Here is a 288,358-nt window from a genome sequence, read left to right as displayed (position 1 = left end):
AAAAAGAAATCTTGGCAAAACGTTCATCTTAACTGCTGCTATTCTTCCAAGTAAAGACAGCTGCAGTTTTTTCCAAGTCTCCATATCTTTTTGTACCTCTCGCCACAACACCTCATAATTATTTTGAAACAATTTTATATTTGAATCTGCAACCTGAACTCCTAGATATTTAACCTTTGGTACTATTTCAAAATCTGCCTTACTTTCCAGTTCCTGTTTTCGATCTTGTGTCATATTTTTGACTATCATCTTAGTTTTTTTCTGGTTCAATCTAAATCCTGATACCATACCATATTGTTCTATAATGTCTTTCATCTGGATTATTTTTTTTTTATTGAAAAAGTTTTCAAATACAAATTTTTCCCCCATTTTTCTCCCCCCCTCCTCCCTAACCCCCCCTCACCACCCATCCCCCCTGAGACTTCTTCACAACAAAAACCTAATTCATAACAGATTATATAATATTTTACCATCCCCTTACTCCCTCCTCTAAATACTGACCCTTACTTACTAGTAATATTATTAATATTATTACTTCCCCCTTTTACCATACATTTCAAAAAAACATTCAACTATAACATTGTATGAAAACTTCTAATTTAACATAATATTATTATAACTCCCAATTTAGCAATAATCTGCCCTTTTTCTCCTCCCCCATACTTTTATCTGTATATTATTACAACATTTCAAAACAACCTTCCACTTTAAAACTATATAATAAATCCTACTTTAACATTTAATCTTTTGTGTATATTAATATAACATTTCAAAGCAGCCTTCCCCATAAATCCTAATTTAACATTTATTCAACTCTATCCATTTTCTCCACTCCCCTAAATATATCACTTAAACATCCCTTTTCTTAAACTAAACAATCAGTAAACTAACCTATTTCCACCCACTTTCCTACAAAATTGCCATGCACAACAATTCTTAATATCTTTAAGCCACTGCCCGCCCTGCTAAAAAAAATATATTCCGTTATATAGAAAAAATCAATGACTTTAAATTTATAATCCATATAATATCTTCTTTAATATCTTTCCACTGGATTGTTGAGTCCATCATCCATATTAGGGTAACATAGCATCCTGGTGCAACAGTTTGTTCAAAATCCTCCGTCATCATCTGCCCCCATCAGTAATGAATATCCTTATATGTATATAAAAGAAAAAAAACAACCAGCCGAGTGACATTATAATTATATTCCATATAGTTGTAATTGTGGCTTTCATCAGGATTATTAATTCCCATCATCATATTGGGTAACAACCAGATCTTCTGCATGCCCCAGCATAGCTCTCTTGCCTTATAACTCAAGATGAATATAATATATTTATCAATAAAAAAAAAGAAATCCAAAATAGATAATTCCAATTCAACAATTTAAGGCTCTTTTCACATCCTAAAATTACGGCATTGCAGAGGTCTGTCACTCTCCTCAGGATAATATTAACCAATACTTCGCCTCAACTATCTTTTCATATATTCATTCATTTTTTTAAAAAAAATAACTGGCTTCACTGTTGCTTAATTTAGAAGTTTTTATTTTTGTGAGACCTATTTCTTTTTTTCTTTTCTTTTTGTGGGTTTGATCTCCATCCTAGTTTCCTTTCTACAAGTTGTATATCAACTGATCGGTTTTCATTCTGCTTTATAACTTGATCTTGTTGGTTTTGTTTTTGTGTCTCATATTTCTTTTTTGCTCCATACTTGTCTGTGACTTGATGAATCATCACGTTAGAGTCCGATGCCACTTCTCTCTTATTTGTAGATAATCCAGCTGAGGTGTCTAAAGAATCCAAAGGCAATTTGTCCACCACAGCCTCTGTAATTCGATGTTTTCCCTTTATTTCCAACTCCTTCTGCTTATCCTGTATTGTGCCTAAAGATGTTAAGTTCATTTTCAAAATTTTTTGATAAAATTCTTCCGCTTTTTCAACAGTATTTAGTTGGTATCTTTCTCCTTGATATCTCAATATTATACCAACTGGGGCATCCCACCTGAATAGAATATTTCTTTTTTTTAGCTCAGTCACCAGAAAACCAAATTTCTTCCTTTCCAATAACATCTTGGGCGGGAGCTCTTTGTAAATCCAAATCTTTCTTCCAAACAATTGCAAAGTAGAGTTGAAGGAATTTTGCACAATATTATTTCTAATTTCTTTATCCGTAAAATAAATCACCACATCTCTAGGCAATTGCCTTTGCTTTGCAATCCAGGAGTTTATTCTATAAACTCTATCGATCCTACAAAATACTTCCTCAGGTTGGACCTTTAAGATCCCAGCCAGAATTTCCGAAGATATTTTCCTTAAATCAACTCTGTTATTTTCCTGCAATCCTCTCAGTCTAATCGCATATTCAGTAAAATTATATTGCATCATTAAAATTTCTCTTTCAATCTGTTGTTGCATGTTTTCTGCATTACAAGTCTTTTGATCAGCCTCCATTTTAGGTTTTTCTTCTGAGCTATTGTCTTGAGTGTTTATCAAATCATTTTCAATTTTTTGTATTCTATTGTCCAAATTGTCCTCAATTTCTTCCACTTTAGACTCTAATAAGTTAGTATTTGCATCCAACTTGATCATAAATTCTGAAAAGCCATTAGCCATTTTTATAATCTTTCGGTCCAGAGTATCAAACTTTAATTGCACTAATTCTTTAATTTCCTGCTTAAATTTTTCAAAGTTCTGATTCACAATCTCATCCCTTCTTACAATCTCCTCCAAAAGAAATTCAATTATATTAAAATCAGTTTTCTGAGACTGGAGCTTTAAAACTTGTTCACGTAATTTATTAATGGGGGAATCCCCCCCACAGCTTGTTTGTCCAGCTTTGCAAGCTTTAATGCCACATTTCCACACAGACAAACTATTTAAAAAAAAAAAAAGAGGCAAAGAAGAAAAAAAGGACTTCTTTCCAACCAAGATCAATATCAGATCTCCAGGAAGAGAAAAACACAAAAATAGAGCTTTATCTTAAGTGTAGCCAGAAGTATTTATTCCGCTACTTTGTATCTTAATGGGAAACGGAAGGACTCTCCCTTTCAGCCCCTTCTCAAGCCTCGGCAGTCGCCATTTTTAAAAATTCTTTTTTTCCTTTTCCCTTTCCTTCTTCAATAACTGTTGTAAAATGAATAAAATACTTGCGATTCAGGGTCACAGGTCCAGCTCATATCCTTTTTAATTATTCTGTTAATTTTTGTAGGCTTGTTCTTGTCGCCTAGCTCTGCATGGGCAGAGGTCTCCCAAAGCCCGGAGCGGCGGCGGGGGAAATAGGGAGCTTCGTCTGCTTCGTCCCCAAAAGTAAAAAAAAAAAACTTTTGGGGCTATGCAGAGAGCTCTACCTGCCCCCGCCGGCTCTATCTCCATTTCCACATGGAAATGGAGTTTTTTCGAGCTGCCTTTCAGTTGTAAAGGCGGCTCTTTACAGGCAATGGCGCGGCGATCCGAAGGGATCGTCTGGCGGCGGCAAGAGGCAAACCGGAAGTCCTTTCATCTGGATTATTGATTCCATCGGCTGTGTTAGGGTAACAACCAGATCATCTGCAAATGCCCTTATTCTGTAATCCTCTTGCCTTATCACTATTCCCTTCAAGGTACTCGAGTCCCGTATTGTGTTCAACAAGACTTCTAATGTTAAAATAAATAACAATGGGGATAACGGACAACCTTGTCTTGTTCCTTTTTCAATACTAAAATTTGTTGTCAAACTTCCATTAATAATAATTTGTGCCATTTGTTCTTGATAAATTGCTGAAACCGCCTGTATGAATTGATCCCCAAAGTCCATCTTTCTTAAAGTCTTTAATAGAAAGTTCCAATCCACTCTATCAAAGGCCTTCTCCGCATCCAAGAAAACCAGCACTGCAGGGATCTGTTTATTCTTCTCAAGATATTCCAATAAATCTATAATTTGCCTTACATTATCCTTCATATATCTGCCTTCTATAAATCCCGCTTGATCATAATGAATCACCTCTTGAATAACTGGCATCAACCTGTTGGCTAATACTTTTGCAAATATTTTATAATCATTATTCAGAAGAGATATTGGTCTAAAATTCTCAGGTTTTTTAGGACCTACTTGCTCTTTCGGTATCAATGAAATATAAGCTGTTTTCCATGATGGGGGAATTTTACCCCCTTGTTGTATACTACAAAATAGATCTTTAAGATGTTCAATCATTTCTGCTTGTAAAGTTTTATAATACACCGCAGTTAAACCATCCGTCCCTGGTGCTTTAGCTGTTTTCAATTGTTTAATTGTGGCAATAATCTCCTCAGCTGTTATAGGATAGTTCATTCTCTCCTTTTGTTGACTAGAAATTTTTGTAACTCTTCTTTTTTCTAAATATTTCTCTATAAGTCCATTCTGTATATCATCTTTGGCATATAGTTTAGTATAATAATCTAAAAAAACTTATTTGATTAATTTTTGTTGAGAAATTTCCTTCCCTCCACTATCAATACTATCAATGACCCGTATGCTCTGCCTCTTCCTTAATGTATAAGCCAACCATCTGCCCGGTTTGTTAGCGTTGCAAAATGTATTGTGTTTCGCAAATTGTAAATTTGTTGCTGTTTGTTCCGCCATAAGCATTTGAAATTGATCTTTCAGAAGTTTTATAGCTCCTCGTACTCTTTCATTTGTTGGGTTTTTTATAAGTAACTGTTCTTTGTTCTTTATTTCTGCTTCCATTTCAGATCTTTTCTTTTGTTGATTTAATTTATGTTTAGAGTTCATATGAATGAGTACCCCCCTCATATATGCTTTACTCGCATCCCACACAATTTCAATAGGGGTACCCTTGTTCAAGTTCATCTCAAAAAATTCTTTCATCTGCTTTTTAAGTTCTATTATGTTCTTTTCATATCTAAACAAATTTTCATTTACTCTCCATGATCTTCTCTCTCTCTTTCCCATCTCAATTTCTATCCATACCGGGCTATGGTCAGTTAAAGTCCTTGGAAAAATCTTTGTTCTTTTCATTTTTACAAGTAAATCAGATGATAATAAAATAAAGTCAATCCTAGAGAAGGATCTGTGTCTATCTGAAAAGAAAGTAAAGTCCAATTCTTTTGGGTTATGTATTCTCCAAATATCTTTTAATTCCAAATCTTCTTTCATATCAAAAAAAGTCTGTGGTAATCTAATCCTTGACTTTGCCAAACTCTTTTTGTCTATTTTAGAATCAATTACTCCATTCCAGTCTCCCATGATTAAAATAGATCTATAATCCCATTGCAATATTTTAGAATGCAAAGTTTTGTAAAAATTTTCTTGCTGTTGATTAGGAGCATAAATTCCAATCACCAGAATTGGGCCATTTGCTGTGTAGAGTTCAATTGCTATAAACCTACCACAGTCATCTGCTTCTATAATTTTAGCTGACAGTCTTTTATTTATATAAATCACTACGCCATTCTTTTTTTCCAAATTCGAGGCTATAAATTGTGTTCCTAATCTTGAATTTATCAAGTATTTTTGATCTTGTATTCGGATATGAGTTTCTTGTAGACAAATAATATCGTTGTTAAATTGTCTCAAATAATTAAATAATTTCTTCCTTTTCTGTGGTGAGTTTAATCCATTCACATTCCAAGATAAAAATTTAGTTGTCATTTGAATCTTCTTGAAGCGATAAGAACATATGCTGAAGGCTCTCCAAGTTGGTAGTCTTCGGCTTTGCTCCTCCCATGGCTTCACAGTCTTGTATATTGCCCTTGGCTCCTTTCTTGCATTGCTGTGGCTTGGCCCTTTCCTGTTGTTGCTTTTCTTTAATTTGCTTAGCAACTGCTCGAGTTATACGCTGATCTTTAGCTTCACACATCCGGGCTAGGTCCAAAGCCACTTCTCTTGTAGTCTTAGGTGGTTCAATAATTTCTGAGGGAAGATCTATCAAGGGCGCATCCAGAAATCCTCCTGTAGCTCCCTGCATTTCCATTGCCTCCAATTCCAACTGCTTAGACTGCTCATCAATCTCTTGCTGAAATTGCTTCTCCTTATCACTCTCCTTTGTCTCCAGCACAGAAGATGTACGTGGGGATGGTGAACTCACTTTAAAAAAGTTAGAATAAAATTCTTCCGCCTTCTCAACAGTATTTAATCGATATCTTTCTCCTTTAAACCTCAAAATTATGCCAGTTGGAGCATCCCACCTAAATGGGATTTGTTGTTTTTTTAATTCATTCACTAGAAATCCAAAATCCTTCCTGTCTTTTAACATCTTAGGTGGCAATTCTTTATAAACTCCAATTTCCTTTCCATCCACTTGCACAGCAGAGACAAAGGACTTTTGCAGAATATCATTTCTTATTTTTCTATCTGTAAAATATATCACCACATCTCTAGGCAGTTGTCTTTGTCTGGCCACCCAGGAATTCACTCTGTACACTTTGTCCATTTTACAAAAAATCTCTTCAGGACTAATCTTTAACATCACAGCTAATGCATCAGCACAGATCTTTCTCAGATCTTCCCTATCATTCTCTTTTAAGCCTCTCAGCCTTATAGCAAATTCCATAGACCTGAATTGCATCATTGTTATCTCATTTTCCAGTCTTTGCATTTTATTGTCTGTCACTGCGTTATTTTATTTACCAGCTGAGCTCATTATTTCTGGACTGTCAGACTCTCCGTAGCTTTGCCAACTTCTTATCAGTAAGCTACGTGTTTCCGCATCCACCCACATTCCTTCACTTGCTTCACACTCTCTTTCCTTTGTTCTCTTTCCAGCAAGGTCCGGCTGATATAGCCGGCCCGAATTACTTTCAAAAATGTAACAATTAACTTTTCTTAGTTAGTGAGGTGTTTTATTTTCTTTATAACAAATAAATGAGTTTTATTAGAAACCTTCCTCGCGTTTCTTTTCAGATTATTGCAACAAGGAATAAGCCTCGATTCATCTCCTCCTCTAAACCAGGGTAATTAGTCCCAGAGCCAAACATGGGATTAATAAATGCCCTGACATTCTGGTAGCACGAGGATGGTTTGATTTATGGCTTTTTTCCTTGTTTTGTTATTTCTGATAAGAGCGCATAGGCAATTAGTTTTTAGCTACTGAGGTACGCTAATTATATTGCTGAGATGCCGAAACAGAAGTAAAACAAATACAAAATGTATTTTGCTGAGAAGCTGGCAGAAAGGAGGTTTCCAGATTTCCAGCCCCTTACTACAGCCACACGCCTGGAACAAGAAAAAGCCGTGGGAACAGAAATGGAGACAGATAAGACAGAAGCTGTTTTTGAAGATGATGATTTACGACTGAGGTCAGTAACATTTTCTTCTGGTCTTCCAAGCTCTGAAAAAGTCTTCCCAGAACCTTCTGAATTTGTAACGCTCGATGCAAGGCCAAAGCACACTGCTGAGCAAAATTCCTCCCACGCAGAGAGAGAAACAATTCATTATTCTCCTCGAAGCTCTAAGCTCACCCGGCTGGCTATGAAAGCCTATCGTGACCGTATAAAACTCTATGAACAGCAGCTATCCCAGGCAAAAATGGCTATATCTATGCTTGAGCAAGATAAGGGAGATAACTTAAATTTTTCAAAAAGCGCCATATTGTCTTCTTGCTCAGAGCCAAAGACACTCCCCCTGGTGGATCCTGTGTCAGGCCAATTAAGACAGAGGGCACTGCATACGTCACATAAAAGTCTCCCTGATCAAGTTACACATGTCTTACATAACCACTCCTACTCTAAAGCATACAATGCCCCGTATGCAAAGCTGCCCGAAGCTAAAGGTGCAGCGCCATCTGCTGGCAAAAGTAATTTACTACAGGAAGCTGAAATGCCACAAGTGTTTCCACAGGCCCAAACTCAAACACCCCCTGGTGGTGTTGGTGTCCTTTTAGATGGAACACAATTAAACTTAATGAAGCAAAGGCAAATGACTGCATCTCCAGCAGGTCATGCCAATATTGCAGCTCAAGCACAAATGGCAACTGGAATACAGCAGATTCCAGTGCATCAGCCACATCAGCTACAAATACCTGCATATGTGCCACAGCCACAAGTGCAAATGGGGCCACCTCCTGGCCCACCTCCAATGGCACAACCAAGACCATTTTTAGGTCCACAACAGGCACAGCAAATACCACAGGCATTCCTGCCAGCACAGCCAGCATACCAAGTGCAGGCTCCTCACCAGGCATTTTCTGTCTCTCCACTAACTGGTGAGTCAAAACTAAAAATGTCAGGACACAATTACAAAGCCTGGGTCAGTGAGATTACACTATTGCTTCTTAGAGAAGGCAGTCACTGTATGGTATTTAACCCACCTGCTCAACCATGGGACTTTGCAATAAGAGATTTAGAGATAAGGGCTCGTACAACATTATTGATGTCCATGGATACTGAACTGCAGGTCACTTTTCCACCAAATACAACGGCCCGACAAATTTGGGCTGAATTGGAAAATTGCTACAGGCCTATCTCAATTGAATCTTCATGTTTACTCATGTCTGAACTCCACGGTTCGAGATTGAAACCTGGTGAACAAATTGGAGGACATTTGACCAAACTGAAAGGACTGAGAACAGAATTGAGAGAAAGAGGCCATAACATTGAAGATATTCAAATGATCAGCATCATTATTAACTCTTTGAATTATGAATGGAAAGATGCTGTTACAAAAATTAACCAAGTCCCAATTGCTCAACGCACAGTGGACAATGTCTGTAGACTTTTAATTGAAGAAGAGGCATTCATGCTAGCTACTCCACACCTGAGAGGACCACCCGCATCAAGAGCTCCAGCTAGACGCCCCTTCCGAGGAAGGACCTACGCTCCAAGGATGCCAAGATGCTACACCTGCAATCGTGTGGGACATGCCACCCGGGATTGTCCCCAACGAGTTCCAGCTCCCGTCACGTACCAGCCCAGAGGAACAGATTCCAGAGGCAGAGGCAGAGGCGGAAGACAAGGTCGTCGTGGTCCCCGGCGTGATCCACAAACTCCACTCGCCACATTGGCTTTAACCAATGATCCACAACCTCAACCAGAGTACGACAGACGACTCCTGTGGACTTTGGACAGTGGTGCAGCATTGCATGTTACCTACAGAAAGGAACTCTTCACAGAAATGCACGAGCCTGAACCTGAACTACGTGAACTTTATTCTTTCTCCAATCATCCTTGTCAGGTCAAAGGAAAAGGAACTGTTTATGTTGAAGAGCTCGATGCATTCGTTCCTGATGTTTATTACATACCAACAGCAACCAGTAATTTGCTTAGTCAGTATCACTTGTCTAGAATGTTAAAGTTCCAAGTTCACCACCTTGAAAAAGCAAGTTACATAGTTAAAGATGGAGATATTGTTGCTGAAACCGTATTAATTGGTGGTGTTTATTACTTAAAGCCAAAGCCTAAAAAACAAACACAGGCAAGTATGCAAACTCCAAAAAGGGAGAGCACAGGCCCAGATAGAGATGCTCCAGTGAGAGATCCTGTCGCTATTCCTAAGGCTCCTAAAGCCAACAAAAATAGAATTGGTAAACAGGTTGCTCAGAACAAGCCTGAGGTTCCGCATAAAAATGTTAATGTTGAGAATTCACTAACAGGTAAACCTTTGCATTCCAGGTGTATCCATAAATGGCATAGAAGATTGGGGCATGCCAGTTTCCGTGTTCTTAGGAAGATGCCGGAGTTCGCAAAAGGTTTGGATCTAAAGGGGTGTAAGGTGTTTTGGGATTGTGCTGTCTGCAAAAAGGCCAAATCCAAAGCAGCAGCCATTCCCAAACGCGCTACACGCCTGTCAACACGCATTTTTGATTTGGTTCACACTGACATAGTTGGTCCATTCCCGCCATCATTTGGTGGGAGAAAATATTTTCTAACAATTGTTGATAATTACTCTAGATATGGATATGTATATCCTATGAAAGAAAAATCAGAGACCTTTCAGATCTTTAAAGACTTTGCAACCCTTGTTTCTACCCAACACCAAGTTCGCATCGCCAGAATCCAGAGTGATCGTGGTGCCGAGTTCATGTCTCAGCGTTTCCAGGACTGGATGCGTAAGAATGGAATTATTCATCAGACGTCGGCTCCTTACACACCGGCTCATAATGGAGTCGTAGAACGAAGACAAGGGGTACTGCAAACCATGATGTATTGTCTCCTAGAAGACGCCAACCTTGATAAGATATACTGGGGTGAAGCTATCAAGTATGCAAATTACATTGTCAACCGTACTTGGAGCAGTGTAACAAATCAGACTCCTTTCTTCATGTTGTATGGCTACAAGCCTGATCTTAAAAACATCCATATTTTTGGTTCATATGCTATGGTGAACATTCCCTTAGCTCAAAGAAGAAAAGGAAGTCCAACAGCAAAGAGACTGAGATTTATGGGTATTGATGATAATTCAAAGTGGAGCAAATTTATTGACTCTAAACATGTAATTGTGATTTCCCAATCTGCTAATTTTGAAGACGATATTGACTGGTCCAGGATTCATTCCAATGATCCTGGAGTTTATTTTCCTAGAGATGATACTGCTGATGCCACGCAGATTGATGATCAAGATTCCACTGATTCTTCTCAACCCGATGTTCCGTCTTCGCAAGCCGCGGATGCTGATGCTAGCGATGAAAGTGAGGACGAGGATGAAGAAGAAGAAGACGGGACAGTTGTCCCGAGACGTTCCAAGAGGGTCACAAAAGGGATCCCTCCACAACGATATTCTTGGCAACTGACAAAAGCACCCTTGCCTTTGATTTGCAATGTTACACTTCCACCTGATAATTTCACACAAATCAAGCAGCTCCCTGATTCAGAGCAAGACAAATGGTATGAGGCAATGCAGGCTGAAATGGACAGTCTAAAGAAACTTAAAGTATTTACACCTGCAAAACCTCCAGCAAACAAAAAGATCATTGGCACTCGATGGGTCTACAGAATCAAAAAGAAACCAAATGGTGAGTCATTGTACAAGGCCAGACTTGTAGCTCAGGGTTTCGCTCAACGTTATCCTGAGGACTACACAAATACCTACTCACCGACAGTCAGAACTGAGAGTGTAAAAATTGCTTTAGCAACTGCAACTATCCTTGGTTTAGAAGTTTTCCAGTTTGATGTTGACACGGCTTATCTACATGCAGACCTAGACGAAGAGATCTATGTGAGAAGTCCTCCAGGGTTCCGACAGCAAGAAGGGGATACCTGGTCCCTAAAAAAAAGTCTTTATGGTCTGAAACAATCTGGTTTAATGTGGTACTTATGTCTTACTGACAAACTAAATTCAATGGGCTTTATTAAGTCCGAAACTGATGAGTGCGTGTTCACAAAAAGATCTAACAATGCATATGAGATAGTTCTTGTTTATGTTGATGATATTGTTTATATTGGTCCAAATAAGCAAATGAGTGAAATTTTTGCCAAAGCTTTGCAGAGATACTTCACATTGAAATCATTAGGTCACATTAGCACTTATTTAGGTGTTCAGATTGAAAAAACACAGAAGGGGTTTAGTCTTTCACAAGAAGATAAAATTGAACAAGTTTTGCATCATTGCAACATGAAGGATGCTAACACAACAAAGACACCCATGCAAACAGATTTTCACAACTTGACACAAGAAGAAAGTCCTGAGTTTGAGGATCAAACACTTTATCGTTCAGTCATTGGGTCACTATTATACATTAGTAGTTGGACCAGACCCGACATTGCACTTAGTGTTAACCTCTTATCACGACACGTAGGTAAAGCAAAACAGTTTCATTGGACATGCATTAAGAAATTATTGAGATACCTAAAATACACTAAACACATGAAATTATTGTTAGAACCAACACATACTGATTATGCAGAATTATGTTGTTATGCAGATTCTGATTGGGCAAGTGATAAGAAATCACGTAAAAGTACTTCAGGTTATATGATGTTCTTAAATGGATGTCCTGTTTATTGGCAAGTACGTAAACAGAATTTTGTTTCTTGTTCATCTACTGAAGCTGAATATGCTTGTGTTTCAGATGCATGTAATTCTCTAACTTGGTTTGATGCTTTAGTCACAGATATCTGGACACACCCGATCCGACCGATCACCGTGATGGAAGACAATGAATCGGTGGTTTATATTTCTGAATCTCATTTCACAGGTTCTAGGTCCAGACACATTGACATTCGTTATCAAAACATAAAACATTTAGTGAAAAAAGGTTTTGTCAAAATGCAATATGTATCTACACATGATCAAATTGCTGATATGCTCAACAAACCACTTCCAGCAGCTCAACATGAGTATCTGCGCAAGAAGATGTGCCTTATTTGATGATGTACTGATATTCGCTCAACTGGCAAAAGAAGGGGAATGTCACTGCGTTATTTTATTTACCAGCTGAGCTCATTATATCTGGACTGTCAGACTCTCCGTAGCTTTGCCAACTTCTTATCAGTAAGCTACGTGTTTCCGCATCCACCCACATTCCTTCACTTGCTTCACACTCTCTTTCCTTTGTTCTCTTTCCAGCAAGGTCCGGCTGATATAGCCGGCCCGAATTACTTTCAAAAATGTAACAATTAACTTTTCTTAGTTAGTGAGGTGTTTTATTTTCTTTATAACAAATAAATGAGTTTTATTAGAAACCTTCCTCGCGTTTCTTTTCAGATTATTGCAACAAGGAATAAGCCTCGATTCATCTCCTCCTCTAAACCAGGGTAATTAGTCCCAGAGCCAAACATGGGATTAATAAATGCCCTGACATTGTCAACATTAAAAATTTTATGGTCAGCCTCCTTCATTTTGACATCCACTTCTAATCTAAGTTCCTCCACTTTTTCATCAGTTTTAATAACTGCTTCTGAAAGTCCAGTCACCACTGTCATTAATTTTTTGGTCACCTTGTCATATTTTTCTTGTACCACCTCTTTAATTTCTTTCATCTCCTGCTTAATTTCCTGTTGTGACTTTTTAAACTTCTCATCCAAACATTCATCTTGCCTCATCAAAGCCTGAGCAATAAAATTCTTTAAGCTTTCAAAATCAATCTCTTTTTTCTGGCTCTGCTGGCTGGGAGGCTGTTATTGAGGCTTGTGGGGGGGGGATCCCCCCCCGCCACCTTCACATCCTGTTTAGTCTGCTTAGAAGCCATACTGCCACGTAGTCTAACTTTTTCAAAAAAGGAAGTCTTTTTTCCCTTTCCTCCTCCACAAAGTCCTCTGAAAAATTCCCTCAGGTTTAGTCAAATTAAAGATGAAATTGAATCAGAATCAGGCTTGTCTTAAAAGAAATTCCCTTTTCTTTCACTTGTTACAGGCAATGCTACTTTGTAACTTGTTGAAATAGCTATGCAAATCCACTCTCGCTTTCAGCTCTCGTTAAGGCTGAAGCCGGGCGCCATTTTCAGGAGACTTTCAATTTTAAAGTTAGTCACAGGGCTAGTATAAATACTTGCAGTTTCGTGGTTCAAGTTCCTATTCCACCCTGTTTGTTTGGAGAATTCACTTTGTTCTCGATAGAAAGGTTGGTCCCGCCGCCTTGTTCTACGATGTGTAGAATTGTCCTCGCTGTCCGGAGCCTCAGCGAGCTGGATAGGGAGCCGCGCCTGTTTCCTCCCCAGAAGAAAAGGGGTGCTATCTGGGGGCTTCACAGGGGCTCTACCTGATTCTCGCCAGCTCTATTTGCGATTCCTGAAGGATTCAGAATTTTCCGAGCCGCTTCTCCTTGTTCGAAGCGGCTCTAACAGGCAACGGGGCTGGCGACGGGAACCAAACCGGAAGTCGATTCTCTTGCTGGTTTCAATAAGCTACTGTGGAAAACGGGGTGTATTTTCCCTAATATGCGAGGGAGGCTGTTAAGGATATTGTTGTGTTACCAACCAGCAGAGTAAGTGCACAGAGAAACGGTACTGAGAGCAATGAATACAATACATACAAACTGGTTTAACAAAGCTTTTACTTTGTAGTGAAAAACAATTGCATAGTCTTTTAATCAATCCAAGTCTTTAGCCATTCAAATCAATCCGAAGTTACAGATATCTTCTTACCAGACAAACAGCAGTAATTCACGCTGGTAACAAATCATGATGGTAGCACATCCATCCACGTCTTCACACACGACAGTAACAGTTCCAACCAACAAGTCAAGCAGCAAGTCAAGCAACAAGTCAAGCAATGATGAGAGCAGATCCAACAATGACTATAGCTCGGCTTCCTTCTTATATACAGTTTACACTAGTACTTATCCACTTAAGATAAGTGAAGTCAGCAGTGCAATGACTCAACAGCACAATTATAATTGCAGTCAGCATTCAGTCAGCAGTCATTAGTCATTACAATGACTCAGCAGTACAATTACTCAGCATTACATTTAAAGTTATAGAACACATATATTGCCGGCCGAGGGAGAGGAAATTAGCAGGGAGACAGGTGGCTCGGATCAGAGTGATGGAGAAACATCATTCCTGGACGCACGCCTCCGAAGGTGTGATAAACGATTGCAGCAGCTTAGGAGGTGTGCTAGGGATTAGAACTGAGTCACTGGACCACACCCCAGAGACTATATAATAGAGGGTGGTGGTCAGTGATCCTTGTGATGAACAAAACTAACCTTGGATAGTCACTAAAGCCTTGTTCGGAACTCCTGAGAGAAATATTTATTGTTGTCGGACATTTGGAAGCTGAGTATTTATCTTTCTGTTTTTCTGTGAAAATAAAGGCACTTGGCAGACGGTGTGTCTATCGCTGCCAAGTTGGAGATAAAGAAACTGGGTGTGTTCCAAAGTGTTTCCTTAACCCTCGGCTGGCTGTGTTTGTGTGTGTGTGTGGACGGGGACAGATCAAAGTTCATGATGTCTCCCGATATCTAATTTAACAAGTTCTGTAATATGGGTGACGGGGACTCCCCCAATTAACGTTCCATCCAACTGGTGAAATTTAATCGGGCGCTTTAAGGTTGCTGTTCTGCTCCCCAATTGTTCAACAACTGGAAGCCCAATTAGACATCTGGTGCAGCCGGTATCTATTATTGCTGGCAGTTCTGCTTTGTTTCCCTGTCTCTGGCACCACCAGTTTCACTTTAATTGAAAAGGGGGGGATGGGTGCACTCACCATCGGGTCTTCATCTTCACTAGCCTCGCCGGGAGGGGCTTCTTTAGCTGGAGGATCCTCGCTGCCTTCGGTGGGGAGGGGAACCTCTATGGCTTGTCTGGAGAATCGGCTGCTGTCTGGGGCTATTCTTGGAGTCCTCCTGCCTCGTGCAGCTGTGGCAGGACGTTGTTGTGGAACTGGGGCAGGGGCCAAGCACCCAGAAGCTCGATGTCCCAGTTGCCCACACCAATAGCATTTAATCACCCCTGTCGGCTGAGGGGGGGTGATTTCAGTAGCCTTTGAAATGGGCCATCTAGATAACACACTTTGAGGCGGCTTCTCTGCTGGGGTTTTGCTGTGGGGGTGGATTTCTCTGTCTAGAGCTATGGACATGGTATACCAGTCGTGCAGATGCTCAGGCACTCCCCCCCCCCCGGGATCTCACAGGCTTTTCTGACTTCTTGGTCAATAGCTTCTTTAAAATAGTGTAGGAGTATGCGGTCTGGCCAGTGCCCCATGTTCCCTGCGGCTCGTCTAAAGTCCCATACACAATGCAAAGGGGTCAGGAAACTGGAAATTGGATAGAAGAGAGGAATTTTTGGCAACATCAAATTAGGCTGTTGGATCAGGAAGAGCTAGCCAATAAAATAAAATGGGCAAAGCAAAATCATTTTGAGAACGCCAACAAGCCAGGGAGGTGGTTAGCCTACCGTCTAAGAAAGGAGAGAGAAAATCGAAGAATAGAGGGGCTAAAAGATCAGGCTGGAAGGTTGCATGTTAACATGGAAGGTAAGAGAAGGGTGGTGCAAGAATTTTTTACTCAGCTGTATAAAAGGGGTGAAGAAAGGGAGCAAGATTTTTGGACATATTTAGAGAGCACAGATTTGCCAAAAATCACTGGGACAATGAAACAATTGTTCAACGCAGAAATTACCGAGGGTGAGGTAGAATTGATTATGGGAAAACAAGCGAATGGGAAGACACCAGGGATGGATGGACTACCTATAGAATTGTACAAGATGGGTTTTTTTTTTAATTGAAAAGTTTTAAAATATTTTTACAAACAAATTCCCCCCCTTCCTCCCCCCACCCATTCCCTTCTCCCTCCCCCCCCCCCCGACTTCCCAGAGCAAAATACAGGGTATAGCATTTAGCAAACATAAACAAACATAAACAAACTAACTATAAGCTCTTCACTCCCCCTTACACTTTAACTCCCCCATACATACCAAAATATAAGAATATAAGAATTCACCTAAATATTTCATTCATAAGCTATTTGCAACTTTTTAGTCCCATATTTGTTTTGAATATAATCAATCCATCTTCTCCATTCCAATATGTATCTTTCATTCGAACAATCCTTCAAATATGCAGAGATTTTAGCCATCTCCGCCAAATTAGCTACTTTTAACATCCATTCTTCAATAGTAGGTAAGTCTTCCTTCTTCCAATACTGCGCCACCAAAAGTCTGGCTGCAGTTATTAAGTTCAGAATCAAATTAGTCTCTATAACCGTACAGTCTGTAATTATACCCAATAAAAACAACTGTGGAGTAAATTTTATCTTCTTTTTAAGAATATTTTGTATAATCCACCATATCTTAATCCAAAATGCCTTAATTTTTTTACATGTCCACCATATATGATAATACGTTGCATCATCACATTTACATCTCCAACACGTAGGTTGTAAACTTGGATACATACAAGTTAACTTTTTGGGATCTAAATGCCAGCTATAAAACATTTTGTAAAAATTTTCTCTCAAGTTTTGGGCTTGGGTAAATTTTACATTTCTGACCCATATTTTTTCCCAAGTTTCCATCATTATTGGTTCCTCAATATTTTGTGCCCATTTTATCATACAGTCCTTCACTAACTCAGTTTCTGAATCTATTTCTATCAATGCATTATACAACCTTTTGATATGCATTGAACTTTGATCCCTAATTTGTTTTATCAAATTTTCCTCATTTTGCAAGATACCAATTTTCTGATCCTCTTTCCATCTAATGTACAACTGTCCATACTGAAACCAAGTTTGAATTATCCTTTCTTCCCTTAATACCTCTAAAGACTTTAACTGCAATGTACCTCTTTCCATAATAAGAAGCTCTTTGTAAGTAATCACATCTTGTTTCTGTTCTACACTTATATTCTCTATCGTATGTCTAGGTATTGCCCATATAGGTAATTTATTATTTAATTTATATTGATACTTTTTCCATACACGTAGTAATGCATTCCTTAATATATGACTTTTAAAATTCTTGTCCACCTTTTTATCGTATAGTAAATATGCATGCCACCCATATAACAAATCATATCCCTCAATATTCAATATTCTCTCTTCTGTTGAGTTAATCCAATCACTAATTGCTGAGAGGGTAGCTGCCTCATAATACAATCTTAAATTAGGCATTTTGAGACCTCCTCTTTCACGTATATCTTGCATTATTTTTTGTTTTATTCTCCGTCTCTTTCCTGCCTACACAAAATTAGTAATGCCCTTCTGCCATTCATTCAAACTTCCATCTTTTTGCAATATTGGTATCATTTGAAAAAGGAATAAGAACTTTGGCAAAATATTCATTTTCACTGCAGCTATCCTTCCCAGCAATGATAGTTGCAATTTTTTTCCAGTTTTCCATCTCTTTCTGTATTTTTTGCCACAACAATTCATAATTATACTTATATAATCTCGCATTTGATGTCATAATATAAACCCCTAAATATTTAACCTTCTTTACTGTTTCAAATCCCGTTATTCTTTCTATTTCTTCTTTTTGACTTGTAACCATATTTTTAGTTATTATCTTTGTTTTCCCTGCATTTATTTTAAATCCAGATACTTGTCCATATTGATTAATTATATCCATTAGACCTATAACCAATTGTACTGGTTGGGTCAAAGTCACAACCAGGTCATCTGCGAATGCTCGTAATCTGTAATCATCATGCCTAATTTTAATTCCCCTTATTTTATCTGAGCCATGTATTTTATTCAACAAAAGTTCCAAAGTCAAAATAAACAGTAATGGAGATAAGGGACATCCTTGTCTTGTTCCTTTTTCTATGTTAAAAGTTTCCGTTAAACTACCATTGATTATTACTTGTGCTGTTTGTTGCTGATATATTGCCTTAATAGATTGTATAAAGTACTCTCCAAACTGCATCTGTTCAATTATTTTCAGTAAAAAATTCCAGTTCAATCGGTCAAACGCCTTCTCCGCATCTAAGAATATAAGCACCGCAGGGACCTGGTTGTTCTTTCCCAAATACTCCAAAATATTAACTATTTGCCTTACATTACTTTTCATATATCGCCTATTAATAAAACCAGTTTGATCATTACGAATCATTTGTTGCATAAGTGGCATCAGCCTATTTGCTAATATTTTAGCAAAAATCTTATAATCTGTATTTAAAAGTGATATGGGTCTATAGTTTTTTGGGTGAGTATGATCTTGATCCTCCTTTGGGATCAAGGAAATAAATGCTGTTCTCCAGGAAGGAGGTACTTCTCCTCCAGTTTGTATTTTGTTAAATAATTCTTTAAGTGGTTCCACCATTTCTGTCTGCAGACTTTTATAGTAAACAGCTGTCAATCCATCTGTCCCAGGGGCTTTTCCCACTTTCAATTGTTTAATTGCTAAAACAATTTCTTCAGAAGTTATCAATTGATTCAAACCTTCCCTTTGCTCTTCTGAAACTATAGAAATATTCTCCTTCTGTAGATATTTATCTATATCTGTACCTTGGATTTTATCACTAGTATACAACTTCGTATAAAATTCTAACAATGCTTTTTTTTTTTTTATTGAAAAAGTTTTTCAAATACAAATTTTTCCCCCTTCCCCCCCTCCTCCCTAACCCCCCTCCCCCTCCCCTCCCCCCGTGGCTTCTCCAAAATAAAACCCAAATTAATAACAGATTATATAATACTTTACCATCCTTTTTACTCCACCCCCATATGCTGACCCTTTCTTTCTAACAATATTATTATGTCCCCCTTATATTATACATTTCAAAGCAAGATTCAGCTGTAAAATTATATAATAAATCCTAATTTGGCAATTTCAACACCCAAATTAATAACAAATTATATAATACTTTACCATCCTTTTTACTCCACCCCCCATATGCTGACCCTTTCTTTCTAACAATATTATTATATCCCCCTTATACTATACATTTCAAAACAACATTCAGCTGTAAAATTATATAATAAATCCTAATTTAGCAATTTCAACTCATAATCTATCCATTTCCTCCTCCCCCATGCATATATCTCTTAATTCAAATCTTTTACGTATATTAATATAACATCCCTTTTCCTAAACTAAACAATCAGTAAGCTAACCTATCTCCACCCACTTTCCTACAGGTCTACCATACATAATATTTTCGATATTTTTGTTCTTCTGCCCATACCACTAAAAAATATTTCCATATATAAATAAAATTCTCAAATGACTTTAAGCTTGTAATCCATATGATATCTTCTGTGATGTCTTTCAACTGGATTGTTAATTCCATCACCCATGTTAGGGTAACATCAAGTTCTAATTCCAACAGTATGTTCAGTATCTTCGATTACCATCTGCCCCCATCAATAGTAAGTATTTTTGTATAGCAAAAAAACCACCCGAGTGACTTTATATTTATATTCCATATAGTGTCTTTTGTAATGTCTTTCATCTAGATTATTCATTCCAACCACCGTGTTAGGGTAACCACCAGATCTTCTGCATGCCCCAATCCCATAATTCTCTTGCCTTGTAGCTCAGCATAAACGTAATCCATTTGTCAAAGAGTCCAAAATAGAAAGTTCCAATCCATTCAATTTAAGGCCATCTTCCACATCCCAAAAGTACAGCACTGCAGAGATCTGTCACTCTCCTCAAGATAATATAAACCAATACTTTGCCTCAACTATATTTTCGTGTATTCAATCGTCTCTTAAGTAACTGGCATTACACTGTTGTTTAGTCTAAAAATTTTTTATTTTTGTAGGACCTGCTTCTTCTTTTCTTGACTTTTTGTGGCTTAAATCTCCATCCTGGTTTCCTTTCTATGAGTTGTATATCAACTGTTTGATTTCCATGCTGGTCTGTAGCTTGATAAGTCATCACATTAGAATCCAAAGCCGCCTCTCTTGTATTTATAGGTAATCCAACTATAACCTCTGAAGGAGAATCCAGAAGCGGCTCGTCCACAAAGGCCTCTATAACTTGTTGTTTTTCCGTTACCTCCACCACCATCTGCTTAGCCTGAATTTCAATCTCTTGTTGATTTTGCTTTTCTTTATTCCCCTCGTGTGTTATACATGGAGATGTTGAACCCATTTTAAGAACCTTATAGTAAAATTCTTCCGCTTTTTCAACTGTATTTAGTTGATATCTTTCTCCTTGATATCTCAATATTATACCAACTGGAACATCCCACCTAAATGGGATGTTTTGTTTCTTTAGCTCAGTCACCAAAAATCCAAAATCCTTTCTATCTTTTAGCATCTTGGGCGGCAGCTCTTTAAATATCCAAATCTTCCTTCCATGCATTTCAAGAGTGGAGTTAAAAGACTTTTGCACAATATCATTTCTTATTTCTTTATCAGTAAAGTAGATCACCACATCTCTAGGCAGCTGCCTTTGCTTTGCCACCCAAGAATTAACTCTGTAGGCCTTATCAATCTTGCAGGATACCTCTTCAGAACTAACCTTTAAAATCCCAGCCAGAACTTCAGCAGACACCTTTCTCAAATCTTCTCTTTTATTGTCCTGTATTCCCCTAATTCTGACCGCAAATTCCATGAATCTGAATTGCATTATTGTAGCTTCATTTTCAATTCTTTGTTTTATATTATCTACATTGTGAGTCTTATAGTCAGCTTCCTTTATTTTTTTAAACTCTACTTTTGAGCTTTTTTCTTGAGTCATTATTAAATCATTTTCAATTCTTTGTATTTTATTGTCCAAGTTATAAATCTTATGATCAACTTCCTTCATTTTAGACTCTATTTCTGAATTAATCTCTTTATCCATCCTCATAATTACATCTAAGAAACTTTTCATACGTTGCTTCAGGATATCATACTTTTGTTGAACCAACTCTTTAATTTCCTGTCTAAAATTTTCAAGGTTCTGATTCACAGTCTTATCATGTCTTGCCATCTCCTCCAGTACAAATTCTTTTAGGTCTGTAAAGCCATTCTTCTGCCTCTGCAAGCTCACAACTTGTTCATGTGGTTTACAAATGGGGGAAACCCCCCCCCCCACACACAGCTTGGTTATCTGGCTTTGTCAGTTTTAGCGCCATCCTGCCACACAAACAGATTTTTCCCCCCTTTTAAAGAAAAAGACTTCTCTCCAAACAATATCAATATCAAGTCTCTAAGAAGGAAGAAGCATGAAATAAAAATTTTTCTCTTCGCTTCTAACCAGCGCTTTTGTTTTAGATACTTTGTAACGTAGTAAACTATTCAAACAGAAGGACTTTCGCTTTCAGCTTTTCTCAAGCCTCGGCCAGTCGCCATTTTAAACTCTCTTTTTTCCTCCTTTCACTCTTCTTTACTTTTAAAAATCAGTCTTAGGGTTAGAAATACTTGCAGTTTAGGATCCCAGATCCGGATTTCATTCTGCTTGTTCAAATGATCTGTTAATTTCGTTAATTGGTCCGGTCCCATCACCTGGCTCTGCAAAGCGCAGAGTTCTCCCGAAGCCCGGAGCAGCGGCGAGCGGAAATAGGGAGCCACAACCTGCTTTGTCCCCAAGAGTAAAAAAGAACTCTGGGGACTTCGCAGAGGGCTCTACCTGCCCTCGCCGGCTCTGTCTCACATTTCCTTAAGGAAATGGAGTTTTTCGAGCCGCCTTTCAGCTGTAAAGGCGGCTGGTTATGGGCGACGGGGCTGGCGGTCTCAAAGGACCGTCTGGTGGCAACGGAAGCCAAACCGGAAGCCTCCTAACAATGCTTTTTTTAATCATATTTTGCTGATACAGGTCTTTACCCTTATATTCTATTTTCTCTATGGTGCGTGACTTTTGTTTTTTTCTAAGCAAATATGCCAACCATCTACTTGGTTTGTTAGCATTACAAAAAGTATTATGTTTGGCATATTGCAAATTAGTTGCTGCCTGGTCTACCATCAACATGTTAAATTGCCCTCGCAATAAATTAATTGCTTCTTTTATTTTCTTATCTGTTGGATTTAATATTAATACTTGCTCTTTATTTTTTATTTCCTCTTCTAGTTCCTTCCGTTTTCTTTCCTGTCTACGTCTATATTTATTGTTCAAATATATTAAAATACCTCTCATATATGCTTTACTTGCATCCCAAACCATTTCCATAGATGTACCTTTATGCATATTCATAACAAAAAATTATTTCATAAATTTTTTACATTCTTTCACATTTTCCTCATATCTAAACAAATTTTCATTCAATCTCCAGGACTTCCTGGGCCCCTTTTCATGCTCTAATTCCATCCAAACCGGGCTGTGATCTGTTAATGTTCTTGGACATATCTTCGTTTTCTTCACCCTGGAAAGGAAGTCATTAGTAATTAGTATAAAGTCAATCCTAGAAAATGACTGGTGTCTATCGGAAAAAAAAGTAAAATCTTTTTCTTCTACATTCCGCTCTCACCAAATATCTCTCAACTCCATGTCTTCCATCATATCAAAAAAGGATTTAGGCAGTCTAGCACGCGTTTGAATATTTTGCAAAGATCCTTTTTTGTCCTTTTTAGTATCCAAAACTCCATTCCAATCTCCCATCAATATGTACGATTTGTAGTCCCATTGTGTTAGTTTAGCATGTAAAATCTTGTAGAATTTTTCTTGTTGTTGATTTGGTGCATATATTCCAATCAAGAGTGTTTTTTTCCCTTCTATTAAGATTTCAATTGCAATATATCTTCCTTGCACATCTGCTTCAATTAATTTAGCTATTAAGCCTTTTTTTAGGTATATAACTATACCGTTTTTCTTTTCTGGTGCAGATGCTACAAAATGTGTCCCCAACCTTGCATTTATTAAATATTTTTGATCTTTCATTCTAATATGTGTCTCTTGTAAGCAAATAATGTCATTTTTATACTGTTTCAGGTAATGAAGTATTTTCCTCCTCTTTTGCGGTGAGTTTAAACCATTGACATTCCAGGTTAGGAATTTATTTGCCATCTTTGGCAATTTGAAGCTTTTGAAGCATTAGCTGAAGGTTATCTTTCACTTTGATCTTTGGCCTTGCCCCCCCCCCCCACTGCTTCTGTTTTTGTAATTTCTTGTATTTTTGTCTGAGCCTGCTGCACCTTTCATTCCTTTTTGCGTTTAGTTGCTGCTCGAGTCTGTCTTTGGTCCTTTGGTTCCTCTGTTTTGCCAAATAGCTCCAGGTCTTGGGCGGAGCTCGTAAATTGTATTAAATCTTCTTCAGCAATCAAGGCCCCTCCTTGAGCCTGGGCCTGGGCCTGCATAAATTCTTTCTCTCCCTTTCTTGCTCCCTCTGCTTCCTTTCTTCTTCTAGTTTCTGGGGAAAATGAACCTCCAGCCTTTAATACATTGGAGTAAAAATCTCTTGCCTTCCATACTGTATTAAGACGATATCTCTGTCCTGAGTAATTCACCACCAATCCGGTTGGAACCTCCCATCTATACTGTATCTGACGCTTTCTGAGTTCTTCCACCAAAAAGGCATAGTCCTTCCTTGTTCTCAACATTTTGGGGGGGATTTCTTTCAATGTTAAAACCTCCTGCCCTGCCACTTGGAGTTTGTTTTTATAAGAAGCCTGTAAAATTTCATTTCTTATCCTCCTTGTTGTGAAGTAGATTACAATGTCTCTTGGTAAATTTCTCTGTCTGGCCACCCATGAATTTACACAATAAATTTTGTCAATTTGCCATTCCAGATCTTCCTTTCTTTCTCCAGTTATCTGTACAAAGGCTTCTGCAAAAATCTCTCTCAGATTCTCTTGGTTATTTTTTTTCAAACCTCTTACTCTTATGGCAAATTCCATCGACCTGTATTGTATCATCATCACCTCTAAGTCTGCCCTCTCCATCTGTGTCTGAACCTCCCCCATTTTATTCTCCAGGTTCACGTTGGATTGATTAATTTCCTCTAATCTTTCACACCCTTCAATATGGCTTGCCAAACCCTGAAATGCAAAGATAATGTCTTCTCTAATTTCCTTATTTCGAACTTGGATTACATCTTTAATTTCTGCCATCTCTTCAGTCACCTCGTTCATTTTTTCAGTCACCTCCTTCATTTTTTCCTCAAAGGCAGAGGTAATTTTCCCCTCTAAAGTAAAGGCTTGTAGCTTTAAAGCTTGCTGCAAGGCTTCCAGTGTTAAAACTTGTGGTTCTACTGGGGCTGACAAAGATTGTGGTTTAGATGGTGGGGCAGGAGAGCTCCCGGTACTTTTGGGCACAGCAGTTTTTATTTGCCTGGAAGCCATTTTCCAATTTTCAGTTTCAATTTAAAACTTTTACAACAGCCAGCACAATAAGTCCAATAAATTGGCTTAATTTCCAGTTAGTTTCCAGTCCTCAATAAGTTTTAAATTTATCTGCAGTCCAATTTAATTCTTCTTTCTTTTAAAACAAATTTCAGTTATTATCAGCAAGGGCTGTCAGCACTGAAGAGTACTTTACAGTTAACTTTCATTACCACGCCCAATTAAGACTCGGCGCCATTTCCTTTCACTTTCTTCCCTTGGCAATCAAGAAGGAAGTATTCAATACACAGGAGTTAAAGTTTAATACTTGCAATTAGAGTCCCTCCTGACTTCGCTCTGCCTGCTTTTGTATCCAGTATGTTGTAAAATTGTTGCAGGAGTGGTTGCGGCGTCTTGTTCTGCTTAAAGCAGAAGCGTCCCGGGTCCGGAGCTTATGTCAGGCTTCCAGGGAGCTCTCACCCTTCAAGCCCCCAGAATTATTCCTGGGGCTGTTGGGAAGCTCTACTCAAGCCTGGCTGCTCTCTTTCCCCCCTTTTCCCGAGGGGAAAGTTTCCAAGCTGCTAGACAGCTGATTTTCGCTGTTCTAGCGGCTTTAACGAGATCACGGGTCTAGCGCTCCGAAAGGAGCAGCCATCGACGCCTGCGGTGCCACCGGAAGTGTACAAGATGGGTTTTGAGGTGCTGGGTAAGCACATGGTGGAATTATTTAACGGGGTGATGAAAGATTCCCAAATACCAGCATCTTGGTCAGAGGCCTATATATCTATTCTACCGAAAGAAGGCACTGATTTGACACTTATTAAAAATTACAGACCAATTTCATTGCTTAATTTGGACTATAAAATATTTACAGCACTTCTGGCCACGAGACTTTTTTTTTTTTTTTTTTTTAATTTGATTTATATGCCGCCCTTCTCCGGAGACTCGGGGCGGCTTACAATGCGTTAAGCAATAGCCTTCATTCTTTTTTATATTTTATACAAAGTCAGCTTATTGCCCCCACAAACTGGGTCCTCATTTCACCTACCTTAGAAAGGATGGAAGGCTGAGTCAACCTTGAGCCTTGGAGAGATTCGAACCAGCAGAAATTGCAGGCAGCTGTGTTAATAACAGGGTGCACTAAACCCCTGTACTATCAAGGCTCTTGGATGTTTCCTTAACCAATTTATACACTCAGATCAGAATGGGTACATGATAATATGAGAATGGTGATGAATATTTTAGAGTATTAAGAAAATTGTCTGGACAAACAGTTATCCATGATTTTTGTCGATGCCCAAAAGGCGTTTGACAGAGTGAGCTGGGACTTCATTATTTCTCAGATGAAATATATGGATTTCGGGGAGAGGTTCATGGGAGCAGTGCATGCAATCTACCGTGAACAGACAGCAAAAGTATTAATCAATGGAGAGGAAACAGAGAAGATTTGGATTGGTAGGGGTACACGGCAGGGATGTCCACTCTCCCCGCTATTATTTGTGCTAACACTAGAACCATTGCTTAGGGAGGTTAGGAGGAACACGGAAATAAGAGGAATGAGGGTTAGGCACGAGGAGGTGAAAGTTCAGGCATACGTGGACGATCTAGTCTTCATACTGGAGGACCCATCAGAATTAGGACCGAAGCTATTACAGGTACTGAGGGATTTCGGGAGAGTAGCAGGATTATTAATTAACGAGGAAAAAATGAAAATATTAGTTAAAAACATGACACAGAGGCAGAGATGTCAGTTGGAGGGACTCCTGGGGATGCAGATAACTAATAAAATAAAATATTTGGGAATTTGGTTGACAGCAAGGTGTTCTTCAGTAAAGGAGGATAATTATGTTCCCCTTTATAATCAGACAGTTAGAGATCTGGAGAGGTGGAAAAATTTAAAGCTATCACTTATGGGAAGGATAGCTGCCGTCAAAATGTACATTCTCCCCAAATGGCTGTTTTTGTTCCAAACTGCCCCGGTAAGTCTGGATAGGGAATTCTTTAACACCTTGAACAGAGTTATTTCTAAATTTATTTGGCAAAATAAAAAATCAAGGATTAAGCTCAGGATGATGCAGGAACCTAGACTTAGAGGGGGATTTGGACTCCCAAATTGGGAGCTTTACCATCAGGCAGCCATTCTGATATGGGTAAAGGATTGGATCGCCCTGAAAAGGAGGCGGCTATTGGCGGTAGAAGGCCACGGCCTTCAACACGGTTGGCACCACTTTTTATGGCCAGGACAGTCAGCCCGACCAAGGTATTTTCGGAATCATTATTTACGTAAGATCCTAGGGGATACCTGGGAAAGACTTAGGAGAAAGTTGTATCTGAAGATACCATGTTGGATCTCGACTCATGAGGCCCTGGTATACCCGACGTTATATAAAGGAGAGAAGGTCTTGACCTATGAAGATATTTTGGATACTCAGAACAGATTGAAGACATGGGAACAACTGAGATTGGAGGGGTGTAACACAGACTGGTGGGCCTACACCCAAATACACTCAAGGTGGAAGAAAGATAAGGAGAGTGAAAGGATATATTATGGAAAACAAGAATTGGATAAAATCTTATCAGGTAATGACAGGAAAGTTTTATCGAAATGCTATTCTTATCTATTATCATTGAAAGTGGGGGAGGATGTCGTTAAAGACTCCATGATTGCCTGGGGGCGAAATATGGGTTACTCATTGGATTTTCAAAAATGGGAGGAGATTTGGTTTAAAAACTTAAAATTAACTATGGCATCCTCTTATAAAGAGAATATTTACAAGATGGTTTATCGATGGCACCTACCTCCAGCAAGATTAGCTAAAATGTTCCCCGGGACATCTTCACAGTGCTGGAAATGTGGGCATAGCAATGGAACTTACTTCCACCAATGGTGGACATGCCCGCTGGCAGCTAAATATTGGATGAAAATACGACAATGGTTGCTTGAAATTACACACTGTAGAGTGGAACTGAAACCGGAAACCTTCTTATTGGGGGTTAGACCCGTAAATATTGGAATGACTAAATGGTATTTGATGCTGCACATAATCACTGCAGGGAGACTGGCATTCGCACAAGAATGGAAGAATGAGGACTTACCGACGGACTCAAAACTAATATATAAAATCATGGAATGTGCGGAGTCCGATAGACTTACAAAACTGATCAAGGGTAAAAGAGACTCAGACTTTTATGGTAGTTGGAATATGTGGTATGATTGGATCCAGAAACGATGGGAGAGAGACAAAGGATAATGTTGGATTATAATTATAGACGATGGTATACTTATGGTAATTTATAAGTATGGGAAATGTAAATTTGTATATAAGAATTTGCAAATATTTTCTAATTTTACTCTCTGATTATTGGTGCATATATATATATATATATATGGATATTTTGGTGATGTTACACCGTGATAGAAAAATTATTGTATATTAATTTTTGCTTTTGGAATTACAACAAAATGCCTTAATAAAATTTTATATAAAGTCCCAAACACAGTCTTTTATAGGTCGATTACCTTGCTTCATCACCTTTAGCGTGGCTTCACTTTCATTTATTCGGTCTGGGTCTTCAAATCAGGCACGGAGCAGCACAATAAACCCGTCGGCATCATTCAGTTCCACAGCGCCCTCATTGTGCAGCTGGGTTATCCATTCAGAAGCCTCCCCCTCATTCATCCCATCAGAAATCGCCGATACCAAGTCCTGGTCTGACTCGTATTGGTCCCCATACTGATCTACGTGAGCCCAGACCCTGCTGAGGAAATAAGCTAGTTTGGCCGGTGTCCCATTAAAGGTTGCTCTGAAGCAGGGTGGTGTTGGCCTCGCGGGTGGAGGGGCTGCGGCCACGGCTGGCTGGGATAGAACTTGCTGCAGGGCTGCTCCTGGTCGCTGCATTCCAGCTGGCTGCTGTGGGACTTTCTGGGCTGGAGAGCGGGGGGGGGGGGGCAACGTCGTCGGCTGCTGTGGGAGGGGACCCGGCTGTTGAGCTGCTTGCTGTGCTGGAGGGAGGGGGGGCATTCCAGCCAGCTGCTGGATTAGTCCCCCCTGTGGTGCCAGGATCGTTGGGCCATAGGAGGGGGGCCATGGGGATCCCTGGAAGCTTGGAACAGACAGTGCGGAATACCACTGGCACTGGACCCATCCCTGGCCGGGATAAAAACCCCATCCGGACGGTATATTCTCAGCAGGAGGTAGCCCGAAGGCAGGCTGGCGTGGGGCCCCGACCGGGGTGTGTGTGTGTTGCATTCCGTATGCCGGCTGCGCCTGGTGCCCCACTGCTGCAGGATGGCCATGCTGCACTAATCCTCTCGTTTTGCCCCTGGCCGGGTAAGGGGGGGTCTGCACCCTACTAACCCCCCCTCCATGTCCCAGATCAGGGAAGGTGAATGTAGGTTGCACTAATCTCCATCTCACCTCAAGAGGTTGGGAGATGGGTGCGTAACTTCCCACTTCCATCCATTCAAAACGCTCTGGGAGCCCAGTTAAGGATTGGCTTTGCATAAGGGTGATTCAGGTTACTGTCAGCATTCCAGAAAACCCCAAGTCTGAGTAAAGACATGGAAGCAAGCATTTTCCAAAGTTCTCTTTACTAGAATAGGTAAACTGGCACATCTGGGAAATCCCGAATCTGAAAGGTCCGGGTTTTCCCTCAGTAAATCAAAACCCCCAAAACCATCCCCTCACTCCCCAGTCGATCACATGCTCCAATCAACGTCCATCCCATCTCGACTCAGCCCCCTGACCACTCCTTCTCCAGATGCTGGATCGCCCTGACCTTGACCGACAGGAAGAATGCTATTATGTCTACCAACAACCCCTCTACTAAATCCCCCCTCCTACTTCCCCACACATGAGAAGGTGGCAGCATTGAAGCTTCCGGCCTAATATGGCTTCCAAAGCTGACACAAGTTTTGTGAAAATACGGCCTGTTGCCAAAGTAGCGAGCAGGTCCTTCATTAATGGCAGTGGGTACAGATGCTCCACGCATACTACGTTGATATCACAGAAGTCAACACTCAAGCGTAACCCCCCATCTTTCTTCTCTCTCAACAGAACAGGTGCTGCCAGCCTGGACCTGCTGGCTTTAATGAAACCCCTTACTAGGTTTTTATCAATGTATCGTCTCAATTCCTCCAGTTCTTTCGGTGTCATTGAGTACATACGGGGTTTTGGCAGCTTGGCCCCCGGGATCAATTCGATGGCACAGTCAGTCGACCTGTGAGGGGGGAGCATCTCACACTCCTCTTCACTGAACACAGCAGCCAAATCCCCGTATATACTAGGGAATCCCTGATCTGGCGGAGCTATCACTGGCTTTCCCCTCACCCCTGTTCCCTCTTTTATCTGGTTGTTCGCAGGCGGCTCTGGACCAAGTGTCAAATGTAGTTTCCAGAAACCCCCTTCCCACCATATCATGGGCTCCCATTTGTCGAGCCACGCTAACCCCAATATAATTGGTTCAATCATCCTTTTCACTATAATGAATCGGATGCTTTCCCAATGGTTCCCTATCTCTAACTGGACTTGTTCGGTTACATGGGTGGCCTGCGCCCCCCCCCCCCCCCCCCCAAGTAATGAGCCATCCATCTGTTCAAACTTGATAGGGGTTTTCATCCTGACGGTTCTGACCCCCAGTTCGGTTACCACAACACGATGGATCAGGCAACGCGTGCACCCTGAATCTACCAGGGCCCCGTATTCGATGACAACAGGAATTACAAAGGGCCGAATGGGGTCGCTCACCTTCGGATCTTCTGGGTCCTCATCGTCACTATCCCCAGATACCACCGGGAACTGCCCTGGGCTTGGTGTAACCACAACCTCCCTGGTTATTGTCTCAGCATCTGCCGGCAGGGTCTGCGTCACTTGGGACTGCTCTGGTGTCGCTCGAGGTTGTCCTCTCACCCTGTCCCCACCGGAAGATGGTTTTGGAGCTGCCGTTCATGGCACTGGCATGGGACACTCTGCCACCCGATGTCCCATCTGGTTGCACCTAAAACAATGGAATGATGGCCTCCGGGCCCTGTCAGTAGAATCGGGAACAATGCCTACAGTCTTTATCTCCCTTGGGGGCAGAGGACGTTCTAGCTGCCTTTTTTGTTGTCCCGTGCTCCCTTCTTCCCGTACTCTAAACTCTCGTAGCCCCATATCTAGATCTATCGCCGCTCGAAACCAGTCGATCAGTCGAGGAGGCAAGCCTCGATATACACAGGCTTGCTGGAGGTCCCGGTCCAAGCCCATGCGAAAGTGGTGAACCAGAAGTCGCTCCGGCCATGCCCGCAACCGGCCAGCAGTCTTCCTGAATTCTCGGACATACTCTTTTGCATGTCGGCCTTTCTGTCTGAGTGCTATGAGCTCCCCCTCCGCTACCTGTGTACATGTCTCATCCTCAAACCTGGACAGGCCCATGTCCACTAGTTCTCGTGCATGGTCGCTGTGTAGGCCAGCCACCCAATCCACTGCCTTCCCCATCAGTACTGCTGTAATAGCCAGCACCATTGCCCACTGGGATGGGTAATACTGTCCGTATAAGTCCATGTGGCTTATGACTTGACTGAGGAAGAGAGCCACCCAGTCAGAGCTACCATCGAATGTGGCCTGGATTGCCGGCGGACCCCAGAAACCCTGCTGAGGCCACATCACCGAGCCCCACAACGGGGCTTGGTCTGGTGTTCTATCCACACCAGCAGCCCTCCTATTCCCCCTTGTTGTGACTCTGACCCCCGAGCCCGTTTTATCGGAGGGAGAAGACTCCGAAAGTGAAGGAGAGGAGTTGGCAAGGCCTCCCTCTCCAGGACCCTCCTCTCTGGCAATGCCTCAGTTGTCTTCTGAAGGAGAAGAGAAAGGCCAGGAGCCAGGCACTTCCGAGCAGCCGCAGTTAGACAGCGACGGAGATAAGTCTTGGCTGGATCCCCGACAGCGTCGGAAAGACAAGCGCGCGCAGCAGAGAAGGAGGCGTGCCAGAGATTAAGCTGAGTCACTGGACCACACCCCACAGGGGATAAAAGGGGGTGTGGTGGCCATTCAGGTTTTGTGACGGACAAAACTGAAAGCTAGCAAGTCATTCTGCATTTCTGGAACTTTGTTATATGCTCTGCTTGGATTGATTTTTGGACTGGACTTGACTATTCTTTGGCTTTTGTGGACTTACTTTGATGTTTTCGGTTGGGGGAGATAAACCTCCCTTTGTAAGTAAACACTTTTGGCAAGCAGCCACTGGGTTGCTGCCAATTCTGTTATCAAAGGAAATTCTTGTCTGCTGGTTTATTTTAACTCTTGGTCGACTGCTGGTGTGCGTGTGTGAGATGGGGACAGAACACCCCTCACCCGGCCCGAGTGGCCACCCTGAGGCCCCCGGTTGGGCCCCTGCTCCACCATCGTCTTCTTTAGGGCTTGCTCAGTACTCCTAACAACCTCTCCCATAGATGACCCCTGATCCCAGGCCACTGGGTGTTCAGGAGGCTGACTAGGTGTGTGGTCCATTCGGAACTTTGGACTAGCAAGATGGAATCGAGTTGCTGAGCTGGGTCCTAATGCTCCTTGCCATGACGCTGGAGGATCCAACCCTGTGGCACAAGATTGCCAAGATGGAGCATCATGGAAACTGGCTTCCCCAAACTGTTCCCGCAGAATGTCCATGGTGTTGGGGCCAGGGCTGGTGGAATAGCTCCACTCCCCCTCCTCGTCTTCCGTCCAACGTCTCTCCCGGAAGCTGGGGACCTCTCTGCAGTCATTGGTGGCCTCCTGCTGCTTTGCTGATAGCCTCTCGATGCTGGCTATCCTCTCGCCTCCCGGATTGGCCTCCCACCCCCGTCCCAGCCTCTTTACAGGTAGCTGTAGCAGTGTCTCCCACTCTCCTCCCCCCAAGTGTGTCGAGTCCTGGCCACGGCTCGACACATAGATTGGATACATAAAATAGATACAAATAGAGGAAACATTAGGACAGGGACGGAAGGCACGCTGGTGCTATTATGCACGCCCCTTACAGACCTCTTAGTCTTAGTCTTAGACTCTTAGGGTGAGGTCAACAGGTTAAAATTTTGGGGGTTTTGGGATGAAACCACAGAATCAGGTAGTGCATTCCAGGCATTGACCACTCTGTTGCTGAAGTCATATTTTCTGCAATCGAGTTTGGAGTGGTTCACTTTAAGTTTGTATCTATTGTGTGCTCGTGTATTGTTGTGGTTGAAGCTGAAGTAGTCATTGACAGGTAGGACATTGTAGCAGATAATTTTATGAGCTACGCTTAGGTCATACCGAAGGCGGGGTAGTTCTAAGTTTTCTAAGCCCAGAATTTCAAGTCTGGTGGCATAAGGTATTTTGTTGTGAGCAGAGGAGTGGAGGACTCTTCTCGTGAAATATCTCTGGACACGTTCAATTGTATTAATATCCGATATGTAGTGCAGGTTCCAGACAGATTAGCTGTATTTGAGAATTGGTCTAGCAAATGTTTTGTATGCTCTTGTTAGTAGTGTGATGTTACCAGAGAAGAAGCTACGCAAGATTAGGTTTACAACTTTTAAGGCCTTTTGGCAATGTTGTTACAGTGGGCTTTGGCACTTAGATCAGGGGTCTGCAACCTTAAACACTCAAAGAGCCACTTGGGCCCATTTCCCACAAAAAACAAAACACCGGGAGCCAAAAAACCTGGGTGGGTGTTTTGTTTTTTGTGGGAAACCTGGCTGACGAGAAGAGATAGTTCATGCCATGATCTCTGAAACTCAGCCAGCAGCCCAAGCCCGCACTAGAGCGCAAACGCGCCATGGTTCCAACCTCCCTGAAGACAAGTTGACAGCAGAGCTAAAAGCAGCACTCTCGACCGATTCCTGGTTCAAGGAAAACCAGACGGACCTAACCCTAAGAGAGGGATTGGCTTGGAAGGGGAGTAAGATTTATGCGCCCAGCAGCATGTGACTTCTGGTGCTAAGGGGGGGTCATGATTCTCGACTAGGGGGCCACTTTGGATTTTTAAAAACCCTCCATTTGACTAGGAGACAATTCTGGTGGCCAAAGATGAAAGCTGATGTAGAAGACTGTGTGAAAAGCTGCGCCACCTGCGCCACCATGAAGTCCAGACCAGGGAAGCCCCCTGGGCTTCTCCAGGCCGTGGCCGAACCCACCAAACCCTGGGAGGAGATTGCAATGGACTTCATAGTCAAACTCCCTGACAGTGGAGGGAACAAGGTGATTTGGACTGTCATTGATTTATTCTCCAAACAAGCACACTTCACTGCCTGCAACAGACTACTCTCGGCCAAGAAGCTGGCAAAGCTTTTCGTAAAGCATATCTACAGACTACATGGAGTTCCAAGGAGAATAATATCAGATCGCGGGGTCCAGTTTACTGCTAAGTTCTGGAAGGAGTTCCTGCAGTCCATTGGGTCGTCCCAGGGGCTTAGCTCAGCTTTCCACCCATCGACTAACGGATCGGCTGAAAAATTGAACTCAATGGTGGAACAATACATTAGATCAGGGGTCTGCAACCTTAAACACTCAAAGAGCCACTTGGGCCCATTTCTCACAAAAAACAAAACACCGGGAGCCAAAAAACCTGGGTGGGTGTGGCCAACTCGACATCGCTCACTCCCACCCAGTCACATGTCACCCCCCAGCCACGCCTACCCAGGTTTTGTGGCTCCAGGTTTTTTCTTTTAAACAGGTCTCTCTCTCTCTCTCTCCCCATCTCTCTCTCATCTTTCTCCCTTTCTCCCTGTCCCTTTCTCATCTCTTTCTCCCATTCTTTCTCCCTCCCTCTCTCTCTCTCTTTCTCCCTCTCTCACCTTTCTAATCTTTCTCCCACATCTCTCTTTCTCCCTCTCTCTTTCTCATCTTTCTCCCTTTCCCTCTTTCTCATCTTTCTCCCTCTCCCTCTCTTTCTCATCTCTTTCTTTCTCATCTCTTTCTTCACCTCGAGACACCAACTGGGCCACCCCAGCCGATGCTCCATGTCGTAATGGGCTCCAGGAGGAGGAGGAGGGGACTCCGTCTCCCCCATTGTGCAGCACGCTAAGTTTAAATGCAAGAGCAGCAAGCAGCCATGGAGGCGGCGAGAGGAATATGGGGAGACGTGTAACTTTCTCTACCCCGAGACACCGGCTGGGGCACGTCTCCCCATATTCCTCTCGTCGCCTCCATGGCTGCTTGCTGCTCTTGCATTTAAACTTAGCGCACTGCACAATGGGGGAGACGGCATCCCTTCCTCCTCCTCCTGGAGCCCATTATGACGTGGAGCATTGGCTGCAGCCGGGTAGCCCAGCCAGTGTCTCAGCACAGAGCAAAGTCACGCGTCTCCCCCAGCGGCTGAGGTGTGCACAGCACCAACAAGGGACAGAAAAAGAGGCAAGTAGAGGGGTGCTTCGCTCCCACTCTGGAATACGGAGCCAGTCTCCATCTGCTGCTGTCACCCTTATCTTCTCAGGGCAGGCAAGGAGAGAGGGGGAGGGGTGGGGCCACCCAGTGGTGGGATCATCTGACAGGGAGCCGCAGGAGAGGGCCCAAAGAGCCGCATGCGGCTCTAGAGCCGCACGTTGCCGACCCCCGCATTAGATGTTATGTAAATTATCAACAAGAAAACTGGGCGGACTTATTACCATTCGCGGAAGTGGCTTATAATAATGCAGTACACAGCAGTACTGGGTTGACTCCTTTTCAGATAACTACGGGCATGGATTTTGTGCCGATGCCTGAGTTGCCTAGAGAGCCGCCCACTTCCATGTCCCTAACAGAATGGATGACCTCATTAAAAAAGGGTTGGGAGAATACTAAGAAAGCTTTAGCTGAATCAGCAGAAAAATACAAGGCCCAGGCCGACAAACGCCAGTCTCTCCAACCACCTCTCCGAATAGGAGATAAGGTGTATTTGTCAACCATGTACCTAAGATTGAGGTTACCTAGCAAGAAGTTTGGATCCAAATTCATAGGTCCCTTCCCTATAGTGAAAGTGATTAACCCAGTGACTGTCCAACTTAGCCTCCCTTGCATATTAGGGAAAATACACCCCGTTTTCCACAGTAGCTTATTGAAACCAGCAAGAGAATCTAACTTAAGGCCCTTACCAGCTGCTCCCCCCCTCCTTTGGTAGTACAAGGGAAGACTCATTATGAAGTGAAGAAGATCCTTGACTCTAGACTATACAGGGGTCGGTTACAGTATTTGGTATACTGGTACAAGTTTATTTCCTTCTCGCGTTGTGATGTAGACCACTATAGATTTAATGTTTGTTGGATGTATAAGATAAAATAAAAAAAAATTAAAAAAATATTTGGTACACTGGAAAGGGTACCCGTTGTCTGAAGCTACTTGGGTGAAAAGTTGGGATGTGAATGCTGATATTCTAGTAAAGCAATTTCATGATAAATTCCCTGAGAAACCAAAATGTCTGCCTGGAGGGGGGAGAGGGGGTTAGGGGGTCCTGTACAAGGTGTTAACCCCTTCTTTGTGTTTTGTCTGTTTTATTTTTCAGGGTGTGTTTTTTTCTGTGGGGGGGGGGACGCCTGTCAGCTTTGGAAGCCATATTAGGCCGGAAGCTTTAATGCTGCCACCTTCTCATGTGTGGGAAAGTAGGAGGGGGGATTTAGTAGAGGGGTGTCTGTAGACATAATAGCATTCTTCCTGTCGGTCAAGGTCAGGGTGATCCTGCATCTGGAGAAGGAGTGGTCGGAGTGATGTCTCGATATGGGACGTTGATTGGAGCATGTGATCGACTGAGGACTGAGGGGATGGTTTTGGAGGTTTTGATTTACTGAGAGAAAACCCGGACCTCTCAGATTCGGGTTTTCCCAGATGTGCCAGTTTACCTATTCTAGTAAATGGAACTTTGAAAAGGCTTGCTTCAGAGTCTTTACTTGCAGCTGGGGATTTTTCTAGAATGCTGACATTCAGATATTTTTCTCTTTTGCGACAGAAAGGCATTCCTGCGCAAACACCACCCTTGGACTTTGCTGTACACCAATATAAAGCAAGACAGTGGGTACTGATAAAGGCCTGGAAGGACGAGAAACTGACTCCAATTTGGGAAGGACCTTTCATCATCTTGTTGACCACTGAGACTGCAATTTGGACCACCGAAAAAGGTTGGACTCATTACTCCCGAGTGAAAGGGCCTGTGCCAGCCCCAAAGGAGTGGAAGGTGGAATCTCACCAAGGAGATCCACTGAAGTGGACGATCCGAAGAACCCAATGGACTGGTGGGCAGTAACATTACCAGTGGGAATAGCTTTTTTCATTATCTGGGCTATTTTTGTAATTTAAGACTATAACTGAGCAGTTTGAAAAATTAGAATTGCCTGAATTCCCTAAGAATGCAGTACACATGTTTGTACAAATAGCTGAAGAAATAGCCAAATAGCCTTACGGTAAAGAACTGTTTTGTGTGTAGGGGAACAAATATAGGGAACAGTGGCCATGGGAAGCTCAAGAATTGAGACATGAAATTGTGGTGAATATGTAGAAAAATAAAACTCTCAAGTTCACAAAGGGAAAGGAAGGAACTTGGGCATTAACCACAAATTTATTAGGGAAAGTATGTTAGGAAAGAAAGAGGAAGAATAGAAGAGTAGCAGTAGGAGACATGATTTGCTTGACTGTATGGAACAACGGCAGTTGGTGGGGAGGAAGTGGAACCTCAAAGGAGGAGGCATTAAGCGAAATAACTGACATGGCTTATTTGAAGGATCCTGAAAGCGACACCCTGGACTGGATAGCCCCGGAGGGTATGTATTGGATATATGTGGAAAATATGCCTATGGGTATCTACCCAAGGGGTGGTATGGAACTTGCATATTAGGAATAATAAAGCCAAGCTTTTTCCTCCTCCCCATCAAACAGAAACAACTGCTGGAACTAACTGTATACTTCCACAAGAACCTAGAGCGAAAGTAGGAAATTATGAATTGTTGCAAGTATAAAAGAGTAAATCAGGTAGAAAAGAAAAAGGGTGGATTTGAAGGAAATGAATAATAAGTTACTCTTTTATAAAAGTGTTAAATGTATTAAAAAGCTATGATGTTCTTACTGTTGCAAACTGACCACAAATTGTAATCAGTAGAGACAATGTGGTATGACTTGCTAAAAGCTCCCTTGGAGACAGGAACCTACGCCTTGGGCAAAACCCTTATCAGTAAAAAAAGGAACATCCGCCCAAGGTGAAGTTAAAAGTAAACATGATAGCATTGTCAAGATGACCCTTTTAAAGTGTAAAATAACTTGGAGAATGACATAGGAGAATAAAGGGGAGTTGGGAGGGCTTCTTAGGCGTGGTGTGCATTGTGTAGGAGTATAAAATGTGCAGCTTGAAAACTGATTTTTGCACTCTTTGAACTCAATCCATTTGGGAAGGGTCTAAGAGGCCGTGCTTGCAACCGCTTTTTATTTTTCTTCATTTTATCTCCAATAAACCTTTGCTTTTGTGAACCAGATTTGTTTATGAATTGTGAGGATTCAAATATTTGGGTCTTATATCTCACACAACTATGGGTGTTACAGTCGGAGGTAGCTATTCCCTTGCTGAGCTTTAGCAAGTTTTGAGTTACCCTGTGTTATTTGTTCCCAAAATAGCCCGATGTCATCCAGGTCACACAATCCCATCCAGAACATGTCCAGCTATTGCAGGGGTTGAAACCAAAATAATTACCTTGTTTCTGATTTTGGTTTTCCACACACATGTACAGTATTTATGACTATAAGCATAGGCTTGTCTTCACCCTAGCTATCCGCACCCTGTTCATACTGAGGACTGATCTATTGCTTTACAGGCATCAAACCCCAACGAGACAGTATTGACTTTACTGTTTACTTTAGTCTGGTTCAGGGTTCCCCTTTTGATGTCTACTATCCTTATTGTTCTTGTGTCTTCCAGTGTTTTTGTTGGGTTTGTGTAGATCCATAATCCCAAGGGACACCCTTGAGCTTCAGTGTTTTTCACTTGAGTATATTCTTGGTTGTCCTCTTTACATTTTATCTGCTCTTTCCCTATGCACGCTGGATCGAGATTGTTATGATAGACCAGCATTGGTTTGGGTCTTTCCTACTAATACTGTATTCTTATAGCATTTAGTACAACTAGTCACCTTAGTTACTGACTTGACCCCTAGGCTGAGGAAAACCATTCCCACATATCCATAAAAGTCATAAGAGCTATCCATTCTATTCCTGGTGGGATAGTTATATCACTATCTCCTAAGACTACTGTGTTTAAATCTGGCTGGTCTATTTCCCCTCCTACTTCTACATCTTCCAGGGAATACCTGGAGAACCGGTAGCAAAAATCCCTGCACGCGTCCCCCCCCTCCATGCCTAGCTGAGCCGCATGATCATCAGAGACTTTTTTTTTTACTTTTAAAGCATTTTTTCTACAACCTCTTCCGATGAAAAAATGCTTTTAAAAGAAAAAAAAAAGCCTCTAATGATCATGCGGCTCAGCTGGGATCATCAGAGGCTTTTCAAATCATTTTTTTCTGCAATCTCTGGGTGGAAGAGGTGGTAAAAAAAATGCTTTGAAAAGTCTCTGACGATCCCAGCTGAGTTCCCTGATCGGCAGAGAGGCATTTTTTAAAGAGCCTCTCTGACGATCCCTGCTGAGTTCCTGATAGTCAGAGAGGCTTTTCAAAGCATTAGAAAAAATGCTTTGAAAAGTTTTTTTTAAAAAAAGTTGGCCACGCCCACCCAGTCACATTACCCCCCAAGCCACGCCCACAGAACCGGTAGTAACAAATTTTACATTTCACCCCTGGTTTCTATGGGGAGTAGTCCTTTACACATTCACTCTTCTATAATTATAATATCACAAGGAATCATACTTCCACACACTGGTCTACAATCACAACAATGATAGCAGCAACAACATTCAGTAATACAATTACAATTACAAAACCAACACATCAGGGAGTTGCTGGAATTCAATATTTATTGTGGAGTCCTTAGGATGAAACAGCATAGGTGTCAACGTCTGAGACAGCGCGCCATTCAAAGTTGCTACAACACACCATTTCGAAGTTGCCACACACACGCAGGGGAAGGGGATGCATGGGGTGCACAGGTGATGGGACTCACTCTGGGAGAAGAGCCAGGAAGGCAAGCCAGCTGCGGTCAGTTCAGAAGCCATCCAGGCCTGAACAGTACTTGCTGCAGCCGGCCAGGGAGCAACTGGGCTCGAAGAGTACTTGCTGGAGCTGAGCCCAAAGAGTACTTGCTGGAGCCAGCCAGGAGCAACCAGGAACAACCAGGAACAGGAGGGCGGGGTATGCTGAGTCCATATAGCCATCTGGCTAGCAGAAGCCAGTATTGCTGGCTAGAAACCCTTTTACTTGTATTGTTCACCACGTGCTAAGCTGAGACTCCAATAAAGAGACCCATTTTGCTCACAGTGTGGCCTCTTCTTTTGCTGGCTTGGCTTGGCACTGTGACAATAGGTAGCCAACTCCGTCTGAAACAATATAAAGCTATGATTCCTGCAATGAGAAAAATAGACAACAACAGCCAGGCTAACCATTCACCATTCCATAAAATCCACATTAAGTTCTGGTAATTTTTAATTTCAGAGATCCTTTCCCTGGTTCTGCCCTCTACTCCTTAGGTTCTTCCACAGGTCCTTTCACTCTGATGCAATGTGTCCACCCTTTTTCTTTTGTCCAAACTGCCGTTTCAGTTGTCAGGAGGACTTGATAGGGCCCGTCCCAGTCTGGAGTAAGCTTCTCTTCACACCAGCTCTTTATCAGGCCCCAATCACCAGTCTGGAACTTGTGAACCACAAATTCGAGTGGAGGTGTTTGCGCCAGGAGACCTTTATTCCTGATGGAAGACATAGCAGAAGACAGCCCCAGTATATAATTCCTTAGCAATTTATCCTTTGTTTCTATCATTGGGTATCCAGTCTCCCTTCCCAAATATAGTAAGTCAAACATCATTTCATAAGGTGAAATACCAGTATCCCTTTTGGGCAGGTTCGAATTCTGAGCAAGGCCAAGGGTAAACATTTGGTCCATGGCATAGACTGTGGGTGTCAATCTCGCCACGTCACGTCATCATATGACTATCGTGACTTTTTTGCATTTGTGGAGCTGGGATGGGTGTGGCCTACGCGTGACGCATCTGGCTTGTGGGCCACCAGTTTGACACCCCTGGCATAGACGAATTTGCATTCCATGGAACGTGATATTCCCACTTAATTCCCACTGCCTCCATGATTGATTGAAACACTTTTGCAGTAAAATGAGTCCCTTGGTCACTGTCTATAACTTATACTATTCCATATCTAGGTATTATCTGTTCCAATATAATTTTGGTGACTACTGCTGCGGTGGCCCTCATGGCTGGATAAGCTTCAACCCATCCAGTCAAGTGATCCACCATCACCAATAAATATTTAAGTCTCCCCACTTGAGGTAATTCAGTAAAATCAACTTGAATTCATCGAAATGATCTCACGCTAAATGTCGCCCTCCCCCTTTCTTTATGTTGTAGAACTTGTTTATTAACTCTTTTACATACCATACATTTGTCACATATTTGTTTAGCTACTGTATACAATCCACAGCATCCATAAGCTTCCAAAAACAAATCACATAATGCCTTAGTCCCTCAATGACTACCCTGATGTAGTACTCCCCAAATCAGCATTTGCCTTCCATCAGGTAATACCCATTTACCTCCTCCACTTTCTATGGCTCTCACTTTCTCTAACTCCCTTTTCTCACTTTCTCTAACTCCCTTTTCTCATAACATTAAACATTCAGTTCCTTCTGCTGCTGCCATCTTGGCTTCCAAGTCAGCTAAATTATTGCCTCGAGCTTCAAAGGAATTTAACAATCTCTTCAGGCAACATTAAATTGGCCAATACTTGTGTAGTCAGTTCCCCATGAACTAAATCCTTCCCTTTGCTATTAATCAACCCCCGTTCTTCCCAGATTTTTCCAAAAGTGTGCACTACTCCAAAAGCATACTTTGAATTAGTGTATATAGTCCCTCTTTGTTCCTTCAACAATTTCAAAGCTTGATTTAATGCATACAATTCACAAGTTTGTGCAGACCAATTTAAAGGTAACTTTCCAGCTTCTACCAAAACTCCTTCTCTTCCTTCTACTATTGCATATCCATTCCTTTGCTTCCCTTCTACCACTCGGGAGGACCCATCTATAAACAAATTAACTCCTTCTCCCGAGGGAATATCTGTTAAATCAGGTCTAACTCTAGTCTGTAATTCAATTACTTCAACACAATAATGTTCAATACCCGATCCTCCTTCTAAATCTCCTCTTAAAAACTGAGCTGGATTTAAGCTAACATCAGTGGTTAATACTAAATCATTGTGTTCCATAAATATACTTTCATATTTCAAAATCCTTGAATCTGTCAGCCATCGACTGGCTTTTTGGTTCAAGATCGCCCTCACTTGATGAGGGGTGTTAACCACCAAGGCTCCTCCAAAAGTCAATTTTCTGCTTTCCTTCACGAACACTGCCGTAGCCACCATCCTTGACAGACAGGGTCTAATATTTTAGACAAAAATACCACTGGCTCTCTCTTTCCTCCCCACTTCTGGATTAAAACTCCCAAAGCCATTCCCTTATCCATGTTTACAAACAAATGGAATGGTTTACTTAGTGAAGGAAGAGCCAACACAGGCACACTTACCAAACTGTTTGAGTTTGTTCAGTAATTCTTTTTCCTCCTCAGTCCATTGTATAACACTAGGCTGTTCTAATAGTTTTGCATCCAAGTATTTAGTCAAAATAGCACAATTATCTATCCACAGCCCACAATATCCAGTCAATCCTAGAAATTTCCTCAACTCCTTCTTCATTTTAGGAAAGGGTTGAGTTATTATTCCCTCAATTCTTTCAGGTGTTATTTTTCTACTTCTTTCACTAATCAAAAGTCCTAAGTATTTTAATTCTCTTTCTACATATTGTAATTTCTTTTTAGATACTCGGAGTCCTAGAAAATTTAGTAACTCATCTCTGTAACAATTCTTGAAAGGGCAGCAACTTGTGCTACTAATAAAAAAAAGTACTGTGGGAAGCCCCCCCCCCCCCCAAAGAATGAAATATTTTTGGGAATATTAAAAGAAGCAGAATATTATATTTCTCCAAAGGGAGAAATAGAGAAACATGTTCTTAAAGACAGAAAGCAGACTATTTTGTGCCCATTAAGAAAGATTGGGCCAGCCTATCTACAAAACAAAAGACCTTTAGCTCCAGGGTGATGGGATTAAGAAGAACAGGACATGACCCTTCAGGACATTATTATTATTATTATTATTATTATTATTTATTAAATTTTTATACCGCCCCCTCTCCCGAAGGACTCGGGGCGGTGAACAGCCAGAATTAAAAAAACACAATACGAATATTAAAATACATTAAAACAAAATTAAATTATCTTAGGCTTCTCCAATTTAAAACCCCGTTACCCATAAAATTCACCCAATTAAAATTTTTTAACCCAGCCCGGCTTGCTGAAATAAAAAAGTCTTCAGGGCCCAGCGGAAGGTCTGGAGGTCCGGGATTAGTCGTATCCCTGGGGGTAGCTCATTCCAGAGGGCGGGTGCCCCCACAGAGAAGGCTCTTCCCCGGGGGGTCGCCAGCCGACATTGCCTGACAGACGGCACCCTGAGGAGACCCTCTCTGTGGGAGCGTGTTGGCCGGTGGGAGGTTATCGGAGGCAGAAGGTGGTCTCGTAAATAACTGGGTCCTAAGCCATGGAGCGCTTTGAAGATGAGAACCAACACCTTGAAGCGCACTCGGAAGACCACTGGAAGCCAATGCAGCTCGCGCAGGAGAGGTGTCACGTGGGAGTGCCATGTCGCCCCCATAAGTACCCCGCGCGGCCCGCATTCTGCACCAGTTGGAGCCTCCGAGTGCTCCTCAAGGGGAGCCCCATGTAGAGAGCGTTGCAGTAGTCGAGGCGGGAAGTAACGAGGGCATGAGTGACCGTGCATAGGGAGTCCCGATCCAGAAAGGGGCGCAACTGGCGTATCAGGCGAACCTGATAGAAAGCCCCCCTGGCCACGGCCGTCAAATGCTCTTCTAAAGACAGCCGTGCGTCCAGGAGGACACCCAAGTTACGCGCCCTCTCCGTGGGGGCCAATGTCTCGCCCCCAATAGTCAGTGATGGCACCAGCTGACTATATCGGGACGCCGGCAGCCACAGCCACTTAGTCTTGGAGGGATTGAGTCGGAGCCTGTTCCTCCCCATCCAGACCCGCACCGCCTCCAGGCACCGGGACATCACTTCAAGGGCATCGTTGGGGTGGTCTGGGGTGGAGATGTACAGCTGGGTGTCATCAGCGTACAGATGGCACTGCACCCCAAAACCACGGATGATCTCGCCCAGCGGCTTCACATAAATGTTGAACAGGAGAGGCGAGAGGACCGACCCTTGTGGCACCCCACAAACCAAGTGCCTTGAGGTCGACCTCTGCCCTCCAGCCAACACAGACTGCGACCGGTCGGAGAGATAGGAGGAGAACCACCGTAAAACAGTGCCTCCCACTCCCAACCCCCTCCAACCGGCGCAGCATGATACCATGGTCGATGGTATCAAAAGCCGCTGAGAGGTCTAATAGGACCAGAACAGAGGAACAACCTCTGTCCCGAGCCCTCCAGAGATCATCAACCAACGCGACCAATGCTGTTTCCGTGCTGTACCCGGGCCTGAAGCCGGACTGGAACGGATCTAGATAGACGGTTTCATCCAGGTACTGCGGGAGCTGTCGCGCAACCACACTCTCAACAACCTTCGCCAAGAAGCGAAGGTTGGAAACTGGACGATAGTTTGCTAAAACAGCTGGGTCCAGAGAGGGCATAATAGGATTAAACCACTATCATTTGTCAGAAGACACAGAGCTCACTACATTGCACAATTTCCTAAGGGCATTTCAGACATTGCACAACCCCCCTAGCAGCATCTCTGAAACTTATAAAAATCCATGTACTCATCAAACCAATTGGTCAGCTGTCCCAGAACCGCACGCTGCTGGTGGTTCTGCTTCATCAATAAACCAACTTTCTTTCCAACCAGCCTCCATGTTATTTCCAGCAACTTTCTCCCAGCTTGGAACTGAACCAGATGGATTTTCCTTCCAACAGTACCATAGGTTGGAGCACCTTGACTCCTAAATATTCAAAATCAGTGTCCCACACACAGACATAAAGACATAAAGGAAGAAGTAAGAAGAGCAACTTCAAAAAGAAACAAACAATCTTAATGAGGTATTCTGAGCCAATGCACTGAAATATAACCTGTTTTCCCCAAAATAAGATATCCCCTAATAATAAGCCCAATTGGGCTTTTGAGCGCATGGCAATAAGGCCAAGCGCTTATTTCAGGGTTCAAAAAATATAAGACAGTGTCTTATTTTTGGAGAAACACGGTATGTGGGTCAAACTTTAGTATCAATTTTCTGCTTTTAATAAAAATTGAGTCAGATTCAGATTCCATTCGGATGGAAGCAAATTCTCATTAAGCAGGTTAAAAACATTTACAAATCTAAGCAAAAGATTTCAGAGTCATTTCTTTTGGTTGATAGATATATAGGTTTAACGAAGCATTTTCAACCTCAAAGATTTCCAGAAAAAAACCAAAACTGTAACAGAAAAGAAAAATATATCTGCATAGCTTTCTATATGCAGACCAAAAACAGTGCAAACCAAAACTGCAAAAGCAGGTATCAGATGTCACATTTACACTGCTTTTCTCAGGCAAGAGCTCAATGTTTCAACTAAGCAGAGAAAAAAAATGGTTAAAAGGAACAGTAAAATCGGATACACACCTTTTCTGCTTCTCTTGCTCTTCCAAGGCAAAAAGTCCTTGAGTAAATGAATGAAAAGTAACAACCAGCGAAAGATACAGGGGAAAATGTTTAAAAGACTATACAGATCTCTCACCCCCTTTCTCCATTCAGCATCCTTTCAACAAAATAATTTTCTCTGTTTCTCTCTCTCTCTTTTCAGTAAATCATTGCATTTTGCCTTTCCACTTACTTCAGAACAAGAAAAAAAATCTACGTCTTACTGTTTCTTTGTAAGAAAGGGAATCAAAGTACTAGCCCCTTTCAGTCTGGGGTGGGGTCAACACACAGGGATTCATACCAACTTTTTACCATCAACATACTCACACATTTGTACTGCAATCAGACTGCTTGTGTAAACAATTTCACATACAAAAATGTCATTTCATGCTTTCTCCAGGCAAACCAATCATTATAATTATTTCAGGGAGTTTTTCACAAGCCAATGAGTTCCATTTTTGAAATCTTTTTTTAAAAGAACTTTTTGTGTACTGTGAGGTTCTCATCCTCCCTCCAGGTGTTGGAAATGGCTGCATACAAACACATATACATACATACCAATACCATTAAACAATATTTCCAGACCTGTGGAGGTTTTGTCCCTTTAAATTTCTGTCACATATAAATACCTGACCTCATGCCCATGCCAGGGGGCAGGGAGCTGATGAGATTAACTCCCAGGGTCCACCCTTACCCATTGACCCCTCCTTACCTTAGCTCTGCCCCACAGGTACTTAAGGTCCAGCCATGCGGTCCAGAGCCAGTTCCAGTCCAACACCTGTAAGGAAGAGACATGTTATGAATAAAGACCTTTAATTAAATGAATGCTTGTGTGATGGAGTTATTGGGCTTGATCCTTGAACACCTTTAACAAAATGGTAGCAGAGGATGGTTAATTAGCCCAAACCACTCCAGGATATGCCAAGGAACTCAAAGCCGACAGGAGCAACGAGCAGAGTGAATACCAGGGCATTCACGAAGAAGATGGCAGAGCAACTACTGTCGGCGGGAACCATGCAAGAAGAGATGCCAGAGGTGAGTGACCAGCCTTCCAACCCAGGCACCCCAACCAGATCTAACGAGGAAGAAAACAAATCCGAAAACGCAGCATGCGAGGAGAGTGACCTCAAAAGGAAACTCCTCAAGATAATAAACTGAGCCCCGACCAACATGGACCTCATCGCGGAACTCCGGAGCCTAGTTGAGGACTGCGGAGCAGCGACTGAGGAAGATGAGGCCGAGCCAGACTACACAACCAAAGACGCGGTAAGAGACAATTGCCCCTGCCAGAGACCCACTGAAAAGGCCGAAAAAGAATTTGTGCCCTTTTCGTGGTGGCCATCTTGGACGGTGACGTCACCAAAGATGGCTAACCAACCACCAATAGATTCCCGAGATTCAAATCTCATGGCGGGAATCGGGGCCTACACCGAAGTGACCACCCAGAACTATGGCGGCAACTGGGATGACCCAAAACCAAAGCCCACGAGCTCGCCTACCGAGCTCGAGATCGATGAAGCCATAAGGTTACTAACCGTGGCCTTCGGGGACAAGATAAGACTACCGGACGCATACTCTGGCACCCCAGAGAGGCCCAGAGGGACCACCGACCCAAAAGAAATTGGCATCGACGCCCACCCAGGGAGAGCGACCACCGCGACGTGGGCACAGCACCAGCCGCGACCCACAGAGGACCCCTCCATGCCCGCACCGAGACCAGCGATGGAATACCGAGGGCGATGGGACTACTCACCGGACCGACGACCAGGACCGAGGCTCACGGAACCATCGGCGGGCATGGGAGTCGGCCCGATCCCAGGACACAGCCTCCGTGCCAGGCCGAGCCATCCGCACCAGCACGCGGCATCCGCAGGACCTCCGGGCTTTGCAGCCGACCCGCACAGCTTTCCGGCGATCCAGACGACGATCCAAGGACCCTTCGACCACGCGAGGCCACCCAAGGACGAGCCGAAGGCCCATCCGGACGAATGGGGCCTCCACCCGGGAGCTGCAGGAACAAGCTTCTTCCTCCATGGCTGCTGGACAAGAATGGAAGCCGAGCATGCGCAAAATCCATCTGTAAAAAAAAAGAGAAAGGAACATAGAAGCAAGTCAGTACAAGAACATAGAAGCAAGTCAGTACAGACTCACAACAATCATCCCCCTGCCTTATTGCGAGTTCCCTTATGCGCAAAACCATGGACAGCGACATCCTGTAAGTAATTTAACTTACAGTTCAGGGACACTGCCAAATGACTTTCCAAAGCTGAGATTAGATGGGAATAATTTCTTGGAGTGGAACCAGCAACTCCAAGTCATCCTCCTAAAGGAAAATCTGTTGTTTCTGATTACTGATCCCCCTGAAAAACCATGGACTTTTGATTTAGATTGTATGCACCACAAGGCGTATTACATACTAATTGCCAGTATTTCCCCCAGTATTTCCCCCAGCATTAGCCACCATCTAACAGTTTCAGAGGTGATACACAAAATGCACAGCTTATTCTACAGCAAGAGTGTAGCAACTACCACTAGAATCTCTAGGGAGTTCCACTCAGCCAGGCTCAAGGCAGGGGCCTCCATGAGTGAACACCTATTAACGCTAAATGCCACTAGAGCTGAACTAACACAGAGGGGGAAAATCATAAGTGAGGGAAGCATGATCAGTATCATTATCAATTCACTGGACTCCAGCTGGGACAGTTTCATTACGCAATTAGATAGTCTCAGCCTAGAAAGACTTACATTAGCGACACTAACCAACAAACTCATTGCTGAGGATAACCTAAGGAGGGACCGTTCACTAAGCCGCAGGGAACAGAGACCAGCAAAAAGAGTGGAATTCCAGAGTAGGGGCCACAATATGACCGAGTGTTTCCTGTGCGGTTCTAGGAATCACTATAAGAGGGATTGCCCTAGAAATATGAGGGACAGGGATCAAACACATCGTAGGGATAGGCCAGAACATAAGGCAAGGTTTCCTGACAGACATTCACCCGACAACAGACACAGACGTAGAGATTCTCCCAATCCCAGAGATAGAAGAGGACACTGGGATAGTTCCAGAGAGAGCCAAACCAGGTCACTGTATGGACTGGGGGACCAGGAACACCTCACTGACCAGGGCAAGAAAGAGGGCACATGGCTGTTAGATTCAGGGGCCACCAATCATACCACCTACGATCAAAAATCACTCACCTCATTCACCAAGGAGAGCTTCATAATAAAAGTGGCGAACCAAAATAATGTTCAGGTAACAGGAAAGGGGAACACGTACGTGCCAGGGATAGGAGTAATAGAGGGGGTACTACTCGTACCAAATATACCATATAACATACTCGCCACTTTGAAGCTAAGCAGGGACAACAACGTTGAGGTTACATTCAAGAAAGGAGAAGTACACATAACCAGGGGAGGCAAAAGTGTAGGAAGGACCGTAGTTAGGGGAGGCCTACCATATTTCCATCCAGACAGCGACATCCACCCAAGGGTGAACGCCAATCTCAAGGCCAAGCCAGACACTACAGTCAGCGGAGACAAAGGGGGCAACAGTAAGGAAATAGAGGGGGTTAGCCACGAACACACACCCAATGACCCAAGTGGTCATGAGTCATCTGATAGGAGGAAACCATCAATAGGGAAGCCAGTACATGACAATTGTGCACACTTATTGCATAGGAAGTTGGGGCATATTAGCTTTCCAGTTATACAGAAAATGATTAACTGTTCCGAAGGCATAAAATTAAAAAACTGTGAGAACTATCTCGAGTGTTCTGTATGCAAATGTTCAAAACTCAAGACAAAACCCAGGCCAAAAAAATCGGTACGCACCACCGATTCCATTTTTCAACTCGTACATATGGACCTAGTGGGACCACTAAAGACATCCATTAAATACAAGAAGAGATTTTTCCTGACCATAGTTGACGACTTCAGTCGTTATGGGTTTGTGTACACTCTAAAACATAAAAATGAAGCATTCCAAAAATTCAAGGAATTTTATGCAAGGGTAGAGATGCAACACAACACTAGGATCAAACAGATAATGACAGACCGTGGGTCTGAATTTCTATCAAGCGATTTCTCACACTGGTTAAAAACACGCGGGGTATTACATTACACATCTTTGCCGTTCTCCGCCTTTCAGAATGGCGTCGTAGAACGAAAAAACGGAACACTGCAGACCATGATGAGGTGCGCCCTAGAGGATGCGGGGCTAGGGCAACACTTTTGGTCAGAAGCACTCATATACTCAAATTACATCTTAAACAGGCTATGGTCCAGCGTATTAGACAAAACTCCATACGAGTTAATGTACAAGAGAAAGCCACAGGTAGCACACCTACACGTATTCAGGGTTACAGCTGATGTACACATTCCCAGACAACTATGATACAAGGGAGACAAAGTATCTAGGAGATTAAGGTTCATGGGGTATGAACCGGGAACCAAGGGATTCAGATTTATAGATAGTAACAACAAATTCGTAATATCCCGAACAGCTATTTTCCATGAAAACGCCAATTGGTCTAAAATACATCTCAATGAGGTATTTCCCAGTAGGGAGCGACCTAACAACAGCCTAGAGGGGGCAGAACACACTACAGAAGGGGACATAGGACAGGAAAAGGCCAAACCAAAGAGTCAGGGGATACAAATCAGAGAGTGGAAAGAGAACCACCCAAACATAAAGCTGGACTCACTCACAGAGAAGGAGGCCAGATACTTACATGATACAGAGACACCGCCAGCCAGGCCAATTAGGGCAAACAGGGGTAAGGCACCAAAGAAACTAGAGGACTATGTCCTATCTATGCACACTAATCAACTAAACCCCAACACCTACGAGGACGTGTTAAGGCTACCAGAGGAGGAAAGATCTAAATGGGAACAGGCCATGGAGCGGGAGATGAATAGTCTCAGGGAGCTAAATGTATACACCCCGTCCGAAGTCCCAAGGGATAAGACCCCCATAGGCACCAGGTGGGTTTACAAGATTAAGGAATTGGAGGATAACAAAGTCTTATACAAAGCCAGGCTAGTAGCGCAGGGGTTCGCACAAAAATACCCAGAAGACTACACAGAGACATACTCCCCCACAGTCAGGGCTGAGAGTGTCAAGTGCGCCCTAGTGATAGCGTCCATCCTAGGCCTAGAAGTTCACCAATTCGATGTACAAACCGCTTACCTACACGCTGAGCTCGATAAGGAAATTTATGTCAGAGCTCCCCCCAGCAGAAACACAACAAAGGGAGAAACCTGGATCCTAAACAGAAGCTTGTACGGACTGAAACAAACAGGGAAACAGTGGTACGAGTGTTTATCCAAAATCTTGAGGTCTATGGGGTTCTCAGCTACATCAGCGGACAACTGCTTCTTCATTAAGAAAGTAGATGATTCCATTGAATACGTTCTAGTATACATGGACGATATATTGTACATTAGTGATCAGGCCAGCAAATGCAATAGTTCTGCTGAGGAGTTAGGAAAACACTATTAGGTAAAGTCGACAAATACTTAGGGGTACAGATCACAAAAACCAACAAGGGCTTCCGGCTATCACAAAGGGACAAAATACTAGAACTCTTACAGAAATGCAACATGATTAATGCCAAACCTTGTGAGACCCCAATGCAACCAGACTTTTTAAAAGATATGTATAATGAAGCGGAAGTGTTCAAGGACAATACACTTTACAGATCCACCATAGGCTCACTACTGTACATTGCGAACTGGACAAGGCCCGACATCGCCTTGCCAGTCAACTTGCTATCCCGACATGTAGGTAACCCCACCATGTACCATTGGGAGGCTATCAAAAAAGTACTGAGGTATCTGAAGCACAGCGTTGATGCTTACCTATCTTTGGAACCAGAAGCATCCACAAAACCCACACTAACTTGCTACGCTGACGCTGATTGGGCTGGAGATGTGAAAAGTAGAAAGAGCACATCAGGATACGTGTTCTTTCTCAACAACAGCCCAGTACATTGGTACACGGGTAAGCAGAACTTGGTAGCCACCTCTACAACAGAAGCTGAGTACATATGCCTATCTAAAGCCGCCAACAACCTGGTCTGGTTTGACGATCTACTCACCAACGTTTGGGCCGAACCTACCTACCCAATCACTATCCATGAGGACAATAAAGCTGCCATTGAGATATCGAGAGCTGATGCAGTGGGTCAGAGGTCGAGACACATCGACATTAAACATAAGCATGTCAGGCAGTTTTCTAACATTGGGTTCATAGAAGTCATACACTGTGATACTGAAGAACAGACAGCGGACATACTAACAAAACCTTTACAAAACAAACAACATGCATACCTAACATCCAAACTGGGCATTCTTTCATAGGTGACCCCATGTGCCAACATCACCTATTGTCACCCAGGTCAGGCATTTAGAGGGGGTTTTGTCACATATAAATACCTGACCTCATGCCCATGCCAGGGGGCAGGGAGCTGATGAGATTAACTCCCAGGGTCCACCCTTACCCATTGACCCCTCCTTACCTTAGCTCCGCCCCACAGGTACTTAAGGTCCAGCCATGCGGTCCAGAGCCAGTTCCAGTCCAACACCTGTAAGGAAGAGACATGTTATGAATAAAGACCTTTAATTAAATGAATGCTTGTGTGATGGAGTTATTGGGCTTGATCCTTTAACACCTTTAACAATTTCAACCTTTTTCTTTCCTTGGGCAACCTGTGGCTTATTCTCCAAGCAGTGGGAAAACTCAAGGAGTGATTCCAATCAAAAATGTGATTGGGGGCCCTAACCACTCCCTATCTGTTTCCCACAGCTTTAAGTCCAAGCTGAGAAGCCTACTTAATTTGCCAGCTGGCCAAACATGTCACAAGTTTTTTTTTTTAAATTTTGTTTTGTTTTTTGTTTTGTGCTGCAGCTGCCCAATTGGGGCTATACACAGGTAAAGGATTTTTTCACCAATTCAATCCCATTCTATTCTGCATGCAATTATTATGGAGGCACATCAAAGAATTTTGAACAGAAATCACATCAAATTGGTCAAGTCAAATTATCTGAGTCTTCCCATTTAGACAGGCTTTACTTTTTTTAATTACCTGCTAAACCGGGGTGTCAAACTCTTGTCTCCACGGCATCGTCATGTGATGTATTAGGACTTTTTTCCCTTTTGCTAAACCGGGTGTGGGCGTGGACAGCGTGTGACACATCCAGCCCGGGGGCTACGAGTTTGACATACCTGTGCTAAACCCTGGGTAGGAAGAACAATAAACCTTTCCTTCTTTACTCTTAGTCCTGGTTTTCCTGGTATACTCCCAGTACTTCAACATTGTGCCCCATGGACTATCTGGTGAATGTTCAGAGAGGATTCCATCTTCCCTTTTTGTCTCTTCTACTTCACATTTTTTTGACATGCAATATATTCCAACATCAGGTATCCAAATTTTTGCATAACTTATTTCTTCCTAACTTCTCTTTTCTATCACTAGATACTCCACCAAATTTTGACAGGTATAGTAGTCTGTACTACCAAATTTAGGCCAGTACACTATATACATCCAAATGGGGTGTTTCAGCCAAGTGAAACAACAATATTTAATCATGGTACCTTTACTCTTATCCCAGGTGTATTTTCCCCAGATGGGTCCATCCCATCCTGCTAGCATTTGTCCCAACGGGCTTTCCGGGGGAATCCAAATATTCACCTCATCAGTCCCCTCACTCACAGGTTTACTTTTCCTGTTTCCTATAACTGGTCTTTCCCTGTATGCAAGACCTCTGTTCACATGTTAACCAAACTGTTCCACTTTGTCCGTCTCTGACTGATCTCCTTGCAGAGGTACAGAACTGCAGATCGGAGTCTGCACTTGCTTATTTACGGGGTCTTAATGACTCCTAATACGTCTCACACATCCTGTCAACCAGGTCTCACAGACATACCAGTCCTACCTGACCACCCAAGCAGTACTTCCCCAAATTCCACTTTTTGGGTTTTCTTACCTAGGTTCGTGCATGGAGTTTCCCGATTGCGGCCAATCTCAGCCCGTTTTCCTATTCCTTTTCCCCTGACTTTGTTATCTTTCCAACATGTTTCGTTTGAGTAGACCTCAGGCCCCCAGGTGGCTCACATCTCCAGGCTGCTGACCCTGAATTCCACTGGAGCCAGCTAGGGGATTCCCAAGAGTTACTCGAGCCCCACATTGGGCACCAATTGTGAGAAACAAGGCTCACACTCAAATTGTTGGAAATAACAGAGTGTTTATTAAGAAAGCATTTGCAAAGGCTGGTGGATCTCTAAACTGCAAGCAAGAGACCACACTGGTTACAGATTTCAGTATATTTTATACATTTCTATTATCGGCCACTTGTTCCTCCTTCCCAGGTCCAGTTGATAGGCCCAGGTCAGTCACATGCTAACAGTCCGCCTATAATCTGCTATTCCACCTAAAAGTTTTAAAATTAGTTAAGCCCTTGTTGCTAAGCACTCAGCCCCTTCATTTCTCACCTCTTTGGTATTCCCTTATCAGCTCTCTTGTTTTTCTGTACAATGCAGTGCCTGGTACATATCTCAAGCCAGAAGCTGTGTATGTCATTGCCCAGCAAAGTTCATGCATCGGGCAAACATGGCTGTGCCTTGGCTATGTAGCAGTGTGGCTATACTTTAAAATACTAACTTTAGTTAGTTTGAACAAAGAATAAATCTTATATAAATTGTATAATATGTCTTTCATAAGCTATATGCTAGTCTACATTATGGAAAATTACAACCTATTATATTGTATCTCACAGGTTGAGGTGGGGAATGCTGTTTCTACAGGGGAAGCTACAGAAAAGGCACATTGCAACATCCCATAAAATGACAAAGCATCACAACTGGGACCTGGAATTGGCCATTCTTTCCAGAACTTCATGGTTAGGTAGAAATGACCGGTTATTATCTGCAGTGATCATTGACCAAATGTCCCCTACAACCTCTGTACATCCCACTTTCCAGTTCATCCCATTTCTTCCTACACCCCCCCCCCCCCGGTTAGGAAATTTAAACCTTCCTTTTCTTTCCTATTTAGTTAATGTCCTTGTCTACATTTTCTCATCTTGGTTTCTTGCTAGAGAGAGAGGAAAAAAATACTATATATGGCAGGCCTGTTTTCTGGTATTGTTTACATTTCAGCACAACTTCTTCTTCCTCCCCACCCATTTTAAAACTTTTCTTTCCACTTCTTCCCCTAATGCAGAATCTTAGGTTTGATTTTACACAACTCCATCCCCCCACTTTCTAAAAAAAATCTCCCAATTGCACTTTCCCATAATCCCTGTTTTCTGCTTTTTTTCTACCCCCCCCCCCCCCCGGCTTCTCTTTGTTTGCTACAACTGTTGTTCCCAAACTTTACATAGCCCATTATTTTTTTCTCTGGAAATCTGTCTTTCTTTTTCCAGCCCAAATCTCACATTTGCTGCATTCAATTCCAGGCATCATCTCCTATTGTAGTCTTTCTGGCTTAGTTTCCTCTGACCTCTCCCCTCGGCTTCAGTCTCCTCACTCCCCAAAAAAACGTTCCCTGTTCTATGTGCCACATTAATTGCACCCTTCCTGATTCCAGTCCCTCTCGATCCCCACCCAGTTCTTCTAAGCAGCAGTTTCTGCCAGTTCCTCTGTTGCCACGTGTGCATCCAAGGTACCTCATTCCCAGCTCATTGCCATGGTGACCATTAACCCCTTCTATGTTTGCCAGGAGGCTGAGTGGCTCTTGATGCTTCCTTATGTTGAATGAGAAAGTTGACAGACCTCCAGCCTCTCTGGATTTCTGCTCCCCTGAGCTCTGTGGAGAAAGGGTCCCCTGGACAACAGCCCAAAAGTCCATCCCCCAACCCGCAAAACTGACCCTACCAGATCCCACTTTCCCTTTTCTGATAACAGTAACCTTTTCTCATTCCAATTTTGGGAACAAATTTCCTTCCTTTTCCTGCGTTCTGTAAATTTTCTCCCCGTGGAGAATCAAAATTCTGCTGGTTCTGCCCTGGAATAAGTGAACCAATGAAAGAAGGTACCTCTTATTTTTTATTATTTATAGCCCATCTTTCTTTACTTTTTCTTTTTTCTTTTTTTTCTTTTTCTCTCTTTCTTTTTCTTCCCTCCTTCATTTATATAAATAACTTAAAGCAGTGAACATAACTTCTTCCTCCTATCCCTGTGGGTTGGGCTGTGAGTGACTGGCCCAAAGGCACCCAGCTGGCTTTCATGCCTGAGGTGGGACTAGAACTCCAGTTTCCTGGTTTCTAGACCTGTACCTTAATCACTGTATCAAACTGACTCTCTATGACCCATTCTTTTAACCCCCTGGGGCTAAAAGAAAAAAAATCCTAATGATTGGGTAGATTTCCATAGCCTCATGCACTCTGGAAGTTGTTAGGATCCCACCAGGTAGGGAATTCCATAGCCATGACGAGGTCAACTTTTGTTTGAAATAAAGTTTATTGAAGTTGTATTTACAGTATAATACAGAGTAAATATTTTGTTGTCCCAATCCCTCCTCATTGTAAGGAGGGAGATGGGGTTGGGACACTGTATTAATAATCATAGTAATTAATAACTATTTCCTTGTAATTATTTTTTTAAAAAAACAGGTTCTTTTGTTCATTAAATCCCTCCCCTTAGAATCCCCTTGCACCTACTCCATTCCATCCAAAAATCTAGGATGCAGACTAAGAAAATAACATTAGAGTCTCTCGTAACCAGCACTGTGGCTCTGCCTCATTTGTTGCAGATCCCATTTTTCTCACAATAGCAGCTTCCTACTTGCTTTATATTTGAAGTTTCATTCTGTTTAGTTTTACTATTAATAGAGAATAAAATGCTGGGCTGGTACCAATGTGTGTGTGTGTGTGTGTGTGTGTGTGTTGCACAAAGCAGAACATTTCTGTTTCTTCCAAAAGGTGATCAAATAGCAATATTTTACTTTAGGGAAGTATATGGCTTGATCATATACATTTTTCTCAAGCCATCCTTCTAACCTCAGTGCTGACAACACCCTCAATTCCTCCTCTCTTTCATTGGTGTAAATGTACAAGATGGCTTTTAGCCCTTGAAAGTCTTATGTAAAATGTTTAGCTCTGTGCATGTGGAACCCAAGTCTTGACAAATATGTTATTTCTCAGTGTTATGTCCTTATAAGGACATCCGCCCGGATTGGCCGCCAGCCACCGGGCGGGAAAGTTTGAATCCCTGTCAGGGGCGGTGCGACTGCCGGAGCGAATATAAGGAGAGCTCCGGCAGCGCGGTTCCAGTCTTGTCTTGTCTGTTACTTGTAACTAATAAAGTTACTTAATGTATCGAGCTGGTCACGTCTTCATTTCCTGCGCCTGATCTAACACTGGCGACGAAGGACTAGAGAAGAGAACCTGAGCAAGACTCGTGGCATGATCGCCAACCGAGCTGAAGTCACTAAACCACAGCGACCTTCAGAATGGCAACCCCGCAAGCTCCGATTGCCGCGCTGAACCCATTCGACCCGGCACGAGAGAAATGGAGGTCGTACATGGTCCGATTCCGGCAATTCCTGCGAGGGAACGGCTACCAGAACCTCGACGACGAGCGGAAAAGAGCCCTCTTCCTGGCTCACTGCGGATCTGATGTCCTGGAGATGGCAATTGACCTCGTGGCGCCCAGGGACATTGAGGAGATGTCCTGGAATGACCTGCAGGAAGTCCTACAGGAGCACTACGCACCCACAGGCACCCCGATCGCCAACAGGTTCACCTTCCAACAGAGAAACCAGCGGGAAGGTGAATCCATCAAAGAATTCGTGGCAGCGCTCCGCCAAATCGCTGCCAACTGCGAATTCGACAACGTGGATAATGCCATCCGAGACCGCGTTGTTTTCGGAATGAGGGATGTGGGCCTGCAGAAGAAATTCCTGAGCCGAAAGAGGATCCCGCTCAAGGAAGTTCTCGACGAAGCCACAGCGGCCGAAACGTCCGAGAAAGCAGCAGCCGCGATGGTAAAGGCAAGAGGGATCCACAAGATCCACAAGTCCGGCCTGAACTCATCAGATGACTCGACCACACCATCAGAGTCTGATGAGGAAATGGCCGTCCACAAGGTTTCCCGCCCCCCCCCCAGGCGGGAAAACCCTCAACATGGCGACCGGGGAGAACGTTGCGGCAGTTGCAAAGGCGACCACCCCGGGGCAACCTGCAGATGGAGAGACGCAACCTGCCACCGATGCCTGAAGAGGGGACACATCGCCGAGGCCTGCAGAGCAACAGATCCAGCCCCGGAACCGCCCAGGCCAAGATTCCGCGAGAACCGCAGAGAAACCCAGAGGACATCCAAACGGTCCTCGAACCAGTCCCGGCGCGGAGAAGAAGAATATCCCCACAACAGAGCAGTGCACCAGACCACCATCGCCCACACGAGCGACGAAGGAACCACCAAGTTCCACGTGACACTGTTGGCAGAGGGGTCACCGTGCAAGATGGAAGTAGACTCCGGGTCCGCCTACTCCATCATGGACTGGCAGCATCTGCAGCAGCTGAAGCCATCCTGCAAGAAGACCCAGCTGAAACCCCCGAAGTCGAGGCTTGTGGACTTCAGCGGAAATCCCATTGGAGTCCTGGGCAGAACCACCATCCACATCCAATACAAGGACTTCCAAGGAGAGCTGCCCATCACAATCGTGGAGAACAGCCGACCGAACCTGTTAGGAGTGGAGTGGTTTAAGCCGCTGGGGCTTTCCATTGAAGGCATCCACCAAATTCAAAGGGATGAACTCGACAACCTCATCGAAGAGTTCAAAGAAGTCTTCGATGGTAAGCTGGGGAAATTTGTGGGAAGGCCAATCTCCTTTAATTTGGACAAGGGAATCACCCCAATTATGATCTGTCCCCGTCCCCACACACACACACACAGCCAGTCGAGGGTTAAGGAAACACTTTGGAATGCACCCAGTTCTTATCTCCAACTTGGCAGCGATAGACACACCGTCTGCCAAGTTACTTTATTTTCACAAATAGACAGATAAGATACGAACGTTCAAGAAAGTCCAAACAGAAATAATATTCCTCCCAGCAGTTCCGGACAAGGCTTTAGTGACTCCAAGGTTTTGCTTTGTTCGTCACAAAAGATCCTTGACCACCACTCTCTATTATATAGTCTCTGGGGTGTGGTCTCTGGGGTGTGGTCCAGTGACTCAGTTCTAATCCCTAGCACGCCTCCCAAGCTGCTGCAAACGTTTATCACGCCTTCGGAGGCGTGCGTCCAGGAATGATGTGTCATTATCACTTTGACTCGAATCAGCTGTCTCCTCTCCCTCGGCCGGCACTTGAGACAATGCCAGAGGGGAGGGGCCTGGAGAGGGAGGCCTGGCTGACTCCTCTTCCTCATGCTCGGAGCTTTCTTCCTCCGATGGGACAGGCTCAGAGGGCGGGGCCACAACACTATCCCCCACCGCAGGGCCCTTCCCCCGGGTCTGACGGTCGGGATGGGGTCGGGATGGGAACTGTTCGTGGAAAGCCCGCACCAGGTCAGGGGCCTGAACGGCAGACGCGTCCACCCAGGTGAAATCCTCGGGCCCGTACCCCTTCCAGGCGATGAGGTATTGGAAGCGCCCCTTCAGCCAACGGGAGTCCCGGATACTGTCCACCTCATACGTAGAGGCGTCGTCCTCGTCGGCTGCGGCTGGGGGGGCAGGCGTCGGCGGGCGGCGGAGATGGCTCGCGGGGGCCTCAGGGACCAGGAGGGACTGATGAAAAACAGGGTGGAGCCGCATGGAGCGGGGTAGAGTCAACCGGTAGGCCACCGGATTGATGACCGCCTCGATAGGGAAGGGACCGATAAAGCGTTGGGCCAGTTTCCGTACCGGCCGGTCCGTGGGGAGGTGTTTCGTGGACAACCACACCCGATCTCCTACTTCCAGCGGTGGCGTCGCCCGGCGGGCGCGATCGGCGAACCGTTTATAATCCTCTTTCGCCCGGATCAGCTGCCGCCGCACCAGTTGCTGCACCGCCTGCAGCTCTGAGAGGAAGTCCCGGGTCTCGGGAACAGGGGAGTCCATGATGGTCAACGGGAAAAGCCGTGGATGGTATCCGACGTTGGCATGGAACGGGGTCATCTGGGTGGAGGTGTGTTGGGAGTTATTAAAGGCGAACTCCGCCAGGGGAAGGTACTCGGCCCAGTTGTCCTGCTGCTGGTTGACAAAACAGCGGAGGTACTGCTCCAGTATGCCGATGACCTTCTCCGTGCCCCCGTCAGTCTCCGGATGGTGCGACGACGACAGGCACACCTGCACCTCCAGCGCGGCCATCAGGCTTTTCCAGAAGCGGGCCGTGAACTGGGCCCCGCGGTCCGAAACCACCCGGTCCGGCAGGCCGTGGAGGCGGAAGATATGTTGCAGGAACAGGCGAGCCGTGGTGCGGGCCGAGGGCAGGCCGCGGCACGGGATGAAATGTGCCATCTTCGTGAGCGCATCCACCACCACGAGGACGGTCGTGTACGTAGCGGACAGGGGCAGGTCTGTCAGGAAGTCCATGGAGATGGCTCCCCACGGTCTCTCCGGTGTCGGCAGTGGCTGGAGGAGTCCAGGAGGGGGGCCGGACGCGGCTTTGGCCTGTCGGCACGTCACACAGGACGTCACGTAGGCGTGCACGTCGTGCCGTACCCGAGGCCACCAAAAAGTCCGTGTCACCAGGTTCAAAGTCTTAAAGAAGCCGAAGTGCCCCGCCGCGGGGTTGTCATGACACTGGTTCATGACGAGGGCTCGGAGCGGACTCGTGGGCACGTACAGCCGACCCCGATGTCTGAGCAAGCCCTCCTCCACAGTCCATGGGGACGCGGGGCCGACGTCCGCTCTCCGCTGCTGCGACCAGTCGTCCCGTCGCTGCGCTTCCAGCACCTGAGCCCGCAGGTCCACCGGTTCCTGGACCGCGGCCAAGGAGTCCGCTGGCAGCACCGTCCGGGGGGGAAGGGAGTCCTTGGGGCAAAAGTATTCTGGCTTACGGGATAGCGCGTCCGCCCTCTGGTTGAGGTTGCTTGGAATGTAGGTGACGTGGAAGTTGAACCGGGCGAAAAACAACGACCACCGGATCTGCCGCTGGTTCAACTTCCGTGCCGTGGTGAGGTGCTCCAGGTTCCGATGGTCCGTCCGCACCTCCACCTGGTGTCGGGCCCCCTCGAGGTGATGTCGCCAAGCCTCGAACGCGGCCTTGATGGCCAGCAACTCCTTTTCCCAGATGGTGTAGTTGCGCTCGGAAGGGTTGAGTTTCCGGGAGTAGTATGCGCAGGGAAAAAGAGTGCCGCCATCCACCGGAGCCTGTAGCAGCACCGCCCCAATCGCCACGTTGGACGCGTCTGTCTCCACCACGAACGGACGGTGTGGATTGGGGTGCCTCAGGACTGGCTCCGTGAGGAAGGCCTGCTTGAGGACCTCGAAGGCCTGCTGCTGCGGGGGCCCCCACTGGAACGGGACCTTCTTCCGAAGGAGCTGGGTCAATGGCAAGGTCAGGGTGGCGAAGCCCGGGATGAAGGTCCGATAGTAGTTGGCGAATCCCAACAGACGCTGGACATCCTTCACCCGACGCGGGGGTTCCCAACTGCGCAAGGCCTCCACCTTGTGCGGGTCCATCGCGATGCCCTCGGGGGTGATGATGTGCCCAAGGAACTCTATGGAAGTCTGGAAGAAGTAGCATTTCTCCAACTTCGCATAGAGCTGGTGCTCCCGCAGGCGCTGCAGGACCTGGCGGACATGCTGGAGGTGACTTTCCGGGGTCCGGGAATAGATCAAAATGTCATCCAAGTAGATCACCACGAACCGATCCAGCATGTCCCGGAACACATCGTTCATCAAGTGCTGGAAGACCGCGGGGGCGTTGGTCAACCCGAACGGCATGACGGTATACTCGAAGTGTCCGTACCGCGTGCCGAACGCCGTCTTCCACTCGTCCCCCTCTCTCACGCGCACCAGGTTGTAAGCCCCTCGGAGATCGAGCTTAGTGAAGATCGAGGCCTCCCGCAACCTCTCCATCAGCTCCGGGATCAGCGGCAGGGGGTAGCGATTTCGCACTGTGATGGCATTCAAGCGCCGGTAGTCGCAACACAGGCGCAAGTCCCCCGTCTTCTTTTTAACGAAGAGGACCGGGGCCGAGAGCGGGGAGGTCGAAGGCCGGATGAACCCACGGGCCAGGTTCTTTTCCAGGAAGTCCCGCAAGGCGGCCAGCTCGGGCTCCGACATGGAGTACAGGCGTCCCGAAGGCAGGGGCGCGTTGGGCATTAGGTCCACCGCACAGTCGTAGGGTCGGTGCGGGGGCAAGCGGTCCGCCTCCTTCTCGCTGAACACGTCGGCGAAGGGCGTCAGCTCCGGAGGCAAGGAGACGTTTGGGGCAGAGACGTCCTGGCCGGCGCAGGTGTGGCGAAGGTGGTCGACACACTGCAGGCTCGGGAACGAGATGGCATTTCTCGACCACGCCACCTGAGGGTCGTGCGCCCGAAGCCAGGCCATCCCCAGGACCAAGGGAAAGTGCAGATCCGCCGTTACGTAAAACTGGATCGCCTCCTCGTGGTTTCCAATGGCGAGGCGCAAGGGCTGGGTAGCGGTTTTGATGGGCCCCGCCACGAGTTCCCGCCCATCTATAGTTTCAACCCTCAACGGAGGGTCCACTGGAACCAAGGGGACTTTGTAATGGGCCACAAAGGCCTGGTCCATAAAGTTCGTGGTGGCCCCCGAGTCCACCAGCGCGTGCGCTTGGAGCCCCTCCGACCGGTTAGCCAACAACACCCGGGTGTTCAAAATCAGGTGCCGAGGGGGCTCACAGTCCACAGCCGCCGACTCCGGCGGGGCATGGTCACGTGCCTGACCCAGAGTTTCCCCTAGGCCAGGCCTGGCCCGTTTCCCGGCAGGTCACGCCGAGACTCCGGAACAGGCCTGAGCGGTCCACTCCGCTTCCGGGGACACGAGGCGGCAAAATGTCCCGCCTCGCCGCAATAGAGGCACAACCCCCCTTGACGTCTCCGCATCCGCTCCTGGGCCGTCAGTTGAGGTCTGGCTGCTCCGAGCTCCATAGGCTCCTCAGCCGTCGCCACAAAACGCTGTGCGGTTCGGAGCGCTGTCGGTGCGAAACGCGGGGGTGCCGACGCTGTCAATGGTTCCGGAAGAGCCCGACGGGGCCGTCGCCGTTGCAAGCGGGCGTCGATACGCAGGCATTGGGTCACCAGCGCGTCGAGGGTCGGTGGCGCCTCCACACGAACCAGCTCGTCCTGCATCTCGTCGGAAAGGCCGTCCTGGAAGGCGTCCATCAGCGCCACCTCATTCCAAGCCGAATCCTGGCCTAGCAGTCGGAACTCTGCAATATAGTCCTGCAGGGGGCGCTTGCCTTGGCGGAGGTCCTTGATGCGCCTCGCTGCCGTCTGCACCCGGAGGGGGTCCTCAAACATGGTGCGCAGGTGTTGTAAAAAGCCCTGAAAGTCCAGGAGCAAGGGGCTATCTTGCAACAACAGGGGCGTGGCCCATCGGGCGGCAGTGCCCGAGAGGGAGCTGATAACAAATGCCACCCGAGCCCGGTCATCCGGAAAATCCTCCGGCCTCATTGCCATAAACAGTTGGCATTGTCCCAAGAAGGCCGGAAACATCTCCTGCTGCCCAGAAAACCTATCTGGCACGTTCACTGGGCATCTCAGGCGGGGAGGGGGAGGAGGTGGAGCTGCAGGAGCATTTCCCAAAGCAAGTTGGGCAGTTAGCTGTGCTACTTGCTGTTGCAGAAGCTGATTGGCCTGCAGTATCTGCTGTAACTGCTGCTGCAGCTGTTGGTCCATCGTGGGTTAACGATGGAGTATGGGGTGACGAACAAGATGATCTGTCCCCGTCCCCACACACACACACACAGCCAGTCGAGGGTTAAGGAAACACTTTGGAATGCACCCAGTTCTTATCTCCAACTTGGCAGCGATAGACACACCGTCTGCCAAGTTACTTTATTTTCACAAATAGACAGATAAGATACGAACGTTCAAGAAAGTCCAAACAGAAATAATATTCCTCCCAGCAGTTCCGGACAAGGCTTTAGTGACTCCAAGGTTTTGCTTTGTTCGTCACAAAAGATCCTTGACCACCACTCTCTATTATATAGTCTCTGGGGTGTGGTCTCTGGGGTGTGGTCCAGTGACTCAGTTCTAATCCCTAGCACGCCTCCCAAGCTGCTGCAAACGTTTATCACGCCTTCGGAGGCGTGCGTCCAGGAATGATGTGTCATTATCACTTTGACTCGAATCAGCTGTCTCCTCTCCCTCGGCCGGCACTTGAGACAATGCCAGAGGGGAGGGGCCTGGAGAGGGAGGCCTGGCTGACTCCTCTTCCTCATGCTCGGAGCTTTCTTCCTCCGATGGGACAGGCTCAGAGGGCGGGGCCACAACAAATTAGACTTAAGCCCCGCCGGGTTCCGTTTGCCCTGCGGCCGAAAGTAGACGAACAGCTAGATAAGCTGATCGCCCAGGGCGTCCTGGAACCGATCGATCATGCCTCATGGGAGACCCCCATTGTGACCCCACTGAAGCATGATGGGTCTGTGCGCATCTGCGCCGACTACCGTTGTACCATCAACAAGGCGTTGGCACAGAGCGCATACCCAGTCCCAGTAGTGCAACATCTGCTGCATTCCCTGGGATCTGGCTCAATTTTTGCGAAACTGGACCTGGCCCAGGCTTACCAGCAACTGCCAGTGGACGAAAAAACGGCGGAGGCACAAACAATTGTCACGCACAGGGGGGCATTCAAATGCAACCACCTCCAATTTGGAGTCAGCGCTGCCCCCGGCATTTTCCAATCTATGATGGAACGCCTTCTCCAAGGCGTTCCAGGGGTGGTGCCTTACTTTGACGATGTGCTTATCTCCGGAGACTCACGAGCACAACTCCTTGAAAGGCTCAGGCTTGTCCTGCAGCGATTCAAGGCTAAGGGCTTGAGGGTCAGGCGTGATAAGTGCATCCTAGGAGTACAGGAAGTCGAGTTCCTGGGCTATCTCATAGATAGTACTGGCATCCACCCCACCAAATCAAAAGTGAAAGCAATCCATGAAGCTCCAAGCCCAAAAAACAAAACGGAACTTCAGGCATTCCTTGGGTTGCTTAACTTCTATGCCATCTTTCTTAAACAGAAAGCCACAGTTGCTGAGCCACTCCACCGCCTGCTGGGGAAAGCGGCTTCCTGGAAGTGGGGCCCAGAAGAGGAAGCGGCATTCCGAGCCATAAAAGGACTATTAACTTCCAAAAGCGTCCTCATCCAGTACAATGAGACGCTACCCATCAAGCTAACCTGCGACGCGTCGCCCTACGGGGTGGGGGCAGTCCTCAGCCACGAACTACCCAATGGCTCAGAAGCCCCCATAGCATACTTCTCGAAGACCATGTCCGGCGCAGAACGTAACTACAGACAGCTGGACAAAGAAGCCCTGGCCATCGTAGCAGGAGTGAAACGCTTCCATGAATACCTCTATGGGAGACGCTTCACCATAGTCACCGATCATAAGCCACTCCTGGGGCTCCTCGCAGGCGACCAACCCACCCCAACCTTCATGTCCCCGCGGATGACGAGATGGGCCATCTTCCTAGCCGGCTACTCCTATAGGCTCGTGCACCAGCCAGGCACAGCCATAGGAAACGCCGACGCGCTGAGCAGATGCCCATTGAAGGATCCAGTAGAAGACCCAGCCCCCACGCTCCACCTATTCCACATAGATGACGACGCCAGCTGTCCAGTCTCATCCGCAGATGTGGCCGTCCACACCCAAAAGGACTCCACACTCCGCCAAGTGAAGTCCTGGCCATCGGAGAAGACGGAGGAGAGGTTCAGCCCGTTCGCCAGGAAGCAGAAGGAGCTGTCCACCATGAAGGGCTGTTTGCTATGGGGAGACAGGGTGCTGATCCCAAGCACTCTGCAACGGCGGACGCTAGAGACTTTACATAAAGGGCATCCGGGCATCGTCCGCATGAAGGCCCTGGCACGGAGTTACGTCTGGTGGCCCTCACTGGACAGAGACATTGAGGATTGGGTCTCCAGATGTGACCCGTGCCAAGAAGTACGCCCAGCGCCGCCACAAACCGAGACAGCGAAGTGGGAGACCCCCAGCAACCCCTGGTCGCGGATCCACATCGACTTCGCGGGTCCGATGCAAGGGCGACACCTCCTCATCGTGGTAGATGCCTTCTCTAAGTGGCTCGAGGTGGTACCCATGGCATCTACCACAACAGAAGCAACGATCCGAGCCCTGCGCCGCCTTTTCGCCACACATGGACTACCGGATGTGCTGGTCTCCGACAACGGGCCCCAACTCACATCCCTGGCCATGGAATCATTCCTGGCAGGACTGGGCATCCGCCATGCCCTGTCTGCCCCATACAGGCCGGCTGGGAACGGACAAGCGGAACGGATGGTGAGACTCACCAAGGAGGCACTCACCAAGATGGGCACGGGAGACTGGCAGGAACGGATAGACAACTTCCTCCTCACCCAGCACATCACGCCGCATGCCACCACCCACCAGAGCCCGGCCGAACTGCTGATGGGCAGAAGGTTGAGGTCACCCTTGGACCGGCTGCACCCCCAATACAGCCCAGAAGTGACCGCAACCGCCAGCCACCCGCTTCACGCCTTCAGCAAGGGAGATTCAGTTTTCGCGCTGAATTTCAACGGCTCTCCTAAGTGGCTGAAGGGGAAGATAGACAGCACAACCGGCCCGAAGTCCTACACCGTGGAGCTGGAAGATGGACAGGTCTGTAGACGTCACATCGACCAGCTCCGGAAAAGGTGGGGGGGAGCGCACGAAAACCAGCCTGACGAGGGAGGCCGACAACACCCAGACGAGGTAGGCCTACAACACCCCGACGAGGTAGGCCTACAACACCCCGACGAGGTAGGCTTACCACACCCCGGCGAGGCAGACCACCGCCATACCAGCAAGGCCGGCCAAGCACACTACCAGGCACTGTCACGTCGACAGTCCAGCGAGGTAGACCGGGGCCAGCCGCATGGGGGATGGCAACACCAACCCAGCGAGGTGGGCACCCGGCACGACAGGGCAAGGGACTACCAACCCAGCCCCCGAGTAGACCGGGACCTGCCCAGAGGGGAAGCATCGCACCCCGCCAGTGAAGGCAGCCAACGCCAGCCCGGCCAGGGAGACCTCCGTTCCAGGAGAGTAGACCGGGACCTAGCCAAGGCGGGCACCCCACTACCCATGGGTGAGGGTGGCATACGACTCCCCGGCGAGGGGGACCCCCGCCCAACACAGAAGACAGCCCGGCAACAACAACCCGACCCAGACGCCCCCAGTTACCAACCGGCGGTAGACCAGGGACTAGGGCGAAGGGAAAGCCAACAACAACCCGGCCAGGGAGACCTGCACCACCCCGGCAGGGGAGACCTCCGCCGACCCGCAGAGGTAGCCTCTCAACAACAGCCCGGCCAGGTCGACCGCCGCTGACCCGACGGGGTAGGCCAACGCCAGCCCAACCAAGGGGACCTGCGCCACCCCTGCAAGGTCGGACAACACGACACGAGACAACACCACCCACAGCTGGCAGACCAGACCCGAGGGCACCGATCCGGACCACCCACCAGACAACAACCAGCCGAACCGCAGCCGAACCACGGTACCCGGGAGACCGGGGAGGAGCAAGTGACAGCCTGGGACTTACCGAGACTCAGACGCTCTTCCCGGGTCGGAACCGAGCAGCCGCGACGAGACGACAGATCCACAGGCCAGGAGGAAGACCATCAGAACCAGCCATCAAAGGTGTGCGGTCCAGCCGGAGGCGCTGAGGGTGACCCCACACACTCGCCAGCCGAACCGAACCCGGTTCTGGGGAGGGAACCAGGAGGCACAGAAGCCCCGTCCGTCCAGGTCGGGGACGAGGAAGAAGTGAGACTGCGCAGGTCAACTAGGGTGCCGAGGCGTCCTACGTACCTGCATGATTACGTGACGTTTATTGATGAAGAGTGACAGTTCCCGGACTAAGGGGGGAGGAGTGTTATGTCCTTATAAGGACATCCGCCCGGATTGGCCGCCAGCCACCGGGTGGGAAAGTTTGAATCCCTGTCAGGGGCGGTGCGACTGCCGGAGCGAATATAAGGAGAGCTCCGGCAGCGCGGTTCCAGTCTTGTCTTGTCTTGTTACTTGTAACTAATAAAGTTACTTAATGTATCGAGCTGGTCACGTCTTCATTTCCTACGCCTGATCTAACACTCTGTGTCAAAATCCATGAGCCAGAGGCACCATCTTTATTTCTTTGCAAAATTTGTGTGTCTTAGCAGTAGAATTGGTAAAGACTCAATTATTTGATTTTCATTCATCTGTAAAGGCACATGAGCCCTGCTCTTTCCCAGCACAATAAAAATAAAAGCTTTCATCTTGCTGCTTTCAGCCCTTTTCTGAAAGTAACCATGAATGCAGTTAGCAAATTGAGGTTCTGAAAAGACACTTGCACCTTTAGGAGTTACATTCAGGAGAAATTCTCACCAGATGTTTTCACCACATGCTTTACCATTCTTAAAGTTACGGGAAGCATCTCAGAAATCAGGCTGCCATATTTATTTGAAGTTTTCCCTTTCCTCTGTATGCTCTATGTCTCCTTCCTCATGGATAGGAACATGGATAGATGAAGAGGAGTAGTTGTCCTTTCTTGATTCATATATACTCGGACTGTGCTGCCATGGTACATAGAAATGTTCTAATTTCTGGATTCATATAACAGGCTGAAACTTAAACTAGCCACAAAAATGGGATCACACAGTCATACATTGCCTTATCTAGATTGCAAAACCCTAGATGACTTCTAGATGCAGCAGCAGAGATATAAACCAGTGGTCACCAACTGGTGGTCCGTGAACCACTGGTGGTCCATGAGAACATTTTGGTGGTCCGCAGAGAAATCTTTGCATTTCTCTCGAGGTGCCTGGCTGAAGTTCCTGTGCCGCTCGTGCTTCAGTGCTTTGACTCCCAGGGACAGGATGGGGTCCTTAAGGCAGTTAGCTTGGCCGCCTGTTAGCGGAGAGAAGTGCCCAGAGTCAACCCTAGCTTTGCTGTCCATTGCAGCTAGAAATCTCAAATGTGGCCGAGAATGAACATTTCTCTTGTAGCCAGTCCGGATGCTAGATCGGCCCCCTGCAAACTCTCATCTCTCGAGGAGCGCTCACTGAAGCGGCGTGGGAAACTTCTTCCGGGCTCCTTGAGAGACGAGAGTTTGCAGGGGGTCGATCTAGTGTCTGAAAAGGACAGGAAAGCTAAGGTTGACTCTGGCTGCTTCTCTCTGCTGTAGTGCTTCCCAGATGCGGTTTACCGCTCCAAGCGGCAGGTGACGAGAGCTGCCTTGACGCCACCAGCTGGCGCAAATATTCCATAGCGAAGGCAGAATGCTAATGCCGTGCAAATGCAAGTAGTGCTTCGCTCCCACACCTTCCAGCCATTGCCACCGCCGCTTCAACCTACTTGCGCCTCACCCCCACAACAGCACCATTACCTCATTTCAGCCAGCGAGGGCTGCGCTTTTTGCATGTTGCACCACCTGCAAAGTTGCACATTGCACATGCCACCCCCTATGGTGAAAATTTCCAGCCCCACCACGAGCCGGTCCCATATTCCAGAGCTGTAGTAGTCACAGGACTGGCCCTTTGGTCATCCTGGAGCAGCTCCTCCACTCAGGTGCACTGGCCTGACCAAAGGGCCAGTCCTGTGACTACTACAGCTCTGGAATATGGGACTGACGTTCCCACCAATGTCAGCAAGCCACCGTCAGTCTGCCCGTCTTTGTTTTCCTTCACTCAGATTGACCAAGCTTCTTGACAGAAGGAACACAAAAGAGGTTTCCAGGCTGTGTGCCTGAATCAGGCACTTTCTCTCGGGCCTCCCATCTGGAGGCCTCGCAGAAGCAGAGAGGTAGGCCCGAAAGGCGGCTGAGCCCCCCCCCAAAGTGGTCCACGGAATTTAAAATTATGAATTTGGTGGTCCCTGAGGTCCAAAAGGTTGGAGACCCCTAATATAAACTACTTCTTGGATGCCATCTAGTGTTCAGCTCGGGTACAGTAGCTTAACAATACACTCAGCTGAAATCTGGATGGCTAGTTTGTACCGTCTCCTGTAAACCCAGCCTTAAGCACCCTTTGGTGGCTGCTAGGGCACCGAGCCCATGTGAAGCAATGATCCAAGGCCACATATCACTAATAGACATCTCTCCACCCCTCATTCAGAGGTGAATCAGCAAACTATCCAAACACAACAGATGCAGGTATCCAGTCATACCAAAGGTTTATTCCTGAGTCAGAATGCACAATACAAAGGACTTGCAGATAAGACTTTCATTGCACAGTCACTTTGCTTAATGACCCCAGTCTCCTTCCTACTGTTTGTGATTTCCCACCTTCCTTATTCTTCCAGGCTTTATATCCAGAACTGCAAAAAGCTTTCTCTTCCGAAGCATCCCTCTTTTAAGCTGTTTCAGCAATCCCTAAATTTTGTGCAGACCCTGTAGTAGGAGAACCATGCTTAGTCAATAGTAGCAAAATGATCAGCAGCTCATGAAAACTTATGCTTTTTAATGCAACACATTAATTGGAAATGGTGCTATGGAGGGCTCCTGGTTTTGGGGTGGTTTAGGGGTTGGAATGTGACAAAAGCCTGAGAAAATAAACACTGCCCTAATTGAATGTGCTTGGATCCATCTCTTGAAGAGATTCATGGCAGCCAAGATTGCAATGTTGATTTTTTTGATTTTGTTGCTGTATCTCAGAGCTAGAAATCAGCTGGAAGCTTGCCTCTTACACATCAGCCACAGGATACAAAAGGATGACATTCCCACAAACTACCAGTTAGAAAAAGGCGGGAAGAAAGCAGTGGGCACTCTTATTTTTGTCAGAATATTCATGACTGGGAAGACATGGTAACAAGGTCAACCAATGAATAGGCATAGCAACTGGGTCAGCCAATGAGAGCTGTTTAGAAACAGAAACTTAAGCAAGGAGTCTGGGCGTGGCTTAGTTATTAAGCTCTGAGCTCTGAAGCTGCAAACTTGTCTGTCTGCTGTACTCTACTTGTGTTTTGCTTGTAACTGCTATGTTGTATATAAAGAAGTTAATGAATTGTAGGAAGTTAGCACCCACCCCTTTCCTGGAAGAGTGAAACATTTTAGGAAATATGAAAAAGGCAGAATATTATATTTCCCTGGATGAGAAATATGAGAAGCATATTTTACAGACAAAGCAGCTCCCACCTTCCTGCCCCCCACCCTTTGTCAATGGGCCATTAAGGCCTGGGCCAGTCTATTCTACATAACAAAGATCTGCCTCCTTCAGGCAGAGCCATAGTAGGAATTGCCAAAGATAGGATTAGCCCTCTACACAATAGCAGCAGAAACTCACCACATGTGACCTGGGAAGCACATGTGACCATCAGCCAGCAAGGCCCCCACCCCCTGGGAGTCTGACAACCAATCAGGATACTCTTTTGGGGCCCCAAGAAATGCAGAGCCAGAGAGAGCATAAAAACCCGAGGATTTACTGTATCTGCCCTTTTCTGTTCAGGAACTCAAGCCATGTGATCCTGTCCACCATTAAACCATCTTTCCAAGCAGTCTCCATGTTTCCAGTGTCTTTTTCCCCACTTGGAGCAGAACCTAGAAGGATGTTTCTTCCAACAGAATCCTGCTGCATCAGTCTGCCTGTGTGTGCTTCCTGGATTTGATTTTTGCAACAAACTGACAGGTTATGGGCCCAGAGCACACAGAAAGACTGAATTGTAATGTAGGAAGTTAGCACCCACCCCTTTCCTGGAAGAGTGAAATATTTTAGGAAATATGAAAAAGGCAGAATATTATATTTCCCTGGATGAGAAATATGAGAAGCATATTTTACAGACAAAGCAGCTCCCACCTTCCTGCCCCCCACTCTTTGTCAATGGGCCATTAAGGCTTGGGCCAGTCTATTCTACATAACAAAGATCTACCTCCTTCAGGCAGAGCCATAGTAGGAATTGCCAAAGATGGGATTAGCCCTCTACACAATAGCAGCAGAAACTCACCACATGTGACCTGGGAAGCACATGTGACCATCAGCCAGCAAGGCCCCCACCCCCTGGGAGTCTGACAACCAATCAGGATACTCTTTTGGGGCCCCAAGAAATGCAGAGCCAGAGAGAGCATAAAAACCTGAGGATTTACTGTATCTGCCCCTTTTCTGTTCAGGAACTCAAGCCATGTGATCCTGTCCACCATTAAACCATCTTTCCAAGCAGTCTCCATGTTTCCAGTGTCTGTTTCCCCACTTGGAGCAGAACCTAGAAGGATGTTTCTTCCAACAATTGGCGACCACGAAGGGACACCAAGCTAACCTAACCAATGGACCAGGCCCAGGTAAGCCTCCCTTGCTAGCAGCAGACCCATTGAGTCTGTGGGTATGTTTTCCTGGACCTTGGCCATTTGGAACTAGGTTTTAAAGGGGTTTTGAGTTTGAGCTCAAAGGCTGCTTGGAAAGAAGGTGAGTACCTCTAAATTTTGATCTTAAAAGTATGGAAAAGCATGGGAAATTTGTGTATGCCTGCATGTGTGTGAGTGAAGGCCCTTCTCCCAAGTACAGCTGGATCTTGCTTCCTCTGTGCATTTCCTAGCCGCAGAAAGACTAACAGTCTGGAGAGCATGGGGGTTTTGCCAGAGCACAGGACCTTCTGTAAGGGAAGGAGGAAGTGTGTGTGTGGGATTCCACCTGGAAAACAGTCTGATTTCACCTCTTTGAGCGACCTCTAGCCGCACCTCTGCCTACTGCTAGCTCCACTGAGCCATGACCGGTAGGATAGAGAAAGCAAGGGGGGTTGCCAAATGTGGAACTTTGTGTTTAAAAGGAATGGAAGCCGAGCGAAAGCCAAGCGTGTGAAGGGGGGAAATAAATTGTGAAAGGGAAACCCGGTTTTGTCCAGCCCAGACACGAGGCGAGCGTGTGTGTGTGAGAGGAGGTGCCAGTACCACCTGCTGGGGTCAGCAGGTCCTCCCGGATCCCCTTTTTGGATCCGAAAAACTACGGCGATTCCCTAAGAGGAAGGGGCCCATACTTCGTAAGGGAATCGAAGTCCTTCCCAGAGCTTTTTCTCTGAAAACTGACGGCGTGCCACCCGGCTAAGTCGAAGTGATCCTTCTGGAGAAAAGGAAAGGGTCATGGGTAGCGATAGTTCGCGGGTGGCGGGGACCCCTGTGGAAGAAGTGCTCGCGGCCTGGGACGCCAGGCGGGTGCCCATATTGAGGGGCATGGATAAAAGGAAATTAGGAAAATTGTGTCAAAAATGGGCTTTGCTAAGAGATAACACCGGGAAGACAAATTTGGCTAAATAAAGGTACTTAAAAGAAAAGGGAAATATATAAATAGGAATGTTGGGTTTTTGTTTGTTTGTTTTGTTTGTTTTGTTTGTTTGTTTGTCTCTCTGTCTTCTATGCAACCACGTGGTATGTTTAAGATTTGTGCCTTCCCTAATTTAACTGAGATTTATGTGGGAATGATCAGTGTGTGTGAAATCTCAGAGTTCTGTTTTCTTCTCTTCATCTTCTTTGTTTTATGTGTGTGTGTCTTTGGGCGCCCTCGAGGTAATTGTAACTGTAAAATGTATCTGATCTCTAGAGACAAGAATTTTAAATTGTTAGAAAAGAAAAAAAAAAGGTTGAAGCAATGAAAATGGGGGAGAGAGAGAAAAAAGAAAGAAAGAGCCTTTGCCCTGTGTTTGTCTGGCCAACAAACACAGATTAAAGAGAGCATTTCATTTCATTTCTGTTTTTTTTCTCCTCCTCTCTCTGTATCTTAAAGTAACAACTCAAGCTTATGAGGAAACGTTTTAAGTTTGTTTACAAGTAAAAAAATCAGTCTTGCATTTACTGTATGTGTTTAAATGGGTTTACCTGTTCATCTCTTTCCTGAAGCATGTGAATCCAGTTTTTTCTTATCTGTTGTGTCTCCATTTTGTTGAAACTGCATTATCTGTTTAGTAACTGCAATACTGTTGTGTTGTTTCTTTTCAAACTCTGCAAGCTATCTACCCCCCCATCTGTAATCCTGTTACAATGCCTTTCCTGAGAAGATTACCCACAAAGGGGGGAGGGGACCCTGTTCTCATGTCTTTCAGCCCTGCACAAAGGACTCTGCAAACTGTGGAAGCAGAGCACATGGATCCAGATGCTGCCTCCAAAGGAGACTTTCCATCTGTTTGAACCAGGAATTGGGTTTGAATCCAGTCTCCACTGAAAGTCAGAACAGCAACCAGAGTGGAGCAGACCTTCCCAAGCCTGACTGACCAGCCTTACCACCAAGCATGCTACCCAGCAGACATGAAAGAAAGACCCTGAGATGTACAAGTAAAGACCAAAAGACTCAATCCTCAGAAGACAGCTGGAAAGATTATGGGGGGAGGGTGGAAATTCATTGTAAGGTTTTCTTTCTTGTCTCATTTATATTGTTATCAGTTTATTTTAAGAATTGTATTTGAGAGTGATTGCCACAGCAAGTTATGTACACTCTAGATTTCTGTCTAGTGGGGGAGGAGAAATGTGTCCAAAATGTTTGTATTGCCTGTATTGTAAAAGTAGCTGCATACACATGCACACACAGAGAGACACATTATTCAGAATTAGATTGAAACTATTCCCTTCCCTTACCTCCACACAAAGCTTCTCCTAGGTTGATTTTTGCTCTGTAGCACTAAAAGCCCAAGAAGTCATATCTCCCTGCTAATTCCATGGGGAAGGAAGCAATACCCCTCAGGCAATTCCCTCACTTGAAGAGATAGCAGAAAAGTGATCTCCAAAACCCAAGCCCTGACTGTGACTCACAAATGATGCTGCCCAGTTGCCCAGTAAAGGAAGATATATTGCACTGGTGGTCTCATGAGTAGAAATCCCAGGGCTCATTATGTGTAACACCAAAAAAAAAAAAAGAAAAGAAAAGAAAAAGAATGGATATTGTACACTGGCTAACCTCAATTTGGACTTACAAATCCTGGATGCGCTAAACTAAGAGCTAGGACAGGTTCAGTAACCAACCCTTGGAAATGGGCAGCCTGCAATTTAAAGGAAAATTATGGCTGTGAAAAATTTTGGGACATGCGCTTGCTTGATACCTGACTGGAAGCTCACAGAAAGTAATATCTGAAGTCTGAAATTAATTGGCATGGAAAATTGGATACTGTAAAATTCTTACCAGAACTTTTTTCCTGGCTGCTAGACCTTCATGGTTGAAAGCTTTTGGAAGCCACTGAAGGAATCCTTTTCTGTTGCCTCTATCAATGCCTCCCCTTTGCATTAGAAAATTAAAAGCACCCATTAAGCCTCCCTGATGTGATCAATTTTAATCTTTTGCCAAGAACTTGTTTCAAAACTCACGTTTTGAAAAAAAAAAGAGTAGGGATTGTAGGAAGTTAGCACCCACCCCTTTCCTGGAAGAGTGAAATATTTTAGGAAATATGAAAAAGGCAGAATATTATATTTCCCTGGATGAGAAATATGAGAAGCATATTTTACAGACAAAGCAGCTCCCACCTTCCTGCCCCCCACTCTTTGTCAATGGGCCATTAAGGCTTGGGCCAGTCTATTCTACATAACAAAGATCTACCTCCTTCAGGCAGAGCCATAGTAGGAATTGCCAAAGATGGGATTAGCCCTCTACACAATAGCAGCAGAAACTCACCACATGTGACCTGGGAAGCACATGTGACCATCAGCCAGCAAGGCCCCCACCCCCTGGGAGTCTGACAACCAATCAGGATACTCTTTTGGGGCCCCAAGAAATGCAGAGCCAGAGAGAGCATAAAAACCTGAGGATTTACTGTATCTGCCCCTTTTCTGTTCAGGAACTCAAGCCATGTGATCCTGTCCACCATTAAACCATCTTTCCAAGCAGTCTCCATGTTTCCAGTGTCTGTTTCCCCACTTGGAGCAGAACCTAGAAGGATGTTTCTTCCAACAGTAATTAGGCTGAGAGACTGCCTGTGTTAACAAGGAGAAACAAGGCAGAGAAAGCTTGCAGGATGGCTGCTGTTGACTTTAAAGGAGAGCTCTCTGCCTCGTTTGGGACAGAAGAACTATATTATTTGGGCTGCAAAGATGGAATGTTTCCTGAAGGCTAAGGAGCTCTGGGATATTGTTGTTAATCCACAGCAGGCACCTTTAGCAGCTGCAGACCAGAGGCAGCATGATAAAGCAATGGCATATATCATCTTAAGTTTAGAAGATGAACAATTTCTCAATGTAGCTGATTTAAAGACTGCAAAGGAGGTCTGTCTGAAGTTGAGAAGTGTGCATGTGAGTGTGTCAGCATGCAATATTGTACAATTATCAAGAAAATTATACAGAGCCCATTTGCAACCAGGAGAATCTGTGGAACAGCATTTTTTTACAAATGCAAACTTTATTTGTTGAGTTAGAACAGCGTGGCATGAAGTCTCCTGAATCTCAGAGAGTGCTGCTGGTGTTAAACAGTCTTGATGAAACTTGGGACATTGTTTCTGCAGTATTTGAGTGCAAACCAGAGCAGGAGTTGCATTTGGAGGCATTAAAGGCTTGTTTGATTGCTGAGGAGAACAAGCGCCATTTTAGAAAGAGCCATGAGGAAGAATTCCTGAGGTGGGGGCCCAAGGAGCAGAGAGAGAAGAGCGGAAAATTCCATAGACTGGCTAGCTGCAGAGAAGAGAAAAGCAACAGAAGATATCAGATTACAGCCCAGCAAAGACTTTCTAAGCAGAAAGAACAGCAACAATGGAGGTGCTTCATTTGTGGTGAAAAAGCACATTTAAAGAAAGACTGTTTGCAAAGGAAATTATATGCAAGACAGGAACTGTTTGCAAGAAAAATTGCAAGATGGACAGGTTGCTGTTCCAAAAGTTAGCTATTGCAATAGCAGAGACAAATGGTTGATAGACAGTGGGGCAAGTCAAACAATTGTTAATAATTCTAAATTGTTTTACAGAATAAATTCAGCTGCTGGAGATGCAGTAGCCTTGGCAAATGGCCAGAAGGCTAAAGTCATTGGAAGAGGCAGTGTGCAAATACCGTATCTGGAATAGAGGTTTAATGATGTATTATGTGTGCCTGAAATGGAGCATAATTTATTGAGTGTCTCTAGTTTAGACAAGCAAGGATTTGAGACCACATTTGCAAATGGGAGGTGTCTCATAAAGAGAAATGGGAATGTATGTGCACAGGGCACAAAAGAGGATAATCTTTATGTGTTGCAGGGACAAAAGGTTCAATGTGCACAAACATTTGGAAATGAGGCACCACATGATTCATGTGTTCATCTCTTGCACAGAAAGCTTGGCCATGCCAGCTTCAGAGTTTTGCAAAAGATGGACCAGTTTGTAGAAGGATTAAACTTAAAGGGATGTAAGGCATACTTGGACTGTGCAGGTCATCAAAGTCCAAGGCATTCCCAGTAAGCAAGAGTAGCACAAGGCAGACAACAAGAGCTCTAGAGCTGGTACATGCAGATTTGGTTGGGCCAATGCAAGCCAGTTTGGGAGGAGCAAAATATGTGCTGGTCATTGTTGATGACTACAGCAGGTTTGGGTTCTGCTATTTACTAAAGAGTAAAATAGAGGTGCTACAGAAATTTAAGCAATGGGTAAGCTTTGTAGAAAGGAGATATAAACAACAGGTATATCAGTTGCAAACTGACATAGGTTCAGAATTCATGCCAGCAAGTTTTCAACAGTGGTTGGGACAGTTAGGAATAAAACACAGACGCACAAATCCGTACACAGCAGATGAGAATGGTGTTGCTAACTTTGGTTATACGATAGAATTGGATAAATGGCAGAAATTGTGGGATAGGAACTACAAATTAACGATATCAAACGCATATAAAGAGAATTTGTATAAGATGTTTTACAGATGGCACTTACCACCGGCGAGGTTGGCAAAGATGTTTAAAAATAAATCAGCTAAATGTTGGATTACCTACCTGGATCTTACTATCATATGTAGTGGACACGTGAAGAAGGAAAGAAGTACTGGAAAAAAATTAAGACATGGTTGGAAGAGATGATACAACAATGTATTGAATTGAAACTAGAAATATTTCTGTTAGGACTTTTACCGGAAACCTATAATAAAGAGAATGTATATTTAATTATGTATGTATTAACTGCAACTAGAATTGTATATGCACAACATTGGAAAAGTGGAGAGATTCCTATTGAAGAGAAGGTGATAAGGAAAATATTAGGATGTGCAGAAATGAATAGATTAATGTTAGCAATTAAAGAGAAAGAGCAAACAGAATATTATGAGATATGGGAAGTATCTTATCAATGGTTGGAGAATAAAAATGGAGTTTGGAAATGAAGGAGACCAAAAATAAGTAGAATTTTTTTTTAAAAAAAATTTGATTTATATGCCGCCCTTCTCCAGAGACTCAGGGCGGCTTACAATGTGCTCAGCAATAGCCTTCATCCTTTTGTATATTTATACAAAGTCAGCTTATTGCCCCCACAACTGGGTCCTCAATTTACCTACCTTAGAAAGGATGGAAGGCTGAGTCAACCTTGAGCCTTGGCGAGATTCAAACCTGCAGTAATTGCAGGCAGCTGGTCTTAATAACCAGCTTAATAACAGGGTGCCTTAGACCACTGTACTACCAAGGCTCTATATTAAGAAAGAGTTATAAATAAGATGAAAATTGTTAGTATATGTATGAAGAGAATAATGATATTTGATGTTAACGGTATTATTGAAAGATGCTAAGAAGAAAATGGGGAATTTTACAATATTTAAATGTGTAATGTACTTAACATATTATAAAATTAATGTTAATGTGAACATGAAAGATGTGATAAATGATGAATGATGTAGCACAGAGATGTATGTACCCAGACAACACACTGCATAAGGAAGGATGGAATGTTTTATATTTGTTTTGTTAAAAATATATATATATAAAAAAAGTGTTGCTGAGAGACGGAATGGAGTCTTTCAAACCATGAAGGACTCAGTGCTGGAGGATTCTGGTCTGAGCAGATCATATTGGGGTGAAGCCATGTTGATTGCTAATTATTTAATTAATAGGCTGTGGAGTTCCTCTATTAATGATACTCCATATGCAGTGCTATATGGGAGAAAACCATCTCTGGCACATTTAAGGGTTTTTGGAAGTAATGCATAGGTGCATATTCCAAAAGCAATTAGAAGAAAAGGACAACCAAAGGCTAAAAAGCTCAGGTTTATGGGCTATGAATCGCTTTACTGCTGCACCAACGCAATTGCATTGGATGGGTGCAAAAAGGGTTCTCAGGTATTTGAAGGGAACTGTGAATTTGGGTCTTCAAATACAAGTCTCTGAAAAATTAAAATTGAAATGCTATGTTGATAGTGATTATGCAAAATGATGTAAAAACCAGAAAGTCCAATTCTGGGATTGTGGTATTGTTTGGAGGGGCTTTAATTGGTTGGAAGTCCAGGAAGCAAACAACTGTAGCCATTTCAACTGCGGAGGCAGAATTTATTGCTGTGTCTGAACTCTGTTCTGAGGTAACCTGGTATGTACAGCTGTTACAGGATTTAAATGTAAAGGTAAATGAAGCTGTAACGTGTATGAGGATAATGCTGTCTGCATTAAAATGGCCACAGGTGACAGAGTAAAGAGTAGAAGCAAGCATGTGGACATTAAATTTATTTTATTTATTTATTTTATTTTAATGGGACTTGTATGCCGCCCTATCTCCACAGGACTCAGGGCGGCTCACAACAATTAAAACAGAACAAACAAACCATTAAAACAGAAGTCCAAGTTAAAATTAAGAAATTCAATAAAACCCAGATTAAAACCCCCATCAGTCCAAGGTGGCCAGGTGAAATAGCCAAGTTTTCAGCCCACGGTGGAAAGAGCGAAGGTCGGGGGCCACCCGGAGCTCCAGAGGGAGTTGATTCTAAAGGGCGGGTGCGCCCACAGAGAAAGCTCTCTCCCTGGGGGTCGCCAGCCGACACTGTCTGGCCGACGGCACCCTGAGTAGGCCCTCCCTGTGGGAACGCACCGGGCGATGGGAAGCTGTTGCTGGCTGCAGATGGTCCGCCAAATATCCCGGGCCTAGGCCATGTAGGGCTTTATAGGTTTACAGCACCTTGAATCTCACCCAGAGGGCAACCGGCAGCCAATGCAAGTCACGCAGGAGAGGTGTAACATGGGAGTGTCAGGACACTCCCATCACTACCCGCGCGGCTGCATTCTGCACTAGCTGAAGCCTCCGAGTGGTCTTCAGGGGCAGCCCCATGTAGAGAGCATTGCAGTAGTCAATATGAGAGGTGACAAGCGCATGAGTGACTGTGCGTAGGGCATCTCAGTCCAAGTAGGGGCGCAACTGGCGCACCAGACGAACCTGGGCAAATGCCCCCCTGGTCACGGTCATTACATGATCTTCCAAATTTAACCGTAAATCCAGGAGGACGCCCAGGTTGCGTGCCCTATCTACAGGGGGCAACACCTCACACCCATAACCAAAGATGGAATATCTTGTTCGAGCCGAGATGCCGGTACCCACAGCCACTTGGTCTTGGCAGGGTTGAGCCGAAGCCTGTTTCTCCCCATCCAGGTCCGCACCGCTTCCAGGCACCGGGACATCACGTCAAGGGCATCACTGGGCTGGTTCGGGGTGGATATAAAAAGCTGGGTATCATCAGCATACTGATGATACCTCACCCCAAAACCACGGATGATCTCCCTCAGCGACCTCATATAGATGTTGAACAGAAGGGGAGAGAGGACCGACCCCTGGGGCACCCCACAAGTGAGGGGCCTCGGGGCCGACCTCTGCCCCCCCACCAACACCACCTGCGAACGCCCCGAGAGGTAGTAGGAGAACCACTGTAAAACAGTGCCTCCCACTCCTAACCCCTCGAGGCGCCGCAACAAGATACCATGGTCGATGGTATCGAAGGCTGCCGAGAGATCCAATAGGACCAAGACAGAGGAAAATCCTTTGTCCCAGGCCCTCCAGAGATCATCCACCAGCGCGACCAATGCCGTCTCTGTGCTGTACCCGGGCCTGAAACCCGATTGGTACAGATCTAGGTAATCTGCTTCCTCCAGGGCCAACGGGAGCTGCCGTGCCACCAAATAAATATTCTAATGTCAGGGAAGCCATCAAATGTAAATTGATTAACTTGCTTCACTGTTCTTCAGAGGACAATTTAGCAGACATAATGACCAAGCCATTGGGTGGAGTGCACCATGGGAAGAATATTAAGTTAATTGGATTTATGTCTATTCCAGTCATGAAGGGAGAAGTGTCAGAATATTCATGACTGGGAAGACATGGTAACAAGGTCAGCCAATATTCATTGGCATAGCAACTGGGTCAGCCAATGAGAGCTGTTTAGAAACAGAAACTTAAGCAAGGAGTCTGGGCGTGGCTTAGTTATTAAGCTCTGAGCTCCGAAGCTGCAAACTTGTCTGTCTGCTGTACTCTACTTGTGTTTTGCTTGTAACTGCTACGTTGAAAGAATCTGCTGATTAACTTCAAATAATTTGTCTAATCGGTTGGGGTTTAATTCAATTCCTCCTTCCTCTTGATCTTTTTTATATCTTTTTTTCTTTTCTTTTTTCTCTTTTTTCTTTTTTCTTTCTCTTTTTTACTGTTCTTTTACTTTTCTTTATTTCATATTTTATAATGTATGTAGTTAATGTGATATTTTATCTTTTTATATTTAATAAAGTTTGTTTAAAAAAAAGAAAGAATCTGCTATTGGTATTGTACATTTATCTTCATATGTTATTATGTATATAAAGAAGTTAATGAATCTTGCTGCATCAGTCTGCCTGTGTGTGCTTTCTGGATTTGATTTTTGCAACAAACTCTGACAATTTTTCACACCATCTTTGCATTTGCTTGCGGGTGTGAATTTTCATTCACAGCCTGTATACCTTAATCTTCCATGTGTCAGCAAGCATATACAAAGCTGCAAGATTTTACACACCTGATTACTACAGCAAACAGCCACCCACTTTAGTGGGATTTATTTCTGTGTAAACAATCAGAATATGATACATTTTTTTTCCTTATAAAAACATAATCCTGCATTCACTGCTCTCTTCTGTCATTCAGCCATTTATGACTGTTATAAATATATTGGAATTGGTCTGACAGTATAAACATTGCTTTTTTTAAAGCTGAATATTCTGAGTCTTTAATCATTTTTAAGGAGATACAAGGAATAAGCTTTTTTCCCCTAAAGAATTCCTTATCATAAATGAGGCTGCAATCCTGAATAAATATGATGACATCAATGAATCTTTTCATGGACATCTGTTAAAAACATATAAAATAAAGAATATATGCTTATTTATTTAGAAGAGTTTGTTTTCTGAAAATGCATGATTGAATATGCTGTCATAGGATCTCACCAAGCTCACTGGTTGGGGGCTTACATATCTGTGACTAAATTCACTTAAGTCCTACTTAAGAACAAGAAATTCTTTTCAGCTTTCTGTAACTGAGTAACGTCTGAGTAAATATGCATAGAACTGACTGGTAAAACCACTTTAATCCCACAGCAATGTTACTCGGTATTTGATTACTTGCTAACATTTCCACTGAAAAGGTTGTAGGAAGTTAGCACCCACCCCTCTCCTAGAAGAATGAAATTTTCTAGGAAATATTAAAAAGACAGAATATTATATTTCCCTGGATGAGAAATGGAGAAACATGTTTTTAGGCAGGAAGCAGATTCACTCTTAATAGCCCCCACCCTCCTCACTACCCCACAGCAGATGTCAGCACTTAAGAGATAAAGAGATAGCTAGGTCTATTCATAAACAAATGCCCTCACCCAAGATCCAACAAAGACAGGATTAGCCCTCTACCCATCTAGCAACAGAACTCACCACATGGCACCTGGGGAGATTGCATCACCCAGCAAGGCTCAACCAAGCCTGGGACTCAAAAGACAACCTACAAAGTTACCCCTGCATGGCCTCATGGGAGTCTGACAACCAATCAGAATACAAGCTCAAATTCAAAGCCTAACAGGTATAAATCTCTCTCTCACCCATGTGCTTTTTTGCCCAGGACCTCAAAACCATGTGGGCCTGTCCACCATTAAACCATCTTATCAAGCAGTCTCCATGTTTCCAGTGTCTTTCTCCCCACTTGGAACTGAATCCAGATGGACATTTCTTCCAACAAGTTCTTACATCTACAGATTCCCTATGACAAGTGGTCCCCACCCTTCCGGGCTTGGCAGACCGGGGGGGGGGGAGGGGATTGTTCTGTGCAAGCAACAGGCATCCACAAGTGCACGCAACTCCATTTGTGTGGGCGGCAGGTGCACATGTGCCACTCATGCAAATGGAGCTTTGCGCGCAAGCGGCCACCTCTCGTGCAAATAGAGCTGCGTGCACGCTCACCCACTACTTGCGTGACCCAGTTCCAAATGTTGGCTACAGCCCGGGGGGTGGGGACCCCTGCCCTACAGTTTCTATTAATTTTTGCCCATCATCAGAATTTTCCTAGTTGTCAAATCAGAGCTTCACTGAGGCCAGATGTTGTGTTCCAAAAGGAAAACCACTGGCCCCAGATAAAGAGTTTTCCAGGAGATGGAAAACTATTTGGAAAATCTGAGCTCTTGTCTTCTCTCTCATTATTCCTGCTTACCAATCAAGAGAAGACCTTTCCTTTGGATTTGTCCTGGTTAGGCTTAGATCCCACCTGAATGCCTCTTGTGGACCTATAGAACATTATAGATTATTCTTAGTTGTAAAAGAACATTTTACCTTCATGGGGGTTGTATGGACTGGCTTACAGAGAATGTTCAAGATATATAGGAACAGGCTTCCGGTTTGCTTCTCGTCGCCACCAGACGGTCCCTCGGGACCGCCAGCCCCATTGCCTGTAAAGAGCCACCTTTACATCAGAAAGGCGGCTCGAAAAACTCCATTTCCATTAGGAAATGTGAGACAGAGCCGGCGGGGGCAGGTAGAGCTCTCTGCAAAGCCCCAAGGTTTTTTTTTTTACTTTTGGGGACGAAGCAGATGAGGCTCCCTATTTCCCCTGCCGCCACTCCGGGCTTTGGGAGACCTCTGCCTTTTTGCAGAGCTAGGCGACAAGAACAAGCCTATTAAAGAAAACTAACAGATCAATTAAAGAGGATGAGAGTTGGACCTGTGACCCTGAATCGCAAGTATTTTCATTTATTTTATAAAAGTTACTGAAGAAAGGAAAAAAAGAGTTTTTAAAATGGCGACTGCCGAGGCTTGAGAAAGGGCTGAAAGGAGTCCTTCCGTCTCCTATTAAGATACAAAGTAGCGGAATAAATACTTCTGGCTACAATTGAAGATAAAGCTCCACTTTTGTGTTTTCTCTTTCCTGGAGATTTAATATTGATCTTGATTGGAAAGAAGCTTTTTTCTCTTTACTTTGCTTTTCTTTTCTTTTCTAAAAAAGTTTGCCTGTGTGGAAATATGGCGTTTAGGCTTACAAAGCCGGACAAACAAGCAGTGGGGGGGGATTCCCCCATCCACAAATTATATGAACAAGTTTTTAACTTACAGTCTCAGAAAACTGATTTTAATATAATTGAATTTCTCCTGGAGGAGATTGTAAGAAGGGATGAGATTATGAATCAGAACTTTGAGAAATTTAAGCAGGAAATTAAAGAATTGGTGCAATTAAAGTTTGATATTTTGCAACGAAAGATTACAAAAATGGCTAATGGCTTCACAGAATTTATGATCCAGTTGGATACAAATATTAATTTATTAGAGTCTAAAATGGAGGAAATTGAGGATAACTTGGACAATAAAATACAAAAAATTGAAAATGATTTGATAAACACTCAAGACAACAGCTTAGAAGAAAAACCTAAAATGGAAGCTGATTCAAAGATTTGTGATGCAGAAAACATACAACAACGGATTGAAAAGGAAGTTTTAATGATGCAATATAATTTTACTGAATATGCGATTAGACTGAGAGGATTACAGGAAAATAACAGAGATGACTTAAGGAAAATATCTTCTGAAGTTCTGGCTGGGATCTTAAAGGTTCAACCTGAGGAGGTATTTTGTAGGATCGACAGAGTTTATAGAATAAACTCCTGGATTGCAAAGCAAAGGAAATTGCCTAGAGATGTGGTGATTTATTTTACAGATAAAGAAATAAGAAATAATATTGTGCAAAAATCCTTCAATTCTACTTTGCAATTGTTTGGAAGAAAGATTTGGATATACAAAGAACTACCGCCTAAGATGTTATTGGAAAGAAAGAAATTTGGTTTTCTGTTGACTGAGCTTAAAAAACGAAATATCTTATTCAGATGGAATGCTCCAATTGGTATAATATTGAGATATCAAGGAGAAAGATACCAATTAAATACTGTTGAAAAAGCAGAAGAATTTTACCAAAAAATTTTAAAAATGAACTCAACATCTTTATGCACAACACAAGATAAGCAGAAGGAGTTGGAAATAAAGGAAAAACATCGAGCTACAGAGCTTTTTGTAGATGAATTGCCTTTGGATTCTTTAGACACCTCAGCTGGATTATCTATAAATAAGAGAGAAGAGGCACCGGATTCTAATGTGATGATTCATCAAGTCACAGAAAAGCATGAAAATCAATTAATTGATACACAATTTATAGAAAAGAAATATGAGTCACAAAAGCAAAACCAACAAGATCAAGTCCTAAATCAGAATGAAAACCGATCAGTTGATATACAACTTGCAGAAAGGAAATTAGGATGGAGATCAAACCCACAAAAAGAAAGGAAAAAAAGAAACAGGTCTCACAAAAAAAACTTCTAAATTAAGCAACAGTAAAGCCAGTCACTTTTAAAAATACATGAAAAGATAGTTGAGGCGAAGTAGTGGTTAATATTATCCTGAGGAGAGTGACAGACCTCTGCAATGCCGTAATTTTGGGATGTGAAAAGGGCCTCAAACGGTTGGATTGGAATTATCTATTTTGGTTTTCTTTTCTTTTCATTGATAAATGTATTATATTTATGCTGAGCTATAAGGCAAGAGAGCTACGCTGGGGCATGCAGAAGATCTGGTTGTTACCCCATTATGACGGTGGGAATTAATAATCCTGAAGAAAGCCACTACTACAGATATTATATGGAATATAATTATAATGTCACTCGGGTGGTTGTTTTCTTTTTTTATATATATGAAGATATTCATTATTGATGGGGGTAGATGATAACTGAGGATTTTGAACATTCTGTTGCAACCGGGATGTTACGTTACCCTAATATGGGCGATGGAGTCAGCAATCCAGTGGAAAGACATCAAAGAAGACATTATATGGATTATAAGTTTAAAGTTATTGATTTTATCTATATAAGGGAATATTTTTTTAGTAGGGTGGGCAGAAGAATAAAGATATTAAGAATTGTTGTGTACGGTAATTTTGTAGGGAAGTGGGTGGAGACAGGCTAGTTTATTGATTGTATAGCTTAAGAAAAGGGATGCTTAAGAGATATTTCTATGGGAGTGGAGGAAATGGATAGAGTTGAACAAATGTAAAATTAGAATTTATGGGGAAGGCTGCTTTGAAATGTTATATTAATATACACAAAAGATTAAATGTTAAAGTAGGATTTATTATATAGTCTTAAAGTGGAAGGTTGTTTTGAAATGTTATATTAATATACAGACATAAGTATGGGGGAGGAGAAAAAGGGCAGATTATTGTTAAATTGGGAGTTATAATAATATTTCTATGCTAAACCAGAAGTTACTATATAATGTTATAGTAGAATGTTTTTTTGAAATGTATAGTAAAAGGGGGATATAATAATATTATTAGAAAGAAAGGGTCAGTATTTGGGGGATGGAGTAAGGGGATGGTAAAGTATTATATAATCTGTTATGAATTTGGATTTTACTTTGAAGAAGTCACAAGGGGAGGGGTGGAGAGGGGGGGTTAGGGAGGAGGGGGGGAGAAAAAAGGGGGAAAAATCTGTATTTGAAAAACTTTTTCAATAAAAAAAAAAGATATATAGGAACAGAATGGGTCTACCTAGGACCGTGATGGCGAACCTATGGCACGTGTGCCACAGGTGGCACGCGGAGCCATATTAGTGGGCACGCCAGCTCAGCTCTGGGGCGCATGCGCGCGCCAGCCAGCTAATTTTCGGGTCTTCTGGGCCCACCAGAAGTAGGGAAACAGGCTGTTTCCTGCCTCCGGAGGGCCTGGGGGGGGGAAGGCCCGTTTTTTTTCTTACCTGGCTCCAGATCCTCTCTATGCATCTGGGAAGGGCGAAAACAGCCTTTCCCACTCCCTTGGAGGCCCTACGGAGGCTGAAAGGGCCCATTTCCCGACTCCCGGTGGGACAGGAAGTGATGTTTTTTCCTGTCCCCAGCCTCCAGAGACTCCTAGAGAGGCTCCTACAGACTCCTAGAGAGGCTCCTAGAGAGGCTCTGGAGGCTGGGAACAGCAAAAAATGTCACTTCCTGTCCCACCGGGAGTTGGGAAATGGGCCCTTTCAGTCTCCGTATGGCCTCCAAGTGAGTGGGAAAGGCTGTTTTCGCCCTTCCCAGATGCATAGAGAGGATCTGGAAACAGGTAAGAAAGAAAAACGGGCCTACCAGGCCATCATGTGCCAGGAGCGGGGGTGGGTGGGGTTGTGTGCACATGCGCGTGGGCACGTGCGTGCACGACCCTCCCCGCCCCCCCTCTCCTGGCATGCGATGGCAAAAAGGTTAGCCATCACTGACCTAGAAGTGATCCTGACCAAAGCCACACAAAATCTGGAGAACACACAAAAGAATAAAGCTAGGCCTTCAGACTTTGCCATGCAGAGTTTACAGTGGCTCGTTCCTCTTATCTATGCCATGGTCCTTCTTCTGAAAAAAACAGCATTTACATAGGAAGCAGAAGTCAATATTACTATGTATGAGGACCCAGACTGTTGGGGGCAATATGCTGACTCTGTAAACCGCTTAGAGAGGGCTGTACAGCACTGTGAAGCGGTATATAAGTCTTAAGTACTACTATCTGTCACAGTAATGTTTTCTTAGAGCTATGAGATCAAAAGGACTAGAAACTTAATTCAGGGCAAAGAGTAATTCGTACGATCCCGTTCATTCACAGCGCCTCCTAGAGGGCAGATGTTTCCATAATTCATTCCACAGTCCCATTCCCCCACCCAACCCCACCCCAAGATTAAAATGTCTTATAGTGTCACTATATACAGCCATGAAAATTCAATGGTTGACTTTGGGTCGATCGCTGTCTCTCTGCCCAGCCTACTTCACAGGATTGTTGTGGGAAGCATGAAAGGAGAAGAGGAAGACTTATTTGAACCAGGTACACCCTCTTGCAACAGAACAAGTTTAGCAACTCCTTTACTTTGAATAAGCTACCGAGGCTGGGATGAAGAAGAAAATGGCAAATAAAACACCTGCAGAGATGCCCTTGAGCGAGGACAAGGAAAAAGCACGTGCACAAAATAGACCTTGTACTGGATTGTGATCTCCAACGCAGTATCTGAAGGTGAACTGAGCTGCAGTTGATGCTGACACAGCAGCAGGAGGAGACATGCGGGGGAGGGGGGGGAGATTCAGAAGGCTCTTTGTGTGCCAAATCTGAGTCAGCAGCATTTTTTCTTTCTCTCCTTTTCAAAGCCATTCAGAGGGATCTGATGTTCTTAAAGTTGCGAAACATTGATCTACCTCTTGCAAAATAGGTATGGATAGGTATCAAACCAATATGGTATTCCCTATATATATTACCTGTCATTTCTTACTTACACATGGAAAGATTACTGTTTGCAGATGGATAAAGCTGGAGAAATGGGGCTTTTGGGCATGGAGGAAAATAATGCCATTTGCTGTCAGAAAACTAAATACAGCGCCAATAAGAGTAAAGCAATTATGTGCTGTTTGATAAGATGGGGACACTGAACCTCTCCAATCAGGAATTGATTTTAAAAAACAGCAGTTGGTAATTCTTCCTCTCGAGATCTGAAAAGCAGAGATGGTTTCGCAACCCCATTTTTGTCAAATCTTTGGGGAGAAGGTTGAGGGAAGCATGCTTGGTGAGCTGTTTCTTGGTAGCTATTTCAACTCTCTGAGTGAAAGGAAAAAACATTTGAGGCAGCATCACAGAAGTAGAAAACATGTTCCTTTGTGTTGCTTCTTACACTGGTCTGTGGAGGATCAGGAAGGTAGGAAAGGGTGAGGAAGAATTTTCAGTTGGGTGGTGGAGCTTCCTGAAAGAGGCCAAAAATGAGAACAGTTTTCAACATGAGCATCAGCAATTCCATAGGTGGCTTGGAAGACTCCCACTAGCTTGAGATGGAGAAAGTGGGAGAAAGGGGAAAAGAGAGAGAGAGAGATGGCATTTATAGCAAAGCAGGTGGTAGAAGGTCTTCAAAGATGGAAAGAGGTCCCCATTAGTAGGGCAGCCTCACAGGGAGCTGGGGGGATTGGACAATGTAGTCTACAAGCAAAGGCCAGGCTCCTTGTCCACCATGTTCTATGGCAGGTCTAGCAAGGTGATGTTGATATGTGCATATGTTCAGGATACTTGATGGCTGGTGGGTAGTTCTGAGTCATCTGGATGGAAACATCGCTGGAGATTTCAGAGGGGCTGCGTCCATGGTGCCACACTTCAGGGTGCAAGAACTGGCCTGAGTAGTCAGAACAGTTGCTCAGGCGCGGATGGTAGAAGGCTGGGTGCGGGCGATACATTTCCTCTTCGGCATAACGTTTGGTGAAGAGGTAGACGGACATCACACCTGCACCCTGCAGAGCAGTGACAGAAGGAAGGGTCAAGATTAGGACAGAGATTGATGATCATCATCCAAATCACATTACCAGATAGGTGCCACCAATATTAGGAACTCTGAGTTGGACACCTTCCGGATGGGACAGATATTATCTGGAATAAAATACAGTGACAAATCACTGTACCGGTAGTCCTCAATTTATGACAATTGAGCCCAAAATTTCTGTTGCTAAGTGAGACAGTTGTTAAGTGAATTTTGCCCCATTTTACGACCTTTCATGCCATAGTTGTTAAGTGAATCACTGCAGTAGTTACCGTATTTTTCGGAGTATAAGATGTACCTTTTTCCCCCAGAAAAGAGGGTGAAAATCTGGGTGCATCTTATACACCAAATGTAGCCCCACCCACCCGCTGGCCCCCACCCTTTGGAGCAGGGGTGGGTTCTACTTACCTTTACTACCGGTTTGCAACGGGGCTGCGCACGCATGCTCGCTTCGCTCGCTCGTGTGCGTCCTCTTCTGCACAAGCACAGAAGCTTCTGCGCATGCGCAGAAGCATTTTGATGACGTCAGGGTCAGTGGGCGGAGCCTCCCGCCGGTTTTACTACCGGTTCTATAAAACCGGTGCGAACCGGGGGCAACCCACCACTACTTTGGAGGTTGTTGGCCTCCATGCGTCACATTTTCCGGCGGTTCCAGACAGCGGGGACCCTCACTTCCACTCAGATTTTGATAATGAGCAGCACAGATCTTTTTATCCATTTAAAACAAATCGTATCACTCTATGTGCATTTAACTGGAGTGGGTGGAGTGGGGGATGATTTTCATGGGGGCAGAAGAAGGACTTGGCACCGAAGGCTCCACTCTCGAGATGCCCCTACCTATAGCCGTAGGCATTGAAACCCTGGCTTTCTCGCAGCAAGGCCTGATAGAGATGCAGCACTTCAGTCCTCCTGGACGCTGCCATCTCATAAACACGGTGCTGGGCTTCCTGGCAAGCCCCCTGCGCCTTTGCTGCCTTGGTCAGAGCCTGATTCCGAAAGCGGCCCAGGGAAGCGCAGAGGTTGGGACTCAGTTGGTGAAGCGGGCGCTGCACAGGAGGTGTAAGGCAAGGCGCTGCCACCCGAAAACACTGTTGCCGCGATCTCCGCCACCTGGAACCACCTGAAAATGCAATGCTCTTTTTTTGCCTCCGCACAACCCCGTTTTTGAAATCGGAGAGGAAAGTGTTTTCAGGTGGCAGCGCCTGCCATGTTTCACCATGTGATTTTGTTTCACCAAATCACCATGCAATGCAGTTGGTGGCATGACTAAACATTTGGCTGCTCAAGCCAGCTTCCAGCGACCATCAACCGACCAAATACTGACGCCGACAGATCTGTTCAACTTTTGCGACAGAAACATTCATGGACTTAAATATATATATACGTTCCAAAGGAAGTAATCGAAGACAGCAGGATGCTGTAAGAAGAAAGATGGAAAGTTAGCAGCACAATAGCTGGCACAAGAGATCATCACCAGTTTGTGCCAGTTGATTCAAATTCGATTTCTGTCAGCAAAGTTTCAAATGACACGATTAACTTTGTGGCCAAAATGTCCAATACCGTCGATCCGAATTTAAAATTGGCCAACATATTTCCCGGTTGTTATGTTGCCTGCATTTGTAACAAAAAATGGTGGATAGGCAACGTCATGGAAATTTCTATCGAACAAAATGATGCGTTGGTAACATTTATGCATCCATGAGGCCCTGCTCATTCATTTTATTGGCCTGAAAGACAAGATGTTTGTTGGGTTCCAGAACCACATCTTATTTGCGATGCTTCCAGCGCCTTCAGTTACATCGTCAGGTCAACAGTATCAATTCCCAGATGTGACGCTAAAGAATGTGGCACGTAAATTCAATAATAAATAAGCGATTATTGGAATTTGGCAGTTCATACGAACATTACGGACTTCGGCTTGGGAACCATGTAAGATACCTACTTTAGGCTTGGGAACCTAGAATAAGCTGCCCAAATGCTGGCTTGGAAACTGGGCAGATACCCACACAAGGTTTTGGAACCGCAAGGAAGAAAGCAAACTACAGGCTTGGGATCCTGAACCAAGAAACCCACCTGTGGCTGGTATTGCATGGCTATCAGGCATGCCCCCTATGGCGATGGAGTTGCTGGGTCAAGTGCCTGAACTGGTAGTGACAATGTCACCATGGACCAATGCAATATAATATTAGTAATGATGTCTATATAAAACAAACAAGACAAAACAATAATAGAATGCATGTGACGCTGCCATAGCAACGTCCTCAACTTTGTCCCTATTTTTAGGGCTTTATACGTCAGCAATGAAACACCAACCCTACTTTTTTAGAGGGTTTGAAACATACTCTTTCTAATGAGAATGATTTAACAGTTTCCAGAAGGTCATTTTTTGTAAAAGTGGGCTGAAAATACCCTATTTTTGGCGTTTTTACAAAAACTGTCACCTTTACACTCAATTTGTGAACTATTGGAAAGCAGTAGGAGAATGAAATTTTATATTCGAAAACCTTCTGTTGCTAAGTTATTACGCACAAAGTTTCACGTTTCTCATACCTTTCCTTCCAGAGATATAAAAAGCCAAACTTTACCCTTTTTCGAGCTGCAGTAATTTTGGGCCAACTTTGCTCCAAATTATTTAGATGGAGATCACTCATGAGAATGTTTTTATTATTTTGTTTAATACAGCACAAAAAGTTGTACAAGATGGCCAAGTTTTGTTTCTCTCAACAAAGTATTACCAGAGATATTATGTCTCAAAGTTGCTGAAACCTCAGAGTCATACTGTAGAAGGCTGTGGTATGGGGTCACACAAATGACTATATCTCCACAAGTATTGCATCGGCACACGTAACACTTTACCAATGTTCATTGGGGACGTGTGTGCATGTTCACACCACATTTCATCAAAATCCGTGATGGTTGAGCAGGGCACTTTTCTGAAATCAGACCACTTGACATGGAATGACCCTTAAGCAAACCAATGGTTCCCTATGGGCTAGTTTTACTGAAAACCAGAAGCAAATGCCAGGTTTTTGGCAAAAACATCATAACATGTGGTCATATGAGCATGGGACGCTGCAAATGGCTGTAATTGCAGTCTGGTTGCTGAGTGCCCAAAATGTGGTTATATGACTGCAGGGGAAGTGGCTGTGGGAACTTCTGAACCAGGGGTGGTACATTGTAACTTCAAATGGTCACTAAGCAACTAGTTGTAAGTTAGGACTACGTGTATCTCCATAGCTACCACTTCTCTTGGAAGGAATGGCCAGAACAACAACAACAAAAAGCTGAGGATGACAGGCCCAGTAGACAGGAACTCATTTCATCTCATCACAAGATACCCACTGTGGTGTCCATGATGCTACAAATTTGCCTGAAATGAATCAGAATGGCAACATAGTCTGTATGTTGTGCTCTACAAGCCAGAAGAGGAACAAGAATACAGTGGCATGATACAAACAAAGACTTGCTTGTGAACCTATCATTAGCCTAAAAGTGACTGTGGCAGGAGAGAGTGACTTAAGACACTGGTTCATCTTAAAGTCCATAGGTCAGATTCTAAAATGCTGTACCACACTGTTCAGAAATCCTTCTTGTTGCAATTCTAATGTGGATATTGCTGGCAGCTACATTACACATGGGGCATTTCCAGCCATCTGGTAGGTAGAGGAGGCAAGCAATTATCAATAGCAATAGCAATAGCACTTAGACTTATGTACCGCTTCATAGTGCTTTACAGCCCTCTCTAAGCAGTTTACAGAGTCAGCATATTGCCCCCAACAGTCTGGGTCCTCATTTTACCGACCTCGGAAGGATGGAAGGCTGAGTCAACCTTGAGCCTGGTGAGATTCGATCTCCCAAACTGCTGGCAGCCAGTGATCAGCAGAAGTAGCCTGCAATACTGCGCTCTAACCACTGCGCCACCGACCTGAAAGCCTGTAAAATGCTATTTGAGGCACACTGGATTCACACATTGCAGTGAGCCATGATTTTTTAAAATCACACTTTGACAGCTGAAACCTTTTCCTCTCTTGTAACTCATAGAATCATCCAAGTAGTGTGCTGATATAACAACAATGTGGACAAGCTAAAGTGGGGGACTTTAGAAAATAGTCACAACGGCAAATGGCCTGACACATCGTTTATTGTGTTCACACAACCCATGAAGCCCAAACCAAACTAATTGCATTTTGTACGATATGAATGGAACCTAACAATGAGTGGTGCCTGCTGGAATTGAAAAGTTTTGTATTCTCTTCTGTACCTCTTTGAGCAAGAAAGAAGAGGCAGCAAATGCGAAGGACCATCCATAGCGATACTGAAAATACTGCTCCGAGCCACTGGGACGGTTCATCACTTCGTCATTGATGCTGGAGATGTACAGAACCAAGCCCACCACCAGGGATAGCCCTGAAGAAGAGCAGAGAAGACAAAGGTTGGGATTGGGAGAAGAAACACGAGGTAAAAGGGGTGTTATCTTACTTCTACCAACTTCCAGGTAAGTCTAAAGGTAGTGGTTTGTAGAAGCTTCATTTGGGGTTGAATTGTGGTCCAATCTCTGCAACTGTTCCTTAGCCAACCAAAGATCTTTCATGTTTAGCTTTGTGGGTAGATTGCTCCTTGGCAGATAATGCTTCCCCCTCCCATCCCCACTGTTATATTCCTCTCAATGAGACATCTAGAGGCAATACTGCTTATTCTGCTTGCCCTTTCCTCTTGCTTCAGGCATAGATGTTACCTAGACTTATGAAAAGAATAGAATACTTTATTTGGCCAAGTGTAATTAGACATACAAGGAATTTGCCTCTGATACAGAAGCTTTCAATGTACATGCAAAGCAACAAAATAATAATCATAATATGATACCAATAAGAGGGGATAGTAGAGAAGATGAGAATAATAATAATAATGCTATAGCCATACAACATGGGTAAATATACTTAGACATAAAACAATACTGTGAGGATTAGGTGTTCAGTGGAGTGATGGCACGAGGGAAAAATTGTCCCTGTCTCTAGTTGTTTTGGCATGCAATGTCCTATAGCACTGTGCTGAAGAGAGGAGTTGAAACAGTTTATGTCCAGGATGTGAGGGGTCTGTAGCAGAGGTGGGTTTCAGCAGGTTCTAACCAGAACCGGTAGTGGAAGTTTTGAGTAGTTCGGAGAACCGGTAGTAAAAATTCTGACTGGCCCCGCCCCCATCTATTCTCTGCCTCCCAAGTCCCAGCTGAGGAAATGGGGATTTTGCAGTAACCTCCCCCTGGAGTGGGGTGGGAATGGAGATTTTACAGTATCCTTCCCCTGCCACGCCCACCAAGCCACGCCCACCAAGCCACGCCCACCAAGCCATGCCACGCCCACCAAGCCACGCCCACAGAACCGGTAGTAAAAAATTTTGAAACCCACCACTGGTCTGTAGATATCTCCTCAGCCCTCCTTCTGACCTGCACAACATACAGGTCTTCTATAGAAGGCAGGCTGATTGCAGTTCTTTTTTTCTGCAGTTCTATCTATCCTAAAAGAACTAACCAACTAATCTAAAAAAACAGTTCTAACTATCCTAAAACAAAATGACAGCCATTTTCTTTTCTCTCTCCCTTTCTTCCTCCTGATGATTGCAATTCCTGCAAAATAGTTTGTGTCAGGAATCAATATTCCTGACTTGGAGCCTTGGTGGCGCAGCAGACTAAAATGCTGTTAAGTAGCACTTAGCTGCCAGCTGCCTGCAATTACTGCAAGTTCAAATCTCACCAGGCTCAAGGTTGACTCAGCCTTCCATCCTTCCGAGGTAGGTAAAATGAGGACCCGGATTGTGGGGGCAATAAGCTGACTTTGTATAAAAAGAACACCGCTTAGGGGGCCCCGAAAGCCCTACTAAGCAGGTATATACAAAAAGTATGAAGGCTATTGCTTAACGCATTGTAAGCCGCCCTGAGTCTCCGGAGAAGGGTGGCATATAAATCGAACCAATAAATAAATAAATAAATAAATAAATATGACCAGGGACTGGAGGAAATGAGAAGGGCTGAACTGGTGCCCACCTGAATTGGCCAATTGGTGCTGGGCTAATTCCAACATTTTGGGCTCTAGGCACTGTCATCTAGGAAATTCTGCTTGGAGTGGTGGGGAAGTCCTGTTCTCTCCCCTCTGTAGGGTGCCCTCCAGAGACTTAGTTCAACTTGAACAACAATTGGTCTCTAGGTGGCAGAGAGGAGTTGAACATCCCCACCCCACAACTGTGCCTGTCAATTGTTTAGGATGCTTCTGAATACAGGTTTAGTGCTCTTTAGACAAGCACTAAACTCATATTCAACATCAGCCTGAACCAAGAGCTGACAGCTGGGAGGGGTTGGCTGGGCTGTGAAGCAGCAGAGAGTAAGCAAGCAAGAGATGGCTTGGGCACTCTTCCCTGCACTGATTAACTGTCAGCAGTGCAAGCTTATCCATGTCTTCAAGACAGGATTCTTGGTGAGTAAACAACCTCTTCATCTACCATCTCCACCAGCCCAGTGAGGTAAGTTCTGACAAGATGTCTAAGCCCATGAACCAACATCTTCTCCACCCACAGCAGTGCCGCAACTGACATTTATATTGACAAAAGCAGCAGAGTTTGAAATAGGATGAACAATGAACTGTTGTGTGATAACAGTGAAAAAATGGCAAATGTCCTCCTATCAAACATCCAACATGCACCAGAGGTTAAGAGATTAGTCCTAAAAACTTGCATTTCCACAAATACTGGTAGTTCTCGCTGAATGATCACCAGTGGCAGCTGCAATTCCATTGCTAAACCACATGAATGTTCAGCAAGACATCTTGTGACCACAATGAGCTTACAATGTCACTTCCACCAGGGTTGTTAAGTGAGGCATCACATGACCACAACTTGTTCTTTTACTGCTGGGTTCGCCATTGATCTTGCCTATCGGAAACCAGCTGTGAACTGCACAAGTGACGATCATGTGACTGCAGGACACTGCGATGGTGGTAAACACCCATTGGTTGCTAAGCACCCAAATCTTGATCATGTGATCACAAGGAGGCTGTGACCATCACAAACATGAAGTTACTTTTCCAGCACTGTCATAACCTTGAACAGTCACTAAACAGGGCAGTTGTTAAATGAGCTCTACCTGCAGTTTTGAACTCCTAGAATCCTCAGTTAAAATAATAATAATAATAATAATAATAAAATAATAATAATAATAATAATAATAATAATAATAATAATAATAATAATAATAATAATAATAATAATTTTATTTATATACCGCCCTTCTCCCGAAGGACTCGGGGCGGTGTACAGCCAAGATTAAAAACATAAATATACAATATCATAGTTAAAATTAATTAAAATCATTAAATAGTTTTGGCCAAATTTTAAAAACCCAATATTAAAACCCAATTTAAAATCATTCAGTTAGACAGCCCCGCCTGTTGGAACAGTAGAGTCTTGAGGGCACAGCGAAAGACCCAGAGGTCAGAGATGTTACGAATATCCAGGGGCAATTCATTCCAAAGGGCAGGAGCTTGGACAGAGAAGGCTCTCCTCCTGGGTATCGCCAGCCGACATAACTTGGCCAACGGTACCCTGAGGAGTCCCTCTCTGTGGGAGCGGACTGGTCGGTGGGAGGCTATTGGTGGCAGAATGCGGTCCCGTAAATATCCTGGTCCTATGCCATGGAGCGCTTTAAAGGTGATGACCAACACCTTGAATTGCACCCGGAAGACCACTGGGAGCCAGTGCAGCTCGCGCAGGAGAGGTGTTACATGGGCGTAACGAGGTGCGCCCATAACCACCTGCGTGGCCGCATTCTGGACCAGTTGGAGCCTCCAAGTGCTCTTCAAGGGGAGCCCCATGTAGAGAGCATTACAATAGTCCAGACAGGAGGTGACGAGGGTGTGAGTGACCGTGCACAAGGCTTCCCGGTCCAGAAAGGGACGCAACTGGCGGATCAGGCGAACCTGATAAAAAGCCCCCCTGGCTACGGCCGTCATATGCTCTTCTAAAGACAGCCGTGAGTCCAGGAGGACACCCAGATTGCGAGCCCTCTCTGTGGGGGGCAAAGATTCACCCCCAATAGTCAGCGATGGCACCAGCTGACTATACCGGGACGCCGGAAGCCACAGCCACTCAGTCTTGGAAGGGTTGAGCTTGAGCCTATTTCTCCCCATCCAGACCCGCACGGCCTCCAGGCAGCGGGACATCACATCAAGGGCATCATTGGGGTGGTTTGGGGTGGAGATGTACAGCTGGGTGTCATCAGCGTACTGATGGACTCTCACCCCAAAACCATGGATGATCTCACCCAGCGGCTTCACATAAATGTTGAACAGAAGGGGTGAGAGGACCGACCCTTGCGGCACCCCCCAAGCAAGGCGCCTCGAGGTCGACATCTGCCCCCCTGCCAACACAAACTGTGAGCGGTCGGAGAGGTAGGAGGAGAACCACCGTAACATGGTGCCTCCAATTCCTAACCCCCTCAACCGCTGCAGCATGATACCATGGTCGATGGTATCAAAAGCCGCTGAGAGATCTAATAGGACCAGGACAGAGGAGCAACCCCTGTCCCGAGCCCTCCAGAGATCATCAACCAACGCGACCAATGCCGTTTCTGTACTGTACCCCCGCCTGAAGCCCGACTGGTACGGGTCCAGATAGACAGCTTCCTCCAGGTACCGGGGTAGCTGTCGTGCCACCACACTCTCGACAACCTTCGCCAGAAAACGAAGGTTGGAGACCGGACGGTAATTTGCTAATACAGCCGGGTCCAGGGATGGCTTTGTTAGGGTGTGTGTAAAAAGTATTTGTTGCTTGTGCAACGAGCAGAGCAGAAACACACAGGGAAGGAGATAAACGTCCAGCTCGTGTGAGAAAAATACTTTATAGATAACAAGCAGTCTCGATGTAAATAAAACAGTCCAAGGTCATAAACAGTAATATCAGTCCAGTAAGTATCTTCCCTTACCAAAGCAAACAGACTTTAGTAACTCTTGGTATTCAGTACCATATAACAGACGTAGTAAGCAACAGGATACAATCAGGTATCAATCTGGAAGAAGCAGGAAGAAGCAGGAAGAAGGAACGCTTCTCTGTGCTGCTTATTTATGCACTGTAGCCTAATTACAGGGTTCAGCAAACCCTGATTACATGGCTCAGTTGTTTCTTAAAGAAACAGATATTGCCTGACCAACAAGTTAGGAGTAAGCTGCAAGCTAAACCTAACATTCTCCCCATTGGGCAGGACAATATACACAATAGATACAGAAACAAAAATACACATCCAAATCATACATTGTACAGTGGTATCAGTTACATTTCAGATTCTTAATCCAAATCTTTCACAACAATTGGTGTGTTTAATGGCACCTTGCGCTTTGGTAAAGTTGTCGGCAATATTGTCCTCTGATGCGCAATATTCCAATGTAATCATGTTATCCTTAACACATTGCCGAACATTCAGATAACGTATATCAGTGTATTTAGTCCTTGTCTTTACAGCAAGATTCGTTGCCATTTTAATGGCTGCCTGGTTATCCTCATAAACCGTAATAGGATAATCTATTTTGAATCCAATATCTTCCATCAACTGTTTATAATAAATCAGTTCAGTACATGTAAGTGATAGACAAGAAAACTCCGCTTCCATGGTAGACAAACTTATGTGTTTCTGGCTAATTGATTTCCATCCAATCAGGCAGTTATCCAACATGATTGCTATTCCAGACGTAGATTTTCTGGCAAAACTGGCATCAGCATATGCCTTTAATACCATATTGGCATTTGGTTCTAAATACATAGCAAAATGTAACGTTCTTTTAAGATACCTAAGAACACGTTTAGCAGCCTGCCAATGCCTATCAGTAGGCTCTGAACTATATTGTGCTAGTTGATTAACACTAAAAGCTATATCAGGCCGTGTCCAGTTGCTCAAATATGACAAACTGCCTATTAATGATTGATACAGTTCTTTACTGAACTGTGGACTCTGCAAACTATCCTGCTGGAATTCCTGTGCCATAGGAGTCTTGGCAGGTTTACATAATTCCATCCCATATTTTGTCAACAATTTGCAGATCTTATTAGATTGTGATATTTTAAATCCTCTAGATGTTTTTAGGATATCCAGCCCTAGATAATGCCGTATATGTCCTAGATTTCTAAGTTTAAATTTTGTTTGCAACTGACCGATAATCTCTCTGGCCTCAGCGTCAGTTCTGGTAATTATGGCAATGTCGTCTGTAAAGAGTAACAAGAATGAAACACATCCATCCTGTTCTTTTTTAAACAGACATTTATCTGCTACGCCCTCATAGAACCCAATGTTATGTAATTCTTGCACTATACATTGGTTCCACTCGTAACCTGATTGTCTTAAACCATATAGGCTTTTTTGTAGCCTCCAACACTCAGTTCTATCCTGTGTATCATAACCAGGAGGTTTCTTCATATATATTGTATGCCTCAACAGAGCGTTCAAGTAAGCTGTTTCGACATCTAAATGAGTAATTGAGCATTTATTTCTAGCTGCCCAAACAAGCATCGTTCTCAAAGTGCTCGCTCGTAAACTTGGAGCAAAAACCTCATCATAGTCTCTATCTGTCTGTGAGAACCCTTGTGCAACAAGCCGAGCTTTATGGGTTACTACCCCATCTACACTTTTCTTTACCTTATAGACCCACCTACAGCCTATAAGTTTCTCATTTGGTGGTATTCTTACAACTTCATAGACACCAAGCCTCTTCAAAGAATCAATTTCTCTATCCATTGCCTCTTGCCAGGCTTTTTGCTCCTTTTCTGGATATAATTTTATATCATGATAACTGGATGGTTCGATATCTACTTGGCAAACCACTGTGGCTTTATAGCGATCTGGTGGATGCCGGTCCCTGGAAGATCGTCTAGGCATAACAGGACTAACATCAGGTATATTGGGTTCATCCTCCCCTAACCCTGATTCCTGTTCCTGTTCTTCCACCTTAATAGATGGTTTATCATCCATCTCAGATGAACTATCATCAGGAATATGGTCTATCTTAACATCAACATCTGTAAAACCATAGTCTGCTTTTTCTAACCTGTCCCAGCCTTCATGTTCTAGGAATTTAGCATTAGTGCTACACAAAACTTTTGTTGTTCCTTTTTCCCAGAACCTATAGGACCTATGGTTAGCCTCATAGCCAACAAAAATCATTTTCTTTGCTCTCTGTTGGTCCTTCCTTCTCTGACTAACTGGTATATGCACCCAGGCTGGTGCACCAAAAGTATGTATATAACTTAAATCAGGCTTCCTCCCGTGCCATAAAGTAAAAGGTATTTTTCCTGTAGAGGAGTGCACCACATTATTTAAAATATGATTGGCACATAGTATTGCTTCTCCCCACAATTTATCAGGTAAACAAGCATCAGCCAGCATAGTCCTAGTCATAGCTTGTAGGGTCTGGCCTCTTCGTTCAATATATGCATTATGTTCTGGCCGAAAAGGAGCAGAACGTTTATGCTGTATCCCAGCATCCTTCAAAAACTTAGCCAACTGATGGTTAGTAAACTCAGTTCCATTGTCAGTAACAATGCATTTCACCTTAAACCTCTGCTTCCTTTCAACAAAATGAAGCCAATTTGTGATACATTGGAACGTATCACTTTTGGACTTCATAAGGTAGCAAAAACCATATCTGGTAAAGTGATCAACTATACTCAAAATATAGCATGCTCCCCCTAAACTGGGTTTCTTTGGCCCTATTAAGTCTAAAAAGACTACCTCCAAAGGTTTAGTTGTTTTAAACCCATTGCAGCGGTTTGCAGGTGTAACTTTGCTTTTATGCTGGTTACAAGTATTACAATTTAGGTATTTGCTGCAAGCCCTTAACTTTATACCTTTAGATTGCTTAACAGTTGAATGCAACATCCTGAAATTCAGATGACCAAGCCTTCTATGTAATAAATGTACGCATTCATCATGAGGCTTTACATTTCCAAATTTAGCTTTTGACTGAACTAACAGTAATGACTTATCCCTAATGACAAATAAGTCGTTTTCTAATTCTGCAGTAACTACAGTGCCTTCACATTCCAGGAAACATTTGTTGTTTTTAAAAGTTACTGTAAACCCAGAATGTAGTAATGACTTTACAGATAAAAGGTTATATTTCAAACTAGGGATATAAAGCATGGGTAAAGGGTGCTTACTAATAGAACATTGAACAAGTCCCTCCCCAGCTACAGTCACATTCCAGCCATTAGCTAATTTGACCTTTTTAGTACTTTTCTTCATATTTAGAAACAGTTTTCTGTTTTTTGTTATGGATTGAGAGGCACCACTATCAATCACCCACCAATCATCTTTTATATTATTAGATGAACTGGTTGCTAAATTACACCCTTTCCTGGGTTTAGCAGAGTTTCTAGCAGACTCTTTCTTATTATTACAATATTTTGCAATGTGCCCCTTAGCCCCACATGCATAACAGCGTTTAACAATATTGACATTCTCATATACAGCTTCCACTTTTGGTTGCTGTTGCATCTTTAACTGGTCTCGTTCTTGCCTACGTTTGGCCTCATCCAGTAACCTACCAGTTATACTGGCCAATGTTAGTTCATCTCTAGACAATACTTCTAATGATGAAACAAAAGAGTCATAACTGTCATCCAACGATGAAAGAATAATATAAACTTGCTGCAGTTCAGTAAACACAAGGTCTTTCTCATGTAGCTCCTGGAAAAGCCCTGTCATAGAGTCCAGGTGAGCCATCATGTCTCCTCCTTTCTGAAGATGTAAGCGAAATAATTTCCGTGTCAGGTAGATATGGACGCCCACAGAGTCACGAACGTAGAGCTTCTTTAGCTTTGACCAACACCTCGCAGCAGACTCTTCGCCCCGGAAATGGACAAGTTGCTGGTCTCCCAGTGTTAGGCCAATGATGCATAAAGCACGCTCGTTGTCCCTGTGAAACTTTGCTATCTTTTCAGCATCTTCTTCGTCAGCAGCATTCAATGCAGTTATGTCCGGTGGATTATTAACCATGTCCCACAGTCCTTCTTTTCGCAAAAGTAGACAGCATTTTGTGGACCAGGTAACATAGTTTGTTCCATCCAACCGGGTTATGGTAGAATAACTTGTACCTTGCTCAAAAGCCATCATCTTGACTACTACACCCACTGCCTGCACTTCTCACTTCCACAAAAACAAATTAAAGAGCCCTGGAACGTTCTGGGCCCATAACCAATGTTAGGGTGTGTGTAAAAAGTATTTGTTGCTTGTGCAACGAGCAGAGCAGAAACACACAGGGAAGGAGATAAACGTCCAGCTCGTGTGAGAAAAATACTTTATAGATAACAAGCAGTCTCGATGTAAATAAAACAGTCCAAGGTCATAAACAGTAATATCAGTCCAGTAAGTATCTTCCCTTACCAAAGCAAACAGACTTTAGTAACTCTTGGTATTCAGTACCATATAACAGACGTAGTAAGCAACAGGATACAATCAGGTATCAATCTGGAAGAAGCAGGAAGAAGCAGGAAGAAGGAACGCTTCTCTGTGCTGCTTATTTATGCACTGTAGCCTAATTACAGGGTTCAGCAAACCCTGATTACATGGCTCAGTTGTTTCTTAAAGAAACAGATATTGCCTGACCAACAAGTTAGGAGTAAGCTGCAAGCTAAACCTAACAGGCTTCTTCCGGAGGGGCCTCACCACCGCCTCTTTCAAGGCGGCGGGAAAGGCACCCTCACTCAAAGAAGCATTTATAATCCCCTGGAGCCAGCCTCGTGTAACCTCCCGGGAGGCCAGTACCAACCAGGAGGGACACGGGTCCAATAAACATGTGGCAGCACTAAGCCCACCCAGAATCCTGTCCATGTCCTCGGGAGCCACAGGGTCAAACTCTTCCCAGATAATATTCTCAAGACTCACCCCCATCTCCCTCCCCGGACTCACCCAGTCGGAGTCCAAGCCTTCCCGAATCTGAGTGACTTTATCATGCAGGAATTGCACAAAATCCTCAGCTCGACCTTGCTTGACCCTGCAAGGACATTGCAGGACATGATTTTCACAGATTTTATACCCTGACTTGCAGACTCCCCACTCCTATGGGACCTTGGAGCTGATTTTAAAGGAACATGGGAAGGGTACAGAGAAGTGAAAGAAGTGGAAAGCATTTCCTAATCCTCTTCCATTAATAAGTTAAGATAGCCTTAAGATAGCCTTTATTCCGTGTTTCCTCGAAAATAAGACCTACCTCGAAAATAAGCCCTAGCCTGATTTTTTGGGGTGGCCTAATATAAGACCTACCACAAAAATAAGCCCGGGAGGATGGGTGTGGTCAGTACAAGAGGTGGTGAGCGCGTGGGGAATGACAGTATCTGGCAGCAGCCACAGCCCACCAGCCCCTTGGCGCAGCGCAAATAAGCGCAGAGGCAGAGGAGGGGGGAGACAAGTGATCTGGAGGTGCTGCGCGGCTGCCTGGCTCACAGGAGGCTCACAGGAGGCTTGTGCGGCAGCATTGGCAGCAGGCAGAGGCAGAGGTACAGGGGAGGGGGGAGACAGGAGATCCTAATGCCCCTGCAGGTGCTTGCCCAGCACAACCGTGAGCAAGCCAAGAGATGGTGGGACGGAGTGGGCGACACATTGGGATCGCCTGCCCACCCCCACTCCGTGCCTCTGGCTCCGCCTGCTGCCGGTGCCTTTGTCTCCCTCTGGGCGAAAAGTGTGCGGCGGAACTAGGCAGAGCCACAGGCACCAGGTTGGGGGGGGAGGCAGGCAATCCCAACACACTTAGCTCCATTTCAAAGCATCCCATTTGCAAGCAGACAAAGCTTCGAGTTTCTGTCATTTCCCCATCTGGGCGAAAAGTGCATCTGCCCTGGGAAGCCCTGTAAGCCATTGCGGCCGCGGGCAAGCAGATGGTGGGAGTGGGTGGGCAGGCAGCCATAAAATAAGACACCCGCCCCCCAAAATAAGACCTAATGGGTCTTTTGGTCAAAAAAATATATAAGACCCAGTCTTATTTTCAGGTAAACACGGTTGTCACTTTTTTCTGTAAACACACTTGCACACATTAAAAATGAAATTCTTATGCCTGCTCTCAGAATATATACAATATATACCCATACATATACATGCACACACATATACATATGCTATAAATACACACACACATATTAATATATATTAATCATTTTCCATTTTATTAATGGAAAGGCAAATTTGGATGCTACCCATAGATATTTATTCATTCATTTACCAAACTAGCGTGCTAGCTTTTTGTTCAAAACCAAACATTTAGGGTAGCTTATGTGACCCCAGGGCAGAATTTAAAGTCTCTGTCCTTTCTTTTATCTCATTTTTTATTTAAAATGTAATTCCTATTTATATCTGTCTTGGATCTGACAGCACTTATTGATCACAATATGTTTGTTTTGCTTTGTGGTGTTGAAACCTCCTTGATGTCACTCATTCTAAACCAAAGGCACAGTCCCACTAGATCAGGGGTCTCCAAACTTGGCAACTTTAAAACTTGTGACATGCTAGCTGAGGAATTCTGGGATTTGAAGTCTACATGTCTTAAAGTTGCCAAGTTTGGAGACCCCTGTAATAGATCAGTGTTTCCCAACTTTGGAAACTTTTAAGATGGGTAAAAACTCATCACAGGGAGATGTAATCTGGAACTAAGGAGAAGTCTCCTGACAGTGACAACAATTGGTCAATAGAACAGCTTGGCTCTGGAAATTGTGGGTGCTCCATCACTGGAGGTTTTTAAGAAAAGATTAGACAATACTTTGTCCAGGATGGTATAAGGTCTCCTACCTTGAGCAGGGACTTGGACTAAAAGACCTCTAAGTTCCTTTCTAGTCCTATGATTCTATAAGATGTGTGGACTTCAATTTCCAGAATTCTCCAGCCAGCTTGCTGGCTGAAGAATTCTGGGAGTTCAAGTCCATACTTCTTAAAGTCCACAAGGCTGGGAAACATTGTGCTAGATCTTCCCCTCTTCACATTGTAAACTCCCACCCTCAGTCTTCAACCCAGAACTGTCCCCGCTATTACAATCAGCCCAGAGCTTGCAGATCAAACTCCCTTAGTAGAAGAGCCCCAGCTTCTGAATCCTTACCAGAAAGGATGAAGAAGATGCCTGAAACGAAAGCCAGAATGGTTCTCTGTGGGCAGATATGTCCAATATTGCTAATGACAAAGGCTGTGAAGACCAGGAAGAGGCTGACCATGGGAAAGGGGGTGGCTGTGCGAATGGTCTCTGCCAGGAGAAAGGGAGTAAGAGAAAAAAGAAAGGGGGTGGAGTTAAATTTGAGTCCATCACCAGACTTGTGCTCAGGGTTATTTCACATTAAGGCTTAGACCAGAGGGATCCCACAAATGAGAGAGTTTACGAGCATATACAGCAATCTTTTTCTTCATTGGTAAATAACTAGCAGCAATGGATGGAAACTAATCAAGGAGAGAAGCAACCTAGAACTAAGGAGAAATTTCCTAACAGTGAGGACGATTAACCAATGGAACAGCTTGCCTTCAGAAGTTGTGGGTGCTTCATCACTGGAGGCTTTTAAGAAGAGACTAGATAGCCACTTGTCTGAAATGGTATAGGGCAGCGATAGCTAACCTTTTTCTCTTCATGTGCTGGCACCCATAATGCAATGTGCGCCCCCCGCGCATGCGCGCATGCCCCCCACACCCCCTGCCCCCCGTGCATGCACATGCGACCCCCCCATGCTCCCCGACCCCCCGCGCATGCGCGCATGACCCCCCCACCCCGTTTTGGGCCTAGTAGGCCTCCTGCAGCCTCCTGGGCCCAAAAATGGGCTGTGGGGAGGCACGCCGCATCCCCCCACACACTCCCCCCTCATGCGTGTGCTCCCCCCACACATGCGCAAGCATCTCCCGCATGCACCCTGCCCCCCACACATCCCGAAAATCAGCTGGCCAGCAGGAGGCACACGCACGCATGCGCGGTGGATCTGAGCTGGGTGACAGCTCACGTGCCCGCAGAGGGCTGTGCGTGCCAGCTGTGGCACACGAGCCATAGGTTCACCATCACGGGTATAGGGTCTCCTCCTTGAGCAGGGGGTTGGACTAGAAAACCTCCAAGGTCCGTTCCAACTCTATTATTCTATATTCTATATTCTGATTCAATCTGGACTTTTTTGACCCATCCCTGTGAATAAGTTTAGCAGCCTCCTTATTTAAATCAGACACTTCTTTCTGAAATCAACCCACCCACATGTAAAAGGTGGGGTGCAGAATTTTGTCAGGGTCAACCAGAATGCTTTTTATTCCCTTGCAATTTGAATCTGTTCTCTCTGTAAGGAAAGGAAAACCTCAAATGAATCATAAGAACTCCCTGTCAGGTTCTGTCACAGTGAAGCAACTGAGCCAAAATGTTTTTAAACCCAAATCAAATTGTCTGGAACTCGCACTGCATATCGGACATTAATACAATTGAATGTGTCCAGAAATATTTCACAAGAAGAGTCCTCCACTCCTCCGCTCGCAAAAAATACCTTATGCCACCAGACTTGAAATTTTGGGCTTAGAAAATTTAGAACTACGCCGCCTTCGGTATGACCTAAGCATAGCTCATAAAATCATCTGCTACTTCAGCTTCAACCACAACAATACACAAGCACACAATAGATACAAACTTAAAGTGAACTGCTCCAAACTCGATTGCAGAAAATATGACTACAGCAACTGAGTGGTCAATGCCTGGAATGCACTACCTGACTCTGATTTCATTCCAAAACCCCCAAAATTTTAACCTAAGACTGTCTACTGTTGACCTCACCCCATTCCTAAGAGGTCTGTAAGGGGCGTGCATAAGAGCACCAGCGTGCCTACCGTCCCTGTCCTAATGTTCCCTTTAATTGTATTCATTTTATGTATTCAATTCATGCTTATACTTATGTCCACCATAAATGATAGAAAGTCAAAAAAAAAAAAAAATCAACTCGCTCTCACCTCAGGGTTAGTAAAATGCTTATTCTGAAAAAACTGTGCAACATATCTCAGCTGTTTCAGAAGTGACACTGATGACTACAAAAAGAAGGGTGCGATGATGAAAAATGCTAGAAAACGTGATAGCAGAACTCAGAAGGATATTATAAAAGATTTGAAGTCCAATCCTAGAGCTTAAATAATAAATTAAGGTGTATGTAACATCTTATGGAACAAGGTTATAGTATTAAATATATCTCATCACAGTCAAGTGAGGCAAAGTCTATTGTAACTTGAAGCACTGTCCTTACTGCAATTTTGAGCACAATTTTGAGAGAGACACACACACACAAAGTGAAAGCCAATGTGGTCCTAATGTAAATGAAGCGGGAGTGTAAAATATTTATTAGTCATAGTGAACCACCTCACAGGGTGGGTTGCAGCTTTTCTCTGCAGTAATGCTACAGCAACAGTGGTGTCAAGAGTTTTACCCAACCTAGACAGATTATCATCATATGAACTGTTGTTTGGAGTAGTTTTCACTACAGGAAGCATATGCATTAATTCCCTGGAAACCAGAGACAAAGTATTGAAACAATATGTGTATAACCTGTCCAGATATTTTGAAGTTTTTAGGAAACAAGGACTATTAGCCCAAACACCACCTTTGAAGTTTCCAGTCCACAAATTCCACCACGATGATTGGATGTTAATCCAAACTGGACGGAAGTTAGACCCCAAGTGAACGGGCCCAATCTCATCAAGAAGGTCCAGTGAAGTTGAGATCCAAGGGACTGGTAGGCAGCCACCAGTGGGAATAGCGTTCTTCATCATCTGGACTATTTTTGTATTTTTTCTTTCTTAGGATTCAGTGGTTGCCTATGCTGTTTCCCAACTGAAAAGGACTACAACTGCTCAGATTCCTTTGCGTACTCGCCCAGATGTATTGGTTTTGTAATTGTGCTTTTAAGATCTTAGGAGGACGATCCTGGATCCACTGGATGAGACTGATACCAGGTAACAAAAAACTGACAGGCCATTGGCGCAGAAGTTTAAGAAGAATACACCCTGCTGAGTCCTACCGGCAACGGGCTCTCTACGCACGGTGGTGATCATCAGCCCTGCCGAATCACTCCGGAAGCTGATTCCCAGCGCACAGCGGAAGATTCATCAGGAGGAAACTACCTTCACATTGCACATATACATTTTCTTAGCTTTAATATAACACTCTTACACATGCTAATGTTATTAGAAGTTTGGGAGTGCGTTTTGTGGGTACTTGTTTTTCTAATCTTGCTAGTAATTTTGTTTTACATATATAAGGAACGTTTTTGTGGTAGACCTAGGATTTTTCTTGCTACTGCTATATCCCAAACCACACGCACCACTAACCCTCTCCCTGCAGTTGTGAGCTTCACACCATAGTTGATTATGATTTGTTTATGGCTTTGGACATTATTCGCACTAGGACTCTCAAGTGAACATAAGATGAACATTGATTCCCCAAGTAGAGACACTTTAGGTCAAGTTCGCTCCCGCCAAAAACGCATTGTCTATGCACGGGGTTCTTACTTTAGACCTAAGTCAACTCCACCACCTAAGGTTGCACTATTGACATTCCCAGCTGAGGGGGGAATAGATAAGGAAAATGGGCCTCTACAACAATTGCATAGAGGAGACTATATATCACGGATTTTGGAATAAAGTCAAGATCTTGTTAAACAGTATGACCCTATCCTAGGTCAGAAATGCTGTTTATGTTTATCTGCTAGCCCTGCATCTTATCATGCTGTTCCTGTCAAACCACAACTCTGGGTTAGAACAAAGGCTACCAGAAATAAACTTTAAGAAGGGAAAGTGGGGTGGATGGAATCTGTCCAAGACCATTTCAACCTCCAGAATTTCCGCTCTGGTTCAACTTAAAGTCCAAATCAGGTTTGTGTATCCTTTTTCCACCTGGAAATACTACCTCTCGATATGTTTTTGAAGGACCAATTCTCAGAGATAAACAGAAGGACCCCTCACTGGAAGTCCCATTGCAACCACTGGCAGGAATGTTTGTGGCAGGGACTTAGGGGTCTGGACTAATGCAAGGAACTACTGAGTGCATGCCTTTTCCATAAATCTTCTTATGTGGAAAGGATGCATATTTGTGTTTACCAACAAACTGGACAGGAACATGTAACAAATCAGGTGTGGTCAGAGAAATTGCCAAGGAATTGCAGGATAGGGCTTCCAAGATAGGTCAGAGGTTATAAACAACTGACATGTGGTTTTCTTGGTTGCCTGGATCCGGGTGGATTAATATGGCTGTGGCAGGCCTAGCTTTTATTCCTTGTGCAATCCCTATGCTGAAACAGCTATCAATAAGAGCAGTAAAGGAGATTCAAGTTGAAAAGGAACTAGCTTTGACAGAACATTTTCTTAATCAACTTGGTCCCTATCCTGTGGGAGAACATAAAGATTCTGAGGAAGACCCATATGAGGAAATGGAACCTGTAGAAAGAGGTAGAGAATCTCCCCAAGAATCAAGAGAGTAAAAAAACAATCAAGAACTACCTATCCTTTACTTTTATTAATTATATTTTGTTAGACCCTATATATGGTAGATTTGTTTATTGGAACCTTGTATACTCAGAAGTTAAACTTATATGAGAATAGTAAAAGTTTCTGCATTGAAAAACTTTCAGAGGGGGGAATAATGTAAATGAAGCGGGCTCTGATAGATGACCACTGGATAACTTTCTATTCACTCTATTCTAAAAAGCAATGCATCCAGTTGGAAAAAGTACAAACTCAGCCAAAATCCTTTTGGTTCCTCTAGGAGGCCTCTAAGTTGTCAGAAGAAAGGAACATTCTAATGACATACAGCTTAAAGGTTGGTTAGGTCAAGGGGATCCACATGAGTTAAAAGTTGTCTATCGTCAGAAGATGATTTGAGTCTATGCTTCAGTAATCTACAAAAAGAATTATAACTGTTTTGCAAAGAAACTCAGTAATTAGGAAATGTCAATTAAAAATGACAAATGTATATGACCATATGAATTGCTGAGTTAACAGAATCCTTTGTCTAGAAGGGTATAAAACCATTGTACCTAATTTCTGTCTTTGTTCAACGCTTCATGTACAGAGCCTTGAACCTATTGCGCAATATACAAATTGTCTCTGATTAATCCAAAAGTTGTGTTTGTCTTATTAAATCCACAACAGTCCAGTGGTTAAGACACCAGACTAGAAAGGGGGAGATAGTGAGTTCAAGTTCTGCCGTAGTCATGAAAGGTAGCTGGGTGACTTTAGGCCAGTCAGTCTCAACACAACCCATCTCATAGGATTGTTGTTGGAAAAATAGGAGGAAGGTGTGTTGGATATGTTTGCTGCCTTGGATCATTGGAAAACTAATAAAGGTGGGGCAGAAAAAAACAAACTATCTAACTGTCAACTCGCAAAAGCATTTCTAGTCTGCTCTCAAGTTCCCATTAGAAGCAAGGGGGGGAGCACATTCCACACATACCTTCTTCCAACGGTGAATCTCAGATTACCAAAGCTGGGGTGATGGTGGTGGTGAGGCGTGTTATGTGATTTATGACACAGACTGAAAGGAGGGGGGGAACAGGGTCAAAGGTGGGCCGTAACTTACATGAGGCAGAGGAAACCTCACTAGAGTAGATGCCGGCATGCTGCTCCTAATAAATCATTGGATCCCTTTTGAAACTTGGCTCAAGACTCATGATTTAGTTAGGGCATCTGTCAGAACCTTCACACAAATACATACATACCCGTGTTTCCCCAAAAATTAGACTGGGTCTTACTTTCTTTTGGGCCCCAAAATTAGCACTAGGGCTTATTTTTGGGGGGTGTCTTATTTTTTTCCCCATCTATGGGAGGCCCACTTCTTCTGCTTGCTTGTGGCAGGGCAGAAGGCTGCGCGGCGCGCCAGTGCCGCTGCCACAAGGCAGGGGGTGGTGGAGCTGCCCCATGCACCCCGCACCGGCTTACCTCAGGGCCCCTGCAGCCAGGTCATCCACACTCTGACACTGCTCAGCCTCCTGCTCTGTTGCAGCTGCAAGCAGAAGAAGTGGGCTGGTGGCCACGTGGGCTCCATGGCTGCTGGTGCTACTGCCACGGGGCAGGTGTTGGGGCATGGATGGCCTGGCTGCGGGGGCTCTGAGGTAAGCCGCTGTGGGGTGTGTGGGGCAGCTCCACCACATCCTGCCTCACGGCGGCACCATGAGCACCCAGACAGAATGGGCAGGCGGCCAGCTGCGCAGGTGTTTAAGTAGGGCTTATTTTTTTGGGGGTAGGGCTTATATTAGGTGCACATGTAAAAACCATGCTAGGGCAGACATGTCAAACACAAGGCCCATGGGCCAGATCCAGCCCATGATATGGTTAGATCTGGTCCACGGGGCCGCCCTGGAAAGGACCAGCCCACGGTGCCTCGGCCTGGCCCAGGACGACTGGGCACTGGTCTACAACCTGGTGGCAACCATCTGGGCCAGTACACGGTCAGCCTTAGATCTGTGGGGCCGCCCATGCCCCGCCCCGTGTGCACGCACAGGTGGTGAGCATGCAGGGCCTGCTGTCTGAGGGGACTGTCTGACCCCGCAGGCTGACTGCATTCTGAGTGCTTCCCTTTCACTCAGGATGCCAGCGCTCACTGCCTCCTGTGCACATGCCCAGGGGGCAGGGGCAAGGTGGCAGGGGCATCCCCTTGCTGGTTCCAGGGCGGCCCCACAAGTCAGATCTAAGGCTGACTGCGTTCCAGCCCAGATGACCGCCACAAGTTGTAGATCAGCGCCACGCCTGCACCAGCTCCTCCATGCCCTGCTCGTCAGCCTGGCCTCGCAGACCTCGAGGCTTCCCTTTCGCCGAGGCAGCAGGGTGGCCCCTCGCTGGCTCCAGGTTGGCCGCGTGGGTCAGATCTAAGGCTGACCATGTTCTGGCCCAGATGGCTGTTACAATCTTCCATGCCACATTTGCCAGCCTGGCCTCGCAGCCCGCGAGGCTTCCCTTTCACTGGGACTGCTCCCACCTGTGTGTGGGAAAGCCACAGCCGGTGACCATGCTGCCAATCTCTCCCCCTCCCATCGTCCCTTCCTGAGCATGGAAGAAGGAAGGAGATGGGAATGAGAAGCAGAGAAGGAAGGAGGGGAGGGAGGAAGGAAGGAAGGAGATTATGAGAGGGAGGGAGGGTCTGAGGGAAGTCCTGCCTTAGCACTTGGCCACCGGCAGCCCTGCTGCCCTTTTGCCATCCCCTTGTCCCCGCCTCTCCTGGTGGTCTCCCATCCTATCACTGAGGATGCTTTGGTTGCAAAGCCGGGTCTCCTTGCAAGGAGAGGGACTGGGCCAGGGGTGAAATCCAGCAGGTTCTGACAGGTTTTGGAGAACCGGTAGCAGAACTTTTGAGCAGTTCGGAGAACTGGCAAATACCACCTCTGGCTGGCCCCAGAGTGGGGTGGGAATGGAGATTTTGCAATATCCTTCTCCCAGGAGTGAGGAGGGAATGGGGATTTTGCAGTAACCTTCCCCTGGAGTGAGGTGGGAATGGAGATTTTGCAGTATCCTTCCCCTGCCATGCCCACCAAGCCACACCACGCCCACCAAGCCACGGCCACAGAACCAGTAGTAAAAAAAATTGGATTTCACCACTAGAGTGGGCCTCCCTCTGACCCACACACTTTGCCTTCCCACACACACCATGAGCAACCTGGCCAAAGAGAGCGAGCACAGCAGCAGCAGCCTTGAGGAGGTAAGTGCAGCCGGGCGACCCTTGGGGAAGCGGGGCTGGGCCGTGGGGTCCCAGTGCCCTGGGAACTCGGGGGCTAGGCTGGCTGCTTGCTCTCCACTGCCCAGGGCTCTGGCAGCCTGCGCCCCCATCCAGGAGTCCTCTGCATGGCCTGAGAGGGACGGTGAGACTCCTCTGGTGGACAAGAGTTTGGTGCTTGCCCTGGTCTTGCCTTCCTCTGCTGGAGACAATGGATCCTCCCAGCCCCACTCGGGCCACCACAGGTGCCCCGATACAAGCAACATCAAGCTTGCCATGTCCACCCTGGCCATGCCCACCCAGCCCCAGAGGTCAACCACAACCCTGATGCGGCCCTCAATGAAATCGAGTTTGACACCCCTGTGCTAGGGCTTATTTTCAGGATAGGTCTTATTTTCGTGGAAACAGAGTACATACAAGAGTGTGTGTATGTGTGTGTACATGTGTCTTAAGCCTTATTAAGGTTTTGGTTACTTTCATTAGCAAAGCATAAGCCAGGGGAAGCCAGGACTAATATAACTTTGCAGTGACACAGAAGAAAGCCAGTTTGGTGTTGTTGTTAAGGCACCAGGCAAACAACCAAGAGGCCATGAGTTCTAGTCCTGTTTTAGGCCTGAAGCCACCTGGGTAACCTTGGACCAGTCACTCTCACTCAGCCCTAAGTAGAAGGCAATAACAAACCACTTCTGAAATAACTTGGCAAGAAAACTGCAGAAACTAGTTCAGGCAGTTGCCAGGAATCAACACTCACTCAAAGGCACCCCTCCCCCTCAAAAGGGACATATAAATATGTCATATTGTAAAACAGCATAAACATCTGATTATCTGCCTTTCTACTAATTCTGGAACTATTTTTATATACACTCTCTTGTTTAAATATAACCATAAGTGGATCCCACTCCATTCAGTCTAACAATTCACTGCCATATTAAATTTGACTTCATTACCCTGCCTGAAACATGTTTTTTTTCAAAACACAGTTTCCTAGGACAGGAAATTGGGATAAATACTGTATTTCTATTATTCCCTTCAAGCTACGTATTTGTGAATTACCATTTTCAGTAAGGTGACATTATTCACAATTTCCAGTTGTTGCTCAATGTTCCCCGCTGATGGCTGGACGTTCCATTAGTTCCTTTATAATCAAATAGGGTGACTTGGATCCTGCACCTCTGAGCAGTTGCATACAAGACATTTCAGAAAGTGCAGCTTTTCTGACCTCTGCAGGGCAAATTCTATCTACCAATGTTCATGCTTGAATTAATAATGCAAGAGCTCCCTCAAGCTTTGTATTCAACGACTTTCCACATCAACATACCTGGACTGTCTGTTTGAAGAAGCTTTGAGGTAAGGCTGAGTGAATCAAGGAAGATGAGAGAGTACCTCAAATTCCCAAGGCTTCCAAGTAGTCTGAGAAGCCAGAGGAACACGATGAATCACTAACTTCTATATGATTGCCAAAAGAATGACATGGATGTGTTCTGCTGTGTAGTCAGCAAGAGCTGAATGTCACTTTGCTACTAATTTTAGGGAAATTGTTATAGCAACTTTCTCAATCTATGTCCTGATCAAAACATTGGACAACTTCTTTGGAGATTCTCAGTCATCTAGGTCATGGTTGTTCCAAAGGTGCTTTTTCAAGAGGCAACTGGACTTTCTGGGTTTTTTCGGAAGACATTTTGCTTCTCATCCAAGAAGCTTCTTCAGCTCTGACTGGATGGTGGGGAATGGAAGGATTTATACTCTTTGCAGACAGCTGGTCATTTGCATACTTTTTAGAGAGTCTTTTTTGAGCCTCCTGGAGGTTTATCTGGGTCATCAGGGTCATCAGAGTGGTGGAAATGGGTGTGGAGCCTTCTTGGAACTGTTGAAAGGACTGTGTTGTAGACTAGAGATATATGATGTTGTATCCCTCCCCCTCTGTTGAGAGAGGGGACAGTAACAGTGGTGGGATTCAGATTTTTCTACTACCGGTTCTGTGGGCGTGGCTTGGTGGGCATGGCTTGGCTTGGCGGCACCTTGCTGTGACATCGAGTTGGCCATGCCCACTCAGTCACATGACCCCCCCACCAAGCCACGCCCACAGAACCGGCAGAAAAGGCAGCTCCTGCGGCCTGTCCCTTTATGGTCCCCCCTTCCCCCCTCCCCACATTGAAGTACCTTAAAGGGACACCGCAGTCCAGCTGCCTTCCGAGCAGATCCACTGTGACACCGTCCCTCCGGCACAGCAGGCCGTTCTCCTCTCCGGGTCTGGCAATAGGGTGCGGCTGCACACACGCTCCAGCAGGCAATGGCGTGCGCATGCGCAGCCAGCGAGAAGAACAGGGCAGCGACAGCAGTGACGGGCAGCGGGGAGGGGCCAGCCAGAGGTGCTATTTGCCAGTTCAGCGAACCAGTTAAAATTTCCGCTACCGGTTCTCCCAAACCGGTCCGAACCGGCTGAATACCACCTCTGGATGGTAACATCTCCTTTTCAATAAAGTCCGCTCACTCCTTTTCACCTGTTTTAAGATTTTTTCTCTCTCATCCTGATACAAACATCAGGCGTGCCTTCATTTCTTGCTTAAAATCCATCCTCAATGTGCTTTTTCCCTCCACATTGTCATAGCTGGGTTTTTCCCCTTTAGTGTGGAACTGAACAAGAATTTGCTGCTGATAAAATGGGATGGGCATGGCAGAGAGAAAGAAAACCCATTTTCTCCACAAAAATAATTGCCAACTTGTTAACTCTTCTGGAATTCTTGGATAAGAATTCATAATGGAGCCTTCTGCAAGGCTCCATTAATCATCTCCTTTTTGCCAAGAAAATGGCCCATATTAAGAATACTTTATTTTGAATTAGCAATCTGGGTTAGAGCAAAGAGCATTTTACCAATCCCTTAATAAGAAAATAGAGGACTAAAAACAAATAAACTTTGAGGCACCAATGAAACCCATCTCTTTGATTAGGATCCCTGATTCCTGGGTTGGTGGGAGAATACTGTTTTAGTTTATAAATCAGAATCAGAAACTTTTCAACGGAGGTGTCCTGGGAGGAGGGATAATGTTGAATCAAGCATCATGCATCATAACACACACTGTCTGTTTGTATGTGAGAGGGGTGGAGATTGTGTGGCTCTATTGCTTCTTGCGTGGCATCATTCTGACACACTCTGTAAATGTTTCTGCTCTTTGGGCAGAATGGGGAATAAACTGCATGCCTGTGAAATCAACAGATGTTGAAACCCTGCTCCAGTCTGGAAAAGTTTATGCCTGATTAGTTGATCCTCTGTACAGGGATGTGAAAAAATACACCTCAAGCCAATTCCTGTAATTTGAATGTAGTAATTTAGCAAAATGTAGAAAACAGGGTTGATATAACTATTTGAAATTACTGGTTGTTGGACTTTACCTGAAGAAAATATAGGGGCATTTGGGAAGGAGACAGAGCGAAGCCACCAAAGTAGAGAAGACCTTAATTCTGTTCACTAAGAACAAATTAACCATTAATGCATTGGGCGCCATTTTGGTCTGCCATGACTTCATGACACTGTCTACATCTCAATCCCAACCAATATCTTAGACAGTTTCAAGCCATCCTTAGATGTTCCATTTGGTGTTTTCTCTTTTCTTCCAACATAATGTTTGCCATGGGGACAATCTGGAATGCATCATTGAGAAGATGGTTGCTAATTCGGTCAGGGAATGAGACCCGGTCAGGTCCTATTGGCCATTTTAGGCTAATGAGGGTTTTGTTGGTTGTGGTAACCTGCCCTTCATAGCCAATGCTTGAGCTGCCAGAGAACCTAGAAACCTGGCTTCCGCAAAAACACTTTTCCAAAACATTGCTAGCTTCTTATAAACACAGATTTAGTGCTCTTTTGAAAGAGCACTAGATCTTTGTTTGAAAACAGGTTTAGCGCCTTCTTACGAGAGAGATCATTCTGTAATGCATAAAAGGTTGATTTAAACCAGGAAATAAAACTGGCTCCTCCCAGTCGTGTTTTTGTGATTCTATCCTCGTTAGTTACATTACAGATTTTGCACAACTTTGGCTTGGTTTTGCATGGTTATACCTTTTATTTTATTTTACTTTCTTTTTTGCTTTGGTTGATTGGAGAGGGTGGCTCCATTTTGATGTATTCTGACCAGTGGCAGTGACTGTTGTTATTATGCACAGGGCAATCATAACTGCATGTTCTCCATCATCATCCACTAGCCCAGGGTTGGACAACCATGGCCTCTTTATGCCCTGTGGATTTCAACTCCCAGAATTCCTGAGCCAGCCATGCTGGAAACTTTGTGCTCGAAAACTTGGCCATCTTGTACAACTTTTTGTGCTGTATTAAACAAAATAATAAAAACATTCTCATGAGCGATCTCCATCTAAATAATTTGGAGCAAAGTTGGCCAAAAATTACTACGGCTCAAAAAAGGGTAAAGTTTGGCTTTTTATATCTCTGGAAGGAAAGGTATGAGAAACGTGAAACTTTGTGTGTAATAACTTAGCAACAGAAGGTTTTCGAATATAAAATTTCATTCTCCTACTGCTTTCCAATAGTTCACAAATTGGGTGTAAAGTTGATGGTTTTTGTAAAAACACCAAAAATAGGGTATTTTCAGCCCACTTTTACAAAAAAAAGACCTTCTGGAAACTCTGTTAAATCATTCTCATTAGAAAGAGCATGTTTCAAACCCCCTAAAAAAGTAGGGTTGGTGTTTCATCGCTGACGTATAAAGTCCTAAAAATAGGGACAAAGTTGAGGACGTTGCTATGGCAATGTCATATGCATTCTATTATTGTTTTGTCTTGTTTGTTTTATATAGACATCATTACTACTATTATATTGCATTGGTCCATGGTGACATTGTCACTACCAGTTCAGGCACTTGACCCAGCAACTCCATCGCCATAGGGGGCATGCCTGATAGCCATGCAATACCAGCCATGGGTGGGTTTCTTGGTTCAGGATCCCAAGCCTGTAGTTTGCTTTCTTCCCCAAGGTTCCAAAGCCTTGTGTGGGTATCTGTCCAGTTCCCAAGCCGACAATTGGGCAGCTTATCCTAGGTTCCCAAGCCTAAAGTGGGTAATTTATATGGTTCCCAAGCCAAAGTCCGTACTGTTCGTATGAACTGCCAAATTCCAACGATCGCTTATTTATTATTGAATTTACACACCACATTCTTTAGTGTCGCTTCTGGGAATTGATACTGTTGACCTGACGATGTAACTGAAGGTGCTGGAAGCACACAAATAAGATGTGGTTATTTGCAGTAGGCAATTCTGCGGACTGATAGCAATACCATTTGGCCTTCAATACCATTCTGCTGAGCATCCTTATCGAAAAGCTGACTGACTCGGATTTTCCATCTTCCATCTGCGACTGGATCAAAGACTTTCTGAGGGACCGGACACAAACAGTGAGGGTTGGGTCTGTTGTATCCACCTCCCTGAAGTTTAGCACTGGTTCACCACAGGGCTGTGTGCTCAGTCCCTACCTGTATTCACTGTACACACGATTGTGTATCGTCTGACCCATCCACTGTGATCATTAAGTTCGCAGATGACACCACCGTACTGGGTCTTATTACAGGTGGAGACGAAACAGCGTACAGGGGGGAGGTTCAAGAACTATCCACATGGTGCTTAAAAAACAACCTGCACTGGAGAGGGCGGAGCTGACGTTGTGACGGTACGACGGGTGATCTTGAAGCTCCAAGATCGCCGTCTATATCGTCGCTGGACGGTCCGTTTTGGACCTCACCATCCTGTAGAGACGGTGATAGTGGAGGGCACATCCTGCTGATCCCAGGGACACAGCAAAGTCCCTGGTTGATCCAGGAGAAGCCCTTTTTTCCGGCGACGAAGAGGCAGCCATTGAAGCTGCTGAATTTGGGACAGCTCCGAAACGGAAGAAGCTGGGAAGAAAGTGTGTCAGCTTGGTGAGATAATTTTTAAATAGATTATTTGAGAGAACACTCTGAGGTTAAAAGAAAATTAAAATCGAGGAAAGAAGAGGTTAAGCGGCGGAATTAAGCCTGAGTCTAATGTAGTTTTTCCTATTTTTTAACATAATTTTAATTGTGGATGTTTATGGACGTTTTTATTTTTTAATTTGGACTGGACTGGACTGGATTGGAATGGATATTTCCATTTTATCTACTTAACTAATAAATTCTTAGTGCTTTTTTGGTACAAATTTTCTCTTTGGTCTATTTTTCATTTACTTTTTTCTTTTTTTGTTTTATTGTGTATTGAATATAAGAAGGGAAGGGAAAGTGGAGATAATAAGTAACACTGCCATCTAGTGAATTGGAAATATTGTTTCCTTTTTTTCTCTGGTTTAAGAAGTAACAACTGTGTTACATTTCAAGGACTCGGAGCCTATTTATAGATAAGATAGTGGGAAGAGCATCAAAGACTGTTTATTCAGGTGTTCTTCTGGGAAACTATCAGTGGCAGGAGTCTGGTACTGAAAAGAAGAAGATTGCAGTGACTCTGGAAAGAGAGCTGTGAATAATTGTTTGAAATTTAACAAAAGAGTTTTGGTTATTATACAGTGGTGGATCTACCTTACAGACAGAAAGCTTTTTTCTCTCTCTCTCTTTTCTTTTTCTTTTTTGGTGTTACTTCTCCACTTCCCATTTATTCAATTATTTTTAGCCGGACTGTGGCCTATTGGAGGATTTTTAACTTTTTATACACACATAGATCTTTTCCTATTGTCTTTTTCCCCTTTTCTTTTTTGGCTTTTTCCTTTTCCTTTTTTATTTCTTTGATTGGAGATTGTTAATTTGGTCAATATCTTTCTATTTAATTGGATTAAGGCATACAAGAGCCTGAAGATTTTTTCCCCCTCTTTTCTTTCCTTTTTTTTCTTTTCCTTTTTTTGGGACAATATCTGCCCTCCATATAAGTGAATTAAGGTATAGAAGAACCTGAAGATTTTCTATTTGTTTGAATTTTTTTTTTAAATCACTACACAGAAATGAGTAGAAAGGCAACAGTTATTGGTTCTTCTACATCAACTCCTTCCTCTTCACCATCTGGAGGACAACGATCAATATAGACAATGTTGCAACAAGAAAAGGAGAAGGAACGAGAGAAGGAAAAGGAAAAGGAAGTGACATTGCAGATGATTTGGCAAGGAATTCAAAAAATACATCAAGAGTAGAGAATATTGAACAGAGAACAGAAAAAATTGAACAAAGAACAGAAAAAACAGATGAAAAAGTTGAAAACATACACCAAATGATGAAGAAATATGAGGATAGACTCCAAAAAATTGAAGAAAAGGAGGAACAAAGGGTCAAAAAATCAGAGATATTGACAGTTGATTGGATGAGGTTGAACGAGACAAGAGTGGAATAGGATGGGAGATGGATAGATCAGAATTTTACCTCAGATTTCAAAATATAGAAGAGGGAAAGGGAGAAAATTTGGCAGAAAAAATGATAGAAATTTTAGCAGAAGCACTAGAAATCACTAAAGAGAAGATGATGGATGGCATAGACGACGTATTTCGAGTCTTCACAAGATATGCAATGAGAAATAAGCTACCAAGAGAAGTCCACATAAGATTTACTTAGAAGTCAATTAAAACGCAAATACTGCAGATTACAAGAGAGAAAACATTGAAATATAAAGATAAGGAAATTGCAGTTCTGAAACAAATACCGAGAAGAGTGAGGGAGATGAGAAGAAAATATCACTCTTTGACCAAAATATTACTTAAGAAAGGTGTGAATTACTGATGGCTGATACCAGAAGGCCTGGTGTTTACATGGCAACAACAAAAATATAGAATAGATTCAACTGAGAAAGCAGAATTATTCTGTGCAGAATACCTTAGAGAGAAAGAAGAGGAGACAAGAAGAGAAGATACATTGATTGAATTACATGAGGAATGCCTTGAAACGACTGAAAAAGAAGAAGGTGCAGTGGGTGGCAACGTGGAATATAGAGAATAACGTGAACCGAGATCCACTAGAGCAATAAACCCTTCTTATAAAATACAAATATGGAAGAGAAAAAATTGATAACAATAAACATAAATGGACTTAATTTAGCTATTAAAAGAAGAAAGATATTTCATAAATTAGAGAAATTAAAGTTTGATATAATTTGTTTACAAGAAGTACACATTAAAAAGCAGCATGAACAAATATTGATACAGCCAAAATTAGGGAAAATATTTACTTCATTGCCACAATGTAAGAAAAGTGGAGTCGTTTTATATATTAGAGACACAACTCAAGCGGAGCAAATTTATTCAGATGACGATGGAAGAATTTTGATGGTGGAAATAACAGATAATAATATGAAAATACTTTTAATAGCAATATATGCTCCAAATGATAATCAAGAAAAATTTTATAGAAAATTACATATGAAAATAATTGAATTGGACTATGATAATATTTGCATGATGGGAGACTTCAATGGTATAGTAGATGAGAAATTAGATTACAATACAAAGAAAATAACAAAGCAAAGTAGAAAGATTCTTCCGAAATCCTTCTTTAAAATGATAGAGGAAATAAACTTAAAAGATGCATGGAGAGAAAGAAATGCAAAAAATAGACAATATACTTTTTATTCTAACAGACATTTATCATGGTCTAGAATAGACATGATATGGATGACAACGGATTTGACTTCTAACATAGAAGAAATTGACATAGAAGCAAACACCTGGGCAGATCATAATCCAATGACAATGAAATGGAAAGGACAAAGGAGAAGATCTAGGTGGATCTTAAATAATACAGTACTAAAAGAAAAGGAATTTGTACAGAAAATGGAAAAAGGATTGGCTTTTTTCTTTAAAGAAAATAGAAAAGAGGATACATCAATGCAAAATCTTTGGGATACAATGAAGGCTTATGCTAGAGGTTTGATAATAGACTATACAAAGAAAAGAAACACTAAGAAAAGACAAGCTTATAAAACATTAGAGGATGATTACAAGAAACTTGAAAAAGAATTACAGAAATTTCCACAAAAAAAGGACATTAAAATAAAAATGGACACAACTAAACATAAAATGGGATTAATAGAAAAAGAGGATTTAGCACAAAAAATTAGAAGTGCTAAACAGAACTATTTTGAAGATGCAAATAAACCAGGTAGATGGTTAGCATACAAACTGAAAAAAGAGAGAGAATCAAGAAAAATAACACAATTAGTAGATGATCAAGGGCAAATTAGATATGGGAATAAAGAGAAGAAAAAAAATATACAAGATTATTATAGAAAACTCTACAAGCAAGAGAACATTGAGGAGGAAAGTGTTAAACAGTACCTGCAGAAAGCGAATCTACCCCAGATTTCTAAAGACACTGAAATGATGTTAGAAGGAAATATAACGATGATGGAATTAAGTGAAGCACTCAAAAAACAAAAGAATGGGAAGGCACCAGGCCCGGATGGACTGCCAGCGGAATATTATAAAACACTACAGGAATCGTTGAGTCTCCCACTGTTAGATGTCATGAATGAAGTCATGTCAAAGATGAAATTACCCAAGTCATGGTCAGAAGCATACATTACACTTGTTCCAAAAAAGGATACCGACCCACAACAAATCAAGAATTATAGGCCTATATCCCTGCTAAATTCAGACTATAAAATCTTCGCTTCAATACTGGCAGAAAGACTTAAAAGATATTTAAATAATTTCATACATTCTGATCAAAATGGGTTTCTGCCAAAAAGACAGATTAAAGATAATATGAGGATAATTCTGGACACTTTGGAATACTATGAGGCACACCCTGGAAAACAAATGGCTTTGATATTTCTAGATGCACAGAAAGCCTTCAATAATGTGAATTGGCAATTTATGTTATTACAGCTGGAGCAGATGGGCTTTGGTAGAAAATTTATTCAAGCCATAGAAGCCATATATTGCAAACAGCAAAAGTAATGATAAATGGAGAATTGACAGTCTATTGAAATAAAAAAAGGAACAAGACAAGGTTGTCCACTGTCACCTCTGTTGTTTGTGTTAACATTAGAAGTGCTAAACAGAAATATCAGAGAAGATAAAGATATAAAAGGAATGAAAATTCAAAAGGAAGAATACAAATTGCAAGCATTTGCAGACGACCTGGTTTTTATTCTTGAAGATCCATTAGAAACAGCAATTAAACTGTTAGACAAGATAGGAGAATATGGAAAAGTAGCAGGTTTGAAAATAAATAAAGACAAAACAAAGATTTTGGCAAAAAATATGTTAACAAAACAAAAAGAAGAGCTGGCGGAAGTATTGAAGATACAGGTCACAAACAAGGTTAAGTACTTGGGGATATACTTGACAGCAAGATGCAGTACACTCAAAGAGAACAATTATAATAAACTCAAACTGCAGATAGTGACAGATTTGACAAAGTGGGAAAATTTACAACTATCATTAATAGGGAGAATATCAACGATTAAGATGAATATACTACCTAGAATTCTATACTTGTTCCAGACAATTCCAATTAGGTTGGGGAAAGATTTTTTTGAAGATTTAAATAAAATAGTGTTGAAATATATTTGGCAGAAAAAAAAAGCGAGGATAAAACTTAAATTGCTGGAAGATGCTAGAATAAGAGGAGGATTTGGCTTGCCTAATTGGGAATTATACTATCAAGTGACAAATTTGATGCGGATCAAGGAATGGATAACATTAAGAAGTACTAGATTATTGACTTTAGAAGGACATGATTTGTTGTTGGGGTGGCATGCTTTTTTATGGTACAAGGGAACAAAAACACAGGGGTATTTTAGAAGACACTTTATATGAGAGGCTTTGCTATTAAATTGGGAGACGATTAAAAGACAACATTATTTAAAAATACCAGTCTGGTTATCAACTATTGAAGCATTCTCATATTCAATAACATTTAGAAAGGAACAAATTGTTAGATATAGTGAATTACTGAATGGAAAAGGTGAACTTAAATCTATGCAAGAATTAGAAGAACAAGGTATATGAATTGGTTTTCTTATTTGCAAATACAGTCTAGATACGATAAAGATTTTAAGACAGAAGGTTTTTATGATAATTTGACTAATTTAGATAAAATTTTAACAGGTACTGATGAAAATGTAATTAAAAAACTATATGGATATTTATTAGAGGTTAAATTGGAACAAGTTAAAGAAACAATGATTGCTTGGGGGAAAAATTTTGGACATGGGATAGATTTAGAGAATGAACATTGGACTTACCTGAAGGTTCTTTCTCCTTGCGCTGCATGAGAATCCATTGAGTGGGAGGTTCCTCATCCGATTACCCTCTGACTGAGTAAGAAATTAGACTAAACACACCTCCTCTTCCGGTTTAGCCCAGTTCCGCACGAAGTCCGAATCCGAAGAAACTGACATCCTGAGCGAAACAGAAACAGAATGAAAAAAACCAAACTAGAAAAACACAGCAAGGGCGGGTATGGACTCTCACGCAGCGCAAGGAGAAAGAACCTTCAGGTAAGTCCAATGTTCATTCTCCCTTGCGCTGCTTAGAGAGTCCATTGAGTGGGATATACACAAGCTAAATATCCCCAGGGTGGGAAGAAACAGAGGAGGTGGAATTGCCCTCCACAGGGAGGACGTGCTGAAGAACTCTATGACCAAAGGCCGCCTCGGCTGATGCAAATCTGTCCAACTTGTAGTGGTGGATGAACGAATTCGGTGATACCCAGGTAGCTGCCCGGCATATCTCAAGGAGAGGGGCCTGAGTCGCCCAGGCCGCGGTGGTGGCAGCACTACGAGTCGAGTGGGCTGTAATAGGACCAGGAAGTTGTCTGTTCCTATGCTCGTAGGCCAGGGTGATGCATGCCTTGAGCCACCTGGTGATGGTGGATGAAGAAACCTTGGAGCCGAGTGAGGTAGGTTGGAACGAAACAAACAAGGATTCCGACTTGCGGAGGGAAGCTGTCCGGGAGATATATGTACAGAGCGCTCAACGAACATCCAACTTATGCCAGCGGCATTCGGAGTGATGAACGGGATGGGGACAGAAGTCCGGAAGAATAACTTCCTCTGATCTGTGGAAGTAGGAATTGACCTTTGGGAGAAAGGTGGGATCCAAGCGTAGGATGACTTGATCAGAGTGAAAAGTACACAGATCCCTGTGTACGGAAAGAGCGGCTAGTTCAGAAACTCGGCGAGCAGAAGTGATGGCCACTAGGAAGGCGACCTTGAAGGACAGAAACTTTAGACTGACCATGGACAAAGGCTCAAAGGGGGGTTCCATAAGGGCTTGCAGAACCAGACCCAGGTCCCAGGAAGGATATCTGTGAACGACGGGAGGGTGTAAATTGGCTACTCCCCATAGAAAACACCTGACGTGGGGATGAAGGGACAGGGATCTGTGACCTTTGCAGGAAAGAACAGTAGACAAGGCTGCCACTTGTTGCCTAAGGGTATTGACCACCAGACCCGCCTTGAAACCCACCTGGAGAAATTGCAAGACCTGCAGGATGGAGGCCCGTGTAGGATCAATGTGTGACGAGGCACACCAGCGACGGAATGCGGACCAGGTGGCTTCGTAAATGCGAGTGGTGGAACCTCTACGAGATGCAAGGAGAATGTCTATCACTTCCTCGGAATAAAGCTCTCACTTCAGTAGGTCCCTTTCAATAGCCAGACGGCTAGCTGAAACCACTGGGGGTCTGGATGAGTCACAGCCCCTTGAAGCAAAGAAACTTGGTCCGGTGGAATCCTCCAGGGAGGAGCAATGGAGAGATCTTTGAGATCCGCGAACCAGGCTCTCCGGGGCCAGAAGGGAGCAATTAGGATGACCTCCGCTCTTTCTTCCAAGTTCTTCCGTACGACCCTCAGAATCAGGGGAATGGGAGGAAAGGCGTAGAGTCGACCCGGAGGCCACTGGCAGCATAGAGCGTTGGTGCCTTCCGCTCCTGGTGTCCAGTACCTGGAGAAGAACCGGGGCACCTGTGCATTGGCTGGGGTGGTGAAGAGATCCACTGCTGGTGGGCCGAAGAGCTGAACAATCTGATGAAATAGGGAGGGATGCAGCTGCCATTCCGCCGGATCAATGTCGGTGCGGCTCAGCCAGTCCGCGCGAACATTGTGGATTCCTGCTATATGCTCTGCTTGTAAGGAGAGCAGGTGCCTCTCTGCCCAAAGACCCAACTGAGCGGCTTCGTCCATGAGGATTCTGGAACGAATGCCGCCCTGGCGATTCATGTGGGCTTTTGCCGTGACATTGTCTGTCCGTAGAAGAACATGATGCCCCGACTGGTGACTCTGGCAGTAACAGAGAGCCAGATGGGCAGCCCGCAACTCCAGCCAGTTGATGTCGTTGCGGAGATCCCTGGCCGTCCAACGCCCTTGAGTGAACTGGGAGTTGAAGTGAGCCCCCCAACCGACCAGACTGGCGTCCGTGGTAACCACCAGGCAGTGTGGTTCGAGAAAGGGGGGCCCTTTCCTCAAGGCGGGGGAAATCCACCAGAGCAACGACTTGAGGACCTTGGGAAGAACCTTGACCCGAAGGGACAAGTTGCTATTGCCTTCCTTCTGGTGTGGAAGAAGGAGCCATTGAAGGGGTCTCAAGTGCAGCCGTGCCCAGGTAACGATTGACAGGCACAAAATCATCTGCCCTAGCAACTGGGAGAGCAGGAGAAGCAGAACCCTGCGAAGAGCCCTGACCTGTCGGACCGTGGCCCTGATGTTGTGACGTCTTTCCTGTGACAAGAAGACATGACTGAAGGGGCGTCTGCCCTGGGATTGACGGCTGCGATCTCTGAAGGCTTGACACTCTTGAGGTCTGTCGGAGGTATGACCAAATTGTCGTGCAGGCTGTGGGTTCTGAAACCCCTGTTCAGTGGGAGGAAAGGACTGCCTGCGATAAGGAAAGGTAGACCATCTGTTGTAGTGTCTGGACGAAGAGGGAAGGACTTTCTTCTTGTCCCTACCTTCCACTAACACAGGACCCAATGCCTCTCCAAAGAGAGACCCCCCCCCTTTGAACGGGGCTGCTGCCAAACGCCATTTGGTCTTCATGTCCGCTTGCCAGCGACGGAGCCAGAGAAGGCGACGTGAAGCAATGTTGGAAGCCATGGCGCGGGAGGCAAACTTGGCAGAGTTGAATGTCGCGTCTGCCATGTATTCGGTGGCAGCAATTATCTTGTTAATATCTTGGTGTAGACGGGCATCCTCTGGAGATGCTCTAGCCTGCATTTGCTTCAGCCAGATGAGGGATGTCCTGGCAAAAAAGGAAGCTGCCGTAGCCGACTTGATGGCCCATGCAGAGGCCAAATGAGTCTTACGTGTAGAAATTTCATTTCATTTCATTTTCATTTATTGGATTTGTATACCGCCCTACTCCCGAAGGACTCAAGGCGGTGAACAGCCACAGAATAAAACACATAAATACAAAATTTAAAAACAGAATAAAACCGAATTAAACAATTTGGCCGAGACAAATTTAAAACACCCAATAATTTTAAAAACAAATTAAAATTTACATTTTAAAGGGGAAAGATTTAGGCCAGGCCAGCTTGATGAAATAAAAAAGTCTTGAGAGCGCGACGGAAGGTGCACAGATCTGGGATCCTCCGTATCTCTGGGGGGAGCTCATTCCAGATAGTAGGTGCCCCCACAGAGAAGGCTCTCCCCCTGGGGGCTGCCAGTCGACATTGTTTGGCCGACAGCACCCGGAGGAGGCCCTCTCTATGGGAGCGTACCGGCTGGTGGGAGGCTATTGGTGGTAGCAGGCGGTCCCGTAAATAACCAGGTCCTAAGCCATGGAGCGCTCTAAAGGTGATAACCAAAACCTTGAAGCGCACCCGGAAGACCACCGGGAGCCAGTGCAGCTCGCGCAGGAGAGGTGTTACATGGGAATGCCACGTCGCTCCCATAACCACCCACGCGGCCGCACTCTGCGCCAGTTGGAGCCTCCGAGTGCTCCTCAAGGGGAGCCCCATGTAGAGAGTGTTGCAATAGTCCAGGCGGGAGGTGACGAGGGCATGAGTAACTGTGCGTAAGGAGTCCCGATCTAGAAAGGGACGCAACTGGCGAATCAGGCAGACCTGATGAAAAATGAAATTTCAGCCCGCTTGTCCTCTGTGCGAAGGCCTTCAGCCGCATCAGATGGAAGGATGTTGGGAGAGGTCAGACTGGCCATTGGAGGATCAATGACAGGAAGTTTCAAAAGATCCTCAAATTCTTGTTCAACAGAGTACAACTTCTTGTCCAGACCACTAGAATTGGAGATAGAGCCGGGCTGTGACCATTGACGCTGAACAGTGTCCACAAAGAGTTTTGGAGAGGGAACGGTATCTTGTTGAGTGACCCGTTCAGTGAAAAGGCAGGTGTTGGAATCCGAAGAATCCGGAGCAGGTAATGGAGGAGGCTGAACTAGACCCATGTTGGCGGTGACCTTGGCCTTATGCAGCAAAGTCTTGAACATCTCATGACGGAAAAGGCCTGTGGAAGGAGAACTGCTGGAAGAGGGATCCTCCTCATCACCAGAAAGACAGTAGTCGAAGGTCTCTTCATCATCAATAAAGGATTGGTCACTGTGATGAGAATGTGAAGGAGAGCGAGGAGCTGCAGTGGCCTCCTGGGCCAATTGCAAAGAAGATCTGAAAGAATGAATCACTGGAGCTGGAACAGAAGGAGGAGCCAAAATACCCCTTTGCGAAAGGGCGGAGTTAATGCCTCTGGCCACAGACTGAGCAATTAGATCACACATCTCTTGAGGAAATAGAGAAGATTGACCCTCCAACGGGTGGAGCCCCGCCGCTGTAGGAGTGAACGTGGCCGAAGGTTGATTGACAGCGGGTGGGGACATCTCGGTTTCCTGCGCAAAAACCTCTCCCACCATGGACTGATCTCCTTGATCCGTAGAGACAATGTTTGGAGACCAAGAGGAGGAGTTTTGGATGGGAGGAGGCTCTGAAGTTTGTTCTGGAATGAGATCAAGAGGAACTGGCATGACAGAGGGAGGAGAATGCACAATGGCTTCCGCTTGCTTCTTTGCTTTATCAAACTGCTTAGTTAGAGCCATGTGCCTTCTCTGGGCATCCTTCTCTGCAGCAGCAGAAAGTGAGGCAGAGGTGGTAGAGTGAGGGTTGGATCTGGACCCTCCTTTTTGCTGAGAGGGTGGTTTAGTGCTTCTGGTGGAGTGGGTACGATCTGCCATTGTGAGGAGAAGCAGGTAGAATAAACAGATCAAACAGCAGAAAAAAGAGAGGCTCTGTATTGCTGCTCAATATGAATCTGAAATAAACAGGGAAGAGCAGATAAATTAATAAACCCAGAGAGAAATAATGCAGAAAGACAGTAATGATAACTGGGCAGGCAATCTAGTACTGCTGATTATAAAGGCCCCAATGTAAACAAAATGGCGCTCACTGACTCAGCAGCTCTGAGGGGGCGAGAAAACATAGCGGCCATAGTGAGGGAACCGGCAACACAGTTCCGCTCTTAATTTGGCTCCAAATTCTAGGTGGGAGAAAACCCCAACGTAGACCCAAACACACAATAGGCAGTCTAATTTAATGCTTAATGGCTCAGGACCGACGAAACAGTCCCGCACACGCCAAAGAAACAAGTCAGTGGAGTCAATGTGAGGCAATCTAGGGAAGAGCTGAGCCACGGCACCACGAGGCTTCTCTCCATTCCCACAGCGTGAGGCTGAGCAACACAGCCTCCCACGCGCTCTGCTTTGCGGTTAAATTGCCAATTAAGACTAAAGATAACAACACCAGCCTCTGACTCCCTCGCCGCAATAAATAGTAATAATCTGAAAAACAGCGCGAGGCCAGCAACACAGCCTCCCACGCACCCTCCAGTAACTCACGATTAAACCGCTGAGACGTTAGCAGTGATGCGAGCCGCTGCCGAGGCAAGTGCTCTACAGCTGATCAGCGTTTCGGCGAAAATCCACCTTTCAGCTAAAAAGCCTCTTGAGAGAAGAAATCCCAGCGCTGAAAACACTTTTATTTTAATTTTAGAGAGTCCAATGAGTGGAGCTCCAGGGAAACAAGTATCGAAGGCTCGGACTGAGTAAGGAACTGGGCTAAACCGGAAGAGGAGGTGTGTTTAGTCTAATTTCTTACTCAGTCAGAGGGCAATCGGATGAGGAACCTCCCACTCAATGGACTCTCTAAGCAGCGCAAGGGAGAAATGGCAAGAATTGTGGTTGCAAAATTATAAAATTGTTGTGGCTTCATTACCTGAGCCTTTGTCATCGGCAGGAGAGGACTCCGAGAGTGGAGAGGAGTTGGCAAGGCCTCCCTCTCCAGGACCCTCCTCTCTGGCAATGCCTTCGGTGTCTGCCGAAATGCAAGAGATAGGGCTGGGGCCAAGCACGTCCACGCAGCCACAGATGGACAGTGATGAGGGTAATGAGTCTTGGCTGGATCCACGCCAGCGTTGCAGAGATAAGCGCGTGCAACAGAAGAAAAGGCATGCCCGGGATTAGGCTGAGTCACTGGACCACACCCCACAGGATATAAAAGGGAGCGTGGTGGCCAGTCAAACCTTGTGACGAACAAAGCTAAAAGCTTCCACGCCATTCTGCATTGCCGGACTTTTTGCTATAGACTTTGCTGGATTATCTCTGGACTTGATTGACTCCGTAATTATTGAGCTGTTTCTTTTGATGTACCAGGAGTGGGGAGAAGTTATCTCTCCTCTTCGTAAATAATAAACTCTTGGCAGGCAGCCTCTAGGTTGTTGCCAAGTTCCGTTATCATAAGGAAAAGGATTTTGCCGGCTGGTTTGGTCTTTAACTCTTGAACGTCTGTTGGTGTGTGTGCGTGTGGTTGGGGACAGAACAAAAATGACAATGTCAACTGCATATAAAGAAAATTTGTATAAGATGTTTTACAGGTGGCATCTACCCCCAACGAGAATAGCCAGAATGTTCAAGAATAAATCTGAAAAATGTTGGAAATGTCATCAGATACCGGGTTCATATTACCATATGTGGTGGACGTGTGCAGAAGCCAAAAGATATTGGACTAAAATCCACACATGGTTGGAAAAAATGACAAAAAAACACATAGATTTTAAACCAGAGTTTTTTTTTTATTGGGAATTGTACCTGGAATATATAATAGAGAATTGAGATATTTGATTGTGAATGTATTAACAGCGGCTAGAATTGTATTTGCTAAAAATTGGAAAAATGAGAAAACACCAGCGCAAGATGAAGTTATTAAGAAAATAATGGAATGTGATGAAATGAGCAAATTGACATTTAAAATTAGATACCAAGAAGATAAACAATATTATAAGATATGGGACTTATTTTATCAATGGTTAGATAAAAAAATATGGAAATGAAATATGATAGAGATTTTTATAATATAAGAATTGTAGAAGTATATAAAATATAGCACAAAGATGTATTATTATTGGATTGATTTAGGATGATGAAATGAATGTTATAATACAAATTAACTTAAATCTTAGAATATTTTGTATAAAATGAGAAGAATAGCTATAGTCAAATAAATGATTAATGAGAACAATAATACACAGATATATATTAGATCGATAATATAAGAATTTAGGTAAACTGTGAGTTATGAATATGGTGAAGACGCACAAAAGACTTGTAACCAACTGACACACTGAGTGTAATTGAAGATGGATTTATGTTTTTAATGTATGTTTGTTTAAAAATAAAAAAATTCAAAAAAACCAACAACAACCTGCACCTGAACATCAGCAAGACCAAGGAGATGGTGTTGGACTTCTGGAGGAAGAGAGAGGAACCTGCCCCACTTTACATCGAGGGGGGCTGTGTAGAGAGAGTTTCCTCCTTTAAATTCCTGGGAGTCCATCTCAGTGAAGACCTCACCTGGAAAAACAACACAATCCAGGTGGCCAGGAAGGCCCAACAGAGACTCCATTTCCTTAGGGTCTTGCCTAAAAACAGGGTGGAACAACAACTGATTACCTCCTTTTACTGGTCCACAAGAGAAAGCGTCCTCACTTATTGCATCACGGTATGGCATGCCAGTTTGACAGCCGCGGATAGAAAAATATTACAGAGGGTGGTGAGCACAGCACAAAACATCGTGGGCTGTCCCCTGATACCACTAGATGAGATCGCTAGGGCTCGCTGCCTTAGAAGAGTGAGGAAAATTCTCAGGGACAACTCTCACCCTGATCACCACTTCTTTACCCTCCTACCATTGGGAAGAAGATATAGAAGTATAGCCAGCCGCACAAACAGGCTGAAGAACAGTTTTTATCTGTGGGCTGTCAGACTCCTGAATGCAAAATAACATCATAACTATGTAGCATGATGGACTTGCAGGGCCGGCGCAATGTATAACATGTTCACACTGGTGCAATAGGACTGGGTGTTTTGTTAATATGATTTATTGGGTTAGGGATTTTCTGTCTTCACTGTGAGTTGCATTGTGTTGGGGGGGGGGTGCACTGAGGGAGCTCAACCAATCTCATTGTACATAAGTTATGCACTGACAATAAAGATTTGAAATTAGTTCGATTCTCACCGGCTCGAAGTTGATTCAGCCTTCTATCCTTCTGAGGTCAGTAAAATGAGGACCTGGGTTGTTGGGGGCAATATGCTGACTATGTAAACCACTTAGAGAAGGCTGTAAAGCACTATGAAGCAGTATATAAGTCTAAGTGCTATTGCTAAACACTCCAGACAGGTGACTGATGAGTGGAGAATCTGCAGGGTAAAATTTGTAGTTCCAGCCTTTGGAGGGTTGTCAGCCATGGTGCCCAGCAGCTCTTTTTACCCCAAGGAGAAAAGGAAGAATACCTGAGAATACATGTGGATAACTTAGTGGGTCATCTGATTGTGCCAAAGAAATGCACAATGAGATTTTAAAGGTGCCATGGATTGCAACTGGCATAATAGTGAAAAATCACACTCCTTCAGAGCAGCAAAAATCACTGAGATTGAGATTAAGGTAATTTTGTGGGAATTTGGCAGCAAGAAAAGATCTCCATCGCAGCAGTTAGGAGCAAGTGGGGCTACCATATCTGTTGTGCACAAATCCAGATAGCCACTAGATGGCAGTAATGAGTTCAGAGTTCGCTTTGTCTTGCTGATTCCATCTAATAATTTTTTCACTTTTTGCTACAGATGCTGTAGTCCTAAATTCTAAGAGAGTATGTTTTGTGTGTATGTGTGTGTGAGAGAAAGATAAATATATATTCCTGCCCCCTCTGCTGGATAAAATAAGGAACTACTTCACTCTTATACTTTAACCTGGAAAAAAACCCTGTATTTTGTGCTCCCAGAAATCAGCGCTGGTCAGAAAATGGTGCAATCCTGGCATGCAGAGAGTAGAAAGAATTATGCAGCTCATTATTAGTGCTGTCCCAAGCAGAACTTCCAGCAAGGACAAATGGGATAGTCAACGGAAATGTCATTTTATCAGCAGCAAACTCTTGTTCAGTTCCACACTAAAGGGGAAAAACCCAGCTATGACAATGTGGAGGAAAAAAGCACATTGAGGATGGATTTTAAGCAAGAAATGAAGGCACACCTGATGTTTGTATCAGGATGAGAGAGAAGAAATGTTAAAACAGGTGAAAAGGAGTGAGCAGACTTTATTGTTCTAAAGCACATGCTCAAGATGGTGGTTTCTACCTGAGTCACTGTTGCTGTAGGGATGATTTTTCGGCTGGTTTTGGAGTCTTCGGGGGCCAACTGGTCATTTCTGGCCCCTGCCCGGCTAATTGAGCGCTTCGCTGGCCAGTAGAGCGCCTTTCCGCGCTCCGGAACATCCTGGCCATGGAAGGAGCCAAGGTCTCTACGGGTGCTGTTGGGAGGACGGCGGTAGTGGCCTGGCCTGCGGCGGCCTGATTCCGCTTGCGTTGTTGGCGGTGGCCGAGGCGGCGGCGGCGGTGCGGTGGTGACCACGATGCTATAGTCTTTGTCGGCTCCCTGGTTGCCTCCGGGAGTTCCTGAAGGACCTGGGGAGCGATGTGGGCATTGGCGGCGATGGTGGTGGTGGAGGTTGCGGCGGTGACCATGACGATGACGGCAGCAATGGCGGTGGCGGCCTGGCGACCATCAGCTGACGGTGATGCGGGGTATTCTGGCGGTGGCCTACACTTCTTACCACCCTGGAATTACCTAGGACGGAGGGTGTCTGGCCCAATTTTGGTGAGCCAGCCCCTACAGCGATCTGGAGGCCTCCATGAGGCTCTGGTGGAGGCTAGGGGCATGAGTTTTTGACCACAGGAATGATCTGAGGGGGTCTGGAGAGGCTGGAAGACGACTACGGAGGGGCTATTTCAGTCGCCCCCATGCAGTTCTCCTCCCCCTTGTGGCCTGGTGCTGGGCCTATTATGGTCATTGACTACCCTGACTGATTCCTGCCTGTTGCAAATCATCTCCCTTTATTTGTCATCTTTATCCTCCCCTTGGTGTCACCACTAGCTTGATCCCACGGACCGGCTCTATATTTTTCATCTGAACCTCTTAGCCGTAAGGAGAGATGGTAGCTTCTGATGCAGGTACTGAAGGAGCCGGTCCTTTGCTGCTGTCTCGCCACCGGAGGTGATGGTCCATCAATTTCCACTGCCATTTTTTCATTCTTGGCCAACTGTCATGAGAGGGCGGCTTTTGGATATTTTATTCCCCGGTGTTTCGAAACAGCATGAGACTCCTCCCACTGTCGTGAGAGGACAGTGGAGCCCAGTCAATCTGCGTTTAAGTCCTGCATTTGTCTTCTCCGGGTCTTTTGGAATATCGTTTGACTCCCTGGCTGAATATCTTCATCATCCCTGGCTCCCGGATGTACTCAGCGGTCGAGCTTCTTGCGCTGCGAGATTCCCCCCTCTCGCAGACCTGGCCCTCCATATTATCGAGGGCCTACCTTTTTTTATTTAAAAAGTTTTACAAATACATTTTCTCCCCAATTTCCCCCCCCAACCCCCCCATACCCTCCCCTTTTCCTCCCCTTGACTTCCACAATATAAAATCCTAATCGAAAAATATTTATAAAACTTAAACCCCTCCACCCCCTATATACTATTTATACCTTCATAAAACTCTATTAATTTGTCCCTACATAATACATTCATTCAACTAAAAGCTATCTGATATTTCTTGGTTTGATATTTATTCTGCACATAATCTATCCACTTTTTCCACTCCCATACATAAGTCTCTTGAGTTCGGTCTTTTAAATATGCTGAAATCTTCGCCATCTCCGCAAAACTAGCCATCTTCAAAGTCCATTCTTCAATAGTGGGCATAGCTTCATTTTTCCAATATTGACCTATCAGTAATCTCGCTGCTGTCACCATATACAATATCAACTTTGTTTCGCCCAATGTAAAACACTTAACTATACCCAATAAAAACAATTGTGGAGAAAACTGAAGTTTTTTCTTCAAAACATTTTGCATAACCCACCAAATTTTTATCCAAAAAGCCTTCACTTTCTTACAGGTGAAACTCGAAAAATTAGAATATCGTGCAAAAGTTCATTTATTTCAGTAATGCAAGTTAAAAGGTGAAACAAATATATGAGATAGACTCACTACATGCAAAGCGAGATAGTTCAAGCCTTGATTTGTCATAATTTTGATGATTATGGCTTACAACTCATGAAAACCCCAAATTCACAATCTCAGAAAATTAGAATATTACATGAAATCAATAAAACAAGGATTGTACATAGAACAATATCGGACCTCTGAAAAGTATAAGAATGCATATGTACTCAGTACTTGGTTTGGGCCCCTTTTGCATCAATTACTGCCTCAATGCGGCGTGGCATGGATGCTATCAGCCTGTGGCACTGCTGAGGTGTTATGGAAGACCAGGATGCTTCAATAGCAGCCTTCAGCTCTTCTGCATTGTTCGGTCTCATGTCTCTCATCTTTCTCTTGGCAATGCCCCATAGATTCTCTATGGGGTTCAGGTCAGGCGAGTTTACTGGCCAATCAAGTACAGTAATCCCATGGTCATTGAACCAGGTTTTGGTACTTTTGGCAGTGTGGGCAGGTGCCAAGTCCTGCTGGAAAATGAAGTCAGCATCCCCATAAAGCTTGTCTGCGGAAGGAAGCATGAAGTGCTCCAAAATCTCCTGGTAGATGGCTGCGTTGACCCTGGACTTAATGAAGCACAGTGGACCAACACCAGCAGATGACATGGCTCCCCAAATCGACACAGACTGTGGAAACTTCACACTGGACTTCAAGCATCTTGCAGTGTGTGCCTCTCCATTCTTCCTCCAGACTCTGGGTCCTTGGTTTCCAAATGAGATGCAAAAGTTGCTCTCCTCAGAAAAGAGAACTTTGGACCACTGAGCAACAGACCAGTTCTTTTTTTCTTTAGCCCAGGTAAAACGCTTCTGATGTTGTTTGTTGTTCAGGAGCAGCTTGACAAGAGGAATATGACATTTGAAGCCCATGTCCAGGATCCGTCTGTGTGTGGTGGCTCTTGATGCACTGACTCCAGCCTCAGTCCACTCCTTGTGAAAGTCCCCAACACTTTTGAATGGCCTTTTCCTGACAATCCTCTCCAGGCTGCGGTCATCCCTGCTGCTTGTGCACCTTTTTCTTCCACACTTTTCCCTTCCACATAACTTTCTATTAATGTGCTTTGATACAGCACTTTGGGAATATCCAACTTCTTTTGCAATTACCTTTTGAGGCTTTCCCTCCTTATGGAGGGTGTCACTGATGGTTTTTCTGCACAACTGTCAGGTCAGCAGTCTTTCCCATGATTGTGATTCCTACTGAACCAGACTGAGAGACCATTTGAAGGCTCAGGAACCCTTTGCAGGTGTTATGGCTTAATTAGCTGATTAGAGTGGGACACTTTGCGCCTAGAATACTGAACCTTTTCACAATATTCTAATTTTCTGAGATTGTGAATTTGGGGTTTTCATGAGCTGTAAGCCATAATCATCAAAATTATGACAAATCAAGGCTTGAACTATTTGGCTTTGCATGTAGTGAGTCTATCTCATATATTTGTTTCACCTTTTAACTTGCATTACTGAAATAAATGAACTTTTGCACGATATTCTAATTTTTCGAGTTTCACCTGTACAAGTCCACCACATATGGTAATATGTGGCATCTAAGCAATCACATCTCCAGCATTTTGGTTGAACATTAGGATACATACACGATAACTTCTTAGGATCTAAGTGCCACCTATAAAACATTTTATAAAAATTTTCCCTCAAATTCTGCGACTGTGTGAATTTAACATTCTGGACCCATATTTTTTCCCATGTTTCCAACATCACTGGTTCTGCAAAATTTTGTGCCCACTTTATCATACAATCTTTAACCAATTCATTTTCCGAGTCCCTTTCTAGCAAAACATTATAAACCCTCTTAATATGCATTGGACCTTTCTCTTTTATATGTCTAACCAATTCTTCTTCATGCATCATTATACCAGTTTTTTGATCTTCTTTCCATCTCAGTTGAAGTTGATTATACTATAACCAAGTTAAGTTAATCCCTTCTTCCAACAGCATTTCTAATGTCTTTAATTGCAATCTGCCCTCATCCATAAAAAGAACTTCTTTGTATAAAACCCCCCCGAGTGACATTATATTTGTATTCCACATGATATGACCAAGATCCAGCCATAACGGTATTTTGTAATCCCATTTAAATCAGTGCTTCTTCCAAACTCTCATCAAAGAATTCCTAAGTATGTGGCTTTTGAATACTTTATCCACTTTGTTCTCATAAAATAAATATGCATGCCAACCAAATTCAAGATCATGACTTTCTATATTCAATATTCCAGTCTTTATCCTTCCAAACCAGTCACTTGCTTGCGTCAAAGCTGCTGCTTCATAATACAATTGTAGATTTGGAAGTTTAAGGCCTCCCCTTTCTGGAGCATCTTGCATTATTTTCAGTTTGACTCTCGGCTTTTTCTCATTCCAAACAAACTTATTCAATCCATTTTGCCATTCTCTCAATTGCTTATCATTTTTAAGCACCGGAATCATTTGAAACAAAAAAAAAGAAATCTAGGCAAAACGTTCATCTTAACTGCTGCTATTCTTCCAAGCAACGACAGCTGCAGTTTTTTCCAGATCTCCATATCCTTTTGTACCTCTCGCCACAACACTTCATAATTATTTTGAAGTAATTTTATATTTAAATCTGCAACTTGAACTCCTAAATATTTAACTTTTGATACTATTTCAAAGCCTGCCTTGCTTTCAAGTTCCTGCTTCCGATCTTGTGTCATATTTTTAACAATCATCTTAGTCTTTTTCTGGTTCAACCTAAATCCTGATATCATACCATATTCGTTTATAATGTCTTTCATCTGGATTATTGTTTCCATCGGCTGTGTTAGGGTAACAACCAGATCATCTGCAAATGCCCTGGTCCTGTAGTCCTCATGCCTGATAGCTATGCCATGTAATAAGTTTGAGTCCCGTATTGTATTCAACAAGACTTCTAATGTTAAAATAAATAACAATGGGGATAGCGGACAGCCTTGTCTTGTTCCTTTTTCAATACTAAAATTTGTAGTCAAACTTCCATTAATAATAATTTGTGCCATTTGCTGTTGATAGATTGCTGAAACCGCCTGTATAAACTGATCCCCAAAGTCCATTTTTCTCAAAGTCTTTAATAGAAAGTTCCAATCCACTCTATCAAAGGCCTTCTCCGCATCCAAAAACACCAGCACTGCAGATATCTGTTTATTCTTCTCAAGATAGTCCAATAAATTTATTATTTGCCTTACATTATCTTTCATGTATCTGCCTTCTATAAATCCTGCTTGGTCATGATGAATCACCTCCTGAATAACTGGCATTAATCTGTTGGCTAATACTTTTGCAAAAATTTTATAATCATTGTTCAGAAGAGATATTGGTCTATAATTCTCAGGTTTTTTAAGACCTACTTGCTCTTTCGGTATCAATGAGATATAGGCTGATTTCCATGAAGGAGGTATTTTACCCCCTTGTTGTATACTACAAAATAAGTCTTTAAGATGTTCAATCATTTCTGCTTGTAAAGTTTTATAGTACACCGCAGTTAAGCCATCTGTCCCTGGCGCTTTGGCTGTTTTCAATTGTTTAGTTGCGACAATAATCTCCTCAGCTGTAATTAATTGACTCATTCTTTCCTTTTGATCACTAGAAATTTTTGTAACTCTTTTTTCTTCTAAATATTTATCTATAAGTCCAGTCTTTATTTCATCTTTAGCATATAGTTTAGTATAATAATCTAAAAAAGCTTCTTTAATCAGTTTTTGTTGAAAAATTTCCTTTCCTCCAATGTCAATACTGCCAATAACCCGTGTACTCTGATGCTTCCTCAATGTGTAGGCCAGCCATCTGCCCGGTTTATTAGCGTTACAAAATGTATTATGTTTCACAAATTGTAAATTAGTTGCTGTTTGCTCCGCCATAAGCATATGAAATTGATCTTTCAAAAGTTTGATAGCTCCTCGTGTTCTTTCATCTGTTGGGTTCTTTATAAGTAGCTGCTCTTTCTTCTTTATCTCTGCTTCCATTTCCAATCTTCTCTTTTGTCGGTTTAATCTATGTTTAGAATTCATATGAATAAGTACCCCCCTCATATATGCCTTACTCGCATCCCACACGATTTCGATAGGGGTACCCTTATTCAAATTCATTTCAAAAAATTCTTTCATTTGCTTTTTGAATTCATTTACATTTTTTTCGTATCTAAACAAATTTTCATTTACTCTCCATGATCTTCTCTCAGTCTTTCCCATTTCAATTTCTATCCATACCGGGCTATGGTCAGTTAGAGTCCTTGGAAAAATGTTTGTTTTTTTTTTTTTTTGTTTTTGCAAGTAAGTCAGATGATAATAAAATAAAATCAATCCTAGAGAAGGATCTGTGTCTGTCTGAAAAAAAGGTAAAGTCCAAGTCTTTTGGGTTATGTATTCTCCAAATATCTTTTAATTCCAAATCTTCTTTCATATCAAAAAAAATCTGTGGCAGTCTATTCCTTGACTTTGCCAAACTCTGTTTATCTATTTTGGGATCAATTACTCCATTCCAATCTCCCATAATTAAGATAGATCTATAGTCCCATTGCAATATTTTAGAATACAATGTTTTATAAAAATCTTCTTGTTTTTGATTAGGAGCATAGATTCCAATCACCAAAATTGGACCATTTTCTGTATAAAGTTCAATTGCTATAAACCTCCCAGAATCATCTGCTTCTATAATTTTAGATGATAGTCTTTTATTTACATAAATCACTACTCCATTCTTTTTTTCCGAACTAGAAGCTATAAATTGTGTTCCTAATCTGGAATTTATTAAGTATTTTTGATCTTGTATTTGAATATGAGTTTCTTGTAGACAAATAATATCATTGTTAAACTGTTTCAGATAATTAAATAATTTTCTCCTCTTCTGTGGTGAGTTTAATCCATTCACATTCCAAGATAACAACTTAATTGTCATCTGAAACCTCTTGAAGCGATAGGAGCAATTGCTGAAGATTTTCATCCAAATTGATAGTCTTCGGCTCAGCTCCCCCCATGGCTTCACGTGCTTGTGTACCCTTAGCTTCCTTCTTTTCTTGTTGTGGCTTGGACCTCTCCTGTTGTTGTTTTTCTTTAAATTGCTTATAAACTGCTCGAGTTATACGCTGCTCTTTAGCTTCAGCCATCCGGGCCAGGTCCAAAGCCACTTCTCTTGTGTTAGTGGGTACTCCAAATGCAGGTTCCAGAGGGAGATCTAACAAAGGCTCATCTAGAAATCCACCTGTAGCTCCCTGCGTTTCCATTGCCTCCCGCTCCAACTGTTTGCACTGCTCCTCAGTCTCTTGTTCAAACTGCTTCTCCTTATCGCTCTCCTTTATCTCCAACACTGAAGATGTGCGTGGGGATGTTGTACCTGTTTTTTTAAAAACTGCAGAGTAAAATTCTTCCGCTTTCTCAACTGTATTCAATCTATACCTTTCTCCTTCATACTTGAATATTATACCAGTTGGGGCATCCCATCTAAATGGGATTTGCTGTTTCTTTAGTTCGGACACTAAAAATCCAAAGTCCTTTCTATCTTTTAACATCTTGGGTGGCAGCTCTTTGTAAACTCCAATTTCTCTTCCATCCACTTGCACAGTAGAGACAAAGGACCTTTGCAGAATATCATTTCTTATTCTTCTATCTAAGAAATATATTACCACATCTCTAGGCAATTGTCTTTGTCTAGCCACCCAGGAATTCACTCTATAAGCTTTATCCATCTTACAAAAAATCTCTTCAGGACTGGTCTTTAACAACACAGCTAAGGCATCAGCACAGATCCTTCTCAAATCTTCTCTAATATCCTCTTTTATTCCTCTAAGTCTTATAGCAAATTCCATAGCCCTGAATTGCATCATTGTCAGCTCATTTTCCATCCTCTGCATTTTATTATCAACATTGAAAATTTTATGATCTGTCTGCTTCATTTTAACATCCATCTCAGATTTATATTCCTCTACTTTCTTATCAGTTTGCAGAACTGCAGCTGAGAGGCCAGTCACCACTGTCACTAACTTTTTAGTCACCTTGTCATATTTTTCTTGAACCACCACTTTAAATTTCTTTAATCTCCTGCTTAATTTCCTGTTGAGATTTTTTAAACTTCACATCCATATTTTCATCTTGTCTCATCAAAGCCTGGGCAATAAACTCTTTCAAACTTTCAAGATCAATCTCCTTTCTCTGACTCTGCTGGCTAGAAGGCTGTTGTTGAGGCTTGTGCGTGGGGGATCCCCCCCCCCTGCCGCCTTCATATCTTCCTTTGGCTGTTTGGAAGCCATTCTGCCACGTAGCCTAACTTTTTCAAAAAGGGAGGTTCTTTTTTCCCTTCTTCCTCCACAAAGTCCTCTAAGAAATTCCCCCAGGTTTGATCAAATTAGAAATAGTTAAGTCAAAGTCAAGCTTGCTTATTTTTAGGAAGAAATTTTTTTTTTTAGTCTTTTCTCTTCAGTTGTTACAGACAGTGAGACTTTGTAGCGTGTTAAAATAACTAGGCAAATCCACTTTCACTTTCAGCATTCCTCTGCGCTGAAGCTGGGCGCCATTTTCAGGAAACTTTCAATCTCTCACTTAAATTTAATCACAGGGCTAGCACAGCACAGCACAAATACTTGCGGTTTTGAGGTTCAAGTCCCGATTTCACCCTGTTCAATTAGGAAGTTTTCTTTGTTTTTACTTGTTAGGATGGTCACGCCGTCTTGTTCTACAAAGTAGAAGCGTCCCCAAGGTCTGGAGCTTCGGCGGGCTGGAGAGGGAGCCTCGCCTGTTTCCTCCCCCAGAAGCGAAAAAAAAAGCAGTCTGGGGGCTTCACAGGGGCTCAACCAAATCTCGCCGGCTCTGCTCGCAATTCCTTATGGATTTGGAGTTTTTCAAGCCGCTTCTCTTTTCGCGAAGCGGCTCTTTACAGACAGCGGGGCTGGCGGTCTAAAAAAAGACCGTCTAGCGATGACGAAGACCAAACCGGAAGTCCTAGGGCCTACCTTGATGACGGGTTTTGGAATCCCGAGAGGTGGCATGCTGCGAAGAGGCGGGTGAGGTTTTTTTTTAAAAAAAAATGTAGCTAAAATTTTTAGGGGTTCCAGGAGTAGGGTGGGTTATCTTGTGAAGAATGGACCTGGGGGGGTCCTTACAGATCAGCAACTTAGCCTGTTGGATGGTTATGGTGGGGGGGACGGGGAGCGGGGGCTGGACGAGGTATGGTGGGGTGGGGGTCACTCTATTACTGTGGTGGTTGGTAGGGACAGAGGTAGTGGCAGCGGAGGGCATTATGGCATCAGTGGAGTGTGGCCCCGCTGCTTGCAGGTGGTGGCACGCTCTGGTTCCCTTCGCTCTTCCTGTTTACCTGGGGGGATGGGAGTGCAGAACCCCGGACTCCGACTGGTGTATGTAAATGCCAGGTCTGTTGTGAACAAGGCCCCCCTCATGCGTGAGCTTATTGACAAGGGGCGCGCGGACCTGGCTTGCATCACTGAGACCTGGTTGGGCCCGGAGGGAGGGGTTCCTCTCTCCGATCTATGCCTGCCGGGTTTCCGTGCACTGCACCAGCCGCAACTCTGGGGAAGGGGTGGGGGGGGTGGCAGTTATTATTATAGAAAGTCTTAGTCCTAGGGAGGTCACTGTCCCTCAGATAGGCGGGTGTGAATCTCTATTGTTGAAATGGAGCCCTGGAAGACAGTCGGGTTTGTTGATTACGTACCTGTCTCCCAGCTGCGTGTCTTCAGCCCTGCCTGCACTGCTCGAAGTCTTAGCCGAACTGACGGTTGAGCTCCCCAACCTGATGGTAGTGGGAGACTTTAATCTCCTGTCAGCCGGCGAGACATCTGAGCTGGTTCGGGAGTTCATGGCCTCCATGATGGCCATGGACCTGACTCAGGTTGTACAGGGTCCAACTCACAGTGGTGGACACACACTTGACCTGATTTTTGTCTCTGGGCAGTGGATAAATGTTCAGGGGAGGGGGGAATTATCTATTCAACCCCTGTCATGGACTGACCATTACCTCCTTAGGCTGGACTTTCTATCCACTAACCCCCACCACTGGGAGGCGGGACCAATACGTTGGTTCCGCCCCAGGCGCCTGATGGATCCTGAAAGATTCCTGATGGAGCTTGGGACATTTCCCACATCCCTAGCCCGCGATTCGCCCGAGGCCCTGGTGGACGCCTGGGAACGGGCCGCCGCCGGGGCATTGGATCGAATCGCCCCTTTGTGGCCTCTCCTTCAACAGGGATCCCAGGCAGCTCCATGGTTTACCGTGGAGCTCAGGGAGATGAAGCGTCAGAAGAGACGCCTAGAGGGCTGTTGGAGGTCTTCCCACTCTGAGTCTGATCGAACACAGTTGAGAACCTATATCAGGTCCTATCTTGTGGCGATGGAAGCAGCGAAGCGTGATTACTTTGCTGCTCTCATTGCGTCTGTAGAGAATCGACCAGCAGCCAGCGAGGGAGGACCCCTTACAGGGCAGTGCTGAGGATTTTGCTCAATTCCTGCAAGACAAAATCGCTCAGATCCGGACGGGTTTAGACTCTGACTGGACGTGGTCTGACGAGGAGACGGGAGCAAGTCTTGAAGGTGACATCTGGGTTGACCTTGACCCTGTATCTGTAGAGGAAGTGGACAGGATTGGGGGTAGATTGGGGGCCTCCACATGTTTGTTGGACCCATGTCCCTCCTGGCTTGTTGCGGCAACCAGGGAGGTGACTAGAGACTGGATCCAGGCTATTTTCAATGCTTTGTTGAGGGATGGGGTCTTCCCCGCCACCCTTAAGGAGGCGGTGGTTTGACCCCTTCTCAAGAAGCCTGCCCTCGATCCGGCCTCCTTGAACAACTTTCGTCCTGTCTCCAACCTTCGCTTCATAGCGAAGGTTGTTGAGTCTGTGGTGGCATACCAACTTCCACAATTCCTGGAGGAAACGGATTACCTAGACCCATACCAATCGGGTTTCAGGTGCGGACACAGCACGGAAACGGCATTGGTCGCTCTGGTGAATGATCTCTGGCGGGCCCGCGATGGGGGTTATTCCTCCATCCTGGTCCTACTTGACCTCTCAGCGGCTTTTGATACCATCGACCATGGTATCCTACTGCGACGACTCGGGGGGTTAGGGGTGGGGGGCACTGTTTTGCAGTGGTTCTCCTCCTACCTCTCGGGTCGTATGCAGTTTGTCTGGGCGGGGGGTCAGAGATCCTCCCCGAAACCCCTCACGTGTGGGGTGCCTCAGGGATCGGTTCTCTCCCCCTTGCTCTTTAACATCTATATGAAGCCGCTGGGTGAGATCATTCGTTTTGGGGTGAGGTATCATCAATATGCTGATGATACCCAGCTTTACATCTCCACCCCGAACCAACCCGGAGATGCCCTTTCCGTGATGTCTAAGTGCCTGGAGGCGGTGCGGGTCTGGATGGATAGGAACAGGCTCAGACTCAATCCTTCCAAGACGGAGTGGCTGTGGTTGCCGGCATCCCATGATCTAGTGACCCCATCACTTCAGATGGGAGGGGAGTTGCTTACTCCCTCTGAAAGGGCGCGTAATCTAGGCAGCCTCCTGGATTCGTGGCTGTCTTTAGTGGACCATCTGACGGCCGTGACCAGGGGGGCTTTTGCACAGGTTTGCCTGGTGCGCCAGTTACGTCCTTTCGTAGACAGGGATTGTCACTGCGTTATTTTATTTACCAGCTGAGCTAATCATTTCTGGACTGTCTGACTTTCCGTAGCTTGCCAACTTCTTATCAGTAAGCTATGTGCTTCCGCATTCCTTCACTTCCTTCACACTCTTTCCTTTGTTCTCTTGCCACGGGGGTGTCGACTGCTGGAAAGCAGCCGGCCCGAATTACTTTCAAAATGTAGCAATTAACTTTCTTAGTTAGTGAGGTGTTTTATTTTCTTTATAACAAATAAATGAGTTTTATTAGAGAACTTTTCTTCGCGTTTCTTTTCAGAATATTGCAACTTGGAGGAAGCCTCGATCCATACTCTAATTAAATCAGGGTGATTTGTTCCAGAGCCAATTATGGGATTAATCAATGCCCTGACAGGGATGCCCTCCGCACAGTCACCCAAGCTCTCGTCATTTCTCGTTTGGACTACTGTAATGCCCTCTACATGGGGCTGCCCTTGGGGTGTACCCAAAGGCTCCAGCTGGTCCAGAATGTGGCCGCATGGGTTGTTACGGGAGCTTCCCGTTACTCCCGTGCAACACCTCTCCTGTGCGAGCTGCACTGGTTACCGGTGGTCCTTCGAATTTGCTTCAAGGTGCTGGTACTTACCTATAAAGCCCTACATGGCATGGGCCTGGGGTATCTACAGGACCACCTTCTGCCTGCCTCCCACCGCCCTGTACGCTCACACAGGGCTGCCCTCCTCTGGGTGCCATCGACCAGGCAATGTCGGCTGGCGGCACCCAGGATGAGGGCGTTCTCTGTGGGCGCACCGACCCTCTGGAATGGGTTACCCACGGAGCTCCGGACGGCCCCCGACCTCCGCTCTTTCAGCCGAGTAGTTATTTTTATTGCTTTCATTGTCTCAACTTCTGTAAGCCGCCCTGAGTCCCTCGGGAAAAGGGCGGCATATAAGTACAATAAAAATAAATAAATAAATAAATAAATAAATAAATAAATAAATAAATAAATAAATAAATATTGAAAAGGAGATGTTACCAACCAGAGGTGGTATTCAGCTGGTTCAGACTGGTTTGGGTGAACCGGTAAACAGCACCTCTGGCTGGCCCCTGCACCCCCGCCCACTTGCCGCTCACCCCCGCCTGCCCGCTGGCCCCGCCTGCCCGCTGGCCCCACCCACCCCCGCCCCACCCCACCCTATATATGTTGCCTTTGCCATGCGGCCCAGCTAATCGCCTCGCCTTGCCTCCACGCCTCGCCCACTCTGCTCACCAAAGGTAAGCATGCCGCCCGCTCACCATTCGCCTTCACCGGGTCAGGGCCCAGGAACGCGACCATTCGTAGCCTCCACCCACTCGGCATTCGCCTTGACCAGGTTGGAGAACGCACCATTCCCCGGCTCCAGCCTTGCCCCGGAGCCTCCACCCGCTTGCTGCTCACCTTGGCTGGGTCGGGGAATGCACCATTCCCTGGCTCTGGCCTTCCCCGGGGCCGCCGCCCACATGCCGCCCACTCGCCGGTGAGCCTCCAGCCACCGGTAGTTTTCAGCTGCCATCCGAGCAGCTTCGCTGCAACGCCATCCCTCCGGGGCAGTGGCCAGCACGAAGAACAGGGCAGTGACAGGACTTCTTCAGGCCTCTTTTTTGGCCTGTAGTTTTTGGTAGTTTTCGGCACAAGAAGCTTGCAGCCGCCGCCTCTTTTTGGCACAAGAAGGTTCCAACTGGCAAAGAGGCTTCTTGCGCCGAAAAAGAGGCAGCGGCTCCAGGGTTCTTGTGTTGAAAACTACAGGCCAAAAAGGAGGCCTGAAGTCCCATCACCTCCGTCACTGCCCTGTTCTTCTCGCTGGCCGCACACAAGCACACCATTGGCTGCTGGTGCATGTGCACGGCTGCACCCCATTGCCAGACCTGGCCAGGAGAACAGCCTGCTGCGCTGGAGGGACGGTACTTTTCTGAAATCAGACCACTTGACATAGAATGACCCGAATGCAGATTTTGTTCCGTTCAGAAAAACTGGGCCAATCTATTCATAAACAAAATACTTTCAGCCACAGCTCCCATTAAGAATTTACATTCTCCCACCCAAATTCTAAGAACAGGACATGACCTTTAGGACGTTAATAGGATTAACCCACCATCATTGAAATAGTAAAAGACACAAGGCTAACTACATTGCAAAACTCCCTGGAGCATCTCAATCACAAAACCCCAGAACCAGGGGTGGGCTGCTGGGGGTTCGCAGGGGTTCGGGAGAACCTCTAACTAAGATCCTGTGCAGTTTGGAGAATCTCCAAATCCCACTCTTGGCTGGCCCCGCCCACCCCTCCCCACCCCTTCCAGGAGTCCCCACGCAGCCCGTTTTGGATGCAGGTAAGTGAAGGGCGCGCGCGGAGGCTCGGGGAGGGCGAAAAACAGGCCTACCGGAAGTTCGGGAAGGCCAGAGGGCCTCCAGAGCCTGGGGAGGCAGTTTTCGCCCTCCCGGAGGCTCAAAAAAAGCCTCCGGAGTCCGGGGAGGGCAAAAACACCTGCTCCCCCGCCATGGTGCAGGAATAGAACAGAACAGAACAGAACAGAACAGAACAGAACAGAACAGAACAACAGAGTTGGAAGGGACCTTGAAGGTCATCTAGTCCAACCACCTACTTAGGCAGGAAACCCTATACCACTTCAGACAAATGATTATCCAACATCTTCTTAAAAACTTCCAGTGTTGGAGCATTCACAACTTCTGGAGGCAAGTTGTTCCACAGATTAATTGTTCTGTCAGGAAATTTCTCCTTAGTTCTAAGTTGGTTCTCTCCTTAATTAGTTTCCATCCATTGCTTCTTGTCCTGCCCTCAGGTGCTTTGGAGAATAGTTTGACTCCCTCTTCTTTGTGGCAGTCCCTCAAGTATTGGAACACTGCTATCATGTCTCCCCTAGTCCTTCTTTTCATTAAACTAGACATACCCAGTTCCTGCAACCGTTCTTCATATGTTTTATCCTCGAGTCCCCTAATCATCTTTGTTGCTCTTCTCTGCACTCTTTCTAGAGTCTCAACCTCTTTTTTACACCGTGGCGACCAAAACTGAATGCAGTATTCCAAGTGTGGCCTTACCAAGGCATTATAAAGTGGTATTAACACTTCACGTGATCTTCCTGAAATAAGATCTTCCTGAACTAACCTCCTTGTGGTGTCAACCCCTGTGAGGGATCTCACGAAGAATGATGGTTCGTTGAGGGCGCTTCCAAGAAAAGGTCAGCACGCAAGGATGCAATCAAATTAAGTCTTTATTTAGAAGTAAAAGTGGAGTAAAATAAGGTCCCAGGCATGGAGGCATCCATGCCTGGATTGAGCCCATGGGTCAGTCCCATAGGAGACTAGAACAGGAGCAGGGAAAAAAAGGCAAAAGGATAAAAGCAAAAGGGCAAAAAAAGGGGGGGGAGCAGCCCCTGTGCAGGGGTTCTTATAGGGGCTCCTGGCCCCTCCCTTACAAGGTGTGTGAGGGGGCCGGAGGGCCATTAACTTTCCCCAATGGGGCTGCAGGGGCCGGAGCCCCTTGACCCACCAGTGGGATCAAAGGTGTCTCTTTGCCCCCATCTGGTGGCCTTTGAAGAGACTGCCATGGCTGGCACAAAACACCTAACAACCCCAGACCTGATCAAGTCCATCTTCATCTGTAGAATTCACTGATTATTTTACTTTGCAGGGTTGTTATGGAGGAAAACGAGAGGAGGAAGTGATATTTACACTGGTTTGAGCTTAGAAGATAGAAGGTGTAATGACAAATGTATTTCTCCTAAGATCTGAAAGACCAGGTTAGGGACAGATTGTCCTGGAGAAAGTGTATGTGGCTGTTAAAAGTTCACAATGCCTCAACAAACATGTAATCAATCAAATAAGTCAGTTTTAAGCTTGGTTATCTGCTTCTTTAATTGCAAAGAGGGCTACAGTTGGCAACCTTGGATGCACTACTCCAACTTGTATTATATCTTCATGGTAGAGTTGATTGGCCCTAGCAGTAATTTAATTCTGCATTAGAGGTTCCCATGTCCATATTTTTAGTCAAAGAATGGATGGAGGCCATTTTTCAGCAGCCCCTCTGATTAATTGTCAAAGAGCTATTCATAATTTGCCACTGAGGGGGAATAACAACCATGGCCCTTTGGTTCTTTTCAAACTGTGAGAATTGGAGCAGCTTGAATTGGAGGTCAACTAGGCCACGCCCACCCAGGAACCAGGTAGAGAACCCCTTGCTAAAATTTTTGAAGCCCACCCCTGCCCAGAACCCTATAAAGATCCATCCACTCACTCAGCCATTTTGTCAGCCATCCCAGAAACATGCTGCTGTCACTGAAGTTTCTGGAAACCAAATAAACAGAGACCTTCTTTCCTTGTAGCAAGCCTCCATTGATTTTTTTTTATTTCTCCCGGCTTGGAACCAGACAGGATTTTTCTTCCAACAGGAGAATAAAGTTTATAAATCACTTCCTTCCATTTCACCACCACCCCTCCCCCATCTCATAACCAGGCCTTTTCTCTTTCATTCAGACTATTTTCAGACAGGGGTTTAGCACCCTTTCAGAAACGTGGTAGACCCATGTTCAGAAATAGGCTGAGGGACACGTCATATGCCTGGGCACCTCTGCCACTGTGCCAAATATGTCATTTCAAGAACATTCTTGTGTGCTCAAGCCTGGCCCTTGTCAAGGAGAGTGATTATTGTTTTCCTGCCAGCAGTTTACTTTCGTTGGGAGGAGGAATGAACTTTATTTTTATTTACTTTACAAGATTCTCTTCTTGAAGCACCTCTGAGTGGCTTACAAGTTGGGGGCACCAACCAATTGTTTTCTTTAACTTGCCCCCTAAATCCCTATGGTTAGCAACCATTGATGGTTTTGTTCCTAGGACTAAGCAGGGGTCAGCAATGAGGGGAGGCACAATTTTTAGACCTTTTCCATCTCCTTATGACTACCAAAATCAGTGGATGTCTTCCTGCCAGCTGGTAATGTTAGGGGTAAAAAACAAACCCAATCACTTCTCTTACACATATGTAAAAGGGGTGGTGCTTTGATGACATGATTATGACCACCATCTTGACTTTTCTGATTGCCTTCATGCAGACCCCAGTCTCTGCATTGGAGAACTGGTGGCTTGACCTAGAGCATTGATAGCTGAGATTTAAAGATGCCAGACCTCAAGCCCTTTGGCTGAAATGCGCTGCGCATTTATACATGGCTGCGACTTCAAGCAAATGTCTTAGGTTTGTGGCCTGTGGACTCCTTCCAGTCAACCTAACCAGGTCATTTTTGATGGTCCATACAAGTAGTCCTTGATTTATGACAATTGAGACCAGAATTTTTGTTGTTAAGCTAGGCCAGGGGTCAGCAACCCGTGGCTCCGGAGCTGTGTGCGGCTCTTTGGGACCTCTGCTGTGGCTCCCTGTCCCATCACTGGATGGCCCCGCCCCTCGCCCCTCGCCCCTCACCCCTCTTATTTATTTTTTGGACTCCAGCCCGAAGCGGCAGGAAGCAAAGGCTGCCTTACGCATAAATGTGGCGTGAAGGAAGGTACAGGGCAGCTTCGCTCCTGCACTCTCCTCCCACCTAAGCCGGGAGCGTGCGCACGTGCGGAGAGACTGTCCTCAAGCGAGCACCAAAGCGCAGAAAAGGCGTGCATGGGGTGGGCGGCCGCTCGCTTAGGAGGGTCTTAGCAGGACATGACTTCTCTCCTGCACTAATGATCCACCCTGTCACTGCATTAAGTGTTTGCCAGCTGAGCTCCCATTCTAAGACTTACGGTAGCCTGGCCAGGGAACTTATCTGTAGCTGAGATAAGGCTGGTCTTGTGAGACATTGGACTACTGTGCATGTCTACATTCTTTCTTTTCTAACTTCCTGATTTATTTCTTCCTTTGTCCGTCTGTGTGATAAGACTGCCGGTAACGATGTAGTTAGCTAGTTTTATACTTTTATAATAAAATGTTTCTTAGAATATATACTTCGGGTTTTCTTTCTTTGGGAGTATACTCCATGGAAAACAAGATTCATCCACCTCTAATTAATTAGTTTTCCCCAGGGGGGAACAAGGCTGATTCACGCTTCGACACGCCCATCGCCAGATCTCCTCCTCCCACTCTCATGACGCCCTGGCTGTGGCTGAGCCAGGAGCATGCGCACGCACGGGGAAACCCTCCTCAAGCAAGCCCCGAAGCTCAGGAAAGGTCCGTGTGGGGCGGGGTAGCGGCTCGCTTAAGAAGTGTCTCAGGTGCGCATGCTCCCGGCTCAGCCACAGCCGGCCAGGGCGTCATGAGAATGGGAGGAGGAGGAGAGTGCAGGAGCGAAGCTTCCCTGTACCTGCCTTCATGCCACATTTGCACGTAAGGCAACCTTTGCTTCCTGCCGCTTCAGGCTGGAGTTCGCACCCTCCGCACTCAGCTGAAGAGCTGCCAGGGGTGAGGGATGAAATGGCAAGGCGATGGCCAGAGCATTAGTGCAGGAGAGAAGCCGCGTCCTGTTAAGACCCTCCTAAGCGAGCGGCCGCTTTGGCGCTCACTTGGGGAGGGTCTCCCAGTGCATGCACACACTCCCAGCTCAGCCATGGCCGGCCAGGGCATCACGAGAGGAGGGGGGAGGAGCAGGATGGTCGCCCGAAGGGAGGGTGGAAAGAGACACACACACACATATATACAGAGAGAGGGGGGGAGAGAGAGAGAGAGAGACATAGAGACACATAGAGTGATACATAGAGAGGGGTGAGACGGGAAGAGAGGGAGAGGGAGAGAGAGAGAGTGAGATACAGAGGGAGAGAGAGGTTGGAGAGGGGGAGATAGGGAGACAATGGTTTTGTGGCTGGGTAGGCATGGCTAGGGGGTCATGTGACTGGGTGGGAGTGAGTGACATCGAGTTGGCCAGCCCCCCCCAGGTTTTGTGGCTCCGGTGTGTTTTTTTTCTGTGGGAAACGAGTCCAAGTGGCTCTTTGAGTGTTTAAGGTTGCCGACCCCTGAGCTAGGTGGTTAGTAAGTTGCACCCAATTTTACGATATTTTTTGCCACAGTTTTTAAGTGAATCATGTGACCATGAAACCAATCCGGCTTCCCTCGTTGATTTTGCTTGTCAGAAGCCGGCTGGGAAGGCTGCAAATGGCAGTCACATGACCCCAGGATGCTACAACCATGGTAGATACATTGGTGGTTGCTAAACACCTGTATTTTGATCATATGACCATGGGGATGCTGTTAGATCGGCGCAGGAATGGAAGACGTGACCAGCTCGTTACATTAATAACTTTATTTAGAAACAGTAGCAAGACTGGCTGCGCGCTGCCGGAGCTCTCCTTATATTCGCTCCGGCAGTCGCACCGCCCCTGACAGTGATTCAAACTTTCCCGCCTGATGGCTGGCAGCCAATCCGGGCGGATGTCCTTATAAGGACATAACACTCCTCCCCTCTTAGTCCGGAAACAGTCAATGTTCATCAATAAAAGTCACGTAATCACACAGGTACGTAGGACGCCTCGGCACCCTAGTTGACCTGCGCAGTCTCACTTCTTCCTCGTCCCCGACTCGGACGGACAGGGCTCCTGTGTCTCCTGGTTCCCTCCCTGGAACCGGGCTCGGTTCGGCTGGCGAGTGTGCGGGGTCACCCTCAGCACCTCCGGCCGGACCGCAGACCTTGGATGGCTGGTTCTGGTGGTCTTCCTCCTGGCCTGTGGATCTATCGTCTCGTCGAGGCTGCTCGGTTCCGACCCGGGAAGAGCGTCTGAGTCTCGGTAAGTCCCAGGCTGTCACTTGCTCCTCCCCGGTCTCCCGGGCGCTGCGGTTCGGCTCGTTGTCGTCTAGGGGGTGGTTTGGATCGGTGCCCTCGGGTCCGGTCTGCCAGCGGTGGGTGGTGTTGGCTCGTGTCATGCTGTCCGACCTCGCAGGGGTGGCGCAGGTCCCCTTGGTCGGGGTGGCGTTGGCCTACCCCGTCGGGTCGGCGGTGGTCGACCTGGTCGGGATGTCGTTGTGGGGCTACCTCCGCGGGTCGGCGGAGGTCTCCCCTGCCGGGGTGGCGCAGGCCACCCTGGCCGGGTTGTTGTCGGCTTTCCCTTCGCCCTAGTCCCTGGTCTACTGCAGGTTGGTGGCTGGGGTCATCTGGGCTGGGTTGTTGTTGCCGGGTTGTCTTCTGTGCTGGGCGGGGGTGCCTCTCGCCGGGGAGTCGTGTGCCACCCTCACCCATGGGCTGTGGTGTGCCCATCTTGGATGGTCCCCGGTCTACTTGTCTGGAGTGGAGGTCTCCCTGGCAGGGCTGACGTGGGTTGCCTTCGCTGGCGGGGTGCGATGCTTCCACTCTGGGCAAGTCCCGGTCTATTCGTGGGCTGGTTTGGTAGTCCCTCGCCCTGTCGTGCCGGGTGCCCACCTCGCTGGGTTGGTGTTGCCATCCCCCATGCGGCTGGCCCCGGTCTACCGCTCTGGACTGTCGGTGTGTTAGCGCCTGGTAGTGTGCTTGGCCGGCCTCGTCGGGGCGGCAGTGGTCTGCCTCGCCGTGGTGTGGTAGGCCTACCTCATCGGGGTGTGGTAGGCCTACCTCGCAGGGGTGTTGTAGGCCTACCTCGTCGGGGTGTTGCAGGCCTACCTCGCCGGGGCATTGCAGGCCTACCTCTTCGGGGTGTTGTAGGCCTCCCTCGTCAGGCTGGTTTTCTTGCGCTCCCCCCCCACCTTTTCCGGAGCTGGTCGATGTGACGTCTACAGACCTGTCCATCTTCCAGCTCCACGGTGTAGGACTTTGGGCCGGTTGTGTTGTCTATCTTCCCCTTCAGCCACTTAGGAGAGCCGTTGAAGTTTAGCGCGAAAACTGAATCTCCCTTGCTGAAGGCGCGAAGCGGGCGGCTGGCCATTGCGGTCACTTCTGGGCTGTATTGGGGATGCAGCCGGTCCAATGGTGACCTCAACCTTCTACCCATCAACAGCTCGGCCGGGCTCTTGTGGGTGGTGGCATGCGGCGTGATGTGCTAGGTGAGGAGGAAGTTGTCTATTCTTTCCTGCCAGTCGCCCGTGCCCATCTTGGTGAGTGCCTCCTTGGTGAGTCTCACCATTCGTTCCGCTTGTCCGTTCCCAGCCGGCCTGTACGGGGCGGACAGGGCATGGCGGATGCCCAGTCCTGCCAGGAATGCCTCCATGGCCAGGGATGTGAGTTGGGGGCCGTTGTCGGAGACCAGCACATCCGGTAGTTCATGGGTGGCGAAAAGGCGGCGCAGGGCCTGGATCGTCGCTTCCATTGTGGTAGATGCCATGGGTACCACCTCGAGCCACTTGGAGAAGGCATCTACGACGATGAGGAGGTGGCGCCCTCGCATCGGACCCGCGAAGTCGATATGGATCCTCGACCAGGGGTTGCTGGGGGTCTCCCACTTCGCTGTTTCGGCTTGTGGCGGCGCTGGGCGTACTTCTTGGCACGGGTCACATCTGGAGACCCATTCTTCGATGTCTCTGTCCAGTGAGGGCCACCAGACGTAACTCCGTGCCAGGGCCTTCATGCGGACGATGCCTGGGTGCCCTTTATGTAAAGTCTCTAGCGTCCGCCGTTGCAGAGTGCTTGGAATCAGCACCCTGTCTCCCCATAGCACACAGCCCTTCATGGTGGACAGCTCCTTCTGCTTCCTGGCGAATGGGCTGAACTTCTCCTCCGTCTTCTCAGATGGCCACCCCCTGAGGATCCAGGACTTCACTTGGCGGAGTGTGGAGTCCTTTTGGGTGTGGACGGCCACATCTGCGGATGAGACTGGACAGCTGGCGTCGTCATCTATATGGAAAAGGTGGAGCGTGGGGGCTGGGTCTTCTACAGGATCCTTCAATGGACATCTGCTCAGCGCGTCGGCGTTTCCTATGGCTGTGCCTGGCTGGTGCACGAGCCTGTAGGAGTAGCCGGCTAGGAAGATGGCCCATCTCGTCATCCGTGGGGACATGAAGGGGTGGGTTGGTCGCCTGCGAGGAGCCCCAGGAGTGGCTTGTGATCGGTGACTATGGTGAAACTCCTCCCGTAGAGATACTTGTGGAATCATTTCACTCCTGCAACGATGGCCAGGGCTTCTTTGTCCAGCTGACTGTAGTTGCGTTCCGCGCCGGACATGGTTTTAGAGAAGTATGCTATTGGGGCTTCGGAGCCATTGGGCAGTTCGTGGCTGAGGACTGCCCCCACCCCGTATGGCGACGCATCGCAGGTCAGCTTGATGGGGAGCGTCTCATTGTACTGGATGAGGACGCTTTTGGAAGTTAAGAGTCCTTTTATGGCTCGGAATGCTGCTTCCTCTTCTTGGCCCCACTTCCAGGAAGCCGCTTTCCCCAGCAGGCGGTGGAGTGGCTCAGCAACTGTGGCTTTCTGTTTGAGAAACATGGCATAGAAGTTAAGCAACCCAAGGAATGCCTGAAGTTCCGTTTTGTTTTTTGGGCTCGGAGCTTCATGGATTGCTTTCACTTTTGATTTGGTGGGGTGGATGCCAGTGCTATCTATGAGATAGCCCAGGAACTCGACTTCCTGTACTCCTAGGATGCATTTATCTCTCCTGACTCTCAAGCCCTTGGCCTTGAAGCGCTGCAGGACAAGCCTGAGCCTTTCAAGGAGTTGTGCCTGTGACTCTCCGGAGATTAGTACATCGTCAAAGTAAGGCACCACCCCTGGAACGCCTTGGAGGAGGCGTTCCATCATAGATTGGAAAATGCCGGGGGCAGCGCTGACTCCAAATTGGAGGCGGTTGCATTTGAATGCCCCCCTGTGCGTGACAATTGTTTGTGCCTCCGCCGTTTTTTCGTCCACTGGCAGTTGCTGGTAAGCCTGGGCCAGGTCCAGTTTTGCAAAAATTGAGCCAGTTCCCAGGGAATGCAGCAGATGTTGCACCACTGGGACTGGGTATGCGCTCTGTGCCAACGCCTTGTTGATGGTACAACGATAGTCAGCGCAGATGCGCACAGACCCATCATGCTTCAGTGGGGTCACAATGGGGGTCTCCCATGAGGCATGATCGATCGGTTCCAGGACGCCCTGCGCGATCAGCTTATCCAGCTGCTTGTCTACTTTAGGCCGCAGAGCAAATGGAACCCGGCGGGGCTTCAGCCTAATTGGGGTGATTCCCTTGTCCAGATTAAATGAGATTGGCCTTCCCACAAATTTTCCCAGCTTACCATCAAAGACTTCTTTGAACTCTTCGATGAGGTTGTCGAGTTCATCCCTGTGAATTTGGTGGATGCCTCCGATGGATAGCCCCAGCGGCTTAAACCACTCCACTCCTAGCAGGTTCAGTCGGCTGTTCTCCACGACTGTGATGGGAAGCTTGCCTTGGAACTCGTTGTAGGAGACTCAGATGTTGGCTCTTCCTAAGACTCCGATGGGGTTTCCCCCAAAGTCGACGAGCATGGAGTGTAGTGGCTTCAGGTCTCGCTTGCTGATGCTGGGTTGCAGGCGCTTCAGCTGGTGCCAATCCATAATGGAGTAGACTGAGCCCGAGTCTACCTCCATTGAGCAGGGTGAACCTTCCACGTGGATGGTCACGTGGAACTTGGTGGCATTGTCCGAGTTTGTGTGGGCGATGGTCGTCTGGTGGACCGCTCCGCTCCGGGGAAATTTGTCGTCCCTGCGTCTAAATTGGCCAGAGGACCGTTTGGATGATCTCTGGTAATCTTTTCGGTTTTCGCGGGGATGGTGGCTGGAGGGCTCTGGGGCTGGTTCCTCGGCTCTGCAAGCTTCAGCGATGTGACCCCTTCTGTTGCAGCGTCTGCAGGTCGCATCTCTCCACTTGCAGGTTGCCCTGACATGGTCCCCTCTGCAGCTGGCGCAGCGCTCCCCCTTGTAGCTTCTTTGGGCGGTTTCCCGCCTTGGGGGTCTGGATACCTTGTGGACGGTGGACTCCTCCTCCGACTCTGATCCAGCTGTGGAATCCTCGGTTGATGATTGCGCTGTTGAGCGAATCTTGTGGATTCCCTTCGCTCTGCTTACTGCGGCAGCCGCTTTCTCCGAGATTTCGGATGCGGTGGCTTCCTCCACCACATCCTTGAGCACGAGTTTCTTCCTGCTCAGGAATTTCTTTTGCAGGCCTCTGTCCCTCATGCCAAAAACCACGCGGTCAGCGATGGCGTTGTCCACGTGGTCAAACTCACAGCTGGCAGAAGTGGAAGTGTCAAGGAAGAATGCTGCCCTCCCCTGCAGAAATCCAAATTTGATAGTGACTTCATGGGTTTGTTTGGCTCACTGCTTCAGTTCTGCTCAGCTAGCCTTGTCCTGATGCTGCAACGCTTGCTGTGCTCACACCATCACTCATGCGATCTCTGATTTACACCACGCCCCCTTTGCACTGCCCCACAGCTCTCAAGCCATCCCAGAGGGTTGAGACAGCCGCAGTATGGAGTGGGGGGAACCAGTGGTGGGATTCAATTTTTTTTACTACCGGTTCTGTGGGTGTGGCTTGGTGGGCGTGGCTAGGTGGTCATGTGACTGGGTGGGTGTGGTCAACTCGACATCACTCACATCAAGGGGCGCCTCACCCGGCCCCTCCCCTCCCAGCCACTCCTTGTCACACCTGGCCTCAACGTATCTATAGTTCTGTATAAACGTTCACCTTTTTTCAACTTTATTATCTGCATCTACATACTATAGATGTACTTTCATGGACCACTGAAAGGAGAAAATGGCTCACATGCTTTGCCCAAGAGTGTGATAGGCAGGTCACAAAACAGGCTTTTGAGGGGCTGCCACAAAGAAGGAGGGCAATATATTTTCCAAAGAAGCAGAAGGCAAAACAAAAAGCAATAGATGGAAACTGAACAAAGAGAGAAGCAACCTAAAACTAAGGAGAAACTTCCTGACAGTGAGAACAATTAACCAGTGGAACTGCTTGTCTCCAGACGTTCTGGGTGCTCGATCACTGGAAGTTTTTAAGAAAAGACTGGACAGCCATTTCTCTGAAATGGTATAGGGTCCCCCCCCAAAAGTCCCTTCTAAGTGTTATTCTGTTATTCTGACACCTTTCCCAGGCCCTCCATTCAGATTTTGGCATCCTCAGTTTTCCTGCCTGAGCAGGGGGTTGTACTAGAAGACCTCAGAAGTCCCTTTCAACTCTGTTATTCCATTATTATTGAGAAACACACACACACACTCAATTTAAGCATATTCCCTTGTTTTGGAGACTTTAGAATCAGAAGGTACGTTGGTGCACTGGTGGGCTGCAAATTTTTTAACAACCAGTTCTGTGCCCTAATGACTGGCTGGGTGGGTGTGGGCAGGGGGCGTGACAGCACTCAGCCTCCTGCAGCACTCTACCAGTCAAAACGGGGTGCAGGGGTTAATTACAAAATGTGGGCTTTGCTTTGTGACATCCAGATCCAGTAAGCAAGGGGTGTGAACTGCACAGAAAATACCCTTTTGTTTGGTTATGAAGAAATATCCCCAAAGTCAGATGTACACTAAATGTAAACTGACTTTTAGCTACACATCTTCCTAGCAAACAGCAAATTTTGAAGCTCCAGATAAAGAGGATTCATTTTAGGATGAGTAACCACAGTTTGCATGTTGGAGGTTTCTAAAGGAATGCTGGGAACTCTGTATTTAAAGAACATTTGAGGGAGGGGTGCATGTTGCAATATTTTCAGGATCAGACTCAATAAGATTAGTGAGAGTTAGAGGTTTGAATATATTTTCTTTTATTTACAGCAGGCATTCTATATTCACTGAATATTCACAGATAGAAGCAAGGAAAAAGATGCAGACAGCTCCTTATATATACAATGGGAGGAGCTAGATGTGGGAGTGGTGAATTATGAATACATTAAGGAGTGAAGAATAAATTAACCCCTGATACCCCATTCATATACTATTTACACATTGGAGAATAAGGCATTTACATCTGACAAATCCCCCTCTAAATGCCGATTCGTTATGCAACACCAATTACATTCAGATTCAGGACAATACAAAACATACAATTTAGAAGTTAAATATTTGTGCTGCTTAGAAGGTAAAGGCTTTGTCAATATGTCAGCTAATTGTTCTGAAGTATCACAATGCACTGCTTTAATAAATCCATCCTGAGATAATTGTCTCACATGTTTAAATTTTATATCTATGTGTCTGGACCTTTGTCCAATGGCGTCAGATCTAGATATTTCAATGGCTGCTTTGTTGTCTTCATGCATAACAAAAGGCAAAGCAGGTTTTTTCCAAACATCTGAAATTAAATCATTAAACCATACAAGGTTATTTGCAGCTTTGGATAAACAAACATATTCTGCTTCTGTCGTTGAAGTGGCCACTAGTTCTTGTTTACCAGTGTACCAGTAAACTGGACAGTCATTTAAGAGGAATATATAGCCAGATGTGCTTTTTCTACATGAGGTGTCTCCAGCCCAGTCCGCATCTGCGTAACATGTAAGCTTTGGTTCTTTATTATCGTTAGGTTCTAACATTAAACAAAAGTCTAGTGTACTTTTCAGATATCTTAAAATTCTTTTAACAGCTTCCCAGTGATACATTGTTGGCTTGCTGACATGTCTGGATAATAAATTGAGTGGTAAAGCGATATCTGGTCTTGTCCAATTAGATATATAAAGAAGTGAACCTATGATTGATCTATAAAATGTGTTATCTTTGAATTCGGGAGAAGATTCATCAGTATTTCTTAGAAAGTCAGTTTGCATAGGAGTATCACAAGGTTTGGCATTATTTAGATTGCATTTATTTAAAAGTTCTATGATCTTATCTCTCTGAGTAAGTTTGAATCCTCTTTTAGTCTTATTAATTTGAACACCAAGATATTTGTTTACTTTGCCTAGAGATTTTAACGAGAAATGTTCATTTAGCTTAGTTACAAAAGTTTCTCTTCTCTCTTTATGTTTTCCTATGTATAAAATGTCATCCACATAAATCAATACAAATTCTATGTAATCATCACCCTTTTTGACAAAGAAACAGTTATCAGCAGTGGTAGCATTGAAGTCCATGGTTTTAAGTACTTTTACTAAACAATCATACCATTGTTTACCAGATTGTTTTAACCCGTATAAACTCTTGTTTAACAACCAAATCTCATTTTTGTTTGTGTATTGACTGTGAGGTGCTCTTACATATATTTCCTTATCTAGTTTTGCGTGTAGATACGCAGTCTGTATGTCATATTGGAATACATCAAGATTGAGTGCTGATGCTACCACTAGAGCTGTTTTGACACTCTCTGTTCTTACTGTGGGGGAATACGTGTCAGTATAGTCCTCCGGATATTTCTGTGCATAACCTTGTGCAACTAGTCTAGCTTTGTATAGGGTATTGCCTCCCTCTAAGTTCTTAATTTTATATATCCACCTGGTACCAATAATTGTTTTATCTTTAGGTGCAATTGCAGGTGTAAATACATTTAGTCCTTGTAAACTTTCCATCTCTTTTTTCATCGCTAATTCCCATTTTTCTTTTTCTTTACTAGGGAGTTTTAACACTTCCTCATATGTATTAGGTGTTGTTGGCTCACCATCCATATGCATTATATAATCCTTGTATTTATTTGGTATTTGATTTCTGGTGTTTCTAATAGTTTTTTTAGGTTTACTATCGTTATCATGCAAATATCTTGCTTCCTTTTTTGTTAGTGTATCTGTTTTTATTTTGTGTTGGCTATTTGTCCATGTTTTGGTTTTGTTTTTATATTTGTTGATATCTTGCTTTTCTATAGTCTCTTCCTCATGAGATTTTGTATCTTTGTTGTTATTTGGAAATATTTCATTAAGATGTATTTTAGACCAGTTGGCCTGTTCATGGAACACAGCTGTTCTGGAGACTATAAATTTGTTATTATTATCAATGAATCTGTATCCTTTAGTGCCTGTCTCGTAACCCATAAATCTGAGTCTTCTGGATACGTTTTCTCCCTTTCTTCTTAATTGCTTAGGTATGTGTACGTCTGCAGTGACTCCAAATATGTGCATGTGTGCTAATTTTGGTTTCCTATTATACATCACTTCATATGGTGTCTTATTTACAATGCTGGACCAGGTTCTATTCTGTGTGTAATTTGAATAATGTAAGGCTTCTGACCAGAATTGTTTGCTTAAGCCAGCATCTTCCAATGTGCATCTAATCATGGTTTGTAATGTTGAGTTCTTCCTCTCCGCAATCCCGTTCTGGAACGCAGAAAATGGGCTAGATGTGTAATGTAACATTCCTTTGTCTTTTAACCATTGGGAGAATTCTTTAGACATGAATTCACATCCCCTATCTGTCATGATTTGTTTTATTTTGATATTGTGTTGTGTTTCTATGCGTTTGTAAAATTCTTTAAATTTTTGAAAGGTTTCATCTTTGTGTTTTAATGTATAAACAAATCCATAGTGGCTATAATCGTCTACTATTGTCAAGAAGTAACGTTTTCTATAAGTGATTGATGGAGTTAATGGACCAACTAAGTCCATGTGTACTAAATCAAAAATTTTGTTGGTTGATCTAGTAGATTTTCTTGGTCTGGGACTAGTTTTTAGTTTTGTAGATTTACATACTGAGCATTCCAAATAGTTTTCACAATTTTTTATTTTAACACCTTCTGCGTGTTCAGTCATTTTTTGTACTACAGGAAAACTGGCATGTCCTAACTTCCTATGTAAGATGTGAGCACACTCATCATGAATTGGCTTACCTATTTTTGGTTTTTTTTCATTGTGTGTATCTATGTGATCATGAGATATTTTACATTCATCATTGTCACTGTTGCTAATATTTTCATTATCTACTTCAATACAATCTTCCATATTTGAATCAATGTTATGCAACCATTTTTCCTTTGTTATCAGATAAGGTAGGCCTCCTTTAATCATCACAGTGCCTATATTTATTTTATTCTTCTCCAAAGTCGCTTTTCCTTTAGAAAAAACAATGTTAATGTCAGAATCTCTACTTAGTTTTATGGCACTTAGTATGTTATGAGGTATTTCAGGTATTAACAATACCCCCTCTATTTTTCCTAGACCAGGCAGGGTTACATTCCCTCTACCTAATACTTGAACCTTTTCTTGGTTAGCTACCTTTATTACAAATTTATCTTCTATAAATGAAGACAATATATTTTTGTTATTAGTGGTGTGATTAGTTGCTCCAGAATCAATAAGCCAATTATTGTTCCCATTTTGCTGTATGTTAGTGTTGTCTTGTTTATTTAATCCATTTAGTGAACCAGATTTTCTATCCTTTGAATTATCTCTGCCCCCTCTATTCTCTTTGTAATTTGGTGGGCTTCTATATCTATGTCTATCTATGGAAGACTGTCTATAATTGTATTTGTTTCTATATTCTGACCTATGTCTTTCTTTTGAAATCTTGGGGCAATCTCTCCTATTGTGTTCCCTGGATCCACAGTTATGACATTTAAATGTTTCATTATATTTTTCTTGGAAAGCTACTTTCCTATATGGTTTGTGTTCTATGTGATTGTTAGAACGATTCCTTCTTGAATTGTCTTCTGCTATTAATTTATTGGATAGACTTTCTATGGATAAGTATCCTAGATTGATTGTGTCTAAATGTGTTATATAATTGTCCCATGATGGATCAAGTGAGTTGATAATAACACTTTTCATTGTTTGGTCTGAAATCACCTCCCCCCTCAAATGCAGCTCAGCTCTTATTTTGTTTAAAGATATTAAGTGCTCACTTATGGAAACCCCTGGTTTTATCCTAGATGAAAAGAAATCTTTAGACATCCTTGTGGTGGTAGCTACACTGTCACTGTGAAACAAATTAAACATGCATTGAATAATTTCTGAAACAGTCAGATTTGGCTTAATGCTGTGATACATTGCAGGAGACACACTAGATATTAATAAGAAAAATGCTCTATGGTGTAAACAATCTATTTTTAGAGTCCAAGGTCTTTTTGGGGGACTAGTGATAAAAAACAGTAAGTTTTCCTTCATAAAGACAACCTGGAGCTGTTGATACCATTCTTGCAAATTAATGCCATCTACCCTTAGCTTTGGGAAGTCACTGGGTAAATTTCCGACATTATTAGGTCCATTACTTACAACCTGAGGTAGTCCGTGGTCTCGTAAATGCAGAAAGTTACAAAACGGCATGGGGATGCTCGCAACGAGCCTGCACGGTCTCCTCGCCAGTTCATGTCTTCCCGGGCCGTCTGCGTAGTCTTGCGCATGCGCGTTGTCCATTTCTTCCTTGGAGTCGTCGTGAAAGGTTCTCCTCACCGCGGCTCGCTCGTTCCGCTCCTCCTCAGATGAATCGGTCTCTGGTTCGATTTTGGGAGTCCTGACGACGGCGGCTGTTCTTCCTTTTCTTCTGAGGGCGTTGGTGCTTGCTTCGGTCTGTGGCGTGGGGCGGTATCGGCAGGGCTCTCTGGGTTCGGGCGTCGGCGCTCTCGTAGTCAGGATGGGAGCGGGCAGGTCTTGAGGCATTGGTTTGCTCGCTCGCTTCTTCGTTAGCTTTTTAGTAATTTTTAGTTTTGGCCCAAATGCAGCAAAAAGCGTTTTCATTGCTGATTTTATTTGGTAGTTTGTTGAATCACCTTCACTTTCTGATTCTGATTCTTCTGAGGAGTTTGAATCTTCTTTTTCATTTTCGTTGTCTGATAACGTTTTTCGCGCCAGAAATTTTGAATTGAGCTTTTTGATTGGCTCTGCTTCGCTCACCTTGGAGGCCTGTTGAAACCAAGATGGCTGCCATTCAAAATTTCGCGCTGGATCACCGTTTTTCTTCTTCACAATATTTTTTTCTGCAGTCATATCACTCACTGTTTTTGGGTCTTTAGACTTTTCATTAGTGATGTTTTTCTCTCTCGCTGCTCCACTGTTCTTCAGCATATCTTGGAGGTTCGCGATGAGGCTTTCATTGTTCTTCTGGCTCTTTAATAGTTTTAATATTTCTGACCTGAGTTCGTTATTCTCTATTTCGATTTCCTCCTGGTCATCATTTTCATCTATAATTTCTTCGTCTTCAGTGGTGTATTCTTCGGATTCTCTCGAAATTGCGTTTGTGGATTCGTTGATTATTTCTTGTTCTGTTTCCATTTCTTTGCTGTATGCCCTGGTGTTGGGCCTATCTTTCTTAGACATTTTTAAGTTTTTATTGAGTCAATTAACCATCCTCTGCTACCAGCTTGTTGCAATATTTTCAGGATCAGACTCAATAAGATTAGTGAGAGTTAGAGGTTTGAATATATTTTCTTTTATTTACAGCAGGCATTCTATATTCACTGAATATTCACAGATAGAAGCAAGGAAAAAGATGCAGACAGCTCCTTATATATACAATGGGAGGAGCTAGATGTGGGAGTGGTGAATTATGAATACATTAAGGAGTGAAGAATAAATTAACCCCTGATACCCCGTTCATATACTATTTACACATTGGAGAATAAGGCATTTACATCTGACAGTGCAGAATAGCCCTTCTCTGCCTGAGGCTGTTAGAGACCTGGCACCAATCAAAGCAGTGTTTGTGAAGCAACTGATCAACACTGACAGGTGGAAGCCACTAGTATATGAAAATAAGAGCAAACTCCACTCCCTTCTAGTACTGATGACGTTACCTAGTTTGGTAATGAAACATCTACAAGAAAACCATCAACCTCAGAGAGCACCAAGGACCCCACAGTTCAGCCCTGAGCTACAAATATTCTCTTCTATCGAAAAACATTTTTTGGTTAGAGTGACTCAGAGCCTGCCTTATATGTGATGGCTCCCAGTGGATTTCATTCTAAATTTTGATACAATTTCTGTAAACAAGGAATGTAGAATTATAATGGCTGAGTATTTGATCCTTCAAACATCAAAAAAATACAAAGCTAAGGGATAAACAAATAAAAAACAAATTTGAAAAAAGAAAAGGCTCAGGAAAGAAAAAGAGTGAAAGTGTAAGAAAGAAAGAGGAAAAGAAGGAAAACCAAAAAAGAATGACTTCCAACTTTCTTTGGTACAGATATAAGTAAAAAATATATCAAACTCTTACTCTAAGATTAACATTTGTCTACATTATTTCCATAATCTCATATCTAATCATCAAAGCACAGATTAATTTTTGGACTTCCGGTCGGCACCGCAGGCTCCGTGGATGGTCTTTTAAGACCGCCTGCCCTGTGTCTTCGTAAAAGCCTCTTTGACAGCGCAAACCGGCTGTCTGGCAGCTGAAAAACCTCCCCTTCAGGAAAAGAAGGAGAGGAGAGCCGGTGGGCGAGAGTAGAGCTCCCCGAAAGCCCTCTGGAATATTTCCAGAGGCTTGGAGGGTGAGAGCTCCCCAACCAGCCCGCCAAGAAGCTCCGAAGCCAGGACGACTCTGCGAAAGCAGAGCGAGAAGCCGCGAACTGATCCTGCTTTTAAAAGTGAGTTTGACTGATTACAAGCGCAGGCAGAGCGGAAAACAGGAAAACAAGCCTTAAAAGTACAGAGCTTAACTCCTAAATTACTTTGTTTCAATCTGAATCTCATTGAGCTGGAGGCTGAAGATGGCGTCTTTGTTATGGTTTTGAAAGTGAAAGCCAGAAACGAAAGTGCTTGACAACTTTGCGCTGGGAGAGTGGATTAGCTGCTTATTAACTGCTGGGAAGTGAGAGCTTGTGGAAAAAAAATTATCTTGCCTGATAAATTAGAGACTATAAATTACAAACATTTTAAAGTTGTTTAAAGACTTTGTGGCTTTGGGAAAAAAAAAAGATCTCTTTAAAAGAGGGGAAAAAATGGCTTCTAGACAAGTGAAACCAGGAGTTGTTAAAGGAGGGAGAGGTTCTCCAGTTGTGTCAGTGGTGACACAGAAAGCACAACTTCCGGCTGATTCACAGAGCCAGAGTCAGAGTCAAGATGCAGCACTTAATGATTTTAAAGAATTTATGAAAGAAGCCATGAATAATCAAGCAACATCAATGAGAGAAGCTATGAACAATCAAGCAACAGCAATGAAAGAAGCTATGAATAATCAAGCCACAGCAATGAATAATTTAACACTACTTGTGGAAGGGAAATTAAAGAAAGTTGAGGAGGATATAAGTTCAATTAAGGAAGTGGTTGCAGAGAAACACGATGAGATAAGAGAGGATATTGTTTATGCTGTATCAGGATTGTCAAACCTTGTTATTCATCTTGATGGGAAAGTTGAAGAAATTAATCAAGCCAATTTAAATTTGGAAAGCAAAATGGGAGATGTTATGACCAGAACAGAGAAAGTGGATGATGAATTGGTAATGTTACAATACAGGTCCATGGAGTTTGCTCTGAGATTGAGAGGCCTGAAAGAAAATAGTAAAGAAAACCTAAAAGATATTTGTGCTGATGCTATTGCAGAGATAATTAAAGAAAGACCGGAAGATGTGGCAAGCCAAATTGACAAAATTTACAGGGTTAATTCCTGGCTGGCAAAACAAAGGCAGCTGCCAAGAGATGTGGTGATCTATTTTACAACTAGGAGGATCAGAAACGATATCTTACAAGCTTCCTACAAGAATAAAGTTCAGGTGGCTGGGCAAGAGGTGGTGGTTTTGAAAGAGATTCCTCCAAAGATGCTGAGAAGTAGAAAAGACTTTGGCTTTTTGGTAAATGAGCTGAGAAATCAACAAGTGGCATACAGATGGGACGTTCCAATTGGCCTAATAGTGACTTATAATGGAGAAAGATACCGGTTAAACACAGTCTGGAAGGCAAAAGACTTCTATGTAAATGTTTTAAAGGCTGGATACCCACCCTCACCGGGGGGGGGGAGGAAGAAAATGGAGATGTTACAACAAGAAAAAGATGGAAAACAGATACAAACCTATGCTGAAGTTGCAGCTGGAGGAATTATCATGGAAGAAGATTTGGTTGGGGGCTTACCTCCAACTTTGGAACCACCTAAGAAGGGAGAGCCGAAAGTACAACGACTGACCCGATCAACTTATAAACTTCAAGAACAACAATCAAAAAGGCAACAATCTCAAGATTTATCTCAAGACGTTCAAAAAACAGAAGTAGTGGGGGGGGGGGCTAGGCCGAAGAGTAAGGTGGAGGAGGAGCTTCAGTTGATGCTCATACGGCTTCGAAAGGCTAAAGATGGCAACTAAATTCCTATCTTGGAATGTCAATGGCCTAAATTCACCACAAAAAAGAAAGAAAGTATTTCACTACTTGAAACAATTTAACAATGACGTTATTTGCTTGCAAGAAACACATATTAGATTACCAAATCAAAAATATTTGATAAATTCAAGATTTGGTACACATTTTGTGGCATCAGCGCCAGAGAAGAAAAATGGGCTAGTCATATATGTAAGGAAAGGACTATCAGCTTAACTTAAAGAGGCAGATGATCAAGGAAGATATATTGCAATTGAACTATCAACTCAGACTGGAAAAATGCTTTTTATTGGAATATATGCCCCTAATCAGCAACAGGACAAGTTTTATAAATTTTTACATACTAAAATAATACAATGGGATTATAAATCTTTTATATTAATGGGTGACTGGAATGGAGTAATAGACACACAGAAAGATAAAAAAAGTTTATCAAAGATATCAATACGTGCAAAATTACCTAAATCTTTTTGGTTTTGATGGAAGATATAGAACTGAGAGGTTCTTCCGGTTGGTGACTCGAGGTGTCATGGCGTGGTGAGAGTGATCGCTCTCTCCCACTGCCACTTAACGCAACGTTTTGGGGACCGTTCGAGGCGTGGAAGCCTGGAGGGCTTCGCGGACATTAGTGGGGCTTCGGTGAGCTGAGTGGTGGAGTGCAAACCCACCCGGCGCGACCGATTCCCACTGTCAAGCTAACGGGGCGCGTCTGCCTCTTAATGGCAGACCTGAAGCCACGATAACCAACAAGAGTGGAAGCAAAAATTCCGGGAAAGAGAGGCGAGTGCACCAGTGACCACTTTCTTCAGAGCGCGCTTGAGATCGGAAGATAAAGCCTCGCCAGCCGGGTCTGAGTGGAAGGGCTCAAAAGAGGAAAAAAGCGGCGATTGAAAGAAGGAGGAGGATTGACAGCTAAAAAGATCGCAGACAGGCTGGCAAGAAGGAGGAGGAAAGATCGGCAAGCGGACCAGCAGCACTACCTTTTTGGATTTAATTTGCTGCATAGATCGAGCGCTGAGGACGTGGGGAAGAGATTCTGCTGACTGGAGAGGAGAACGACCGGAAACTTAGGACCGGAAGTGCAACCATACTTGATACCAACGAGAAGAACAACGAAGAGCTAGATAGGAAAGAAGGAACACCAGGAAGAGAACAACGGAATAACTAAACTTATTTTTACAAGGAGACTTTGAAGAAGCGAGAAGCAGAAGGGTGATATTAAATTAATGTACTTTCCTGCATAGACTCTAATAAGTGTGGTACTCGAAAGGACTAAGAAGACCTGAATTTAAATCTATATTAATATATATTGTCATTACTTCAAAAATAGTTTAAAACTATAATATATACATATTTATTCTTCTTTTTTTTTTTCTCTTCACATTTAAAGTACTTGAAATATTTATATAAGTATTTAAATCTATTTAAAGCACCTATATATTTAAAGTATTAAAAGTAGTAATATAATATAGCTAATTAATTTATTTAAATACCTGTATAGACATATTAGAACCTACTATTTTCTATTTACTTACTTATCTATATTCCCATTTATATATATATCTATTTAATTATCTACTTATTTATATATCTATTACTTACTTACTTATTTATTGTTGTGCGTATAGAGTGATTATTGATTGATTATTGTGTTTAATACTATTAAGAATTAATTTTATAAAATAGTGATTTAATTTATAACATCAATCAATTAAGTGCTTATTGATCGGGATTAGTCAACAAAGTTAAGTAGTGGGCAGCATAGTGGAAAAAAGGTCGATTATACCATTTCTACTTGTCTTGTAAATTCCTTTAGAACTGTTAAACTAAGCAAGGGAAGTTAATTAGTGGATGATGGTTTGGAGGAATATAGAAAGGATAGTCAAAGAACAGGCGAAAGTGCTCAGGGAGATGACAAGTTTTGCATCCACTGTGGCAAAAACAGGAAAGAAAGTAACCTCCAGCGTTTCAAGTCCCACAATTATAATGTCGTCCCCTGCAACCCCAAAATCGATGGAAGGGCTACCAAAAATTGAGAAAGCATCAGTGATTCCAACAATGCAAGCGATGCAGGCATCACTAGCAATGATTCAAGAGACAATGCTCTTAATGCAAGAGAAAATGTCTAATAATCACCAGGAAATGAAAATAGACATACAAGGCATTGATCAGAAAATGGGCGACATACAACAAGCCATTTTAAAGAACGAACAGAGAATACAAAAAATAGAATCTAAGGTGGAACAACAAGAGAAAGATTTAGAGACAGTAGATCAAAAATTAATGGCCCAGAATAGGGATCTGGAGGAATCTATTATGCAGTTGGAAATGGACAAGGCCTCTTTCTATCTGCGTTTTCAAAACGTTACAGAAGACAAGGACGAAAACTTAGGCCAAGTAATGGTTGAATTAATAGCGGAGGTGCTCCAACAGGATCCAAACGATATAATAAAAGAGTTGGATGAGGTGTATAGAATACAGACGAACTACGCCCGACGGAACAAACTACCCAGAGAGGTACATATAAGGTTCGCACGAAAGAAAGTTAAGGATCTCTTTTATAAAATGGTAAAAGAAGAACCGATTAATTATAAGGAAAAGGAGGTGATTGTCCTGAAGCAAGTGCCGAGGAGGGTAAGAGAACAACGAAGAGACTACAGATTCCTAGCCACACAGTTGAACAAAAGGAATATACTTTTTAGATGGACCTTGCCGGAGGGCATGCTGATTACTTGGCAAGGGAGAAGAATTAAAATTAATAGTCTGGTGGAGGCCCAAGAATTCCTGGACCAACTGAGAGGGTCAGAAGACGAACAAAGTAGCAAAGAGGAGCTGGAAGCTGTTATCACAGAAGAAGAACTCACCCAAAGAAGATCCCAAGAAGAGGTCCCGACGGGGAAAGAGAGCCTAGAGGAGAAAGAAAAGGAAGAGAAAGAAAGTAGAGAAGCAGGGAAAAAACAAAGACCTCAAAGAGCAGTTCGAGCCAATACTAACCTCAAATTCAAGTAAATCAACACAAGGCAAAAAGGATGGACGATTGGAAAATCCTATCGATCAATGTAAATGGACTTAACGATCATAAAAAAAGAAAAACCTTCTTTAACAAATTAGTCATACAAAATGCGGACATAGTCTGTCTTCAGGAGGTACACATTAAACAAGAACATATAAAATATTTGGAACATAAAAAATTGGGGAATCTTTACACCTCTTTAGCCATGAAGAAAAAGAGAGGGGTGGCACTATATATCAGAAAAGAGATGAAGACAGAACTGAAATACGCAGACCCCAAAGGTAGATTACTAATTGTTGAAATTGAGAGGGGCAATTCGGCAATATTAATAGCAGCGATCTATGCCCCAAACAAAAATTTGAAAGAGTTTTATAACAAAACAAGAGAAATAATAAGAGGATTGGATAACAACAATATTTGCATTATCGGGGATTTCAACGGAGTGGCTGATGCGCACAAAGATCACAAAAGACCCAGAGGTCAAAAGAAAATAAGGAAAAATTTACCAAAAACCTTCTTTGACTTAGTGGATGAACTAAACCTTGTAGATATCTGGCGAACACTACATCCCAATAAGAGACAATATACTTTTTATTCTAACCCCAACAAATCATGGTCTAGAATAGACATGATGTGGGTAAGCAGGAACTTGGGTATGGACATTGTGTCAGCGGAAATCTTACCCAATACCTGGGCTGACCATAATCCACTAGAAATCAGATGGAAAAGTAGATATAAGAGAAAAAACACAAGATGGAGAATGAATACACAATTTTTGCGAGACAAAAAAAACATTGATAAAGTCAAGAGGGAGTTAGAAAGCTTTTTTGAAGAAAATGAAAAAGAACCAATGGACCGGGGGATAATCTGGGATACGATGAAGGCCTATTTAAGAGGCCTAATGATATCATATGGAGCATACAGAAATAAAGAGAGGAGAGAAACTCAAAGAATACTGCTAGAAGAACTGGCAAAGGCAGAGAAAGAGGCGCAACAAAACCCTGATAATGAAATAACAAAAGAAAACTGGATGAACATTCGTCATAAACTAAATATAATAGATCAAGAAAAATTAGCATATAACATCAAGAGAACAAAACAATATTATTTCGAGAATGCCAATAAGCCAGGAAGGTGGTTATCCTACAGAATTAAAAAAGAGAGAGAGAAAGGAATTATTCTCCAACTAGAAGACACCGAAGGCCATATCACAACTAAGGAAGAAGAAAAATTGGAAATAGCACGCGAATTCTATGCGTCTTTATATAAAGAAGAAGATATACCCAAAGAGAAAGTAAAACAATATTTATTGGAGGAGGGAATGCCACAGATCGGAGAGGAGGAAAAAGAGATGTTGAACAAAGAGATCACATTAACAGAGTTAAAGACTGCAATTGCCAAATTGAAGAAGAACAAATCTCCGGGCCCGGATGGATTCCCAGGGGAATTATACAAAAATTTAGAATTAGAGGACATTTTACTCCCAAGAATGCTCCAAATTTTTAATGAGGCCTTAACGAAAAATAAAATACCAGAATCTTGGAGAGAGGCCTATATTACACTCTTACCAAAAGAAGGATCGGATACCAAATTGATACAGAATTATAGGCCAATTTCACTTCTCAATATTGACTATAAAATATATATGAACATATTAGCGGAAAGACTAAAAAGAATTCTTAATAAAATAATACATAGCGATCAGAATGGATTCCTCCCAGGGAGGCAAATTAGGAATAACACAAGGACGATTCTGGATGTGATAGAATATTACGAGGAACACCCGGATAAAGAGGTGGCATTAGTTTTTCTAGACGCACAGAAGGCCTTCGACAATTTGAATTGGGAGTTTATAAAGCAACAACTGAACATAATGGGATTTGGACAAAATTTTACAAATACAATAAACACAATTTATGAGAAGCAAAGGGCCAATATTTTAGTAAACGGTGAACTCACTAAAACATTTCAGATCAGTAAAGGAGTAAGACAGGGATGCCCAATGTCACCACTCCTGTATATATTGGCACTAGAAGTGCTATTGAAGAAGATTAGAGAGAGTGAACAAATCAAAGGGCTTAAAATCAGGAAGGAAACATATAAAGTTCAAGCGTTTGCGGACGATGTTGTTCTAATTATGGAAGAACCGGTGGAAACAGGTATACAAGTATTGGAAATACTCGATAAATATGGAGAAGTAGCAGGACTCAAATTAAATAAATCTAAAACTAAAATGCTCACCAAAAACATGACGAAAAACCAGAAAGAAGCCCTGGAGGAATCTATGGGAATCCAAATTGTGAAAAAAGTTAAATATTTAGGAGTATGGATCTCAACAAAATACCTGGCCCTCAAAGAGGACAATTATGTCCCCTTGGTAAAAAGCATAAAACAAGATTTAGAGAAGTGGGGGAAGTTGCAAATTTCCTTCCTTGGGAGGATAGCGACAATTAAAATGAGCATTCTACCCAAATTGTTGTACCTGTTCCAAACAGCGCCAATTAAATTAGATAAAAAAATTTTCAGTGAACTTAATGTTACTATTAGGAAGTTTATTTGGGGAGGAAAAAAACCAAGAATAGCAATTAGGAGCTTACAAGATAAAAAAAATAGAGGAGGGCTCGGATTACCAATATGGGAAACATATCACAAAGCAGCAATTCTTGTTTGGTTAAAAGAATGGGTGACATTAGCAAACAAAAGAATCCTAACACTAGAAGGGCACGATCTCCAGATGGGCTGGCATGCTTATTTATGGGAAACGGGGAAAAAAACCAAAACATATTTCAACAAACATAAATTGAGGGACATATTGAAGTCAACGTGGGAAGAAATAAGACGAAAACATTACACCAAAATTCCCAGCTGGCTCTCAACCATGGAGGCGATAATTTACCCGAATGTCCTGGACCATGGTAAAACTGTAAAATATAAAGAAATCCTAGATGAGGCAGGGAACCTCAAAACATTAGAACAATTAAAAGAACAAGGCACTTTTGTTGAATGGTGGACATACGCACAGATAAAATCAAGATACAAAAAAGATAAAGAACAATACGGCATAGAAATGGGAAGTAAAGATTTTGATAAAATTTGGATGGGTACAGATAATAAATTATTAGCTAAAATGTACAATTACTTAGTGGAATATGACCTGATGGAAGAAGTGGTTAAAGGCCCAATGCTAGCATGGGCCAAAAATATTGGGAAAAATATAAATCTGGAAGAATGGATTAAATATGGAACAACAATATAAAACTCACCAAGGCAACTACTTACAAGGAGAACCAGTATAAGATGATTTATAGGTGGCACCTAGCACCAGCTAGGATTGCCAAGATTTACCCTAACTCAAATCCAAAATGTTGGAAGTGTGGACACCAGCAAGGTACTTTTTACCACTGCTGGTGGACCTGCTCTCAAGCAAAAAAGTATTGGAAGATGATTTGCAATTGGCTTTCAGAAATAATAGGTGAAACCTTTGAATTAGACCCTAAAATACTTCTCCTGGGAATTCTTAAGACGGAAATGGCAAAAAAGAAGAAATACTTGGCAGTGCATATAATAACAGCAGCAAGAATCGCTTTCGCTCAACAATGGAAAGAGAAAAAAATACCAACTAAGGAACAAGTAATCGGCAAAATAATGGATTGTGCCGAGATGAATAAACTAACATTAGAAATCAATGACAGAGAAGATTCAGATTATTACAGCGTATGGGATAAGTGGTACGGGTGGTTAGAGAAGAGGAAATTGAAATAAAAAGGAAAGAGACCAGAGCAAGTACAAGAAATAGTAAAATGAAATAGTAAGAGAAGATGTACTGTGGATGGTAGGAAATACAATAAGGCAAGGAAAGGTTACATGGGTAAGCAAAAGATATAATTTATGTATTTACTAATTCATTGTTAAAGATTATTATAAATATATATACTAAAAATGATATGAGACCACAATTTTTTTTTAATTTATTTATTTTTTTTATTATTACCATGTAACTGGTTTGCAAAGATTATCTATTTATGCATAATATGTAATCTGTATTTATTTCTTTTTCCATACTATGTAACCGGATGGCTAAAAAATTGTACTATTATAATTTCTTACAATAAAATATTAAAAAAAAAAAAAAAGAACTGAGAGATATTTGGAGAGAACGTAATGTGGAGGAAAGAGACTTTACTTTTTTTTCTGATAGACATCAATTCTTCTCCAGGATTGATTTTATACTAACCACAAATGATTTTATTTCTAGGGTGAAGAAGACGAAGATATGTCCAAGAACTTTAACTGATCACAGTCCGGTTTGGGTGGAATTTGAACAGGAGAGGGGAGAAAGGAGGTCTTGGAGGTTAAATGAAAATTTATTTAGATATGAAGAAAATGTGAAAGAGCTTAAAAAACAAATGAAAGAATTTTTTGTAATCAATATGAATAAGGGTACTTCCATGGAAATGGTCTGGGATGCTAGTAAGGCTTATATGAGGGGTATGTTAATACACATGAATAATAAACATAGTGTCAGGTTTCGGTTCTGTCTTAAATGAGTTCCATTATCAAGCGCAAAGTCTCTAATAAATCACTTTTTATTAAGAACAGAAATAGCCGACATTCCTAACTCTAATTGCTGCCAAACTGGCTACTCCTCCCAACCCCCTCCTCTTCCGCTCTCCAGCCCAAATCCCATTGGCCATCATGCAGATCCATCTCTACGTCCCGGCACGTACTTCTCACAGGAATGTGGCCCCCACCCTCGTTCCCCAGGAAACCCTATCTGTTGCATGCAGAAAACTAGGTAAAAGTTCATCTCAGCAATAAATCAGCGCTTCTGGTCTTTGCTTCATGTCTTCATGTCAGAACTGGAAGAGAGCCTAATTTGGAACGCTGACACATAGACTAAAACAACAAAAGAAGCGGAAAGAGATAGAGGAAGAAATAAAAAAGAAAGAACAATCACTCATACTTAATCCAGGAGACAAGAAAGTAAAAGAAACAATAAATATACTACGAGGGCAATTTAGTATGTTAATGGCTGATCAGGTGGCAACTAGCTTACAATATGCTAAACATAATACATTTTGTAATGCCAATAAACCAGGTAGGTGGTTAGCCTACATGTTGAGGAAAAAACAGAACTCACGAGTCATTGGTAAGATAGAATTTAGAGGTAAGCAAGTTTACCAACAGAATATGATCAAAAAGGCTTTTTTAGAATTTTATACAAAGTTATATGCTAGTGACTCAATACAAGGTATAGATATAGATAGATACTTAAAGGAAGGGAATATTCCTGAATTAACGTTGGAACAGAGGGAAGGATTGAATCAACCAATAACTTCTGATGAGAATACTGATGCAATTAAGCAATTAAAAGTAGGGAAAGCTCTGGGAACAGATGGATTAACAGCTGTTTATTATAAGAATTTACAGCTTGAAATAGTAGAACCGCTTAGAGTTCTATTTTGTAAAATTCAATTAGGGGGAGGAGTCCCACCCTCTTGGCGAACAGCTTTTGTTTCACTGATCCCGAAGGAAGATCAAAATTGTACTAAACCTGAAAATTTTAGGCCAATTTCACTTTTGAAAACGAATTATAAAATTTTTGCTAAGATATTAGCGAATAGATTAATGCCAGTTATGCAACAAAAAATTCATAATGATCAATCAGGTTTTATAAAAGGGAGGCAAATGAAATATAATGTTAGACAAATTATAAACCTATTGGAATATTTGGAAAAAAATAACCAGGTCCCTGCAGCGTTCATATTTCTGGATGCAGAGAAAGCATTTGATCGATTGAATTGGCAATTTCTGTTTAAGATAATAGAAAAAATGCATTTTGGGGAGTATTTTATACAATCAATTAGAGCAATATATCAGGAACAAACAGCACAAATAATAGTTAATGGAGGTTTAACAGATGCATTTAAAATTGAGAAAGGTACTAGGCAGGGTTGTCCCTTGTCGCCATTGTTGTTTATTTTAACTTTAGAAGTTTTGTTGAATAAGTTACGTGACTCTGATAAAATAAAAGGAATTGTAATTAGACAGCAAGATTACAGATTAAGAGCGTTTGCAGATGACCTGGTTCTTACTTTATCTCAACCTATAGAAGCGGCTCCCTATATGTTGGACATAGTAGCTCAATATGGCAAAGTATCTGGATTTAAAGTAAATTTTCATAAGACAAAGATGATAACTAAAAATATGTCCATAACTCAAAGAGAAGACTAAGGGAGAATAACGGGATTTGAAGTAGTTAAAAAGGTTAAGTATCTAGGAGTTTATATTGCAGCCTCAAACACGAAATTGTTTAAAAATAATTATGAAATTCTTTGGCAAAAAGTACAGAAAGAAATGGAAAATTGGAAAAAGTTACAACTATCATTACTGGGAAGGATAGCAGCAATAAAAATGAATGTATTACCTAGGTTTTTATTTTTGTTTCAAATGATACCAGTGCTTAAGAAAGATGGAAATTTGATGGAATGGCAGAAAGGGGTTAATACTTTCATCTGGGCTGGGAAGAAACCAAGAGTGAAACTGAAAATTATACAGGATATACATGAGAGAGGAGGTCTTAAAATGCCTAATTTAAGATTGTATTATGAAGCAGCTGCTTTATCACAAATTAGTGATTGGTTTAACTTAACTGAAGAGAGAATGTTAAATATAGAAGGTTATGATTTGTTATATGGATGGCATGCTTATTTGTTATATGAAAAAAAGTGGATAAAGTGTTTAAGGGTCATATACTTAGAAATGCGTTGCTGAGGGTTTGTAAAAAGTATCAATATAAGTTAAACTACAAGATACCTATATGGGCAAATCCTAGACACGCAATAGAAAATATAAGTACAGAACAAAAAATGGAGGTGATTACTTATAAAGAACTTCTTTTTATGGAAAGGGGTAAACTGCAATTGAAATCTTTAAATGTATTGAAAGAACAAGGGATAATTTATACTTGGTTTCAGTATGGTCAGCTTCAAGCTAGATGGAGGGAAGATCAAAAAATTGGTGTCATGCAAAATGAGGAAAACCTGGTAAAACAGATTAGAGATCAAAGTCAGATGTATATTAAAAGATTGTATAATGCTTTATTGGAAATAGATTCAGAAACGGAATTGGTTAAAGACTGTATGATAAAATGGGCACAAAACTTTCAAGAACCTGTGATGATGGAAACATGGGAAAAGATTTGGGTTAGAAATGTTAAATTTACGCAAGCACAAAATTTGAGAGAGAATTTTTATAAAATGTTTTACAGATGGCACTTAGATCCTAAAAAATTATCATGTATGTACCCGAATTTGCAAGCTAAATGTTGGAGATGTGAATGTGATGATGCAACTTATTATCATATATGGTGGACTTGTAAGAAAATTAAGGCATTTTGGATAAAAAATTGGTTGGTGATGCAGAACATTTTGAAAAAAAGGTTGAAATTTACTCCTCAATTGTTTTTATTGGGTATAATGACGGATTGTACAGTATTAGAGACTAAATTAATATTGAACTTAATATCAGCAGCTAGGCTGTTGGTAGCGCAATATTGGAAGAAGGACTCTTTGCCTACTATTGAAGAGTGGATATTGAAAGTAACAAACCTAGCAGAAATGGCGAAAATCTCAGCGTATTTGAAGGACCATACACAAGAAAGATACGTATCGGAATGGAGAAGATGGATTGACTATATTCAAAATAAGTATCAGACAAGAAAATATCAAATAGCTTATGAATGAACGTTAAGTATTATGTTATCGACTTCCGGTTTCCTTGTCTTCGGCGACGGCGGCGCTCTTTGAAGCTCCGCCAGCCCCGCCGCCTGTAGAGCCGCTTCGAGACGAAGAAGCGGCTCGAAAACTTCTAAATCCACAGGATTGAAGAAGGAGAGATCGCAGGGCACAGGTTGAGCCCCTGTAACCCCCCAGGGAAGTTTCTGGGGAGAGAACAGGCGTGGCTCCCTCCCAACCTGCTGAAACTCCGGGCGACGTGGGACGATTCTGCTTTTGCAGAACAAGCCGGCTGCAGGAAACTTAAAGCGAAAGAACCAGCTTTAATAAACAGCGAAACTATTGAATCCCGAAATTTGGAAACGCAAGTATTAGCACTTTGTTGACTTTTTAATCTGAGAAAATGCGAGTGAGTGAAAGTGCTTTGAAAAAACATGGCGCCTAGCTTCAGAGTTAACGAGCCAGCGAGTGTGGATTGGTGAAGTTACTTTGCTTTGTTACAAAGTTTCCAAGTTGCTACAAAGTTGCCTTGCTTGTTATAAGAGAAACAACTGGGAAATTTTTCCCTTTTCAATATTGGACTTTGCTTTATTTTAACCCTTATTTGATCAAATCTGGGGGACTTTTTTAGAAGTCTTTGTGCAGGAGGGAAAGGAAAAGGAACTTCCCTCTTTAGAAAAACTAGATCACGAGCCAGGATGGCTTCAAAGAAGCAGGAAGGGAAGGCATTAGGGGGGGGATCCCCCACACACAAACATGAAACGCAACTTCCCCCTGCTCAACAGCTACAAACTCAGAAAAAAGAATTTGATGTGGGAGATTTAAAAGAATTTATTTCTAAAACTTTGGATGATAAATTTCAAAAATCTCAACAGGAGATAGATGATAAACTTCAAAAATCACATCAGGAATTTATGCAGGAAATTAATGAAGTTAAAGACATGGTGAAACAGAATCAAAATAAGGTGACCAAAAAAATTTCAGAAGTGGCGTCTGGCCTGGCAGAATTTATTGGGACAGTTGATTTTAAAGTTGAAGAATTTAAATCAGAAGTTAATGTTAAGATGAAAGACAATGATTATAAAATTGATGAAGTTGACAATAAAATGCAGAGAATCGAAGATGAGATTGTTATGATACAATTCCGGGCGATGGAATTCGCCATACGGCTTCGGGGAATTCGAGAGGAGGAGAGACAGGATTTGAGACAAGTTTGCTCTGAAGCCTTGGCTAAGATTTTACAAGCTAATCCTGATTTGGTATTTCATAAAATAGATAAAATTTACAGAGTGAACTCTTGGGTGGCCAGACAAAGACAACTGCCCAGAGATGTGGTCATATACTTTACTGATAGAGAAATTAGAAATGATATCCTGCAAAAATCTTTTCACACTTCTGTACAAGTGGGGGGTTCACGACTTGAAATTTTTAAAGAATTACCTCCTAAAATGCTGAAAGCTAGAAAAGAATTTGGTTTTCTTGTTAAGGAATTGAAAAATTTACAGATACCCTTCCGGTGGGACGCACCAGCTGGGATAATTTTTAGATATAAGGGAGAAGGATATCGGTTGAATACCGTGGAGAAGGCACAACACTTTTACAGTACTATTCTTAAGGAAAGAACACCATCTCCACGTACATCTACAGTTTTGGAGATTAAGGAGAGTGAAGAGAGGCAATTGAAAGAACAGTCTAAGCAGGAATTAGAAATAGTGCAAGGTGCAGAAGGAGGTTTTCTGAGTGAGCCCTTGTTGGATTCTTCTCCAATTCTGGATTTGATTCAGTTGACTGAAGTTAAAGATCAACGTATAACTAGAGCTCAATCCAAGCTACTTAAACAAAAGCAACAACAACAACAGGAAAGACAAGACAAGAAGGCAGTTAAGAGTACCATACAAGAGAGTGGCGCTATGGGAGGAGCGAGATCGAAGCTTTCGGATGAACTTCAAATATTTTGCTCTGCGCTCCAGAAAGAGGCTGATGACCTTTAAGTGTCTATCTTGGAATGTCAATGGGTTGAATTCAGCACAGAAAAGGAAGAAATTATTTACATATTTGAAACAATTTAATAATGATATAATATGTTTACAAGAAACGCATATTACAACTCAAGATCAAAAATATTTGATAAACTCAAAACTAGGAGCACATTATATATCTTCAACTTCGCAGAAAAAGAATGGTGTGGTTATTTATGTAAATAAAAAATTAACAGCGAAAGTTATAGAAGCAGATCAAGATGGTAGGTTTGTAGCAATTGAATTGCTCACAGCAAATGGTCAAATTCTTTTGATTGGAATTTATGCTCCCAACCAACAACAGGACTATTTTTATAAGATGTTACATACTAAAATATTGCAATGGGACTATAGATCTATTTTAATTATGGGAGACTGGAATGGAGTAATTGATTCTAAACTAGATAAAAAGAGCTTGGCAAAGTCTAGAATTAGACTACCACAGACTTTTTTTGATATGAAAGAAGATATGGAACTAAAAGATGTTTGGAGAATACATAATCCAAATGAATTGGATTACACTTTCTTTTCTGATAGACACAGATCTTTTTCTAGGATTGATTTTATCCTGTTGTCAAATGATCTACTTGTTAAAACAAAAAGAACAAAGATTTTTCCAAGAACTTTGACTGACCATAGCCCTGTATGGATAGAAATTGAGATGGATAAGGTTGAGAGACGTTCTTGGAGATTAAATGAGAACTTGTTTAGATATGAAAAAAATACAATAGAACTTAAAAAGCATTTGAAAGAATTTTTTGAAATAAATTTGAATAAAGGTACCCCAATTGAAATTGTTTGGGATGCAAGTAAAGCTTATATGAGAGGGGTACTTATCTACATGAATTCTAAACATAGACTGTTCCGACAAAAGAAAAGATCTGAGTTGGAAATGGAAATAAAGAATAAAGAACAGTTACTTATTAAAAACCCAACAGATGAAAGAATACGAAGTGCTATAAAACTTTTGAAAGACCAATTTCAAATGCTTATGGCGGAACAAGTTGCAACAAGCCTACAATACGCGAAGCATAATACATTTTGCAACGCTAACAAACCGGGCAGATGGTTGGCTTATACATTGAGGAAAAAACAAAGTACACGGACTATTGATAGTATTGATATTGGAGGGAAAGAAATTTTTCAACAAAAATTAATTAAAGAAGCTTTTGTGGACTATTATACTAAACTATATGCCAAAGAAGAGGTGCAGAATGGACTTATAGAAAAATATTTAAATGATAAGAGAGTTACAAAAATTACTGATCAACAAAAGGAAAGAATGAATTATCCTATAACAGAGGAGGAGATAACAGCAGCAATTAAACAGTTAAAAACAGCCAAAGCTCCTGGCACGGATGGTTTGACTGCAGTGTATTACAAAATTTTACAAGCTGAAATGGTGGGACAACTTAGAGATTTATTTTGCAATATTCAACAAGGGGGTAAAATACCCCCATCTTGGACAACTGCTTATATATCTTTGATACCAAAAGAACAAGTTGGTCCTAAAAAACCAGAGAATTACAGACCAATATCTCTTTTGAACATAGACTATAAAATTTATGCGAAGGTATTAGCCAACAGGTTGATGCCAGTAATTCAAAAGGTGATTCATGAGGACCAAGCGGGATTTATTGAGGGCAGATATATGAAGGACAATGTAAGGCAAGTAATAGACTTATTGGAATATCTTGATAAGAATAAACAGATCCCTGCAGTGCTGGTTTTTCTGGATGCAGAGAAGGCCTTTGATAGAGTGGATTGGAATTTTCTACTAAAGACTTTAAAAAAGATGGGCTTTGGGGACCAATTTATACAGGCGATCTCAGCAATTTATCAAGAGCAAAAAGCACAGATTATTATTAATGGAAGTCTGACGACAGAGTTTAAAATTGAAAAAGGAACAAGACAGGGATGTCCGTTGTCCCCACTTTTATTTATTTTAACATTGGAAGTCTTGCTAAATACAATACGGGACTCTAAAATTTTGAAAGGTATAATGATAAGGCAAGAGGATTATAGAATAAAGGCATTTGCAGATGATCTGGTTGTTACCCTATCACAACCAATGGAATCAATAATTTTGATGAACGACATTATACAAGACTATGGTAGAGTTTCAGGTTTTAGACTGAATTCAAAAAAGACTAAAATGATAGTTAAAAATATGACACAAGATCGTAAACATGAGCTTGAAAGGAGGGCAGGTTTTGAAATTGTACCTAAGGTAAAATATCTTGGAGTTCAGGTTGCAGAATCAAACATGAAATTGTTCCAAAATAATTATGAGGTGTTGTGGCGAGAGGTCCAGAAAGACATGGAGACTTGGAAAAAGCTGCAACTGTCTTTACTTGGAAGAATAGCAGCAGTTAAGATGAACATTTTGCCAAGATTTCTGTTTTTGTTTCAAATGATTCCGGTGCTTAAAAGTGATAAACAACTGAAAGTTTGGCAGTCTGGTGTGAATAAGTTTGTCTGGAACGAGAAGAAGCCGAGAGTGAAATTGAAAATTATGCAAGATGTTCCAGAAAGAGGAGGTCTTAAACTCCCAAACCTACAGTTATATTATGATGCAGCAGCTTTAACTTTAACAAGTGATTGGTTTGGAAGTAAAAAGACTGGAATACTGAATGCAGAAAGTTTTGATCTTGAATTTGGATGGCATGCTTATTTATTTTATGACGACAAAGTAGATAAAGTATTTAAAAGTCATATACTTAGAGAATCTTTGATGAGAGTTTGGAAGAAGCACCGACTCAAATGGGATTACAAAATACCGTTATGGCTGGATCTTGGTCATACTATGTGGAATACAAATATAATGTCACTCGGGGGGTTTTTATATAAAGAGGTTCTTTTCACAGATGCGGGCAGATGGCAGTTGAAGACATTACAGACACTGTTGGATGAAGGAATTAATTTAACTTGGTTACAATATAATCAACTACAATTGAGATGGAAAGAGGACCAAAAAACTGGTATTATGTTGCATGAGGAAGAATTGGTTAGACATATAAGAGAGAAAGGTCCAATGCATATTAAAAGGCTTTATAATGTTTTGCTAGAAAGGGATTCAGAAACTGAATTAGTTAAAGATTGTATGATTAAGTGGGCACAAAATTTCGAAGAACCAGTGATGTTGGAAACATGGGAAAAAATTTGGGTTCAGAATGTTAAATTTACACAGTCGCAGAACCTGAGGGAAAATTTTTATAAAATGTTTTATAGATGGCATTTAGATCCTAAAAAGTTGTCATGTATGTACCCTAATGTTCAGCCAAAATGTTGGAGATGCGAATGTTTGGATGCTACGTATTATCATGTTTGGTGGACCTGTAGGAAAGTTAAGGCTTTTTGGATAAAAATATGGTGGGTTATGCAGAATGTTTTGAAGAAAAAAATTCAATTCTCTCCACAATTGTTTTTATTGGGTATAGTTAAGGGTTTTACACGGGGTGAAATAAAACTAATATTGTATATGATAACAGCAGCAAGATTGTTGATAGGTAAATATTGGAAGAATGAAGCTTTGCCTACTATCGAGGAATGGACTTTGAAGATGGCTAGTTTTGCAGAGATGGCGAAGATTTCAGCATATTTAAAGGATTGTTCACAAGAGACTTATGAATGGGAATGGAAAAGGTGGATAGAATATGTTCAGAACAAATACCAAACTAGAAAGTATCAAATAGCTTTTATTTGAAAATAATGTATTAGAAATATCTTAATGTAAAGAGAAAAAGAGGAAAAATTATATAGGGGGAGGGATGGGTTCAGGTTTATATATCAGTGTTATTAGTTATGAGTACATAATAGGGAAGTCTGGGGGGGGGAGGATTAGGGAGGGTTAGGGAGGACGGGAAGTTTGGGGAGGGAGGTGGGGGGGTGAAAAAAAAAGGGGTGAAAATGTAATTGTAAAACTTTTGCAATAAAAAAAAAAAAGTATTATGTTATCTATAGTGGAGTTACTGTAAGGTTTCAGGGGGGGGTTAGTAGTCTGAGGATAAGTAGGTTAATCTAGTTTATGATTGTTAAATGAAACACCTTGTATTTTGCTCTGGGAAGTCTGGGGGGGAGGGTGGGATGAGGGGAGGGAAAGGGTGGGGGGAATATGGGGGGGGGAAGAAATTTTTTGCTTTTTGTAAAACTTTTCAATAAAAAAAAAAGCACAGATTAACTTTTAATCTGTTTCTCACAAAAAGTCCAGCAATGGTTCATATCACTTTAATTACTATTTGTTAAGGAAACCATAACTGATACACTTGAAGCATTGTGCAATACAATCTGACCAGAAACAAGAAATTTGACAAGCCTAATGTACAATGCTTGATAGTAGCATTATAAAAAGACTTCCATGAAATGTTTAAACACTCAGAATTTTTAAATCTGGCAATCTTATGTCAAAAATGGCTAAAGTTGCAAATCAGGGACATTTTTAACATATAGTTCTTTTATATTTTTAAACATAATCTTAATAGATTGCATTCATGCTAACTTAATTACCTTTACTTCCCACTGAAAATAATAGAAATATTAATCATGCCAATTATTTTATTACTTACTTTTTAAAGATCTTACTTTTTTGAAGATCTCCAGAGGTCCAGAAGAGGCCAACCCACTGGCAGAGAAGCCAAAGTGTTTTATTCAGATGATGGTGAAGCTGTAAGAACTTGAAATCTAAGGAAAACGTTTTCACCATTGAGTAAAACATTTCGGCTGGGGCCATGTGACCAGCAGGCCTAGGCCTGGAAGCACAGCTTCCTGCTTCAGGGATTGAGGCAGCAACAGCAGCAGCCAATGAAAGGAGAGGTAGCTTCCTTTGTCTCATAGGGCTGATGCAAGGCCCTTGTTGATTGGCTGCCATGCCCCAATCCCTGAAGCTGCTCATTTGAACTAGCCAGTCAGCAGCAAGCAGACTGGGCCTAAACTAAGCCAGACCAGACTGAGCAAAAACTAGGCCTGCAGGGCCTCATGGCAGAGAAGCCGAAGTCTTTTATTCAGATGGTGTTGTGACCCAGGCCCAAGTAAGTAGTAGGAAAATCAGTCAGTGAAAAAAACAAACAAACTTTATTTGAACAGCTGAGAATTACTTCATTCCCAGCGTCGTTCAACTAAATTAAAGCAAATTCCTCCCATCACAAATTCCTCAGTCCTATTGCAAACCTTAGTCCAATTAGGCAAACTGCCAAAGGCCTTTCTTGGCAAACGTTCAGAAGTCACAGATACAAAAATAAATACAAGACGTAGACGAAGAAGAAGACGAAGCTACCAACATTGTTTTCCAGCAAAGAGGCCAAGAGCCGTTGCTGGTCTTTTAAGCCTTATGGGAGGGGCCAATCATCTCTTGGCCCTACTCCCGAGTTGTCCTCTTTGCTTGAGCTGCTCTTGCCTTCTGGCAGCTCTTCTCATGCGTGCATTAGGAACAGGCTACTCCTGTTACTCTGCCTCACTCCTATCAGTCTCTGGAGGCTCTGGAGTCGGCACCTCACTCCCCGATGGCCTTGGCCCCATCTCTGCCTCAGACACAGAGCCCTCATCCGGGCCTTCCCCAGCCTCCAGGACTGGCCCATGTTCTTCGTCAGCCTCATCGCTGTCTGACTCCGCTGCCAGCTCCGCAGGCTGCTGGCAGACCACAACAGATGGGGAAAGCTGTTTTCCTTACATCTCATGTTCTTACAGCTTCACCATCTTCGGAATAAAACACTTTGGCTTCTCTGCCATGTGACTCAGCCTCTTCTGCAGCTCTTCGAAAAGTAAGTATAGTAAAACCATGGGAAATGGGGTGGGGGGGCGGATCGGGCCCAGGAACTCTCCATTTCGGTCTGTAACAGGCTGGGGGATCCCTAGGAAGGCCCGGACAGGGCCCGAATGGGTGGATTGGGGTCAGGAACACTCCATTTTGGCCTGTAACAGGCCGTTCACACCAACAAAGAGGTGAAGGAAGGCTCACCAGACAGGCAGGTAGCTGGGCCGCGTTGGAGGCAGCGGAGAATGGCGAAGGAAGGCTCGGCAGGGATCTGGGCCGCATCAGAGGCCGGGGCAAAGGCAGGCAAGCTGGTTGGCCTGCAGAGACCGTGTGGTCAAGACAAGCAGCCAGACAGAGCAGCAGCAGCAGCTATGCCAGGCAAGCGGACAAGATGAGGAGTGACTGAGCGGGGCAGGGAGAGCGGGGAGAGCCAGAATTGTTACTACCGGTTCGCCCAAACTGCCCAGAACCAGCTGAATCCCACCACTGGGGGGATGACCCACAAGAGAACAGAGGGACTAGATCCATTAGGACAGATGGATGGGGCACACTTGGTCACAGTCAAGTGGAGGCCTGCACTGCTCAGATCAAGAGATCAACTGAATCTGGGTTGGGTAGATGTCCCAGCCCAACAGCTGAGAGGTGGCCAGAGACAGTGTTTGACTTATTTACCAATATGGTGCTCAGCACAGAAACCTGGCTCCATTTTTATGGATTGATTGATTTGATTTCTATCCTGCCTTTATTCTTATCCAACTCACAGTGGCATACATACTCCTGTGAGGTGGGTTGGGCTGAGAGAGGGGGACTGGTCCAAAGTCACTCAACTGACTTTCATGCCTAAGGTGGGACTAGAACTCATAGGTTGCTGGTGATTGGCCCAAAGTCACCTAGCTGGCTTTGATTCCTAAGGGGGGACTAGAACTAGGTAAGTCCTGTAGTTTCTGACATGCACCCCAGCCATAGGGGGCTTAGTGCCCAGGTCCTCGGTCATTGCCCCTTCTGTACATGGCAGGTTTCTCTTAAATGCTATGGACAAACCATTGGCAAACCAGGATTCAACCCCGAAGCTGTGTCTTGAAATCCAGCTGTTTTTGGGGGTGGGGATGCCCCTCCCGCCACTCTGTCAGTTGCCCGACTTGCCAGTTGCCCTGAACTGTTTCTGCTGCTGTTGGACAGACAGGGAAGGGCCAGGCAGGGCAAGAAAGTTGGTGGTCTCTCTCTCTCCCCTCCAAGTGTGTCTCTTTTAGTACATTTAGTGCCCTTTTCCTCAACTGCAAAGTGTGCAAATACTTTTTCTCATCTGTGAAAATTAACAACTCTGTATTGAGGCTGACTCATAAACATTTCTGACTTATAAGAACTCAAAATACATGTCATCACCGTAATGCTGGAAGAGGCAGGCTTGCAACCTTAACTTTTGTGAGCAGGTGGCAGCCAAGGGTTAACGTAATACTGTTTGTGGTTGTCGTTGCTAAAATCTTGGAAATGATGGAGATGTGCATCTGATGTGGATAAAATAAATAATGGCAAGGAATGCATTGAGGGCTGAGATTTCTGTCCTTTAAATGGAAGAAATCTGTATTTTATGTGCAAGACCTTTCAGGTAATGAACTTGCAATTGTGTGAATAGCTTTAAAAATTAAAGGTGGGCTGACATATAAATTAGGAACCAGGGGGTATATATGGGTGCACAGGGTCATACTGTATGTAGAGCTTTTCCTTCGGCTGCTGTGCTGATTTGGCTCACCTCTCCAATATGCACCTAATATTAATTTATCCATTGTTAATGCTGGGAATCACATCATGTCTTAGATGTCTTATCTACTTACTGAGGATATTTTCTGTGTTCTCCGTAACAAGGGGCCCTTCAGGATCAGGGTCAGGCCTCGGCTCGAGGAAGTATTCAGAAGCCACACAGCTGCCTTTTTTCTGACCTAGAAAGAGAGACAATGCATAAAAATTCACATAGCAAAAGTGGCCCATATTGGACAGAGTTTCTGAACCTCAGCAAGTTTAAGAAGTGTGGACTTCAACTCCCAGAATTCTCTATCCAGCACAGCTGGGGATTCCCAGGAGAATTCTGGGAATTGAAGTCAATACGTCTTACAGTTGCTGAGGTTCAGAAACATTGGCATGGGACCTTCAGGGAAAAAATTTGTGGAAGGAAGTCCCAAATCAGCAAGGTCAAATTACTTTTGTTGTTGTTAGTTGTGAAGTCGTGTCCAACCCATTGCTACCCCATGGACAACGTTCCTCCAGGCCTTCCTGTCCTCTACCATCCTCTGGAGTCCATTTAAGCTCACGCCTACTGCTTCAGTGACTCCATCCAGCCACCTCAATCTCTGTCGTCCCCTTCTTCTTTTGCCCTCAATCTTTCCCAGCATTAGGCTCTTCTCCAGTGAGTCCTTCCTTCTCATTAGGTGGCCAAAGTATTTGAGTTTCATCTTCAGGATCTGGCCTTCTAAAGAGCAGTCAGGGTTGATCTCCTCTAGGACTGACCGGTTTGATCGCCTTGCAGTCCAAGGGACTCGCAGGAGTCTTCTCCAGCATCATGGTTCAAAGGCCTCAATTCTTTGGCACTCAGCCTTTCTTATGGTCCAACTTTCACAGCCATACATTGCAACTGGGAAAACCATAGCCTTGACTATACACACTTTTGTTGGCAGGGTGATGTCTCTGCTTTTTAGTATGCTGTCTAGATTTGCCATAGTTTTCCTCCCCAGGAGCAAGCGTCTTTTAATTTCTTGGCTGCAGTCTCCATCTGCGGTGATTTTGGAGCCCAGGAAAATAAAATCTGTCATTACCTCCATTTCTTCCCCATCTATTTGCCAGGAATTGAGAGGGCTGGATGCCATGATCTTAGTTTTCGTAATGTTGAGTTTCAAGCCAACTTTTGCATTATCCTTCTTCACTCACATCAAGAGGCTCTTTAGTTCCTCTTCACTTTCTGCCATTAGAGTGGTATCATCTGCATATCTGAGGTTGTTGATATTTCTCCCGGCAATCTTAATTCCAACTTTTTATTCATCTAGCCCCGCCTTTCTCATGATGTGCTCTGCATATAAGTTAAATAGGCAGGGCGACAGTATACAGCCTTGCCGGACTCCTTTCCCAATTTCGAACCAATCAGTGGTTCCATGTCCAGTTCTCACTGTTGCTTCTTGACCCGCATATAGGTTTCTCAAGAGACAAATAAGATGGTCTGGTACTCCCATCACTTTAAGAACTTGCCACAATTTGTTGTGATCCACACAATCAAAGGCTTTAGCATAGTAAATGAAGCAGAAGTAGATGTTTTTCTGGAACTCCCTAGCTTTCTCCGTGATCCAGTGTATGTTGGCAATTTGAACTCTGGTTCCTCTGCCTCTTCGAAATCCTGCCTGTACTTCTGGTAGTTCTCGATCCACATACTGCTAGAGCCTAGCTTGTAGGATTTTAAGCATAACCTTACTAGCATGTGAAATGAGTGCAATGGTGCGATAGTTTAAACATTCTTTGGCATTGCCTTTCTTTGGAATTGGAATGTAAACTGACTTTTTCCAATCCTGTAGCCACTGTTGAGTTTTCCTAATTTGCTGGTAAATTTAGTGTAGCACTTTTACTGCATCGTCTTTTAAGATTTTGAATAGCTCAGCTGGAATACTGTCCCCTCCACTACCTTTGTTGTTCAGATTTCCTAAGGCTCATTTGACTTCACATTCTAGGATGTCTGGCTCGAGGTCAGTGACCACCCCATCGTGGTTATCAGGGACGTAGCTCGTTCTTGTATAGTTCTGTGTAATTTTGCCACCTCTTCTTAATCTCTTCTGCCTCTGTTAGGTCCCTGCCATTTTGGTCCTTTACCATACCCATCTTTGCATGAAACATTCCCTTCATATCTCCAATTTTCTTGAAGAGATCTCTGGTCCTCCCTATTCTATTGTTTTCTTCTATTTCTTTGCACTGTTCATTTAAGAAGGCATTCTTATCTCTTCTAGCTATTCTCTGGAATTCTGCATTCAATTGTGTGTGTCTTTCTCTTTCTCCCTTGCCTTTCACTTCCCTTCTTTCCTCAGCTATTTGCAAAGCTTCCTCAGACAGCCATTTTGCTTTCTTGCCTTTCTTTTTCTTTGGGATGGTTTTAGTTGCTACCTCTTGTACAATGTTGCGAACCTCCATCCATAGTTCTTCAGGCACTCTGTCTATCAGATCTAATTCCTTAAATCTATTTGTCACCTCTACTGTATATTCATCAGGGATATGATTTAGTTCATACCTGAGTGGCCTAGCGCTTTCCCCTACTTTCTTCAATTTAAGCCTACATTTTGCAACGAGAAGCTCATGATCTGAGCCACAGTCAGCTCCTGGTCTTGTTTTTACTGACTGTAAAGAGCTTTTCCATCTTTGCCTGCAGAGCACATAGTCCATCTGATTTCTGTGTTGACCGTCTGGTGATGTCCATGTGTAAAGTTGTCTCTTGGGTTGTTGGAAAAGAGTGTTTGCTATGACCATCGTATTCTCTTGACAAAATTCTATCAGCCCAGAGGAGACAACCGGGGCCTCACCGGGCCGATAGTTGAGCTATAGGCATGGTTCAAGCACCTGACCAAGCTACACTGTGGACCCCAGGGATGTGGCCTCAACAGGAGATCTGGGGTCCCCCACCAATACAGGCCACCTTTGATGGCAGCTCTGACCGGGTGGCCCTCTTCCTCAGGCAGATCATCAACCATATGGATCTTTACAGACGCTTTTACTCATCCCAGTGGGTGAGGGTAGTGGCGGTCATGGCAGTGTTGACAGGGGAGGCTACGGATTGGGTGGCTGATCTCCATAGTGACCACGCCAGAGAACTGGTGAATATGGGACTTTTCCTAGAAGCGCTGAGAGCAAGGTTCGAAGATGAGTCCTGGGCACAGATGGCAGAGGGGGAGCTCATGGTGCTGAAGCAGAGGGGTCAGTCGGCAAAGGAGTACGTGTGTGACTTCTGTAAGATCACCAGGAGGCTGAGAGCATGGCCAGAGCATTTATTGGTCCATCAATTTCATATGGGCCTGGACCGAGACCTCCGGCAAGCATGTGTGTTGTGACCCAGGCCCAAGTAGTTAGTATTAAATACAAACAGTTCAAAAACAAACAGACTTTATTAGAACATCTGAGAATTAACTCATTCTCACCGTAGTTCAAACTAAATTAAAGCAAATTCTTCAAAACATCATTCCTCAGTTTATCACCGACCTTGGGATAATTAGGCAAACTGCCAAAGGCTTTTCTTGGCGAAAGTTCAGAAGCAGAAGACGCTGACAAGAAATGAATACAGTGAAACAAAAAGCAATTCTCTCAACGTTGTTTTCTGGCAAAGAGGCCAAGAGCCGTTGCTGGTCTTTTAAGCCTTATGGGAGGGGCCAATCATCTCTTGGCCCTACTCTTGAGTTGTCCTGTCTGCTTTATCTGCTCCTGCCTTCTGGCAGCTCTTCTCATACGTGCACTAGGAACAGGCTCCTCCTGTTCCTCTGCCTCTCTACTGTCAGCCTCTGGAGGCTCTGATGTCCGCACATCACTCCCCGATGGCCCTGGCCCCATCTCTGCCTCCGACGCAGAGCCCTCATCCGGGCCTTCCCCAACCTCCAGGACTGGCCCATGTTCTTCCTCAGCCTCATCGCTGTCCGACTCCGCTGCCAGCTCCACAGGCTGCTGGTGGACCACAACACTCCCTTACCGCAGGGCCCTTCCCCCAGGTCTGACGATCTGGATGCGGCCGTGATGGGAATTGGTCATGGAAGGCTTTCACCAAGAGAGGTGCATGTACGGAGGTCGCATCCTCCCAGGTGAAGTCCTCCGGCCCATATCCTTTCCACTCAATGAGATACTGGAACCGTCCTTTTAGCCACCGGGCATCCCGAATGATGGTGACCTCGTACTCAGGTGGTTCATCTCCATCTCGTGGCACTGGTTGGGGACTGTCAGGTTGGCGGAGCGGACAGGCTGGTTGTTCTGGGATGAGGGATCTATGAAAGACTGGGTGGACACGGATCGAGCATGGCAAGGTCAGGTGGTAGGCGGCTGGGTTAATAACCGTCTCCACAGGGAACGGACCAAGGTACCGGTGGTCTAGCTTCTTGACCGGCCAGTCTGACAGAAGGTGCCTAGTGGACAACCAAACCCGATCCCCAACAGCCAATGGCGACATCTCCCACCGAGATCGGTCCGTGACACTCTTATAGTCCTCTTTGGCTTTCTCTAGATACCATCGCACCAACTGATGGACGGTCTGCAACTCGGACAGGTAGTCATTAGCTGCCGGTACCGGGGAGTTGAGTTGCATGAGGGGAAAGAACCGAGGATGGTATGCCATATTAGTCAGGAAAGGGGTTGTTTGCGTGGAGGTGTGCTGCGAGTTTTTGAACGCGAACTCTGCTACTGCCAAATAGTCACGAAGCAGTGCAGGTATTGCTCCAGAATGCCGATAACATTTTCAGTCCCACCGTCGGTTTCCGGATGATGTGCTGATGACAGGCAGATTTTCACATCCAAGGCCGTCATCAGCCCTTTCCAAAACTGGGCTATAAATTGAAGCCCTCTGTCCAAAACGACCCTATCAGGTAGGCCATGCAGCCGGAAGATGTGTTGGATAAACATGTGGTCGGTGTCGAGCCTGATCTCCTGCTCAACAACACATGGGAGGAGGAGGAGAGGAAGCCATGGGAATGCGACCCAAAGATACCTGAAAGCATGGGGGTACTCTTCATAGGGGCTGGTGATGGTGGCACAGGGTGTTTAGGTGACCGGACGCATCGGGAGAGAGGATCGGCAGTGAATGGAAGGATCACGGACAAGCAGAGGAGTCAGCAGCATTTGATGACATCACGGACCGGCACATGGATGACTAATGGCCCGTTTGAATGCCTCACTCAGCTGGATATAGCTCAGCTGTTCCTTATGTGTGTGGGATGGGTGGAGCCTGCGTGGACAGATAAAAAACGCTGAGAGGCAGTTGCTCTCAGTGCCAACTTTAAACTAATGTAACTTAGCGTTGCCATGGAGCTGCCTTGCAGCTGCAATAAACCATTTGCCAACTCCAGTTTCACAGTGGATTGTTTGGGGCTGTCAAGCTTTGTTTAGGAACGCTGAGAGGCGGTGGCACGAGCCATTGGTAACCCCCGACATGGGATGAAATGTGCCATCTTCATCAGTATTTCCACCACCACGAACACAGTTGTGAATCCAGAAGACGGAGGCAAATCTGTGAAGAAGTCCATGGAAATGGCACCCCAGGGTCTTTCTGGTGTCGGCAATGGCTGAAGCAGTGAATCCCATTGCCGACTTGGCCTGACGGCAGCGAACACAGAACGTGACATAAGCCTGGACATCGTGTCACAATCGGGGCCACCAAAAAGTGCGGGAAACTAGATGTAATGTCTTAAAGAGGCCGAAGTGCCCCACCGCAGGATTATCATGGCACTGCGACAAGATAAGTCCCTGGAGCAGCCCCACCGGCATGTAGAGCCTGTCTTGGTACCGCAGGAGTTCCTCGTGAAACATCCATGGAGAGGTGAGCCCCATCCCTTCCTTCCGTTGCTCCACGTAAGCATCGTGCCACTGCGCTTTCCGTAACTGAGCCCGTAAATCCACTGGTTCCTGAACCGCAGAGAAAGACTCTACAGGCAACACCGTCCGGAGCGGAAGCGGGTCTTCGATGTTGGAATACTCCGGTTTCCGCGAGAGCACATCCGGCCTTTGGTTGCAACCACTGGGGATGTATGTCACACGGAAATTGAACCGGGCAAAGAAGAGGGACCACCGAATCTGCCGTTGGTTCAGTTTCCGGGCGGTCTGTAGGAACTCCAAGTTTTTATGGTCCGTCCGGACTTCAATTTGATGCCGGGCCCCCTCCAGAAGATGTCTCCAGGCCTCAAACGCCGTCTTAATGGCCAGTAACTCCTTCTCCCAGATGGTGTAATTGTGCTTGGAAGGGTTAAGCTTCTGCAAATAATAGGCGCAAGGGAAGAGGGTACCGCCAGATGCGCGAGCCTGGAGCAACACCGCACCAACAGCAACATCCAATGCATCTGCTTCCACCACAAACAGATGGTGGAGGTCAGGATGCTTCAAGATAGGCTCCTTCACGAAGGCCTGTTTCAAGGCCTGGAATGCCTGCTGCTCGGGGGTACCCCACCGGAACAGAACTTTTTTCTGCAGAAGCTGAGTGAGTGGCACGGTCAAGGCAGCAAAGCCGGGGATAAAAGTCCAATAGTAGTCGGCGAACCCGAGGAGGCGCTGGACATCCTTCACTCGTCGAGGTTGCCAACTACACAAAGAGTCCACCTTGTTCGGCTCCATGGCAATGCCCTTGGGAGAGATGCGATGTCCCAGGAACTCGGTGGACTGGAAAAATTGGCATTTCTCCAGTTTAGCATACAGATGATGCTCCCGAAGACGTTGCAGGACCAGGTGGAGGTGCTGTTGGTGGCTCTCCCGGGAAGGAGAGTAAATCAGAATGTTGTCCAAGTAAATGATGACAAACTTGTCCAAGAGGTCCCTAAAAATGTCATTCATGAAATGTTGGAAGATGGCAGGAGCATTGGTCAGCCCAAATGGCATGACTGTATACTCAAAATGTCTGTAATGGGTGCTGAACGCCGTCTTCCATTCATCCCCGGGACGGATCCGAACAAGATTATAAGTCCCTCACAAGTCCAATTTAGTGAACACGGTAGAAGCCATTCCAAAAGTTCGGGAATAAGGGGCAGAGGATACCGGTTGCGCACTGTGATGGCATTTAACTTGCGGTAGTCACAACAAAGCCCCAAGTCTCCGGTCTTCTTTTTCACGAACAGGACCGGGGTGGACAATGGCGATGACAAGAGCCGGATAAAACCCCGAGCCAGGTTTTTGTCCACAAAGTCCCATAACGCGGCCAACTTCAGGTCCAGCATCGAATACAAACGCCCCACTGGGAGTGGCGTATTCGGAATCAAATCAATGGGGCAGTCATATGGCCAGTGCAGGGGCAATTGGTCTGCCTCCTGCTCACTGAAAACATCCGCAAAATCCTTGAGGTCGGAAGGCAAGGACAGCCTGGTTGGACCCAGCAGCTGGCCTGCGCAGACTTGGTGGGTGTGGTCCACACATTGCAGGCTTGGAAAAGAGATGAAGTTCTGGGACCAATAGATCTGCGGGTCGTGTGTCCGGAGCCAAGCCAAGCCCAAAACCACGGGAAAATGCAGGCCAGAGGTAATATAAAACTGAATGGCCTCCTCATGAGACCCGATGGTCAGGCGCAAGGGTTGCGTGATGGCCGTAATAGGCCAAGACAGAAGCACCCGGCCATCAATGGTCTCCATGAGCATGGGAGGATCCAATGGACACTGAGGGACTGCATATTTGGCTACAAACGCCGTGTCCATAAAATTAGTTGTAGCTCCAGAGTCCACCAAGGCGTGAGCTGGAATCCCCTGCAGACTATTGGACAGGAAGACTTTTGCCACCAAAATCAAATACCGGGGGGGTCCGGGCTCCACATCTGCTGGGCATGCCTTGGTATTAGTGCACGCCCGACCGAGTGTCTCCCCTAGATCGGGCTTAGGGGATTTTCCGACAGGGTTTTCTGTGGGTTTGGGGCAGGCCCAGGAGCCGACTCCCCTCGTTGTTTCTTTGGGCAAGAGGCGGCCATGTACCCGGGTTCCCCGCAATACAAACACAACCCCCCTGATCGTTGTCTATTTTTCTCGGCCGACAGACGAGGTCTGGCTGCACCTGTTTCCATGGGCTCCTCCCATGGAGCCAGGGTCTCACGCCGGACCGGAACCACACGGGTCTCCTGGCAGGCATGGCAACTGGTATCTGCAACCGGGTGTCGATCCCAAGTCACAGATGTACCAGCGCATTGAGGGTCAGAGGGATATCAACCCGGACCAGCTCATCCTGCAACTCCTCCAATAAGCCATCCTGGAACGTGTCCATGAGGGCTGCCTCATCCCAGGCCGAATCCTGGCTAAGCAGCCGAAACTCACTGATATATTCCTGCAGTGGTTTCCGGCCCTACTTCAGAGTCTTCAGTCGTCTGGTGGCAGTCTGCATTGTGATGGGGTCCTCGTACATAAGTCTGAGATGCTCACAAAACCCCATGAAATGGTCCAACAGAGGACTAGCCTGGACCAGCAGGGGCATGGCCCAGTGAGCTGCAGAGCCGGAGAGCAGGCTGAGTACAAACCCCACTTTATCCCGGTCAGTGAGGAAGTCCTCCATTCTCAGGCTGATAAAAAGCTGGCATTGTCCCATAAAAGCAGGAAACATGGCTTGAGTGCCGTCAAACTTGTCTGGCACAGCAACATGACATCTTCTACGGGGAGGGGGAGAAGCTGGAGCTTGGAGCTAAGCCATCTGTGCAGCTAACAAAGCTACTTGCTGCTGAAGCTGCGCGTTCTCAGCACGGAGCTGCTCCATTATGATAGAGGTTTGTTAATAATTATCCTTGTTGGGCCGGAAAACAAAATGTTGTGACCCAGGGCCAAGTAGTTAGCATTAAATACAAACAGTTCAAAAACAAACAGACTTTATTAAAACAGCTGAGAATTAATTCATTCTCAGTGTATTCTAAATGAAATGAAAGCAAAATCTTTAAAACACCAGTCTTTGGTTTATCACTGACCTTGGGATAATTAGGCAAACTGCCAAAGGCTTTTCTTGGCAAAAGTTCAGAAGCAGAAGACGCTGACAAGAAATGAATACAGTGAAACAAGAAGCAATTCTCTCAACGTTGTTTTCTGGCAAAGAGGCCAAGAGCCGTTGCTGGTCTTTTAAGCCTTATGGGAGGGGCCAATCATCTCTTGGCCCTACTCTTGAGTTGTCCTGTCTGCTTTATCTGCTCCTGCCTTCTGGCAGCTCTTCTCATACGTGCACTAGGAACAGGCTCCTCCTGTTCCTCTGCCTCTCTACTGTCAGCCTCTGGAGGCTCTGATGTCCGCACATCACTCCCCGATGGCCCTGGCCCCATCTCTGCCTCCGACGCAGAGCCCTCATCCGGGCCTTCCCCAGCCTCCAGGACTGGCCCATGTTCTTCCTCAGCCTCATCGCTGTCCGATTCCGCTGCCAGCTCCGCAGGCTGCTGGCGGACCACAACAATGTGTATACCAGGGATTACCACCCCGTCTAGCCGACTGGTTCCGGGCAGCTTTAGACTTGGACGTTGGACTGAGGGAATTCTGGCCACGGGGAGATTGAGGACCAAGTCAGCAGAGAAGGCCTGGGGACAGGGCAACACCTCCCAGGGACGCAAGGCCCACTGTAGTGGCCCCAGAGGCTATCGACCAGGCCCAGAGGCCGCTATTCCGCTGTTTCAGGTGTAACCAGGTAGGGCACCTTTCAGCGGAGTATCCAACTCCACCACCACGGATGCCGGCTCCAAAACCATCACCATCCGGGGGGAAGGCCAGGGAACGACACCGCTCGACTCCTGAACGATCCCAGGTCACAACGCAGACACTTCCAGCAAACGCCCAGACACCAACCCGGGAGGTCAGAGTCTCGCCAGGAACTGGATGATTCCTGTTTGTGTCCGGTGACAGTGATGACGAGGACCTTCAGGATCCGATGGGGAGCGATCCAGTTCATCCCTTTGTGATCCTGGTGATAATCCGGAACATTCACACCTCCCAAGGTGTTAGGCATGGTGCTTTGGTTGATTCAGGGTGCACTCGGTGCCTAATACGCCGTGCCATGGTCGGCGAGTTGGGGGTGCGCATGATGAGGATGCGTCAGCCCATTAAGTTTGAACAGATGGAAGGATCCATGCTGGGGGGGGGCAGCTACCCATTTCACAGAACCGGTTTGATTAGAAATAGGAGATCACTGGGAGAACATCAGGTTTATTATAGTGGAAAAAATGATTGAGCCTATCATTTTAGGGTTAACCTGGCTGGACAAGTGGGAACCTACCATCTGGTGGGAAGGAGGGTTCCGGAAGTTAAGGATGGCGATCGGTCCTGAGCTGCCAGCTATGGGGCAGGCGAAAGGGGGGATAGGAGTGGATGGAGATATACAAGACAGGGCACCCACAGACGGGGGGTTTCTGAGTATGTACAGGGATTTGGCAGATGTCTTCAGTGAGGAAGAATGTGAGGTCCTACCACCTCACCGCTCAACCGATTGCACCATTGAGTTGATACCAGGAGCTAAACTGCCAAAGCCCCGTATGTACTCGACGCCAAAGGAGCTCAAGGAATTAAGATGCTACATAGATAGGAACTTAGCCAGGGGATTCATCTGGCACAGCAGGTCACGCATGGCTGTACCTGTTCTGTTCCGGGAGAAAAAGGACAGTGGTCTATGTTTGTGTGTAGACTTTCATGGGTTAAACAGGGTGTGTGTGGAGCATCTATACCCGCTACCACTAATGAAAGATCTACTCACCACCTTAGTGACAGGCTGCGTTTTCACTAAATTCGACCTGCGAGAAGCCTATTACCAGTTGCGTATCCGACCAGGGGACAAATGAAAGACAACATTCAATTGTCCCCTGTGGAGCTATCAGTTTCAGGTGATGCCATTCAGGTTGGAGGGAGCCCCAGCTGTGTTCATGCAGTTGATCAACGAGGTCCTGCATGAGCATTTGTACCGGGGGGGGGGGTACTTGTATACCTGGATGACATCTTAATTTATACCAAGACAATGGAGGAACACACACGTTTGGTACGGCAGGTATTACAAAAGTTGCTGGCCGCCAAACTGTTCGTGAAACTCTCCAAGTGTGAGTTCCACCGAACAAGGTTGGATTATTTGGGCTATCGAATATCTATAGTGAGGGGGTGGAGATGGATCGCCGTAAAGTCCAGGAAGTGTTGGAATGGCAAGCACCGAGGACAAGAAAACAGTTGCAAAGTTTCCTCGTTTTTGCCAACTTCTATCGGCAGTTTGTTCCATCATTTACTTGGGTGGCATTGCCCCTTATGGACTTACTGCATACCAAACCCACCATAACGAAACCACGACCAGGGCAGGCGTTGAGGTGGACGACTGAAACACCCCAATCCGACACAATCCTTTGTAGTACAGGCGGACGTCAGTGATGTGGCTGTGGGAGCCATCCTGTTACAAAAGAACAGCCAGGGTAGGCTGCAGCCCTGTGCCTCCACATCCTGAAAGCTCACACTGACGGAACGAGGCTGGGCAATTTGGGAGAAGGAGGCCTTCGCGATGAGGTGGGGCACTCCTAACATGGCGACATCTTCTTGAGGGTGCAAGGCAACCATTTGAGGTGTGGACAGACCACAAAAACCTGGAAGCCCTCCAAACACCAAGGAAGTTGTTCCCGAAAAAGGTGCGGTGGGCGCAGTACTTCCAACGATTTACCTTCAAATTGAAGTACGTTCCGGCTGGGAAAAACTTTTTAGCCGATGCCCTGTCCTGTATGCCCCAGTATCACAGCAGACGGGAAGAGATAGTACAGGCCATTATACCTCCTAGTCAGCCAGTGAGACGGATTACGGATGAGGCTTCAGTTAACCCATGGCATGATGAACTGCACAGTGCCTTGTTAACTGACCCTTGGTTAGCAGAAAATAAAGCATTGTTGACCCACAGGGAGGGCCTCGCCTGGAAGGGAGACAGGTTGTATATTCCCACAGATCTTCAGCCTCCAGTGCTGAAGCGGTGCCATGACATCAAGCCGGCCGGTCACTTTGGCTTTCTTAGGACGTTGCATCTCGCGAGGCAACAGTTTTGGTGGCCACAGATGTGGGCGGAGATCGAGGCCTATGTAAAGAGTTGTCCAGTTTGCACATTTACCAAACCACGGCTGGGCAAACCACTCAGCTTATTACAACCAGTTGCCATGGATTTCATCGTCAACCTCCCGGACAGCAGCGGTCATACAGTAATATGGACAGTGATGGATTTGTTTTCAAAACAAGCCCACTTCGTGTCTTGCAGTGGGATACTGTCAGCATGACGGTTGGCAAAAATGTTTATCCAACACATCTACCGCCTGCACGGGGTACCACGCCGGATCGTGTCAGATAGGGGGGTGCAGTTTACTGCCAGGTTCTGGCAAGGCTTCATACAGCTAATAGGGTTGTCACAGGGGTTAAGCTCAGCGTTCCACCCTAGCACCAATGGAGCAGCTGAAAGGACCAATGCTATGGTGGAACGCTACCTGAGATGTTATGTCTCATACCAGCAATCGGACTGGTCAGGCCTTCTACCCTTTGCAGAGGTAGCCTACAATAACACGGTACACCGCAGTACTGGCCTCACCCCCTTCCAGGTGGTGTATGGGATGGAGTTCCCTGCCATTCTGGAACTAGAGCTTAACCACCAAACCCCAGAGGCCCCGAAAGAGTGGGCAGTTAAGATATGAGAAGTCTGGCCCCGGGTAAAACTAGCATTACAGAAGGCTGCAGAGGAGTATAAAAAACAGGCCAATAAGAGACGGGCGGATCACAAACCGTTCCAGGTGGGGGACTGGGTATACTTATCCACTAAGTATCTAAAACTACGGACACCCAGTAGAAAACTGGGTCCTAAGTATCTCAGCCCGTTTACTGTGACTCGAGTAATTAACCCTGTAACAGTGGCATTAAAGCTACCACCATTACTAGGCAAGATCCATCCTGTCTTCCACAGTAGCTTGCTAAAACCTGTGGAGGCCACCAGGCCCCTCCCCAACCCTCCCGGGCCCATGACCAAGGACCACTATGAAATAGATGAGATACTAGACTCCAGACTTTATAGAGGGAAAGTACAATACCTAATGCGATGGAAGAGGTACCCTGCCATGGAGGCTTCCTGGGTGGCGGAGCATAATATCAATGCCGTACGGCTATTACGGTGGTTCCATTGCAAGTACCCATTTGCTCTGATGAAACTAACCCTTCTGCTTTATCTCTTATAGGTGGAACCCTGGTAGAGGGGAGCTGCCTGTCGAACCCCAGTCCAGGGCTCGACACACACCTGGGGGGAGAGTGGGCAGAGCAGCGGCCGAAGCCGATGGTGGTGTGTTAGGAAATGATTATTACTCTAACTTGTTGGGTTGGCAATATATAAACCATCAATATAGCTTTAAGACTGCTGTATTGCATCATACTGTGTCCTGATTGGTTAGCTCTGTAGCCAATGTCCTTAAGAAGGAGCTAGAAACATGGTATGTTTCTCTTTGCTAATATCTTTGCTGTGTTTGCTACTGTTTGCAAATATAGAAGAACTGTTACTGTTTATGACTACAACGACTGGTAAGAAGACTTTGTTATTGGATTATCCCTGGACTATTGTTTTACTATCTACTGCTTTATCTGTGTATGACCTGGACTGTTTATTGGACTGTGCCTTATTACTATTTCCTAATAGTAAACACAACTCAGTGTATCTCTGTTGGCTGTTTTATTTTGTAACTACTCTCAATCGCTTTCATGTGCGCACCCTTGCTACTCAAGGGTTGCTCTGCGAATTCCTTAACATTGGTTATGGGCCCAGGATATTGAGAGTTAGTGTGAATACACAGTACCATATTCAGACAGCTGTTTTTGTGGTTTAATGTCCAAGTGAAGATGGCACAAGAACAGTCAGCCACTATGTCTGATAACCCAGTTGGATGGAACAAACTACGTTTCCTGGTCTATGAAGTGCAGTCTACTTCTGCATAAAGAAGGACTATGGGCTGTAGTTCATGATCCACCGGATGTAACTGCTTGGGATCCAGCAGATGATGAAGATGCAAAGAAAATAGCCAAATTTAACCAGGATAATGAAAGGGCTCTTTGTATAATCGGACTGACACTAAGTGACCAGCAGCTAGTCCATATTTGTGGTGAGTCTGCTGCCAAGTGTTGGGACACTCTGAAGAGGATTTATGTTCGTGATAGTGTGGGTGCACACATACATCTTACACGTAAACTGTTTAGAGCTCATCTTCTGAAAGGTGCAGATATGTTAGCTCATTTGGAGTTTATGAAAGGAACTTTACAAGTTTACACTTGCAAATTCTGCAAAGATTGTAGTTCTTTAGTCATTGCACCTCTCCACACTTTCTGGTCTTCAGGTGGAAATGTGGTCAACTCATTAAATGTAGTAGGGACTTTATTTACTTGATAGACTGTAGTTGCCTGATACCTATCAGGTGGTCTTGTTACTCTACTCCACCTTCTTGGGAGTTCAGGACTTACAGATTGCCTCTCCACCTTAACCTCTTCCTGTATTACGTCTTTCTCTACCTCTTCGCTCTGGATATCTGGCATTTCATTGGTAGCTTCAGTCTGAGTTTCAATGATAACCTCATTTTCAGTACCTAATTTATTCCACCCTACATGCTCCATAAACCTGGCATTTGCACTGTTAACTACCGTTGCTGTTCCTTTTACCCAAAATCTGTAGGACCTGTGGATTGAATTATAACCAACAAATATTAATTGTTGTGCCCTACTCTGGCCCTTACGCCTTAACTGCGCTGGAGTATGTACCCATGCAGGTGATCCAAATGTGTGTATGTAGCTCAAATCTGGCTTCCTTCCATGCCATACGGTATATGGAATTTTGTTAGTGGTTGTATTTATGGTGTTGTTTAAGAGTGTATTTGTACACATAATGGCTTCTCCCCATAAATTAGCCAGTAAACCTGCATCAGCTAACATTGATCTCATCATTGCTTGTAGAGTTTGTCCGCTCCTTTCAACATATGAGTTATGCTGTGGCCGATATGGAGCTGAACATTTGTGTTTTATACCAGCATTAGCTAACATTGATTTAAACCTTGTGTTGACAAACTCAGTACCATTGTCAGTTACAATGGTAACTATTTTTTGATTTGTTTTTCTCTCCACAAACTTAATCCATTGAACAAAATACCGAAAAGTATCTACCTTAGACTTCAATTGGTAGCAAAAAACCATACCTGGAATAATGGTCAACTATACTGAGAACATAGCAAGCACCCCCTAAACTAGCCTTCATTGGCCCTATTAAATCAGCAAATACCACTTCCAGTGGTCTCTTTGTTTTAAACCCGTCAAACCTATTAGCAGGGATTGTTCTACTTTTCTGCTGATTACAAATATTGCAATTTAAATACTGGTTACATGGTTTCAGCTTCAACCCATCAACTAATTTTACAGTTTTCTGTAACATCTTAAAACTGATATGCCCCATACGCCTGTGAAGCAAGTGAACACATTCATCATGTGGTTTGACATTTGAGTATACAGTATTTGTAACATGGTTACTAGATAATACATATAAACCATCTTTCAGTTTTCCAATAATCTTGGTTTCACCTTTTTCAATTAAACAATCATTGGTTCTAAACGTTACTGTATATCCTAGCTTAACCAATACTCTAACCGAAATCAAATTAAAGTTTAGGTTTGGAACATATAACATATGCATTTTTTCTTTTACATATGGACATATTGCCATTCCCTCACCACATGCCTTTAGCTTCCACCCATTTGCTAAAGAAACCTTATTATTACTAGGCAACATTTTCACAAAATAGTTTTGTGTTCTGACAATGCATAGCGACGCCCCGCTATCAATAACCCACGAATTGTGATTAACCGATTTCTTATCAGACATAGCTACATTACATTGTTTTTTATCATTAACCATAATTTTTGGTTTCAGCCTTCTGCAAAACTTGGCTATATGACCCTTCTTGCCACAATTAAAACAATGTTTTACAGCATATACATGGTTATTTGCCTTTACATTTACATTAATCAACTCAGGTTCTTCCGTTAGTTGTTTTCTTTCTTCTCTCCTTCTGGCCTCTTCTAGTAGTCGTGAGGTTACATTGGCCAAAGTTAGTTCCTGCTGTGTGAGAACTTCAAATGATGTTACTACGTCGTCGTAGCTTTCATCTAGCGATGATAACAGTATATAAGCCTGTTGTTGCTCCGAAAAAAACACCTCCTTCTTATGCAGCTCTTGAAAAATACTTTTTATGCAATTCAGGTGTGTTAACATGTCACCACCCTTAAGGAGTCGTGTGCGAAACAACTTTCGTGTAATGTTAATTTGTGCCCCTACAGTGTCACAAACATAAAGACGTTTCAAATTTCCCCAGCATTTTGCAGCAGACTGTTCACCCTCGATATGAACAAGCTGGGTATCGTCTAGAGACAAACCAATAATACACAATGCACTTTCATTCCTCCTCTGGAACTCGGCTATCTTCCTGGCATCCTCAGCATCGTCAGCATTCCAGGAGGTCACATCTGGTGGATTCTGCACTACATCCCATAGCCCTTCTTTGCGCAACAGGAGACTGCACTTGGTGGACCAGGATTTGTAGTTGGTGCCATCCAGCCGGGTAACCAGCGATAAGTTGGGAGCTTGACCTTGTGCCATCCTCACCAGGATATTTAAATACGTATCAGAACGTCTGGAGCAATAATGTGTGTCGCAACTCTCTTATTGCTGTAACTGGTACACACACTCTGGCACTGGGCCCATAACCAGTGTTGAGGGTAAAACTGCCCTCTGCAAAGTAGTGCAACGGACCAGACAGCGAATAGATACGATGCTTAGCAAAACACACAGATAGTCACAGACTCTGAACGTTTAAAGAAAAATAAACAGTCTTTACTTGTAGTATAAAAACAAACTTGGCTTCTCAAAACAACTTCTTCAAACAATCACGGTTTAACACAAAACATAGTTTGCTTACAATTCCAGTTCTCTTCAAACACAGACACAGTTCCTTCAAGCAGTTCAACCTTCTAATAGCAGGAGCAGGAGAGGAAGTGAACGAACTTCCTGCCTTCCTTTTATGTCTGCTTAGCACAGCCAATTAGTCATCTTTGTAGCAGTTAAAGTTACAGAACATAGTTTTCTATATATTATCTACCCAACCGTAGGATAAGCATCCAACAACAATAAATATATCGTTAATCATTTAGATGTAGAGACTGCATATCTGCATGCACCATTACAGCATGAAATTTATTTAAAGAAACCCTCAGGAATTGAGGAAAATGGGAAGGCTGACTGTTGGTTATTAAAGAAAAGTCTGTATGGGTTAAAACAGTCAGGTTATGAATGGAACCAGTGCATTGTAAAAACACTGAAGAATATTGGATTTAAGGCAGGATTAGCAGATCCATGTTTATTTAAAATGGAAAGAGATGGTATAGTATCATTATTACTTCTTTTTACGGACGATATAGCTCTGATTACAAAGAATGAGCAAGAGGCCAACAGGATTGTTGATGAATTAAAAGCTCATGTCAGGATTAAAAATCTAGGGGAGATACAACAATACCTAGGTGTAAGGATCGAAAAAACTAGGGGAGGATTTAAATTATCCCAAACTGATAAAATTAATAATCTATTAAAACAGTTCAGAATGGAATTGTGTAAACCATCAAAGACACCTATGGTTCAGGATTATTGCAACACTGATGTGCAAAGTCCATTGTTTGATAAAGGGATATACCAGTCGTTGATTGGCAGTTTATCATACATTAGCAATTGGTCTAGACCCGATATTTCTTATAGTGTGAACCAATTAGCTAGATTCAACACGGAACCTACAGAAAGACACTGGCAAGGAGCAAAACGTATTCTTAGATATCTGAAATATACCATGCATCATGCATTGTATCTACAACCATCAGAAGAATTGCATGTAACCGCTTATGCAGATGCTAGTTTCGCAACAGATGTGAATACAAGAAAATCAACCTCAGGAATCGCTGTATTTCTGGGGAAATCTTTGATATGGTGGCATTCAATAAGACAGAAGCATTTAAGTATGTCTACAATGGAAGCAGAGTTTTCTTGTTTATCTTTGTTATGTACGGATTTGATCAGTATTAAGCAGCTGATGCTAGATTTAGGAATAGATATACAAGATCCTATAATAGTATACGAAGATAATGAGCCAGCGATAAAAATGGCGACAAATATAGCTGTAAAGACTAGAACAAAACATACAGATCTTCGGTATCTCAATGTAAGAGAATGTATAATGAACAAGATGATAGAACTTGTATATAGTGCATCAGAGGACAATGTGGCTGATCATTTCACAAAAGCACAGGGAAGTAAGAAACATATAGATACATGTGAACAGTATGGTTTAAGATTGTAAATATATTAGTCTACCCAAAGGGGAGAATGTTGGATGCTTATCCTACGGTTGGGTATATAATATATAGAAAACTATGTTCTGTAACTTTAACTGCTACAAAGATGACTAATTGGCTGTGCTAAGCAGACATATCAAGGAAGGCAGGAAGTTCATTCACTTCCTCTCCTGCTCCTGCTCCTGCTCCTGCTATTAGAAGGTTGAACTGCTTGAAGGAACTGTGTCTGTGTTTGAAGAGAACTGGAATTGTAAGCAAACTATGTTTTGTGTTAAACCGTGATTGTTTGAAGAAGTTGTTTTGAGAAGCCAAGTTTGTTTTTATACTACAAGTAAAGACTGTTTATTTTTCTTTAAACGTTCAGAGTCTGTGACTATCTGTGTGTTTTGCTAAGCATCGTATCTATTCGCTGTCTGGTCCGTTGCACTACTTTGCAGAGGGCAGTTTTACCCTCAACAAGCTACATGAAAAGGAGCTGATTTTCTCAGAGCTTCATCAGGTTTATATCATTCTTTCCTCTTTGGATGAAAGTTATGATGATTATGTGTCTTCACTGGATGTCCTGACCAGAGATGAACTGACATTGACTGGCATAACCGGGAGATTGTTAGAAGAGTCCAGAAGAAGGCAAGATAAAGACCAACTGAGAAAGAGACAACCACAGGAAGAAAACCTGTCTTCAACTGCCTATACTGTTAGAAAATGTTTATCTTGTGGGGCTAAGGGTCATATACAGTAGCAAGATTCTGTAAAAAGGGCAAGAAACTGAATACTGGTAGTCAACAGAGAACTAAAAAGGATGTTAGTTTAGCTATATCCAGCTCAACTACAACTGTAAACCATGATTTGTGGGTAGTTGACAGTGGAGCATCGCAGTCTATAACTAATAGTAGAGAGAGGTTTGTTAACATGACTAAGAGTAAACAACATGTATCATTAGCAAATGGATGGAAAATGAAAGTATCTGGAGAAGGTACTGCATATTGTTCATGTATAAATGAGCATTTACCTATGTTGTATGTACCTAAACTAAAATTTAACTTGCTATCTGTGAAAGCATTGTTAAAAGCTGGGTTTGTCGTAACATTTAGGGGAGATAAATGTTTGATAGAAAAAGATGGTACAAGTGTTACTGCAAAGTTAGAGAATGATTTGCTTGTTCTGAATGATGATCCATTAATCATGGCTAATGCTAACTCAGTTTACGATAATACGAAGCCACATGATGAATGCATTCACTTGCTTCATAGGCGTTTGGGACATGTAAACTTTAAAATGTTAAAGAAAACTGTGGAATTATCTGATGGGATAAAATTAAAACCTTGTAAAAAATATTTAAACTGCAATGCTTGCAGTCAAGAAAAGAGTAAGGTAACTCCTGCAGAGTTAATGGGTTTACAACCAATGAACCTTTAGAGGTAGTGTTTGCAGATATCATTGGTCCTAAAAAATCTAGTTTAGGAGGAGCCTGTTATATATTGAGCATAATAGACCATTTTTCCCGTTATGGTTTCTGTTACCTTATGAAAACCAAAGCAGAAACATTCCAGCATTTTTCAAACTGGCTGAGGTTTTCTGAGAGGAAAAAGAAACACAAGGTTCTTTGCCTGGCAACTGACAATGGTACTGAGTTTACCAATAACAGGTTTCAAACTATGTTACAGAAAGCTGGCATTGAACACAAGCGTTCTGCCCCTTATAGACCGCAACGTAATGCGTATATTGAACGCAGAGGGCAAATATTGCAGGCTATGGCTCAAACCATGTTATCTGATTCTGGTTTGCCTGAGACACTTTGGGGTGAGGCAATATTGTGTGCTAACCATGTCTTGAACAACGTAGCTAATTCAACAACTGGTGAATTACCATTCACACGTTGGCATGGAAGAAGACCAGAATTAAGCTATTTGCATACATTTGGAGCCCCAGCATGGGTTCATATTCCTTCGCAATTGAGGCAAAAGGGGCAACATAGAGCAAAGAAGCTGTTTTTTGTTGGTTATGAATCCAACCACAGGTCATATAGATTTTGGGTGCCAGGTACCACTAGTGTGTACTGCAGTGCTAGTGCTAAATTCCTGGAGCATGTTGGTTGGAGTAAGCTTGAGCAGGAATCCGACAAGGGGAATGATAGTGTTATTGTGGATACTCAAGTATTTGCTGATAACCCTGATAATGAGATAGTTGAGAAACCTTCAATTACTGTAAAGGAGGAGGAGGTTATAGGGGAGGTAGAAGAGGAAATACCTACACTGAGTTAACTAGACGTTCAACTCGAGAGACACGTCCACCTGATAGATATCAAGCAAGTGTTATATGTCAGGTGAACATAGAGCCATCTAACTTTAATGAAATTAAACTGTATCCTGAAAAGGATCAGATAGTTTGGAAGAAAGCAATGGACAAAGAGCTGACATCATTGAAGGAATTAGATGTTTATGAGAATGTTAGGTTACCACCAGGTGAGCATGCAATTGGTTGCAAGTGGGTTTATAAATTAAAAACTGGTGTAGATGGGACTGTTACCCATAAGGCAAGATTAGTTGCTCAAGGATTTGCTCAGTCAGATAAGGACTATGACTAGGTGTTTGCACCTAGTCTGAGGGCGACTACTTTGAGAGCAGCATTAGTATGGGCAGCTAAGAATAGTTATAGGATAAATCATATGGATGTTGAAACTGCATATCTGCATGCGCCATTCCAACATACGATCTATATGAAGAAGCCACTAGGTTTGAATACTGATGGGAAGACTGATTGTTGGAGACTGAAGAAAAGTCTTTATGGCTTAAAGCAATCAGGTTATAAGTGGAACAAATGTATTGTTAATGAGTTGGTTGATATGGGTTTTGTAGCTAGTATAGCTGATCCATGTTTATTCAAGAAAGAGAAAGATGGTTTAATTTCTTTATTGTTGCTATTTACTGATGACATAGCACTTATAACAAAATCTGAACATGAAGCAACCGAAATTGTTTCTATGTTACAAAATAAGTTCAGAATTAGGAATTTGGGAGAAATTAAGCATTATCTTGGTCTTGATATAGTTAAAACTAGTAAAGGTTACAAAATTTCGCAAGCCAAGAAAATTAACCAATTGCTTAAACATTATAATATGGAACTCTGTAAGTCTGCAAAAACACCAATGAGTCAGGATTTTAAACAAAGTAATATACAAAGTACTGTATTCAATAAGGAAATATATCAATCCTTAATAGGCAGTCTATCATATTTAAGTAATTGGTCTAGGCCAGATATATCTTATAGTGTGAACCAACTGGCTAGATATAATGCTGAACCTACTGAACAGCACTGGCAAGCTGCTAAGCGAATACTTAGATATCTGAAGCAAACGATTTATTATTCGTTATATTTGGAGCCTAGTAGTGACCTAGTTTTAACGGCATATTTTGATGCAAGTTTTGCAACTGATTTACCTATTTGTAAATCAACATCAGGTATAGTGATAATGTTGGGTAATGTTTTGATAGGATGGAAATCAATTAGGCAAAAGCATATTAGTTTATCAACTATGGAAGCTGAATTTTCATGTTTATCCTTGATGTGTACGGAATTAGTATATTATAAACAATTGTTAATTGATATAGGATTAAATGTGAATGATCCGTTTATAGTTTACGAAGATAATCAATCTGCAATCAATATGGCTACTAATTTAGCTGTAAGAACACGGTCTAAGCATACTGATTTGCGATATTTAAACGTTAGACAGGGTGTAAAAAGTAAATTGATTCAGTTGGAGTACTGCATGACTGAACATGAGTGGCGCAGCAGACTAATGCTACTGTTAAAGGTAGTATTTAGCTTCCAGCTGCCTGCAATTACTGCGAGTTCAATTCTCACCAGGCTCAAGGTTGACTCAGCCTTCCATCCTTTCTAAGGTAGGTAAAACGAGGAGCCAGTTTGTGGGGGCAATAAGCTGACTTTGTATAAAAATATACAAAAGTATGAAGGCTATTGCTTAACGCCTTGTAAGCTGCCCTGAGTCTCCGGAGAAGGACAGCATATAAATCAAAATTTAAAAAAAACAAAAAAAAAACCCATAATATTGCAGATCATTTCACAAAGGCTCAGGGTGCAGTTAAGCACAAAGCATGTTGTGAAAACTATGGTTTAAGAATGTAAGGTATTATATATCGTCCTACCCAAAGGGGAGAATATTAGGAAATGATTATTACTCTAATTTGTTGGGTTGGCAATATTTAAGCCATCAATATAGCTTTAAGACTGTTGTATTGCATCATACTGTGTCCTGATTGGTTAGCTCTGTAGCCAATGTCCTTAAGAAGGAGCTAGAAACATGGTTTGTTTCTCTTTGCTGATATCTTTGCTGTGTTTGCTACTGTTTGCAAATATAGAAGAACTGTTATTATTTATGACTACAACGACTGGTAAGAAGACTTTATTATTGGATTATCACTGGACTATTGTTTTACTATCTACTGCTTTATCTGTGTATGACCTGGACTGTTTATTGGACTGTGCCTTATTACTATTTCCTAATAGTAAACACAACTCAGTGTATCCGACGCGAATTGGAGAGCCGCACCAGGCAGGCCATTTGAAACACCGCCAAACAGCTGAGAGGGGGAGGGTTTCGGGCACCGGATGGTAGCTTGCTGGGGGGGGTGGCTCGAGTCATTAAAAAGTCGCTGAGAGGCGGAAGCTCTCAGCGCTGACTTTGAATAACACTTTGGCTCGGTGTTAAGGAATATGCGCAGAGTAACCCTTGAGTAGCAAGGGTGTGCACATGAGAAAACGGCTGAGAGTGATTGTGAATAAACACTGTCAATACAGTCACACTGAGTTGTGATATTCTTTTACTTTTAGGAAAAAGTAAAGCAAAGTCTGATAAACAATCCATGTCATACACAGATAAAGATAGTTAAATTGTCAATCCAGGGATATTCCAAGAACAAATTCTTCTTACCAGTTGTTGTAGTCATATGCAATAAAACAGTTCTTTTTGGAGTTGCAAACAGGAACAGGTACATCAGTAAAACAATCAGTAAAACAGTAGAAAACAACAAGTAGCAATGACCAAGCAGTGATCATACAGAGAGAACAGGCAGAGAGGAGGAGAGGTAGCAATAATAATGTAATAAGAACAATAAGCCATGATTCAAGCTTCCTCTTAAGTACATTGGCTACAGAGCTAGCCAATCAGAATCCTGTATGATGCAATACAGCATTACAGTCTTAAAGCTATACATTACTTTTTGACTGCAAACATGCATTGATGGTTTATATATACACTGCTCAAAAAAATAAAGGGAACACAAAAATAAGACGTCTTAGATCTGAATGAATGAAATATTCTTAGTAAATACTTTGTTCATTACATACAGTAGTTGAATGTGCTGACAACAAAATCACACAAAAATTATCAATGGAAATCAAATTTATCAACCCATGGAGGTCTGGATGTGGAGTTACACTCAAAATTAAAGTGGAAAAAAACACTACAGGCTGATCCAACTTTGACATAATGTCCTTAAAACAAGTCAAAATGAGGCTCAGTAGTGTGTGTGGCCTCCACGTGCCTGTATGACCTCCCTACAATACCTGGGCATGCTCCTGATGAGGTGGCGGATGGTCTCCTGAGGGATCTCCTCCCACACCTGGACTAAAGCATCCCCCAACTCCTGGACAGTCTGTGGTGCAACGTGGCATTGGTGAATGGAGCGAGATATGATGTCCCAGATGTGCTCAATTGGATTCAGGTCTGGGGAATGGGCAGGCCAGTCCATAGCATCAATGCCTTCGTCTTGCAGGAACTGCTGACACACTCCAGCCACATGAGGTCTAGCATTGGCGTGCATTAGGAGGAACCCAGGGCTAACCGCACCAGCATATGGTCTCACAAGGGGTCTGAGGATTTCATCTTGGTACCTAATGGCAGTCAGGCTACCTCTGGCGAGCACATGGAGGGCTGTGTGACCCCCCAAAGAAATGCCACCCCACGCCATTACTGACCCACTGTCAAACCGGTCATGCTGGAGGATGTTGCAGGCAGCAGAACGTTCTCCACGGAGTCTCCAGACCCTGTCACGTCTGTCACATGTGCTCAGTGTGAACCTGCTTTCATCTGTGAAGAACACAGGGCGCCAGTGGCGAAGTTGCCAATCTTGGTGTTCTCTGGCAAATGCCAAACGTCCTGCACAGTGTTGGGCTGTAAGCACAACCCCCACCTGTGGACGTCGGGCCTTCATACCACCCTCATGGAGTCTGTTTCTGACCGTTTGAGCAGCCACATGCACATTTGTGGCCCTCTGGAGGTCATTTTGCAGGGCTCTGGCAGTGCTCCTCCTGTCCCTCCTTGCACAAAGGCGGAGGTAGCGGTCCTGATGCTGGGTTGTTGCCCTCCTACGGCCTCCTCCACGTCCCCTGATGTACTGGCCTGTCTCCTGGTAGCGCCTCCATGCTCTGGACACTACGCTGACAGACACAGCAAACCTTCTTGCCACAGCTCGCATTGATGTGCCATCCTAGATGAGCTGCACTACCTGAGCCACTTGTGTGGGTTGTAGACTCCGTCTCATGCTACCACTAGAGTGACAGCACCGCCAGCATTCAAAAGTGACCAAACCATCAGCCAGAAAGCATAGGAACTGAGAAGTGGTCTGTGGTCACCACCTGCAGAACCACTCCTTTATTGGGGATGTCTTGCTAACTGCCTATGCTTTCCACCTGTTGTCTATTCCATTTGCACAACAGCATGTGAAACTGATTGTCAATGAGTGTTGCTACCTAAGTGGACAGTTTGATTTCACAGAAGTGTGATTGACTTGGAGTTACATTATGTTGTTTAAGTGTTCCCTTTATTTTTTTGATCAGTGTATATTGCCAACCCAACCAGTTAGACAATAGCTATTTCCTAACACTCAGCATGGGCTGAGGTCTGGGCTTGTAGCAGCAATAAAGCTCTGCATCACAAACACATAGTTGGATCCTGGCTTTTTTGTGTATCCGCACAGGCTTGGCTTAGCCAGGCCGAGAAGTGGTCAATTTCATCCTCTTTAGCACTAGTGGTTGGGGCATAGATTTGGACTACTGTGATGTTGAATGGTTTGCCTTGGATTCGAAATGAGATCATTCTGTCACTGATTCCTAAAATGTCAATTTTCAGTCTTGTCATCTCTTGTTTGACCACATCCAGCTTGCCTTGATTCATGGATGTTACATTCCAAGTTCCTATGGAGAATAGATCTTTACAGCATCAGACTTTCCTTTCACCACCAGATACACCCACAGCTGAGCGTCATTTCAGCTTTGGGCCAGTCACTTCACTCTTTCTGGCACTACTAGTACTAACCCTCTGCTCTTCCCCAATAGCAAATTGGACTCCTTCTGACCTGAGGGGCTCATCTTCCAGCATCATATCTTTTTGCCTTTTGGTACTGTCCATGGGGTTTTCATGGCAAAGATACTGGAGTGGGTTGCCATTTCCTTCTCCAGTGGATCACGTTTTGTCAGAGCTCTCTGCTATGACCTGTCCCTCTTGGGTGGCCCTGCACGGCATAGCTCATAGCTTCATTGAGCTATGCAAGCCCCTTCGCCACGACAAGGCAGTAATCCATGAAGGGGTCAAATTACTATGTAGTCATATATATTTCCATTCAAACAAGCCACTTCTGTTAAACAAGTCAGCTCAGAGCTAGTACCAAGTAGGATGCCTCTGACCATTTCCAAAGCCCTAAGCTAGACTAGAAAGAAGGCAGTCAAGTTTTTGTTCTGCTGTCCAGAACATCACATGGATATGGTCCTGAGGGCCCAAGAGCCATCCTGGAAGAGATGTAACTCGTTTCTTTTACTACTTTATTTCGGGATAAAAATTAACCAATATGTTCACCACCTCTAGGGATAGGAGAGCAAAAGGGGAGGTGGGTGGAGACAAGTGGGGATCCTTTTTAGTGAGTGCCATGAAAGAACATCTCCTCACAGATCCTCTCATGAAGGTCTAATTGAACTGATTTATTGCTAATTATGCCTACGCACAAGAATCTTCTCAACTAACTGTTAATATCTGTTTGGGTTAGGGTCAATAGAATTCAAGGAAGGTTGGGCTTAGTTCACTAACGGTAGTTACGTGGGGATTCTAGATTGATCTCTCTTTTAACTCCTCCCCCACAGGTTCTGCCACTCCTCCTACATCACTTCAACAGCTTCCTGGCAGCTCGTTCAGCCAGTTAACCCGCCCCTTCTACTAGCATGCCACAGGAAAGGCCACCAAGAAGGGCTCCTGAGTCAAGGAACAAGTAGCCAAAGTCCCACATTCCAAAGGAGCATACACACTGCTCTGTTCATGAGATCTAGTAGTTCAGATGTTGAACCAGCACTGGAAACTCAGATTCAAGTTCTACTTCCAACCATGAAAGTTCAGTGGGTGACATTGGGCCACTCACTCTTCCTCAGTGGCCCCACCACCTCATAGGAATATTGTCATGGAGCAAAAGAGAAGGAGGAACTAAAGAGCACAGGACTTTGAGCTCCAGGATAACAATCTAACAAGAAAACAAATAAAGAAATGTCTCTGATGTGCACCTCTTTATTGCACTGTTCCACCCCCCCCCCCACCTTAGATGTAATAAAGGCATATTGTCATTACCAGTAACATTGATTATGTGCCATAAAATTGTTTTAAATTACTGGTATGTGTGTGTGCGTGTGCATGTCCATGCATACATACATACATACATACATACATACATATGTTTTCTGAGGTTTTCGCGGGTGTTTGTATGTAGGTCTTTGGTTATTCGGGTTTTCTCCCGCGTAAAATTGGAAGTGTCTTGGCGACGTTTTGACGAAGTCTCATTCGTCATCTTCAGGCTGGTGTTTTCGGCTTCGTGCTTCTAGGAGCAATGTGTGATCGCAGCTGTTTCTTCCTTTTAACTGCCAGTGGGGGTGTGAACTGATTGGGTGGGAGCTTGGCTGTGTTCTGATTGGGTGGAGGTGTGTTCTGATTGGTTGGGGGTTTGTCTGTGCTCTGATTGGATGGGGGGTTGGTTGTGCTCTGATTGGATGGGGGTGTGTTCTGTTTGGGTGGGGGCTTGGTTGTGCTCGGGTTAGTCTGAGTTGCAGGGGGATTTGAGCTGGTGAGCTGTGTTGCTGTTGTTTGGCTTCGCGTTTGTGGTCATGCCACATCTTCATGGTGGGTGTCAGTTTGCTTCATGTATGGATTGGAGGGGTTTAAAGTGGCTGATGCAGCTGTGGTCTGGCTTCTGGTTTGTGGTCGTGCCTCATCAGTGTGGGTTTGCTTTTTGCGTGGATGTGTGGTGGTGACATCCTGTGTGGTTTTCGTGAGTGTGGGTCTGGTGTCATTCTTTGTGTTAGGGACTCGTTTGTCAATGAGGGCGGGTTTCCAAATGGCTGGTAGGTGGGAGGTATCATCTCGTTTATTCATGCTGTGTGGGCGTTTTTCTATCTCGATGGCTTCTCTGATTATTCTGTTGTTAAAGTGTTCAGTTTTGGCGATAGTTCTGGTCTTTTTAAAGTCAATATCATGTCCTGCGGCTTTAAGGTGTTGGACCAGGGAAGAAGTTGGTTCCTCTTTTCTGACTGAGTTCTTGTGTTCTTCAATGCGTGCACTTATTCTTCTGTTGGTTTGTCCGATGTATGTGGTGGGGCAGGCGGTGCATGGGATTTCATATACTCCTTGATTTTCTAGGAGTATATGAAAATCTAGGATTTTCAATTTTGTCTCCCCAAAGACAAAATTGAGTTAGAAAATCAAGGAGTATATGAAATCCCATTTGGCAAATTTTATAAAACATTTTATGACACAAAAATCATCATAAAACAGTTTATGGTGTAACACAAAATGTCACAAAACATTTTCTGTGCTGATGTTTGATTGTGCTATACAGTTCAACAGGGGTTTTTTCAAGACAGACACATCTCTGAATGCATTTCCAATGAAGGCAGTGCCTTAGAAATTCTGTCATTGTTAAAAACTCTGAAGAATCTGGTAAGGAAATACTTCTGAAAGGATGACCCAGTGGGTCACAGAGTTCCTAGTATAGGTAGTCCTTGATTTACAGCCACAATTGAGCCCAAAAATTCTGCTGCTGAGCAAGGCAGTTGTTAAGTGAATTTTGCCCCATTTTACGACCTTTTTGCCACAATTGTTAAACTAATCACTGCAATTGTTAAGAGAATCATGCAGCTGTTAAGTGAATCTGGCTTCCCCCATTGACTGCTTGTTGGAAGCTGGCTGGGAAGGTTACAAATGGTGATGATGTGACCACGGGACCATGCAACTGTCATAAATACACATGATCATGTGACCATGGGCTGCAATGGTTGCAAGTGTGAAAACTGGTCATAAGTCACTTTTTTTCAGTGCCACTGTAACTTTGAACGGTCACTAAACAAATGGTTGTAAATCAAGGACTACCTCTATGCATGCTATTTTATGTGTCTAAATCAATGTTTCTCAATCTCAGCTATGTTAAGATGTGTGGAGTTCAACACTCAGAACGTTTCAGCCAGTTGGATGGGGAATTCTGGGAATTCACGCATCTTAAAGTTGCTGAGATTGAGAGACACCAATTTAAATGTATTTTTTGGAGAGGGGTCTGCAGCTTTCCCCAGACTGTCAAAGGGATCTATGGCACAAAAATGGTAACAATCCCTGGCTTAGAGGCAGGAATAAAGGGTGATATCATTGCATAGGAAAGACAAGATAGCTAAATGTGCATGGGTGGATAGTTGAATTGTGTAATTTAAACAAATGCAGTATTTGTAAATGCAGTATTTGCAATATTTCTAGCATTATTCGATGAAAAGAAGACAGGAAGACCTTCTCATTACAAGTCCCTTAATGAATTCTCCTCACTTGGAGATAACATACTCCTAAGGTCAACTCTGCCCTGCCTCCCCAGCCTGATTAGCATAGCTTGGAATTCAGAGCCAAGTTTTTAGCCACATCTAAGTGAATGACAGCTCTCTGAAGAACCTTGTCAAGAGCTGAACTGCAGACCACTCCAGACTTTCTGGGAAGAACTCAATTTCTTGAGTTTCCACATTGCCCGGTGATTTCAACTTTGCATGTAATCAACCAGAATTAAGTTGACTAGAATTTACCCAAATATCAATTTTGCCCTTCACTAAAGGCATTATTTTGCTACTCTAGCTATCAAACGTTGATCTGTTGAGAAATTACCAGCTAGGCTGGAAGGAGGGATCAAGCAAGGGCCTAGCTTGGAGTCTTTCTGCAGCCACAAGCAGCATAAGGTAGACCTCCCTCAAGATCCATGAAGCCTTATCTGGTTGTTCCCAAGAGAAGCAGTCTGGTGAGATTCTTGTAACATAGATGGTAGACAATAAAGTTACTGATTCTCGTTATTCTTGAGTGGCTCTGGTTGCTTGCATCTGATATGATCTGAAGAATATAGAGGAATTTAGGAAATGAGGAAGCTTGAGTCTGGTTTAGTCCTGAGGTCCTAAGATGGAGATACTAAGATTGGTCCTAAGATATGGTCCCAAGATTCATAAATGAAAGCAGCATTGGAGGAGAGTCCTCGGACCCTTACCTGCAAAGAAGCAAACCCTCCAGAGGCCAGCATGGAGTGCCATGACTATTTCCGTGGTCTGGTTTTGCGGAAATACAATCCCTTCCTCCATGAATAGCCAATAGTCAGTACTGACAGCAATGCCCACCAGGAGCAGCCCGCACGCTCCAAAAACACTAGACAGCAGGGTCAGGGCGCGACTGCTGCAGTTACTCATCCTAGGTGACAGAGAGAACGACTGGCCAAATGCAGCGCAAGGACCTGGAAGAAAAATAAACCCCAATCAATCCAAAACTCCTGGGGAGTACTAAAACCAAACCAGACAGACAACAAACAGAATAACAGAGTTGGAAGGACCTTGGAGGTCTTCTAGTCCAACCTCCTGCTCAAGCAGAGAACCCTATACAATTTCTGACAAATTCAGACAAAAACCCTTGTGATTTTACCAGAACATTTATTTATTTATTTATTTATTTATTTATTTATTTATTTATTTATTTATTAGTTCAATTTATATGCCGCTCTTCTCCGAAGACTCAGGGCGGCTTACAATGCACTTATAGCAATATTCATTTGTTGCCCATTTTTGAATCAAATGTGTTGATCCCAGTGGTGAAATCCAATTTTTTTTACTACCGGTTCTGTGGGCGTGGCTTGGTGGGCATGGTGTGGTGTGGCTTGGTGGGCGTGGCTTGTTGGGTGTGGCAGGGGAAGGATACTGCAAAATCCCCATTCCCTCCCCACTCTGGGGCCAGCCAGAGGTGGTATTTGCTGGTGCTCCAAATTGCTCAAAATTTCCGCTACTGGTTCTCCAGAACCTGTCAGAACCTGCTGGATTTCACCCCTGGTTGATTCCCAGAGATCTCCAGAACTGCTGGTTTTCAAATGCTTTTATGTTGTCTTGGATCATTTGAGCATGTGGAGCCACCAAATTAATTAAAACTTTCCCCAGGCCCCAAGGAGCCCGATACCTAAATTCTGAAAGATTTCCTAAGGATGGTGTCTCCTCTGCATTTTTCTGACTTGGAAATGTGGAATATTTGACCATGAAATCCAGGGCAGTGATAAAGTTTTCTTCTGTAATATGTACTACAGCAGGCTTCCCCAAAGAAGGAAAGCCTTGATGAATCAGGATCACAAGTCCCATAACTTCTAGCCTCCCAGGATTTGTATTTATCAATACAGGGTGCAAAAATCCTATGCCAGCATTTGGCAAGAAAATATTCAGAATGGTTCCACATGGTTTGAAAACTCTTAGGATCACTGTGTTTCTCCCTCTGGTCTCTTACTGTTCTCATATGCCAGGAATTTTAGATTCTACTCTTGCCCATTAAAGTGACAATTTCCTTCCATACCAATAAAACAGAGGAATCAAGATTGCTTGTATTCAGCCTAACCAATTTTCTGACATTTTGCAAGTGTCATACAGAAGTCATTTTCCAACATTTTCTTCTTCTTTTTGAAAGAGTAATCTGATATCTACTGTGAGAATAAGTTGTAATTTTCCATAATGTAGACTAGCATATAGTTTATGAATGACATATTATACAATTTATATAAGGTTTATTCTTTGTTCAAATTGCCTAGAGTTAGTATTTTAAAGTATAGCCACACTACTACATATCTAAGGCACAGCCATCTTTGTCTGATGTGTGAACTCTGGTAAGGAATGTATGTATGGCTTCTGGCTTCTGGTATGTGCCAGGCACTGCATAGTACAGAAAAACAAGAAGGGGCTGAGTGCTCAGTATGGGCTTAATTAACTTTAGACATGTAGGTATAATAAATTATAGGCGGACTGTTAGCATGTGACTAACTTGGGCCTATCAACTGGGCCTGGGAAGGATGGACAAGCGGCTGGTGATAGGTATGTATAAAATAAGATGAGATCTGTAACCAGGTGTGGTCTCTTACCTGTATCAAGATCCACCAACCTTTGCAAATGCTTCAATAAAATTGTTGTCAGCATTCCAGAAAAAAACCCAACTCCAAGTAAAAACTCTGACGCAAGCATTTTTCAAAGTTCTATTTACTAGAATAGGTAAACTGGCACATCTGTGAAAACCCGAATCTGAGAGGTCCGGGTTTTCCCCCAGTAAATCAAAACCCCCAAAACCATCCCCTCAGTCCTCAGTCGATCACATGCTCCAATCAACGTCCCATATCGAGACATCACTCCGACCACTCCTTCTCCAGATGCAGGATCACCCTGACCTTGACCGACAGGAAGAATGCTATTATGTCTACAGACACCCCTCTACTAAATCCCCCCTCCTACTTTCCCACACATGAGAAGTTGGCAGCATTAAAGCTTCCGGCCTAATATGGCTTCCAAAGCTGACAGGCGCCCCCCCCCACAGAAAAAAACACACCCTGAAAAATAAAAAAGACAAAACACAAAGATGGGGTTAACGCCTTGTACATAACCTCTTAACTCCCTCTCCCCCCTCCAGGAGGACCCTTTGGTTTCTCAGGGAATTTATCATGAAATTGCTTTACTAGGGTATCAGCATTCACATCCCAACTTTTCACCCAAGTAGCTTCAGACAATGGGTACCCTTTCCAGTGTACCAAATACTGTAACCGACCCCTGTATAGTCTAGAGTCAAAGATCTTCTTAACTTCATAATGAGTCTTCCCTTGTACTACCAAAGGAGTGGGGGGAAGCAGCTGGTGAGGGCCTTAAGTTAGTTCCTCTTGCTGGTTTGAATAAGCTACTGTGAAAAACTGGGTGCACTTTCCCTAATATGTGAGGGAGGCTAAGTTGGACAGTCACTGGGTTAATCACTTTCACTATAGGGAAGGGACCTATGAATTTGGGTCCAAACTTCTTGCTAGGTAACCTCAATCTTAGGTATTTGGTTGACAAATATACCTTATCTCCTATTCGGAAAGGTGGTTGGAGAGACCGGCGTTTGTTGGCCTGGGCCTTATATTTTTCCGCTGATTCAGCTAAAGCTTTCTTAGTATTCTCCCAACCCTTTTTTAATGAGGTCATCCATTCTGTTAGGGACATGCAAATGGGTGGCTCTGTAGTAACTCAGGCATTGGCACAAAATCCATGCCCGTAGTTATTTGAAAAGGAGTCAACCCAGTACTACTGTGTACTGCATTATTATAAGCCACTTCTGCAAACGGTAATAACTCTGCCCAGTTTTCTTGTTGATAATTTACATAACATCTAATGTATTGTTCCACCATTGTGTTCAATTTTTCAGCAGATCCATTAGTCGATGGGTGGAAAGCTGAGCTAAGCCCCTGGGACGACCCAATGGACCGCAGGAACTCCTTCCAGAACTTAGCAGTAAACTGGACCCTGCGATCTGATATTATTCTCCTTGGAACCCCATGTAGTCTGTAGATATGCTTCATGAAAAGTTTTGCTAGCTTCTTGGCCGAGGGTAGTCCGTTGCAGGCAGTGAAGTGTGCTTGTTTGGAGAATAAATCAATGACACTCCAAATCACATTGTTCTCTCCGCTGTCAGGGAGTTCAACTCTGAAGTCCATTGCAATCTCCTCCCAGGGTTTGGTGGGTTCGGCCACGGTCTGGAGAAGCCCAGGGGGCTTCCCTGGTCTGGACTTCATGGTGGCACAGCTTTTAACATAGTCCTCTACATCGGCTTTCATTCTTGGCCACCAGAATTGTCTTCTAGTCAAATGGAGGGTTTTTAAAAATCCAAAGTGGCCCCCAGTCAAGAATCATGACTCTGCTTTAGCACCAGGAGTCGCATGCTGCTGGGCACATAAATCTTTTTTTTTTTTTAATTTATAAACTTTATTAACAAATAAATAAAACATGCACAAAACATATATAACAAAACACAACAAAAAAAAGTACATTATACAATAAAACAATTATATATATTCATTCATTTGAAGCGTCTGTTTCGTAGTGATGTATCCAATTACACAATTATACATATTCCCATAAATCTTAACTCACTAATTCCTTTTTACATCTTTACCCTCTCCTCTTCTGCTTTCTAAGACTTTTTTTTTTTTGTTCTGTATATTACCTTCACTTTCTGAGTTTCTCTCTACATATTTTACCGCCCATAAGGAGGTGGTTACATGCAGAACTATACTTTTATTCTATCTGATTTCTAATTATATTTCTTCCATAGCTACCCTATGCCAGTGATACCATTTATTCCAAACTTTATAAAATTCAGTGTCTTCTTTTTCTTTTAATTCTTTTGTCAACCTATCCATTTCCGCACATTGTGTTATCTTGTCTATTATATCTTCTTCGGATGGGATTTTTTCCGATTTCCAATTGCTGGCATATATTATCCTTGCCGCTGTTAAGATATGTATTAGCAGATATTTTATTTCTTTGGGGTAAGGCTTTGTAAAGATTCCTAATAGAAAGGTTTCGGGTTTTTTATCTATTTTTAATTTGGTAATTTGTTCTAACCAATTCTTGATGATGGACCAGAATTTCTTTGCCGCTGGGCACATCCACCATAGGTGATAAAAAGTGCCTTGTGGGTTCTTGCATTTCCAAGACGCCAAACTGTTTTTCGGATTTATTTTAGCCAATCTTGTTGGTGACATGTGCCACCTATAAAACATCTTTAGCTGGTTTTCCTTGTATGCCACCGCCAGAGTTGCTTTTGTGTTCATTTGCCAGAATTCTTCCCATTTATCCAATTCTATTGAGTATTTGAAATTCTGCATCCATTTAATCATTGTGTGTTTGACTACTTCCTCCTCCATCTTATACCTTAGCAAAAATTTGTAAATCTTACTGATTAGTTTCTCTTCAGAGTCTAATATGATGGTGTCTAATTCCTGTTTCTCTTTACATATTTGATACTTTTTTATATATTCCTTATGTTTGGATTGTATCTGTGAAAAGGTCCACCAATCAATTTCCTTATTTAACTCTGCTTCCAACTGCTGTTTGGATTTTAATTTTCCTTGGTAGTCAATTAATTCTTTGTATCTCATTATATTTTTAGATTCTGATAAATTTGGATGTTTTAAGGCTTCTGAGGGTGAGAACCATAACGGGATTTTTGTGTATTGTTGTTTTTTAGTTTTTAACCAAATTAATAGTAACGCATGTCTAAGTGTATGCCTTTTAAATTAGATTTCCCAGAGCAAAATACAGGGTATTTCAATTAACAATCATAAGCTAAATTAGCCTAACTATTCTTAAACTACCTATTTCCCCCCTGAAACCTTAACTCCACTATAGATAACATAAACTTCTAAAATAGAATTTAACCTTCATTCATAAGCTATTTGATATTTTCTTGTCTGATACTTATTTTGAATATAATCAATCCATCTTCTCCATTCCGATATGTATTTTTCTTGTGTATAGTCCTTCAGATATGCTGAAATTTACGCCATTTCCGCTAAATTCGCTACTTTCAATGTCCATTCTTCAATAGTAGGCAGAGTCCTTCTTCCAGTATTGCGCTACCAACAGTCTAGCTACTGATATTAAGTTCAATATCAATTTAGTCTCTAATACTGTACAATCCGTCATTATACCCAATAAAAACAATTGAGTAAATTTCAACCTTTTTTTCAAAATGTTCTGCATCACCAACCAATTTTTTATCCAAAATGCCTTAATTTTCTTACAAGTCCACCATATATGATAATAAGTTGCATCATCACATTCACATCTCCAACATTTAGCTTGCAAATTCGGGTACATACATGATAATTTTTTAAGATCTAAGTGCCATCTGTAAAACATTTTATAAAAATTCTCTCTCAAATTTTGTGCTTGCGTAAATTTAACATTTCTAACCCAAATCTTTTCCCATGTTTCCATCATCACAGGTTCTTGAAAGTTTTGTGCCCATTTTATCATACAGTCTTTAACCAATTCCGTTTCTGAATCTATTTCCAATAAAGCATTATACAATCTTTTAATATGCATCTGACTTTGATCTCTAATCTGTTTTACCAGGTTTTCCTCATTTTGCATGACACCAATTTTTTGATCTTCCCTCCATCTAGCTTGAAGCTGACCATACTGAAACCAAGTATAAATTATCCCTTGTTCTTTCAATACATTTAAAGATTTCAATGGCAGTTTACCCCTTTCCATAAAAAGAAGTTCTTTATAAGTAATCACCTCCATTTTTTGTTCTGTACTTATATTTTCTATTGCGTGTCTAGGATTTGCCCATATAGGTATCTTGTAGTTTAACTTATATTGATACTTTTTACAAACCCTCAGCAACGCATTTCTAAGTATATGACCCTTAAACACTTTATCCACTTTTTTTCATATAACAAATAAGCATGCCATCCATATAACAAATCATAACCTTCTATATTTAACATTCTCTCTTCAGTTAGGTTAAACCAATCACTAATTTGTGATAAAACATCTGCTTCATAATACAATCTTAAGTTGGGCATTTTAAGACCTCCTCTCTCACGTACATCCTGTATAATTTTCAATTTCACTCTTGGTTTCTTCCCGCCCCAAATAAAAGTATTAACCCCTTTTCGCCAGTCCCTCAAGTTTCCATCTTTCTTAAACACTGATATCATTTGGAACAAAAATAAAAACCTAGGTAGTACATTCATTTTTATTACTGCTATCCTTCCTAGTAGAGATAATTGTAACTTCTTCCAATTTTCTATTTCTTTCTGCACTTTTTGCCAAAGAACTTCATAATTGTTTTTAAATAATTTTGTATTTGAAGCTGCTATATATACTCCTAGATATTTAACCTTTTTAACTATTTCAAACCCTGTTATCCTTCCTAAATCCTCTCTTTGAGATATAGACATATTTTTAGTTATCATCTTTGTCTTATGTTGATTTACTTTAAATCCGGACACCTTACCATATTGACCTATAATGTCCAACATGTGTGGAGCCGACTCTGTAGGTTGAGATAAAGTAATAACCAAGTCATCTGCAAACGCTCTTAATCTATAATCTTGCTGTCTAATTACAATTCCTTTTATTTTATCAGAATCACGTATCTTATTCAGCAAAACTTCTAAAGTTAAAATAAACAACAATGGAGACAAAGGACAACCCTGCCTTGTACCTTTCTCAATTTTAAAAACATCTGTTAAACCTCCATTAACTATTATTTGTGCTGTTTGCTCCTGATATATTGCTCTAATTGATTGTGTAAAATACTCTCCAAAATGCATTTTTTCTATTATCTTAAACAAAAATTGCCAATTCAATCGATCAAATGCCTTCTCTGCATCCAAAAATATAAACGCTGCATGGACCTGGTTGTTTTTTTCCAAATATTCCAATAAATTTACAATTTGTCTAACATATTTCATTTGCCTCCCTTTTATAAAACCTGATTGATCAGTATGAATTGTTTGTTGCATAACTGGCATTAACCTATTCGCTAATATCTTGGCAAAAACTTTATAGTCAGTATTCAAAAGTGATATTGGCCTAAAGTTTTCAGGTTTGGTACAGTTTTGATCTTCCTTCGGAATCAGTGACACAAAAGCTGTTCTCCAAGAGGGTGGAACTCCTCCCCCTGATTGAATTTTACAAAATAATGCTCTAAGCGGTTCTACCATTTCAAACTGTAAATTCTTGTAGTAAACAGCTGTTACTCCATCTGTTCCCGGAGCTTTCCCTGTTTTTAACTGTTTAATTGCTGCAATAATCTCCTCAGAGGTTATTGGCTGGTTCAGCCCTTCCCTCTGTTCTAACGTTAATTCAGGAATATTCTCTTCTTTTAAGTATCTATCTATATCTATACCTTGTATTGAATCACTAGCATATAACTTTGTATAAAATTCTAAGAAAGCCTTTTTGATCATATTCTGTTGATAAACTTCCTTACCTCTAAATTCTATCTTATCAATAACTCGTGATTTCTGTTTTTTCCTCGACACATAGGCCAACCACCTACCTGGTTTGTTAGCATTACAAAATGTATTGTTTAGCATATTGTAAACTAGTTGCGACTTGATCAGCTATTAACATATTAAATTGCTCTCGCAATATATTTATTGTTTCTTTTACTTTCTTATCTCCTGGATTAATTATAAGCAATTGTTCTTTCTTTTTTATTTCCTCCTCTATCTCTTTCCGCTTCCTTTGTTGTTTCGATCTATGTTTATTATTCATATGTATTAAAGTTCCCCTCATATAAGCCTTATTTGCATCCCAAACCATTTCCATAGAAGTACCCTTATGCATGTTAATAGCAAAAAATTCTTTCATTTGTTTTTTAAGCTCATTCACATTTTCTTCATATCTAAATAAATTTTCGTTTAGCCTCCAAGACCACCTTTCTCCCCTCTCCTGTTCCAGTTCCACCCAAACCGGACTATGATCAGTTAAGGTTCTTGGACATATCTTCATCTTCTTCACCCTGGAAATAAAATCATTTGTAATTAGTATGAAATCAATCCTAGAAAAGGATTGATGTCTATCAGAAAAAAATGTAAAATCTCTCTCCTCAACATTGCGTTCTCTCCAAATATCTCTCAATTCCATATCTTCCATCATATCAAAAAAGGATTTAGGTAATTTCGCACGTGTTGAAATCTTGGATAAAGTTTTTTTATCTTTCTGTGTATCTATTACTCCATTCCAATCACCCATTAAAATAAAAGATTTATAGTCCCATTGTGTTATTTTAGTGTGTAAGAATTTATAAAACTTGTTGTTGATTTGGGGCATATATTCCAATTAAAAGCATTTTTCCAGTCTGAGTTAATAATTCAATTGCAATATATCTTCCTTGAGTATCTGCCTCAATTAAATTAGCTGATAGTCCTTTCTTTACATATATAACTAGCCCATTTTTCTTCTCTGGCGCTGATGCCACAAAATGTGTACCTAATCTTGAATTTATCAGATATTTTTGGTCTGATAATCTGTGTTTCTTGCAGACAAATAACGTCATTCTTAAATTGTTTCAAATAATGAAATACTTTCTTTTTTGTGGCGAATTTAAACCACTGACATTCCAAGATAGGAGTTTAGTTACCATCTTTGGCCTTTCGAAGCTTTAAGAGCATCAGCTGAACATCCTCCTCCACCTTACTCTTCGGCCTAGCCCCCCCCCACTGCTTCTGTTTTTTGAACTTCTTGAGGTAAATCTTGAAGTTGTTGCACTTTTAGTTGTTGTTTATAAGTTGCTCGGGTCAGTCGTTGTTCTCTTGGCTCTTCCTTCTTAAGTGGTTCCAGAGTTGGGGGTGGGCCCCCAAGATCCAAATCTTCTTCCATGATGGTTCCTCCAGCTGCAACTTCAGCATAAGTTTGTGTCTGCTTTCCATCTTTTTCTTGTTGTAACATCTCCATTTTCTTTCTACCACCTCCTGGTGAGGGTGGATGTCCAGCCTTTAAAACATTAACATAAAAATCTTTTGCTTTCCAAATTGTGTTTAACCGGTATCTTTCTCCACTATAGGTCACTATTAGTCCAGTCGGGACGTCCCATCTGTACTGCACTTGTTGGTTTCTCAGTTCATTTACCAAAAAGCCAAAATCCTTTCTGCTTCTTAGCATTTTTGGAGGGATCTCTTTCAAAAACAGCACTTCTTGTCCAGCCACTTGAACCTTATTCTTGTAAGAAGCTTGTAGGATGTCATTTCTGATCCTCCTGGTTGTAAAGTAAATCACCACATCTCTTGGTAACTGCCTTTGTCTTGCCACCCAAGAGTTAACCCTGTAGATTTTATCAATTCGAGTTGCCACATCATCTGGACTTTCTTTGATTAGCCCTGCAATTGCTTCTGCACAAATGTCCTTTAAGTTTTCCTGGCTCTTTTCTTTTAACCCTCTCAGTCTCAAAGCAAATTCTATAGATCTGTATTGTAACATTACCAGTTCATCCTCCACCTTCTCTGTTTTAGTCATGATGACTCCTACTTTGTTTTCCAGGTTCAAATTGGCTTCATCAATTTCTTCCACTCTCCCTTCCACCTGGATAATAAGTTTTGACAGTCCTGAGACTGCAAAAACAATATCTCTTATTTCATCATGCTTTACTGCAACAACTTCTTTGATTGACTTTATATCCTCCTCAAATTTCTTTTAATTTCCCTTCCATAATTACTGTTAGATTATTCATAGCTGCAGCCTGGTTGTTCATGGCTTCCTTTATAAATTATTTGAGATCATTAAAAGAAGCCTTCTGGCTCTGTGAATCAGCCGGAAGTTGTGCTTTCTGTGTCACTATTGACACTACAGGGGAGCTCCCTCCGCCTCTAGGAGCTCCTGGCTTAACTTGTTTAGAAGCCATCTTTTTTTAAAAAAGATCTTTTTTCCTTTCACAGCCTCAAAGTCCCTTGAGCAATTTTCAAAAGCTTGCAATTTATAGTCTATGATTTATCAAACAAAATAGTCTTTTCTCCACAAGCTCTCAATTTCCAGCAGCTTTAATCCACTCTCAAAGTGAAAAGTTCTCAATAAACACTTTCATTTCTGATTTTCATGTTCACACCCATAACAAAGGCGCCATCTTCAGCCTCCAGCTCAAAAAAATTCAACTAGAAACAATGTAAATCCGGAGTTAAGCACTGTTACTTTTAAAGCTTGTTCTCCTGTTTCCGCTCTGCCTGCGCTTGCAATCAATCAAACTCACTTTTGACAGCAGGATCGGACGCGGCGTCTGGCTCTGTTTAAACAGAGTTGTCCCGGATCCGGAGCTTCTTAGTGGGCTGACCGAGGAGCTCTCACCCTCCAAGCCTCTGGAATCCTTCCAGAGGACTTTCGGGGAGCTCTACTCGAACCCACCGGCTCTCCTCTCCTTCTTCTCCTGATGGAGAGGTTTTTCAGCCGCCAGACAGCCCATTAGCGCTGTCAAAGCGGCTTTTACGAGATTGCGGGGTTGGCGGTCTGAGGAGACCGTCAACGACGCCTGCGGTGCCAACCGCAAGTCCTGGGATTTATATTTTTCATCCAATAAAAAGGAATGCCAACCCGCTTGCAGGTCATGACCTTCAATGGATAGTATTCTATTATTGCTTAGTTCCATCCATTCTTTAATCCATACTAGTCCTGCTGCTTGGTGGTAAAGTTCCCAATCCGGGAGTGCTGTTCCTCCTCTATCCTTGGAATCTCGGAGTAGTTTTAATTTTATTCGTGGTCGTTTTCCCTGCCAAATGAATTTGGAAATGATCTTATTTAAGCCCATAAAGAAATTTTTCCCTAAATTAATTGGAGCAACCTGAAATAAATACAACAGTTTTGGTAATACATTCGTTTTGATAGTGGAGATTCTTCCCATAAGTGAAATTTGCAAACCTTTCCAATTATCCAGATCTTTTTTTAACTGTATTATTAGTTTATCGTAATTATTTTCTTTTATGGAAGATGTTCTTGGTGACAGCCATATACCTAGATATTTAATTTTATTAGTCACTTGAATTTGTGCGTTTTTTTCCAACTCTGTCTCCTGGGTTTTCGTCAAATTTTTAACTAGTAATTTGGATTTATTTCTATTTATCTTTAACCCAGCCACCTCTCCGTAGTCTTCTATTTTTTTAAGGAGTTTTGGTATCGTTTCTAGGGGTTCTTCTGCTATAAGTACTAGATCATCGGCAAAAGCCTGGGTCTTGTACTCTTCTTGTCTCACCTTTAATCCTTTAATCTCTTGGTCCTCCCTTATTTTTTTTAACAGAATCTCCAAAGATAAGATATACAGTAGAGGGGAAAGTGGACAACCTTGTCTGACCCCTTTTGTTATGTTGAATTGGTCAGTCATGTCGTCATTCACAATTACCTTCGCTGTTTGTTTTGTATATAGTTTCCCTATAATATTTTCCAAATTTGGTCCCAATTGCATATTTTTTAACTGTTCTTTTAAGAATGTCCAATTTAGATTATCGAATGCTTTTTGGGCATCAAGGAAAACCAGCGCTGATTTTTTCTCCGGGTGGGCTTCATAGTATTCAAGCGCGTTTAGTATCACTCTCATATTATTTCTAATTTGGCGGCCCAGTAGGAATCCATTCTGGTCCGAATGTATGTAGTTGTTCAATATTTTTTTCAGTCTTTCTGCTATGATTATGATGAACACTTTGTAGTCTGTGTTTAGTAGAGATATCGGTCTGTAGTTCCAAATTAATTGAGGGTCAGCATCTTCCTTATGAATGATAGTGATTATTGCCTCTGTCCAGGTCTGTGGGATTTTTGCCTTCTCTAAGGCCTCATTGTATACCTCCAACATGTTCTCTCCTATTATTCCCTGCACTGACTTATATAATTCCCCCGGAAGTCCATCCGGTCCCGGGGTTTTATTGTTTTTAAGTTTTTTCAGTGCAGTATCCAATTCCAACATGGTTATCGGTCTATTTAATACTTCTCTTTGTTCAACTGTGATTGAAGGCATATCCGATCCTTGTATATAATGTTTTATCTTTTCTGCATCTACCTCTTCTTGTTTATATAATTCAGTATAAAATGTCTGGACAATTTTTTTCTTCTCTTTCCTACTATAGTGAATTTCCCCTTTTGAGTCTCTGAGTTGGTATATCATTCTTTTATCTCTGTTCTTTTTCAATTTGTAGGCCAGCCATCTTCCCGTTTTGTTCGCAAATTCAAAATAGTTCTGCTTGGCCATTTTTATTTTCTGTGCTAATTCTTTTTCGTTCATCAAATTTAAATTATGTTTTATTTCTTTCAATTTTTCTTTTATATTTTTATTATGAGGATGTTGTTGAAGTTCAAATTCTATATTTTTTAAGTCTTCCTGGAGCTTATTTAGTTGTTGTTTTCTTTCTTTATTCTTTCTCCCTGTGTAGGCTATAATCAGACCTCTTATAAATGCTTTTGCAGTATCCCATGTATTCTGAACGGAGGTATCCTCTTTCTTATTTATTTTAAAGAACCAACCTAATTCTTTTTCTAGCATTTCTTTAAATTCTAATTGTTTGCAAATTGTTTGATTCATTGTCCATTGTTTAAATCTTTTCACTCCTTTCCAATTTACCAGTATTGGGTTATGATCTGCCCAATGATTCACTTCTATATCTATTTTATCCACCCCATTTCTGATGTTTGAGGTCATCCACGCCATGTCAATTCTAGACCAGGATTGGTGGGGATGAGAATAAAAAGTAAATTGGTTCTGGTCTTCATGGGTTTCCCTCCAGACATCCCTCAAGTTTAGTTCCTTAGTCATATCAAAGAATTCTTTAGGAAGAGTCTCTCTTTTTTTCTTGTTCTTTTTCCCCGTTTTGTAATCTTTTTTCACGTCTACTATTGCGTTATAATCGCCAATTAAACAAATATCTTTGTATTCCAACTCAACTATTTTATTGTGTATTCCCTTGAAAAAGTCCTGTTGATTTTGATTCGGAGCATATATTACTACTAGCAATATTTTCCTATTTTCCAATACTAATTCAATCATGACTGTTCTACCATCTTCATCAGCATATTTTAATTTCGACAAGATCCAGTCTTTAACATATACCGCCACTCCTCTATTCTTTTTTGAAGTCAACGATGTGTATAATTTCCCTAATTTGGAATTTTCTAAAATCTTTTGGTGTCTTCTTTTTATATGTACTTCCTGGAGGCATGTCATGTCCGCTCCTATTTTTTGTAATTTAGTGAAAGTTTGAGATCTTTTTTTCGGCGCATTTAAGCCATTAATATTTACCGAAAAAAGTTTCAAAGCCTCTTCCATTGTCTAGTGTAGCTGTTTTTTTGTATTCCTTGTCTCCATCCGTCTTTTCGTCCTTGCACCTTCTTTCTCCCCTCTTTCTTTATCCTGTCTTGTCCTTATTTCTTTCTCCTGAGATGTCTCTGATAGAGTCTCTTCTTGACTTCTACTTTCTAGCTCATCTTTACTGTCTTGGTCATCTTCCTGATTAAAGTGTGCATCATGAAACTCTCTTGCTTTCTCTAGAGTGTCCAGTTTGTATTTTTTTTCTTCCCACGTAACCAGAATCCCTTCTGGTATTAGCCATCTGAAGGTTATTTTGTGTCTATTCAACTGGTTTGTTAGGAATTGGTATTGTTGTCTCTGATTCCTGATTCTTCGGGGTATTTGTTTTAAAATAATAATTTCCTTGCCTTTATATGTCAACGTCCCTCCTCAGGATTTCATATAGACCTCATCCCTAATTGATCTTTTAGAAAATTTCATGTGTACCTCTCTCGCCAGCCGGTGCCTTCTTATGTAGTTTGTCTGAACGTGTTAGATTTCCTCTAATTGTTGCTGTATATCCTGTTTATCTTTTTCTGTTATTTCTGCTATTATTTCTGCCATTTTTCCATCAAGGTCTTCATCTTTCTCTTCTGAGATATTTTGAAATCTCAGAAAATATGAGGCTTTTTCCATCTCGAGAATTGCTGAAGAGTCGGACAGTTCTTTATTTATTTGAGCTGTTTTCTGTTCCATTTTCTCTACTTTCGTTTCTACTGAGTCTATTTTAGATTCTGCTTTCCTAATTCTTTGTTCATTTTCGGTTATTGATTGTTGAATGTCTCCAATTCTATCATTCATATTTTTAATGTCTCCCCTAACTTCTCCAATTTCGTTTCTGATTTCTGTGTGAAGTGATCTCATTTCTTCCTGGTTCTCTGCCATTTTTTCTTGTGTTTTTAGTAACGTTTCCTGTATCATCGAAAACATATTTTGCATAGTGTTTAGTGTCATTTCCGTTTTTTCTTTCTCCTTTTCTTTTACTACCATACTGTCTAATGTTTTTTGTTGTATAGGTGATGCTGCCACTGTTGTCGTATTTACAGCTGGTTTTTTCACTGTTTTCGTAATGGTGGAAATTGTTGACATCTTTAGTGCTCTAGAGAAACTTTCCCAGGCTAACATATAATTTTTGTATGCTCCTCTGTTTCTTTTTTTTCTTCAGCAAGGTTTGTTTCTGTTGTTGTCCACTATCACACTTTAACCACACCTTAATCCCCCACTGATCATTTACGAAGCATCTAGCTTTACTGTATCAGTAGTTAACTATTTTTCAATTTTTCAATCAATCAATTCAATCAGTTATCACCTCTTATTTGCAATATCAATCAGAAAATCTTAATGTTAATTAAATTTCATCCAATCCCCTTCGCCTTTTTTCAGATTTATAAAACCATAACACAATCAATATTTAAAGTTTATGACTTAAATAAGTTGATAAATAGGTTAATAAATAAGTAGATAAGTAGATAAATAAGTAGATAAGATTTTAATTTTAAGTTATGAAATATAAATTATGCAAGATTTAAATTGTAATATGTATATCTATTATCACTTTTAAATGTCTAATAAATTACTATCTTTACAAATATACAACATGAGCAATGTGTCCAAATTGTTGGTAGATAGGAAAGGATCTAAAGGGTCACCCCCCCCCCTTTTTTTCATACTTAACATTTTTAGTTCAGTGGTTAATCCAATCTCTTCTGCGAGTCTAATATGGCTACTGCTTCCCGTTCAAAACAACTTTTCTTCCTTTCCGTCTTGTCACTGCAATCCTCAATAACACCAATAGACAGCTTAGCGTCCAACAACTGCTTTAGATTTCCAAGTTCTTTTACTGCTAATTGTCTTTGGTCTTCTTCTTTTGTGCTTATTTCACCACCGCAGGATTGCTCATCAGAGTCTTAGAGTCCCAAGTTCATCAAATACGCTTAGTCACTCCACGAGGTTTTTTTTCCACTCACTGCCGTTTTAACCTGGTATATGAGCTCCACTCGTAAGTCGCCGCCACAAATTAGTTTATCCGATCGCGCTCCTTCTTCTCCACTTTTCTCTCGTCACGCCTCGCTGCTGGGGATCTCCGCTCCGCCACTCGAAACCGCTTTTTTATAGATAGCTTCTCTCTAGGCGGCCATCGCTCCTGTTCGCCCTAAGAGCGGACTTTTTCTTTGATAGATTCGGGGGGGTTGTCCTGTTTCCCCTTCGACGCTAGCGCTGCGTCTAGATGCTTTAGAACTTCCCCTCTTATTTTCCGGTCTCTACGGGATCGGAAAAGCCTTTAAAAGGCTTCTATCAAGGAATATTGGGGTTCCAGAGACGGCAGCTGCCGTTCCTCACCCCGCTCACGATGTCATCACTGCCGGAAGTCCCTGGGCACATAAATCTTACTCCCCTTCCAAGCCAATCCCTCTCTTAGGGTTAGGTCCGTCTGGTTTTACTCGAACCAGGCATCGGTTGAGAGCGCTGCTTTTAGCTCTGCTGTCAACCTGTCTTCAGGGAGGTCGGAACCACGGCACGTTTGCGCTCTAGTGTGTGCTTGGGCTGCTGGTTGGGTTTCAGAGATCATGGCATGAACTACCTCTTCCTGTCAGCTGTCAAACTGGGGTTTCCTGGATAGAGCATCAGCTAATAGGTTTTTCCCCTCCCGGAATGTATTTCAGGTTGAAGTTAAAGCATTTGAAATACTGAGCCCAGCAAACTTGCTTGGGGGAAAGCTTCCGAGGGGTCTTCAGTGCCTCAAGGTTTTTGTGGTCAGTCCACACTTCAAAAGGCTCCTTAACCCCCTCTAGGAAGTGTCTCCAGGATAGGAGAGCCCATCGCACCGCAAAAGCCTCCTCCCATACCACCCATCTGCGCTCCGTGTCTGTTAATTTTTTCGATATGTAAGCACACGACATTAGTTCGTTTTGGGCATTCCTTTGCAGTAGAATAGCTGCCACCGCCACATCACTAGCGTCAGCCTGGACTACAAATGGTTTATTGGGGTCAGGGTGCTGGAGGATCGGCTCCACTGTGAATAGGTGTTTTAATTGTTCAAAGGATTTTTTTTTACACAAACATACAAACAAACATACATTTTTCTGAACAGAGTATTGGCCAGTTCACAAATTTATGCAATTTTTAGTCATCTCCAATACAATTTTTTATATTCACTTTTTGCCAGTGTTTATTCTAATTTTTATAAACCAATATTACCCTTCATCCTAATCTCTAATCTTAATGAAATTCAATTTTTCCCTTTTCATCTCTAAGTTAAACCCCTAAATTTAAAATCTCACAACATAATGTAATTATCCAACATCTTAATAAAAATCAGTTAAATATATAACATTACAATCATTCATTTCTTTTCTATTATTTTTTCAAATATATAATCTCTTATTAAATAATAAGCCAAATTACTTAATGTTAAGAAATGGCTATTGTCTAACTAGTTGGTCAGGCAATATATAAACTATCAATACAAGTTTGTCAAAAGGTATTATATTGCTTTAAGACTGTATTGCATCATCCTGTATCCTGATTGGCTAAGCTCTGTAGCCAATGTACTTAAGGGGAAGCCTGAATCATGGCTTCTGGACACTACACCATTTTATCTGCTTATTTGCTGTTACTCTCTACCTGTTCTCTCTGTATGATCACTGTTTGATCATTGTTACTTGTTGCTTTCTACTATTTATTGAATGTTTTAATACTGAACTTGTTCCTGTTTGAAACTCAAGAAGAACTGTTTTATTGTGTAATGACAAAAACTGGTAAGAAGACTTTGTACTTGGAATATCCCTGAATTGATATTTTAACTATCGCCTTATCTGTGTATGACTTGGATTGTTATTGGACTTTGCTTTATTTTTTTCTAAAAAGTAAAAGACTACCACAACTCATTATGTCAGTATATTAACTGTGGTTATTCACTCTCAGACGCTTTCATGTGCATACTCAAGGGGTACTCTGCTCAATAACCCATAACATCAGTTATGAGCCAAGAATATCCTTAACACTTTATACATTTTCTATTATCTTAACTCCAATTTTCAATTGCTTTATGAAATATATGTATTTATACCTCTTCAAACAGTATCTTAATTGTTTCTAATTTCACAAGTCTGATTAATTCACAATACACTATCATTTCCAAAAAATTTTTAGTTAAATTCCAAAATTGCACTTAAAAATATTCCAATTGGGAATAGGAATGGGAAAAGGAGAGGAAGAAGGAAGGGGAAAGAAGAGCAGGAGAGAGGGTAAGAAGGGGAGGAAGAAGAGAGGAGCGGGGAAAGAGGAAAGGAAGTAGGAAAGGAGAGGAGGAATGAGGAAAGAAGAAAGGAAGGAGGAGCAAGAAGGGAAGGGAAGAAGGAAAGGTTGTAGTAAAACAAAAGAAGGAAATGGTAAAAGAGCAGACCCGAACAAATAATTAATTACCTAATGGAAGTTAAAGAAGAAGATGAACGAACAATGTATAAGGATGGATAAAAGACTGTACATTTAAACATGTTGATGAAAAATAAAAATAAAAATCTTTTTTCAAAAAAAAAATATTCCAATTGTTACAATTTCCCTAATTAATTGAAAATATTCCAACTATTACAATCTCATATATTAAACTTATTCATATTTCTAAATCTTATTTCAATTCATTTATACATCCATGTAATTTTCCATTACTTTATACTTACTTAGTTAATTTCATTATTACAGTTCAATACCTTCCAAGTATCACAATCTCAACTATTACATTTAATTACTTTGTCAAATATATATATTTATAACTCTTCAGTCTCTTAATCATTTCTAATTTCATAACAAGTCTAATTAGTTCATAATACGTATCATTTCCAATTTTTTTTTTGTAATTAAATTCCAAACTTGCATTTAAAAATATTCCAATTGTTACAATTTTAAACTCATTCATATTTCTAAATCTTATTTCAATTCATTTATACATCCATGTAATTTTCCATTACTTTATACTTGGTTAATTTCATTATTACAGTTCAATACCTTCCAAGTATCACAATCTTAACTATTACATTTTCTGAAATTCATTGTATCTATAAGTCTTACTTCAATTCATTTTTTAATTCTAAATGTATAGAACATATTCCTCTTTTATTTCTTACTCCCATTTTTTTTTATTTTCTTCTTTTTCTTCCATCTTCTTTTTTGTATTTTAAAATCCTGAACTCTTCTGTTTTGCCCTGTATTTCCCATTATTCTCCATCCCTTTTTCCTCTTTCTTATTTTTCCACTGTTAATCCCAGTGTAATCATTTGAATTTTTTATATTCTTTCTATTCCGCCCTTTTTTCCCTCGTCTCTTTCGAACTCCTATTTTTCCCATTGTTAATCCCAATGTAATCTTTAAAGTTCACCTCTATTGCTGAGCTTTTCCCTTTACTCCGTTTCCCTCGCCTTTTCATTGTTACTACCCACATGACCATTTAATTTTTCATATTCAATGTCTTTATCTTCATCTTTATTTTCAGTCTCCCTTTCTTGCTTCTCATTCATTGTTTCTTTGTCCACTTGAGTGTACTCTGACATAATTTGATTCATCAGATTCTGGTTTTCCCTGCAGCATTGTAATTATTTCCCTTACTTCCGTTTTCAGTGATATTTGCATCATTTTAATCATTTCAATAAGTTCCTGCGCCATTTTATTATTTCTGGCTTAGTGTTATTCAAATGTTGAGTTCCATTATAATCCACCTTCTTTTATCATCAAGGTCGAGCCACCTGCAGACAAACAAACCCTCCTTAGAAATTCCCACGGCTGTTATCACTATCAGAGTTCAAAGGTTTTTTTTCAAAGTAAAAGTTCAGTGTTGTAATGATCTTATTTCACATAAAGGTGTCTCTCTACAATCCACAATTCCAATCAACAGCCTAAAAAAGTATCCATTTTGTTTGCAATCCACATTACCAATCTTTACTCATTTCTTCTCTTCTTTTTTATTTTGTGTTTTCTCAAATCAATTTAAAATCCAATCCAAATTACAAAGTCTGTTTTTCCCTTTTTTTAAAATAAAAAACTTCTATTACAGGGCTTTAGTTTTAAGTTCCTCTTTGTTTTTTCTTCAATGTTCAATAAAAATATATTTTTTTCTTTCCAATCCTCTCCACACCTGTTATGGGTTTTTATTTCTTCTAATTTTTAAAGTTCCCCACAAATTTTAGTCCAAAAATCAATTTTCTTTTTGGGTTTTGTCACTTTGAACTTCTGCTTTAGTCTTCTTCCTTCCTTTCCCCCATGCCCATTAGCCGCTGTTATTCCGCTGGGCACTTTAAACAAATTTAAAGATCTTCCTTTTTTTGCCTATGAGCTGGCAATCACTCACCTGGCATCAGTACTCCGTTCAAATCTCCGCTCCTGCTCAATACTTGGTCCAGTTGCCCCAGCTTAATGACGGCCACAATGGCTGCCGCCCCTGCTGCCAAGTCGAAGACTTTCCTCTGACCTCCGAGGAACTTGCCTGTTCCTCTTGGTCTTCCGAGGTGCCTCTCCTTCTTCTCCGTCCCTACAAGACAGATCTGGTCCGAAGACCCCTCGGCAGCGGCTTGTCAGCCCGGGATTTCGCAAGGCTCATCAGAGCCCGTTATTCCCAGACTGTCTCACCGCAAGGCTTCTGGTCGAATCCCCTGTTCAAAGGATTTTTGACAGTCCATTGTCCAAGCTAGGGGTTGGCTAGGTTTTGGCTTGGTGGGAGACGGACCGGTTTTTAGTAATTTAGTAAACATAAACAGCACCGTGGGTGAGAAGGTGTCCTCGTAATTGTCAGGGAATCTCTGTGAGAATCCCTGCACTACTAATTTCGCCTTATAGACAAAACCTCCATCTTCAATGGGCTTTTTCTTAAAAAGCCACCTGGTGCCGATCACCCTCTTATCCTTGGGCAATCTTGTTGGCATGAATACGTCTAGCCTTTTCAAGCTGTCTAATTCCGTATCCATAGCGGCAAGCCACTTCTGTCATTCATAATACCGGAAACGGCATTGGTCACGTTGGTTGATGATCTCTGGAGGGCTCGGGACAGGGGTTGCTCCTCTGTTCTGGTCCTATTAGATCTCTCAGCGGCTTTTGATACCATCGACCATGGTATCATGCTGCACTGGCTGGAGGGATTAGGGGTGGGAGGGACCGTGTTGCGATGGTTCTCTTCCTATCTCTCCGACCAGTCGCAGTCTGTGTTGGCAGGGGGGCAGAGGTCGACCTCGAGGCGCCTTGTTTGTGGGGTGCCACAAGGGTCGGTCCTCTCGCCACTCCTGTTCAACATTTATGTGAAGCCGCTGGGTGAGATCATCCGTGGATTTGTGGTGTGATGCCATCTGTACGCTGATGACACTCAGCTGTACTTCTCCACCCCAAACCACCCCAACGATGCCCTTGAAGTGATGTCCCAGTGTCTGGAGGCTGTGCGGGTCTGGATGGGGAGGAACAGGCTTCGACTCAACCCTTCCAAGACTGAGTGGCTGTGGATGCCGGCATTCCGATATAGCCAGCTGGCGCCATCGCTGACTATTGGGGGCGAGTCACTGACCCCCACAGAGGGGGCTCGCAACTTGGGCGTCCTCCTGGACACATGGCTGTCTTTAGAAGAGCATATGACGGCCGTGGCCAGGGGGGCTTTTTATCAGGTTCGCCTGATACGCCAGTTGCGTCCCTTTCTGAGTCGGGATTCCTTATGCACAGCCACTCATGCTCTCGTCACTTCTCGCCTGGACTACGCTAACGCTCTCTACATGGGGCTCCCCTTGAGGAGCACCCGGAGGCTCCAACTGGTCCAGAATGCGGCCGCGCGGGTGATCACGGGAGCGACATGGCGCTCCCATATAACACCTCTCCTGCGCGAGCTGCACTGGCTCCCGGTGGCCTTCCGGGTGCGCTTCAAGGTGTTGGTTCTCACCTTTAAAGCGCTCTATGGCTTAGGGCCAGGGTATTTACGAGACCGCCTGCTGCTACCGATAACCTCCCACCGGCCAATACGCTCTCACAGAGAGGGCCTCCTCAGGGTGCCGTCGGTCAAGCGAGCTACCTCCCGGAATATGGCTGATTCCGGATCTCCGCACTTTCCGTAAGGCCCTGAAGACGTTTTTATTTCAGCAAGCCGGCCTGGCCTGAATAGGTTTTAGGGGTTTTTTAATTGTATTGCTAGGGGTTTTAAATTGGGGCGGCCGTTTAATTTAATTTATTTTTAATTATTTTAACTTTTATATTGTATGTTATTTTAATTCTCGGCTGTTCACCGCCCTGAGTCCCTTCGGGGAGAAGGGCGGGATATAAATTTAATAATAAATAAAAAAAATAATTACGTAAGGCCAGCACATCCTCATATTTCTGAGGTGTGGCCGAAACCTGGTTGACTGAGGTAACAAAATCGTCATACCTCCTAGGTTTATTGCCTCTGGTAGTTCTAACTGGTCTGTCTCTAGGCGTGTCACTCACATCAGAGTCATCTGATGAGTCATCTTCCTCGTGACCCTTGCTATGTGTCTCAAAAGCTGGGTGCCTATCCTTCCCGGCCACCCCTATCTTACGCTTTAATATCTCTTTCAAGGGTACCTGGGATGCACGCTTCCCAGAACCAGATGTATCCCTATCATCAGGTAGGTTCTCCGATACATCCTCCATTTGTTTACAACACCTACGGGAAGGGTTCTGAGTAAGAATCTCATTGGCATGGATCTTACTCCAATTGGCCCCTTCATGAAAGGTAGCAGACCTTGATATAACCAGTTTCCCATTAGGGTAGGCAAACCTAAATGCCTTGGAGCCCTGCTCGTAACCAACAAACCTCAGCTTAACTGAGATTCGGTCTCCTTTCCTCCTGAGCTCCTTTGGGACATGAACATCGGCCATCACCCCGAAAACGTGGAGGTGTGCCAAGCTGGGCTTATGGCCGTATAGCACCTCGTATGGGGTCTTCTGCACCACGCTAGACCACACTCGGTTCAAGGTGTAATTCGCGTATCTAACTGCTTCCACCCAGTATGCGAAGTTTAATTCAGCATCCTCTAGGCCGCACCGCATCATCGTTTGTAATACGCCATCGCGTCGTTCTGCGACGCCATTTTGAAATGCGGAATAAGGCGCGATGCGTAGGTGGACTTTGCCCTTACTCCTCAACCAGCTAGAGAACTGACTCGAATTAAATTCAGTTCCTCTGTCAGTTAAGATCTTCTTAACCCTGACCTTATGCTGGTTCTCAACTAAGTTACAAAATTCTTTAAACTTAGTCAACGTTTCGTTTTTGGACATCAAGGGGAAAACGAACTCAAATCTGCTATGGTCGTCAACTATGGTAAGGAAGTACCGTCTCTTACCAACGGAAGGTGCGAATGGACCCACCAAATCCATATGGACGAGCTGAAACAGGTGTTCGGAGTACCTCTGAGACCTCTTGGGCGCAGATTTCACTTTCAACTTTGCACTCCTACAAATTGAACAATCTAGAAATGTGTTACAATCATTGATCTTGGTTCCCCTTGAGTGTTCGGTTACCTTTTTCACTATAGGAAAACTCACATGACCTAACCTGCGATGCATCAAGTGAGCACATTCATTGTGCAACGGCTCACCTATAGAAATTGCATTAGCATTTTCAGGTTCCCTATTATCTGACTCTAAATTAAAACTTGTAAACTTTTTATTAACTTTACATTCATCATTACAAGGCTTCCTCTGTTGAAAGTCTTGATCCTCATCATCTAGTTCTGTGATTCATTGTTACTACCAGATGAGATAGTATAATTGCTAGCACTAAATGTCTCAGCATTCGTATTGGGGGAATAATAAGGCAAACCACGTATCTTCAAAACCTCCCCAATCACACATTCGTTATTTTTGATCACAGCTGTTCCTCCTGAGAACAGAATCTCCATTCTGGGGTTCTCACATATCCTCATTAAGCTTAGCAAATTATGATCTATCTCAGGTACATACAATGCTCCATTAATCTCTCCTATCCCAGGGATATAAACATCTCCAATGCCAACAACATTCACCTTTTTACCATTTGCAACTTTGACCATGGATTGATGCCTTCTCATATTAACAAACAACCTTCGGTCACTGACAACATGGTTACTGGCCCCACTATCCATTAACCATAGTTGCTCTCGCTGTTCCTTCGTAAACTCTGACTCAGTAGTTTCCACTATGCCTACAGAATCATCATTAAACCTAAGATTGTTCCCTTTGTTGCCTCTATTTGGCTTTTTACCCCTTCTGTGGTTAGGAACATCTCCACTTGGCTTTCTGCCTGGGGGGAATGACCTCCTTTTACATTTACTATCAGAAGGTGTCTTTAAACTTGCCCTAGCATTCACGTTTTGTGGGCAATCCCTTCTATAATGTTCTCTTGAACCACAATTGAAGCATTCTCCGATAGTATATGCTCTATCTGAACTATCGGGCCTTCTTAAAGGTTTTTCCTTTTTGTGGAAAGCCGCTCTGCATTTTTGCAAGTTATCTTCTGCTATTAATTTGCAGATAACACTTCTAAAGATAAGTTATTACAATCAACATTATCCAGTCGCGATATAAAATTATCCCAGCTAGAATCAAGGGAATTGAGTATAACAGTAATGAGGATTTGTTCAGACACTGTTTCCCCCCTCAACATCAATTCCTGCCTTAACCTGTTTAACTCACATAAGTGTTCATTAATATCTACTCCCGCCTTCAACCTCGCGGAATAGAACTCCCTATAAACTCTGTTTGTAGCATGGGAGCTTTTAGAATAAAATAGCTTATGCAGTTTTACCCAGACTTCCGTTACGGTCAGGTTACCAGGTATACTGGGATACAGTGCAGGGTTAATGGACATCAATAAGATACAAAAGGCCTTATGATGTAAAAGGTCAACTTCCAAAGACCATGGTCTAGGTGGGGGTTTTAACAACGATAAAACGTTCTCTTTCATTAAAATTACTTGAATACTCTTAACCCATTCCTTAAAATTTCCTCCACTCACACTTAAACTTTTAAAATTGGGAGGAAGAACCTGTACATTATTAAACATGGAAACAGACATTAATTGATGTTCAGGGTGTGGTCCGTCCTGGAACGGGCAATAAGGCATTGGAATGGAAGCACACAACAGTGTCTTCCATCTGGCATTCTGACGGTTGTTCCTCCCCAATGGGAGGGATTAAAACCTCACGTTGTGCGGATGCAAAGCTTGTCCTGGTTTGACTACAAGAGTTCGAGGGTCCTCTCTGGTGCACATCTCTAGGAATTTTCAGACGCGCTCCTAAATTCCTATCTTCAGTTGAGGCAGCCTCTGGAACCGCCCTGGATGTCGATGTAGTCACGGATGGATATGTCCCACTCGTGGCGTGCGCTGAATTAGTCGCAGACATCAGGGGTACTTTGGTACGTGCAGCTACTATTCGTTGAGCCAATGGCGCCTGCAAACCATCGTCCAAAATGGTTGCTAAAGTTTCTATCACATTTGCAACCTTACATTCAACATAAGAGTCTCTTAAGTTTTTAGCAGAAGTCATTGACGTCATCAAGGGAGCTAAAGTTTTTATGGCCTGATCTATAATGGCTTCAACAGCAAGTGGCGCAGTATCAACTTGGCCATGTTGGTTTAACAAAGAAGCAGGAACATTCGAATCAGGCAGTCTATTATCCCCCATTCTCCACTTATCATCTGAAATAGGGGTTTTAGGAAAGGATTGAAAGTCTCTTACCAATCCGGTGTTTTCTAAGGCTTCGATCTTCTTTCCTTTAGCTGTCGTTACGACTGGATTCTTTAATGATTCGCTAAAGTCAGCAATCGGATTCTGACTTGTTATGGGCAATCCTAAAAATTGAAGGATTGCCTTCCTAAATTCATCATCCACCTCTAATTTTGTTTTCGAGACCTGAAGTGGCGTTCTTCCAGTCTCTACTTCTTTTGGTGATGATGGTTTACTCACTGCCTTAGGCACTTCAGAAGTTAAAGCTTCTGCTTCAAAACCTACAGCTCCACTACACTCTAAATCAATTAAGGTTTGGGGTTTTTCAGCCAAAGCATTTTTGGCCTGAGCCCCAGACAGTCCACTTTGTGGCTTCATGCTTTTTGCTGCTGCTGCCCTAGTCAACATCTATTCAACTGCAGACATTTCAGTCTAGCGCATTACCACGAGTGTAGGTTCGTTAAACCATCCTCTGCTACCAACTGTTAGGAAGTGGGGTTGAGGGGTACCCCGGACCGTGAACCAGCTCATGAGCAAACACACTAGGACTGAAATAAATCTGACAGAGGCGTCTTGTGTAAAAATATAATTTACTTTAAAACATTTAAAAAGCACTATGTCTTTAAAAAAGCACATTAGTAACAGTCTTATCTTGGTTATGTGAAGCCAGGCTATCTCCCTAGATTCCTCTCCACAATACCTAAACAGTTCACAAGAGAAAAAGGTTAACATGACAATAAGCAGCTTCGGTGTCGATACATCATCGAGGTAGTAGAAGGGCGGCAGCATAAACTTCACAGCTAAAAAAGTCACCTGAAGAAAAAACAATTTCAATCAGCAAACGTAGCTTGAAGCTTGTGGGAGGAAGAATGTCCAGCAGCAGCAGTTCTGATGGCTTGCGTGCTTCAAAACAGCAAAAGGCAAGCATCCGTAGGAGTATCTCTGCAACAGCGTCTGGAGTCCTTATCTGTGTTCTCCTCCCTTCTGTAACGTTGCACTGAGCTCTGCATCCAGCTTCCAGCAGGAGCTCTGCATCTAGGCCTAAACAGCGTTTAGGCCCAAGTAGCAAGCGAAAAGGTCCTTGCTTATATGGGGAGTTAACCTGCAATTAACTAGGGCGGGGAAGGCTTGCAGGTAATTGCAAACAGGAGATGGCTTGATTGAAACCATACTGTGACTGATCAAGTAGCCACAGCAATCCTGAAAACACTCGTGACAGTAATGCCATCAAGGGGAGAGCAACCTCAGCGAAGGAAGGGATGAATTGTCTGTAAAAATTTGCAAACCCCAGGAAGCTTTGAAGTTGCTTACGTGTTCATGGGGGTTGCCAGTCTAGCACCGCCTTCACCTTCCCCGGGTCCATTTCTTTTTTCTTTTTTTTTTTTGAACAAAAAGTTTTTATTTATTTTTTTTAAATTCAAACAAATAACATTTTCACTTATCTATTTAAACATTTGTAAACCCAACCTTCAACCCCCCCTTCCCACCCCCCTCCCTCGACTTCCCAGAAGAAAAACAGGGTATAAATTTCGCCGGGTCCATTTCAATTCCTTGATTCGACACCCTGTAGCCCAGGTAGTCCAAGGACTCCTTATGGAACTCACATTTTGACAGCTTTGCATAAAGTTTGGCCACTAGGAGTTTTTTCAGCACTTGCCTGACTAATTTGACAAGTTCTTCCATATTTTCGCTGAATATAAGAATGTCATCCAGGTAAATTGCAAGCTTTTGCTCATAGATGACCTGGTCTTTATTATTGAAGAGCCATTAACATCAGTAAATAAACTTATAGAAAACATTGGAGAGTTTGGGAAAGTCGCTGGCCTGAAAATTAATAAAGACAAGACAAAGATAATGACTAAAAATATGTTGAAAAAACAAAAAGAAGAATTGATGGAGATTTCAAAGATGCAAGTCACAAACAAGGTAAAATACTTGGGGATACATTTAACAGCAAGGTGTGGCTCATTGAAAGAAAACAATTATAATAAGCTTAAACAACAGATAGGACAAGACCTGGGGAAATGGGGACATTTGCAGTTATCTTTGATAGGTAGGATTGCAACAATTAAGATGAATATTTTGTCTAGATTGTTATACTTATTTCAGACAATCCCAATTAAATTAGACAAGGAATTTTTTGCAGATTTGAACAAAATGGTGCTGAAGTATATTTGGCAAGGAAAGAAGGCAAGAATAAAATTTAAGTTGTTACAAGATGCTAAAACAAGGGGCGGTTTTGGTTTACCTAATTTTGAACTGTATTACCAAACAGCTAGCTTAATGTGGATTAAAGAATGGATAACTCTGAGAAATGCTAGATTGTTGAATTTGGAGGGACATGATTTGTTGATGGGTTGGCATGCCTTTCTATGATACAAAGGAACTAAAATACAGGGGTATTTTAGAAGACACCAGATCCGTGAAGCCTTATTGTTGAACTGGGAGAAGGTTAAAAAATTCCACTACTTGAAGATTCCAGTCTGGGTCTCTACAATTGAAGCTTTTTCTTATCCAGTGACATTTAGAAGGGAACAAATTATTAGATATAGGGAATTGTTGGATGAAAAGGGTGAACTTAAATTAAAGCAAGAAATAGAAGATCAGGGATGTAAGATGGACTGGTTTTCATATATGTATAGTTTATTGAATAGCCCGAAGGCCTTTTCAAACAAAACAGAAAAGAAAAAGGGAAAAAGATAAAACAGTTACAAAAATAGCAATCTAAAAATATATGATAGATGACATTAAAATTTTACCATATCAAATTTCAATAGCTAAGTTGCCAAGACTAGAAGACTAGATAACCCAAATAGGATAGCTCCTCTCTAACTGAGCTCATCTTTCTTACAATCGATAAAATTTTCCTTGATATAACTGGCTCGTATTGCCGTCAACCTTTTAAGGTATCGAGTGATCGCTCTTACCAGGGGAGGAGAGTCATCCCTCAACAGAAATGCTAATTTTTGGCTTATATTCCAGTGGGGAAATTTATTTATAATTGGGGACAGATATTGATTTCTAACTTCCTGATAGAGACTACATTCGAATATTATATGCACCGTGTCCTCCACGACGTTTACCCCACATATGCATATTCTTTTGTCATACGGGATTTTCCGATAACGGCCGAATCTAACGTTGGTATCTAGAAGTTTGAATCTAAACTTAACAAATAACTGTTTCTCCACTGATGGCATTTCTAAATATAAATACTTTTCCAGGGTGAAAGTTGTTTTAACTGCTGTCAGCAGTTTAAGGGAATGATTAGTTGAAAGGGTTGCCATATCCATTTGCCCATGTATATCTTTAAACCATTGTTTAACTTGGTTCAGTGTGTCACACAACGGAAACCCTACGCCATATCGGTTCAATATTTCTGACAGCCGGGTTAGCCAGGAATATCTTTGAGGATTTGAAATCTGCTGTTCCTCTAGACATATTTTAGGGAGTCTGCTGGCATCCATCTGGGTCATTTTTAGCCAGTAGGCTACCGCCCTAGTGATTGTATAGGTGTACAGTGAGAAATGTCCCAATTCAGCTCTGACGGCTGCAGCTGAAGTGGAATTGTTTACCCCAAGCATCCTCCTTAACAGATTATTTTGAGTTCTCTCTAATATGGGGGCCTCTGTAAGACCCCAAATTTCAGCACCATAGAGCATGATCGGAACGAGTTTAGCCTGAAAGACTTTACGAAGAGGTAAAATGGAGGTTGGTTGGATTCGTTTACTTAATTTAGATACAAAGCTTGCTCCTGCTCTAACCTTTTGAGAAAGGTATTGATGGTGCGGAGTCCAACCTCCTGCACTGGAAAAAACAATTCCAAGATAAGTATATTGGGTAACTTGTTCAATTTTTGTGTCGTTAATCTGCCAATTGTGCTTTTTATTCTTGTTGCCAAAGACTAAAACTTTTGATTTAGCTACATTTATAGTCAAGTGGTTTGCAGTACAGTAACGTGTGAGCTTGTCAAGAAGTCTCCTCATTCCTATTTGGGTTCTAGAAAACAACACTAAATCATCGGCATACATTAATACGTTAATAAATCTAGAGCCTATTTGGGGGCTGTGCGTCAGAAGATCATCCAGCTGCGCTGGGATATCATTTATATAAAGGTTAAAAAGAGTAGGGCCCAGCAGGCAGCCCTGCCTCACTCCTCTAGTTGTCGGTATGCTGTTTGTTGAGGCCCCATTTGCTGCATATCTGACTCTAATTGCCGTATTAGTATAGAGAATCCTGATCAACAAAATAAGTCTGGGGTCCATTCCCATAACTTGTAGTTTCCTCCACAAATGGTTCCTATCTATAGAATCAAAAGCAGCAGTAAGATCAATAAAGGCGGTATACAGCTTTTTCCCCTGGGTCTTGTATTTATTAATTAAGTGGGAAAGGACAAAACAATTGTCTATGGTAGACCTACCTGTTCTAAAACCTGCCTGCTCATTTGTCAGAATTTCCTTATCCAAGCACCAGTCCTCTATTTTATTTAGGAGATGTTTCGTATACATTTTTGAAATTATATTAAGAAGACTGATGGGGCGGTAGTTGGATGGGGCGGCTCTGTCACCTTTCTTAAAAATTGGAAAAACTATAGCTAATCCTTCAGGGATTATCCCTACTTTATTGATATAAGTAAACAGTGCTACCAGCACCGGTACCCAAAAGTCAATGTTGGACCTAAAGAGTTCAGGAGGCAACAAGTCCTCTCCAGGGGCCTTCCCGGCCTTTAAGGATTGAATTATATGCTTAACTTCGGTAGGGGTAACTGGTGTCCATTCCAGACATTTCCTTAATTCTTGCTGGAGGATATCCAATTGCAAGACATTTGTTGTATTGTTACCATCAAATAAAGCAAGATAGTGCTTCTCCCATTTTACTGCTGATATATCAGTGTCCATAAATGGGGAACGTTGTTTTAATATACCGGCTATTTTATGCCAAAAGATCGTAGGGAATTGGGATTTCGCTGCCATTTCTACCTCTTTCCACATCCTGGTGTTATAGCTACTTTTCTTGTTTTTCAGGAGGGATTTGTATGCTCTCCTGAGTTGAACCATATTTGAATAATCACCATCCTGTCTGGATCGGTTAACTTTCTTACATATATGCAAATATTTACTAGATATCGAGAAGATCTCAAACAAGAAGGTTTCTACAACGCTTTGACTAATTTAGATAAGATTTTAATGGGTCTTGATGACTATGTAATTAAAAAATTATATGGTTATTTGTTAGAGGCAAAATTGGAAGAACAAGAAGTTAAAGAATCAATGATAGCATGGGGGAAGAATTTTGGATATGGTATTGATTTAGAGAAATGGCAAAAATTGTGGTCACATAATTATAAAATGACAATGTCTACAGCATATAAGGAGAATTTGTATAAGATGTTTTACAGGTGGCATCTACCCCCGGCGAGGATAGCTAGAATGTTCCAGAATAAATCGGAGAAGTGTTGGAAGTGTCATCAGACTCCAGGATCTTGCTACCACATGTGGTGGACATGTGCAGAAGCAAGGAGATATTGGACTAAGATACACACGTGGTTGGAAAAAATGACTAAGAGACATATTGACTTTAAACCAGAGACATTTTTATTAGGGATCTTACCAGAGACATACAGTAAAGAATTGCAATATTTAATTGTGAATCTTTTAAAAGTGGCTAGAATTGTATTTGCCAAAAATTGGAAAGGAGAAAAGATACCTATTGATGAAGAAATTATTAACAAAATGATTGAATGTGCTGAAATGAGAAAACTGACCTTTGAAATTAGAGAACAGGAAGATAAACAATATTATTTGATATGGGACTTATTTTATCAATGGATAGACAATAAATCTTGGAGATAACTATGTAATAAATGGAAGTTGATATAAATTAAGTGATATAATTTCTAAAGGAAATGAGCTTGGGACGTCCAGTGATAATTATAAGAGGGGAGGAGCACAAAAGAATGTCACCGATCGATATACTGTCTATAATTGTATAGAATGAATGTTTTTATGTTTTGTTTTTTTGCTGTTTGTTTTAAAATAAAAAACTTTTATACAAAAAAAAAAGAATGTCATCCAGGTAAACAAGGACCCCCTTATACAGGTGTTCATGCAGAACTTCATTAATCAGTTGCATGAAGACTGCGGGGGCCCCTTGAAGTCCAAAAGGCATGACCCAGAATTGGAAACTGCCCAGGGGGCAGTTAAAAGCAGTCTTCCATTCGTCTCCCTCCTTTATGGGAACCCGGTAGTAGGCTTCCCTTAGATATAACTTGGTCAAAATCTTGCCTTTTGACAAGTGGTTCAGCAAGTCTTTCATTAGTGGTAGGGGGTAGGTATTTTGTATGGAAATGCAGTTCACACTCCTAAAGTCAACACATAATCTCAAACTCCCATCTTTTTTTTCTTTAAACCAGGGGTCACCAACCTTTCGGACTAAATTCATGTACTAAATTCATAATTTTAAATCCCGCGGACAACTAATATGATCTGCCTAATGACTGGCTGGGTGGGTGTGGCTAGGTGGTCATGTGAGTGGGTGGGCATGGGTGGCCTCCCCACCCAGGCTTCTTAGGGCCCCAACAGGAAGCAGTTGTTGGAGCTAAGCAGCCACCATGAGAAAGAGTTGGCAAAACAGCTCAGTTCAAATTGGATCTGACCAAGAAGGAGGCTCAGCAGAAGCACCTCACTGAGGACTACAAGCATAGGCTTTCCAAGCAGAGAAAAGACCTGCGGGAGTGCAAGACCATGTACTGGCGCCTGAAGACTCAGCGGGCTGAGATGGTCAGCCAGTTCCAGGCCATGATGCAGTCCCACTGGAACAAGGCCCTCCGGCTCTTCGCCACCAGCGGCACTTCCCTCCAGCCTTTGCCCAAAGCCCTGCACCAGGAGGCTAAAGCAGACCCCAAGTCAGAATTTCTGCCCCCCTCTGACCCACACAAAAAGACCCCAAAGGGGGAGACTCTGCAGCAACACAAACGTTCATTGCACTTATCTGTCCCAGGGGCCATAGTTGTAGGACCCCTGATATAGTACAATATTAAAAATGCAAATAATTTTTCTGCAGACCGCCAAAATTTTTTCATGGACCACCAGTGGTCCACAGACCACCAGTTGGTGACTGCTGCTTTAAACAATACGGGGGCGGTCACCCTGGATTTCGCAGGCTCAATGAACCCTCTGGCTAGGTTGGTGTCAATGTACTTCCTCAGTTTGGTCATTTCAGCAGGCGTCATGGAGTACATCCTGGTTTTTGGCAACTGTTGTGGCCCGCCAGCGGCCTGCGCGGATCGTGGCTGATCCTGATGAGGAGGCTGGTGTGGTGTCGCGCCAGCAGCCTGCGCAGCCGGCGCTCGCGTCGGACAGCGAGGAGGCTGAAGAGGATGTGGTGCCAGAGGCAGAGACTCAGCCAGGGCCTTCAGAACCTCCAGAGGCTCCTTCACGCAGGGCTGCCAAAAGGCAGGAGTGGCTACTCAGCAGGAGGAGGTCTCCTCGAGAGTAAGGCTTGAGGATAATTGGCCACTCCCTTAGCCTATTTAAGTCACATGCGGTTAGTAAGTTTCTTGCTGGAAACAACTTGTAATTATCATCAGAGCATTTTTGGAAAAGTCTTATCGTATTTTGTTTTCTGGGCTGGTTGCCAACCTTTGCCGGACTTTGGTTTATTCTTGCTACTTAATAAATTTGATAAGGACCATTGGTGTGTGTCAATATCCTCGGAAATCCAGAGCTGGGGGCAGAACAGCAACTTGGCTCCCGGTTCTAATTCAATGGCACAATCCATTGGCCGATGAGGGGGGAGGATGCTACATTCCTCCTCACTAAACACTTCGGCTAAGTCTGTATATACCTTAGGAATCTGGGGTTCGCCTGGAGGCCTGTCTGAACCAGCTGCTGCTATTTCTGGCAGCTGGCCCTTATGGGTTGGCCGTTCCAACCCAGGGGACAGGGGGCAGGGGGCCGACACCAGGGATGAAATGCTTCCGGTTCGGACCGGATCGCCCAATCTGCTAGCGATGGTGGCGGGTGGTTCGGAGAACCGGTAGCAAAAATCTCTGCCCCCATCATGACCAGCTGAGCCGCGTGATCATCAGAGGCTTTTTTTTTTTATTTTAAAAGCATTTTTTCTACAACCTCTTCGGCTGAAAAAATGCTTTTAGAAGTAAAAAAAAATGGCGACTTCCGGTTGGCTCCGCGTGCTTCGAGACGCTCCTCCGTGAGCACTCGATCCCCGGCATCGTAAAAGCCTCCAGAACAGCAGAAAAACAGCTGTCTGGAGGCTGGAAACCCTCTCCCCGGGCAAAGGGGAGAGAGGAGAGCCGACAGGCGGAGGTAGAGCCCCCCAAGTGCCCTAGGAGAACTTCTGGGGCGCGAAGGGTGAGAGCTCCCTAGAAGCCTGTCAATCTGCTCCGGACCTGGGTCGACTCTGCTAATTAGCGGAGCAAGAAGCCGCGACCAATTCTGCTAAATACAAATGAGGGGAACTACAACATCCTGAATTGCTGCAGGCAGAACAAGCCAGGAGAAGTCAGACTGCAAGTATTTAACTTAACTCCAATGTTACTGCCTCCTTCAGAAGTAACAATTTAGTAAACTTGCATCAAAATGGCGATTGAAGCTTGAAAAGGGCGTGGAAAACGAAAGTTAAAGGAAAGTTTCGTTTCGCTGGAAGCCTCTTGCTTGAAAATAGCTTTTGTAATGAGAGAAGGAGGATTTTAAGACATCAATTTAAGATTGGGGAAAACCTTTGACTTTGATGAACTTTTCCCTTTGGCTTCTGACTGAAATATAAAGATTAATTTAACCTAAACTGAGAATGGCCTCAAAACCTGTAAAGACTGTTTCCACTAAAGGAACTGGGAGTGCTGGAAGTTCCCCAGCTCACACTTTTAAAATGCAAGCCTCTGCACCACCAACAGACCCACAGACTTTAACGATTGAAATGATACAAGAAGCCCTAATAGCTACACAGACTAAACTTGCTACTGTGATTAACAAAAAAATTAATGAAACTAATGAAAAAATACAGGCTGTTTCAGAGGACATTTCAATTCGGAATCAGCAAATTAGGGAAGATATATTATTGGCATTTAAAGGTTTGGCAGGCAATATTGAAATATTGGATGACAAAGTTGAAGAAATTAAGCAATCTACAGAAATTTTGGATAATAAAGTTGCAGAGACTCAGAATAGAATTGAAAGGGCTGAAATTGATGTAATCATGGTTCAATACAGGGATATGGAATTCGCTTTAAGAATAAGAGGGGTGAAGGAAAACAAACAGGAGAATTTGAAAGAAATGATGTCAGAGGCATTGGCACAGATGTTAGGGGAGAAGAAAGTGGAGTTAGGCTGGCAGATTGACAAGATATATTGTGTCAATTCGTGGGTGGCCAGACAGAAACATCTACCAAGAGACATTGTAATATATTTTACTACAAGGAGACTACGCAATGAAATTTTACAGGCTACCTTCAAAAACAAGCTTCAGGTGGAAGGCCAGGAGGTGATGACAATGAAAGAAATTCCTCCCAAAATGTTGAGAGCTAGAAGGGACTATGCTTTTCTGGTGGATGAACTGAAAAAGCGTGAGATACAGTATAGATGGGAAGTGCCAGCCGGCCTAGTGGTGACATATTCGGGAGAGAGATATTGCCTTAATACAATATGGAAAGCAAGAGATTTTTATGTCAATGTGTTAAAGGCTGGGACATCCAAATCACCAGAAGGAAAAAGAAAGAAGGAAGTAATGGAAGGAGAGAGAGAAGAGCTGATGACAGTAGTCCAGGGGGGAGTTTCAACGAGTCAAGAAGAATTGTTAAAGATTGCTGTTCAAGATTTGGATTTAATAGATATAGCAGAAGAACCAAAGGATCAAAGACAGACTAGAGCAGCAACAGCTAAATGCAGGGAAGAATTAAGACAGCAGCAACTTCAGATGGCAACTCAAGAAACTACCACAACAGAAGCTGTGGGAGGAGCCAGACCTAAAGGTCAAATAAGGCAAGAACATCAGAAAGTGCTCCAGATGCTTCAGAGGCCCAGAGATGGGAACTAGATTTTTAACCTGGAATGTCAACGGTTTGAATTCGCCACAGAAGAGGAGGAAAATATTTCACTATCTTAAACAATTTAAGAATGATGTAATTTGTTTACGAGAGACTCATATTAGGATACAAGATCAAAAATATTTGACAAATACAAGATTAGGTACACATTATATAGCAGCAGCACCAGAGAAGAAAAACGGTATAGTTATATATTTGAAAAGAGACTTAATTGCCAAATTAATTGAAGCAGATGATCAAGGAAGATTTTTAGCGATTGAACTTTTAATAAAAGGAGAAAAATTACTTGTAATTGGAGTATATGCCCCAAACCAACAACAGGAAAAATTTTATAATCTTCTACATTCCAAGTTGATACAATGGGGATACAAGACTTGTATCCTATTGGGTGACTGGAATGGTGTTTTGGACGTAAAAAAGGATAAGAAGGGACCTAAGCAAAATGTTTTAACAAGAGCAAGATTGCCCAAGTCGTTTTTGGAGATGATGGATGATTGGGAGTTGAGGGATATTTGGCATGAAAGAAACCCAGAAGAAAAAGATTTCACTTTCTTTTCGGATAGACACCAATCCTTTTCAAGGATCGATTTTATACTAATTACTAATGATCTTTTTTACACGGTGAAGAATACGAAGATTTGTTCAAGAACATTGACAGACCATAGTCCAGTTTGGTTGGAACTGGAGTATGGAAAAGGGCCTAGGAGGTCCTGGAGGTTAAATGATAATTTGTTTCGATATGAAGAAAATGTAAAAGAGTGTAAAAAATTTATGAAGGAATTTTTTGTTATGAATATGCAAAAGGGTACATCTATGGAAATGGTATGGGATGCAAGTAAAGCATACATGCGAGGCATTTTGATATATTTGAATAATAAATATAGAAAAAAACGGGGGGGAAAAGAAAAGAATTAGAAGAAGAGATTAGAAAAAAGGAACAAGCTTTGATAGCTAATCCAACAGATAAGAAAATTAAAGAGGCAATTAATTTACTGAAAGGTCAATTTAATATGTTAATAGCAGACCAAGTGGCAACTAACTTACAATATTGTTGTGGCCCCGCCCTCTGAGCCTGTCCCATCGGAGGAAGAAAGCTCCAAGCATGAGGAAGAGGAGTCAGCCAGGCCTCCCTCTCCAGGCCCCTCCCCTCTGGCATTGTCTCAGGTGCCGGCCAAGGGAGAGGAGATTAGCAGGGAGACAGGTGGCTTGGATCAGAGTGATGGAGAAACATCATTCCTGGACGCATGCCTCCAAAGGCGTGATAAACGATTGCAGCAGCTTAGGAGGCGTGCTAGGGATTAGAACTGAGTCACTGGACCACACCCCAGAGACTATATAATAGAGGGTTGTGGTCAGTGATCCTTGTGACGAACAAAACTAACCTTGGATAGTCACTAGAGCCTCGTTCGGAACTGCGGAGAGAAAGATTTATTGTTGTCGGACATTTGGAAGCTGAGTATTTGTCTTTCTGTTTTTCTGTGAAAATAAAGGCACTTGGCAGATGGTGTGTCTATCGCTGCCAAGTGGGAGATAAAGAAACTGGGTGCGTTCCAAAGTGTTTCCTTAACCCTCGGCTGGCTGTGTTTGTGTGTGTGTGTGGACGGGGACAGATCAAATATGCTAAACATAATACTTTCTGTAATGCTAATAAACCAGGTAGGTGGTTAGCATATATGTTAAGGAAAAAGCAGAAATCAAGGACTAGAGAGAAAATAAAACACAAGGGTAAAGAGGTTTATGAGCAAGAACTGATCAAAAAAACCTTTTGAGTTTTATTCAAGGCTGTATGCCGGTGAGAAAATTCAAGCCAGTACGCTCTCATAGAGAGGGACTCCTCCGGGTGCCATCAGCCAAACAGTGTCGGCTGGCGGCCCCTAGGGGGAGACCCTTCTCTGTGGGGGCACCTACCATCTGGAATGAGCTCCCCCCAGAGATACGGAGGATCCCGGATCTGCGCACCTTCCGCCGCGCTGTGAAGACCTTTTTATTCCATCAAGCGGGCTTGGCCTAATCTCCTCCCTCTTTTAATATGTAAATTTTAATCTGTTTTTAAATTATTGGGGTGTTTTAATCTGTCCGGGCCAAAATGATTTAATTTGATTTTATCTGGTTTTTAAATTTTGTGTATTTATGTATTTTATTGCTTGGCTGTTCACCGCCCTGAGTCCTTCAGGAGTAGGGCGGTATACAAATCAAATAAACTAAACTAAACTAAACTAAGATATAGATATAGATATTTGCAGAAAGAGAACATCTACATAACTTCAAAAGAGCAGAGGGATAGTTTAAATCAATTGATAACTTCCGAGGAAATTTTGTTTGCAATTAAGCAGTTGAAAGTGGGTAAAGCTCCTGGGACGGATGGTTTGACAGCTGTTTATTATAAAAGCTTACAGGAGGAAATGGTGGAACCATTGAAGGAATTATTTAATAACATACAACAGGGAGGAGAGGTACCTCCAACTTGGAAGACAGCTTTTATTTCTTTGATCCCAAAAGAGGGTCAGGACCATACAGATCCAAAAAATTATAGGCCGATTTCACTTTTAAATACAGATTATAAGATTTTTGCTAAAATATTAGCAAATAGATTAATGACAGTTATGCAGCAAATGATTCATCATGATCAAACTGGTTTTATAAATGGTAGACAAATGAAAAGTAATGTAAGGCAAGTTGTTAACTTATTAGAGTATTTGGGAAGGAACAACCAGGTCCCCGCAGTGCTAGTATTTTTGGATGCTGAGAAAGCCTTTGATAGATTGAATTGGCATTTTTTATTAAAATTAATAGAAAGGATGCAACTTGGAGAACATTTTATGCAATCTATTAAGGCAATATATCAAAAACAAACAGCGCAAATAATAATTAATGGTGGTTTAACAGATATTTTTAATATAGAAAAAGGAACAAGGCAAGGTTGTCCCATCTCCATTATTGTTTATTTTGACGCTGGAAATTTTACTGAGTAAAATACGTGGGACGGATATAATAAAGGGAATTAAAATTAGACAGCATGAGTATAAGCTACGGGCATTTGCGGATGACCTGGTTGTTACCTTAGCCCAACCAGTACAATCGATTACAGCCTTGATGGATATAATTAACTTATATGGACAAATATCTGGTTTTAAAATAAATACAGCTAAAACAAAGATAATAGCTAAAAATATGACTAGAAGCCAAAAAGAAGAGATAGAAAGGGTAACAGGATTTGAGATAGTTAAGAAGGTTAAATATTTAGGGGTTTATATTATGACCACAAATACGAAATTATATCAGTACAACTATGAACCGTTACGGCAAAAAATACAGAAAGAGATGGAAAATTGGAAAAAACTACAACTGTCTTTGCTGGGTAGGATAGCTGCAGTAAAAATGAATGTTTTACCAAGGTTTTTATTTCTTTTTCTAATGATACCTATACTTAAAAAAGATGAAAATTTGAAGGAATGGCAGAAGGGCATAAATAAATTTGTTTGGGCAGGGAAAAAACCGCGAGTAAATCAAAAGATAATGCAAGATACAAGAGAAAGAGGAGGTCTTAAAATGCCCAATTTAAGATTGTACTACGAAGCCGCTGCCCTCTCAGCAATTACTGATTGGATAAATTTAATGGACGAAAGGATATTAAATATTGAAGGATATGGTCTGGTCTACGGCTGGCATGCTTATTTATTGTATGATAAGAAAGTAGATAAGACTTTTAAAAGTCATATATTATGAAATGCTCTATTACGTGTCTGGAAAAAGTATCAATATAAATTAAATGATAAGTTACCAATATGGACAGTACCCAGACACGTGATAGAGAATATAAATTTGGAGCAAAAGCAAGCTAAGACTACATACAAAGAACTCCTTTATAAAGAAGGAGTCAGACTACAATTAAAACCTATTGAGCAATTAAGAGAAGAAAGAATAATTAGAACTTGGTTTCAATATGGGCAGCTGCAGGCCAGATGGAGAGAATATCAAAAAATTGGTATTTCGCAACAGGATGAGAATTTGAAAAAACAAATGAGAGACAAAAGTCAAATGCATATAAAAAGGTTGTATAATGTGTTAGTGGAAATAGACTCAGAAACAGAGCTAGTCAAGGACTGTATGATAAAATGGGCACAAAATGTAGGAGAACCAATAACGATGGAAACATGGGAAAAGTTATGGGTTAGAAATGTAAGATTTACACAAGCTCAAAACTTAAGAGAGAACTTTTATAAAATGTTTTATAGATGGCATTTAGATCCAAAAAAACTAGCCTGTATGTATCCAAACTTACAACCTAAGTGTTGGCGATGTGGATGTGAAGATGCTACGTATTTTCATATATGGTGGACATGTAAAAAAATTAAGGTTTTTTGGATAAAAATATGGTGGATTATGCAAAATATTTTAAAGAAAAAGATTAAATTTACACCACAGGTTTTTTTGTTGGGAATAGTTACGGATTGTACTGTAATAGAAACTAAGTTGGTTTTGAATTTAATAACAGCTGCCAGGTTACTGGTGGCACAGTATTGGAAGAAGGAAGATCCACCTACTATTGAGGAATGGACACTAAAAGTCGTGCATTTGGCAGAGATGGCTAAAATTTCAGCATATCTTAAAGACCATTCAAACAAAAGATACATAACGGAATGGAGAAGATGGATTGACTATATTCAAAACAAGTATCAGACTAAGAAGATTCATATAGCTTATGAGTGAAACATTTTTAACTTTTAGCTTATGTTTATAATGTTTTAAGTTATAAGGAGTTAAAGACCTAGAAAGAATCTGAAGTCAACAATTTGTTAGCATATTTTAGTTTTATGTTTGTAGATGCTATACCCTGTGCTTGTTCTGGGAAGTCAAGGGAGGGAGGTGGGGGGAAGGCTGAGGGGGGATGGGTGGGGGAAGGGCGGGGGGGGAGAAAATGTTTGTATTTCCTATAAAACTTTTCATTAAAAAAAAAAGTAAAAAAAAAAGCCTCTGATGATCGCGCAGCTCAGCTGGGATCGTCAGAAGCTTTTAAAAGCATGCTTTTTTAAAAAATGCCTTTAAAAACCTCTGACGATCCCAGCTGAGTTGCCTGCTCGTCAGAGGCTTTTAAAAGCATTTTTTTTCTGCAACCTCTTAAGGTTGTAGAAAAAATGCTTTTAAAAGTAAAAAAAAAAAGTTGGCCACGCCCACCCAGTCACATTACCCCACCACCAAGCCACGCCCACAGAACCGGTAATAACAAATTTTACATTTCACCACTGGCCGACACCCATTATGATTTTCCGGTATCCATCTTCCCATTTAATGGTGGGGGCCCATTTGTCCAGCCAAACCAGGCCCAGTATGACAGATTCTGACATCTTTGGGGTTACTATAAATCGTATAAATTCATGATGTCTTCCAATTTCTAATCTAACCAGTTCTGTAATTTGGGTGGTTGGGACTCCTCCAATTAATGTCCCATCCACCTGGTGAAATTTAATTGGGCGCTTTAAGGCTCTTGTTTTGATCCCCAATTGTTCAACAATTGGAAGTCCAATTAAACATCTGGTACAGCCTGTATCTATTATTGCTGGCAGTTTTCCTTGCTCCCCCGTCTCTGGCACCACCAGTCTCACTTTAATTGAAAAGGGAGGGATGGGTGAACTCACCATCGGGTCATCTTCTCTGCTAGCCTTGTCAGGAGGGGCTTCTTTGGCCGGAGGTTCCTCGCTCTCTTCAGTGGGGAGAGGAACCTCTATGGCTTGTCTGGCAAATAGACTGGTGTCTGGGGCCTTCCTTGGAGCCCTTCTGGCTCGGGAGGCCCTGGTCGGACGTTGTTGTGTAACTGGGGCAGAGGCCAGGCACTCAGAAGCTCGATCTCCTGTTTGTCCACACCAATAGCATTTAATCACCCCTGCCGGTTGAGGGGGGGGAGACTTCAGGAGGCTTTGAAAGGGGCCGTCTAGCTAAAGCTCTCCAAGGCGGCTTTTCTGCTGGGGTTTTGCGGTGGGGGTGAATTTCTCTGTCCAGAGCTATGGACATGGTATACCAGTTGTGCAGTCGCTCAGGCACCCCCCGGACCCCACAGGCTGTTCTGACTTCTTGGTCAATGGCTTCTTTAAAATAGTGTAGGAGTATGTGGTCCAGCCAATGCCCAAGGTTCCCTGCGACCCATCTAAAGTCCCATACAAAGTCTTTTATGGGTCGATTACCTTGCTTCATCACTTTTATTGTGGCTTCATTTTCATTGATTCGGTCTGGATCTTCAAATCTGACCCGGAGCAACGCAACAAACCCATCGGCATCATTTAATTCAGCAACTCCCTCATTGTGTAGTTGGGCTATCCATTCAGCAGCCTCCCCCTCGTTCATCCCATCAGAAATCGCTGATACTAAGTCTCAGTCTGCTTCATATAGGTCTCCGTACTGATCTATATGGGCCCAGACCCAGCTGAGGAAGTAAGCCAGTTTGGCAGTATTACCATCAAAGGTTGCCCAGAAGTGGGGTGGTGGCTGCCTCATGGGTGGATTGGGCCTGGGGACAGCCGGCTGTGCTGGAACTTGCGGCAGAGCTGCTGCTAGCTGCTCGATTGCAGTCAGATGAGGGACAGGGGCCTGCTGTTGAGCTGCAGAGAGGGGAGAAATTCCAGCCGGCTGCTGGATTAACCCCCCCTGTGGTGCTGAGATTGTTGGGGCATATTGGGGCCATGGGATCCCTGGAAAATTGGAGCAGATGGTGTTGGCGACCACTGGCACTGGACCCACCCCTGGCCGGGATAGAATCCCCAGCCTGGGGGGATACATTCGGCAGGCTGACAAGGGGGAGCAGCAGGGGGGTTTGGCATTCCCCATGCTGGCTGTGTCTGCTGTCTTCCAGCTGCTGGCTGGCCATGCTGCGCTGAGCTGCTCATCCTGTCAGCCCTGGCTGGGTAGGAAGGTGCCTGTTCCCCGCTAATTCCTCTGTCAGGTCCTGGAATGGGGAAAGTGAATGTTGGTTGCGCTAAGCTCCATCTCACTTGAGGAGGTTGGGGGGGGTGCATAACTTCCCACTTCCATCTGTTCAAAATGCTCAGGGAGCCCAGTTAATGATTGGCTTTGCGATGGGGGCAACAGGTTCCAGTCCCAGGAATCTCCGGATCCCAAAGCTGTCCCCCTCCTCCACTCTGGCTCATGGGGCGACTTCATTGGGCTGGGAGCGGCACAATATCTCTCCTCTGGTCCCCTTTCTGGAGTTGGATCAGACTGGCAACTTTTCCAGGAATCCGACTCCTTGGGCCGAGCGCCTAGCCTTCGAGCCTCCTCTGTAGCCTCAATGGATCGCACCATTTCTTCAGAAGGAGAAAACAGGGTGTCAATAAATCCTTGAGTATCCGTCCCCACGGCCCCCTCTGCGATCTCTTCTTTCTCCTCCATTTTCACTGAGTCTTCGCACCACCCGAGGTTTAGGTAGATGCTGGGGCTCAGCACTCCTGACATCCCTCTTTCAGGGTGCTGTTATGTTTTAAGAAAGATTTGGGTTAAAGTCTAAAGACAACCCCTCTACTAAATCCCCCCTCCTACTTTCCCACACATGAGGAGGTGACAGCATGGAAGCTTCCGGCCTAATATGGCTTTCAAAGCTGACAACTGTTTTGTATTCCAACAACTTTGGAGTCGAGATTTTACTCCTCACACTACCAAGCTTTGCTATTTAGCCCATGGCTGGCTCTAAATTTGGCAAAGTGTTTATGGGTGAGGCCCCTTCACAAGCTTGGCTGGTCATGATGGTTGCAGTGGTATTGACAACCATGCTGTATTGAATAACATCAGGTAACTAGGTCTGAGAACACCATTTTCTGATTTCTTAAAACATTTCTAAGTGCTGTTTAGGTGAGAGCCATTGTGGGAAAACTAAATATAATTGCTGGATCCAGTAGCTGGATGTTGACTGGAATATCTCTTACATGTATAAAAAAAATAGCATTTCACCAGTATGCAACATTGTAGTAATAATTTTGTAGAACTATCTTTGAAAAATGTGACTTTTCCATCTCTCTCTCCCCCACCTCTCCATCCATCCATCCATCTTGTATACCTCCCATCTTGTCGGAGATGACTCTCTTAAACAAATCCCCCTCTAAAAACACGGGAATCTTGGACCCTATGTAGAAAACACATTTCTCAAAGGATTGTAAATAGAGGTAAAATGATCTTCTATATGGAGAAGACCCTAGATTTCTTATAGTTTTTCTGAATATACGTTTGAGTGCAGGATAGATCATTTCAGTCCTTTATTAACATAAACATTGCACGGCCATCTTGAGTTCACGCTTGTTCCAGCCAATAAAATAACCAATTCCTATATAATTAATATTGACCAACCCAAAGATAAGCCATGTTTCTGAATCAAACAGTGTGCAATACAGCAGAAAGGATCCTATATAGCCTGAACTGTGAACTACTGTATGTTGTCCTTACGGTTTAGCTCCTAGGCAAGCTTGAACAACAAAACCTCCTGAAAACCTTCTAAGAACACCGGTGGCAAGGGTGAGAATACAATGTAGTCTTTTTCTCTGTTTTTATCAAGGTTTTCACCCCTTAATGAGGACATTAAAGACCAGAATTTGAGAGCAGTATTTGATTAGTGTGTGGGAAGACAGGTTTCACACACTATTATAAAAATATTTTTGCAGAGGGGTGGACCAGGACTAGCAAACAGGGTTTTGTGTAATTTGGCACAATCTGCTGAAATTTAGACCAATAAGGGGATCATCTGCCAAGCTCAATCTTCCATGTTTCTGCTCTTGTTCCTTGACTTCATGGATTGCACTTACTTGCCTTCTCCAGAAATGTGAGCTATGACAAGAGTGAGTAAAAGGAACATTTTCCACTTAGCCTCCTTCTAATGGTGGAGATAAACACCCAAGGAGAACCTACACAATTTCCTCTCCCCAAAATTTCAGCTGACACTTGTCAGGAACAAAGGATTAGGACCATAAATTAAGTTGAAATTCAAAAAGGGTTTACTGCTCAAGCCTATATACACAAGAATCTAATCAACTAAAGTTTAATACTATATTGGTACCAAATAAGGGTCAACGGAATTCAAGAGGGGTTGAATTTGGACCATTTATGACAATTTATTGACTCTAAACTGATGATGTGCTTAGCTCTGCCCCACAGCTCTGCTTGCTCTTCTCCTACACACTGGAATTATGAGGGAAGAGTGCCTGTTAACAGTTTGATACAGAATTTCTGCCAAAGATCTATCTGGTAATTTGAAGATAATATGTGAATGCCACTTTTTTTCCTTTCTACTCAAGATCATGTCATAAGATGCACTTCTTTGGAAGTTCTGCATTACAGCATTTGGGTGAATTCTTCATACTCAGAGTAGGGACACATACATGCTTAGTTTCCCTTGAGATATTATGCGTCTGAAACCTGACAGGAACAACTAGTATTCCAGAAATAAAACACTGATTCTAGACTTCCTTCAACTATCCCGATTCTCATTCACCACATTTTTAACAAGTTTCTTCCTCCTCTCATGGCACCCTACCAAGAATTTCAAAAACCAGGATTTCTATGCTTTCTTATGAATATTTTTTTTATTTGATTTATATGCCGCCCTTCTCCGGAGACTCAGGGCAGCTTACAATGCGTTAAGCAATAGCCTTCATACTTTTGTATATTTTATACAGAGTCAGTTTATTGCCCCCACAATCTGGGTCCTCATTTTACCTACCTTAGAAAGGATGGAAGGTTGAGTCAACCTTGAGCCTGGTGAGATTTGAACTTGCAGTAATTGCAGGCAGCTGATGTTAATAACAGCACTGTTAATATCAGTGCTTTAGTCTGCTGCGCCACCAGGCTCTTTTTTTAATATATTATATATATATTTGTCAGCAAAAAAAGGCCCAGAAACTTGTGAATGAGATTTCACAGAACCTAGGGCTGTAGAACAACTAAGTTTACGTAGGTAAAACCTGGCTAGAAAGAATATGCATATATATATATATATAGTAGTTTTAGCTACTGTATATAAAAATGTTTTTAAGAAGTTTAAAAGCATTTTTATATACAGTTGGTTTATTTAGTTTACTTCCCTTTGACACAGAAAGGTTCTGTTCATGGAACATGCCATGATTAACTGAACCACGATTTTCTGGATTGGGCCAATTATTTTTGGATTAGATGGTATTCTGGGCTTAGTTTGCAGAAGATGGAAATTTAAGATCTAGCCGACTATTTTTATGGTTCAATGTGTCACATGAAAACAGTGAAAATGTAAGTGCCACTTATTCTCAGGCACCTGATAGTGCAGTGTTTCTCAACCTTGGCAACATGAAGATGGGTGGACTTCAACTCCTAGAATTCCCCAGCCAGCATGACTCCTTGTCCCATTTCCCTCAGTACTTCCTTATTGGCTACCCACAAATATTACCGAGCCTTGATTTTTTTTTTGGTCACAAACGTATAATTCTCTTCATGATGTTATTTTGCACTTTCAAAGTCTAACATCACCTCCACTTGCAATGCCGTTTTCAAGAACTTTTCCTTCCTTGTATCTAGTGGGGTTTCTAACTATGTCTTCTTTGGCCACATCTGTGCTATTGTGATAACCCCCCCCCCCCACCCAGGATAAAATTATCTGTTATCATATGTGTGTGTGTGTGTGTGTGTGTAAGATAGTAAAATAGAATTTGGGGTGGATAGAGGACCAGGGGAGAATGGCAAAGAATCCAGGCATAAGCTGAATTGCAGCCCCCTTGAGGGGACTCAAGGATGAGATAGGGTCTTGTCTGTAACAGTGACCCTATTGCCTTCTTATGAGTTGTTGATAATTCCCAGCAGTGTAGTGTTACCGCAGCTGCTAGCTAAAAAACTTCATCTGATGTCTCCCATCTGCAATGGGTTTATTTTGGTTACAGAAGGTGACACAATACTCAAACCATCCTACGCAAACCCTGTTCCAAATCAGCACATACACGCACACAGATATAACACAATCAGGCACATAACTCTGTGTGTGCGTGCAGTATATGTGTGAAGGAGGAGGGGGATTATATCAGCTAGTGAGAAAAGGGATTTATGTATGTGTGTACACACACTTCAATGCAGAGGGATGTTTAAAGAGATGGATGACACTTGGGAAGATAGCTTCTTCGCTAGAAGGTTACAAGTAGAAGAGACAGCAATCTTAAGAGATGCCTGTTCTGGATTTCTTACTTTGCACATTACCATTCCTGGGTAACTAGTTGATTGTAGAGGAAAATGGGGCAAAATTCATTTAACACCTGTCTCGTTTAGCAACAGAAATTTTGGACTCAGTTGTGGTCATAAGTTGAGGACTACCTGTATTGCTTTGGGTTACTTGCTGTTAGGGTTTTTAATACTTATCTACCTGCCTATTAACCTGTCTTCTCTTATAATTTGTTGTGTGCTGTTTACTACCATCCAAGATAGGACAGATTAAACATTTAAGACACAAAACATCCAAAAACGCACTTGTCTTTCACCCATATACCAGTCCCTATGGTTAAATATTACATGTACATGGTTTGTGCATGATGTTAATTACCCATGATCTATTTATCTATGATTTATCACATACTGTACTTGACAGAATTCACCCAGCAGACTAAGCAAAATCCCAAAACATATGCACAAGATCTGTTGACACAAAAGGCAAAAAGAAAACAGCACATGGAAATGGAGTGGGAACTATGCCACCTTCCAGTGGACATTCATCACTACTGTAAATGTTGGCCTACACAGACATGTTTTTTTCATGCACTACGCCCAACGGGATATAGTATGTTAGCACAATTAAATACACATTCTGAATGGCAAACCATATACTTTCAAAATTCTTGTATCCATATGCAAGAAACTCTGATCCTGTGTTCAATTAACCACTTTAGAATTATGTTTGCCCTCTGTTTTGTTAGATCTCTCCAACTGGATACTTCCCAGATTTGTTCATCTCTCATTGGTCCAACCAGCAGGGTTGCAGGACATCGGATCAGGGAAGGGGACTTCATATTGAAGGGGCTGCCACAAAGAGGGGGTCAATCTACTTTCCAAAGCACCTGAATGCAGGACAAACAGCAATGGATGGAAACTAATCAAGGAGAGAAGCAACCTAGAACTAAGGAGAAATTTCCTAACAGTGAGAACAATTAATCAGTGGAACAACTTGCCTTCAAAAGTTGTGGCTACTCCAACACTGGAGGTTTTTAAGAAGAGATTGGACAAACATTAGTCTGAAATGGCATAGGGTTCCTGCCTGAGCAGGGGTTGGACTAGAAGACCTCCAAGGTCTCTTCCAACTCTGTTATTCTGTTATATATTTTGAAAGAATAGTGCCTTTGACTATTACCTTTCCAGAGTGAACAATATCAAGATGTTATGGATTTGTTTCAGACTCTCTTAACAATCAGTGAAAACAATATGGCAGTTGCGAATGTATCCTAGAGCCTGGCCAAGCGATCTGCTTGGCATGGACCAAGCCATTTGTCTTTAGTGAGGGCAGCCATCTTTGCCAGCCTCACTCCTGGGTCTTCAATAGCAGCAGAATCCACAAAAATGTAGCAAGTGAAATCCCTCCTTTTTTAATGGAAGAAACAACTAAACTATGAGCAAAGTTAATGTGATATTCAGCTGACTTTGTATAAATATACAAAAGTATGAAGGCTATTGCTTAACACATTGTAAGCCGCCCTGAGTCTCCGGAGAAGGACAGCATATAAATCAAATTAAAAAAAAAAAATCTACCACATTCATCTGGTAGCTGAAGCCAAGTGATGCTTTTCAGAGGCATTGAGCTACAACCTCCCTCATCATCAAACAATGCTGGATAGGGCTAAATAAAATAAATAAAGACTATGAGGTTGGGAATCCTATTTTTTTTTAAAGGGGTGGTGGTGGGATAAACAGTTTCAAATCTGCATCCAGCCACAAATCTTGCTGGATAACTCAGCCTAATCTGGCTGAGGTGAAGACCGGTTCACTGTGCTGAGTCCCTTGTCTGTGTGATACAATCAGAGTACAATTAATGTAAGGCTGTTGCACAGATGTTTTTAGAATAAAAGGGAACATACCTATGCCTAACCCATATTTTCGTCTCCAAGCTTTGAAGGGATGAGTTGTAACTGTAACACACTAGATCTCCAGGATACTTCTCAGGAATTTTAAGGGACACCAAACAAATTTTTACAGAACTAATGTTTTTTTGGGTAAGTGAGAGGGGTTTTTTTTTTACTTCACTATAAAGAAATGGCATGTGGAAGTAGAAAATCCAATTTCCATTTTACCCGTTGGTTTCCAAACTCAAAATGGTAAGCTCCAATTACAAGAAAGCATAAATGCCATTTTGGACTTCAAACTTGAAGCCCATTTTTCTTAAAGTCGCCAGGTTTGAGAAATACTGATTTAGGTCTCCCCATTCACCCCAAAGAACACCTGTTTGTTCACCAGCTCGTCTTATTTATGCCTTGACATCAGATGGGTCAGATAGGTAGAGCTGAGAGGCCCCAAATTTGCAAATAAGCCTGGGGGGGGAGGGTTTCTAGGGATTGTGCCTGATAAAGCCTTCCTCACCCTGACAATCTCCAAATATGTCAGAATACACATGGACTTTTTATATTTAAATATACTGCTTGCCACCAGAATAAGGTATAATGTTTAAGCTGAGCATCTCTGTAAACATTCTACAATAAACAAACAGCAAACAATTTTCAGTCCTCCTCAGAGAACCTATTTCAGTCTATCCAAGAAGCTAAGTCTAGGAAAGTGAATTAGAGGCTCCTTTAAGACTAGCAGTCTAGCCACTATGCCCTACTGCCTCCCACACAACCCGCTCAGCACCAAGGGAGGCATAATAACATTTCCTCCATCATCCTTTTCACTGCATAAGATGATACCCTGGCTTCCTGATGCTCCAACTCATAGCATACTACTATTATTGTAGGAATGATGCTGTGCCTGACACAGATTCACAAAGGTAGTAAAATTAGCTCTCAGCCACCCTGCCTCCTATTTGGCTCTTGCGTGCTATGTCAGTCTGGTACTAATCTCCATCCCATCCCACTACCAGGAGCTTCCTCTCAACCGTGGCTACACCACCATTTCTTCACCTGTCAAGAAATACAAGCTTATAGACATATCACCTCTGGAATTACCTGAATTGTTAGTGCTTCTTTTGTGTAAAATCGCCCAGTCTCTAACAGACTCCCCCAACTAAGCACCATCATGAGGATAACCTCAATTTAGGTAGTATGATGCCATTCCAAATATTGATGTTCCTCTGCTAGTGGTGTGAACCTCCCCCATAAGTCCACCAAGACAGAAGGATAGAAAATTCACATGGATGCCTGTCTTGAGGGAAACTTCCCTATAAAAGACATTCTTCTGAAGAAGGCAGTCAGCCAAGGATGAGTGAGAAATACACTAAGCTTAAATCTATCAGCATATCCAGGACAGGATGCACACATGCACACAAAGATAACCCTTGCTCATTATATAATGTAGGGATTATCCTCAATAAATTATATGTGCCTGTAATAGAATATTAAGGGGGTAGTAGTAGGGTGGGGTTACCATAACCCCAGTGTATGAAAAGATATATGCAATATGCTAAGACAAGGAAAATAGGAGTTAAGGGAAATCATGCAAAAATATCAGGCCATCGAGCAGAGAGATGTACAATACCCTCCATGCAATTATTCTCGTAGGCAGATTGGTGCTTGGAAAAAAATTGAGGGGAAAACCTTTTCTATCAGTTTCTTAGTCACATGTGTGCACACACAGAGATACACACTGCACAATAGTGCAAGCATCCTCAATCTTGTATTCTTCAAATATGTTTGGACTACAACTTCCAATATTCCCAATGATCAACCTCCATCATCAGGATGGTCATGGCATCAAGAGCCTTGATAGTACAGTGGTTTAGTGCACCCTGTTATTAACACAGCTGCCTGCAATTTCTGCTGGTTCGAATCTCTCCAAGGCTCAAGGTTGACTCAGCCTTCCATCCTTTCTAAGGTAGGTGAAATGAGGACCCAGTTTGTGGGGGCAATAAGCTGACATTGTATAAAATATACAAAAGAATGAAGGCTATTGCTTAACGCATTGTAAGCCGCCCTGAGTCTCTGGAGAAGGGCGGCATATAAATCAAATTTAAAAAAAAAAATGGCAGCCCAACCAATATATCTGGAGGCTGGAGAAAGCTGCCCTGATGCACCATCCAGAGAAAGATGTTAAACATTCTTGCATCCTCTCCTACTGTCCTATTAAACTTGCACAACACACTAGCACAACCTCAGAAGCGGGCTAAGCAAAAAAACACTATAGTATTGCAAGAAACCAGTCTTATGTTCTGTCTGAAATCACAGATTGCCTGCCTGCCTGCCTATTAGTGAGGAGCTAAAGAAATCTATGTATGACACCAATTCTCTCCCCCTGCCCTAATACACACACACAAACCTAGCCCTGTTAAACTCTTGTACCATAACAGACACATCCTATCATTCTGGCCCTAGAACCCCACAATGTAAGTATGAATCTCGGACAAGAAATCTTATGCTCTTGACACATTATCTTTCTTAGCAAGGTGAGGAAAACAGTGAAGATATTTACAGCAGCAGCATCAAGTTGATGACAATTGGTCCAAAGATGGTTGTTTTAAAACCAAAGGTGGACAGGTACTGTTTTTACCCATGCACATTTTCACAAAAGCCAGAGAGGAAACAGAATTCCCAGCTGCAATGGGAATTTTATTCAGACTCAATGAAAATTTGCACTTTTAGAAATATACGGTTGTCCCAAGTAGGCAATACGTAAGTGTAGTGGCAAAGAAAGTTGCCACCTGCAGTATCCCACAATCTTAGACTGGGGATACCTGCCCTGTACTTCAGCACCCACTACCCAGAAGCAGACTTAAGACAACTCTATGAGCATAGAGCATCCAGCCACACACTTGCTATCAGGAAGGAATTAAAAGATGCAGATATTTCAAGTCGAAGCTAGTTCCTTTTAAAAAAAAAAGAACCAGAAGGATTCAAGACTCCAACCATTATACATCTGCCACACGTCTAGGTAGTCCACAACCACCATTCCACTGTCTAATGGGATAGAGAACGGCCACAAGCTGGCAAAGCAGCCAAAGTAGGACTCACAGCCCCAAAGGAAGAGATAAACAAGGGGATTCTCTCCGAAGATCAGCAAGGGCGTTGGGGTGGGGGATAATGGGGTTGCCGATGGCCCCCGTTTTCCAGTATATACAGAACTCTGGTCTCTGGAGTTCTGCCTGGCATCCTGATTTATGGAGTGACACCGGGCAGGCTGCATAGTTCCAAGGCATGAATGCAGAGGGGCACGCACGCACCTCCCGCTCCCACCCAGAACCAGCAGGGCCAGGGGGCAGCCGGCCCAGGGAATGCAGGCAGTGGCTCTCAAGTAATAGGCTTGGCCGACCCCGGCAGGGATCGGCCGGAAGGGCAGCCGCTCGTCTCACCTTGCCGTTAGAACGCCGTGGGGGCTCCGGATTCCTCGCTCGCCTTCCCCCGCACCTGCATCGCTTTCCTGCTTGTTACTTCGCCTTGTTTTGCACCCCGACGTCGGCAGCGGCTGGGGAGGGGATAGCAGGTTGGGGAAAACCGCCTTTTCCCCTTTTCTGGGAGGGGGGCGGAATAAGAACCCCCGGCTTCAAGGGCCGGCCCTCTGCAAGCCCAAAGGCCAGGGGTCTATTGCTGGGCGCCCCATCCAGAAGTTTGCTTCATTCCAAAGTGAGGAAGGAGGAGGAGTTGTGGGAGGAGGGGGAGAGGACGGGTGCAGCGTTTCGAAAGGGACGGCGGAATGGAAAAAGGAAACGCTGCAGCGGTGGACAAGCGGGGGGGGGGGGCAATGACAGAAGGGGAAAAAAGCAGCGAAAGAAGGCAGGCGGCGGCAACGGCAGACGAAAGGCTGGACGCAGAACAGGGGACAGCTAGAGGACGAGGCGGAGGGGGGCTCCGAGGCAAGAGAGCGGAAAGAAAGAGGGATCGAGGCAGGAGAGAATGAATGCAGCGGGAGGAGGGGGCGAGGGGAGCAGCCGGGAAAGCCGCCCCGGCGGACGGAGGGGAGAGACAGAAGCCGGCGCCGAGCAAGCAAGGCTTCCGGGAGGCGGGACGCACAGGCGGGCGAGGAAAGGGGCGATGGCAGGCGGTCCGAAGGGCGGTCAGAGCAAAGCAATTGCAAGCAGAAGCAGGAGGGGAGGGGGAGCGAAACGCAGGAGGAAGAGGAGAAGGCCGGGGGGTGGGGGGGAACCGGAGAGAAAACCCAACAAACCTCCAAAAATCGCAGCGGGGGTGGGAGGGAGCCGTCTGGGGAAACTACACGGACGCGCGCACACACACAGAAGAAAGCAAGAAAGAAAAAGCGCCGCACAGAAAGACAAAGAAGACCAGGGGGTGGAAATGCCCAGGTCGCTATGAGCCCGAGAGCGCCCCGTTTCTTGAAAGGATCCCACCGGCGGAGGAGGGGAAGAAGAACGGCTCGGCTCGGCTCAGCCAGTGGCAGTTGCGGCGAGCGAGATTGAATAGAGCCGCAACGGGGAGGGACAGGAAGGCAGCTGCCGCCGCTACCGAGCTTGTCCTGGGTGCTTCGATCGGGCACTGGTGCCGCAGTCGGCTGCCGAGAAGCGGCTGGGCTGTGTAGAAGTCGGTTCCTCCGCTTTCACACGTGCACACACGAACAGACCCACACACCCAGGCTGGAAAGCACAGGGAGCCCCAGCTAGCGGATCCCGCCGGATCACGAGATCAGCTTGGCTGGGAACTGACGAGGGGTGCGAGGAGAATTCACAATCACTCCCAGCTCAGCAGCACCCACTGCAGCTGGCCGTGTTGTCAGAGGCATCGCTCTTAAAGGGATCGACAGATCGACTGGCGCCCGCAGGTTTGCCCGCTCAGCCGGTGTCTGACTCGGTGTGTGTGGAATTGGGGTTGTGCGTGTTGATATGCTAGTGGCGTGTCCTCTTCTTTTCCTATGTTCCACCTTGTCAGCTCTACAAAGTAAACCAGATCAAGAAACAGATGCCACATGTGCCAAAATCTACTTTGATTAAGATGAACTAAAGGAGGGGTGTCAAACTCGCGTTGTCACATTGTCATCAGGTGATGTATTGCAACTTTTTTCCCCCTTCGCTAAAACGGGGTGGGGGTGGCCAAAGCGTGACGCATCCAGCCTCCAGGCCACGAGTTTGACTCCCCTGAACTAAAGTAACAGAATCTTGCAAATCTGAATGTGTTTGTTAGGGTAATGATGATTTAATAGCTGACCAGTTGCTGTAAGGCTGTAAACTGAAATGATGATGCAATGAGAATGTTGCGTAATTTTAAGGATCAGACTCAATAAATGATTTAAGAATAAAGTATTCAAACATAACACTGTTTATTTACAGTAGGCATTCTATATTCTCTAAGTACTCATAGATAGAAGCAAGGAGGAGGTGCATACAACCCCTTTTATATTCACAAGGCGGAGTAAAAGGATGGGAGTGGTTACATATGAATATATTAGGAGAGGAAGAATAAATTAACCCCTAATACCCCGAGTATATACAGTTTCCCTATTAGAGAATAAGGCATTTACTTGTGACAGAGAATGAGTCAGCAGGGTTATCACTTTAAGAGGCTGTCTATATAAGAGAGGCCCCCTGAGGGCGTCTCTCTCTCCATGTGTGCTTCCATGCTGTAGTTGATGATTGATTGCCTGTCTTTGCCTAGTATGTGTATGTATATATTCCTTGTAGATAAACCACTATTTGAAAGACAAACCTGTTTACTGTATTTTGCTCCTGGGTTGCCTCAAAATAGTCACACTGTGCACACTCTGACAGGTTATGGGCCCAGTCCATAGAGAAGGCCAGCGTGACTAGAGAAACCAGAGAAGGGAAACCCAGTGAGAGCTTGCGCTAGAGTCAGAGGGGTTGTGCATCGTGGTTTGTTAGTGGTTAGTGCTTGTAACGGAAACAGGTAACATGGCTCCTGTCAGCATAATGGGAGGAGGTTTTGTGGTGTCTCAGCTGAATGAGACAAACTACCTCTCCTGGAATGTAAAGATGGAGATGTACCTGCGAAGGGAGGAGTTGTGGACAATAGTTACTGATCCACCAGCAGTCCTGGATGATGGGGACCGGAGAAGAAATGAAAAGGCATTAGCCAGCATAATTCTGGCTATAGAGGACAATCAGCTGATACACGTGAGGGGTCTCCAGTCTGCAAAAGAGTGCTGGGAGGCTTGCACAGTGTGTATGTTAGAGAGACTGCAGGCAGTAAAGTGTTGCTGACGAGACTGTATAAAGCACAACTGAAGCTGGGGGAGATCATGTCCACACATCTGCAGGCTATGAGAAAGACATTCCTGGAGTTAGAGGAAAGAGGAATGACATTTACTGAGGCACACAAGGTATATGTGGTGCTCAGTTTGTTGGAAGCTTCATGGGATGTTCTTGTAACTAGCTTAGAGTCCATGCAAGAGAGGGACTTAACCATGACGTATTTGACTGGCCGATTGTTGGAGGAAGGACAGAAACAGCTGGAGAGGCGACTAGGAAAGGGAGGAGATAATACTCAGCACAGGCCAACATCTGCAACATCCCAGAATGCTGGAAGAGCAGCTGAGACTGTTTTCACAGTGAAGTGGTGCTCCATGTGTGGTTCTACAGAGCATCTCCAGAGACACTGCCCTGAGAGGAGAAACAGAGGAGCAGTGAGACAAGGGCGTAGGGCTACTCAACACATGAGGAGTGGTTCTTCATCGTTGTTTTCCCTGGCAGCACCAGCGTTTGAAAACACCAGGAACACTTGAGTGTTGGACAGTGGGGCAAGTCAGCATATTGCTAATAATCCACAAACATTTTCTGGTTTGAGACCAGCTAAGCAAACATTTGTTAGTTTGGCTAATGGTCAACGATCTGCTGTTAAAGGGGAAGGTAAAGTCTGTTAGAGTTTGCAGCAATCCAACCAGCACACAAGTAAATAATTCAGCAGGATTCATTTATAGAAGAAACTTTTTTTATACAATAATATAAAACATGATGCATGTATACAATACCTATGCAGCTCTTGCAACATGGTAGCAAGTACAAGGACAAGAAGCAGAAGTCAGAACCAGAAATCACAGAAGCAATAATAATACTTACATATATACAGTTCAGTCAAGCTAAGCCATGCCCAGGCTCCGAGCTGTCTCCCATGGCTCACAACAGATCCTGTTTCTTAGTCACCAAACAGTTCCCATTGGCTGACCTGTTGTTATGGCTATCCCAGCTCATAATTTCTTATACACTGACACTCCTCCCTTTATGACTGGAATAGACATGAAACCAAATAACTTAATATTCTTCCCATGGTGCACTCCACCTAATGGCTTGGTCATTACATCTGCCAGATTGTCTTCTGGAGAACAGTGAAGCAAGCTAATTAATTTACATTTGATGGCTTCTCTTACATTACAATATTTAATATCCACATGCTTCCTTCTATTTTTTACTCTGTCACCTGTTGCCATTTAAATGCAAGCAGCATTATCCTCAAACACCGTTACAGCTTCATTTACTTTTACGTTAAAATCCTTTAACAGCTGTACGTACCAAGTTACCTCTGAACAAAGTTCAGATAGAGCAATAAATTCTACCTCTGCAGTAGAAATGGCTACAGTTGTTTGTTTTCTGGACTTCCAACCAATTAAAGCCCCTCCAAATAATACCACAATCCCAGAATTGGATTTTCTAGCTTTTTTTTAATGTTTATTTTCCATTTTTCCAATTTACATAACAATAAGCATTTTTAACAGTACTGTGTCATGAGTCTCTTACAGTTATCTACATTTATTTCTATACATTTTTGTCTCTCTGTTCTAACCACTTACGGTAAGGCAGAACGTAAAATGAAATTGGATATAAGAGTGAAATAATACGGGGTCAGACTAGAGGATCTCTGAAGGGCCCCTTTAACTAGTAAATATAAGAGACAAATGCTGGGTTCAAAAAGTTAAACCGCAGAATTAACACACTTTCTACAGTTGAAGAGTTCAAGAAGTAAAACCACAAGAAATTAACTAATCTTCCTGTTCAGGCAATAATGGGAGGAGGAAGAGAGCCTAACACGTAGGAGGTTTATTTCACATTTCCTGTTTTTTGTTCTATAAAGATACGTGTCTTAAAGAAGGACTTTTGTTCAGAATGTAAAACAGAATGCATGTCTGTACCTTTTGGCCAAAATAAAAAAGCTATTTCTGATCTCGAAATTCATCTCCGTTGTTTTTCTGCAACATTTATGGTGACTCCGCCGGGACTGAAGCGAGATTTCGCTGCGGGCGGAAAAGACCAGCCAGTGCCTGGGCGGGGCCATCCTGCCCAACCTTCAAGGCTCCTCTGAGAGTTTTTCTCTGGAAGGAAGCAGATGGCCCCTCTGGGTACTCGATGGCTCTGACCGACCCAAGAACTAAAACGAGATCAAAAATAAGCTAATAGATAAACGCCGGCTGAGAAAGAAGAAGAAGATGCCTGCAGGCAAGTATTGTGGGAATTATAGGCCTACTCCTTGAGAGTGGAAGAGGGAGCCTGATCACCTCCCTGGGTCCAGGAACGTCCCTTCCTAACAGAACCGGCGTGTCCTAATGAGACTCTAGAACTGTGTGGGTGGTTAAGTCATTGCATTTCCCATTGATGACCGTGGAACGTCCAGCGTCTTGGGTCAATGGCAGTGTCTTAGAAAATGGGTGGCAAATAGTAGTGAAACAGAACCCTGACTGACTTCACAAATGCCAAGTAGAAGTCATGCAAGTCTGTGTGGCTCGAGTGAGAGGAAATCCCTAATGTCAGAAAGAATCACCCTTCATAGGACTGCAACCTATGAAGAAGAGAGACCACCCTGAAATGCCAGCTTGTGCAGCATTGCAAATGCCAAGGGGATTGAGCCCCAGATACTCTAAAGCAGAAGCACTTCAGTGCATAGCTTACATCAATAGCCTCCACTCACCATGTGCCCATGCAAGTAAAAAAATTGTTGTTCCTTTTTTTTTTTCCTGTGAAAATCCCAAAAGCAAACCCCAGAATTTTAGGAAATTGTGAAGTGTAGAAGGTGTCCGTAGTCTGTGTTGGGGGCAGCAGGTCCTCCCAGATTTTTGTTTATAAGGGGGATCTGAGAATCAGTGGCAGAACTGATGTTGTGTAGCCCGGCTGAACCAAAGTGTAAAACCCCACATAGAAAGGGGAAACATAGGAAGTTGCAGCTCATGGGTGGTAGATACCCCCCTTCAGGAAATCTGTTTGAGGCAAGGGACAAGAGGCAGATGCCTGTCCTGGCCAGCCTGAAGAAGAGAGAGGAAAATAGATTGGGGCTGACCAAAAAAGATTTATGCTGTTATGTGTGGTAGAAGAAAAGAACTACTGGAGTATTATAAAGATTCTGATAAATTACCATTCTTAAAAGAACCAGAGAACTCTGAAAGAACTAAGAATAGAGAAGAAAATTGTTATTGTTCTTCCCACCCGGGGTTTAGCAGGTAATAAAAAGAAAAGCCTGTCTAAATGGGAAGACTCAGATAATTGAATTGATTAATTTGATATGATTTCTGTTAAAAATTATTTGTTAAGATCTGTGCATTCCCTAATTCAACTAAAATTTAAGGCGGGGATGACTAGTGTCTATGTCTAAAGTTTTGTGTACCTTCAAGGTAACTGCAACTGCCTGATCTCTAGAGATATGAATTTTAAATTGTTAGAAAAGAATTGGAGGTATTGAGAGGAAGGAAAATATCTCACCTGGTTTGGTCTGGCCAACTAGATTGAGTGAAGAACAAAATTCAACTTTCCTTCTTCTCTATGCTTCAAGATAAACTCGAGTTTATAAGTAAAAGTTTTAAGTTCACTAACTACAATACTGATGTGTAGTTGCTGTCCTTCAAACTCCCTTTCTTCTACTTCTGCAATGCCTTTCCTCACCTGGAAAGGGGGGAGGGGACCTCGTTCTCATGTCTTTAGCCTTGCAAGGTGGACTTAGATCTGTAAAAGCAGAACTAGAGAGATTGAGGAATCAACTTTTATTCAGTCATGAAGAATTATCAAAAGTGAAAGATGATTTACAAATAGGACACAAAATAAATATTGAAAATCTTAAAGATAATATGATTATGCAAGCTAAACAGCAATTAGATGATTTGCAAAATGAATTGAACAAGAAAAATTAGAAGCTATGCAATTCGAAAATGATAGCTTAATTAAAAATAATAATAATAATAAAATCAGAATCAACTTACATTAGAAATAGCAAGACTAAAAGATTTACCTACAGTAATTACTATCTCTGAAGAAATGATGCTTCTGGTAAATAACCTCAAGGAAGAGATAGAAGTTCTTAGACAAATTAATAGCTGAAAAATGAAAAACTTGTACAAGAAGACATCAGACAAAAAGAAGAGAAAACAAAAAACTCCTTTTCACGTGCTGAAATAAATTTTAATCATAATTACCAAGAACTCCAAGAAAATTATACTTCTCTTTTAAAAGTAAAAATTGGATTAGAAGAAAGCAAGGGCAAGAATAAAACTAAACTCCAGGCTAGCCTTGGAATGCGGTGCTTGTATTTGTTTCTTGCCTGCCTTCCTAAAAATAATAAACTAATTTTGCTCTCAAGCAAGAAAAAAGCAAGCGCTGCCTTCCAACAATTCTTAAAGGGAAAGGCTTCTTTTTTCCTTCCAACAAGTCATTATAAAGACCCACAATCCTACCTGGCAGAACTTGGAACGGTTGATGACCACTCTCCTTAATGGTGAAGAGAGAGAGAGAGATTAAGTAGTGCCATTGGTAACATTTTAAAACCCACAGACGGGGGAAACCTCCAGGCTATAATAAACCAACAGTTTCCAAGAAGGGACCCTCCCTTTCTTTCTCTTGGAGCATTGATGGACATTCTGTTTGAGTGAAAATGCATCTCTTCTCTGCGCACAACTTATAAAAAGACTTCGTGTGCATCTAATTGAGACCTTTGCTTAGCCACAAAAGTGACAAAGCTTGCTTTCCTTCTCTTTGCATCCCTAATTCCATTGGATTTAATTGAGTGAAAGTATTCTGCTCAGCAGTAGAGGGACAGAAAGAGGAAAGACAGTTCTTGTGTTGGCTAAGAAGATTGCCCTGTAATAAAAGGTCCCAGGGCAGCATGTTTGAATCATCTTTGCAAGGTTTGTGCGTATGTTGTTTTAGACAAGTTGCTTCTCAGCCTAGTGAGCTCAATCTGCATTTGAAGAAAAGCTGCAAAGGCATTCTGTAAAGAAAGGAAGCCATAGGCCTGGCTGCAATAGATGAGAGGCCTGAAGACTGAAGGGGACCAGGGTTCAGTCAAGCCCCCCCTGAATCCTTGGTCCGAATGAAAATAGGGGGAATAATGTAACCTTCTTAGTAGACACAGGGGCATCTAAACAAAGCTGCTGGCTCCCTTTTCTAAAATATCCAAGGGGTTAATGGCTTCATAAATCATCGCCCCATGCTAAAAACCCTGAATTGTTCCCTGCCTGAGTGTCCAGTTCCCTCCTGGGTCGTGACAACCTATATAAGATAGGAGCTATTCTGTCCCTTGATGAAGACAAGATGTCATTAACAATGAGGCACCCCCCAGATGAAATATGGCGAGAAATATGGCTCAAGAGGGTCAAATCCCCAATACCTGGCAGGAGTTTGAAGTACAGGCAGAAAAGCTGTCCCCGCTGCATTGCAATAAGCCAAAGGCAGAAAGAGATGGAAGGAAGCTGTCTGTCGAATTGTGGAACTAACTAGTGGGAAATTAACCCTTAGGCAGCCAACTACCATTTACACCAGCCATGTGATTCAAGGAGTTTTAGAGACAAAGGGCCATTTGTGGCTGACAAACTCCAGAAATTACAAGCATCAAGCTCTCCTCACTCAGAAACCACGAGTGATCCTGAAACAAACAAATGCTTTAACCCAGCTACTCTTTGCAAGCATCGGGTCCTGAAATTGAAACAACGTATGCAGGTCAACACAACAACCAGAGTGGAGCAGACCTTCCCAAGCCTGACTGACCAGCCTTACCAGGACTATAAGAGAAAAGGTGACAAAGGTATGCCTTGAAAATCACCTTAAGTGAGTAAATGCATTACCAGTATTACTTTGATCCGTGTGATGTACTCCATGTAAAGGAATTAGATTATCTCCTTTTGAAATACTTGAAAATCATATAGGAGACCTAAGCCAGATAGGAACTAAGTGGGTGAATCAGATGGTGGGAGAATTAAATAAGCAAATACAAGAAATCCAACAATATTGTGTGTCCCTTAGCCCACCATTTTTGAACACCTCTAGTTATAATATTCAAATAGTAGTAAGAAATAAATGGACCTGCTTGCGCTGCGAGATTCCCCCCTCTCGCAGATGTGGCCCTCCTCTCTATCGAGGGCCTACCTCAAGGATGGGTTTTGGGACCCGGAGAGGTGGCATGTGAAAACTAGGGGGTTGAGGGGTCTTTTACTCAAATTTTTAGTTAATTTTTTAAGGGGTTCTAGGGAGGGGGAGGGTTTGATTGGAATGGGGGATAGCCCACTAAGGGGAGGGGCAGGCCTGGCAAGAAAGCACAGCGTGGGAGGTGGGGATCCCGGGGTCGAGGGGGGAGTCAGAGTTTGTCCGGATAGTGCTTTGAACATCACTACCGTGAGTGGGAGGGGTAGATATGGCGGGAGCAGGGGGCCATATCGACTCAGGGGAGTGCACACCCGCTGTTTACGAGCAGTGGTGCGCTCCGGCCCCCAAGGCTCCACCCGTTCCCCAGGTTGCACAGACCCTCAGGGCCCGGCCCTCCGGCTGATGCTGTGAAATGCCAGGTCCGTAGTAAATAAAGCCCCCCTCATCTGTGACTTAATTGGTGAGGGGGGAGTGGACCTGGCAGGTATTACGGAGACCTGGTTGGGCCAGAAGAGGGGGGTTCCCCTCGTGGAAATGTGCCCACCAGGTTTCCTTGCATTCCATCAGCCGAGGTCACAGGGCAGGGGCGGGGGAGTAGCAGTTATTATTAAAGAAGGTCTGAGACTGAGGGAGGCCACTGTTCCTCAGACGGCCAGCTGTGAGTCCCTCCTTGTGAAGTGGGGTCATGGGGTTCAGATGGGCTTGCTGATCACGTACCTGGCTCCCTGCCACGTGGCAGCAGCCCTGCCTGAGCTCCTCGACGTTATCGCCGCAGTGGCGGTTGATACCCCCAGACTTATGGTCATGGGGGATTTCAACCTGCCATCTGTGGGTGAGACGTCGGAGGTGGCTCGGGAGTTCATGGCTTCCATGACAGCTATGGACCTGACCCAGTTAATTCATGGCCCTACCCACACAGGGGGAAACACGCTGGACCTGATTTTTGTCTCTGGACAGTGGTTGAGTGATCTTGAGATAGGGGATATAGTCACCGAGCCCTTTTCATGGTCGGATCACTCTCTCCTTCGCCTTGACCTTCGAACTGCTATACCCCATTGCAGGGAGGCGGAGCCGGTAAGATGGTTCCGCCCCAGGCGCCTGATGGAACCTGATAGATTCCAGATGGAGCTTGGGCCATTTCCTGAGGCTCTGGCACATGCCTCGACTAGGGACCTAGTGGCCGCCTGGGATAGGGCGGCCGCTGGAGCTCTGGATCGGGTCATGCCTTTGCGGCCTCTGACCCGGCGCCGATCTCACCTAACTCCTTGGTTCACTGAAGAGCTGAGGGAGATGAAGCACTGGAAAAGACGCCTAGAGAGTAGTTGGAGGGCCAGTCTTTCTGAATCTGACCGGACACTGGTAAGATCTCATATTAAGAATTACATATTACATATTTTAGAATTACATGTACATATTTTGCTGCTCTTATTGCATCATCAGATAATCGCCCGGCCGCTCTGTTTAGGGTGACCCGCTCCCTGCTCCACCAGGAAGCGCGGGAGGACCCATTGGAGGGTAGAGCCGAGGATTTTGTTCAATATCTGTATGACAAAATCACTCAGATTCGGGAAGATCTGGACTCCGACTGGGTAGTTCCAGGGGGGTTGACTGAGGCAGGTCTTGAGAATGTTATCTGGGACAAGTTTGATCCTGTGACCCCTGACGACATGGACAGGATTCTGGGTGGACTGAACGCGACCACATGTTTATTGGACCCGTGTCCCTCCTGGTTAGTGCTGGCTTCCCGGGAGGTGACGCGAGGCTGGCTCCAGGGGATTATAAATGGTTCGTTGGGTGAGGGTGACTTCCCCGCCGCCTTGAAAGAGGCGGTGGTGAGGCCTCTCCTCAAGAAGCCTTCCCTGGACCCAGCAGTGTTGGCTAACTATCGTCCGGTCTCCAACATTCGCTTTGTTGCGAAGGTTGTTGAGAGTGTGGTTGCGCGACAGCTCCCCCAGTACCTGGATGAAACGACGTATCTGGATCTGTTCCAGTCGGGCTTCAGGCCTGGGTACAGCATGGAAACGGCATTGGTCGCGTTGGTTGATGATCTCTGGAGGGCTCGGGATGGGGGGTGCTCCTCTGTCCTGGTCCTGTTAGACCTCTCAGCGGCTTTTGATACCATCAACCATGGTATCATGCTGCACCGGTTGGAAGAGTTAGGGGTGGGGGGCACTGTATTACAGTGGTTCTCCTCCTTTCTCTCTGACCGGTTGCAGTCTGTGTTGGCAGGGGGGCAGAGGTCAACCCCGAGGCCCCTCATATGTGGGGTGCCACAAGGGTCGGTCCTCTCGCCCCTTTTGTTCAACATTTATGTAAAGCCGCTGGGCGAGATCATCCGTGGTTTCGGGGTGAAGTACCATCAGTACACTGATGACAGGAGGTTGGATTTGGGGCCCTCCTTGAGTGGGCAGCTGGGTCTGGGACCTCGGGGGGGGCAGTGGGTGGTTGCTCCATAAGTTGCAGGGCAGCGACCAGGGCCTCTATGGCCTCTTTGATGTTTGCCATGGCAGGCGGGGCCTGGCAAGGGGCTTGTGGGTTCGGAGTGGTCCTCTGGGCCGCTGGAATGCTGAACTGACTGGCTGGCGTTGTAGGCCTGGGCTGTGGAGCTGGGGAGGGCCTGGCTCGTGGTTCTGGCAAAGTGCCCAGGGGAGCAGCCATCTTGGAGGAAGTTGCCTCCAGAAGTGGCCTGGCGGCCATTTTGTTTGGCGGGAAACCGGGTGGGGGGCAGTCTCTCTGGCGGCAGGCGCCATCTTGGAGAGATCAGGCAGGGGAGTCCTTACCGGGATGGCAGGCATCTCTGGTGCTGCCTCCTCAGGCCTCTTTCTTTTTTTTTTTTTTAATTTAAATTTTTTATTGAAAATTATTAAAAAATACAGAAAAAAAATATAATAATATGGATAGAATTGCAGAGAGTAATATAATACATATAGAGTTTTAAAGTATCAATTTTTGCCTGGAGAAAGTACAAACTTCCATTAAGTTAACTCATCAAAAGAAAGGAAGGTTTAACCAGAAAAAAATTTCTCAATCGTCATGCAGTACTCCTGGAAGTATTTACCCACGTTCACATTAAGGTTAATATTTTTGTTCTTCTTAAGATTTCTTTTTTTGCAGCCAAGCATACCATCTGTCCCAGCTCCTATATAACCCCGATTCTTGTCTATCTCGCAAAAGTCCAGTAAGCTTGTCTGCTTCTGCACAGTCCATGATCTTTGCAATTAACGTAGCCTCCGATGGGATATTTTTGGATTTCCATTCTTGCGCGAACGAGATCCTGGCTGCAATGATGATGTGGAGAGCGAGATACCAATTAGATTTGTTTAAGTTCTCTGGTTTCATGCCTAGTAAAAATGTTTCCGGGTTCAAATCTATTCTACATCCTATGATTTCTAAAATCCATTTTTGAATTCTAGCCCAATATTCTTTTGCTCGGGGACAGGTCCACCAACTATGAAAGTAAGTTCCCATAGCAGCGTTGCATTTCCAGCAAACCGGAGAGGTCCCCGGGAACATCTTCGATAATCTAGCCGGGGGCAGGTGCCATCTATATAGCATTTTGTATATATTTTCCTTATAGGAAACTGACATTGTTAATTTTAAGGTTGTCCCCCAGATTTCTTCCCATTTTTCAAGTTCAATCGAGTATCCCAAATTTCTCCCCCAGGCAATCATTGAGTCCTTGATGACCTCCTCTCCAATCCAGTCCATTAAGAGGAATTGATAGAGTTTGGATAATACCTTCTCATCCTTCCCCAACAAGATCTTATCAAGTTCCTGTAGAGAATTATAAATTCCTCCTTTATTTTTATCCTGAGCTGTCCTAGATTGGATCTGATTGTATGACCACCAATCTAGCTCATAGCCTAATTCCCCCAGCATATTTCGAGATTTTACTTTGCCTGAAGGATCCAACAGAGCTTGGTAGATTAGTGGTTTATTTCTGTTGTAAAGAGTCGGGTGTGTCATTGCCTCTAAAGGGGAAAGCCAAATCGGAGTCATCAGGTAAAATTTATTTCTTATTCGATCCCATATGGTCATCAAAACCTTTCGAATAAAGTGGTCCATAAAATATTTATGTTTTTTGGGCCTTTCCTGACTCAGATAATAGTGCCACCCCTGTTGCAAATTGTGGCCTTCCAAGCTAAGGATTCTCCTCCTCCTCAAGGCAATCCAGTCTCTGATCCAAGTTAAGACAGCTGCCTGATGATAAAGCTCCCATTTAGGTAGGCCAAATCCTCCCCTGGAAGGGGATTCTTGAAGCATTTTCAATTTAATCCTTGGTTTTTTATTCTGCCATACAAATCTACGTATACACTGATCTAAAGAATGAAAAAAATTTGTATCTACTAAAACTGGGGCTGTCTGAAAGAGAAAAATCCATTTAGGCAGGATATACGTCTTAACTACTGCAATTCTACCTAATAATGATAGCTGTAAACTTTTCCATCCTTCCAACATTTCTTTAGTTTGACTAAGTAGTTTTTGATAGTTGTCTTCTTTAATGGTCGAGCATTTAGATGAAAGCCAAATTCCTAAGTATTTTAGTTTTTTGACTATCTGGATCCCTAGTTCTTCCTCTAACTGCGCTTTTTGATTCTTCGTCATATTTTTAATTAGGATCTTGGTTTTATCTTTATTTAATTTAAATCCCGCTACTTTCCCGTAAGCCTCCAATTCCTGTAGCAAAATTGGTCCCGATTCCAAAGGTTCTTCCAAGACAAATATCAAGTCGTCCGCAAAGGCTTGGAGCTTAAACTCTTCCCCTCTGTTTCTTAGCCCTCTAATTCCTTGATTTCTTCTGACCTCATTCAATAATAACTCTAGAGTTAAAATAAATAAAAGTGGAGATAATGGACATCCCTGTCTAGTACCTTTACTTATATCAATTTTTTCAGACTCCTCCCCATTAATAAGTATTTTCGCTGTCTGTTTTGCGTATACTGTCCGGATTGCCCTGGTAAATCTTTCCCCGAATTCCATTTCGCTCAACTGTGCAAAGAGAAAGTTCCAGCTCACTCTGTCAAAGGCTTTTTGTGCATCCACAGAGACCAGGGCCACCTGTTTATCAGAATTACACTCATAATATTCTAATATATTCATTATAGTTCTCACGTTATCTTTCAATTGTCTATGAGGTAGGAAGCCATTCTGGTCTCCGTGGATGTACTCATTCAGGAAAATTTTTAGTCTCTTCGCTAAAATCGCAGAGAATAATTTATAATCGGAATTAAGCAGGGAAATCGGTCTGTAATTTTTAATCAGAAGCGGATCAGTGCCTTCCTTTGGAATTAGTGTAATATATGCTTCAGACCAGGAGGGTGGCATTTGACCAAAGACCAAAACCTCATTAAATACTTGAGTCAAAAATTCCCCCAAAGTCTCAAGGAGGGCCTTATAAATTTCTACTGGCAGACCATCCGTACCTGGGGTCTTTCCCCCTTTTTGTTCCCTTAATACTAACTCTACTTCCTTCAAGGTAATCTCTGCATTCAATATTTCTCTCATTGGGAGTGGGACCTTCCGGGAATCCGCTCTAGCCAAATACTCTCTAATCTCCTGGTCCTGTTCATCTCCAGCTGAATACAAAGCAGTAAAATATTCTTGTATTATTTTTCCTTTCCCTTCCTTATCCGAAACAAATCTTCCCCTTTGGTCCTTCAAACAACCTATCCTATTTCTCTCCTGTTGCTTCTTCAGTCTATAAGTAAGCCATTTTCCTGCTTTATTTGCATGCTCAAAATGCCTTTGTTTTGCCCATCTAATTTTAGTAGCCAATTCTTCCTGATCTAATAGGTTTAACTGGTGTCGGGTTATTTTCTTCTTCTCAACTAGTTTTAAGTTCCCTGGGTCTGTCTGCAACCTCGCTTCCACTTTCTCCAATTCACACCTCAATTTACTCCGTTTCAGTCTTTGGGTCTTCCTCTTTCCAATTATATGAGATGATACTACTCCCCTGATCACCGCCTTTGCCGTATCCCAGATAATCTGTGGACTAGTATCCTCTTTCCTATTGACCCTAAAGAAAAAAACCATCTCCTCTTTTAGCTTTTGGAGTAGATCTTTGTCTTTTAATACTCCTACATCCATCTTCCATCTCTTTATTCTGCGGGCTCCTCTCCATACTATTTTCAACGGGTTATGGTCTGCCCAGTCATTAACCTCAATTGCCACATCTAACACCTGGTCACATAATCCTATAGTCATCCAGGCCATATCTAATCTGGACCAGGAATGATGTCTGGGGGAGAAATAAGTACCCTGTTTCTTTCCCGGATTTCTATCCCTCCATATATCTCTCAACCCTGTTACCTCTCTAATCTGTTTACAAATTTTTGGCAGAAGTTTCCTCCTCTTTTTCCCGGCTTTACCTCTCTCTGGTATATAATCCAAGTTTGGGTCTATAACCGCATTAAAGTCCCCGAGCAAACAAATATTGGCATAGTTAACCTCTAATAGCTTCTGATATAATTTCCTGTAGAAGTTTACTTGGCATCCATTTGGGGCATAAATTCCAACCAACAAACATTTCCTTTGGTCCATTGTTACCTCTACCATCAGGACTCTACCTTTTTTCCCGGCATAAATTAATTTAGATTCTAAGTGTCCTTTTACATATATCACTACTCCCTTCTTTTTTTGATCTGCCAGGGAGGCATACAAATTTCCCAGTCTTTTATTCTCCAGTATCGCTTTCTGGTCTCCTTTTATATGAACCTCCTGCAGGCATATCATATCATAATTTCCTTTTACCAACCGGTTAAACACTCTCTTTCTCTTACATGGATTATTTAAACCATTAATATTAGCTGAAAATAAAGATACCCCCACCTTTCCCTTTATCATCCTCCTTACTACTTACTTATTTCTTGCTCTCTGTTTTGTTTTTAGTCTGTCGGGTTCTCCTTGGGGAAAGGGGTTCTTTCCTTCCACCAACTCCTTCCCTCTCTATCTTTCTCTCCTTCCCATCTGTTCGTTCCTTAAATTCTTCATCCTCCTGTAGGTCTTCTAAGCTTCCATTTTCCGCTTCCCCCTCAGTCTCCAATTCATTCGCCTTAAAGTTTAGTTCATAGAAATCTCGTGCATCTCTCAAGTTCTCAATTTTAATCCTCTTATCTCGCAAAGTTATCAGTAAACCTTCCGGTATCAACCATCTATATAGAATTGCATTTTTCCTTAATTGCATCGTCAAAAATTGGTATCTTCGCCGCTGCTCTCTAACTTTCCTAGGGATTTGCTTTAAAATCATAATTTGTTGTCCTTTATATGATATCACCTGGTCCCTTGCCTTCCTATAAATTTCCTCCCGTATATCCTTCTTACAAAATCGAATATGAATTTCTTGAGGCAAATTATGTCTAGTTATTTTTCGTCGGGCCCTGAAAACCTATTTATTTTGCCGCTCTTATCGCGTCATCAGATAATCGCCCGGCCGCCCTGTTTAGGGTGACCCGCTCCCTCCTCCATCTGGAAGCGCGGGATGACCCCTTGCAGGGCCGAGCCGAGGACTTTGTGCAGTATCTGTATGACAAAATCGCTCAGATTCGGGAAGGACTGGCCTCTGACTGGGTATGTCCGGACGGGATGACTGAGGCAGGTCTTGAGAGTGTTATCTGGGGGGAGTTCGATCCTGTGGCTCCCGAGGACATGGACAGGGTCCTGGGACGGCTGAACGCGACCACATGTTTATTGGACCCGTGTCCCTCCTGGTTGGTACTGGCTTCCCGGGAGGTGACACGAGGCTGGCTCCAGAAGATTGTTAACGCTTCTTTGAGTGAGGGGGTCCTGCCGGCCGCTTTGAAAGAAGCGGTTGTGAGGCCCCTCCTCAAGAAGCCCTCTCTGGATCCGGCTGTTTTGGCTAACTATCGTCCAGTCTCCAACCTTCGCTTTGTTGCGAAGGTTGTTGAGAGTGTGGTGGCGCAACAGCTCCCCCGGTACCTGGATGAAGCTGTCTATCTAGACCCGCTCCAGTCGGGCTTCCGGCCTGGGCACAGCACGGAAACGGCATTGGTCGCATTGGTGGATGATCTCTGGAGGGCTCGGGATAGGGGTTGCTCCTCTATCCTGGTCCTGTTAGACCTCTCAGCGGCTTTTGATACCATCGACCATGGTATCATGTTGCACCGGTTGGCGGGGTTGGGGGTGAGGGGCACCGTTCTGCGGTGGTTCTCCTCCTACCTCTCTGACCGGTCGCAATCTGTGTTGACGGGGGGGCAGCGGTCGACCCCGAGGCACCTTGCTTGTGGGGTGCCACAAGGGTCGGTCCTCTCGCCCCTTCTGTTCAACATTTATGTAAAGCCACTGGGTGAGATCATCCGTGGCTTTGGGGTGGAGTTCCATCAGTACGCTGATGACACCCAGCTGTACATCTCCACCCCAGGCCACCCCAACGATGCCCTTGAAGTGATGTCCCAGTGCCTGGAGGCCGTGCGGGCCTGGATGGGGAGAAACAGGCTCCGACTCAACCCCTCCAAGACCGAGTGGCTGTGGCTTCCAGCGTCCCGATATAGCCAGCTGACGCCATCGCTGGCTATTGGGGGCGAATCACTCGCCCCCACGGAGAGGGCTCGCAACTTGGGCGTCCTCCTGGACGCACGGCTGTCTTTAGAAGATCATTTGACGGCCGTGGCCAGGGGGGCTTTTTATCAGGTGCGCCTGATACGCCAGCTGCGCCCCTTTCTAGATCGGGACTCTCTACGCACAGTCACTCAGGCACTAGTCATTTCCCGCCTGGACTACTGCAACGCTCTCTACATGGGGCTCCCCCTGGGGTGCACCCGGAGGCTCCAGCTGGTCCAGAACGCGGCCGCGCGGGGGATTATGGGGGCGACGAGGCGCTCCCATGTGACACCTCTCCTGCGCGAGCTGCACTGGCTCCCAGTGGTCTTCCGGGTGCGCTTCAAGGTGTTGGTGACCACCTTTAAAGCGCTCCATGGCTTAGGGCCGGGGTATTTACGAGACCACCTTCTGCCACCAATAGCCTCCCACCGGCCAGTACGCTCGCACAGAGTGGGCCTCCTCAGGGTGCCGTCCGCCAGACAATGTCGGCTGGCGACCCCCAGGGGGAGAGCCTTCTCTGTGACGGCGCCCACCCTCTGGAACAACCTTCCCCCAGAGTTACGTATAATAACAGACCTCCGGATTTTTCGTCGGGCCCTGAAAACCTATTTATTTCAACAAGCTGGGCTGGCCTGAGTTAAATTTTAAATTGATTTTAAATTGGGTTATCTTAATTTCGGCCAAAATATTTAATTATTTTAATACTGTTCTTAAATTTTGTATGCTTTGTTTTTATCTTGGCTGTGCACCGCCCTGAGTCCTATTTGGAGAAGGGCGGTATAGAAATTTAATTAATAAATAATAAATAAATAAATGTCGCTTTGCATATCCCGTAAATACCCTATAGGCCTCATCAATGTCTTTCATTATTAACTCCTTATCTTTTTCCAAGATTTCAGTTAAAATACTTCCAACTACTTCTTTCACACATTCTTCTTTATCTTGAACCACATTCTGCATTCTTAGGAAAAAGGAGGAGCGTTCCATCTGTAAGAAAATTATTTCTTTTTCCATAATCCTCGTAGTTGAGGCCTGTTCACGTTCCAATCCTGCCAAGCGTTCTTCATATCTGTTAGTACGGGCTTCCACTTCGTGAAGTCTTCCCTCTTGTTTAACCATTACCTCTCGCACTTCTGTCAATTGTTCATTTAATATTTTAATGTCTCCCCGCACCGCTCCCATTTCACTTCTCAAATTCATCGTTAAGTCCTCAAAATTTTTCATCATTACCTCTTGCATCGTCTGCATCATTCCCTGTAAATTCTGTAATGAGGGGGACTTTCCCAATGTATTTGCATCTTCTATAGGTTTAGATGACATTTGGGATGATAATACCGGCGATGATGCCGAGGGGGGCAGTAAAACTTTCTTGTTCCCTTTAGTAACGGTTGTAACTGCTACAATGGACATCTCTCCTTGAGGTCCTCCTTGATTTTTATTTGGAGACCAAAAATTCTTCCAACCCAGCATACACACTAAGTTCTCTCCACTTTTCTGCTTACTTAATTTTCCTCTTCCTCAAATTCTCTATTTATCAATTAATTTAAATCAGCTAAGTATATAGATATATTAATTATTTTCTACTGTAACAATAGTAAATCTTATTTAAGTTTCTATTCAGCCTGATATATCACTCAGGCCTGATCAGTAAATAAAGGTTGAAGAAAGGAGGGAGAGTACTGTCAAAGATTAACCAAAAAGGGGAGGAAAGAGGAAATGAGGAGGACCAAATCTTTAGATTTTAAATTTCCTCTAAGTACAGCACGAAGTTTCTTTTGGGGTTTCCAAGTCTGCCACTAGATGGAGTTGCTGATCTTATATTGCCGACAGTTCCAAGCAAAGACGTTTTCAGCTACAAACATAGAGTACCAGAAAGCTAGTGATTCAGCTTAATAAGGGGGATTTTTGATAGTTTGTCCCGGATTTATAAGTTTATGATAGAAAAAGAAAAGTCCACAGCCAAATCCAATAATCCAATCAAGGAGATAGCAGATGCAAAGGAGAGAAAATTTACACTCCGTTACCAGCTCTTCCCCTATTAAATAGGCAGATTTCTTCACTGTC

General features: G+C 43.5%; 1 protein-coding gene across 3 annotated transcripts; it reads right to left on the bottom strand.

Moving 5' to 3' along the window:
- Window positions 1-75,658: 75,658 nt before the first annotated feature.
- On the bottom strand, window positions 75,659-269,171 carry CACNG7 (calcium voltage-gated channel auxiliary subunit gamma 7). 3 transcript variants are annotated; one of them, XM_070954447.1, is made up of 7 exons: window positions 268,796-269,171; window positions 216,968-217,207; window positions 187,185-187,289; window positions 105,133-105,273; window positions 93,285-93,430; window positions 77,214-77,262; window positions 75,659-75,931 (listed from the first exon to the last, which is right to left on the bottom strand). In XM_070954447.1, exons 2-6 carry the CDS (start codon window positions 217,161-217,163, stop codon window positions 77,227-77,229), a joined length of 624 nt encoding a protein of 207 aa, XP_070810548.1. In that variant the 5' UTR covers window positions 217,164-217,207; window positions 268,796-269,171; the 3' UTR covers window positions 75,659-75,931; window positions 77,214-77,226. The 3 variants fall into 3 exon arrangements, with proteins under 3 accessions (XP_070810548.1, XP_070810545.1, XP_070810547.1); XM_070954444.1 differs by lacking the exons at window positions 75,659-75,931; window positions 77,214-77,262 and adding an exon at window positions 88,050-88,997; XM_070954446.1 differs by lacking the exons at window positions 75,659-75,931; window positions 77,214-77,262; window positions 105,133-105,273 and adding an exon at window positions 88,050-88,997.
- Between the last annotated feature and the right edge of the window lie 19,187 nt (window positions 269,172-288,358).

The sequence above is a fragment of the Pituophis catenifer genome, unplaced genomic scaffold (genome assembly GCF_029215685.1).
Source record: "Pituophis catenifer annectens isolate HBS135680 unplaced genomic scaffold, rPitCat1.0.hap2 SCAF_15, whole genome shotgun sequence".
Classification (NCBI taxonomy): domain Eukaryota; kingdom Metazoa; phylum Chordata; class Lepidosauria; order Squamata; family Colubridae; genus Pituophis; species Pituophis catenifer.
Note: the sequence above shows the minus strand (reverse complement) of the source record. Positions and strands in the feature narration are given on the sequence as shown.

Coding starts and splice junctions, on each gene's coding strand:
- CACNG7 (XM_070954444.1), bottom strand. CDS start 217,163: ATGAGTAACTGCAGCAGTCGCGCCCTGACCCTGCTGTCTAGTGTTTTT. Junction 105,274..187,184: donor GAACACAGAAAATATCCTCA/GTAAGTAGATAA, acceptor TTCTCCTGGCAG/AGACCATTCGCACAGCCACC. Junction 93,431..105,132: donor CATCTTCTTCATCCTTTCTG/GTAAGGATTCAG, acceptor GCTCTTCTTCAG/GGCTATCCCTGGTGGTGGGC.